Source organism: Myiozetetes cayanensis, unplaced genomic scaffold, assembly GCF_022539395.1.
Source record: "Myiozetetes cayanensis isolate MyiCay16 unplaced genomic scaffold, myiCay2020 scf7, whole genome shotgun sequence".
NCBI lineage: Eukaryota > Metazoa > Chordata > Aves > Passeriformes > Tyrannidae > Myiozetetes > Myiozetetes cayanensis.
In genome coordinates, this window is record NW_026087964.1 from 46,718,056 (window position 1) to 46,996,265 (window position 278,210).

General features: G+C 39.7%; 6 protein-coding genes and 1 long non-coding RNA gene across 20 annotated transcripts; 5 read left to right on the forward strand and 2 right to left on the reverse strand.

Annotated features, from left to right (window-relative positions):
• The first annotated feature begins 576 nt into the window (after nt 1-576).
• On the forward strand, nt 577-21,842 carry SLC9B2 (solute carrier family 9 member B2). 3 transcript variants are annotated; one of them, XM_050338063.1, is made up of 12 exons: nt 581-891; nt 3,558-3,657; nt 5,197-5,377; nt 6,652-6,822; nt 9,531-9,673; nt 11,543-11,670; nt 12,561-12,736; nt 13,276-13,382; nt 14,531-14,680; nt 17,062-17,170; nt 17,376-17,512; nt 18,470-21,842. In XM_050338063.1, the coding sequence occupies exons 2-12, from the start codon at nt 3,568-3,570 to the stop codon at nt 18,707-18,709; spliced, it is 1,632 nt and encodes a 543-aa protein (XP_050194020.1). In that variant the 5' UTR covers nt 581-891; nt 3,558-3,567; the 3' UTR covers nt 18,710-21,842. The 3 variants fall into 3 exon arrangements, with proteins under 3 accessions (XP_050194021.1, XP_050194020.1, XP_050194019.1); XM_050338062.1 differs by having other exon boundaries at nt 582-891; nt 5,194-5,377; XM_050338064.1 differs by lacking the exon at nt 14,531-14,680 and having other exon boundaries at nt 577-891; nt 5,194-5,377.
• A 2,291-nt stretch (nt 21,843-24,133) lies between these two features.
• Nucleotides 24,134-31,614, reverse strand: CISD2 (CDGSH iron sulfur domain 2). Its single transcript, XM_050338073.1, has 3 exons — nt 31,471-31,614; nt 25,254-25,465; nt 24,134-24,487 (listed from the first exon to the last, which is right to left on the reverse strand). Exons 1-3 carry the CDS (start codon nt 31,571-31,573, stop codon nt 24,398-24,400), a joined length of 405 nt encoding a protein of 134 aa, XP_050194030.1. The 5' UTR covers nt 31,574-31,614; the 3' UTR covers nt 24,134-24,397.
• A 13,734-nt stretch (nt 31,615-45,348) lies between these two features.
• UBE2D3 (ubiquitin conjugating enzyme E2 D3) lies at nt 45,349-68,590 on the forward strand. Its single transcript, XM_050338072.1, has 7 exons — nt 45,349-45,933; nt 60,213-60,276; nt 60,362-60,393; nt 62,798-62,875; nt 63,715-63,820; nt 65,094-65,187; nt 66,766-68,590. Exons 1-7 carry the CDS (start codon nt 45,910-45,912, stop codon nt 66,809-66,811), a joined length of 444 nt encoding a protein of 147 aa, XP_050194029.1. The 5' UTR covers nt 45,349-45,909; the 3' UTR covers nt 66,812-68,590.
• Nucleotides 68,591-81,789: 13,199 nt separating this feature from the next.
• Nucleotides 81,790-138,085, forward strand: MANBA (mannosidase beta). 2 transcript variants are annotated; one of them, XM_050338058.1, is made up of 21 exons: nt 81,790-81,990; nt 90,574-90,668; nt 91,151-91,256; nt 93,183-93,353; nt 95,882-96,005; nt 98,470-98,645; nt 101,695-101,805; nt 107,176-107,327; nt 108,235-108,352; nt 110,498-110,584; nt 111,078-111,245; nt 112,228-112,446; nt 113,742-113,906; nt 115,204-115,348; nt 122,448-122,590; nt 124,339-124,596; nt 126,826-130,051; nt 132,508-132,622; nt 135,178-135,264; nt 137,054-137,198; nt 137,904-138,085. In XM_050338058.1, the coding sequence occupies exons 1-17, from the start codon at nt 81,805-81,807 to the stop codon at nt 127,048-127,050; spliced, it is 2,649 nt and encodes an 882-aa protein (XP_050194015.1). In that variant the 5' UTR covers nt 81,790-81,804; the 3' UTR covers nt 127,051-130,051; nt 132,508-132,622; nt 135,178-135,264; nt 137,054-137,198; nt 137,904-138,085. The 2 variants fall into 2 exon arrangements, with proteins under 2 accessions (XP_050194015.1, XP_050194016.1); XM_050338059.1 differs by lacking the exon at nt 135,178-135,264.
• Nucleotides 135,756-192,423, reverse strand: NFKB1 (nuclear factor kappa B subunit 1). 7 transcript variants are annotated; one of them, XM_050338055.1, is made up of 24 exons: nt 192,271-192,423; nt 180,925-180,977; nt 179,742-179,826; nt 171,984-172,024; nt 169,388-169,486; nt 163,056-163,204; nt 161,373-161,536; nt 160,452-160,610; nt 158,747-158,851; nt 156,738-156,829; nt 156,028-156,166; nt 153,491-153,613; nt 152,458-152,547; nt 151,370-151,558; nt 148,534-148,675; nt 145,241-145,355; nt 143,125-143,326; nt 141,238-141,407; nt 140,323-140,425; nt 139,287-139,411; nt 138,886-138,952; nt 138,388-138,560; nt 138,081-138,258; nt 135,756-136,652 (listed from the first exon to the last, which is right to left on the reverse strand). In XM_050338055.1, exons 2-24 carry the CDS (start codon nt 180,967-180,969, stop codon nt 136,465-136,467), a joined length of 2,943 nt encoding a protein of 980 aa, XP_050194012.1. In that variant the 5' UTR covers nt 180,970-180,977; nt 192,271-192,423; the 3' UTR covers nt 135,756-136,464. The 7 variants fall into 7 exon arrangements, with proteins under 7 accessions (XP_050194012.1, XP_050194011.1, XP_050194014.1 ...); XM_050338054.1 differs by lacking the exon at nt 192,271-192,423 and adding an exon at nt 190,507-191,945; XM_050338057.1 differs by lacking the exon at nt 192,271-192,423 and adding an exon at nt 188,363-188,839.
• On the forward strand, nt 178,500-186,062 carry LOC126651785 (uncharacterized). The gene is made up of 3 exons (XR_007631783.1): nt 178,500-178,566; nt 180,339-180,407; nt 185,513-186,062. It is a non-coding gene; the product is annotated as an uncharacterized LOC126651785 (long non-coding RNA).
• Nucleotides 192,424-226,390: 33,967 nt separating the features above from the next.
• Nucleotides 226,391-249,074, forward strand: SLC39A8 (solute carrier family 39 member 8). Of its 5 annotated transcripts, none has more exons than XR_007631826.1 (10): nt 226,391-226,613; nt 233,322-233,490; nt 237,419-237,588; nt 238,059-238,181; nt 239,328-239,495; nt 244,547-244,754; nt 245,247-245,431; nt 246,824-246,863; nt 247,633-247,756; nt 247,988-248,129. XR_007631826.1 is itself a non-coding variant. In XM_050338378.1 (9 exons), the coding sequence occupies exons 1-8, from the start codon at nt 226,437-226,439 to the stop codon at nt 246,860-246,862; spliced, it is 1,239 nt and encodes a 412-aa protein (XP_050194335.1). In that variant the 5' UTR covers nt 226,391-226,436; the 3' UTR covers nt 246,863; nt 247,988-248,125. The 5 variants fall into 5 exon arrangements, 2 of the variants coding, with proteins under 2 accessions (XP_050194335.1, XP_050194333.1); XR_007631828.1 differs by lacking the exon at nt 246,824-246,863 and adding an exon at nt 246,615-246,761 and having other exon boundaries at nt 226,392-226,613; XM_050338378.1 differs by lacking the exon at nt 247,633-247,756 and having other exon boundaries at nt 247,988-248,125.
• Nucleotides 249,075-278,210: the final 29,136 nt, after the last annotated feature.

The window sequence follows — 278,210 nt, forward strand, 5'->3', positions numbered from 1 at the left end:
TCTAGGTCAAACTTTTCTCTTGTGGGGGAGGGAGGCAAAAGATTTCCACAATTCAGAGTCCTTCTGGAAAAATTAATCTGATCAAAAACCTGGTTTTTTTTTCTCTTGAATTTGTAGTCAGCTTAGTTCTGTGTAATGATACTAAGAGCAGAGTTGAAAGTAAGTCTGTTTCATTTCCTCATCTGCATTTACAGATGAGGTGACTGCGCTTGTTTTATCTTTAGGAACTAGAAATATTGCTAGGAACACCATAATATGCAAGCTGGTTTTGTTTGGGGTGGGGTTTAGGTTTTTTTTTTAATTCTCCTGCCTGCCACAGTGCATTTCTTCTACATGAACCCAGGGCAGAATCAACAAGAGCTCCTTATCCTTTCCTTTCACCAAGCCTCCAACTGCAGTGTCTGAGTTAGCGGACTGTGTGTAGCTTCCCCATGCATCTTCCCACAGCCACGGGGAACGCAGCACAGAAAGCCTTCTCCATGTGTACAGGATGCAATGAATGTCAAAGAGAAGCAAAGGGCTGGAAAGACACAAAAATCTACATCCTCCTGGGCTCCCCGATAAGGTATCCTGAGCCTTGGATGGGCTCAGGTCTAGTCCATCGCTCAAACCAACCTGACAGCTGAGCGCCCCCATCTCCTGCGACCCGTTCACTCAGCCATCCGGGACGCCCTTTTGGGCATCCCGGGCTCCAGCAGGAGGCTTTCGCTGGGGGCCTGGTGCAGCTGTGGTTTTGGAGGAGGGACTGTGGCGCCAGCAGCAGCAGCGGGGGAGGAGGAGCCGGAGCGGGAGCCGTCCCGGCGGAGCTGCTGCCGCGGGCCGGGAGAGGGTTGTCGCCTCCCCGTCCCCGCAGGGAGCGGTTCCCTCGCTCTGGTCCCTGCTGTTCCCCAGGTGAGTTTTCTGCCGTTCTGTCCCATTCCATCCCCGTTCCCTGCAGCGGGAGGCGGCAGGAGGGGTGACCGGCGGGCAGCGTTGGCTGGCTTGGCAGGCAGGTGGCTGCAGCGGGGTTTACTTAGCGCCTTTTCTGTGGATGTAATGCGTGGTTTAGGTTGTTCGGGGGTTTTAATCGTTTATTCTGAATGCCAGCTGCTCTGGCGATGCTTGTGGTATTTTATTTATATTCCTCTCTGTGCCGTCCGTGTGCGAAGCAGAACGTAGAGAGTCACCAAGGCAACAGAGCTAATGGCATAGGCATGAACGTGCTGTCCCTGTCTGTCAGCTGTCCCTCTCTTTCCTCCTCCTTACCCATTAAAACCAAGTAAAATGATAGGATCTAATAAAAACCTCTCTGGTTTCAGAATAAGGAAAGTGTATTTTCCAGGGAGGTACTAAAATAAGTCTGTTATTGGCTGGTTTCCATGGTACAGGCCTATGGTATGAATTCCACTCTATGATTTCTCAATCACTGATTTTGATTGAATAGGGGGTGAAGTTTAAAAAACAAAAAAATGCCTTCCCCCTTGGGAAAAAAGAATTACAGTGAACCCCCAGAAGACTGATAACTCCCTAATGTAAGTACACTAACCACTCACTGATTATTTATAATATTTATAATCCATGTATTGGATCACTGGTCCCATTGATCCAACTGGATCGCTTTAAAAGTGCGTTCTTGATCCTACTAACAGGGTGAAGACCTGTCACAAAACAGATAAGGACAGCACATACACTATTAGATTTCTCGTTCACACCTGGAAACCATTCCTATTAAGCAGAATTCATTCATCTCCCTGCTTAGTCAATCCTTTCTTTCATATGCTATTGTGAACAGCGCATTCAGAAGCTGAAGCTGTGGCAAGGTGAACCTGCCTTTCTCAGAAGTGTTAATGTATTTTCATATTAATTTAATGTTAATGTATTTTCATATGTGCATTTTCACAACAGTGTGATCCCATGAACTGGGATGTTGTCCGTGCAGAGATGGATGGGGAACAATATCTTTCTGTCTTTTACCCACACACGCCCCTTTCACAAGTACAAAATTAAGTACAGAAACACTGGGAAAGAGGTCAGTGAAGGGAAGGAGGGAGGCATTGGTAGGTTGCTGATAACTTTCTATTGTTAGTTACAGTTAGTACAGTTAGTACAACTGGCATTTGTGCATACCCAGGCCTAATGAAGGGATGAAAAAAAAAACAAACCCAAAAGTACTGCTGATGTCATTAAAGAACTCTTAAGAACTCAACTATTTGGTTCCACAAGTAGTAATTAAAAATCTAGAAAAGTACTGGGTTTGGAGTAAACTTAAACAGTTTACTTTTAAAAAGGAAATAAAGCAAAACTCTTACCTTAGAACACATTTGAAAGTGTTTGCCTTAGCTTGCCTCAAGCCAGTTTCTTATCAGAATAGCTCAAACAAAACTACACTGGCCTGTCTTTGTTTATGGTATCTATCATTCCTAAATATCAAATATTTCATTATAAACTGAAGGCTTGATAATTGTGAGAATCAGCTCTGACTTCCAACAATTTAGAAAGGAAGGAATTTCTTGGCTCAGAAGTTCTGGCTTAACTTCACTGGTGTTTTAGATGGTCAGAGCAATGTAAGAGATTTTTAAGAAATTTAGCTCATGGAGAATATATGCACAGCTTTCTGTAACAGAGAAGAATACTAGCAAGCCTTGTCTTCAGATATTTGCATGCAACTCTTGCTGGCCCAGACTTGTGAAACTACAGTAAATGTTTGCCCCCAAAAAATCTGACACACAAAACAGTGCACTGCCATATGTCCTGTTAGAATCTACAAGAAGTGGACCAGTTAGACTGAGCAAATACAATCACAATTTAACCAACAAACAACATGGACCTTACTTCCCACTCTGAGAAGTCTCTCCATGGAATATAAGCAGTAAAAGAGGCTAACCTGAATACAGACTGCAAATTGTGAATAGTCCTGACCTTCATTCATAGATTCAAAGGCATCTTCTCTTACTTATATATTCAGTCAATGTGTTTGTGACTAGTGGCATCTAACAGAGCCATGCTCTTGAAATTTGCCCTGCAAATCAAGCTGGATCTGGTCAGGCTTAAGTTAGGTGAAAAGTGTCCACTCATGAATCTTTAGTAATCCCCTGGAGCTTTAGAAACTGTAGTTGTTGTTTTAACTTTAATAAATGGTCACTTGCAGTGCCATGCACATAGGGCCTCTGACACTTTCAGAACTAGTGGTCCTCCTAAGTGGTGTTGACAGCAAATAACCTTTATCTGTGTGCTGATAAGAGGCACAAATAGATATATAGATTATATATATATATATTACAGCTATACTTTTAAGGAGGAATGAACAGGTTAGCACAGATCATTGTGATCCTAAAACTTAGATTTTTTTATTTTATTATTTCTTGTCTTTGTAAGCTTAATACTGTTCTTCTGTTAGTTTCTGTCTCTTGTTCTTACATACAGCATACAGATGCATGCAAAAACCATTAAATCTGGAAGTGGGCTGTGAGAGTTTTTCACTTGAGCTATGGGGAAAAGACACCACTGAGAAGTGTTCCATTTGGAAAACAGTGTTATTTGCATCTCTCTAACTTTTCCATCTTTAATGCTTTCCTTAGGTTTGCAGCAATGGTAAAGGAAGATGTAGACAACAGTGAAGATTCTGAGCCATCAGTAAATGAGAGGAATGGCATGATTCCTATGCACGAGCAAAGCGAGGTAATTAACTCAGATCTCTAAGTACAATTCTAGTCAGAGGGAACCCTCCTTTTCCTCTCCTTTTTCTTCCTATATTGTTAAAATCCCTGAATCTGAAGAAAATGCACATAGAAATCTCCTTAGTGGGAATTTCTTATAATTAACGCATGTTCAGTTTGTATAGTCTGTGGTATGTTGGATTGCTGGAAATCAGTGGTTGCTTGAGGTGGAAAATGTATCAGCATACATTTTATGGAAGAAAATTATGTGGCCTTAAGATTACTTCTTGGCTTTCAAATTGCACTTATCAGTCCACTTGCTGAAAGTTGTTAATGCATATTTCTTATCTAATAAAAATATTAAAAGTCCACACTTTTAAGCTTCTATGCCTATTTCCAGTATTCTTGGAAACACCTATGGCTTTAAAAAAGACTTGGAAGTAAATGCAAGTACGAGTAAAATGTTTAACATAAAAGGCACTGAAAGGTAAGCATAGAATATTAAGTATAAAGGTAAGTACTGCGTGCTGTATCTTTATGCACATGGCGATCATATGCACATGGTGATCACAGAATCACAGGGTAGATAAACAAGTAATTCCATGCTGAAGGCTCACAAGATTTGTGTTCCAATCGTGACTCTGAGTAAGGAATTTATATATAGAGAGAGTGAGAGAGGGTCGAGACAGATAAATAATCAGGAATGTGGAAGTATTTTAGTGGGGGAGGGCCACATTAGAGGCAGAACTCCATGTCTTCACTATGACAATGAGCTGACATGAAGGTGAATAATCATAAGGGAAGGTGGATGATTAACTTGTCAAAAATAAAGACACTAAAATGAAGTGAGACACATATCCAAAAATGGTCAAAAAGTGCTTTGGCTATGAATATGGATAAGTAGTTGTATCAGTATAAGAGAACAGTTTCAAGGAACCATTCTTCAAGGGAATAACTCCCAGGGTAGTATTTCTCCATCTCTACTTTGATTTACCAGCTTGAGCCTTCCAGCAATGGATCATGTGAGTAATGCTTGCACTGGCCAGCTGTTCTGTTTCTTTCATATTTGTTTTGTTATTTTGGTTCAAGGCTTTGCAACAGGAGTTATTTAGGAGTTACATTAAAGACAGTGTCTCACTGGAATTATGCTAATTGTTAACTTTATTGTGAAATCCAGTCTGGAAGCAGAGCCCTATCAAATTGTAGAAAATTTTAATAACTATTTAGTTTGTATACAAGACAAGCTGAGCCTGGTCTGTTATTATTGTTTCTTCATCAAATATGCAGATATTGTTGCTGCACAGGTGCTGTTTGTGTTGGGACAGTTGCATATAAAAGGCAAATGGCCTGCAGTCTCTCCCATGCAGTTCTTTGTGCCATGATAAAAACAAACACGTAACCATAAACGTCAAACTACAAAGCTGGATGTGGTTGTTTAGTTAATGTAGTCATCTGTAGCCAGTGTGGATCTAGTGCATCCCAGGTGACTTCAGGTCTTGTGCACTACTTCAGATACGTACAGTGCCACCTCTGAGAGAGCCTCCTTGTTTTCATTCAGCAGGGACCAACAGCAGATGCCAAAGGTACCGATGGGAATACACAAACAGAAGAAACTGCTCTCTTGAACCACTGTGCTCAGCAACCTCCAGAGCCAACAGCAGGGTCTTCAATACCTGGGAGAACATGGAGGCAAATATTTGCTTGTCCTCCTCAGGGTTTACTGGCCCAAACAGTGACAAATGGTATGTAAGAAAGACAGAGTTTGATTAAAATGAGAATAGTACTTGTTTCTCTGAATGGGATGATATCTGTCCATTGTCCTTTAAAATAATGAAGGGAAACAGCTGTGTTTTACTTATCAGAATTTTGTTTTAATGTTTTAGCAGAAAAAAAAAAGAAGTAAAACAAAGATTTGAATGTTCAGTTTTTGTTTCTCCATCCTGTCTTACATGTTTATCACGGTAGATATGTTTTTGCACTGCAGACTGTTTTCATCAGAAGAAAGACCTCCTAATTTTTGCCTTGATATTTTGTTTTGGTATGAGAGCATTAAGGTGATTCTAAACACAGTGGTATATTTGGCATACGGGATGGCTCTTTGTTTAATTAAGGCAATAAATACAAGACTTTGCAGTGATATCTTCTTTTGTTCCTTAATATCCCAGGCTTGCAAAGCCAGGAATCCTACTACAAAGCAAACTGACCCATTTTGGTTTAGATTTGTCCTGAACTTAAACCTCACAGAAGAGGTGCTTAGCTAGCAAGTTACTTAAACTTTTTCCTAACAAAAGACACATCCTGTGGCTTTGGCTGTTTCCACAGCCTCCATTCACCCTCACTTGGGATTCTGAGGCTTTTATGTTTGGAAATCTGATTTTCCCTTTGACACTTGTCACCCTCAAGTAAGATTAAGAAAAATCCAATCTGAAAATGCAGTATATTTTCCCATGATCATGAGAAGAGGTCATGTCCAGAGACGTGACCTTCTTCAGAATGTTTTTCCCATGGATAACAATGTATTGTACAAGCAGATCCAGCCCAAAAATTTTTCTTCGATTCTTTTTAAAATTAGACTGGAGCTGCAGTCATGAGCTTGAAGATATGCCAGGCTGTTCAGTAGCAGATTTCACTGTGGTTCTGAAGTAGCTGAAGGAAGATAAGCAAATGCAAGATAAGTTAGTGAAAGTCTTTGCTTTAAATTTGGAACTTGTGAAATGCTTTCCACAGTGGCCCAAGGCTCACTCTGTACATTCTGATCTCTAATGATGTTCCTGTAACCGTTTTTTTAAAGTATCTTAGCATCTATAAAATCAGAACATCAGTTTAGGGACCATCAAGGATTAAATGCATTGTTATGATTAAATGAATTGTTATGATTAAACTAATTTGTAAGACAAGTAATTTTATTTCTGTAAGTCGAGGTAACTTTTTTCTTCAGGAGAAAAACAAATGTGATCCAACAGCAAAGTTATTCCTGAGAGATTATTAAAAATGAATATTTCTTGGTTTCTTCCAGTTGCAGTCGTGGTCCTGGTTTGGGCTGTGGTTTGGTCCATAACTGGGGCTGAGTGTCTCCCAGGTGGAAATCTGTTTGGAATTCTGTTTCTTTATTTTTTTGCTGTCATTGGAGGTAAAACATTTGGACTCATCAAAATACGAACGCTACCCCCTCTCCCTGCTCTTCTGGGTAAGATATCCTTCCTTCTTTTCTTCCTGCATGTTTTGTGTTGTTTAAATCACCAGGCAGTATTAGCAGGCTAGGCACGTTTAGATTGGGAACGAGCAAACTGTGTCACACTCCAAATCTGTACCTTTTCCAAATGACATTTTCTGGTCCTCTTCAAGAGGATGCAAAATTCCCCAAACTGGCTCAGGTGAAATTGTTACTAAGGCTCTTCTCTTAATTCTTTGGGGGTCAGAGAACCGTATAGCTACAGATTCAGACTTCAGATTCAGACTACAGATTCAGACTACAGATTCCTCCAGTCCCCTCTGTCACAGTTACTTAAAATTTGGGTTGAATAATACCAAACAGGAATCTTAATCCAGACCTCTTGTTGTAGTAGAATAATAAATTCATAGCAAAACTATTGCTGAGCCATTTCATTGGTTTCTTACACAATGAAAACATTTTCAGAAAAAAACATTATACGAATTCCCTACTAGTAGTAGTCCAAAGAATTTCTTTTTTCTCCTTCCTTTATCTCAAGATAACTGAAACATGAGAAAGTAAATTCACCACAAAGAATAATTCTTCTGAAGAGAGTCATTCTGAATCAGTCATAAGATTGTTTTTCACATCAACATCCTATTTTATTATACGTAGAAATGCAAAGTAGAAATGTGAGATGAGAATAACATCTTTGGAATGTTTTGAGACTTCTTTCCTAGAGGAGGTTTCAGTTTTGCTTATATCAGTGCAATATTGTAAAGTGCTGTGATGTCAGTGAAACTGGAAAGTGAAGCTCCAGGTTCTTCTCACCAGCTGCGTGCTGTCCCCTTGCTATGCTTACTGCGTAAGTGAGTAAAGCTGTTGAAAGACAATGACACTTCATGGCAGAGTGTGCTTACAGATACCTGCCTGTAGTGCACAGGTGTGACTTTGTAACCTGCACAGCTGGTGTTGAGACTCATACAGTCTTCCATGAGGCAGCATGTGCGTTCTTGCAGTGCTTAGTTTCACCAGCAAGAAAAAATTCAAATGAGAGGGAGGGAAGTTTTGCATAGAACATGCGTGCCTGCAGTAATATGAACACAGAATGTCACACGCAGGTAAACACCCCCCCCCTTAAACAAATAAAAATGTTTCTGACCATTTGGATTCTGTTTGTTTGGTGTTTGTTTTTTTTTTAATTATGTCTGTATCTAAAAGTTATGAGTTGAGCACGAAAGTGCTTGTCAGACAGGTAATACTGGACAACAGAAACTTAAGCGTGACAGCACATGTCTGTTGAGTTGTTTAGGACCGGGTTCATTGTTCCGATCCCCAGTCTTTGAGGAAAATTGGAGAAATCTATGAGTCAGAAGAAGAGATGGACAGTGTCTTTGAATATCCTGGTTTTACACTAAAAATGCAAATCTGGTACTCTTACACACATTTAACCCACTTGTGCTAGGTGCAATAGAGTGTAGTGTGGCTGGCTAAGCACTTAAGCACCTTATAGTGAGCCTGTGTTTCAGGAAAAAAGGAGTGAAATTGGTACTGAAACAACCACACAGTATACTTTAGGTACACATTGCAGAGAGGTTTCTGCAGCAGGCAACGTGGAGCAGAACAGCGAAGATACCCTTTCAGGTGGAGACTTTTGCTTTGTTAAGTAGATTTCTAGATCAGGGTAGTTCTGGTGACTTGGACCTCATATGCAAGCATTGCAAAGAGCATGTGATCATTATACTACCCTTATATAATTGTCATGGGGTACTGCAAATTAATTATGCCACGCTTTTTTTCCAGGAGGTGGTAAGGGAAGAGCAATGTTTGGAGTGTTACAGGACAAATCAAGTCCACAGTTGAGGCTCACACCAAGCTGAGAGCAATCTGAGCACAATGATTATTTACTTTTTGTCTTTTTTTGTTTCCTCTTTCTAAACATGACTAATATAACATTACGCCACAAAAATGTATCTTTGAATTATCAAGATTTACCATGAATCTCTGCAGATCTATATCTATAGTCAACTTCTCCTATACTTTTCCATATCCTTCTGGAGCTGCAGTTCCAATAGCTTTGCAGGAATTCTCTGATTCAACAGTTTCACTGATATTTGCAAGTAGCTCCAATTGAGGATAACACCAAGTTTCTGATTTCCCTGCCCCCTTTTTCCCCTTTGTGTAGGAGTCAGATTGCCAGAGCACTTTAAAATCTCTAAGTTAGTCCATGATTAGCTGTTTTAGATTATATTTCCCCGAACTCAGCATTATGGTTCTTGTGACACCTGCATTTCTTACACCTAAGAGGACTTTTAACGATTTCCAGCTTCTGAGATTGATACACAGTATTAGAAGATCTTCCTCTTTTCATGGTAAAACAAGCTAAGAAGAAAAAAAAATCTGTAAGGATGCAAAGGTGTCTTTGCTTATGGTAAGTAATCAACCTGCACCTGGTGTACAAAGCCAAATTCTGTTGAATCAGACTAAAACTGGGTGTCAGCATCTTGCAGGATTTGTTGGTGACCTCTGTTTTCTTAGACCACTTCCACTGCTTTAAACACGTTTCTCTCTTTTCATGACTCAGTCCCATTGTTACAACATGTCTAATAATTCAGAACAGGAATTGTTACTTTCTCCTCTCGTAAATAAATAATATGGTGTCTATTTTTAAGAATGCCCTGCAAGCTTTTCTCGTGCAGTAAAACCAAATCATTTACAGGAGCTTTCATCTGCTTTCATTTAAGGGATGCTGCTTGCTGGTTTCCTAATCCGAAATACTCCGTTCATTAGCGACTTTGTCCAGATAAACGTACGCTGGTCTGCAGCACTGAGGAATATTGCTCTTTCAATTATCTTGACACGAGCAGGACTCGGCCTGGATCCAAAGGTATGGCACCAGCCATTTGTGTGAGGCAAAGTATACAGCAGCTCTCTCAAAAAAATTGAATAACTGGTTCTGTTAAAAATACTGAATTGTTCATTCTTGGAGAATCTGCAAATTAGATCATTACAGAAAGCGTAGCTTATATTGTATAATTATATGTATGTCAATATTGACAGTTGGATTTGTAGAATAGGCAAGCAATCCGAAAAATACCTGCAGAAAACTGATTTTATCACTGTTTTCCCCCTTGCCTTAAAGAAATCTCCTAAATTTTGTAAACATCTTGAGGATGTGTGCTCAGTCATGGTCTGTCAGAAAGAGTTTACGCTGCCTGACAAACTCCCTGTTAGTTTATACTGACAAAATAAAACAAGGAATGAAAGGGATCCCCATTCCTTGAAAGAGAATATTCTTGTGTGGAAAGAAATCTAAAAAACACAACCAAAAAAAAAATGTAAACCTGTATGACTTTTTTGTTTGTTTTTTTTTTTTAATTACTGCCATTTTATTAATCGCATTAATTGCAAAGATGAGTCCTACTGCACTAAAGAAACAATAATTCACATCACAGCTCAACCCATAACAGTCTGGTGAACAAGAAATAGTCTTCCTCTGCACACACTGAAGGGTGATGGTCCATAAATTAATGCAGGCAAGGTTTTGCTCATTCAAAACCAGCTGGCTGAAGTAAAGCTGTAGCATATTAGTCCCTACCTATTTAAGGAACCACTTAAGAGTTTATATAAAACTTAGGTAAAATATAGGTAATTCAGAACATGTAAACTGATTTTTCTTAACCAAGAGAATCTAGAGAGTTGCCAATGCTTCAGATATTTAGGAAAATAAGGTTTTGTCAATATTGAAAAATATCTGGTTTCCTATGTCATCATCATATTTTTTTCCAAGATGTTGAAGCTTGTATGAGCGTGAACTGTGTGTTGTTAGACACAGCCTGGATGCCCCCTTCTGTGAGATTACACTTCTTTCTACTTCATGACAACTTTTTTTACTGAGGGAACTTCATCTTTGACTCATTTTTCTTCCATGTGGCAATCAAAACTGTAATTTTGACTCTGTATGTGGCAGTGCTTTAATGCAGCTACAATCGTTCTTCGTGTAATTGAAGCATGTAAAGACAAAGACGTCAGTAGGTCTGCTCAGCCCTGGTTATGCTGGGATAAACTGGACTGGTAAAAAGGGGAACTCTCATGGATTTATTTTATTTTATTTATCAAATCAGGGGCCTGTCCTAGCAGAGTCATGTTTGTAACTAACTATTAAAGACAGCTGTTAGAAGCAGGTATGCCAATTTAGAGAAAATGTTTTTTAAAAAGTTACTGAGCCAAAAGGAACTTAATTTGCTCAGGATATCCAGTGAGAGACAGTTGAAAGAGATGCTTGGCTCCTTATGCCAAAGTTATGTAGTTCTACAACTTTTCATGATTTTTTTCTTAAATTTTTGTGGGTGCTTATGCAACTTCTGGGATTATAGCAAAATCTTCTGTGGGTGGAGCAAATGACCTCAAGTCAGTGTGGGTAAGTCAGCAGTGTTGAGGGTACACTTTTCAAATGGTTCCCAGCTTGTCCAGCCTCTCACATTTACTTTGCTTTGCACAAGAAGCCAAGCCAAAGAGAATCTTTTGCCTCTCCTTCCTGTGACGTGCAGGAACCTTGTCAAACCTAGATTCACTGCCACACTTGAAATTTTACATCTAAATCCCGTCGTGCTTGAGTCCATCTCCAGCTTAGGCCACGTCACATCCTATAGTGCAACTCAGACAGGATTCTTTTAATACACCAGATCAGATTGTAACTGTATTTCCTCTCTATAAAGCCAAGGGTACAGCCACTGATGTGCTTGTATCATTGCAGGCTCTTAAGAAGCTCAAAGCAGTCTGTTTACGGCTTGCTTTTGGACCGTGCCTCTCAGAAACATGCATAGCTGCTGTTCTTGCCTACTTCCTCCTGCATTTGCCGTGGCAGTGGGGATTTATATTAGGGTAACGTATCTTCTCTTCTCCTGTACGAGGTGCCTGTTTTCATGCTGCAGTTAAATGATCCAAGTATGGTTAGTTCTCTACGCCAAGCGGAGACCTCAGGTCAATGCCAGTTAGGAAGCTGTGCTTAGCCCCTGTGGTCATTTGCTTCCATTCATTTCTGGCTCTGTGGCTGATTTAAAGGTCATATTTCCAGGCTGTGGAGGAGTATTTGCATCATTACTCTTCTTTGTTTGTGATCTGAGCACTTGAAGAAGGATGGTGCAATCCCTGAGTCTTTAACCACAACACAGGGGGCTTTTAGGGACAGAAAATTTTACCACAACTTAGAGAATCTTCGTACTGGAATTCAGAATTTCCCCCAGGAGAGATGCACATAGGACAGTCCTCCTATCACAAGTCGCAGGATAAGGATATGGTGTGGATAATTCTGGAGTAATATCCTTGAAGAGAAAATATTTTCCCTCTAGTTCTATCTAAATTGGTGGATGTAGTCAAGACCCCTATACTGGAACAAGATGGGTGAACTCCTCTTCCACACACTGAATTTTATGAGAAGGAATGGGCTACTGAGTCATAAGCATGTCTAGACCGGGTTCCTAAATGGAACAATCAAGGTATCTATCGGGGGAGCATAACTGGCCTGCAGTGTAGCCTCAGGTTTTAGTCTGGAGCCCTTTTAATACTATTGAGTTGGGCAGAAAGTAAGAGCTGATTACAATTTGCATAGAAATATCCCTGCTTGTAATTAGAGGGGAAAGGTAAGGAAAATACCTTATGTAAAGGTCTGGTTTTTTACACTTCAAAAGAATTTGACCATGGGGCCAGAACATTTTGAATTTTTTTAGTTCAGTCCTTTCTTTTTAACAGAGCCTGAACCTATGTGTTTTCAGTTTTGTTATAGGTGCAGTCTCCCCTGCTGTGGTGGTTCCCTCAATGCTGATTTTACAAGCTGGGGGATATGGGGTGGAGAAAGGTGTCCCAACTTTGCTAATGGCAGCTGGCAGCATTGATGACATTCTGGCTATCACAGGCTTCAACACTTGCCTTGGGATGGCTTTCTCCTCCGGTATGCTGGTTAATCTGTACGTGGTGAAATTCAGAACAAAGAGGGATATTTTGAAGAACATGTGCTCTGTTATTACTGACTGGTTTGTAACTTAATGACATCTCCCTATAAAGTTCATGTATGGACTTGAATACTGAGTTGGAAATTGCTCTTGTTCAAAAGTCTTGGTGTAACACTGCCTGCTGAGTTGTGGGTCATAATAACTTCCAGAGAACATTTTTCTCTGTCTGCGCTCTTAGCTGCCAAGTCTGGTCCCTGCATGCCCAACATAAACCTTTCAAATTTCCCTGGGTTTGGCAATGCTCTTGCAGTGGCTCTTTCTCTGGCTTGTCTTGCACATTTTCTTGCCATGAGCTTTCAGAGAGAGAAAGTTGCACTATCCAGTTCCTTCAGGCCCATAGGTTCCCTCCTCAACTCCCTTGCCCCAAGTAATTTAAAGCAGACACTGTCCTGGAACCACCCTCATAGGTCTACAGTGTGGTTTGCGTGTGAAGGGTCTGTGTGTGGCTTACTGAACACATTTTTTGTTTGCCAAGTAGGTTCTACTCTGTACAACGTGCTCCGCGGAGTGCTGGAGGTTGCTGTTGGCGTAGCAACTGGGGGGATTCTGGGAATGTTTATTCGGTATTTCCCAAGCCGTGATCAGGTAAAAACCCAGTAAAAAAAACTTTTTATGAGATTCTTTACCATGGGATGATTTTCTTCAGTTATTCATTTCCAGGCTTCACATGAAGCTGATTTTGGGAAAGCTGTGCACAGTGCTAACAGCTTCCAACTTGCAAAGGCTGTCAAGTGACAATGTGTTTTATAGGTGATTACTTGTTCACTGCATCAATAAGGATATATGATCTCATAGTCCTTCCTGATGTACAGTTTGGAAACCAGCTCACCATCCTGCTCTCATTAAAGGTAGTGGAAATGTCCACATGTAAAGGAGGAAGGGTCTGATACTTATTTCAGACAGTAACATAATAATTTATTAGATTAATGTGACACATTTACTCCTATAAGGTGTATCCAGTAGACCTAAGATTAAAAATTAATAAAGGAGACATACTGGAGGCTTTAAGTGATTGAGTATATCATTAGCACTAATTAGAATGTGTTGCTTTCAATAACAATTAAGCTTATAGAAAGTGGTAGATGAACGTAGTATTAAGGAACAATTAAATAAACAGAAAATTATGGAAGAAAGTAGATCTGTTCTGGACTACTGAAGTTGCTTTGCAAAGCATCCATTGCCCTCAGTGGGACCAGATTTTCTTACTATTAAATAACATAAGAAGTGTGATACAGGAGCAAAATAGATAAGATAGGAATGGGGAACAATGGTAGAGATAGAACTGTCTGCTGTGAGACTGAATCACATAAAAATGGCCCTGGCAAACGTTTGTTTGACTTGTCCTTAAAAGCATGTGGTGGCAAGGATTTCGCTTCTTGTTGGATAAACTGTTTTAGTACTTGACTGCACAGGTAGAAAATCCTGTGCATTATCACAGAATTGATAGGAAGGCTGTCAGAACACAGCATTGTGTTATTATTGCCTATTGGCAGTAAGATTTTGGATGGGCAGAGGAAAGAAAATGCTAAATTTTAAAAATTTATATTTCTTAGAAATTAATGTCAAAACAAAAAAAAACCCAACTCAACCCAACTGAGTAGTTCAAGTCTAACTTGAAAGCTTTGAGTCCTTCAAAATTGTTAATTTTTTTTTTTTTTCAAAATTTAAAGAATTACCTTTTTTCATCCATTTCTTAAAGAAATTTGCTTTTTTGTCTGTTTCCTTGGCTGCAGGCATCTCTGGCATGGAAGAGATCATATTTTGCACTTGGATTGTCCATGTTTTCTGTTTTTGGCAGCATCTACTTTGGCTTCCCTGGATCAGGAGGACTCTGCACATTAGTCTTAGCCTTTATCGCAGGTGTGGGATGGGCTGATGAAAAGGTGAATGTTTACATAAGAAGCACACCATACCCAAACTCCAATGAACGTACAGCCTGACGGGAGTTTGAATTTCTGTCAGGAGTGGTAGTGGTGTATTTGTGAAGCTTCAGAGGGTATATAGATTTTAAAAAAAAAAAAAAAAATTATACATTTATTTTGTAAGTCTTTGTCTGTCTTTACCATGACAGTTACCAGGTATGTGAGTAGATGTTGATACAGAGCCTGGCCTGCTGACAGAGAAATGCTCTCAAGCTTTTCTTAGACATCTTAACCTATGTAAAGGAGACCTAGTAGTGAAGGCACTTGACTAGGAATCAAAAGCTTTATGTCCCAGCTCTGTGAGTGTCTCTAACCAGACACAGTCACTTTAAGGTAAAATTTACAAACAGACATCCAAAATCTAGTTGTGCATATGGCCTGAATACCCTGAGGTTTTGTTCTCCGTGGGCTTGGGAGTTGAAATGAAAAACAGTAATTAACCATTCTGTCTCATCTTTCCCAAATCCCAGCCAGTGTAATGTGGATAACTTAGAGAGCAGGGTGTACACAGTAACTGGTGATTTAAGGCCACACAAAAACAATATAAAAGACTGCTTTCTAGTCACTTTCTTTTAGCTGCTAAGCCTACTTCCTCGTACTGTTGCTGCCCCACTGCACTTTTGCACCTTGGTATGTCTCACTGCCTCTTTTGCTTGATACCATCTTACATTTAATGTTTTGAGGGCATCTTTCCACAGCTGTAGCTTTGCAACATGCAGTGGGAAAAGAGAAAGGAAAGGGGATCAAATAGAGAAGAGTCCATGTTATTATTCCCATCTAGATCTCAAGGTTTGTTAAAACAACGGAAGAGAAACTATGGTTGTCCAGTTTTAAAGGATGAAGGACTCTTCTTGGAACTGAACTAGTTAAGGACATTGCAGCTGATACAGTTCTCTTTTGAAGAGCTTTTAGATCCTTTCAGGCGAAGGACCTTAAAAGAGTATATGCAGTCTATAAAGGTTTAAATTCTTTTGATCTGTGAATGAAGCTTCTTGGCCTTAAGTACATTGATGTCAAATGCCTTAGGTCTTTTTCAGCAGATACAGCCAGAGATGTCTGTGTACTGTGTATTCAGTATATTATCCAGAAGCTCCCTGCTAAGCTTCTCAAAGGCCACTACCTCCCACTGTCCATGGTGGAAGTCACTTGGCAGACACTGTCCACAGCGAACAATGAACATTGTACCTACTGCTGGAACAGTAAAATAGGCAGTAAACAGGCTGAAATCTATAGAGGATTTTTTTTTTTTTTTTTTTTTTTGCTAAAAATTAGAAGGGTGAGATAACAAGGAGAAATGAGGCAAATAACGTTTAGAAGTCTGTATATTTCCACCTTAAGCTCTCTAAGGTTACAGAAGTTTTTGTATTACAGTAGCTACCATTCCATTGACTGAAGAGCAAGAGGCATTGCAGGGTCAGTCTCAGAGAGAACACAGAGGATGGAACATCTCTAGGCCTTGGACTAATTATTAAGTGACAAAGCACAGCACTTACATTTTCCACACACTCCAGCCTGAAGGTTCATTTGCTATTGTAGAAAACACTTAATTAAAAAGAGAAGTGCTATTCAATATGCTATGTGTACCTTTTCGTGTAAGTGGAAGATTTCTGTTTATCCTGGCAGCAGTTATTTTAGGAAAATTGTTAGGTGTAAAGTTCAAACATAAGAAAAAAAGATGGTTTTGCCTTTATACAGTATATTGCACTGGTAAGTTCAGCACTTGTTACTGGTATGTGATTTCAGACTTGCTCAGACTAATACTCTGAGGCACACGGTGTCACTCTTGGGGACGGTCCTGTGCAGGGCCAGGCATTGGACTCAGTGATCCCCGTGGGTCCCTTCCAACCTGGCATATTCTGTGATTCTATAACTTTGCTCCTGCTGACATGGAGAGAGGCCTCTGACTGAGTGCAGCATGAGCAGAGCTAGATCATGGCTGAAACTTTTGAGGGTGTGACTGCACTCAGATACAAATGGAAGAACATGTTTAAATATGACAGTTTCCTAGGGCTCAGAAACTTCATGCCAAAGCTGCTGAAATTACATCTTCCTAAATACTGAAAATCAACAATGCTTTATTTTCCTCCTGTCTGAAAACTGCACTCTTACTGTTCAAACACCAGTGATTTTTATCAAACATTTATTTACTAGCAGAGCTAGACACAGTCTGACCTTTGAAAGGGGTGCAACTGATTTTGAATCTTTTCGTATTAGCTCAAAAAAGGAGGAGCAATTCTGGACATCTTTATGATGAATTTTTACTTTGTTCTATGAATAATTAAATGTTTTGTCTACTTGGCCATCATTTATGAATTTACAGATCAGTTTTGTTTTCATTGCAGAGGGACGTAGAAAAAATTGTGGCAGTTGCATGGAATATCTTCCAACCTTTTCTCTTTGGTTTAATTGGAGCAGAAGTATCTGTTACATCCCTTAGGCCTGAAACAGTTGGTAAGATCATTCAGATTATCCAGCTTTCATTACTATCTTCCAAAGATTCTCTATAAAGAAATCTAAAGCAAAGAAGACTGTGGCTGACCCAAAAAAAAAAAAAAAACCAAAACCCAACCGCACTGTAAAGCTACAGTTTTAGGAGCCTTACTCCCCTCAGGCACCTGTGCACTACAGTACTGAGAATTGTTTGTCTTTGTTGCAGGGCTCTGTGTTGCTATATTAGGCATTGCCCTAGTTGTGCGAATCATAACAACGTTCCTCATGGTGTCTTTTGCTGGGTTTAATTTCAAGGAGAAAGTATTTGTCTCACTGGCATGGATGCCCAAAGCTACTGTCCAGGTAAACAGTTCAACATCACTTTCATTCCAGTTTAAATCTATTGTCCTTAGCAAAGCTCCTTGTAACTAGCACAGCAGTAATCAGGGAAAGGTTCAGGCTCAGTGACACCAGAGTGTAGTGTATTGACAGTTCATATTCTAAACCACCCTAACTCTGCTTGAAAAGTGCATGGAGAACCTTCTGTGTGATGGTGTTTTGCTGGTATCCTGCGTTGTACTCTTAATAATGACAGTGAAGTGTAGCTAAGCCGTAGGAAGTTAAACTATTTCCCAGCCACTGCAGATTATTATGTCTCTACATACAGATTGTGAGAACTCTCAATAAAAAGGCAAAAGCATTTCCCTCTCACCCATGAAATGTCTGCAGGGACAGTCACATCAGAGACTCAGAATGGGTTTCAGTTTGTGGTCATTTTGGTAAGGTGCAGTCTATGAGAGCCATATTACTAGAGGTGCCTCAGGCTGGCTGCATTCCTGTTCCTTTATTTCAGTGACCATTAAGTCATTTATACTTTGCCTCAATAGCATGATTACTTGAAAACAAAAGTTAATAATGAAAGCAAGCAAGGATTATTGCAAGATTAGTGAACAAATTTTCAGAAACCACTACTAGTTGATTAGTGTCAGGATGAATTCTCAAAGGGTGGCATTTGAACAGCTGCAATATGCAATACACTTCTCCAGATGTGGATGAGGTAGCAGCTAAGCAATGTTCTTCACAGGGGTAAACCACCCAGATAAACTCATCAGCTTAGGGAATTCAAAATGTAGCCAAGTGGAATTGTACTCATAGGTGTAATATGTTTACTTTTCTATGTACTGCCTAGAAACTAATGGGTTGAATGTACCAAATATGTCAAATTTATGTGAAATGTTGACTGATGATTGGTTCCTTTCTTTTCCTCTTCCAGTGCTAAAGGTTGTTTGTTCCATCTCAGCAATGTTTTCTTCCCTGCAGGCTGCAATAGGTTCTCTTGCCCTGGATACAGCAAGAAGACATCAAGATGAGCAACTGGAAAAGTATGGAATGGATGTACTGACAGTAGCTTTCTTGGCTATCTTGATTACTGCTCCAATTGGAGCCCTGGTTATTGGCTTGGCAGGGCCCAGACTTTTGCAGAAGGCTCAGACAAATAGCAAGGAGGATGAGGAAGGTGCTGAGGCTGGAGAAGAAGCAGAGGCCTGTGAACCTTCGTGAGACAGACATCTACAGGAATACGGTCCTTCAACCCTTACACTTTTGTTGAGTAAACATGGCATGTCTGTAATCTCGCTGGAGGAAACTAAAACAAGTATCAGTTACATCTGCTATTTTTAAAGCAGCCCTGGTAGAGTTCTGTAAAATATTTTTATGTGTGGATGGTGCCTTGAGATGAAATAGCTGAACATAGAGTGAACAGGCTGACCAGGCAGTGAGTCACTCGGCAGTCAACAGTTACTCAAAATGTGTGGGTGGTGAGGCCAGGGAGAGGGTTAGAATTGTTCAGGCATGGAGTGGAGTCATGAGTTGGAATACAAACAGAAGAAAACAGAGACTAATGTGAATAACTTCTTGATGCTTGAAACTGGGCTGTGAGATGACAAGTTCAATAGCTCAAAGAAAGCAACTTCCAAATAAGGGACTGCTGACACATACTGAACAAGTCCTGCCAAGAGTTGGTGATTCCCTCTCCTTCCTCATTTGTGTTTCTAAAGCTTGCCTTTTCCTACTGCTGTTCTTTCTCACAGCTGATGCACTCCTCTGTGCCTTCAGGGGACTGTCAGATCTGGTCAGTGCAAGAAACAGCAAGTGGTACTTCTGTGCTAAAAGAGACAGTTGGGGCCCTCACAGACTGTGGTAATACAGGTGTTGGCGCTGGGAGAAAAAAGGACAGAGTTTGAATATGGGATTGTGGGGAGGTTATAAGAAATGTGAAAGGGTTGTATGGGACTGGGAAAGCTGCTTCTTCACCTGTGTACCTCAGCCTTCACAGATGATGTCAAGGGAGGGAAAGCCAGCTCTTTGGCCACTGAGAGTGGCTGTGTTCTGGTGCTGGCCCCTGTAGGACAGATGGGAGAGCTCTTCACAGGTAGGGTTTGCTGACAGGGCAAGGCCTCAGCTCCTTCTAGGGAACTCAGCAATAGCAGTATACTTCTCCTCACCAAGATTCATGGGCCAGCTGGGATCTCCTGTTGCCTTGTCCTAATACCCATCTGGCTGAGAAAATGCTATGACTGGGTCCCTCTCACATCTGCATTTGGATAACTGCAGCAAAGAAAACCAGGTATTTGCTAAAAATATAGCCAGTTAGTGCTCATTTTTCCAAGAGGCGGCTGGCTGGATTGACTTTGGAGACTGGAGGAGTCTCAGATTTGCCAGGGCATTTTTTACTCCTGACTGATGCAGAAGGCTAATATAATGTAAATGAACAGTCTTGAAAACGGCAGTGCAGAGCGGGATGATACAAAGCAAAACGAGCCTCATTCTCACCTGCTTTCAGAAAGGCTGCTGGGGGAAGGCAGGTGTCATGAGTAAGCAGTGTTTAGGACACAGCACTAGCACCGTCTGCATGTACACACAGATCCTGTGGGTCTTTCCAGAAACACAGGATGTGTGTGGCTGTGGATCATGATAATGACTGGCAATGCTCATGTCGAATTTGATCTTTTTGAGAAAGCTTCCTGAGAAATATTTAAGGTTCATAGCCTGCAATTCCAGCACAGTGATAAAAATACCAGGAAATTCTTTGGCAATTTTTCCTCTAACAGTTGTCAAGTACACTGTTGTTTTTTTTATTATACACACTGCTGTTCTCTCTGCTTCCTTGGGAATGTACCATCTTTAGTTCAGTTCATGTTTGGCTCCTGACCTGAAAAGATGCTTTCAAACTGTGCATGAATGGTTAAGGGTGCTGCGCTTGGTGGTTATTGTGTCAGCCCTTGACTTCTGTGCCTGTTCTGCCCACTTTCCATGGCTAAGGGAAGTTCCTTAAATAAGGGTGGTTTTAATAGGAGGTTGTTGTATTTGGAAATTGTGACGTCTATAAACCTAACTCACAAGGTGAGGGAATGCAGTGCTCATAAGTGAGCATAAGTCTGTAAAATAATTCCACTTGAGTAAAACTTAAAGGAGTTCACTTTCTCATAAAGTTTTATAAAAAGCTGAATCCTCCCACAGGGATCACTATGCCAAATTTGGAATCCGGTCAATAACAGAAGTGTGATGTTGTAAGGATTACAGCCATTTAAATTTGAGACACAACCTTAAGTATGCAACCTCTGACAAAGAGCCTTTGATCATGATAACCTCTAATACATCCTCACTGCCATAACAGCATCTCATAAATCAGATTTACCATGTCCCCTTAACCTCAATGTACTCTCAAGTTATGCATTAGATCACTTCCACCATTCTGAGTGCCTGAATAGCTATACCAAAGAAAAGTGTGATCTTCTTTGCTAATCTAAATGAAATGGAATGCATTTTTCTTTCTTTGCTACCTGATGTGGATATTTCTTACAAGACTCCTGTCCCCCAGCTTTATTAAATGTTCAAAAAGATTCGGGTTGAAGCTATTACATAGACCTGCAGATCTAAAAATAAAAGCATTAAAGCTTTATCATGCTCTTCTCCTTGCCTTCTGGAAAGGAAGAAAACACCTGCATCTTGTCATGAAAAGGAATCTTATATGAGGACTAAGAACCTAAGATATTTTGCTTTTTAATAAGTATCATGACAATTTCAGCAGATTTTAAATAGCAGTTAACTTGGAGAGATAGGATTTCAATTTTTAGCTTTTTATGTGGGTCTAGACCCACATTCAAGACCACCTCCCTTTTAACAAAACACCATGGAAATCATTAATGAATAATGCATAAATTCAAGCCAACAGCACCTTTACGCCATGCCAGTCTCTTATTCACAGGAAGTAAAATTAGAGCCCAAGGTGCAGTAGCTGATAACCAGAGGAATCCTGCTCTCATGCAGACACAATCATAGGCATAGTGTGGGAGAGCGCTGAACGTGCCGTTCCAGAAGGTTCAGAAGAACCTCTGCAGCAGAAGGTCTGACAGCACTCCTGGCAGCCAGCACTGGGCAGAGTTACAGCAGGCAGCATATGGGAGAAGACAGAAATTGGCCATCTGGAAGCAGGGAATTGCACAGGCCAAGGGATGCAGCGATAATGTAATTATAATCACTGCTTACTCTCTCTTTTTCAGCCCAACAGCTTTTTAAGGAATTTAGGCTGAAGCCTGAAATTAACTGTGAAACAGTCATGGTGTAATACAGCCACAAAACAAGGAATGACAGTTTCTGCATTTTGCTTTTGTAATAAACAGAGTGAAAGAGATCAGATTTTGGGTCAGCTGCATTTCAGTTACATTTACTTTGTCTAGTAGTTGCCACAAGTCAAACATCTTTCTCTAAACTTGCAAGTTTATTTGTAGCCTAATCTAACTATTAGATTCAAATTATAAAAAGGTTCAAATTATAATCAAAAGAAAGGTAAACATTACTGTTCTCATGCCAGTTTCAGTTTCCCCTGGTTTTTCATTGAGACTGTGAAGACCTGATCCGCTACCTCAGTTCTGGATCTAAATTTAGCCTTCAAGGCAAATTTATCCCTTTGTGTGGAGCTTCCAAATTAGGTTACAAGTCAGGTAATTGGTTCAACTCACTCTATTGCTGGTGAAATACAGGGCTCTGCAAGCACTTCAGCTCTTAGCTATCTATCTCTGTAGACTTCACATAGAATTCACGGACTGAACCGACTAGTCAAATTCTTTGAGATTTTCTATAGAAATTTATGTGTCCATGAGACAGTAGTACCTTGACAGATTTTGAAATGCAAGGAAATGCTAATTTATCTTGCTTGTGATTCTTATTCTATTATTATCTTGTGGGAATTACTAAAACATCCTTTCTACAAAGGAACTGTGACTGAGTGCTACTTTTGCAACACTACAGATGTGTTCCATTCCCATACAGACATAAGCACAAAAAACCAAAACAACTCCTGTTTATTCCACAGCCACACTTGTAGATAGTTTAACAGCAATCTCTTCTAAGAGCAGGTAGGGAAAAAAACTAATTACACAATCAAGTTGTATTAAAGATGAAGTGAAGAGGCTAAACCTTACACTGTTGTTCTGCTTTTAAAGGAGCTTTTTGGGAGAATCAAAACCAATTTTGCTGTACTACTTCAGCAAGGTTTGTCTTAGTTTTACTGGTTTGGTTTTGATTTCAGAGGAAACCAAACTATTTGAATACAAAAGTATCCTGATAAAGGATGGAAGTACATACAGGGCTTTATATAATAACAGCCTGCTACAAGGGGCTGTGGATTTTAGAGCCTGGGAAAAAAAATCAAAAAAAGACAGGCTTTTGCATTTCACAGTAACTTCTTCACCAAACCCAAGAATTGGGGCTTGGTGTTTAACATACACCCCTAAGCAAGGACTGACTATAAGACACTTAACATTATACATTTTTATCTATTTTAAATGTTATATACTATTATGTTAATGCTTTGCTTATCCGTTAAAGTAAGACCACCATGAAGAATTAATACATTAGAGGTTATACCATGGTTCTCTTACACACTCTGTAAAAGTAGGCATTGAACACATAATCACATTCTAATCTGCCAGCTTTTGCTGCAAGGCAAGAGGTTTTGGTACCTGGAACTACAACGGTTACAAAAAGAGGAGGAATGATCTACCTTAGTTCTGCTGCTGTTTCAAGAGCCCTTATGTGGGAACAGCTTTCTGACTTGCTTTCTGTTTCAGCGCTGTGGTGATCAGCTTTGGCAACAGCTCTGGGGCTTCCCACTTGCCTAACAATGGGTCAAATGAAATGCTGTTAAGGAATGCCTGAAATCTGTCTCAGTACAATTGTCTAAAACTGTAGCATGGATCAAATTTTTGTTTTTAAACTGATGGATACAGTCTTTCATGGGAGAATCAAGCACTTCAGAATAATTGGAAGTCTAGCAGTTAGGTAAGTAGCAATTATTTACCTGCATCTGAAATTAAGCCACATCACAGCAAAGTCCTGACTCGCCTAAATTATAATTCTGAATGGGTACCAGCTCAGCTCTGCATCCATGGTTCTGTCATTTAACCCATTCATCCCATGAGAGGTCCTGTTGCAACAAGTATTGACTACAGTGCAAGTGAACTTGCACGAAGCAAATTGGTGTTTCCTCCCAAGAGCTCATGAACAATCAACACAGGGGCCTGAAATAAAGGGGTAATGTTTGCGGCTGACCTGCTCAGTAGTTTTTATACAGTCTGAAACTGCAGCACTCCATTTAGGATGCTGCAGGAAACCCTCCAGCTGGGTGAGGTTTGTCTGAGCTGGGCTACTTTGCATAAGACTAACAGACTGCCCACGTAGGCACTGCACAGGCCAGACCTTCAGCTGCCATACCTTAACACTGCTATGCTGCCTGCCTGAATATACATTCACAAAGGATGAATTTAGTATCTTTTTTTCTCCCCCACTGCAGTGCACTTGAATTTGTTGCTGAAAAGCCAAATACAACATGGCTTCTCAGCAGAACAAAATCAAACAGAAAAGTGCACTTCTGTCACTTGAAACAGTGACAGTTTTATAATTGCATGTTCATACAAAAAAGGCTTAGTTGTAGAAAGTCAATTTATTGTTGAAATAAATGATTTATTTACAGAGATAAGTAATTTACAAAGTAGCCAAAATTCTTCTCAGAATAAGGTATCAAAACAGTGACAAATTCAGCACTGTCTAAATGTAGTTTATTCCAGAAAGAAATCTACAGCAATCATGAAACTAAATCATACCAATCACATAATAAAATGCTGCCCCTTGCAACTACAATGGTATAAAAAGACATTATCCGTCAGGATCTAAGGGATTAAACATCTGCTATACTTCTTTCTTCTTGAGTATTAGTGGACCTACATTATCTCCTGTTAATTCATTGTGCTTGTTGTGGGAGCCATCACAGACAGGGAACTGAAAGAAAAGAGACATGAGGAATCAGAATAACTCTGTACAGCAATTGCAAGGTGATTTTTATACTTCTTCCTATACCAAGAGCACTTTGATAATGTTGCTAGTACCTCCTACTATGTCCTGTTTCAACATCAAACTCTCTGTCTCCCATCAGACAGAGGACACATGATACTATGGAAAACAAACACTGTTAATGGGTAACTAGATTTGTGAGGTCCTAAAATAGCTGTTCTTAGACACAAAGTTAGGGATGAACCCTTTTCCATGAAAGAACAGCAAGCACAGCAGCCAACACAGCTACAAAGGTTTAAAATTTATTGTGGAAATGCTCTGAATTGATTTTATCATCTGCAACCAGCTTTTTTTAAAGAAAAGCTGAAATACTTGGCTGAAGTGATTAGTCCAAAGTGAAAATAGCTGAGTGAGTTTCTTCAGTTCAGGGCAAATTTTTTCTGTTAAAACAGGAAAGCATTCAGTCCAGAGAGGACAAAACTAGAGTGCAGTCAGGACATTCAAAATTGAATCAGGAAATTCAAACTGAGGCTAGATGAAAAATGCTCATTAACATCTGGTTGATTTCAGGGACAGACTGTCCAAACCAGTTATCTGACTGCTCTGAACCTGATGGGGATATGCTTCCTCTCACCAACACAGGCCCACTCTTACTTTCTTTCTAATATGAACAACAGGTCAACATTCACCACTGAAGCACTGATAAAAACATGCAAATTTCAATCTCCAATCCTACAGCAGCACAATGTCTTACCGTCTTCGAACGCCAACACCTGCAGTAAGCTTTAGTGAGGCACAGATCTTCGATGTTTATTTCATTCACTACTTTGGGATTTTCCTTCTGGATCTTAAGGTTAATCAAGCTATCCTTCTGCTGCTTCTTCTTGGGGAGGAAGGGACGAACAGCGAGGTAACCGAGCAAGGCCAGCACACCCAGGAAAGGCAACAACCGCAGCCATTCTGAAACTAAAGACAGGTAGGATTTAGACTGGCACTTAAGTTTGGTGCAGTGTCAGCTGCTTTTAAAATGGCTTAGGCTGAGGGTAGGGAATGGAGTTGCTCAGTCAGCAAAGCTCTGAGGGCAAGCAAGACTCCATAGGTAAATCTTATGAAGAAAGAAAACACAGATTAAATCCTGGGGTTTACTAGACCCAAAGTAAAAATCTGACTCCTAGAATTTCATCTACATTTTAAGACTCTAGAAGATGATTCAGTGGAAGAGAATAAATCCAAAACAAGATTTACTGGAGTGGGGAACCTTAAAATTACAGGTGTTCTGCTCACTTGCATTAAACCAGCACTTGTGCTAGCAAATTGGGCATGATTACATGGGGTAAGTATACTCATTGCAGGTATCTTAACACTCGGTACATGAAAAATTATTCAATACATTTTATAACTGAATTTTTATTTGCTTATTTCAGGTTTTTCTCTTCTTGGAAGTTTTTATCATTTTATTTGTTCCAAGTTTATTTAGAAACCTTTGGTTGAAATTATGCAGAGTATTAGGCAAACACTAGCAAAACCTTTCCCAATCTTTTTGAGTTTATTTTTCAGACCTCTGCTCAGGGATCTGCAAAAAAGTTTCTACAGGTCAGAGAAAGAGACCTGAGGTCAGTAACTCAAGTGGCAAGGAATTACTTTTTACCAAAATAAGGAACCTCTTTTAAGTACAGGTAAAAGATACAAGTATCCTCTGCAGGCTTGTGTGCCTTCCTGTATCATTATAAATCTTCTAGGTATACTGGTGAGAGAAGACTTACTGAACTTTTTAAGAAATTCATCAATACTTTGCATAAGATCTATATATATATTGAAGGTGGATGCACTCTTCCAGCAGAACATGCTGTGACAATACTCCAGTGTACATTTAAATACCATGGTGAAATAAAGGTTGATAGCATTTTTTTGAATTTCTGAAGAATATATTAACTCTAAATACTCATAGAGAAGAGATTTTAAAAATACTTTAAAAAGGCAAAACAAAGTAGTATAATGAGCTGGAGCACAAACAGCTGCACAAGCACTTTGTAAGACGACACTTCAATCAAGTTACTCTTCTAAATTATTTAGGATCAGAACACAGCAAAATTCTGTTTTGCAATTTGTTTTTTGAAATTAAGATTATGAAAAAACGCAATAGAGCAGACTAAGGATGCTACGTGGGTTGTAGCTCTCAGAAAATACATTATTGTGTATAGCTTGATTTTATTTGTACTAATAGAGCACATAGTTATGCTAATACTTTTCCAATTAGAATACAGTAGATTTTTCTTAAAAATTTGATTTTTCTGGAAGTACACCATGTGATGAAAATACTTTGTGGGACTAATTTTATGTTCTTTGTGTTTTCTATAGCCTTTGACATTACAGCCTCACTTAGTGCATTTACCTGGAAATCCATCATAGCTGCAAAAATCCTAAAGGCACTGCAAGAACTGTCAGTAATTACTTCACTGAAGTTTTGGGTCCCTCACTACAACAAAAACATTGAGGTGCTGGAGCGAGTCCAGAGAAGGGCAGTGGAGCACAGGTGTGATGAGGAGCATCTAAGGGAGCCAGGGCTGTTTAGCCTGGGGAAAATGAGGCTGAGGGGTGACCTTATCACTCTCTACAGCTACCTGAAAAGAGGTTGTACCCATGTGGAAGATCTGGCCTTTTCTCCCAGGTAACAAGTGACAGGATGTGTGGAAATGGCCTCAAGTTGTGCTGGGGGAGGTTTAGATTGAATATTACGAAAAATTTCTTCACTGAAAGTGTGGTCAGACTTTGAAACAGGCTGCTCAGGGAAGTGGTGGAGTTGTCATCCCTCAAAATGTTCTCAAGGCACTCTGGTTTAGGGGGTATGGTTTAGCAGTGAACATGGAAGTGCTGAGTTAAAGGCTGGACTCAATGATCTCAGACTCAACAATCTCAGAGGTCTTTTCCACCTTCAATGATTCTATGATCTCAAAATAGTTCGAAACTCTCTGATACAACATCAAAATCAGAACAGTAGTCATGGGAGACTCATAACTAGTTAGGTTCATCCAAATGAAAACAGGAACATGATAGCTGTAACCTCTGAGAAGGGAAATTAAAAACAAACATGAATAGGAAGTACAAGGATATTATTTATAATAGTTATTATTTAATATTTTTACCATGCTAACTGCTGATAAATAGTTGTTCCCACTAGCCAGTGATTTCTTTGCTTATTTCTAATCTGGGAGCCTTTGGAAAGCCCCTAATTACACCAGTGTTTACACTAATCATAAAGTGACTTGTTATTGCCAAAAGACTACTAGAAGTTCATGTGTTTAAACTGAAAAATCCACATCATCGTGCTTCTAGAGCAAGAGATGCAAGATACTGTGACAAAGTAAAAAAAGTCAGAGATCTTTGGGCTGGGTGGGCAGCAGTGAGAGAAAAGCTTCACCCAAACTAATGCAGTGATGTCTTTTCCTACAACTGTAAGCTGCTCTGTGTTTTTGAAGCCATTCATACCTTTCTGAAGAATTCTGGAGATCCTTTATCAGTTCTGCTGCATGGGAAGAGGCAGCCTTTGGAGACAGAAATGAAGAGTAGTATATCGAAGAGGTCAGTCTTCTAACTTGTGTTAGACAGAGACTGACCCCTAAGAAAAGTTCTGGAAAGTATCAGAGACCAGAGAATTCCAAGAAGCTGAGGCCACGGACCATGGGCCACGGACCATAGGCCACAGTTACATTTTCAAGGAGAGGCTGTTGTAATTTTTAGTCCAACAGCAACAAGTCCAACAACATAAGAGACACATACACTGGGAACTGAAAGGGACAGGTCAGACACCAAGAGTCAAATCAAAGCAGGTGTTCCCTGCTTGTCTTCCATCAACTACTACTTTGATACCTTTCACTCTGGTTTACCTTTCAGCTAATTTCTGTGGAAATGATCCTATGCAGACCCAAAAGCAGCCTCTTACAGTAACAGCTCAACTGCAACCCAAAATTTTAACAAGTATTAGCTACCAGACAAAATGAAGATTTGAACTGTGATTGTATATCCTCTAAAGTGATGAAATTCTTCATGCAAATTCAAATTACTTACTAATTACATTCTCCTTAGAACTGATAAGCAGATGTATGCTAACTGTGTTCAGTTGTTTGCTCTTCTGAGATGAATGTCTGCGCCATTTTAATGACACCTTCAAAGATGCAAAGCAATGCTGGCATGAGACAACACTGTTCATTTCACTGAACCTGAGAAGGGAAGGCTAAAGCAGCTATGACAGAACACTGAAAGAGGCCTCTGAACAGCAGCAGTGTGATAACTTAGATATCCACTTTCAAACCCAAGGTCAAACATTCTTTCCTTCCTCCTTTATTGCATTTACCTTCAGGAGTTGTGCATTAGATGTTAACAGTCTTTCTCTTCAAGCAAGCAGTTTTTCATTCTGGTTTGGTAAGGTCACAACAGACCATAAGTGTCAAGATTTTTAATCAGCACACTATAACACACATCCCATAAAAACAAAGGTGCTCCTTATAGTTTTGGTTTGTTGTTTCAACAACTGATGTGCTACAGGAACTGTGGTTGCATCTGCCTGGAAGATAATGGAAGCTTATAGAAGCAATAAAAGAGCTAACAAGCGAAGGACTGCACTGTTCCAAATCTAGGATGTGACCTGCCTTTGCAAACAAGGTCTATGCTAGCAAGTGTTTTATAGTGCTGGTCCCTAGAGATGCCACCAAAGGACAGATACTAATGCACCTTAAGTGTTTTTACATCAATATTATTTCTCACTTTCCAAAAAGAAACAAAGAAAAATGCTTGACATGTTTGATGTGCCTTTTGCCAAAGAGTATACTCTGTAATTTGTAGTAGTAAACACAAAAGAGAACATTAATCTGATCTTCTCTATTGTCTAACAGTCTTTCACTATTGGTAATTCACTGCAAAATAACCCTGCTCTTAGAGGCTTATGACTTAAGGGCAGGACGGACTATGACCACAGCAGCAATAGAGAAGAGGCAGCATTTGCTGAAGCAATCATTTTCTCACGTGAAACTTAAGACTGACAGCAGCTCTGAGTGCATGTAAGCACAAGACTCAATGAGCAACAATGTTTGAATGACTTTCAATAACCTTTAAGCACTAAGAGATGATATTTTTTTAATTTAGGTGCCTAGGATGAGATGTCCTATGATTTCCTTTTCGAAAGTCTCACCACACTGCATTTACCCTATGCTGTTACTTTAAGTGCCTTGTACAGTTTTGCTTTTTTTTCTTCCATTTTCATTCACATCCACCCTAAGAGGGAGATGTATAAGCATGACAGCAGACACTATTCTAGCTTACCGTTTAAAAAAAAAAAAATTGTAAAAATGTTGTTTCTATAGCTATGTATTTTTAATTATACCTTCATTTCCCAGTTTTAGAATCCAGTCAAAAAAAAATCACTGAGGCAAAGAATTTTTTCAGGTATGCTCATTAAATTCTATCAGTTCTCAAAAGCAATTTCTGACTTGGTCCTTCTTTTACCCCTGTTTAATATTTTTTGAACTGACATTTCCCATGTTTTGTCTTCACTTAGGATACCAGTTGTTTGCTTCTTGCTTTCCCTTCAAATTCAAGAAAGTATCTGTCAATGGGGTAAATAACATGACAGCAGAACAGTTCTCCCCCACTGATCACTCAATGAAAAAAACCAAACAAAAACCAAACGAGTCCTGACTGGTTTTCAGAATGTTTTCTCAGAGGTTTTCAGAATAAACTGTATTACTACTATGTATTGTGAATAAATACGGACTGCACAAATAATGCTGTTACAGAAATACACGTTTGGAAAAGTGAAGCAATAAGAAACTAAAGTATTACTAAGCTTAATAAATTTTGTCAACTTGTGATTAAAAGGGCAATGACTTAAGTAGGAAACTGACAAATGCTAGGAATAGGAGAATCTGCGTTGTTATGTAGCTTATTTTATCCCCTTCCTCCCAACTTTGTAGGAGCTGAATTTCTCTATTTGGTAAATATAATTAACAGTTTTTTCAAATGAAAGAGTAGTTGTGGAAAAAGAAGATCTGTTCATTCAAAAGAGGTTTGCTTGTCCTGAGAAAGATTATGGGGACTTACAGTTTACAAGCAGCATAAACACGGAAAACAAAGTACTCAAACCTGGCTTTAAATAAATTGTGCCTGTTCTAAATTTAACAATTTTCCATCACTATTACGGTCACAGGACACCTTAGCGCTGCGAGATACAAGGCTGACTCTGCCCTTTGAAGAATTTTTCTACTCTCGGTGAGTTTCTGCTGAGAGCATTCCTGTTATTTATTATCGCCGAACTAATCTTGTCACTCGACACTGCCTGAGGTCCCGCCTGTACTAGCGCAGCCGACCCTGGGCTCTGGGAGCCACACTTTGCAGAGCACTGGAAAGCACTGAACAGCCAGAGAACTCGCCACTATTCTGTTTTCTTTCTTGTTCGCTATGTGACAGCGCTACGATGAATGAACTGGTATTTTTCACTCCCTTACCCGGAAAATACTTAGGAAGAAATATTAAACTGAAAGGGGAAAAAAAAAAAAAAAAAACACCAAGCTAATTTTTTGTATGTAGCAGGCTGCCAGAATGAGATTTTTTTTATTATTTTTTTAAACTCGGTACAAATGCCGCCCTCAGCCTGTGAAGCAGAGGACGAGGCCATGTTTCAGGCCTCCAGCTAAAATCCCATTCCCTGTACGCTCTCACGGCCTCTGGCTCGCCGGCGTCGGCACCGAGAGCAATTTCTAAGCACAACGCCAACACTTCACTCCGTCGCCGCACTTTGTCCCGACAGCTCCCGCCTCCCTCCCAGGGCGCCCAGACCTCCCGTCCGTCGGGTCGTTCCCGCCGCTGGGACACTTTAGGGTTTGGGGTTCCCCGTTCCGTGACGGAGACAGCGCGCGACGCCCCGGCGCGAGGGGCGGGAGCCGGAGGGGCGGGAAGGGGCTCCCTCTGCCCCCGCTCACCTGTGAGGCGGATGAAGCCGCCGACGCTCTCGGGCAGCGGCAGGCGCTTGAGGTAGGCGGGCAGCTGGACCTTGACGATGCGGGCCAAGGTCTCCAGCACCATGGCTGGGGTGTGCGTCCCCGCGCGCCGCCACGGGATGCTCCCGCCGCGCACGCGCCCGGGGGCGGGGGCGGAGCCGCGCACGCGCCCGGGCGGCCGGCCCCGTTCTGCGCGCGCGCGGGCGCCGCCAGGGGGCGCTGTCGCCAGCGGTGGGAGGGGGGGGCGGGAGCGCTCCTGCCGCCAGGGGCGCGCGGGAAGGAAGGGAAGGAAGGAAGGGAAGGGAAGGAAGGGAAGGGAAGGAAGGGAAGGAAGGGAAGGGAAGGAAGGAAGGGAAGGAAGGGAAGGGAAGGAAGGGAAGGGAAGGAAGGAAGGGAAGGGAAGGGAGGGAGAGGGAGAGGAGAGGGAGAGGGAGAGGAGAGGGAGAGGGAGAGGAAGGAGAGGGAAGGAAGGAGAGGAGAGGGAAGGAAGGAAGGAGAGGGAGAGGAGAGGAAGGAGAGGAGAGGGAGAGGGAGAGGGAGAATGGCTGTAATAATACGTGGCTTATGCTTTACAGGCTGCATTTTAATTACCCGTCGTCACCCCTGCTGCATTCAGGTTGCATTCCGCATTGAAGGTCAGTTCAAATATCTTGAAGTAAAAAGACTGGAAGATTTTTTGTTCTTGCGGGTGAGGTAGGGCAGCGTGAGCACTGAGAGGTTTAATGCTAGAGGCAGAGGCGCACCTGCCTTGTGTTTGGCAATAGTTTGCACAGAACAAGCCCTCTCTCCACCTTTGATTTCATTTCATTTCATTTCACTTCACTTTTATGCCAAGGAGACTGGTCATTTTTTTGCATAGAAAATCCCCCCGATATAGCCAGGTGAAATAATGTGAAGTATGCAGCCATTCTGAGTCAATGTAGGCGATCCAGCCAGACCTGGAGGCTCTAGCGTTAATCCCTTGGTCATGACAACACCATTTGGTTCAAGATGCTTTGCTGCCACCATGAGTGAATCTATCAAGTGCTAATAGCAAATAGCACAGAGCACAAGCAGGAAAGCTGAAGCAGCACAACCCTCAAAGACCTGTCTCCTTCCTTACGTGATCCTGACTGAAGCACAGATTTCTCTCCTCCCTCAGTGTACCAAAACCACACCATATCTGCCCATATCAACTGTGTACTTCTGCTTGCCCAGAATTGGTGTTCAAGAAGTTCTGGGGTAGGGTAATAGGGTTCCACAAGGCAATGGAAGAGTAATTATAGGTATTTCTTGAATCAGATGAACCCACTGGTCTGTCTTTAGCTGAAACTACTCAGCAGTTATGTTTCTCTAGTGTTGACTAGGATGTACAAACCTAGTGCTAGATCTCTTTCACCAGCTTGCTTTAATGATCAATTCCAAACAATCTTAACCAAAAGTTAAAATCACCATAGAGAACTAAAGAAAAAAAAAACCAAAGAAAACAACACCAAAAAATCCACCAAAAAACAAACAAAACACACACACACACACGCAAAACCCCAAAAACAACAATAACAAAAAAAGCCCTACCAGAAACAAATACTGGAAACTAGGTTTAAGACAAGCAAATCCAACATATTTGTGCTTCTAACCTGAACATTACTTTTCTACCTGTGACTCTACATTAGCATTTCCTGATGAATCATCATCTTTTGCTAGTGGGAATATTCCTGTGATCTCACAGTATCTCAGTTCCCAAGCTCACCTAGATTTATCCATGTAATGAATATGTCTGCTGTCCTAAGATGATTCCTTCTTGTTTAGGCAAATGCCTGCTGATAGACAAGGTAATGAAGGAGTAAAACATTTGGTTATTCCTGTAAAAATTACACATCAGATGTTGTGATGTAACCTTGTTTGTGAGACTTTCTGGGGAAAGAATACATAAAGCTGAAGATACATAAGGTAAATCCTCTAGTTCTGAATCAAACAACTTCACACTGAAGTTGAGAGCCTCTGTTCTTCCCTCCTCCTCACCCCTTTCTTCTGCTCTTCCAGCCTTCTCTGGATGCTAGCTGTGACACTGGGAGCACAGCTGAGGATCCTGAATCCCACTGAGCTGCCTTTGATCAGTGCTGCACTCAGCACACTGCGAATCAATCCACACATGTGGCAGAGAGGAACTGCTCATGCTGCTCCTTGTCTGTCCATGGAGGTATCAGCTGACGTGAGTCATGGACACGTTTGGCATATGAAAGTCTGAGAGTCACAGATTATGAGAAACCTATAAAGAAAATGAAACCTGAATGAGATTCTTAACTGAAGGGGAGGCAAAATATCTTCTTTAGAAGTCCAGTTTGAACTGGAGCTCAGGAGATGCACGTTCACCCTGCAATTTGGCTGCAGACTTCCTGTTTGGTTTAAGGTGGAAAATGTAAGCTCCAGGCTTGCTCAGTCCTGCAGGAGAAAGAGCAGGGTTTTACACAGTAGTCCATCTTCAGGGACCATATTATGGGGTCAGAAGTTAAGATCAGTCAACATCAGGAGGTTTATTAGGTAGGTGTGATATCTTCCTTCTGTTACATGTTTAACACCCTATGTAGACATTCTTATTCCAGAGGCAGATTGCTACTTCAGGATTTTATCAGCATGCTTTTCAACTCAAATACCAGTACTGTTTGGTATCTGGAAAATTTTCTAGCTTTTTGGGTGGACAGTAACATGCAACAATTCATTCTTGCATATTTAGCTTCTGTTTGTGAACTGTTAAAAATTAGAGATTGCCACTGCTTATGTGTTTCACGCTAAATTTGGCCACTGAAATTCTTGTATTGGGAGGATATACAGGAGTTGCAGTAATAAAAATAACAGCAAAAAGAGACAGTTATAGTTACTTGAACAGAACCTAGGTCACCCATACTGATTTCAGCACTAAGTGTCCTCTATCACCGGGATTTTTTATCTAGCAAGAACATTACAGGTAAAATGGAGCTTACACGAAGAGAGCTGCATAGTTAGGGCTAGCTTAGGTCTTTGACATTTGGTATTCCCAAAACATAGCCCAGATGAGAAGAAGCCCAATTAACTTACTACTGTGCGTGCTTTGATAACAAATGGTAGAAAAGTTCGTGGTGCATCATTTATTCTTGCCACTACAACATAGCTGCTGCACTGGTCCAGCACACAGTAGAGATAAGAGTTAATGTTATCCTTCAGCATCCTCAAGCTCGTGGTCCAACAGACGAACATAATTGAAGAAAATCTGGCTGTGTTCCTCCTTTTGCTACCCTTCAAAAATTGCTTAATTTCCCTCTGCCTTTAATTCTGCTGTAAAATGAGATGATACTTACTGGTCTGTCTAGAACACTAAGATTTGCAAAGGAAAAGAACATTTGTAAATTATATAAATTTCTTTTATTTTACCAAGCGCACGTCAGTAAGGATAAAAGATGAAAGGTTCTGAGGCAGCAGACACACAATTCTTCCATCTGTAAAACAAGCCTAAATAGTACAGTAATTTGCTCAACACTCTTTCATGATAATGAGATTTTCTATCAACAGGATATCTTGTGTTGTTAAAACCATTTTCTTGGAATTGGTATTGCCATTTTCCAAACTGAGCACCTGGAATAATATCTGCAGCAGGCAAAAGTACTTTTGTTAGCTAAAAACTATCCTTCCACCACAGTGCTGGCTCCTGTGATCAGCAAACACAAGCCTCCACCTAGGAGGAAGGCAGATCTCCCCCTTTGTATTTGAATCATTTCACAGTGGGGTACGATTAGCTGCTGTTCCTGCTGTCTGCAAGGATCTCTCTTCTCCACTTCCTCAAAAGCAAACAAAATCTTTTCACCCCAGAAGAGCTGTAGGAACTGCGATTCATTTCATGCACTGTCTCTGTCAGCTAGTTATGCAGCACTGTCAACACCCAACTATTAAATAATTGAATCTCAAAAATGGAGGACACTGGCTTAAAATTGGACATAAGACCATGTATTTATATACAGTTACTTTCCTCTTTTTTATGCTTAAGAACATTGCAAGCAAGTTGCAATTGCATTGCCTGCAGGTTAGGTTTTCACTTTGTATTTTTTACATCCAGAGGCTTAGATGCCTACAGAAGAAAGCTGAGATTGACATGCTTTCACTTGGCTCTGAGACCTGGCACCTTAAGAGGCTTCTGCTGGTGTTTATTGAAAATAGGTACTTGTTTATGGTTGGCAAAGCGTTCCAGAGAAAAATACATTAAGGAAACAAATCGCATTTATAACAGAATCAATGGGGTAATTTTGTGATAGCATAATGTTCGTATTATAAAATTACTCCTAAATGAGCATGGCATTACTTTCTAATCTAACTAATGTCCAAGAATTTTACCATGTAACAATTATATTTTGAAAACAGATGCTATCGTGATTGCCTAAGTAACTGCAGTGTCCTACTAACAGAATGTTATTGTTGAATTTTTAAATTCCCTGAGACTTAGAACAGCATTTATTATTGCAGGTTGTAGAGAATTAGTTTCTGAAAAGAAATGAGACAACAGAGCAGTAGATTCTGGTTTTATTTATTCAAGAAAAATGCCATGCTTTGATCTCTCAGCCACAGGTTTAACATTTTAGTTCCTTTTTCTGACTGCTACTGCTGGGGAGTGGGAAATGTTACCCATGAGTTGGGTATAAAACAAAGTTGAAGAAAACCCCAACTCAAGAAAGAATAGGTATATTGAGTGCTAACTTTCCAGAGATCCCCGGCTAATGTTCACTTACTTTCTACACATTGTACGGATTTTTCCAAGCTGGAGCTGTCTTTTTATGCAGTGGTTAGCATTGGTCCACAGCAGTGGTTTCTACAGCTACTGTAAGAGTTACAGAAATAGCACAAGATGAAACTAGGAATATCCACTAGGTTATGCAAAGTTGAACTTGCATTTATTTAAAGCACAGAAAGCAACAAGTTGTATGACATGAAAGTATCGCAAGCAACATCAGTCAAGTAACCCTAATGATGCACAAGAAAGTACACAGTAAATATAATATCGAGATAAGGTTTAAATTTTGACCCATTACATGAATCACTCAGTTTTTCCATCCACGTTAGGTAGCTGATCTGCTGTATACTGCTCATGAGAATCCAGACCAATCTGACTGCTGGTCGCATACAGACTTGCATAGATTTGGAACTTTATTGGCTTCCAGGGAGTTGCTATTTCAAAGTTTTACTCAAATCAGAACAAGTATCCTTAGGATTCATTAATATGCTCATAAGAGACCAGATATGTTATTGATTTGTGGCAGGTTCTGCCTGGTTTGTTGCAATAAACCAGACTTCAAAATCCCCAGATTGTCCCCTGGGAGGAAGCCGCAGTGATGGAAAACAGATACATCCTCCCCTTCACTAGAGGACCTACTGAGGACAAAGCTGACATAATCTAGGAAGTACACGCTGCTAAATGAACAGATGTGAAGTAAACCCACTATCAAAACACTACAAGCTGCTCTCATGATGGGAATTCTGGGGAAAAGAAGCTATATATGTGTCAGTATATTATCAGCAGCAGACCACTCACCATTCCTTTTTAAACTGCATTGATCAGTGAGAACTGTATGTCCTTGACCAGGTAGCTAAAAGTGTATGTATTCCCTTAATACTTTACTCCCTGTCATTGAAAGATATTTCCTTCATTTTGGAAGGCAGAGGTGAGAATGCCACAAGACTAATTCCTGTGACGCAATGTGCGTTCATTGGCAGTGGCTAATTACAGCACAGAGAAACTACCAGCTTCCCCTGCTGAGGACAGAGCACATGGTCTCTGCTGTAGGACTGCACTCTGCTCTTAAGTTCTTCCTGTGTCATGATGCCCACTGACACTGCAGTAAAACAGCAATTTGTCATTCCTTAGGCTGCTGTGCAACAGCAGCACTGAGGAGGTTTCTGAGCCTGGTTCCCCTTTCCAAGGTTAGCCAGCTTTGGCAGTGACAGTAAGCCATACTTATTCTCTGTCATCTCACAAGAAGGAGCTGAAAAAACCCAAACCCCAAACAGTGTGTCTCTTCAATTTCAGACGAGAATATGTCCAACACATGGAGATGAAAGCAAGAAAAAAGTGGCTATCTTGGTTCCAAGGCAATGACATGGAATAGTTACTACAGTCGCTAAATAAGATTAATATAGCCTCATTTATGCCCATCTTAGTAATGCTTTTCCTTTTCTGTATTTTTTCCAAATACTCCCCATCCTCTGGATGGTAAGTCAGATAAAGCACAGGGCACTTCTAGATCTGTGTAGCTGGCTATTCCCTAGATTTGTAATTTACTTCCTCACTTTCTTTCCAAGATATTTCCAAAAGTTTATATCAATTCTGTGCTCTACCCCAGTGCATGGAGCTGTAAGGTCTGTAACTAAATTTTTTTTCAAAGTTGCCTTTTCTGCTGATTCAAAGGGGAGAAGAGTAACTAAAACAAAGAGTAGAATATAAACATATCACCTCAAAGTTTATGAAACTTACTTTACAAGAAATGCAAGCTTAGTGACTGTGAAAGGTATATGATAATTAAGAGGCATTTATCTTGAACAACATGCTAGGAAAGTGCTTTTGGAAACTAGGAAAAGATCCCAGTGCCTCTTTTTTTAAAGCAGGATGTCTTTTATTGAAACTTCATCTTGTTATCGTGTCTGTAGTTAATTTATTAAGACACTTGATAACATTTTAAAACTACATCCCCAAGAGGAATTAAATTATTTTTGTTCAGGTTTTTTAATACCCTTTTATGCAAGTTATTTTGACAGTTTCAGGGACAGAAATGTTATCATTATTCAGAAAACAAGTACAGTAGAAGGAGATGCTGCACATAGTCCCTCAAGTTGCCCATCCAATATGATTTCATGCTGTCAAATATCCTGAATGATGTATGGGTAAGTGTATCATTTAGTCTCCAAGTACCTGAGTCCTCCATCTCTGTTTGCAGCAGTGTTTTTCCAATATGGGGGCTAAATGGAGATCATAAAATCATTCTACATAAGCCACCAAATAGTCAGGAAGGACTAAGAAGTTATCTTTTTTGCTCTTATCTTGAATTTAAATCATTATGACTGACAAAATTAGTATTTTGGATCCCACTACCAACTCCTTAAGTGAGTATTTTTCACTAAAAAAAAAAACAAACCCTTCTCATTGTCTTTATAAAAAAACCCAAATATCTGTTGCTTGTAAAAGTGACAGATCTGAGTAATATTTCTTGGAAGACCGAAAAGCATTGCTTGACCTTGAAGAATAAAAATCACCAAGAGTACATAAGTCAGGTTGCCTTTGCTTTATAATTTGCAAACCTGTCAACAACTTGCCAACACCTGACCATGTTTCATGTCTACTGTGTGTGTCACAACCCACTGTCTCTGAAATACTGCCCTGATCCATCCCCCTAACCATAATGATGAAATAACTGGCTAATTTCAGTATCGCTGACTTAGAGTCATCAACAATATTTCCCAAGTTACAATATGACTGCAAACAAGAATAATATTCTTTCCTTCTAAGAGATATATTTGGCTGTAATTACCTGGATGTATGAGGTATAAGCAAGCTCTTGGACACCTCTTGGTTAACTGGGACATACCAAAAACTAAAAAGACTGGCCAAATCTTTAAAGATGAGGTTGCTGGAAAGGCTAGAAAGAAAAGTGAAAAGTCTCCTAGTACCGCATAATAGTTGGCTAGTTAAATCCATTGTCTAAATAAACAGCATGTACTCCTGACAGTTCAAAGACAAAGAGAACAGATAAACAAAAACTCCTGAAGTATTTCTGTGGGCTTTCTTATTTTCTTAAATCATTATTTTAAATTAGGTCAATACAGCATCAAACAATTACAACACTGCAATCTACAAGACTGTACTAATTTCCCCAAGGAAACATAGCATTATTTTGTATAAAACACAATTCAAGAAGGAAAAAAAATGCCTCTAATGAAGAGTGACAGAAAGTCAACCTGCTACCTCTGCTGAAGTGTAATGTTTATTTAGCTACAAATATGTGAACATTTTTACCATCCAGAGTGCCTCAGAAGAAGGAGGAATGGTCAGGAAAGGTAGTTTGCTGCAGGCCATTTGTGACATCAATGCTACTATGGCTCCTAACTCCATGAGTATCCCTGTCCCAGGTCTTCTGGAAACACTGGCTGATCTCTGTAGGGAAATCTACTGAGGTAAAAGGCAGTTTGTACTTCAGTGTATGAAGTACACCATCAGTGTCCTGATTAGCTCAGGCTAATTCCCTGTAACTGTGGTCAAACAATGAAAATTGTACTTTGCATGAAGCAAAGCAGGTGAATGGAAGCCTGCACTTCAAATCAATGATTACAGCACATTGTAAAGTCTGATCAGCCTTGCCCCTGGCTAGGGAGCCTGTGAAAAGGGTTAACTGGCCTGTCTGAATAACTACCTTTAAGCCTTAACATTTTATCTGAACTAGTGACTTTTTTATAGGGTATACAGTACACTGGTCAAATCATTTGCTAAACAAAAACACTCCTCAAAGGTTGTGGTTTGCATCCTGGAACAAGCATTGGAGAAGCAACCGTATTAGGACGGTCCAAATCTGACTAGCAATCAATTACATCAAAGTAATAAAAATAGACATATCTTGAAAGCGCTCCAGAGAGTCCTTTGATGTCTCCTTTAGTGAACACAATAGGCCAAATTAGGTACTGCTGAAAACTGCTGTAAGAGCTTGGTCATCTTCAGTAACACTGGAACTCCTACAGACTTAGCATGCAGTCTGAAGCAGCCTGAGGGGACAGAAAGCAGGTATAACAAGGAAGAACAACCACCTCCAAAGCAATGGGCTAAAGTAGGTCACCATTAAACACCTTTTTGACAAGGTCTCCAACTGACGTACCCTGGCCTCCTGAAATTGATAAAACTCTGAGTCGCTCCAGAGAGGGGTTTTGCCTGCTGAATTCAGCGTGTCTTACGTTATTTTAGCAACTGTGACTAATTGCTCAGCCCTTCAAAGCCATGTTTTAAGCTATTTTGCCATGTATGTTTATACTATCTATGTTTATTCAGGCATGTAAAGAATTCATACAAAAGAAGAAAAAAGAGGTAGGTAGTAACTGCATGACAACAAAACTTTTCAATTTTCAAATTTGGCGTTGTAATTACACCATGCACATGCTCATCTGACTTTCATGCTTCAATATCCATAGAGCTGAATTAGCACAGAAAATAAATGTTCTCGTTGACAAAAACTGCTGATGACTTGACAGGGATATATTTTTCATCTAGATCAAATGGCAGTTTTTCTGAGAAAAATCCAAATACTTTGTACGAATACTAATAAATAACCTGTAGCAATTTTTAAAGATTTTGTCACTTACATGTGTGAAAATATCATAATGAATTTTATGTTGTCATAAGTTTATTCTTGTAAAATAGCTCTTTCTACAAGGATTTCAAGAGAAAAGAAAAATCTTCTTTAACTGAAAGAAAACTATATTGTCACTATGAAGCTAAAAAGGTGCTAAACAATGAAACGCTAAACAAAATCCTGAAGACAGGAAAATTTTGTTGGGGGCTTTGGTCTGTTTATCTTAGTATAAATTACTGAAGTGTTCCATACTCTTGTGAATCCCATATGACCTTGTGCAGTCCATGAAACCTAAGCATATCATTATTCAACAAAGCACTCCAACTTTTCACTGAGAGTCATATGTGGATTTAAACATTAGATCTTCCAACTCCCTACACAGAGCAGCAACAACTTAAAATGGCTTAATGTAGGGACTCAGCATTTTGCCCCACGACCTAGCAGTGAGAGAAAACGCACTACTATACAAAGGAAATGTGGATTAGCTTGGGAATTGTTTCAGTGAGAATGTCAGAGAAGCTGTCAAAGAAACAATGGGAGATGAAGAATTGTCAAGTTGGAATATTAAGACAAAAAGTTACCTTTTAGCTAGTATTTCTTAGGAAGATAATTCCTGCCTAATGCATTGACCTTGGGTTTCACTCCAGATGTGAAAGGGTTTTGCTACCTCCTCTTCCTAACATAATGGTCCCAGATGCAACTGAGAATGCACTACAAAGGCTGTAACTGTGACCTTCTCGTCCTTCTTGAAGGGGAGAAGTCCCCAGCTACAAGGAAGGGCTGCTGGCCTTTGGAATTTAAAACACAGATCAGGTGGAATCCAATGACATCCCCAAACTTGTTTTTCTTCCACTGTCTTGTAATGGCGCTTGGGTTGACAAATTCAGCCTTTTTATTTATTGTGTTAAAAAAGCGCCAATGGAATAATCTTATTTATCATCTTATTCTTGTGGTATCCACTGAATCTAAAGGGTCCCCAATGAGGTGAGTTTTGCTCAGATTAAAGAGGGATTTGACTGCAAACTTGATTTACGATAATTAAAGGAAAAACAAGTTGGACAGGATGTTGAAGAGAAAATTGAGGCCCGGTAATACATGTAAACAGGGAGAAGCTGCTGCTGCTGCTGCTGTTGTTGTTGTTCAACTTACTGCTTTGTTTTCCAGCAGCAGAAGTGTTGTGTTTCATCTTATCCAAACAGGAACTAATGATAGTCCGCTGGATGGACTAGCAGGATATCTTGCTTCTGCTGAAGTAATTTTTTTTCTTTCCTAAAATGGAAAATCTTTTCAGAAAAAATCTGAATCTTGTTTCTCTCTTTCCTCTCAGATACATGAACCATCCTGTATGGAATGCTGCTTTGTGTGCAGGATGCTTGGTTGCTCCACCTGTTTTAAAGACAGGGAGAATAGCATGCTCAAAATGCAAAACTGGCTGGTCTCAGGCAAGCGGAAGTGAAAAACCCACACTGATGTGCAAGTAAACTACGTTAACCTTTCAACTAAAGGGCTGGGCTGCTCTCCTGTCAAGTCCCCTTGGTGCTGAGGGGCAGTGCTGTAACAGTGTCCCAAGGAATTCATGCTTGCTCTGCTGGACCCTCAGGAAGCAGCTGAAATGGACTTGGCAAATTCAGCCTTTGAAAGCTATTGACCACTCAGCTGCACAAGGCTCTCTAACACCGTACTTGAAAAAGCAAACAAAATTCAAAGACTAAGTTCAGGTGAGCTGGTCTGCTCTCAGTATTTTTGTGCAAACTGTTTATTACCATGCCACACCTACTGAGCTATTTTGCATAATAAACCTCTGAAAATCTAACCCAACGTCACTACCATATGAGGATTAGACATGCTAATACCTCTCTTCAGCCACTTCTGAGGACTGGCTTCCAAAATCAAATTCAAATGAAGCAAACCCAAATAGTTCCACAAGTTGCAACACCCATATTCAGTAACCATCATCTGTGCCTCTTGCATTTTATATTGCTATATGAGGTAGCCGTGCAAGTAGTGTTAGAGTACACCTGCTGCATATGGTAAAGGTGAGAAACTCTTTGTGTATGGCACATCAATATATTCAGGTTTTGAGGCCTTACTTGCCCAAGTATTCATAACGAAGCAAAGAATCTATTTGGGTATATTTATTTCCGAGATGCTGAGGAGAAAATATATGATTTTTACCTCACAATTTGAGGAAAAAGAGATGAAGGCGAGAAATATAATGTTCTCCAAGCTGGACTGTGTGCTGTGACATGCAGAAATGGCCACAGAACCATGAGTGCTTCTCTTGCTTTTCATTCCTGCCCAAGTCATCATTTTTTCCTATTCTTTTTCTCAAGTATATTTAAGGTAAGTATTTAAACTGACAGATTTGTTTTTTTAAAAAATGACCAGCAATAAAGTAATAAAGTGTTTGTAATAAAGTGTTTGTCTAAACAAGTATATTAAACCAAAAATACGCAAACCTGTTTCTGAGAAATGGCTATAAACAAGAGCTATCCAATAAATGTTAAAGTCTCCTTGGGGTCAAATGCTAATAGAGATACTGAATTTAACACACAACAAAACTTGATTTACCAGATTAACAATTCCTGTTTTCTCAAATTAGCAGGGAAAAATTACACACTGTCAACAGTATGTTTGTGCTGTTCTTCCTTTCATTATACATCAAAATGCAAATTGCAAGTCAGATCAAAAATCTTAATATAAAGTCCTTTTAAAAGTCATTAATCTCAAATAATCATTAAAATGAAATAACAATTAAATAATAATAGAAAATGTAGAATTGGAATACTGTTGAGTACCTAAAATCTCCTGAGATGACAAACAATAATGAAGTTCAGAAAGTTTGTAAGCAATTTACAAGGCAGAGGAAGATGTCTGTGACAGAAAGATAGACACGTTGGTGATTTGGAGCAGTTTAAATAGCACCTGTAATCCAAATCAGGCAAGGAACAGCAAGTTGTTCTTCAGCAATATTCTTGATTAAGATGATAAGAATGAAAATGAAATAGTCTGAAATTGCACTTCCTGAACATGCTGTTCAGTACAACCAAAATAATAAGCAGAAAATGAAGACTACACAAGGAAGTTGCTAGGAATGGTTTAGTTGATCACAGAAAGATAACTGGACTTTACAGTATTGTTTTCTCTCTAGTCTGTACGTGATGTGTTAACAAAACTTTGTCCTACGACAGGACTATTTTTAAAAATAATAAAAACCCCATTGCTCCCCTAATTCACTGCTGGCTATTGTCAGCCCGCATATTGAAAATATTATTACACAGTCAGATTTCCTGAATATGCTGCCTTCTCCAGACCAATAATAACTAGCATCTTAGATAGCAAGAAATATAACAGTAGTGCACTATAACAAATGCAAACTAAGTTCAGTGCACAGAATTCAGCTAATTATGTGTACATCCTCCCTGAACAGCAAATGCCATGTTTGTCACTGCAATATATCCCATCATGACAGCAGAAGGGCAGTCTGGCAATCTTTCTCTGCTTGTTTCCTCACAGAAGTGGAGTAGGAGTCACTCCCTATGTACAAAACTATGTGTAAATCTACGCAATTTATTACTGTGAGAAAAAAGTGCCTGGCTGAGACTTATTTGTTGACCCATGCTGCACAAAGTGAAGTCTCCAAGGAGCTGCAACCATCGCAGACGGTATCGCTGCAAATTAATTATTCCTCACCGCACTCTACAACTACCTGAAGGGAAGTCGTGGTGAGTTGGGGCCGATTGTTTTTTTACCTCGCTGTCAGTGAGAGGGCCAGAGGAAGCAGCTTTAAGCTGAGACAAGGGAAATCCAGATTGGATATCAGAAAACAATTTTTCACTGTTAGGGGTGGCATTGGGATAGGTTGCCCAGGGAGGTGGTTGTGTTTAGGAGGCGCCTGGGCCTGATGCTGGGGGATAGCCCAGGGGTTATGGGGTTACACTGGCAGTGGACAGTTGGGCTGTGTGAACTTAAAGGTCTCCTCCAACCTGGATGACTCTGACTCTTGTGCTGACAATCAACGTCACTGTATCGTCCCTCCGGTGGTGTATTTTTTTCCCGTATACAGAGAAACTCGGTCTGGTTTCCTTGTGTGTGCCAATACGCTACTAAAAGGAAGCTTCCACGCCCGCTACCCTCACGCCAAGTCCGCGCTCCTGCTGGGCAGGAGAAGAGCTCTGGCTCGTCACTCGCACCGCGGTGCACGGCGCAAAACCCCACGGCTTTGGCGCTCCCGCCTCGCTCAGCCGGGCCGTGGGAGAGCCGGTGCTTTCCAGGCGGGCGGACGCTCCCTCCCGCTGACATGCGGGCGGCGCTGACAGACAGCTGACGCGCGGAGGAACACGGCTCCGCCGCGTCAGCGCCACCATCTAGATCCGGTCGCCGCCGCCATTTCACAGAGGGCGGGCGGGGCGGGACCCGCCGTCAGCGAGCGGTGCGCGCCCACCGCGGAGCCCCAGGGAGGGGGGAGCCTCCGCTGCCCCGCTCCGGCCGCGGCCCCGCCGTGCTCCCCGCGGCAGGAGCCGCTCGGGACCTCGAGGCGGCGGCGCCCGCGGGCGGCCCCAGAACGTTCCTTCACCCGCCCCGCCCCTCCGCCTCTGGCCCCGCCCTTCGCCGCCTTCGCCCCGCCCACAGAGCCGTTGGCGGCGGCGTGCCCGGCCCGGCCCCGCCCCTCGGTCCCGCCTCCCGCCCCCCGCGGCGTCCGGGCCTGGCCAGCGGCGGCGGCAGCGCGGGGCTCTCTCGCCCTCTGTCTCTCTGTCTCTCTCCCTCCCGGGCGGGCGGCGCCTCTCGGCTCTCCCGCACCTCACACCCCCTCACGGCAGTGACGGGCGGCGGCGGCGGGCGGAGCGCTCCCGCGGCAGCCTGACGGCCCCGCTGCCCGCAGGCAGGCAGGACTCCGGGCGGCCGGTCGGGCGGGCGCCCCCCGGCTGTTTCCGGAGGAAGGAGAAGCGCGGCTGCCCCCTCCCCCCTCTCCGCCTTCCTCCCCCTCCTCCTCCTCCTCCTCCTCCTCTTCCTCCTCCCTCCCTCCCGGCCCCCCGAGCGGAGCGCGGAGTCACCGCGGCGCGCAGACGGGCCCGGCACTCGCACACACACAATGGCGCTGAAACGCATCAACAAGGTGAGTGGACGCCGCGGCTCCTCCTCCTCCGCCGGCTCCGCGTCCCCACCCTCTCCCCTTGCCCCGCTTCGCCCCCTTTTTTTTTTTATTCTTATTTTTTGGGTAGTTTTTATTTTCCCTTCCCCCATCGCCACCCCCACCCCCCGCCCCGGGAGGAGACGGGCACGGCCGCGGGGCTGAGGGAGGAAAGGTGGGGGCGGGAGGCCGGGAAGCGGCGGCTCCTTCCGGCGGGGCCGCGGCCCGGCCGGGACGACGAGGCCGCTCTCCGTGGGGCTGGCCCCGGGAGCTCGGAGCTCGGCCCCGGCCCTCTCTTGAGGGCGTGGGTTAGGGAGCGGGGGCCGCGGCGGGGAGCGGCAGGTCCCGGGGCCGCTCGGATGTCAGCGCAGCCCGGAGCCGGCCCGGTGCCGCCGCCGCTGCCCCTCGGCCGGCGGGCGGCCCGGATGGTTCCGGCCCGTGTGTGCCGGGGGGGTCTCGGCGCGGTGGCGCTGCCCGGGGCGGGCAGCGGCCCCTCGGCCGGGCTCTCCCCTCCGCCGTGCAACTTCTCTCCCGCATTGTAAGATGGCGGCGGGTCCGCCTGGCCCGGGCCCTTTCCGGGATCCCTCGCGTTCCGCAGTAGCGCGGCGCGGACACTCGGAGCGGCCGCCGCGGTGCCGTCCTCGCTCCGTCGTCGCCCCTTTCCGCCGCCCCGGGGCCCTCCGGCCGCCCGGGGAATCCATCGGCCGCCCGGGGATCGGCTCCCCCCGCGCCCGGCGGGAGCGCGCTGCGCGCCGCCGCCTCCCCCAGTTGCACAATCGAAGCCGGGTGGAGCAACTTCGCGGCGGCTAACTCGGAAAAAATGCCGAGGTGATGAAAGTTTGTCGCCTTTTTTTTGTTGTTGTTGTTTGGGTTTTTTTTTTATTAAACCTGTCCCAGGGTAAGAAGGCTGCCGTCGTGTGGTTGCACTGGGGCAGCTTTAGGTTTTCTCGGCAGGTTTGAGAATTGCTGGGATGTGATGGCAAAACGCGATGGGAGTGCAGTGGCGTTACCGGGAAGTCGCTGTTGGTCTGTGCTCCTTCCTACGCGAGCTACGTGGAGCATTTACGTGTTTCAAGAGCTCAGAGGAGTTTCTTGGTCATCTCGTAGCCTGCCAAGATGGCAGAAAGTCAGTGTGTCCTGAAACCGGTGAACTCGGTGCACAAAACACCTTTTATAGACAGTGTATAAACTTCATGCCGCCTTTTAGTCTCGCTGTAATTAAACACAGTGCTTGTAGGCATATTTCAGTTAAAATGAGGGGGTTTATAATTTTTTTAGTGACTTGAAAGGTCTGTTGTCCTCGAAAATTTTAAATCCAGTCTTGATAGCAAGCTGAATGGGTTGTATTTGAATTACGACTATGCTCTGACAAGAATTCCGGAACAATTCCTTTTGAATTTGCCATCAGAACTTGTTCCCCTGTATTAGCGGATGATATCACTTGAGTTGAAACATAGCTAGGATACTCCCTGCTATGCTTTGTCATCAACTCATGCTTATGAAACACGTTCAGGCGCTGCAGGTAAGAATTTATTGTCAAATGTAAACCAAGGCAAACCCCCACTTAAGTAGTAATCTGGTGGTCAGAACCTGAAAACAATTGAGCATGACTCTTGAACCAGTAAGTCATCTCTGACTGCAGGGTTTTGGCCTGTTGTGTGCAGTCTCTTGTCTTGTATTGGTCCTTACATTCTGTGGCACTGTGTAGTGGCAAGGTTCTTCCTTTACCCAGTACAAGACTTTAGGAGTGGGGAGATGGTTGGATTATGGTTTTTTTTTCTTGTAGCCTTTTTGTTTTGTTTTGTTTTTTGAAGAGGCTGTTTTTAATCAGTTGCATCATGCCATGCTTCAAGATGCTTTTCCACATTCACATAGAGTTTGCTGTTCTGATTTTGTATTTGCCAGCCTGGAAACTTCTGTTTTGCTAGACTGAAACCATTGTTTGCAAGTTGCTTTCTTTCCAGTACGAACATTTACTGGAATTGAGGCTGAAATCAACAAATAGCAGGGCTAGTTTTGTAGCAAAATGGTTGTGGTTGTCGTTTTAATCTTGTCAACCAGCAAAGCCAGAGAGAATAGCACGCTGTCCCTGGTAAGCTGGGATCTGCTGTCATCCTGTTGTAAGGTCACAGATCAGACCTTGGAACTCTCTGCTTCCGTGTAGTATGTTGTTGGCAGTAAATGAGAACAGGCTAAAGAGAGACCAAGACCTCAAAACCTTGTAATCACACATAGCTGAATTAGTTTTTCTTGTGGTATTACTTGTAAGGACTAGAATTCGTTGATCTCCTGCAGCAGATGACATCTCGAATGCACCAGAGAAGATATTTTCAGTCTGTTTGATTGATTCCCCCTTGGTGGGCTTGACATGTGAAGGAAAATAACATTTTTTATTACATTGGGTAAACCAGACTTCCAAATTCTGTTAGTGTGTGTATATTTAATCTCAGGTCTGTTACACATTCAGGGTACAACAATTGCTACTTAAGACATAACTGCAAATTCTGCTTTTGGCTTGAAAATGAAAGCACATGAGTGTTTACGTGCTGTGTGCTGGGTTATCCACTTCTGGAACCCCCTTTATAAAGCACTCTCCAAACTGAAGCAGTTGATAGGTACACAGCCATTCCCAGAAAGGTTATTGTTATGCTGAAGCTCATCATGGCATCTGTGCCATCTGCTCTGAGGGTAGCCTACGTTCAGTTGGTAAAACTCTACTTTCATTGATATGGCTTGCTTTGCACAAGAGTGGCAGTTGTTTTATTATGGCAGGCAAGTTCTTTTACCATGGAATAACGTGAGCCTATATCTTTAGGTGTTTGCTCTCCTGAGGATGAAATTCTTCCCCAGATTTTTTCCCCAAACTGTCAAGAAATTCATGTTGATTTGTGAGTCTGTATGTAAATGCTTTGTACGTGCTGTGGCACATTGTCTTGGTCTGAAGTGTCAATGCTACCTACTGAACATACATCCTGTAATTGCTGCAGCATGTTGACACTTCCGCCTTGAATGATGATGATCCGGCAGTAAGGAAGCATATATGTAGGAGTAGGGAGTCAGGAACGCATAAAATTGAGGAAACTTGAGTATGTTACATCATTGATACACATCCATTTTATCACTGCTATACACATCCATTAATGTGAGGTAAATGTAAGTGGCCTAAGTGGTGATCTTGATAGGCTAAAAATAGAATTAATACAAGAGATGTATGCATGAAATGTCTCGTTTGTGAAATCGTAAAGAAAGCTTGTGCCTGCTGTGTTTTATGGCTATTTGATTAAGCATAGCACAAGCCAGCATCATTAAGCTGGAATAATTTATTAGAAAATCTTAAGTGGAGTTGGCATCCTGGAAGCTAAAGGCTGAAAGGGCGAAACCATTTATTGCTACTTAAGTACAGATAGGCTTCCATTGACAGTGGTGGAGGCTGAATAACTATTTTCCTCAAGGCTATAGCCTCCGGCACTATTCCTAGATGTATAATTAATTGCAACTTTAACTGCTTTTCTCCAGGTGCTTACAGTAAGAAATACTGCTAACCCTGGAGATATCCACAATATTTTTCAGAGGTGGATGTAATATGTATCAATAATGGAAATCTGCATTAGTTTAACCAAAGGTGATTCGGTTGAAGTGTTATGAAGCCTGCTTATTACTTTCTTTTTAAACTACTTTTTTTCTTTGAACTTAGTATGAAAAAAAAAAATAGCTTAGCTAGGTGAAGCTATTTGGAATAAAGTTTTCTTCTCTAGAGGAAACCCACAACACTTTACTTTTGCAGGCAGTCTTGGATTTATTTTGCTGTGCTTTTTCAAAATATTTAAGTAACTTGAAATTAATGTCATTTTAGAAATAAGTCTGGGTTTGTGTGTTTACAGCCTCAGAAAGTTAAGATTAACTAGCTAATGAAATTCAGTTAATGTAAGCTTAGTTCAAACACTTTAAACCTTTGTGAATGCTCTCTCTATGTATTGAATTACCTCTTTTACTGTAGTTATTTCAACTTAACTATTGTAAGTATCCAGGGCTAGACTAAGCCTTGCCTCAGGTGGTTAATTCAGTGCAACTATTGCACTCAGTGGTTGGGTCAGGTTGAGACAGAAGGCAGAAGGTTGATTTTTAAATCATATTGCAGTAATGGAGTTTGGGAAGCTCTAGGATTGAAGTGTTTTTTAAAAGTCAGAATAAAATTATTTGCCATCAGATGAAAGCTGTTGTCACTTAAGTTGCGTTAAAGATTTAGCTTATCCAAATAGTCAAAGTGACATTTAAACTATGAAATCAAATAATAAAAACGGAAATAACATTTCTTAATTGGGATGGTACTCTGTATTGAAGTCCAGCATTTATTATTAAGGTATTTTACATGTTTTAAGAACTGGACATTTTTTTATGAGAGAGAAAAAGTAATGTTTCCTTAGTTAGAAAGCTTGGGCTGCGATAACTTAAAAGATTTCTCCTGTTAATTGAACGTGGTACTGGTGAAACAAGTTCCCAGTCAGCACAGATCTTTAAATGTGTGCATTGGAGTGGGAGGAGAATGGGAATTGTTGTCTCACTTAAGTAATTCACAGAACTTCAGAGATCAATATTCCATTAGATGGGTACTTCTTGCATACCTTAAAAAGAGTTCTCCAGTATATTAAGGATTTAGGTGGGATAATGTATACAGAGTAAAAAGGTTGTCCAGCCTTTACAATCTTTGTGATCATTCCAGCTTTCAGAGATGTGGTTTTGAAAGTAAGCCAATGCTTTTGCGATTATTCCTTGTGTGAGTTTGTTCTACAGAAGAGCTGATGTAGAACTCCACAGAATGAGCCCCCTTCAACCGCCTGCCCAGTCTGTAACCGCCTCTGAGGCCTTTTCTGTGCTCACACATTAATGGGTGAAGGAGCAGGGAAGGATATAAACAGCTGTAAGCAGCAGCTTCTGGATCCTGAGCAGTATGGATGCCTCTTGCCAAAGGCATCTCTGTTCTTGCCGAGGCCACCTCCAGCCTGGTGTTATCCCCTACCCATGGATGTGTTCTCTGCATCCACGGGGTTGAACTGTCCTGAGAGAGTATGGAGGTTCTTAACCTTCTCTGAGATGGCAAGTGACAGCTGGTAAGGAGGGAGTGGGAAAGGGTTGAGCTTTTGTGTAATTCAGATTAGGGCATTGATACGTCATCTCTGATAAATCTTTCTGTTGAAAAAATATGAAGGTTTTGCCACTTTAAGTGTCTGCTCTGTGTTCTCATATAGGTCCCTCCCCTGTGCATCAAAGCTGGCAGATGGGAACTTGCACTTCAGCATTAGGTCTGATCTCTCAGTATAAGCTGACTTTTGTTGATGGTTTTAGGCTAAGATGCTATAGCTTACATTCGAAAGGCTGAGTTAAGAGACATGCATTTTCTCCTGTGATTGATTTGATGTAGTAACCTGATGGTATAATATGCAGGGAAAAAATAGGGTAAAAATGAAAGCGGCAGTGTGAATGTATATATTACTGCAGTCAGTAGTGCATTTTTAAACGTTTTAAAAGTTGGTTTTATCAGAAGAGAGTCTTAAACTGTATTGAGTTGCACACACTGAACAGTTTTATAAACTTTTGGAATCTAAATGCCTTTTTTTTTAAAAAAACACAGGTTCTCTTAATTGGACTTTTTATGGGACACTGATATGATACATTAAATGCAGTAGTTGTGTTGGGGAAGCCTTGCAAAAAATTAGTTAAAATTATATTCACAAGTTTAAGTTGATAGTTATGCCTTTGGCAGCTCTTTGTAAAATACTTGGATATAGATAAGGTTTAATACTGAAAAGTGAGCCAAATAGAGCATTTCAGGATTCAGGGCTGAAAGTTAAATAGGTAGGGGGGATTTTTTTATTTTGTTTAAACATTGTTCAGAGCCTTCTTACCAACAGTAAATTTCAGTATTAAATTTTTATTTAAAGGAAGCCTTTGTTCTGAACCTCATCCCTTTGAGAGGTGTGATATGCTAGACATCTTCAAGATCTCCTGCAGTTTTTTCCCCTGTAATTGTGATGGTTTTTTATTCTGGTCTTAAGAAGGCAAGTTGGGAGGATTGCAGACTGCTTTGCAAATGTTACAGCCCAGTAAAAAAAGGAGGCATCCAATGTTTAATCCTTTCCACAAGCATCTGGACACCAGAGTTGCAAGCTGAAGTCAGTGCAGATGCTAAAGTGCTTTAGGTCTTCCTGTTGGGAAGGCACGAGGATTGTATTAAGTGCTCAGTTAACTTTATAGTGAGCTTCTCTGTGACCTGGAGTTAGATTGGCCAGGTGCTCATCATTTCTGTGAGCTCTTCTAAGTTTCTGTTACATACGAGTGCCCTGCTCTAAGACAGTATTTCCCAACCTGTGTTGGCCTATTTGAGTAATAATGCCAGAAAATTCTTTTAAGTGAGATAAATGCAAACTTTGTTTTTCCTTTTAGGCTTAATTTTAGTTTCTTCTTGCCTTGAATAATATAGAGGGGTCTTCTGAATGAAAATTTGCCAGCTGAGCAATGGCCTCCTAATTCAGGGTGCAGTCTGTTGATAAAGGTGCTTTTAAACTTTTTTTTTAAAACTCCCCCCCCCCCCCTTTTTTTTTTTTAAACTTTAAGACCCTTCTGGGCATCACTGTTCTCTGCATAACTGAGGTGGAATTCAACTGTAAGAGCGGCTGTGTTTTGGTGGTTTTTTTGTTGGTTTTTTTTTCTACCCTGTTGTCTTGGTGTGAGCTGATTTTGTGTGTAACTGTACCTAATCCTACAGACAGGCCCTTAGTTTTTCATCTCTATGACTTAGCTGTTCAAAACACCAAACAGTTTTGAACAGTAGTTACACAAATAGCTTAATATGATAGGGTAGTTGTACACTGCAGCTAAGCTGGTGTAATCATTCTCTCACAGTTGTGTTCATAGAATATACCCCCTGTGGTATACTGCCATAGCTTTCACATGCATCTTTGGATTCATACAAAACATGGACTGTCAAGACAGCTTTTTAAAAGGAGAGCTGATTTTCAGAGTTCATTAGGTTAAATAATTAAATTTCAGAAAAATAAACTACTTTTAAACAGTGAATTCATTATGCTGATTACAGACGTGGTGTTACTTTTTAGAATATTAATTTGATTACTTTCTATTACACCATTTTCCTTTCCAAACATTTTCTTGAGAACATAGAGAATTCTTGTACCTTTATTCAGAAAGTGCAGGCCTACTGAGGTTATGTGCTCCATTGAGGCTGCTTGTCATTTCTACCAAGACCTGTCCTGTATCTGTCACTCTCCGAAGTTGTTGTTTGTGTAGTCTTGGCAAACTCTGGGAGGCTCCTGTCACACTGAGTCCAGGGCAGGGCATGTGCCAGGTGCAGCTTCTGGTTGATGTGGCAAATGCTGATGGCTGAGGTTCTGCTGCATGTCACTGTGCCCTCGACAAGCTGCAGGGCAGCCTGTTGGGAGGCTCTCGGGAAGGACTGCCAAACACCTGCATCTAACAAGTACTTAAGCTAGCATTTATGGGAAATTGTCTAGCACAATGCCAAAATCACATTCCTGTAGTGTCTTATGTTGAATATAAACTTCTTCCCAACTTCCATCAGTTTACATTTGTCTAGATTGGCTGTTCTGTTTCATTTAGCTTGGTGCATCTTGCTGCTTCTCTTGCGGCCTGTTTCTAACGAGTTACCCTCATCTCTGAGGGCTGCATTGTAGTCCTGGGTTACGGAACCAAAGATCAGTTTGGTTCTTGCAGGAAAAATCTCCCAAGTAAAAAGAATGCTAAGTTTCAGCGTCCAATATTCAAAAACTTGAAAATGCCAAAATTAAAAGAACCAGCTGCCATTGAGTGGCTAGGTAGTTAACCAGTGCTTCACTTCACACTTTTTCCTTCAGTGTACTTTAGTCAGTGTACACAGCCCTCATTCTACACTGAGCATAGGAATGTTTTAATAACCTCTGTTTTCAGGGTATGGTGATTGTTATAATACCTCAGAATTTGTGCATGTAAAGCAGTCAGATTTTCTTCATCTTGAGTAAGACTACTGCTGTGGTTTTGATTATTTTGGGGGAAACAAACCATACTTTTGAATTCAAAGCACAACAATAGGTGTAGTTGCCACCTTTTTTCTAAGATTGTTTTGAATGCCTTTAGTGAGTGACTAGGAAAGCAAGGTCTGTAACTTAGCTCCTTTTTGAGTTGGATCTGTCCAGCTCCTCTGCAAAACACTGGAATAAATAGAGTCGTTTTAGTTGCAGTAACTCTGAAATTTGCCGAAAAACATTACCTGCATTGTACGCCTTCCAAATCTCAGAACAGATGAGATGGGCAGTAGACAATACTCTCATTCACGAAGGGCTTGTGTACTGAAAAGTAGGTTCTTTGAAAAGACAGTAGGTGGTCACCTGAGTAGTTTGTATCACAGTCCAGGTACACAAAGTGACTTAATTACAGTTACACAGCAGCCTGGCATTTCCTTCCTTGAGTGCAGGGCTAAAAACATGAGTATTTCTATGTTTGTCTTCCATTATACCATTACAATATTGCTGCTAGACATTGTACAAACAATACACAGAATGTAGCCTGAAAAATTCAGTACTAAGGAGAACCATGAAGAATAGAAACAGAATAACCAAAATAGGGAGAATCACAACTGTTACATTACTGGTTGTGTTTTGGGTTTTTAAGAAACCCAAGGTTTTTTTCTGTGCTCTTTGATTCTCCACTATTTTCTGTGACTGCCCTTCATGTGTTTCCTCTGCATAGTTGCTCTAATATCTTTTTTATTAAATGACAGAAACCTACATCTTTCTGTATCTATGCACTGTCATTACACATTGGGTTTTATCTATTTATTGTTGGCCAAAAAGCTAGCTTGTTTGAAACTGATAACTTTCTGCTGGTATTATTTGTTTTGTGATGTGTATTATGGCATTGCTTTCTTACTCAGCTTAGAAATCCACGTTTGGTGTCCTTTCAAACTGTTACTTTCTGCTTCCAGGGGTAATTAATTTCCATGCTGAAACAAACGTTTCAAATGCAGGTGTGTGGGATGAGGCAGTAGTTCTTTGCTGCTTGACACTCCTTAATCTTCAAACAGGCTTAAATGTTCTTCCCCTCCCTTTATAGCCGCTTCCAATCCTTCCTTCTTTTTTAAAGCTGTTTTCAGCTGTGAGCTAATGAGTAAGACTATTGCAGTGATGCATTTTTGGATGCTTAGGGTTTGAAATACCCTGTTTGATACAACATAAGACAAGCAGTCAAGTTAATAAATGTTGATTTTTTGATTGCCCTGAGTGTCCTTTTTATTCTTTGTTGGTTTCTTTTTTGTTTTCTTTTGGTTTTTTTTGTTTGTTTATTTGGTTTGTTTTTTCTTTGTTTTCTCATTTTGTTTTGTTTTTTTTTCATTTCTGATTTAACTGCATATCACCTTTCATGGCCCTCCAAGGTAGAACAAGTTATTGTCTGGACACTTAAAGCAAGTTAACTCCAATTTTTTCCAATATGCTCTCTTGACTACAAACCAGAAAGCTGCAATAAATGATTTTACAAGTAGTTCTGTTACAAACCAATATTAAACTTCTACAAACCGATGTTAAATGTGATTGAGTTTAAGCCTGTGGAGGACAATCTTCAGTCACTGGTGGGAGTGATCTTCTGCCACCCTGTATTTAAGTCAGTTGATACTACCTTTAAAATTAAGGCCTGGCTATTCTACCTTAAGCTAGAAAAATGTAGTAGTAGTGCCACAGAGAGTATGAATTCTGACAAATGGGAAGGAAAGAAGCCAGCACAGATGCTGGTCTGTTTTATACATGGCAAGAAGGCAGCTTGGTAGGCACCCGGCTGCTGTTTCTTACAGAATTTGCGGAGACCTGAAAACTTTTGTTGTCTTGCTCCTGGATATTTGGATGAGATAGCCCTTGTTATTCTTTACATTTTCTTCGTTCTTTAAATGGCTTTTGTAATCTTTTAAATAGATGGCAGAGGGGAGTTGTTAGAGGGTTTTTTTAGCAGCTTTTCTGTCAAAAAAGACACTTGTGGTTTATAATAGAATCATAGTCCTGCAGTCGTACCCCCATGTCAATGTTTTGGATCATCACTTGAAGCATAAACCATGTTTTCTATATGATTATATTTTTTGCAAAACAAGCAGATTAGTTAGCCTTTATAAGCATTTTTTTGGAAGTATTGATTTGGGGTTTTGTTAGCTTTCTGATGAATGTACAGTGAAAGAGAAGAAAGGAGATTAAGAATGGGGCTGTTTCACCAAGGAACCTGCATCTTGCTAGAAACTTGATGTGAAACAGGCAGAAGACAATGGTGCTGAGTGTTGCAGTGGCAGGTACTGTTGCCATATTTCTAGTTATCTGTGTTTTCTAAAATTCTGTTATAAAATTGTACATGTATTGCTTCTTGTGTATGCTACACTGCTGTTGTCCTCTAATAGTAGCATTGGCGCTTACTCCTTAAACAGTGTTTAAACCTGTAAAATGCTGAGTGACTAATCATCCTTGTGGAGAGGTAGGAGCTATCACAACTTTATATTTGGAAACTGGGACACAGAAATGGTGACATGCTGGAGCTATACCGGAAACCTCTGGCAGTGACAGAGACTACTTGTCACGGTTGTAATTCAAGACTAATCTTTTCCGATAGGCGAGAGCATGTCACTCCGTAAAGTCTTTCACATTTGCTTCTTGGGAGTTTTTTTGTGGTGGGGTTGTGGTTTTTTTTTTTTTTTTTTTAAGTCAACTAAAAAGTGAAAAACTGTAACAACTCACTCCAGGCAAATGTGGGTCCTACTTTTGGGATTTTTAAGAAGGTTTGGGATGTAGCTAAATACCTCTTGGTAAAGCACTACCAAAACCATGTGAACGAAAAGAAGCACAGTTGGAGAAGTAGGTATGGCAGTAGAAGAAATATGAAAAGTAGAAAGCTCTTATGTGTAGAAATTCTTCAAAACAATGCTTGGGAACATTTTTTAATTCTAAATACTAGTTAATAAACTCTGCTTTGTAAAATTAAACCTAATGTGGTCTTTAACTTCTTGGTTAGAAATGGGTAAAAGCAGGGCAACAGTTATGAGCTGATTTCCTAAAAATTAGTTCTTTAAATCAGCTCATGGAAATGATGATGCTTAGTTTTGGTGTCAGATCTGTTTTTCAGATTAAATATTTTTTCTTGTAGAATTTTTGCTCTTGATTGCTGAGAAGGAAAGTAGGTTTGTGTTTATACTAAGTGGGAAGCTTAAAAAAAAAAAAAAGCTACTCCTTTTCCTTCAACAAAATGCTTCAGCTGCACTCCAGATATCACAGCCCACGTGCCTCTGCTTGTATAGTTTCCAGTTATTCCAGTTTGCCTGTTGGATTCAGCAGTTGTAGCTTTGAGAAGGAGGTGCTTTTTGAAGTTACTCACAGAGAACTTTCCGCTCCCTTGTTGCAAAAAGCCTCCCCTCTTTGTGTAGATGTGAAGTGTCGCTCACTTAACAGGGAGGCGAAGTAGGTCTGGTGCTACTGTGAGCCAGGGTTTGCTTCATGTTTGCCCAAGTTCTTCCACAGCCTTTCACACTACTGAAACAAACAGCTCTACTACAAACTTTACTCCTCTGACCATAGTACCCAAGAGAAGCAAATACAAGAGTATGCTACCTCAGCCTTTTTTCCTTTCCAAATTTAATGGGTGAATTACTTGCCCTGTGGGTGAAATGCTAGGTGTGATGTATCACGTGCTCCTAAAATTATCTGTATATTGAACTGCTTTGATTAGCACAATTAGTGGTGGTTTTTTTGTTGTTGGTTTTTTTTTTCCCTCTGAAGTGTTTTGCGACAGACAGACTAGTCCTTTCATTAATGAAGGTCACTGCTTGTTTGTTATGTAGAACAGTTCAAGTAGTTAGAAGGAGTAATTCGGTATAGACATATATTTTGAAATTACTGGAGTCTGAAATATTCTAACTAGTTTGTTTCAGCTTTTAAATTATTTTTAGTATTACCAAAGGGATTTTTGCACAAACTTTTCACCAGAACTTAATAAATTTAATATATGTCTTATATTTGCAATGCTACTTCTCTTTTCCTAGTTGAATTACTGACATACTCTTAATTTTCCAGCTCTATGAAAATATCTATTTTTATCTTGAGTACTGAATTCTTGTTTCTCTGAAGATGATGGCACCTTCTGAAGAGCTCTTTAGTCTAATGCACACACCTCTAACAGTCCACTTTATGCTGATCTTTTCTCATCCTTGTCTTCATGGTACTCAATTTGATAATTTTCATAAACTGCATGAAGAGCCTTTTCATAGTTCTTAATCCCTGAGATAGTGAAAAAATAGGATCTAAATGTTCTTCCAGGATTAAATCAAATAATCCAATAGTAACTATACAACTACATTAAAATAATATTTGTGTCTATCTCCTTATTTCATTGCTACACCTTACTTTAAGGAACATGATTATTTTTTTTTCCTCTCAGATTTTAGAAGTGATTGATCATTCATAGACCTGGAAAATGTATTTAGATGAGAAATAAGCCTGACTAACAAAACCTGCTCTATTTGTTAAATGGAAAAAAAAGACCACCCTGAAAATTAAAAAAAAAAAAAAACCATAAAACTTTCTATCTGAAATTCTTTTTCATATGGATCTAATGAGTGATATTTCACAGAAATAAGTCTATTGCAGGGACCCCCAGTAGTAAGTGTAGAGAAATGTATTCTAAATGTGTTTACTGTGATGATCTGGAAAGAGCTGTTGCCTACGCTTTAAGTAACAGCAGCAGTGAAATGAGCTGTAATATTAATTTCTTTGTGCCGTTGCTTATCAAAACTGATAACACTCTCATTTTGTAGAACAAGTCTGATTCCAGTGCAAAACTGAAGTCTTGTTACTTGGAAAGTTCATCAGAATTCGCACATGTAGGGAGGGGAAATCTGGGACTAAATTTTCTTGGTGTTTTGGGGAAAGGGGATTGGTGTGGGGTTTGCGTGAGGTGTTTTTGTTGTTTGGGGGGTTTTTGGTTGGTTTTGGGGGCTTTTTATTTTGTTTGTGGTTGGTTTGGTTGTTGTTTGTTTTTTTGTTTGTTGTTTTGTGTGTGTGTTGTTTTGTTTTTGTTTTTGGGGTTTTTTTGAATGTAAAGTACAGAATTTGTGAAATGTGAAGGATATACTTTAAGATCTTCCCAGACAAAAGTTAGCTGTCTGGTCCAAATCTGCATGTGTTTCCAACATAATAGGTATGCCTGGGCTTCTTAAGTGTCTGACAAAGTTTTTGTTTTAATGACTTGTAGAGACTTGCAGGAAAAAAACCTGGTGTGGTACTGTTAAGGTATGGAAGAAGGGATGAAGGTTTTGCCTTTTCCCTTGACTTCTAGATACCTTGACATGTGCAGATTTATAGAGGCTCTTGAAGCCATTTTTAGATTCAAAGCAGAGCAGGGAAGAAAGAAGGTGGCTGTTACATGCTTTAACTGAAAGTGTAAATTTAATTTTAAAAGACACTGTCCAAACGAATGACTTGTGGAGCATTAAAACATTTTAATTATTGCAGAGCTGCTTTGATTCGTCGCAGCAGTATTGTTACTACACAAGGAATCCTCCATCTGAAGTTTCTGTTTTCAATCCTTCTGGAATGGGGGAGGGAACTGTTTCTACAGCTCAGTTATTTTGAATTTTAAAGGCGTAATTGTGAAGTGTAAAATAAAAAATACAGATATTTCTCCTGATTCCAGCACTTCAATGTTCCTGTCTGTTCTAATCTGTACAAGATAGATCCATGCTGGAGTTAATGGTTAAAGTGAAACTGAGTTCAGGGGAGTTTTTCTTTCTGTTCTGAGTTTTAACGTCAGGTGTTACACACATAGTGCTTTCTGTTTCATGAAGACTCATCAATAACTTTTTCTCCTCCCACTTCAGGCTTCTCTAGCTAAGACTGAGTCCTTGGAAATCTTAAAGTGATTAAACTTTGCCTACTTCAGGATTTGTGTCCTGTTGTCCTTTCTTCAATAGGAATGTCTTTATAGTAGTACTTGGAAAAGCACAGTCACTGTAGCTGTTCACCTTCATAGCTGGTTTTTGTGCTTGTTGTCATAATTTTATAAAGACATTTTTTATACTATCTAGTGGTTCTAAAAGATATTAATTGCACATTCTCCTGTGTTTGTGTATGGAAAAACTACTAAAGGTTTTTGCTAGACATGAAGTGAAAATTACTCTGTTCATTAGTGTTTCTGCTCTGAACAGTGTATTTTTTTTTGGTTTTTTTTTCCTAAAGGAACTTAGTGACTTAGCCCGTGATCCTCCAGCACAGTGTTCAGCGGGTCCCGTTGGAGATGACAGTAAGTAACTTTAAGGTTTCTGTTTTGCTCTGCTAACTCAAAGCATATCATGCATAGATAATAATGCGGAGTTTTTCTTTTGTAGTGTTTCATTGGCAAGCCACAATTATGGGACCTGTAAGTATTCTAATTCTTGTGATGTAATATTAAGTGAGTAGTTCTTACTGAGAAGAAAACTGTGGGGGTTTTGATTTACTTCTTTTTTTTTTTTTAACTCCCCTTATTTGACTTTAGTTCTAGAGGTCCTTCTTAGAGTAGCAGAAAATGAAGGAGGGGAAAGAAGTCAATTATTTTGTTGTTGCAGTGTTTTATGAGGACACATTTCAGCTGAGGTTATTTCTAGAGCAGTGTTAGATATACTGTCACTTAATATCTAGAAACTTTGTTTGCATTTAACTTCTCCAAAGTTTGAATCTAGTATGGACTTTACTAGGATCTGGTCCTAATGTCAGGAATTAGTTGGGGTGTTTTTTTGTGAATCTTAGAGCAGGGAATCCTTATTTGGCTTAGTGTTCTACTCTGAGATCTTCAGTTCTTGAAGGATAGAAGGGGAAAAAAAATCACTGAAGTGTGAGGTTTTAGTTTTGACTGGAGGAAAAAACTGTTCAGTAAGCATCTGAAACTTGAATGTGTTTTTTTCCTCATTAAGGAAGCAAAATGTCTGCCTTTAATGAAAACATAACGTGGAAACACTTGACATCTGGAGTTCTCAGGGCTGGTTATCTGTACTGAAAAAACTAAACCTTGTATAACTTGCAAAGACAAATAGTGGATTGCAGTAGACCTGCAGCCACACTGTGATGCTTCTGGTAAAGCTACAAAGTAGGAATTAAGTATCAGTGATGCTGAATGGCCCTGACTTTATAGCTACAAGTGTGTTACTCACAGTGGAAAATGTGCTAATTAGAGGTTCACCTGATTGGAAAAATATCTCTTCATCTCAAAGTGCCTGGTCCTCATTGATTGTAACTAGGTACCTCAAAGAGATAGAATTGTTCAGTAGCTGTATTTGTGCTTAACTGACAGGGATTGTCTTGCACTATACTGGGTATGATGAATCTGTGTGACTGGTGTCTGCATGGTCATGAGGTGTAAAGCATCAGTTGAATTTAAATTGAGATTATTATTTTTAGTTTCCCCTTCTGGTTTAATAATGTACAGCTCCTTTTTTCCCTGTGTGGCTTTTGTGGTGTCAGAAGGTCTATGTTCCTATTTCCAGATTGGGCAATATCCTGACAGAAATGTGGTGTTTAGTAGTTCTTGTGTTCCCGTGGTGTCGCCTTTAATAACCAACAGGGATTGTAGAACCAGTCATCTGGTCTTCCACCTCTGCAGGCTCTGATTTTCTTGGATAGGTGTAGGAGAGCTTGCATTGGTTTAACACATTCTAAGACAAGTTTCTGTATTTGCTAAAATGTATCCCCAGAATATGTGCAGTAAAAGGGTTGGTTTTTTGGTTCCTCAAGGCCTTACATGGTATCTGTTGACCAAATACAAGAGGTTATATCTTGATTGCTAGATTTTCATCAGAGATTAGATGTGGGTATAACCTACATGTTGGCAGGTTTGAATCCCTTGTTTTTGTGGTGCAGATTGTCATTTTCTGGTATTTAACTAAGTAAGATATAGTTATTTCTTTACATTGGTGAAACATTTTTGTAATTAATATGAGAATTCAATTTACAAATAATGCAGAAGTGTACTGTGTACATCTCAAATTCATTTTCCTAAGCCCTGAATCCAGAATTAAAAGTGTAGTAGTCTTCAGGTTAAACAATAGCTGTTGCTTTACTGCAACTTTAATAGTTGACACCTGAATGAATTATCCTCATAATTGTTTCCTCGGACAAAGGAAATGTAAAATACTATTCCACACTGTATTGGAGTGAATTTCTAATACAGAAAGGGAGGAAAAATTCACTTGAATATTGTTTGGGGTTTTTTTTTGGCCTGTTTGTTTGTGCTGGTAGGGTGATAGGGGGTTCTGTTGGGTTTTTTGTTGGGATCTTTGTTAGTTTTTTGATTTTTTTCAAGGAACAAGGAGTTAGCTGTGCATTCAGGGTTTTCTGAAGGGCTGAGCAATGCCTAAGCTAAGGACAGAACTTAAGAGGGAAGGGGAGTCTATGGCCACTCTAAACCTGAGTTTTCATAACAGAAAAGCTCTAAACACAGAACTGGATGATTTTGAGTCTGATGAAATCCCCACTCTGTTAACATTACTTTTTGGAGTTATCTCAGAAGCATTTGAATGCTTTGCCAAGTAATTTTGAGTGGATTGTCAGAGAAGCTGTTTTTTATGAAGCATTAGCATGGAGAGGTCCACATGGAAAGTGGCATGTATGTGTTCTGTATCACCTTAGGAAGTAGTAATTGAATTTTAATTGTATCTCTTCTGTTGGTGGATTAAGCATTTCAGTTGTTTAAACAACTTTCCTCTCCTTTTCTTTATTTAAAAACAAGATCTTTAGTGGTATTTCGTCCTAAAGATGATAATAGGAGAATTATTTGTTTGCTTTGACAGAACGACAGTCCATATCAGGGTGGTGTATTCTTCTTGACAATTCACTTTCCTACAGACTACCCATTCAAACCACCGAAGGTAGGTATTGCTTTCTCATTTGTGAAATTAGTGCTTTTTAAAGAACTGAGGGCAGAAATTGTTGGTCTCAGTATTGTAATATTGTCCAGTTCTCACTTCATCTCACACATTTTTATTGTATATTAGACTGGCTGGGTCGCATTCTTAACTACCACAAGAATGGGTGTGTTAGCATACACTTTCTGAGCAAATCCATGTGTGTGAATTTGGAATATCTTGGAATGATGATATGGGGTTATTTCTGGTTTTCTTAACTGATAGGCAAACTCATTAGCTTTGTGTTACTATAATAGAATTCTTGCTGAGGTGACTGTCAAGTATTAGTGTAGTTGTTTGGACTGGTCTGTAGGAATGTGACACTATGGGTAGGGATTAACTTCCTGAGTGCCTCAAATCAGTGAAGAGGTTATCTGTTAGAATTTGACAGTAATTGCAAAATATGCTTTTTTTCTCACTAGCTTTATCAGCCATTAGCTTTGTCTTCCAATTTTCAGTCAATATGAAAGTGTACCCTTGGAGTGACTGCAGTATTTGAAGTTCCTTAGCTGTGTGACAGCAGTGTTACTGTGGTTCAGGCACTTCTCTTGAGTGTCTTCATCATGCAGGCAGCTGTGATTAAAACACAGCCTCGTACTTGCCCTCTCTCTGTTTGAAATAGTGCCTGGTAATGGGGGACTCAGAGATTGCCGCTTGGGTGCATTTCCCTGAATTTGGTGCAGTTTAACTGCTTAATCCTTTTCTTTTAGAGTAAATTGAATTGACTAAAAGCTTGACTGAGAAGAAAGGATGCCATCATTGTCATCATTGACCAAAACACTTTTTTTTGGTTTGTGTTGCAGGTTGCATTTACAACAAGAATCTATCATCCAAATATTAACAGTAATGGCAGCATTTGTCTTGATATTCTCAGATCACAGTGGTCTCCTGCTTTAACTATTTCTAAAGGTAACTGTAATTAAATGTTTCCAACTTGTATTGAATACTGTGCTTTTAGTTTGGTAACGGTGCCTTACTGCATTTTTAGTGGATATTTGTTTTTTCTAACACTTTGTACTACACGGCTGTTTAAGGCCTTGTCTGGCCACTTGCTTCAATATTAGCAGAGTTTACTTCATTGGTCCCAGGGGAATCTGCCAGCATTTAGATTGAAATAGGCCTGTGGTGGTGTATGTGAGCTAAGGCTGAGAAACTGCTTGTTTGCAACTGTCCATGTAGATACACATGTGCATATTAAATTAAAGATTAATTAAAAGTCAGTTTTTAATAATGAAATTTGCATATTTTTTGAGTGTCTAGAATAGCATGCAGAGTTATCTTGCATATCTGTGGTGGATGAATAAAACTGTTATTGATATATGTTGGTTTCTGCCACTGTGCATTGGCAGTGTATTACATCATGAACAAAGCTTTCTGATCCTACTTCAGGATAAACTGATGTTGTGTTGCAATAGAAGATTTTTAGCTTTCCTCATTTTACTGTATAAATAACAGATAATTCTCAAATACTTTCATGATGATCAAGTTGTTTTGCCTCACAGCCACTAGTCTCTATGGCTTCAAAAGATTCGTCAGTGCCCTTTTGTCTATAGAACTTGTAATTCTTGCCTGTCCAAGGCAAGGAGTCAGTTTGTGATTTGAATGTGGATTCCCTATATATTAATGCTTCACTGTTTTCCTTTAAAGCTGCTGTGAGAGTAGGAGATAAAGTTGCCTACACAGTTGCCTGCAACAGCGTTACTTTTTTTTTTTTTTTTTTTACAACATAGGTGTAGTTTTATCAGAGCAGACCGGGGTGTTGTTACCTTACGTACAACAGATAAAGAAGTCGGTCTGATTTAGAAAAAAAGAAATGTGAATTTGAAGATTTTTCTAGTGTTAGTGATGAAAAAAACCATGGATGTGTTGGTCATCAGAGTACATAATGTGCTTTTGTTGGCTGCTATGTTTACGTCATAGTGCAGGGGACAACAGTGCTGTTCTCGTGTGCTCACTGACAGCTGTAAGTATTGGGAAATAGAAAACAAATAGTTCTTACAAACTTTTAATTTATTCTGGGATTTTTACTTAGAGCGAGTTACAAATTTATTTGGCTGTTTATCAGGAAAATACTTCTTAGGTTCTCTCCTGTACTGGCATTGTGCTCATGTAAAGATCTCTGTTCCATTGAGATTGTCGCTCCTGTTTTGCTATTGAGAATGCTTTTTTTTTTTTTTTACAGTTCTCTTATCCATTTGTTCACTGTTATGTGATCCAAATCCAGATGACCCACTAGTGCCAGAGATTGCACGTATCTATAAAACAGACAGAGACAAGTAAGTACAGAGTTGCACAAGCCTAGTACTTTAACAGACTTTTGTAAGAGTGCATTGTCAGACAGCAGTTGTGTTCAGTGAGCCTTTTGTGAAAATCCAAGATGGAGAGGACTTGTGTTCTTGGTAGTGCATAATTTAAAAACAGAGGAGCCTGAACAGCTTTGAAGTTGTGAGTGAAAGAGACTATGTTTTACTCATGTGTGGAAGTATTTTACAGTATGTGTTGTCCATTTTTTTACTTACTGCACATAAATATAGTTAGATCTTTATAATGAAGAAAAGATAGCTGTGTTGTTTTGGTGCTTTCATTTGGCAGCAGCTTGGCCTGTAATTTTGGTGCTCCCCTTGAAAAGAGACTGCAGAACTTTCTTTTCTATCTGTGTTGCAACAACTTCATTTTCTTTAGGTACTTTTAATATTTTGCACAGATAGAATTATTAGTTTGTTTTTTTCATATATATATGTTAATGCTAAATACATTTGTCCAATTAGGTACAATAGGTTAGCAAGAGAGTGGACAGAGAAATACGCTATGCTGTAGGGTAAGAATATCTGCACATTATGGTGCATTTGACAGAATGGAAATTTGTCAGCACTTGGGTGCTGCATGCTCTAAGCACTGGATTAACTAACAGATAATGGATGCACCAGTTACTGAACCTGGAAATTTAACAGCTTGATCTGTGATTAGTGTGTAATATATTGGCTAGTCACTATTTCTCACAACTACTGCTCTTGCATGGCCCCAAAAGAAAAGTTAGTATGAAATAATTATTGAGTTCTGAGCCAGCTTGTCAACTTGTTCTGGTAAGTATTTACCCAGATTTTGTCAGAATTTGGTGCAAAGTGATGCCCTGCAGAGAGACCTCATGCAGAGAGCTGGGTGAATTTAAACAATCCAAATTTCAACTTTATTCAGCAGTGTCTGTCTTCTATATATAAAGTAGGAAAACATATGGGTATTATGTTCTGCCTTTATAGTTGAAAATTAACTTCTTACTGACAAGCATGGAGTTAAGTGTAAACTAATTGTCAGGTCAGTTCCTGTGGAAGTAGTGTACTTCAAATAGTCTTTTAATGTCCTTTAAAAAATAGTTTGAACAGTGTATTTGTGTGGAAAGGGAGTATTAAGTGTGAAGAAATGTTTAGTGTTGTTTTTCTTTAAAATGGGAAATTTGATGTTCTGTATCCAATGGTATTATTAACCAAATAATCTTTACTTATGGCATGTGATACAGTGTAATCTTTACCTAAGAGCAGTATTTAAACAAAATACTCCCCTTGCATCTCCCATCCCAGATAGTCTTTATTCCTTCCCTTTCAATAATTTTCTCACAGCAGACTTCTGGCAAATTTGCTTGTCATGAATTTCAAGCTTTTCCTATAAATCAGAGAATATCCTAATTTGTCTACAGAGAGAATTGTTCGATTTTTTTCAGTTCAGGTATATCTTGGTACAGAAAGAAACGTCTTGTAGTGTAAAGAGAATAGGGAGATAGGGAGAAGGTTATGCTTAATCATAAACTGTTGAGGAAATTTCCATGCTGACATTAATTCACTTCCTCCTTTTGTTTGCAGGTACAACAGAATATCTCGGGAATGGACTCAGAAGTATGCCATGTGATGCTACCTTAAAGTCAGAATAACCTGCATTATAGCTGGAATAAACTTTAAATTACTGTTCCTTTTTTGATTTTCTTATCCGGCTGCTCCCCTATCAGACCTCATCTTTTTTATTTTTTTGTTTACCTCCTTCCATTCATGCACATGCTCATCTGAGAAGACTTTAGTTCTTCCAGCTTTGGACAATAACTGCTTTTAGAATCTGTAAAGTAGTTACACAAGAACAATTGCCCAAGATTCAGAATTTTTTTTTTAATGGAGCATGTGTATTATGTGGCCAATGTCTTCATTCTAACTTGGTTATGAGATTAAAAAACAAACAAACATTCCTCACTGCTCTAACAGATACTGAAGATATCACCTGAAGGGGGGAGGGGAGATGGATGTTCAGTTTTCTCCCATCAAAGAAGTAACATTGCTGTAGCAACATCCATCTTGTTCCAAACCTTCCAGTGTTAGAGAACTGAGGTTTTATTATTTACTTTTGCTCATAACTGATGTGTCTGGAGAATTGGTACTGAATCTATAGCATCAGCAGAACAGAAAATGTGATGTATCTTATGCATGTCAATAAAGGAATGACCAGTTCTTGTTTTACAGAGAATGGAAATTGGAAGTCAAACATCCCTTGTATTCCAAAATAGGGTTTAAGAACATTTTTGTAATTCATTTAAATTTTGTTAGGAGGCTTGGAGCTATTAGTTAATCTGTCTTCCAAAACACTGTTTAATATAGCACTGAATAAATGATGCAAGTTGTCAATGGATGAGTGATCAACTAATAGCTCTACTAGTAATTGATTTATTTTCTTCAATAAAGTTGCATAAACCAATGAGTTAGCTGCCTGGATTAATCAATATGGGAAACAAAATCTTTTGTAAAAGCAAAGCTGGTTTTTGTATATACTGTTGGCATTTGCCTCATTGTTTAACATCAAATAATGATGTAAAGTTCAATAGAGTGAATCTTTTGCCATTTTCAGTTATAATGCTCAGTCTGTTGCAGGTTGGCACATTGCTCGGCCTGATGTATGCAGAATTAATAAGCTAACATAGCAGTGTAGCCGTAGTAGTGTGCTACACTTGGTGCTGGGAGCCCAGCGTTCACGGATGGACTTGGGACCCAGCCGATCTGAAGTGGTGTATCGTGGAGATACTTCCTGATGCACCCGCGTTTGCTGACTGAGAACCTTTTTCTTCACCTTGTACACTTGACAACTGAAAGATCTTAATGTGGGAGTAATGATGAGGCAAAAAAAATTATAAAATAAAGTACTGTTTTGATGTGGGAATTGTCATGAGGCTGTGTTGAAGTGACTTTACTATGTGGGATGTTCGTTACCATTGAAAAGGACTTGTTCAGCCATGCTGCCATTTACATTGATGACTATTTTAATGCAACAGACACTTTCTTCATGTCAGGTGACTAAACGTGAATAAAGACTCATTGCTATTGGATTTTTGTTCTACAAGAAACATTGTCTTGTGCCATTAGTTTATCTTCGCAGCAACAAGGGCATTATTAAACATCCGACTCTCTTCTTTCCTGCCCTCTCCCTTCATATTTTTCCTTGTTTAATTTTTTTGGTCTCCATTCTTAACATCCATAGCTTAATTTTCTCTAGTCTTGTACTATCACTTTATTGTGCATCTGTGACTTCTCACTGGCACCACTTTTGCACTGCTTATAGTTATGTACATTCTGATTCCTTGTCCCCACATGGATGTGGAAAGCTAGATGTAAAATAAATGTTAAACCTTAATTTTTATAAAAATTTGAACATGTAGTTTGGACATGGTTTGTTCTGGTTCTAAACTATGAAAATGAACTTATTTTCAAGTCTAGTTGGCTTGAAATGTAGAAACCTGGGCTCTCTTTAGCAGCACATGCCTCACTGAAGACATTCTGAAATTTGTTTGTGAAGCTGCCGTTCATGCAGTATTTCTGCTAACCAGAGATTTTTGCTTACACCATATTGCTGGAAAGTTGGAGTGCAACTGCCAGTAGAATTACAACTGAGGTAAAAGTTTTTATTTCTAAGCTTATAAATGTGCTGCTCTTTTTTTTTTTTTTTGTAATTGTAATTTGATGCTTATTTGTCGTGTCATAGCCACTGATACCACTTGCATGATCGACTAGAAAGGTGTTTTTTGAGATATACCAGGCTTTATGAAACACAAGGAGGTGTGGATGATGGAGGGTCAGGGAAGGAGAAGGTGATAAAATTTTACATGAAAGATGGAAATCTTGTTTGGACCACTGCATGTTTCTTTTTTGCATCTGTCATTGACCCTCACTGGTAATTTTCTGTAATTAGAGTGTACGTTGATGAAAGGAGGGTGAATTATAGATGTTATATATACATGCTGAAGGTCATGCTGAGATTTAAAGTCTCTCTGTGATGTGGGAAATGACAGGTGTTTTGTCCTTGGAGCAGTCTCAGTAGTATCTCATGCAGACTTCCTGCACAAGTTACACTTGGGCTTGCTCTTCAGCAGGGGGCAAGGGGAGGAGCTGATAATCAGGAGCCAGTAAGGTAGTGATGAAGAATTCTAAGACCTATACAAAACAAAAACTTTATTAGCAATGACCTCAATGAGTAATCTACCTACTCAAAACCACATTCAGTCTCCAAAGTACATCGTGGATCTTGACTACTATGGAACTAAAAGGTTTATTCCAGGATGATAAATGCCATAATAGCTTCAGAACACAGGGGTCAGCTCCATCCTAAAAGACTTGGATTAAACAAAATAGCTTTTTTTTTTTTTTTTTTTAATGGCTTTCATTTGAGAGTATTTAGAACAAAGTTTCAGGCCACAGCACTTACACATATAACAGGGAAAGGAAATAAGAGTGTTCTTTCTGGAGTAATTTATTTAAAGGTTTACTGCTATGTTTAATTGGGGTTTCAGTTTAACAACATGACTGCAGTCCGTTTATTCAAATTTCACTTGAAAAACTGATTTTAAGCAAAAAAGTCTTTTCATAATAGAGGAAGAACTGATCTGTAGTATTGGTTAGTTGTTTTCTCTGTCTCCCAAAGCACACATTATATTCTGTGTTGGTTGAAAAAAACGAGTATATGCACATTTTTGGATATGTGAGTGGAAACACGCTACTCAGTTGCGCTGTGCCATAGTTTTTCTATAAAGATAAATGCTAACTTTCTCTGAGAAGTCTGGCTTTAAGCAGACCACAACAGCAAGCTTTGATTGCTGTGGGAGGCACGGAACTACAGTCTTGCAGATGATTAAGAGACAGTTAGATAGTTGTGCAAACATACAATACTGGTCCTGTCAGATCAGATAGTTGCTTAAGCAAAAAGGAATCTGTGCTAATTAACAGATAACTTGTGGGTTTAAACATTCCCAGCCAGAAATGTTCTAAAGAACACTTTTAAATTCTGTTCTTCTCTGCAGCCTCCCCTCAACTGTTCTCCCTAGCCATTTTATTTCAAATCCTTCACTGCTATAAAAAATAAGTATTTTAACAGGCATTATCATCTGCAGCAGATGCCATAGGTCCATTGCATGGCTAGTGATGCACAAGAAATCTTCTGTCCACAGGTCCCTCATAAAACTTAAAAGCATAGTTGGAAATCAGCTGAAGATTTCTTGCTGTGTTTATAGCTGTCCAAAACATTTCAAAGTCAGTCTGTTTTCCCTGATTTGTGTGTAGTTTTATATATGAAAATGAGGCTAAAACAACCATCTCTGTTATTTAAAAAATTAGCAATAGAACAATGAAATGAGATCATACTGATCCATGATCAATAAAGGATCCTAATGTAGAAAGGTTATTTTAATAGAACACAGACTGTTAATTCCTTCAAACCTAAAACCAAAATGCTAGTCATGGGATTAATTTGCTTTATGCTGTCTGGTTCTTAGTGTCATTGAATGGATATTATTTATCCCAGTGCCTTCAATATAAATATAAAATGGGCAGAAATTGAAGAACTGTTAATTCAGATCCTGATAGGCAATTGTTGCATATTGGAATTATGGCTGAAATATTTTCAGTATAAGGTTGAGGGCTTAAGATATGTTGGCAACAATACAGAGAAAGCATACTAACACGGGAAACAAAACTGGGTAAACTTGTGATGTAAAGAGAAGCTGTGGAAGGTAAAGATAGGCTGTCTGCATTATTGTAAAGCGAAAATGTGCTGCTGTCAATTCATGCAGTCTAGTGTAAAACTAGCTGGTTTCAAAATAATCTAGAATAAGATAGCTGATAAATGGTAATTTTAGTGTCTAGGTTAGCCTGAATAGCAGTTCAGAGAGTAGACAGATGAGCTCTTGCAGGTGTGTACAGAAAAGTTCCTAAGTTGGTGTTTGTGATTGTTTGGCTGGAACCCCTAAACTGACTTACTGTTCTCACTTAATGCAGCAGTAAATTCTTCAGTAACTTTGGTCTCCAGTGCATTTAGAGGGAAACAGTCAAGTCTTCTGCAGAGGTAGTTCAAAGTAGTCAGCTTTTCTTCTTCTTCTTTTTTTTTTTTTTTTTTTTGGGGGGGGGGGTATTGTATATTTTTTGTTTGTTTGGGGGTTTTTTTGTACTGCAGGGTTTTGTTTAATGTCAGTCAGTTGTGGGAGAGAGAGTTCGGTAGCTTGCAGGTAAGCAGCAGTAGCAGCTGTAGCTGTTTCTAGAGCAGCTGTCTTGCCTCGTTAGGTTAGAAGAGGTGATAAGCATAATCTTTGCAGTGATAGGTGCCAGAAGTGAAACAGTGACTTTGATAGGACAGCTCTGCGTAAAGTAATACTTGAAAATTTCTCTGGTAAACAGCCTTGTTTGCCCAAAACTGTGCTTTTTTGCTTATTTTTTTCCTTTTTTTTTTTTTTTTTAAATGCATTGGAAATGGTGAGATTTCAGTATCTCATTCAGACAGTGAAAGTTTTTCATTTGTGACACGAGAAAGCATCAGACATACAGTGTTGGTCAGAAAATGTTGGTTTTCAATAGCTTTTAATACCAATTTTTGATCTGGGGTTGTACTCTGGGAGAGTAGGCTGCTCTCTTTAAATGGCTGCTGTTGAGATTGGTTCCCCTTCAGGAGCTACAAATACTTGAGCTGTTACGTTTTGCAAATCTAGATCATTCTGGCTTTTGCCTTAACTTCATTGATCTTCATATTAACTGTACGTTGTCCCATCGCCAACTTAACATGTGCAGAGTATGATCAGTTGCTCAGAAGATGGTGATGCAACTTTGTCCCCGTGGCAGGAATGCTAGCTGGGCAGCTGGCATTGCTCCAGCTGCTTTGGTATATTGTGGTTGTGGAGACAGAATTTGGAAATGCCTTTACCTTCATCTGGGATGGAAATGCTGACTCAAGTTTAGCCTCTCAGATGCGGTGTCTTGTTTCATTAGAGGGAATGCACAAATTGTTTCCTTTGTTTTGAAGAGCTGCCTAACTGGTGATGTTCTTGTCTTAGAAAACACTGGTAGATACTGAATATGGTAGTTTCATCTCTTCTGAGGAATAGAAAAGTCTGTGCTTGTTTATAAATCAATCCTCTCATTATTTTTCCCCTCTGGCCAGGTAAGCCTCAGCACTTCTTATCTCACAGTATTTGATGCAAGTCGAAAAATAAACTACATTTAGCCATGACTCCTGGGGTTTTTGTTTGGTTGAGTTGGTTTCAGTTTTGTTTTGTGGGGTGTTGGGTTTTTTGGGGAATGCTCTGCAACTTTCTGCTGAACATGCAACTCTGATCCTCTTGACCTCTAAGTGAGGAACTGCAGTTTGCAACCTTATGTACTGAACTTAATGTGAGTCTATAACCCCTTCCTCCTAGCAAATTTTTAAAATAAATAGTGAAGATGTGTCATCTCTGGCAAAGACCACTGCTCACTGTGAAGCTGTTAATTATTTAGGGAAGGATACTCTTGCTTAAACAAGGTTTACAGATTACTTGTCATGGTATTAATCCTGCTCTGACAGTGAATGCTGAAAACTTAATTAATTCACAACTTTCTTAGTAACTGAAGGTACTATTCAATATAACCATTATTCTTTTTCCTCTTGCAAGGTTTGGAATGTTCTTATTGGAGTATGAGGTCCAGATGTCTTTACAAAATGCTAGATTTTGTGTCTGTACTCAAAGTGCATTGAGGAAAGTATCACTGATAGTGATTGTAGGAATTCTCAGGTAACAAACTTAGTTGAGAACAAAACTTTTGGAACATGGCACTGATGTTTTTATAGAATGGATTAGCGCTGGCTGGAGAATTGAATTTAGTATTGGGACTGGATGGTGTTCAGTCTCCGTGTCTGTGAAAAGTCCCTTAAAGTATTGCACCTCTTAAGCATATCTGTCTGGTTTAAGCTCAGTAATGAGGCGTCAGAGGACAAGTGCAGTTCGTGAGTCTAAGCAGTGTAAGAGGTAAAACTTTCTTGTGTGAATGAATGGTGACCCCCTGATTTTACTGATTGTACTAACTGCTCTTAATGTTTTTACAGTTTGAGTTGTATTTCATGTTGCATCGCTTAAGTCTTGTTTACGTAGTGATTTATGTTTCCTGAGAATCCATCCCAGATTAATTTAAAGCAGCACTTCAGCGTATCATCACACCATCGCAGGCAATGGAATTAGAGAGGAGGTAGGTAGATGGCTGCTACTTACCTGGCTTTTTTCCTCTGCTACTTCGTATGGGCTGTGCTTCACACTCGGAATTACTGTTTTGGGGCAAAGGATGTGAATTTTCATAGTCTTGACTATTTATTTATAAACTGGGAAAGAAGTAAATAAAGTATTCTGTTTGGATTAACCATAAATGATACAAGAAAACTCAAGGTCTAAGAAAATGTAGGCAATCCTGAAACATATTTTTGCACATAATATTCTTTCCAATACTGATAAGCCTGATGGAGAGAAACATTCCAGCTTTTCAGAATGGAAACTTGAAAAACAGGTTTGTGTAAAAACATTGACCAGTTACCTTAAAACTTTTGGATGTAAAACTTCACTTGAAAACAGCCACCTTTTTTTTTAGAGTGACTGATGTGGCATCTTTCTATCTACACATGCATTATGCTGTGCTTTACGGGAGGTGGGAGGGGAGAAAAAAAGGAAGATGAAAAGAGAAGTTGCCATTTGCTGTTTATCTGAAGCTAGATCATCTCTGGTTCCCAGGGCTGGAGACACAATACAGAAATAGGTTATAGTTGAACAATCAGCCCTCCTAACCTTGTTTTCCTTCCCACAGCCACCCTACAATATTTGTCTCCACCCTTTTGAGACCTGAACACTTTTTTTTTGCCACATGCACCTGCCCTGCTAGATAGGGCTTCTCTTTGCTGCCTTCCCTGAGCTGATGGGGAATGTCTTTCATGTAATTTAGCTAGGCAGTGCCTGGGGGCTCTTTGAGTGCTTCCAGTTTATAAGCCAGCATTTAATACAATTGCTAGGGCAAGTGATGCCTCTTGAGGTGCAAAGTAGGAAGAAAAGGGGAAGGGGTAACATAAAATAATTTTTTTACTCTGTCAGTTGCTGCAGTCATTCTAATTGGGAAGAAATCTTGTAAAAATAGTGAAAAAACACGGGTTAAGAAACTTAAGTTTTTAGGTTAGGTTAGTATAGGCAAAACAACTGCCATATATTAGTATTAGAAATCTAGAGTGCAGATATGCAGAGACAAAGAGTGAAAGGGAAGGACACAATGTTTTAAGTCTCACTGAGTTTTAAAAGAGAAGTTACCGTGAAGCATATGCTGACACATACATCATGAATAATTTAGGGTGTGGACAGAGGAGAGGGCAACCAGCTGTACCTTCTGAGCCAGCTGCAGCAGACTGATAAGCTCTTCTAGAAGAGTTCTGCTAGGAGGAAGTAGCAGTAATCATAGTTGGTGGTTACAAGATTATGGGTCATTTACGGGAAGCTGAAAGGATAAACAGCGGATCAGCATCCTTGGTAATAAGAACACAACAAAAGAGGTCTTGAAAAACCTCCAAGTTCAAATCACCACCAAGATGTTCCCTAAACAATGAGTGACTCTTCCCAGTCGTGCAGGGCCTTTAAGCTGTCCACTGCTAGCTGTCAGAGCAGGAGGTGGCAGAAGAAGCTTTGTTGTACCCTTCTGTTCTCCAAGTAAACCTTCATGTCTGGGACCAAGTATGGAGGACTCCAAAGTGAATACTGTGGAATAGCAAGTTACTTGTCAACTTGCTAGGCATGTTGAAGCACTTCATTAGACTGAATTGCCTAAAATATTTTCTTAGTTTGAAGTATCTTTTTGTTGTGATTGAAATTCCTCAGGGCATAGTTCCAGGCCTTTAAAACTGTATTTGTCAATAAGACCACTCTTGATAAACTGTATTCAAAAAATGCTGAGAGAATCAACATAATAGAACCTTTATTGACAGATAAGTACTCAAGATGATTCTGCATCTTGAACTCTGTAAGTGCTTAATAACATTCTGGAGTCATGACAGCTTCCTGTGATGAAGAAACCCTTTTAAGAGAAAGCCATCTTTGGAAATGGTGGTTTGCTGAATGCTGTTTGTTCTGCTAGTACAAAAAAATTGCCAAAAAATTAGGTGGCTGTTCACTCTTCAACTCACTAATTAAAACTTTAAATATTGTGGCACTTTTTTTAAATGTTCTATAGACATCAAAATGTATGCTGAGTGTTTTATATGAAAGTTTAAATAAAGTGTTTTCCCTTTCACTAGATCTATAGCAGTTTAGACTAGCTGAAGATTTTGCTGTAACAATTTTGGAGGATTCCAGGCAGTGATCTCTTGTGGTTTTTAGAACCTTTAGAACCTTTCTTACAGGCAGCTGTTGCCTTTGTGCTTATCTACAGTCCTAGTGGTGAGAAAAAAAGAGACTTCTTCCATGGAATTGTGACACTTGTAGCAGTAATCAAAGATGTAGGCACTAATTTGAGCACCAGATTATTTGGACCCAGTGGGCTGAGAATTTAGCCATAAACAAAACGAGTGTAAGTAGTATCTTAACGTAGCCACTCTCTGTCCTTCACCAACAACCGAAGAGATGAAGGTTCAAATCCCTAAGAAGTCAGTATGAGAGGACATGAGGAAATGGAATGAAGGTGCATCAGGGAAGCTGGACATTAGGAAAAGGTTCTTCACTGAGAGCATGGTCAGCCACTGGAATAGGCTCCCCAGGGAAGTGATTTAGAACAACAAGCCTGTCAGAGTTCAAAGAGCATCTGGATGACACTCTTAGTCATAGGGTTTAGTTTTATTTAGTCCTGCAAGGAGCAGGGAGTTGGACTTTTGATGATCCTTATAGGTCCTTTCCAATTTGAGATATTCTATGATCCTTCTAGTACTCTTTGTATACTGCAGTCATCTTTTCCTTTTTGTTGCAGTGAGAATCAAGCACGTAATGCTTTTTCTTATTATTTTTACAGATGGGTGTATGTATAAGGTAGTATTTTTAGTGCTGTTTATGTACTAAGTAAATTGGGGGAAAAAAATAGAGCCTGTATTAAAAAATGTCTCTTTTGTGAATGTGAATGAGTCAATTCCTGTAACACTTACTCCTGAGACATTTGTACCAGTGCAGTGAGTGATGTGGCATATGGTCTCCAGGACTGCATGAGGATGTGGTTCTGTTACATAAGGGATTTGCACTGGAATCATTCACACTGGACAAGGCAATATTTTTTTGTACATAGACAGGCTCTTGGCTTATGCTGTTGCATGAGTGGGGCTTGAGTCAATTCAGTGGGGACTTCATTGATTAAGAAGTCTGGAAATTCTTACAGGTCATGAAATAATCATTAATCTTTCGACAGGTCTCTCTCAAGTGCCTACAGTTTTAATTTTGAATATTCCCTGGTGCTTGCATTTGAGTCACTTCTGCAGAAATGAATGGACAGAGTTTGTCCTGGTGCTGAAGCCAGGTGCATTACCCCCACTGAAGGTCTAAGAAACAGAGGTCCTAACCTGCCCCAGTGGTTTGCCTGGAGTCACCTGAGTTAGAAAAAGAAATGTAGCTCCCAGCTGTTTCAACTCCAAATCCACTTAAATTTAATAATCCAATTTATCAGCTATAAACCTATGTTGAGATTCTCCTAATAGTCACCTGCACAGAAAACATTCATTAAAACAGTATGTTTCATATTTAGTTTGCTCTGTTTGGTGTGTCCTGCACTCAGCTGGTAAAGTGCCAAGGATGCAGGCCCAGTGAGCCTCTCAAACTTCCATCATGGGAGAAAGTGTTTGTTACCTGCAATACCCACGTTTTGAGGGATTTAATTTTAGGCTTTTTGGGACGAGACTTTTTTGGTACATTGTATTGTGGTTGTACATTGCAGACAGACGACTGTCTAGCTTTAGATCTTTAAGAAAGGCTAAGCAAGCTGTTTCAGAGTGTCCTCATATGTGCTACTGATTTCCTGTAAGTCCCAGAGAATTGGCTTTGATTCTCAATATGTTTTAGGCAAGTTTTAATGAGAGCTGACGGGGAGCTTGGACATTACCATACCTGGTCTTCAGACAGTGACTTTGCTGCTATGAAACAAAGGCTAAATGACAATGGCCAGTGTTATGTAATCTTATAAATGGATTAGGTTTGTTCCAAAATTGTTTATAACATGAAGAGAATAAAAGCTGTGGGAATTCCACCTTCTAAAGGACCTGTCTTTAGAAATCTGGCCATGCTGGTTTTAAAGATCCTTACGCTTTTTCTGTCTGTGCTATAGAAAGTGGTGACCTGAAACCTAAATCCTGTGTTTTGAGCTCATCTCAAAGCAAGGTGTTATGTAGAGATATGGAATACAAGCTTTTGGCCCAGCATACCTGATGAAATGTAAGGTTATATTCAAGGTATCACCTGTCTTCCTGCTTATGCAGTTTTAAAATTATTATTATGTATATTTTGGGTTTTCCCTTCCATTATAGCATTTGCCTGCAGCAGTAGCTTCCCTTCCAGATACTTGTTTTTAATTACTTGTGATTGCTAGCATTGAGTAATTTTGTTTGCTAAGGAAATCCCCTTGCAATGACCTACTGACTTTACCAGAATTATGAAAGAAACTTCAGGCCTACTACTTAGATTGTCACTTTGTATTTTGCTCATGATAACCTAGTAAAACATTCTCTTTTAGTGCTGTAGGAATACCATCCTCCTCTAAATGCAATCTTATTTCCTTATTTTATTTTTAACATCATTTTGGGTGGGATTCAAGATAAATACACAATAATGTCCTTTACAAATCCATAGCTGGAGAGCCCCCTGCACCGTATGGCCTTTACCCCAGCCCAGGGAGTAACTATTTTGCACAGCAGTTCTGTTCTGCAGAGGCAGGCAGGAAACAGAGGTCAGGTGTTATTTTGAGGAGCTGTGGGGCTTTCATATGGGTACGCTGTGCTGCCTGAAGGTATTTACAGTCATACAAACACCAGTCCAGTTTTACACCAGTACTTATCCAACACATCTGCACTGATACTTCTGCACCTAGACGAAGTTCCACAAAGTAGATAGACGGTCCTTTAGTTGGTTTGCATCTTTGACAAATGGTCAGTGGTGTTGGTATCCTCAGCAGTGCTCAACTCCCAAAAGATATAACCTGCCCTGATGCAGACTGGTGTGAATACAAGTCCTTTTTTTGCTTCAGAGGTGTTTACCTTCAGGAGAAGAATAGTACAGGGTGGACAGGTGGGGGCAGTAATATCTTGAAGTACCGCACCGAAATCTGTGAGAACCTGTTGGTTTAAAACCTTTGCGTGAACTCATTGAACATGAATGTGAAAGAGAAAACAGCGGTAGCCTGTTGTGATGATAGAGATTGCATAGGCAATTGGAAACAAAGGACTTTTGGATTAACATGGCAGAATTCGGGCAGCTTCAACGGAACTGCTCTGAATTTATTCTGATAGAACCAAAGGCATGGGTTTGCCTTCAGCTTTTCGTCTTAGTTGATAAGAATGTCTGCTTGCAGTATTGCAAAGTAAGAATAGTAGTAACCTAAATTTGTGGCATTTTAGAAAAGAATGTTAATATGGTACACAGTAAAAAAGCATGCAAAAGATCTTGCTTTGTGTCTTAAGATTTTAAAAAATAAAACCACAGCCTTTAAAGCTCTCATATCTTTAAACAGCAAAAATGTCATTTGTTTAAAAATACTCTCAAACAAAAAACAAACCCTAAAACTGGGACATGAAAATGAAACATGATTTAACTTAATTATAAGCCTTGAACAAGGAAACAGCATGTTCTCGGAATACTTAATTACAGCATTGTTTTTAGGTTGAGGTTTTTGTGTGTGTGTGTGTGTTGCTCCACTCAGTCTTCAGCAGAAAGAATAAATGGCAAAGAAAACACGGAAGTACAGTAATCATCTTGAAATGCAGTTTCCTTCTTACTGGGAAGCTATCACATGACTTGCTGAAAAAAATATTAAAAAAAGAAAAAAGCCAACTTGCAGTTGTTCTTTGGTAGCATTGAAACTTAATTCTCTCTAAATCTCACTAAAAGATGTCTGGGAGTTGAACTGAAACGGAACCTGCCTTTCAGTTAGTCAATATATTGAATGTGGGTTACTCAGCCTTAAAAATACACACATGGTAACTAACAGCTGCATTTCTGCACAGACTTCTGCTGCTGAACAGTATGGGTCCCATCTATCCCTTTTTGAAATCGGTAGCAGAAATTTTTAAGAGAAGAAAAGGTCAGCTACTTTTTTCTCTTAGGACCAAAGAGAATATTTCTCAGAACTGTGCCCCTCCCTGTGCTCTCACAGGTGAAAAAAACCACCTGGGGTTATATTGTGTACTTTTTCTTCATATGGTAGATAAATGGAAGGACTAGCATTTTTATGTTGTATTGAAATGAAGGGTTGTCAGCTCAAAAGGATTTGTATCAAAAAAGGTACGTTGACCATGTTCAGTCATGCCCTAAAGACAAATCTAGGGTAGATTCTTATGGTATGCTGAATTAGGTGTGTGAAAGCCAGGAGCAAAAACAAAACTCTGGTATCCCTGAGTTCTGCAGTTCACTCTTGCACTCTGTGCTGCATACCAGGAGCAGCAGCATGCTTTTGTGTCAGTCACGCTTTATTCTTGTGTAATTTGGTGTACAAGCTGTATGTATGTTGTTAAAGTAACTAACTCTTTAATATCCCAAGGTGCTCTATGTATTATTTCCTCCTCTAAGTTTACAGTCTATAAATACAGACAAGAAGAAACATGAGGAGAGAAATGGCAAAACTGAATAAAGTCCTGCAGTTAACTGGGGTTTCTTTGAATGCTGTTGCATTTCTACACAGAATCACATGTAGGCACCTATATATAGTCAGTAATTTGCTTTCCTTGTATGCACAGTGACCTGAGTCATTCATTAAAGGAAAAAAGTCATGTAATAACAGGATGATAAGTGACACCAATGGTATCATTACTTCTTTAAAGGAACTTGCATGGTTTTCTGGTTTTTTAAGCATATTTCACCTTCTCACTTAAGTGTATTCCAACACAGTATATTATTTTCTTGACCAGGATTCTGACCTGGTTCATAAATGAACTAAAAACTTCATGAATCCAGATGGAACATTAATTTAATCAACTATGCTTTAAGAATAAACAAGAAACCACACTGCCAAAAAAAAAAACAACAACAAACAAACAAACAAAACAAAACACCAAAAAACCCAACCAACCCAAACTAAACCCCCTCTCAAAAAGAAATAGTCTAAACTATAAAACCCTCACCATTTCAATCTCATCTCAAAATTGTAACCATGGCTGCTGAAATGAGCATTTTAAGTTTCATACTGAGCTGTGTGAGGGGAATAAAACCGTTCATACCTAAATAAAAGCAAACCCACTGCTTTGTAATGTGCTCACAGCTCAGCACGCAGACGTGAAATCAAGTCTAGAAATCAAGTTCTTGGATGCTCCCCTGTTTTGTGCTGTCACAACCTCCTGAAGGTGTGGGCTCTTTTGTGTGTCACTCTTTTGCTTTTCTGTATTGTAAAATGAAACTCAGTATATTGCACATCTGTTCTGTACGTGCTGTACAGCTTTGGCTGGGGAGGAGGGCTGTGCCATGGTGGGTAACATCCCCAGTTCAGGGAGGTGAGCTGGGCCCCTCTGATGGCTCAGACGGGGCAGAGCATCAAGTAGGGCTGGTGTTACACCTCAAGAGGAGCTCAGGCCACCGATTGTCATCCACTCCTTCCATCGAGCCATTTAAAAACTTGTTCAATTCCTGATTTTGAGCTGTGAATGAAGGTATTAAACTAGTGAGGGCATACAGGAAAGCTGCAGTGTGATTTGGAAACCGTACTTAGGTTGTTCGAAGCTCACTGTTCTGTCCCTTTGCAGATGAACGCACAATTTTTTTTTTTTTTTCTGAACAAAATACGCAGCAACAGCGCCAGCACTGCTTTACGGGAAACCACGCTGCTTCGAGATGTTCGTGACGTTTTTTTTACGGGTTTAGACGCCGCTGTAATTTTATGGGAAACAGGAGGTGGGAAGTCTGAGGCCGTATAAAAAAAACCTCGTGGCTCGAGGGAGCCAATATCGAGAGAGCCCGCTGCGGGGCTGTCACTTCACAGCCTTTCTTCCTCGTTCCGTCCCACCTCGCTGCCGTTTTCCCTTCCCTTCTGAGGGATTCGTAACGGCGCATCACGGCTCCTATTATCATAGAGATAAGAGCTTCCTCCATGGGAGGGAACAAAAAAAAAGGAAACAAACAAAAAAAAACCCAACCCCCCAAAATAACAAACAAAAAAACAATAACAAAAACAAACAAATAAAACCCCGCACTTTCTGCGACGTGCGTGGGCAGGAGGGCTCCGTGCCAGCGCCCGCCGCCGCTCCAGCCCCGTCCCCTCAGCCGCCGGCGGTCGGGCCGCTGATGCTGCCCGGAGACCCGCGCGCAGCCGCGCCCGCCCGCTCGGCCTCAGCAGCGCCGTCCTTCACTCCTTCCTTCCTCCCTCGCCGGCGCCGCCCCAGCTCTCCGCTCCCGGCGGCCGCGCCGGCCGTGCGAGGGGCGGGCGGGCGCGGCCATGGGCTCCGCGGCGCTGCTGGTGCTGGCGGCGCTGGCCGTGCCGCTGGCGGCGGCCGCGGGCGTCCCGGAGGGGCGCAGCCTGCGGGGGAGCTGGTGGCTGCGCAGCGGGAACGGCTCGGTGTCGCTCCGAGCCGAGGTGCCGGGCTGCGTCCACACCGCGCTGCTCCGCCGCGGCCTCATCCAGGTACGGTTCTGCCGGCGCCCCAGGAGCGCTGCCGGGCCCGCCGTTGGGCAGCCGGCCTCGCAGGGCAAAGCCCATTGCCCCGTGTGAGGAGGTCTCCAGAAGCACGATTAGAGGCGACGGCCTCGCCACCCCCACCCGCCTCACCCCCCATTGCCCAGCCACGGCTCTGTCCCGGGAGCTGCCGCAGCCACTGCAGGGTCTGTCGGCGTTGCTGGTGCAGCTTCGTCTCTTGGCTCCGCCCGTGGCAAAGGGGTTCTGTGGCTGCAGCGTCCTCAGTCCCAGACGGGACCAGGGATAGAAATGGAAGCGTGTACTTTGCAGTTTGTGAGGTTCTGTGGTTTTGGCACGGAACCAAAGGTGCTGACTCCAGATACCTGCAGTATCCTCACAGCATGTAAGTCGTGTTTACCTACAATGTTACCTCAACAGAATGAAAAGCTAAACCCACCCTGCTAAAGTTTGACTTGTAGATGTGAGAAGTTTAGGGATTTCAGGCGGTTTAGCCCATTAAAAACCCCTTTTAATACTTGCAGAGCATATCAGAACAGCTGAGATTGTGTATTCCCTTACTCCCTAAGGGAAACTTTTCTGCTTCAGTTTACGCCTGTCTCTTTAGTTTTTAGATTTATGAAAACATAGCGACCACTTTCCTGGACAAATTATCAAAACTGCAGTTCTAAATAGGTAGCAAAGTACCCTGATAGCAGCATAAGGTGCTTGTGACTCAGACCTGACAAGAAACATGGCACTAACTGGGTCATTTTTGAAATGAGATGCCTTTTTGAAAGGAAATGTGGAAAGTGAGACATGTACCTGGAACAAGGAAAAGAAATAAAATATAGTGAAGTTAAAAAATTCATCTGTAAAACTGATAAATACAGTTCTATACTAGAAAATGTAAAGTACTGTCATATGTTATCTGAGTACATCATATTATCCTTCCCTTTACTGTGGGCCCAGTGTTGCAGTTCTTGTGCAGCATATGTTTACATTCTGGATGCATGCTTTTTGTATTTTCCTTGACTTATCCTTCAGGTTATTACACTACTTTGCTCTGACTAAAGTTAGAGAGGTAAAAGGAGAAAGTGACGCAACTTTGGGCAGGATAATTTTAGCACTATTCTGTGTTGGCGTAGGTTGGGAATCCCAGTACTAATAATAGATTTCGAAGAGTGTCATTGCCAGATAAAAGAAATAGTCAACATTGGAAAAATAAATACACTAAGAAGCCATGACGGTCTGTTGCTTCAATATCTGTGTGCTAAGTGACATGATGCCTTGGACATACACAATTAAGGGTTTTTCTAAAGTTTTCAAATGTGCAGTGGTCAGGTAGGCTGTGCGTGGAGGGACAGTGAAGGGAACTGTGCCAGTCTGTCCAACACAAAAGTGGGCAAGGTGCACTGAACTTTACCTGGGATATTTGGGTGTGCTGGGAGGTGTTGCTATAAGAAGTGTGAGTAATCATCCGGGAGAAACTGTGACCAATGCACTGACACTGACTCACGCTGGCAAGATAATGACGTAATTAAAGACTCACATTTAACTACTCACATTAAACACACTTACAAAGCAAGAAGAAGTGATTGCTAATTTAGCTGCATTGCTGTAAACTGACTTGTAGTTTGAGTCATTTTGAGTGGCAGTATATTTGGAAATGAGGCTGTGATCATGAACTCTCATGTCCCTGTGCAGAATCCCAAGCCTGCACAGAGGCATGAAAGCTTAGTCAGTACCGGCTGACCAGCAGCACGGATCTTGTTAATAGATAGGTGGATGCTTGGCCAATTAAATAGATGATGGTTGTGGTCACTTAGGACATGTTTACATGAATACAAGTAAGAACTTGCTCCAAACATGTGCTGGTATGGCCAGGTATGAACCTGCTGTGGACTGGAATCTGTTGCTAAATTGGTGATGTTAGTAGGCTCAGACGAGGCACTGAGTTAACCAAAATACTTCTCTGGTGTGGTTGCTTGACCTCTGGGCTGGAGGCAGCTGGTGTCTGGCTAGTTTTGTGCTCAGAATGAGCTAACTTGTTTCTATGTATAGGTGTGTACAGGTAACCCAAGGTCAGTTTAAACCCATTCTTGTGCAGTTTACAGAAAAAAGCGTTCACACAAATATTTGCACCAGGATAACTAAATTGTTTTAAAATCACTTGTGTTTGTTTAAAAGACAGAATGTAGACCATCCCAAAACACAGGAGCAACCTTAGCAGATTTGAAATCTATCGCAGATCTTAAATGTACTCAATCCCTGCCACCATAGTTGTAGCATTCTGTAAAGCAACAAACCTGGGCGTGTCTGGAGGGAGCCTGTGACATCGTTTCTTGCTGCAGGTTGTGGCTTCATGCTGCAAAGGGAGACCCAGCTGTTTGTCCTGAGGTTTCTTTATTACAGTGATGAATATGACCAAAGGTTTTCAAATGCAGCTGATTAAAATCGTATTCCTAATCATACCAAAGCATGCACACTGCCTTAATTTTAGAGGCATAGAGCACTGATCCATTTCTTCAGAGTTTATTATCTCTGGAAATCAGCCCATTTTGTGGTTTTATCAAGGGTAGAATTAGGAGTTTAATTACAGGTGTCTAAATACAAAAGTTTTGGTCTTGAGTATTTTTTTCATTTACTCCTTTTGCTCTTCACCACAGAATGCAGGATTTTTATTCCTTGTATGGAAGATGTCACTAGACCAGCAACCCAAAAGCTTTCTGCTTGTAATCAAAACTGAAGATTGGTGTGAAAAGCTGTACCAGGAAATAGGAGAATAAAGCTAGTGGGAACAACATGATTCTGGATAGCAGGACCCATATGTTCAGTGACCTAGTGAAATCTGTGTGCTGTTTTTCTGTGTGACTTGCAAATGGCAAATAGCACTGCGTCCTTTACTTCTGTGTCCGTGGGATTTTTAATGAGGTAGCATCCAAAAGAGAAATTTAAAGCAAAATTTGTGAGGGCCTACTCCAGCAATGTAGCTTAGTGGGCATCTCAAAAATGAGGGGAAGGAGGGCAGCAAGGGTAAAGCTGCTGGATATTAAGCCTGCAAAACGTGGCTTAAGTTGCAAGACTAGGCTGCAAGCAATTTATTTATCATTATGTGGTTCATTTCAAATTTAGGTCGATGCACAAACTGTTTTTGCACAGGGATGCTGTAGCTGATTGCGTGTCTGTAGCCTTACTTTAATCTGCTGTGCAGGCCATACACTTGAATTGAAAAACATCTCTCTGACACGGAGGGTTTATTACTCATCTCTCTGGATCCTCTTAGCATTTGTTCTAGAGATATCTTTACTCTGGCTCATAAAATATACATTGGATGAAGACGTCTTTCTGAATGCACCAAATGCTCCTATCTTAGAAAATGCGCTTGGGGAAGATACTTTTGAGTTTCCCACCAAAGTATTGTTTTCTTCTGTGTTCAACCAACGTACTTCAAATGCTGGATTAACTATGATTAAAGCAGGAGATAGCATCAGACTGTGTGTTTGGCTTGGTACTTTCAATAGAATTTCACCAGGATTCTGTAGCTGTTGGTACTATTTACATGTAAAATTAAAAACCAAACAAACATGAGAATTGCACATAAAGGATGTAGTAGTCACTTGAATAAAGTTAGTGCAAAGCTTGACTATGAGTGCACACATTTTACAAACTTGCAGCAAACCTACAGGTAATCCTGCAGCTCTGGAAACAGATCTGCCCAAAAAGCATTTTGTCTGAAGATTTTGCTTTAAACCACTGTCAGTGTAGTATTTTCTTTCAGGCACAGTTCTGGTAAGCGTTGTGTATCCACAGGTAACTTGCACATTAAATCTGTGTGCTAGAAGGAGGCATTCTCTGCCATGTACTGTCCAAGTTCTGCATGATACCATTTCTTGCTGACAGGTAGCTCCTGTAAAGTTTCAGTTCTGATGAATGTGAGTATTATTTCCTTATCTGCCAGCCACTGCATTCATATATAAGGCTGTTTTGTGTTATTAGCTGTCACTTTGATTTGTAAGGAACTATTATGAGGGGTCTGCAACTGTGATGCTGATATAGGGGCTGGATAACACTGCATTTTCTGCCCCTATAGGCAACAAGGGCATGCACTTGACACAGAAGGTTACAGAGGTCTTGGTCATACTCGGATATTAAAATATTAGAAGACACAGAAATTTATGTATCTCAGCTGATAGTTCTGCATTTCTGGAAAGGAGTGTATAATTTCTGTAGCTTGTTCTACATTTTTATAAAATATGCTGTTGTGTATTTACTGATACTTCATTATAACTTAGATTTTTCAAGGCAAGTCAGGTAACAATTCTATGGGGTATTATATGGTTCTGTCAGGTTAAATGGCACTCATTGATGAAACAGTTGATTAATATTTTATTTTTCATTGAAATATAGGTACTCTGCTGAACTGTGGGAACTTATGAGGAGTGTTCAAAAGCTTTAGTGAAACTTAGGATAAATATTAAATGGTACTTAAGTTTTTCTTTCAAGTCAGTTTAAGCTTGCGATGTTAAAGCAGATAAAAATTGTAGTGGTCTGTTAAATACAGTGAAGTATTCAAATAATATTAGTGGTGTTTGGCCTTGTGTTCAGCTATAACACGTTTTGAACATTGACAGTGACATTCAGTTTACTGCTTTCTGAGAGTAACTACTGAAAATTAATTACTTCAGGATGAACTTCCAAAACTCATGTTCCAAGAATACGATCCATTCATCACTAATGTTAGTTCACCTTGACTTCAAGCTGTAAATATGTGAAACTGGGCTTGCTGAAAATTGTATAAATGTCCTGACTGCTATCGCTTGCAAGGAGTGCATGGATATAGGTATCTGAGCTATTTAGCTTCCAGTCTGAAGTCGGCAACAGCAGAATCATGAAACTATAAATCAGGAAACATCACTCGCAAGTTTTATTTTGGTAAATTGTTACACCATGAGGATTTTCTTATGGTGTATCTACAGAGTTTATTTATGAGAGAAAAGTTAATTTATCAGCAGAGTTAATTTACGAGAGAAGAGCATGAAAGGTGACTTCAAATTAGACCATGTCAAAAGCAGGATAAGGCAAAGGAATCTCTTTTTTGTTCTCTTTATTATATTTCATTTTATTACACACAGTTTTTCTGCCTAGATACAGCTGACTCTGTCTGGTGTCATTCAGGTGTTTGTGTAATGCTCCCTGAAACTCCTGGTTCGTGGGGGCTTGGAAATGGCCCTTCCCCAGGCCAGGATGTGCCTGGCACTGCTCACTCACTGGGGCTTGGAACCTTAATTCTGCGTGTTCGTGTCTCATCCATTTCCTGCTTAACAGGAGAAGCTCTCAGCTTATGCCACTGTAGCTTTCAAATATCCCCTTAAAATCATTGTAAGGAGAAGCTTCCATCTAGGCACTTGGCAGTGCCTTCATTCTAGCGCTGCCAGTGCTTTTGAAGTCCTGCTGATGTCCTGTTATTCGACCTGGAAATTGCTTCCTTTTGATGATCTGTAGCAGGGCTTTTTACCTCATCTTAGCAGGTGATTTGCTGCTTGCTTACAGCACGGAAGCTGGGGGCAAAGAACAAACAGGCAGGCAGCTTGAACGGTTCAGATTTCTTTCCCAAATTGCAGGGAGCAGGAAAATGCAAGGCTGACATGTTTGGTGGGATCTAAAAATAGCTGTAGTTGACTCCACCCCTCTGTGACTTGCTTCCAGGAACACACTGAGCTGTTGAGCTATTGAATGTGAAGTATATTTAATAGATCGCAGTCTATTTCCTACCATCTTTCAAATTCTGTCAGTGCCTTTAAGTGTTTTAAATTTGTCTCTTTTTTTCATGCACTTCTCTGCAATAAACCTTTAATTTTGACGTGAGCTATTTTAAAGTGAAATTAAATTCTGTTTCAGAAAAATCCAAACAATTTGACTTCCACAGGACTTGGAACAGTTGTATTTAATAATGAAAAAGTCAATAATCTCACAAGTCTATTGGAAAAGTAGTTTTGCTTTCTTAGAAGACTTTGTTGTGGTCATGTGTTTCTCCTGAACCTTGAGGATTGTCTTAAAAGCATTGCTTGAACATTGCCACATGACTGACTTTACAGCAAGAAGCATTTGTCATGCCAAAAATGACTAACCAGTATCAGCTTGTAAGAGCTTTGCTGTGTGATATATAAGCTGTTTTACTGGTTATGCAGCAATGGTATCATAAAGCTGTTAAGTTTTATGTAGAGGTACACAGAACCATGAGTTTTCAGTCCAAAAGGGTGGATGCCTGTGAGTAAGAAACAGTACTCAGAAGGGCTAATTAGCACCTTCTATAACATATTTTAGCAGTCAGTGCATTTCTTGATGGTTGAAGGCTTTAGATAGTAAAGAAGAAAGCTTCTTCATGAAAAAGAATCTGCAGTACACTCTGATATTTAAACAAGCCGCTCTGTTTGTAAACTCCTGTAAGAGCCCATTCGAGGATGATTTCTGCCTCTGATGAAATGTTCTGACATTTCTCTTTGCTGCTCGAGGACCAGATTTTGTGTTTTCCAGAAGGCAGGACTTTCTTCATTAACATCTCAGATATCTGTGTGTGTGGGAGAGATGGTGCAGGTTTCTTTGATGCATCTTTGTGGAGGGACTGATGTAGATTGTTTGACCATTAACCAAATGGCTTTACAGTCTGCTGTTGGTAGTGCATTTACAACTTGCATCTTAGGCCTTTTGTTAAAGATTTCACACATACAAAGGCAGTGATTGAAATTTAACATGCACAATTTTCAAAGCATTTTTACAAACCTGAAATAAAATAGTGTATAATGTTAAATACAATGTATGTATATAAGGTAATATATAATGTTAAAGCAAGCCAGTTGTTAAAAATATGCTTTTAAAGTACATATGTTGGCTTTTCATGGTCTGTGACATTTGTTGCTTGCCTTTTGTTGTCTGAATATGATGATCTCAATGGGGTTTCTTTTATGAGCATAAATTTTGCATTTTACTGTGCACTTGTTAGCCTTAAATTTTGCATCTTAATAAAAGTCTGAGATTATTCCCCAATACGTTTTGCATATAAAAGTAATGGTATGAATATCTTTAAATTCAGTAATTGTTCCAGTAAGAACATGATGTCAACTTCTAGAGAATACCCCATGTTATCAGTACAGAGTTCACAGTTTTACTGAAGTGATAAGACCTTTCCATTTTGACTCTTTCCTTGTAGTAAGAAATTTGATTGATAGAGCATTGCATGTAGAGGCAAGATGAAAATTTTCCCTCTGGATGGGCCCAAGGAATGATGTATTGCTGTAGGACTTCAGAGGGGACTGTGCTGCTGAGGACAGTGACTTAGATGTTACAATTGTGCTCTGCTATGCTTTGTGCTTATATTACAGAACCTTGCCCTGTTAATTGTAGAACAAATAAGAGGTATGAAACAATTGTTCTCAGAAGATTTCAAATCCAAAGTGTCATGGCTATCTATACTGATTCCTGAAATGCGGAGAAAAATTTAGCTTCAGCAAGGCAGATTTTCTTCAGTGTGAATTTGAATATTCAGGGCAGGTAGTTAAACTGTGTTGGTACTGTGGAACACTCATATCAAAGCAAACCTTAATGCAGCTGCCCTCTCAGCTGGGTTTGAGTCATGTAGTCCAGAAGAGACTGGTCTTTGTTTTGGGAAAGCAGTTCAGCTGTGCAGCTGCTGCAGAGGGTTGAACTGAGCTGTCAGTCGCTGACCCGGATACCTGCGCTCTGACACGGGATGTGTCTGTACCTTTCTGCTGCCTTTGTACGAGGTGCAAGGCCGTGGGTTGTCAGGTCCTCGTAACTGATTCCTTCGACCACGGTGAGGGATGTCGTGACCCACCATGAGGTAATAAATACAGCATGAAGCCTAAAAGGTCGAGGACCAACTATTAGACCAACTATTCCTTTTATTCCTCCTGGGAAGTGTCATTCAAGGGAACAGAGCACATTTGGTGTAAATGTAGTACTGTTCTCAAAAGTAGTCATTTAGTTTTATACCAAAACCAAAATTGTATTGCTTCTCCTTCTTCCCTTTCTCCGTCCCTTCAAATATAACAATTTCATTTAGCCTCACCACAGCAAGACTAGTTGACAAGAAACAACTGGAGTATTTGTAGTTATTTTAAACTAGACATTTTTCACTGCTGTCCCTAGAGGCCTAAAATGCTGTTTCTTTGCCTATTAAAATCCTATTAGTCTTACTTTCTCCACCATTATGACTGTGATCATGTTTCTGTTCCTCTCATTAAGTCACAAGCTATCTTGATTTATTGGTTAATTTCCAAACCAGTAATTTCTTATGTAAAAACAAATCCTGCTACCTCTAATTTGAGTATAAGTGATTATAGCAAACAGGGTTTTGACCTGTATAAGTAAAGTCAAATATTACTAAAGCATTACTTTCATACATTATTTCAAAGGTGAAAAGGACTATCTGGACTAATTAACTAAGGTGGATTTTGCATTTGCAGATTGTCTGAAATGAGAATTATTCATGTAATGGATATTATGATGCTTTTCATGTAGTAACACTATTACTAAGTAAGTCTTGTAATTTTCTTTTTGTTGGTCTGTTTCTAGGATCCGTACTATAGATTCAATGATGTGATGTACAGATGGATCTCACTAGATAACTGGACTTACAGCAGGACATTTAAAACTCCTTTTGACGTCAGGTATGCAGTAAAGATATGTCTAAAATAGTTCTGTGCCATCCTTCATGCAGAATTGCAAATTAATCCATCGGCTCAAAATCTACTTAAAACTATTGTATCTAATAAAACAAATCATCCAATCATGTGCAGCTGCAAAACTGTTGCTACAGAACACTTAAGTTGTTTTTTCCTTTTTTTTAATTAACTGCTAAAAATTACTTACGAATTGTCAACTGAGAAAATATAATACTTAGGCTAATTGGAAGCCATCCCATCTGATATCTGCTGTGTATGTGAACATGCTGTGTTGTAGACTTCAGCTACTTCAGCTGTCATCTTAATTTGACTATTTAAAGATCTAACTGAGTCAAATGTTTTTGGAGGTAGCTGAGGCAAATGCTGCTAAAGATAATGGTGATATACATTTTTATATTGTCTGTCTCCTCTATGTTGTTAACTCTAGGTATTCTAACAGGTTTTCACTCATATATTATCTTCTGTAGAAAGTGGCAGAAAGTGAATTTGGTTTTCGAGGGAGTAGATACAGTAGCACAGATCCTGCTCAACAATGTCACTGTGGGGAGAACAGACAACATGTTTAACAGATATGTAAGTAATATGTTTATTTCTGAAGGTGCTTCTGTTTTTTCTTCAAAGCTCTTTTGTTCTGAGCATTTTCAGTGCATTCAGATAAAAATAGGTGCTTGGACGCAGGCAGTGCTGAGCTGAAGACTGCCTGTATAATCAGATAAATGTTATAAAGAGAAGTGCACTTACCTTTTCAGTAGCAACAGCGTCATATCTAGAGGTGAATGTGTCCTGTCCCAAATGAGAGGACCCATGCAAGAGGATCAGTTCAGCTAATAATATATCTTGCTTCTTGGGATCTGTCCCAGCTCCAAGAAAACGTAAGCTTAAATCTGTTATATTAGCTGTAAATCTACTTACTAATTGGTATTAGAATGGTTTACATGTGAATACTGCAATGAAAATGCACGTGTTTTTAAAGCCTTTTAAAGTGTTTCCATGCTTTTGTTTTTTAAACAGCATGGTTTATTTTTAATATTGCACTTTTGATGACATTGCCTTGCATTTTGACCTTAGCCTATGTCAGTGTAAGAGTATTCATCATGGAATGATCTTGAGAGTGGCAAAAACATTCAGAGTAAATTGTATAGCTTTAAAATATAAAATTATTTTGGTGCTAGCATAAGAAACAATCCTTGCTTTTCTCTTAAAAGAATCAAAAATTTAAGAGTTAAAGGAAGAATAATAGTGGAATAACTGAATGACAAGTGAAATCTGTTGTCTCCCTGTCTCAGCATTTACCATCCTGGCAGGTTTTATTGCAGAAGCACTGGACTGAGACATGAGAGAGAGATTCTGCCACCTGGGTCTGCGTGACCTAGAACAAACCACTTAGTTTCTCTTTGACTTAGTTGTACCATCAGTGAAATAAGAAATTTCATAGAGCTGTTAAAAAATTGTAATTATATACTATTTGGAGAGTATCTAAATGTTTGCCATTAGCAGGCTCTGTAAAGTTGGGAAGTAGCATTATTTTGTCCATATTTCTGCAACTTCATTTTGTCTCAGATTGTAACAGTTCATGAAATGGCCTTCACTGTAAAGCCAGAGTGTGCCGCATTAAATTGAGTCTGATTACTGTGACCCAGACTTCTGCTTTGTTCACCTGTTCCACGTGGCAGCAGTGTCTGCAGGAAGAACTCTCTGAAGGCTCTTAATGGGGCAGTGCTATTTGATTTGTAGTTTTCTGCTCTGTGCTGCAGACAGAAGTGATGCGAGCTGGGCTGCCCCCGAAGTTAGAAGAGATTGCCAAGACTTGGCTCGTCACAAATGAACACTGGGAGGAATAAATGCGTATTAGTCATTGGAACCGTATTGTCTTGATAGCATGGGATGATTCTGAAATGGAACATTTCTCCTTCTATCCAGCCACACTGAAGGGGATTTTGTGACTCAGTGAGGAAGCCCCCAGATGCTTCATTTGGTGCTGGCATAGAATGTGTGTCTGTAAGTTTTGGGGATGAGAGTGCAGGTAGCATGGAATACAGCTTTGCAGCATTCACAGACAAGGCAGCTCAGTCTTGCAGTAGATGAGTTGGCAGCACAGTGTGAGTTGGAAGGACTCTTGTATAGACCAGATTTTTGAGTTGTCTTTCTGAAGATGCATATGAGTTCTGGATGAGGAAGGAAGGTGAAGATTCTCTTGCTGTCTTTGTCCTTCAAGCACTTCTGTGTGCAAGCAGAGTGCTACAGCCCGCAATGAGGGCTTGGTATGAGGAAAGTGGTTTGCCCAGAAACAACTCTTTGTATCTAAAACACTACCGTGTATTTTGGGTTTTTTTTAGCTTATGAAGTAGCTTTTCCTTCAAAACTGAAGCATGTTAAGACTGTACTTCAAATGCCTTTGAATAATATATGAATGGTATTAAAATCCCAATGTAACAGTGATTTCTAATCACATAAATAAATGTCAGCACTGTAATGATTTTGTTCTGTTATTTGTCCTAGAGCTTTGATATCACCAGCGTGATCAAGGAGGTCAATTTTGTTGAAGTCCGTTTCTTGTCGGCTGTTTCCTATGCAGCAGAGCAGAGCAGGTGTCACAAAGCTTACAGCATCCCCCCGGCCTGCCCTCCACCCGAGCAGAAAGGAGAATGCCATGTCAATTTTATCAGAAAGGTGGGGGCACATTTGTCTGGCTTCAGGCTTGGAAAGAGGAATGCACCATGTGCTGTCCTTTTGGTTGTATTCTGAAACCTGCACTGTCACTTTATAAGTAGGGCATATTTTGTATTGCAGCTTCCTTCTCCTGTCCCCCCTAGAAACCTGTAATCTAGCATGTTGATGATACAATAGGCACAAGAAGGCCAGGCTTCAAATCTAAGTAATAAAAAGGCTATTTTCATCAAGGAGTCAGTAAGGAGACTTGCTGCTAAGAGAGCAGGATAGTATTGGGAAATGTGCAATCATTACATTTTGATCCACTGGGTGGGTTTAGCAGTGTATGCGAACAATAGAGTTCACTGTTGCAAATACCAGTGTGTATTGCCAAGGCTGTAAAAATCTTAGCCAAGCGGCTTTGTGAGTGTTTGCTGTTGCTCATGTGCTGTGCTATTTATACTGGGCAGCTCTGGCATGTCCCAAGAAGTGTTATCTAACAGGAAACCTGTTTTCATTAGTGTTGAGAAGTGTGACGTATAAGTACATATTCAGTGAAAATGAATGAAGTTCAGAAACTTTGATTTAAGACATGACTTCATTGCTGTTAAAACTTAACCAAGGCAAACTATTGTTTGAGGAGCATCTTGTGTTTCTGTTAGCTTGGCAGCAGATAGAGGTAATGGCTAGATGATTTTATTTTGGAATTTTTATTTTTGGGTGTCTTTTCAGGTTTGTCTCCACTTAAATGCCTTTCTTGTTAGTTATTTTCAATCTTTTTAATCAAGTCCTTTTAGAGCCTCCTAAAAAAATGTTTTTGGACTCTATGTTGTCCTGGAAAGATCCTTTAGGATTAAGATGTTGTCTTTATTTCTACTTGCTGCTACTTTTATTTTCACTACATTTTGGAAAGTTTATCAATTCTTCTGAGTCCACTGTGTTTCTTAGAAATCAGTGCAAGGAGAAGCTTGGGAGGAAGAAGGCATTAAACAGCTGTAGTCTTATTTATGGAGTAGAAATGGCCTGGAATGATTTTATGCTTCACTGAACTGTACCTTTAAATTTGTAAGAAGATACCCTATTGCTTTTCCTCAAATGTGTTGTTTGACTGTACTTGAAAGTTTCTCCAGAAATTTCCAGAAACGTTTTGAGTTCCAAGTATATGGTAACAACAGCAGTTATGTCACGTTAAAAAGTAAACAAACATACTAGGACATTTGTAAAATAAGCTGGATTCCTGTCTGAAAGTAATGGAGAGCTGTTTACACATTTCAGGTGTAGTATTAAGTGCAGTAAATGTACCTAAAACTGAACAGGATTTGTGGCAGAACACAAGCCTGTCACTGGTGATGTGCTTCAGTGATACAAATGTGTTGTTCTTATGACACAGCAGTCTCTGCAGTGTTATTAGTGAAACCTGACAATCTGCCAGTGATTTGTTAGTTAATTTTTTTATAAGGGGAAAATTGCTTTCCCTGGCCCTGTTTTATAAGAATATGCTCTCCCTGCTTTTGCTTTTGAAATAGGTGTTTCCTTCCTGGAAGGCTCTTTTGCAATTTGATAGGGAGGCAGGCAGACTGTAGAGATGCAAGGGATAGGCCAGACTTGTGCAATGTGGTTTGCCGAAATTAGTATGCCTCGGCTGTAAGTTATTAGTCTCTAAATTTAGAACTGTGTGTCACTGTACAAGACTTCAGGAGATCTATTGTATTTGCTTTGGGGCTGGGACTGTGTGAAACTTGGAGGGCAGCTGAATAGATGTCGTCAAGGGATTTGTTAACTAGAGGTCTGACCAGGTTTGAAAACAGCTAAATGGAAATTAGTGTAGGTACCTCTCTGCCTGACCAGCATTTTATAATTCTGACAGTTATTCTGATGGTAGAACCAGAACTAAGCTACTTCTCAACCACGGTTTTGTTCCCTTTGTTTTTGTGTAAGAGAACCATAAAAAGGGGAGAAACAGCGAACATGACTGAACTACACAAACACACCAGACATATGCTTCTCTTTTCTTGTACTAAACTGTGGTGTTACTACTAAAAATAGGAGATAAAGTATTTGCAATACAGTTTTTAATTTGATACTGTTCTTTTAGAATACTGTAACATTTCTAACCATCAATTTTCTGCCTAGTTTGTCTTTTAGGTGTACAGTTAAACACTGACATTACAAACTAAGATAATTCATAGTTAAATTGAGAATAATCTTCTGGATTTTTTATTTTATCTTTACTGTTTGTTTTGTTGTTTTTTTCTAAGTAGTGTCCTAGGTAATACAAAATTCCAGAAATACAAAATTTCTCTGTACATGAGTGTTTAATACAAAATTTAATTTTTTGTATACTGAAAAATAGGTAGTAGCAGCAGAGTTCTGGTCAAGAAATGGGAAAAAAAATAGTGTAGGCTCTTCTGGGTTTATGGAAATTGGAAGACTTCTTTTAGTGCATGCCAATATTTTATTCCTAGATAGCAAATGTCTTTTATTTCTGGCACAGTATCAATGTCTGTGTGAAAAATAGGCAATTGTAACGTAATCATTCTGTATTCCAGGAGCAGTGTTCATTTAGTTGGGACTGGGGCCCTTCTTTTCCCACTCAAGGAATCTGGAAAGATGTTAGGATTGAGGCCTATAACCATTACCACCTGATTTACTTTTCTGTAACTCCTTTCTTTGGTAAGTCTTGTTTTTATTATTGTTTCACCTTTGGAATACAAACTATTTTATTGTTAAGCTTAATTAACTGTCATTTTAGGAAAAGTTCTGTTGGGTTTTTTATGACTTTGTATGTAGTTCTTATCACAGCACACCTTTCTAGGTTTTGAAACAGTACTTCAGTACGAACAATAGCAATTAAAAATGATAGAATTCAGGGGTTTTCTTCTTGTTGTTAGTTTTGTTTTGTTTTTTTTTTTTTTGCTTGAGGGTCCCCAAATAACTGCAGAAGTTTAAGTGTAGTATAGCTGAGGTTAGCACCTGTTCTCCACAGTTTTGAAAAATTTCTTTTTTACTGGTATGTGTTTTCACCAAGACTCCCAGTAAATATGTCTCACTTTTGTCTCACTTTTATTTAAAACAAAGGCAAAGCTGCTATGGGAATTTAGTTTTGTGTTGGAAAGACAAATGCACAGTGAGCTGAGTTTCAAGAGCACCGAGTTTTCAGGACACAACATGAAGTCTGAGAGAGAAAAGCAGTCGTGCTATGCAAGGATAATTTGTTAAGGCTGCAATTTGAGAGGATGGCCTCCTGCATTCTTGCTACCTAACTTACCAAACCGGTTTCCTCTCTTGCCGTGGTCTCTGATGTTCCTCTCCTTTGTCCTGAAGATCATTTCAGCTGAGCAAAAGCATTTAATTTTCTGTTGAAACTTTCTGCATTTGGTAATATGCCCCACTGTAGACCACCCGTGTGCTTTCTTTCACCGCCTGTGGAGCCCAGTCTTCAGTGGAGTAAGGGCTAGCACGAGTCCTCTGCATTGGGTTGAATTTCAGCCCTTGGGAATAGATTTGTTGTTTATGAATAAAAGAGGAAGACATCGCTCCATGGCTGCTTTTAAAACTTCCTGAAATAGCTGCAGGTCTTAGCTAGAATTAACGTGACTGGAATTTCCATGGAAAGCCCCAGCACAGACTGTGCTGCTCACTAAAATTTAGTTACAGGAAAAATCTGTTCTGGTCCCTCCCACATTCCCACAACTCCACCTTCTGGTAGGTAAAATTTTGCTCTGTGGGTAAGTGGAGAGAGCAAACCTCTTTCATTCAGCAGAGAGTGGTTTGGAACCAGAGTGAGAGCTTATTAGTATTCAGAATAATAACATTTGAAAAAGAAAGAGTAAATGAATGACCTGAATTTAACCTGCATGTGTACTTTTATTACTTGTCAGATTTGGTGTCATTTGACTCAGTCTTTTGACCTCTGAGTCTGCAAAAGATTCATTGTACTTGATTTCTCCACCTAGACTCCACAGTTCATGCAGTAAAGGATGGGATTCAGTTTCTATATGCTTTTGGAGGGGAGGCAAGATGCACTGTAATGGGTGACCCTTGTGGGGTGGGGTTTTTTTTTAATCCTTTCAGTATTTCTGAAAATTGGTCTTTCCTGGCTAATGGTGGGTGTAATATAAACTTAGGAACTCAATCGTTGCTCTTCATTCCACAAAAGACAGTGAAAATCACACAGGGCTGAATGTAATTCTTTGCTTTTGGAGGGAGCTCTCTTTCTCTCCTGGAGGAAGGAGAACTAAAGTATATAAATGAAAAGAGGAAGTACATGATTAGAAGTTTGGGTATACAAAATACATCTTAGTTCTAGTTTTCCTTGTTTTCTGTTTTATTTGCTTTTGCTTATATGTTAATCAGTAATATTTGAAGTATAGGATTAGCCAGATTGTGTTTGTAGCTACACAATTAAATTGCTGAAGTTAATGGGAAATTTACAGATAAATGTTGAGTACCCTTGACCTTGGCTTGCCTTATTCAGTAAGTTCTGTAAAGGAGAGGACCCTCTGAGGTAACTGTAGAGAGATCTCAGGGAACTCATTAACTTGTTTCCTCCACCACACATTGGTGGCAGAAGGGGCATAAAGATATAGCCCATCAAGTCTAGACACAGTGGGCCCAATTCATCCCCAGCATAACTCCATTCATTTTGTTTAGTGTCTCTGGGATGAATTCAGCTCGTTTTCAGTTAATACTGTTTTTGTTTCATTGACAAAAGTGATTGTACTGGCTTGTGATTAGGATCTTTCCCAAAGAGTACCATGTTCATATGAGTGCTGACTAAAAGCAAATATGATGTCTATGGGAGTTGGTGGGAAAAAAATCCTTCCTAATGAAGTGACTGGTGTCAAGGTCTCTGACTTTTGTACAGAACCCTGAAAAAAAATCTGGGTGGCTTTTGAATAAAAATAAAAGAGTTATGAAACATGAATCATATGGCATCGTTCTCTTCCAAGTTGGCAAATGTAAACACAGATGTCAAATGCACTAAACAAGCATTAACCTTGTAGGTCTGGTTCAAACACAGCCTGAAAATTGTTAGATTTAGTCTTAGGTGTTTGAATTTTCTGTTTGATGAGAGATCATGCTAATTAATAAGTATATAAACATAACTATTAAATTCCATTTTTTCTCCCCTTAGTAAAGAGTGCGCAGCAGTGGTGTCTTGAAATTGAGTCTATTTTTGATGTAGTCAGCTCTAAGCCAATTGCAGGTCGTGTGACAGTGAACATTCCAAAATTGCAAACACAGCAAACATTCAGTGTGAAGCTTCAACCTGGAGAAGGCAGCATTGTGCTGCTTGTAAACATCAACAAGGTAAGGAGGTGTGTGTGAAAAACTATCCAGCTGCAAAATGTTTCCCTTGGTTTCCTGTGTGTCTTTCTACCTCCATGCCAGTTTTAGGCCTCCCTCCCCTTCCTTACTGTGTTCCTGACTTTTAACAACACCTCTGTACCCCTTACAGGATAGGAAAACTGTTCTTTTCCTTTCTAAAAACTGATGTCTGTGGAGCTGTGTAGCTCAATGTAAAAAAGATGATGAAGCCTTGAAAAAAAAATCACGTAATCACTGGCCATGGTTAAAGGAGCTATTTTGAGGTATTTAGGTAGATAACCTTTGGATAGACTGTGTCACTTGACTTCACTGGCAGCAGGTATCTCACATGCTGTTGTTTACTGGACCAACTGAGACTAGAATATACTATAATATGCCCGGTTCTCCCAGGAGAGAGAGGAAACTTTCTTCAAACCGCTCAGCAGACACTCTTTCAGGTAAATGAAAGAGTCCTGTAAAAAACTTGTCTGGAAGTGAGGTTGGCTAGAAATTTTGTAGAGTGTAGTACTTCCTTACGCTGGTTTGTAGTCCTTTGGATAGACAAAACTCAGGAGGAGTTTTGGAACAGTGAAGATGCTCTAAGGAAGAGACAAGTCAATTGAAAAACGATGGATTTGGTATATACCCCAGTGCTGAAAGAGGAAAGAATTGATTTGCTTGCTTTCAGAGGGTGCTGGGAAGCTATCTGGTGGCAGACCTAATTCACCATCATCATTTAATTTTTATAAAATTTGTTACTTTTTTTTTTCAGGTACGAGTTTTATCATACAGGTGTAATTAAGGAAAGATATAAAAACCTGAGATATTAAGGAAATCAGTGTGTCTGTTCTAGCTGAGGAGTGTCTTGAATTAGGCAGTGAGCCTAGAGTGGCACAAAGACGTATGAACTTGCAGAGAGAGCAGTTTTCTCCTGCAGAACAGGGTCTGACAGCAGAGGCTCAGCCCTGTGGGCAGAGTGGAAGTCCTGGCTGTTCTCCATGGGAGCTGCTGTCTGCTTCACTGCCACGGGACAGTCAGATCTGTGGGAGAGTGATGTGCTGTGAGAAGGAATTTGGGGCTTTTGACCATTCGGTCAGTTAATAACATTTGAGAGTCAGCCTTCAATTCTTTCTGTATTTTACTGCCTGTGTATTCTGTATATTCTATTCTGTATTTTATTGGCTGTATTTTACTTTGCTGTGTAACTCTGCATTTGTTTTCCCAGTTTGATGGCGTTATGTGTGTACTCTTGAGTTCACGTGTCAGTTTTTTGAATGGAGGGAAAACATGTTAAAAGGCAAGCAGGGTGTTTCTGTTCTAGTGTGCAGACTCAGTGACTTGCATATTCACGTGCTTTATTTTATTTTGACACAAAAGCATACAAACATACAATTTTTCTTACTGTTGTCACCTGATATGCAAGTTACATGAGCAATTGCCAATACCTAGTTTCATTTAAAATAACTATTAGTTTCTGCTTAGCCTTTTAATGGATTACATTAAGCAGGCATTGCAAAGCAAAACTACAGAAGTTATTTTTGTGTATTTAATTGCCCCACCACCAACCTCAGAAGAGATCTGTTAATGTAGTGCAACTGCAAGTTCGTGAGGAAGCACTTCCTTCAGAGCAGAGGCAGCAGCGTTTCATTATTCTTTGTGCACAAAAGGCTTTGCTGCATGAATTCACATCAGCTGATTTTTGAGAAGCCCTGAAATGTGTTCTCATGTATCGATGAGACTAACAGAGCCCTTAGTCTGTACACAGACTTGCGTGGTGCATGTTGAATACGGAGACCTCGCCAGAAATTTATTTCTAGTTGAGAGTTTATTGCAAATTATGTTGCGAGTCTGTAGGTGTTTGAGTGGTGTGTATCACCTGAGATGTGTATCAGTCTTCCTGCAGTTGCCACACAAAGTGCTGTGTTGCCAACGTGACAGCATTTTGCTTATCAGCTAATGGTGAGCATAGGGATGACATCATTAGCGGCCAATGAGACACCGCAGTCCTTCCAGGCAGCTGCGAACACTCCCTTGTTGTTGAGGCACACGCTGATTCTGTGCTTCCATTTGTATCCGTGCAACACAGAGATTAGTACTTCTGCACAAGCAGTTATGATAATTCCGTATCAGGGAAGCTGAAATGTCGGTAGATACATTATGATTGCGTCCAAGTGTGGCTACAGCAAAACATATTGTTGGGCTGCTCCCTGGCCTCAGTTTATTTGACAAGATGAGGCACTCCTTGCATGACTCTATTCAGTGCTGATCCCTCCATTGTTTGGTTGCATGCATTTTGCTTTCTTTCCACAATTTTTGCATTGTGCACTCAACTGGCAAATGCTGGCAACAGGATGAGCAGCAGAAGCAGGCTGCTGGAATGAAGATACAAATATTACTCCATGATTAGAAAAATGAGAAAGTTGAGTCATTCTGTCATCCTAGAGGTAGTATTTTATGTTTGTAAAAATAATGGAGTACTAATGATGTGATTAGGAAGCTTAGAGAAAAAGCAGAAAACACCAAAAAGAAAGAATGAAACTTAGAATTTGTCTTAAAAGCTTGCCCATAAGTGAAGCAGTCCGTGGAGTTGCATATTACCCAAGTCGCAGTTCAGAAGTGTCCCCACTTTATATGGACTGTTGCATGTGATAGTTAAAAGCGTCCGTGAGAGGAGGTGCACGATACAGAGGCTAGTGAACAATGTCTGCTCCTGACACAGATATTTGGGGTTTGGAGGAGTAGCCTCTCAGTGTACCTCGGCTGAGAGGTAGCAGCTAGGCGTGTGCATGCATGTGTATGTGTGTTCATGGCCTCCCGTGGTCACAGGATGAAGTGGCAGCCTGGACTGTAGTGGAAGAAATCATGCTTCTCTCTTTAAATGGTTTTCACCTCAGAGCTGCAGCCGGTGAAATCCCAGTTAGCCTACCACAGCTGAAGCACAAAAGCTCATTACACTGGTGGTAATTCACTCAAAGACGTCTTGAGCCCACAGGTGCATTTTGTGCCTCTTTTTATACATGTTGCTCTGACCTTCTCTCTCGTCTTGTTCAAGACTTCTGCAGTAGAGGCTTGGTGGCCAAATGGACATGGAAAGCAAACTGGATACAACATGAAAACAACTTTTATCATGGAGGCAGGATACCAGATTGAGAAATTTTCAAAGGTGAGCCCTTCTGCTTAATTACATCTGACGTTGCACATTTATGGCCAGGACATCTGCTCTGCATAGCAGGTATCTATAGCTCTTAAATATTTTGTTGGATTGTAATATGCATGTGAAAAAGCTAATGAGAAATAAGAAGTTTTTTTTCATGTCACAATGTATGGTACCTGTTAACCTGCTTTCTTGTAATCTGAGCTTGTATGGATGTCTTTACTTGTATTGAGACTGGAAGATGGTTTACAGTTAGCTGGAAATCTCAGAAAAGAGATATACTTAATATGCTGTGCTGTTGGCTTTGTATCATGCACTGAAAAATCCTTTTAGATTTCTATAGATTGTGTGAAGGTTTATTACTGAGATTTTTCTTATTAATTAAGTTTTTTAAAAAGTTATGGGATAGACACACTCCTAAAAGCTTAATGTACATTCATTTATTAGAATGTTGGTAGATGTGCTTCAGGTTTAAGAAGAGGTAACATCTTAAATATGACCATGAAGGTAATTTTGGGGGATATTTGCATAGGGATTCCTGTAACACACTGGCTGTTTAATTATTTGTTTGATTTTGCTAAGAACACTAGAAAGGTAATTTCTGCTTGTCCATTAAGAAGAATCATAGAGATTAGGCTGGGCTCCTTATGCTATCAACATGTGGAAATAACCAAGTAAATTTATGCATTTATTAGATGGTTCTGATGTATATTGCTTCACTGAAAATTAATCTGAAAATTAATCTGAAAATTAATCTGAAAATTAATCACCAGGCATCTAAAACTGCTATTTGCTGTAACATTTGTTCATGTGAAAAAACCCTGTGAAAAAGCAATAGCTTCTGGACTAGGACTTCTGGAGTCCTAGTCATTATAGGACTAAGCCCTTAGTTTAATTATGAAGTCATAATAATAATTCTTTGCCATTATTAGGGATATAATTTTGAAACAATTAAACACATTATATTATTCTTGGAAAAACTAGTTATAGGAAATACAGCTATAAAGCCTGTAAAAAGGGAAATTCTGTTGTTACTGTGTGAAAAATGCACAATGATAGGAAAGCTAATCAGTTCCATTTACGTGGTTGTGTCAGAGTATTTTGTAGAGCTCTGTGGCCTGTGATCATAGGGACTTCATAGTCTTCAAAAGATACTCAGAAGCCTCTTCTTTTTTTCCACTTAAGGGAAAAGAGAGGGGAAGCAAGCAAATGTACCACATAGTGGACATTATAAATCAACCAGCCTTTAAAGCTTTAAATTATTAAGTCTAGTCCTCTTTCATGTGTTCTGTGAATCTCTCTCTTGGATTCTGACAGATGCACCAGCACACCATCACCCCCACCCAGAGCTGTATGAGTGGAAAAGGGCTCTGTATGCAGTTCTTTCATGTTCTAGCACAATTTTCTCGTTTTGTCAGCAGGACTAAATAGCAACACTCATATGGCTTAATAAGAACTTTTGAGTAGTTCAGGAGATACAATCAGGGATTAATGTTCCTTAAAGTTGTTCTGTTATCAGTTCTGTTTTCTATCTAGTACTGACTGTATTCAGGTGAAACACATTGCCCACTCCCCCTTTTTTAAGAAAAAAATTATTGGCGAGACATTTCACAAGTGGTTTGTCTCCATATGAGCATCTACTTTCACTTTGGGCAGGTGAAAACTTAAGGATGAGAATTGTACATGTGAGAAAACACAGCTTGATCTTATGTCAGATTTGGCTACTCTTAACTTGAACTACTCGTTGGATTCTGACATGTTAGATTAGTCTTCAAAACATTAACTAATCCTTTGGGAGTATTTCTGGGTGGCCTTCCGGTATGTACTTTCAGGAGCTCTGCAGAGCTCTAGCCAGCTGCGCTGGGAACCTCTTTGGCTGAGGGACGTACTTACTCATTCCTGTTCAGAGTAGCAGAAAACCAAAACAGAAGGAAGTTAACATCCTCGATGGGATTGGTTTTGGTTTTCCATTTCAATATTTTGATCTAGAGTTTGTTTCTCAGGATAATGTGAAATAAAGTCATAGCCAGGTGTTATCTCAGAGTGAGATTGATTTTCTTGGGTGAGGGTCTATCCAGTCCTGTTTGCTATTGATAAGTTGCCTTTCTTCTTGCCATGCCTACATCAAGGAATTTATTACCTCTTTCATTGTCTCACGAGGCATTTGTTTGCTTTTTGGTTCTGTTTCCCCATCTTTCTGTATGCTTATTTCTTCAGCACTGTACTATGAGTTTTTTGTTTCATAAGGCTATTTCAGTACTTAACAGACCTCAGCCTCTAGCTATCTTTCCCTCCATCCCTCTACACCCTCTTTTCCCCCCAGGCCTTTTAGCATGACTTGCAGAAGTCTTTCCTTTTGGCTTTGTAGTTTTCACACCACTTTCATGCTGTGTGTTAATTTGTTAGGTCACTGGGGTGTTCTGTGATCTTATTTCACCTCTAGGCATCTTCATCCTTATTACTTTTCCTACTGCTGAATCTGGAAATGCCAAATGTGAGCCACAGGTCACTTAACTGTGTACAAAGCCTTTGTATGTGACTTAAAAAGGCAGGTATCTGGTTCTTAATTATGCACAGAACCAGCTGACTGTGGTGGCTAGAGAGCCTCCTCTGTGTGCTCCAAGACTGGGAGAAATGTTCAGCCCTCAGGCAGCAAGCTCTGTCAGACAGATTTCAAGGTGACCAAGGTTTTGGTAGCCAGAAAGGCATGTAACTAAGTATACCAGATGCTAGTTGTCTCCCCTTGCCCTTCTTTTACCCCATAAGGCAGAAGGAAGCTGCTGTAGGAACAGGAAGATGTGCTGTGTTACCAGATGGGCCCCTGGGGAGCAATGGAGTTGGGAACACAAAGGCACTGAACCTTGGAGGCCTGGGAATGTGAGCTGAGACGAAGGAGCTTTTCCTCTTGCTGTGTGGGTGGTCCTGGCTGAGTGTTTCGGCCTCTTAGATTGCCTTGGATTGGGCCAGTTCCACTTGAGCCTGAAATAAAGCAATATCATGTTACTTCTGTTAGTAATATAAATACTCCATTACAAATGCACTCTGAGACAGTCACGACCTGCCTGATGACATCCATGAAGAGGACATCCCAAATACTTTGGGAACCCCAACTGTAAATCCCATTCCACTTTGTGCCATAAAAAAGACCCACAATGTTTTTCTCCAAGTAACTGAATTCACCGAGGAAGGTTATTTTTGTAATGGTTGTTTGTTTTTTTTAATTCAACTTCTCATGTTAAAATAAGTCTGCAAAATTCTAGGACTGAATGTAAGACTCTTGTCCTAATGCTGAGTTCATCATATTGGCCTATATTCAACCAACCCAGTGAGCAATGGGATTGCAGCAGAAAAAAGGGAGGGCATGCTGTCCTCAGTGCACGTATGTGCACAGAGATATTGCACTGGGAGTCTGAAATGTTCTCTCAGTGGCCTGACTTTGTAGTTTTTTCTCTATCTGGGAGTTTCTTTAGTGATATGGATGCTGAGTCCCACTTGCCACTAATGCACTGTTGTCCCTGGGCAACACTATAAAACACTACAGGTCTTGGGCAAATCCTATTTTTTTTTTAATTCATTCAGTTTCTATCTTTTGGTTATTGCCATAATGCAGAAGGGTTCAGTTTGAGGTCAGTGTTCTGCAGCCTCCACTTACGCATCTGGATTGTCACGTGCGTTGTCTCTGGCCAGGTGTTTGGTTAATAATTGTTCAGTTGACTTAGAAGCACCAAAGAGGAAACAAATATGTGGTAATTTTCTTTTACTTCCCTACCTCTGGAAATAGTTTTCTGTCTATACGTGTGATTTTTTTGATAAAGTGAAAGTTTAGAAAATGCAGTCCCGTAGTGGGATTAGTCATTTCCCCAGCCTTGTTTCATGTGTGAAATAAAGAAATACATTTTGTCTTAAAGACAGGTATATCCCTTGCATTGAACTAGGTTAATTTTAGCCTGATTTACTGACAGATACTTGCCTCAACTTCAGCTTGTGGCAGAGAGAGAACAGGCTGTACTTTAGAAGCTGACCTTTTGAAAAGGTAAAGCAAATAGTCATCTGAGGGAGGAGTGGTTGCTATCTTAGGTGTAGTCTAGAAAAAATGAGGTTCCTACCTTCCTGACCCAAACCTGTTGCTTGGTGTGAGTTGGCTGAAGTTTCCTCCAGTTTATTTACTTTATTTAATTTCCCAGTTATCTCCTTATGATAATGAGCAACAAGTACAACAAAGAAAGAGAGTTTTCTTTCTGGCTTGGGTAAGTTGAAAAAGGATGCAGGAGAAAATGAAGTTTCAAGCGTCCCTGAACAAGATATTTTCTGTAACACTTTGCAGGTGAACAGGAGCAAATGTGGCAGCTGCTCTGCATCTGCCCTGTGGCAGGTGGGGAAGACACCTGTACAAATAAGGGGACAGAGCAAAGTATTATTGCAGTGAACCAAGTGCTCTCTCATGACTGTAGAATTGACTGTTTATGTCAGTGCAGTCAGGACACCCCTTAGAGCAGCACTGTAGCTGTGACTGAAGTAAAGTCCCAGAAAAAATGTAGAATAATTTCCTAAGAACTTTCATTCCACCTGCAACAGGAAGAAGGAATGTTTTCTTGTTTCAGCATCTACAGCATACAGTGTCATGTATTAGGCTGAAAGAGCATCTGTAAAAATGTGGCTTCTGCTTGAGATGTGCTTTTATCTGGAATGGTCTTTAATACCTTACACGAAGTTAGTGGTTATTTAGCTGAACTGGTCTCTTTGAAACTGAATTGCTGATCATGCTGTTCAAACACAGCTGTGAAGGCCAAAGGGCCTTTCACTTGCAAACTGCCATTTTTGTTTGTGTGCATATCTTTTTAATTACTACAGCTATTAAAAAGGTGTCATTACAGGGCAGTAAAAGAGTAAGATTTTACTTTTACTAGATGAACCTGAAGCTAGGCATTTAGGGGCAGGACTTACAACTGAACTGCTGGATTATCCTTCTATGAGGAGAATATTACAGATTAAATGGTGTCTTTGATCTAGTGCAACCACTGGTATTGCTCTCACTGGTCATCAGCTGGAATTTTGACTGAATTCTGCAGCAAGCAAACCTGCATCTGTCTCTTACTTACATATGTGCATATGCACAGTCGTTTGCTCATGCTTTCTCTCTTAATGTGATAGTAACTTTAAAAAGTGAACAGGTTTATTGGGAGAATTATTTTTAGTCTTGTTATGGTGTGTTTTAAGGAAGCAGGAATTTAGAGATGAGACCATGTCTTTTGACTGACTCCTTGACAAATTCTAAGCTGTTAGTGTTCAGTTCAATTCTTTTTGTAATGGTTTTCTTTATTTATTTTGTTGTAATTCATTGTTATTTCAGCTTTAAATCTAAGTTTCATGTCTTCACAGGCTTATTTTCGGACAGTAGAACTTGTTCAGGAGCCTATTCCTGGCTCACCAGGTCTGAGTTTCTACTTCAGAATCAATGGCCGACCCATTTTTCTGAAGGGCTCGAACTGGATTCCTGCAGATTCTTTCCAGGACAGGGTGACCTATGACACGTAAGCCACATTTGATGTTCTCTAAGGATAAAGGATCATGTTTTCTTCCTCCTAATTCTCTATACAGGCTTTATGAAAGGTTGGCTTTAGTGGGTGGAACTGCTTTCAAGGTAGGACACTGATTATTGTGGGTTGGAGCTTCAGAATTAGGGCTTAATTTACATGAATAGATTGGAGTGTCAAGGCATGTAAGTGAGGTTACTGATGGGAAGGTGAATTTTTGTAGTTCATAGGTTACTGGCCTTTTGGGTATTTTTATGGGGATTATACTGTACTTCAACTAAGCTTTGCTCCAGGTAGTTGGGGAGCCAGGACAACAGAGCATGCTGCAGTGCGCATTCATATGCAGTTTAGAGGCTGCCAGTATGACTTAAAGAAAAATGTCCGGAGCCTGAAACCTTTAAAATGAGATTCAGCGTCTCAGTCTTTCTCCTCACCCTCTCATTCCTCCATTCTCACTATGCATTGTGGAACTCAGAAAAAAAATATACGTGTTTAAAGGAGAATTTGAATTCAAATGATTGACATACAAAGCAAGAAATATCTAAGAAGAAAATGAACAATATGATTAATAAAATAGAGTATTTCTAAATCTAGTTGTGCCAATACTTCTGTAAAAGCACTTACATGTCACTCATCTATGTAGTAAGCACTAACAGGAACAAGCAACTTTTTCTGCACAAAAAATTACTTTTTGAGAGCTCTGTCGAGACATGCAGGCTTAGAAACCAGAGTATTTTGATACTTTCTGTCAAAGTTATAAGTCTTAGTTTGCCTACATACGATTTAGGTTTTGAGTTTTTGTTTGGCTTTTTGTTTGTTTTTTTGTTAGGGGTGTTTGTTTCTTTGTTTGTATAACCTTAGAAACTCCTAAGTGATACAGTTTCACAAAACTTTTATTTTACAGATTAAGGCTACTCTTGAAGTCTGCAGCAGATGCTAACATGAATGCACTTCGGGTTTGGGGAGGAGGAGTATATGAACAAGATGAATTTTACGATATTTGTGATGAAATAGGAATAATGGTAAAAGCACAGAACACTTATTTAAAAACTGACAAGAACTTGTAAATGAAAATCTGTTTTAAATTAACAAAAATAAGAGAATTGATACATGCATTCTAACCATCTTTCCAGAAGATATTGTAGAGTATCAACCTGAGAAGTTAGATCAACCTGGTTTTTGTTTGGTTGACTGGTTGGGTTTTTTAATTTCTTTTTAATTTGAATGGTTTCTGATTTACAAAGGCTGTCTGTTGAGTCTGGAAGTGATATTTTGGAGACTTTACAGAAGTCTGTAGAAGTTAGCCATGGTTTTCTCAGTTGTGGAAATGTATTTTATTTCTTTTAAAACTGTTTTTTTCCTTTATAGCAATTGCAGAAAAGGTTTGTGGTTTTTTTGGTTCAAATTTTTCACTTGTCCCAAAGTCAAACATGAAAGGCTTCATCCAAACAATCATTTTGAACAAGCTGCATTTGAGTATGAATGTGGCAGTAAGGGAACACCTACTGCAATCACTAATCCTAGATGAATACCTTCAATTCTGTGAACTTGGAGACACTTAGTGTTGATGAAATAGTGACTAGATAAATGAAGACCAAATTGCATCTGTTACTAAAAATCCTGGCAAGTGTGTTTGGTCTTGCTCTGCAGCATAAAAAGCAGGGAAACAGAACTCATACCTTGCTGCCTTCTGTATGTGCTTGGAAAAAAAAAGTTACATCTATTTTAGTCATCTGAATGAGTGTCCTGATTTTCAAGGCTTCTGAGGACTTACAGTTCTTTCATTTTTGACACTATGCACCTTAAGTAGGCCACTTAGATCTGCGCCTGTACAGTGCTCAATGCAAGATTTAGATCCTATTTAACAGCCAAAATAGCAAGTAGATGCAGAAAATCAGATCCTTTTTCTGGAGGGGGTGGTGATGGAGGTTTTTGGTTTTGTTTCTTCTGATGGTCTTGCAAAGGCTTGAAAGTGCCTTGGAGTCAAACTGTGCTTAAAGAAAACCAGTGATACCTCACTGAAGGAAATAGTGAGAGTGATTTCTGATAGGTGTCACTGATACCTATCACTGATTTCTCACAGTGATACCTCACTGAGAGAAAGTTTCTTTCAAAAGAGAGTTTTGATTCCACGCAGTCAGTCACTAAAGGATTATGAGTGACTCTTTGGCAATAGCTTTGCTTTTATGTACAGTGAGTGTTAGGATTGTAACAATTACTAATGGATCCGTTACCCCCCACTGTCTTGTGCCCTATCTTCAGTTTTTTTAGGGAAGGTATGCTGAAAAGAGCCATGGAAAAGCATGTTCTAACTGCAATCAAAATGCAATTACATGAGGAACTGGTTTGTCTCTCTCTGTGTAGTATGCTATTCAGAAAATTGTAGTCTACAGACTCCTTTGGGTTAATGTGCTCCTTGTAGAGGTCTTTCCATTAACATTTGAGATAGACTAGCAGGAGTCTCAAAGTTACAGCAATTTAATAAACAGAACAGGTAAACAAGAAATCTTAACCATCTCACTGGGCTTCCTTCCTTCCCCTTTTTTTTGTAATTCTTCTCCTCAATATCATATCTAATGATATTGACTTGATCATTCTTTGAAGAGAAAGATCACTGTGGTTTTAGAGGATCTAGTTTGTTTCTGCCCCTCTTACTGTGTAAGATTTGCTATTTTTTGGGATCATTTTGTGTGGAAGTGTTTTCTTAATGAGTACACTTTAACATCGGTTGAGTGTGCTCGATACCATGCTGGAAGAATTACTGTCTCTTCTCATTAAGTAATGGGGATTTGGTGTTACACCTGCAAAGTAGTAACTCAAAACTGTTCTGTTCAGCTGCAGATTGCCCCATGTTCATGTTTCTTATTATTTAGTTGAAACTTACTGAACTCCCCCTACTGAGCAGTATTGCACTCCTCAGTGTAGGCTGTCAGGATCTGATTCCTCTGATATTGAGGATAACCACAGTGGAGTGTGCATGTACTGAACCCCAAGGAGGACATGATTGTTTTGGTGGTACTTTCCAAGAATAGCAAAACATTGCAGATTAATTTTTAAAAAATAACTTCTGTCTGAACAAAGGATTGTGCATCCCAATAATCATATCTTCTTCAGTTATGTAAAATAATTTGCTATTTTTTTTTTTTAATCTTTCCTTTTCCCTGTAGATTTGGCAGGATTTTATGTTTGCTTGTGCACTTTATCCAACTGACCAGGATTACTTAGCATCTGTGAGAGCAGAAGTTCTTCATCAGGTATTTGGTCTGGGTGTCAAAGTTCTGTTTCCCATTACCTATTTTTGACTGACTGACTGTATAAATTAGCTTTCCAGAAGTGTTGTTTTGGAAGTATTTGTTAGTGTACTTTTATGTAGCAGTGTATACATAAAACATAACCTTGCTAAGTCTTCTACTACTTGCAGGAATAGTCAGTCAAGCAGACTGCACAGAATTTACCCTTCACATGTGGCTAAGTAGATGAGGATGAAGGTACACCTGTGCATATGCTAGATATATGTCAACGTATTAGAAGTTTGCCCTTCTGAAGATGTATATTACAAAAGATTGAGCCTGGTGGCAAACTGAGGGAATAGTGACCGGTGCAGCTAAAAATGGGAATTGTAGGCTAAGCATGTGTAATATGCATGTGGACTTGTAATTCAAGTAGTGACAAAGGGATTTTAAAAAAAAAATATTTTTTAAGATAAGTAATTTTCCTTCACTCCTGAAACTGTAAGTTGTATTTCAGGTACGACGTTTAAAATCTCATCCATCAATTATTCTGTGGAGTGGTAACAATGAAAATGAAGCAGCAATTTCAAGCAACTGGTTCTCCATACCTCGTGCCCAAAGAGAAATCTATATCAGAGACTACCTCATGCTTTATGTGAAGAACATACGAGAGATAGTTCTTAGTGTAAGTGATCTGAAGAAACTGTAGGGGAATATGCCTTGGCAAATGGTTTTAAATTGGGATTTTATTTTTTAATCCTTCTGAGAAATTAAACCCAGCACATTATCGAGAAATTGCCCTTTCAAAGCTCTTCTAAACAACTCTCTAAACGTAAGGGTTATAGTACAACAATCCAAAAAGTTACTTATGCCTTTAGCATTTTGTGATATGTAAAGGGAGACCTGAAAATGCAGTGGATCTTGCTTCTTTTTTCCTTCTGATTTTTAATACGTCCACAAATGCCTTCACTACCAGTGGACAAAAATTCACTTACCCATTAATTTATTAATCTAGATGATCAGGTTTCCTTTATGCTGATTTTGTTGAAGGATACTGTAAGAAGCATCTAACAATCCTCTGGTCTTCTAATGGCAGTTGAAGAAATCCATAAATACGTCATTTTTTTGGTAACCCTTCTTGTAGTCCCATCTATCTTAATATGCAGAGCCAGCTAAAATGACAATAACCTGTAATGATACCATCCAAGCATTAGAAGCAGAACACCTTGGATTTGTTAGGACATAATTTAGGTGACTGTTTAATAAGAAGAGAGAAAATCATGGCCTTGTTCCTGCAAAAACACTGCAAAAGTAATAATTTTCCGTGAAGAAGTCACAAAGCACACTTTAAATAGCCTTCATTAAGAATTTAGAAGCATATAAAGATAGAAATCTCTTGATTTTCTGAGAGAATCCCTCAGAACAGTGGAGCAAGCAATATCATGCCCAGCTGTCCTCCAGTAACATAAGTAAGAAGCTAATTAAGCAAGTAAAGATGATGAATGTTAGGATATAAGAGGGAATGTTTCCTAGGTGGTGATTCAGAAATTTGGAAAAGGCTTGTTCTCCCTGCCTTGCCTTTTCAAAATGTGGTCTATGTGTATAGATGATGAAAGACAATCACTTTAAAGTGAGAGTGTTGTGGTTTTGGTTTTTTTAAATCCCAGGAAGATAGGAGTCGTCCTTTTATTGCATCCAGTCCCACCAATGGCTTGGAGTCAGTTAAAGAAGGTTGGATCTCCCAGAATCCTTATGATACCCATTATGGTGACACTCACTTTTATGACTACAACAATGACTGCTGGAACTGGACAATGTATCCTAAAACTCGTTTTGCTTCAGAATATGGATTCCAGTCCTGGCCTTCCTTCAGTACAATCGAGAAGGTGAGGCTGGGCTTCCACGCCTTACTGTCTCCTCTACTCTCATTCAGTGAGGGCAGTGAGTCTCTTACCAACAAACTACCGCATCGGAACTGTAGTTTGGATTAGTATAAGGTGTGGTATGGCACAGGTGGGATAGAGGTGCGTGGTGGTGTGGAGGGAGGGGATGAAACTGCGCTGTTTCCCTCCTCAGTGTTCTTGATGTTGCAAGGGGAACCTAGTTTAGGTGAGAGACTATTATGAGACTCTTAGTTTTAACAGTAATTATACTTAATGTATAGCTTAGTAATGATTGCCTAACATCTGTTTCCTCTTATAGTGTCTAAGGACGTGTTTGTTAAGAAAGAAACATGACAAAAGCTGAACTGTGATGGATTTTAACATGTTTTGATTTTTGTAAATTTTAGCAATTTCTTTCACGTAAATAATTCACTTCTTGACATACTGCACATAAGAAGATTTGTTTATGTCTCCTGTTGAATTTAGATATTTTATGTTCTATCTTATTTATCCAGTTGGAGCAGAGGCATATCATGCTGTATGTCCATTTATCTAGGGAGAGATGAGTATCATATGAATACTCATGCATCAACCAGAAGAAGTTCAGAATGTTCTTTTAAATTTACTGGGAAAAATATATTATCTGAAGCATAATCAGAACATTCATCCATATTAATAACAATGAAAATTATTCAATCCAGTCTAAAAAGGAACAAATTTAAATAGGAAGATTCTATAGAAATTGTAATTACAACAAAAGCTTGGCAGTAATAACTGTATGAATTATGTTGCATTGTTGTCCTTAGTTGAAAAAAGCTGGTAAATGATCATATGTTTTCAGAGGCAGGTTTTGAAAATATATATACACGTTATTAGAATTTATAACCCTCCTGACTTCTGTAACTTTTTATCTGTAAATGTGCCTGACTAGGGTACATTCTTCCATGTTAATTGAGGGTGTTTCTGATTTACTGTGAGTGCAAGCAAAACTCTGAAATCTTTGGCCAAACTGAACCTTAGGACAAATAACTTAATGCCATTGAGCCAAAAGTTGCTCTTCTGGCTTCAACAGTATTGCCTATTTTCATCTGTTTGTACAAGGAGTGTAAGCAAAGGGTGTTATTGGTTCAAAATCCTTGGGTGGCTGCATGAGGCACTGTAGAAAACTACTACCAATTTTAAGGTTTTGCATGATGTCAGCAGGCTGTAACGGGTGTCCTTTCCTTGATATCCTGACGGTCATTAAATGTACATTTTACCTTTTTATTCTGATGCCTTACTTTTGTGGTTTTTAAAAGGTTTCTTCTGCTGAAGACTGGTCCTACATAAGCAATTTTTCTCTCCATCGGCAACACCACGGCAGTGGCAACGTTCAGATGCTTCAAGAAGTTGGGTATCATTTCAAGCTTCCCCAGAGCACAGATCCTGTAAAGAGGTTCAAAGATACAATTTACCTCACTCAGGTAATGGTGATGTCTTCTATGTAGGTAGCTGCCAGTTCCATTAGATTCTGTCAGCAGTTAGAGCTGAGCCTGTTCTGTTAGGTAATGCTCAGTCATACAGAAAGTTTGTATACTGAAGCATTTGAGAGTCCATTTTAATTTGGAAATAGCTTCTCTACTGGAGGGTGTGTTTTGCTCTTCATGTGGCCCCTGTAAGTTTGTTGCTTTGATTTTTGCCACGTGGAACACACGTGCTTTTGAAACAAGATTTTTTTTCTAGAGTATGTAGTTCTCTATGAATTAGATTATTAGTAGCTTTAATTTTGTCATGGGCACAGATACTGATATTTTAGAGAATATATTTTGGGCTTTTTTTCTAAAAAAGGCTATATTTTGCTCTCCCTCCATAGTATTTTTACCTCATGCTTGTCTTTTTTATTTGTGATTTCTATGCAAGTGTTAAAAAATGCTAAGTAACTTTTTGATTCTATTAGGCAAGTTTAAAGTGCTGTTAATTTTTGTTGTGTTTCAGGAAATTCAGAAACACTCTTGATAGAATTAACTGCACACTAAGTTTTTAATATTTGAGAGTCCTGTCAGCAAGTTTTATATAAAAACAAAACAACTTGAGAATTTTAGGCACTCTTGACAAGAGAATAAGGATAGATGATGCTGTGAAACTGAAAACAGGGGTAAAACTTGCACAGTGGGGTTCTAACTCAAAAAGTGATGAGAGTTTCTGCAGGGTTAAGTCTGTCAGGGCCTTACTAACAGGTTAAACCATTGAAGAATACCAAAATAAAGCTAGCAGAAAGAATAAAGACAGTAAACTTGGCTCATGTAGTTGACTAGAACTGATATCTTTACCTTTTGACCTGTCCTAAAGATTTTTAACTTTATTTTAAGAATTTCTTTTAATACTCCCCCAGTCTAGTAATGTGCTTTGTGAAGAACATAACAGGCTGTTTAACATCTGTTGACAACTTGGCCAATGAAAAATTCTGTAAAGTGTTTTTTAGATGAGGTGAGGAAGGAAAAAAGAAGTGGGAGTGCAGATGAAGAAAGGCTGCCCTTTTGGTGCAGAGTTTTGGCTTTATAGTGGGAATGTGTGTTGTAAGTTCAGATCATAAGGGTTTAGACATCAAGGGAATATGTACTGGAGGTAATGCAGCATAATGTCATTTGGCAGCTCTTGGGGGTTTAAAGTTAAATGTACTGCTGCTGTGAAGTGTGTGTTGTATGTTAATATATTCATACATTTTGAAAGAAAGTGGAATACAACATACCAAAAATATTTTTTATGTGTTTGTTGATCAAGGTGATGCAGGCTCAGTGTACAAAGACAGAAACTGAATTCTATCGTGCTAGTCAAAGTGAAATAACCAAGGGAGAAGGACACACAATGGGAGCTCTGTACTGGCAACTCAATGACATTTGGCAGGCACCTTCATGGGCCTCCTTGGGTAAGTTTTTGTGGCAGTCTGGTGAAAAGCACCAACTACCAGCCTTGTTTTGTTTTCCTCATCTGGAAATATCAGAATAAGAAGTATGGCTCTGCTCTGTCTCTTGGATGACTTTACAAACCCTGAACATATTTCTGTCCATCCTTTAGAAATGCTTTTGAGAAAGCTGTTTTTTCAGGATCGTCCTAATAGTTTGTGAAAGTGGAAGAGGCTATAGAACAAAGCAGTTATTTTCCTATGGAAGTTTTGCAGCTTAAGTTCAAATTTAGGAGTCACCAATTCTTACCCTTATTTTAGCAGGGTTTAGTTTGGAGAAGTAAAATTCTGTGTAACTCTTAATTTCTTAAAAATACATATTTTTTTTGTTTAAGCAGTATTCTCATTTCTTCCAAGAAAATAATATCATTGAAGCCAGACAAAGCTGCCTATTAGGAAGGAGTGATGGTTAAGATTGAGGGCACAATCCCCTTGTGAAGTGAACTTCCAACTACCCTTCCTTTTCTTATGTAGATGTGGATGCTCCCAACTGTATGTAATACATCTTCCAGATTTTTCCAGAAAAAAAATCCCTTTGCAAGCTTAATTATTTTAAAATTACAAAAATCAATTATTTAAACTTTGGAGACTTCTAATAAATTCTATTTTCAAAGGGGAAATCCCTGATGATATTTATTGTCTCAGTTGTACAGAGGCATCTGTGCACCCAACCGCCCACGGTGAGCATGGGCAGAGAAGGAGATAGTTGGGTAGGAGAGTAAGAAGAAACAACCATATATAATTTTACTTTCTGTAATCTCAACAAATTTGGTCGATTTTGTTCTCTCTGTTCCCCCCCCCCCCATGGTAAAAGGATCAAACCCTCTCCCTTGAGCTGCCAATAGTGCACTGTCAAAAAACCACCAGAACTGTGATCCTGTTCTCAACAGGATGGCATTTACAGGGTAAAGGCTGGGCCTCTAGTTTTCTTCTCTAGTCAGTTGAGGGAGAGATGGTTATGTCCAAACGTGATTTATTGTGTTCTTAGCTGTCTGATAACTGTGAGGAATTATCTTCTCTGTGCTAAATGTGATTTTCATAGAACTTTATATGAAACCTCTCACCCAGCAGAGCTTCTGAGAAGCTCTTTATAGGAGATGACTGAGCTGGGATTTGGTGTCTAACATGATGTCAGATGAGGTGAATCACTCTTTGTGACTAAATTATTCTGCTAATATGCTATTTACACACATGGTATCTCCTTATATATTATATATATTTTTTTTCATTTTAGAACACAAAAATAGGGTAATCAGACATATAAAGAGATAAGTCACTCAGGCAGTAAGAAATAGGGGAGGAATGAGGAGTGTGTGATATGAGAGAAGTGGCTGTGTTTCATGTTCAGTTTTGACTAGAAGTCATTTTGTGAGGGAGAACTGTTTTATGGCAGCTGTATAGGACTAGGGTATATTCTCTTTCAATTTTAGTTATTTCTTAAATATTCTAATTTTGAAAATCTTGATTTAAGCATTTCATGAGCATGAAGAAATAAAGAATGAACTAGAAAAAACTAAGAGTGTGAAGCTCTTGATCTGTCCTTAGAACAAAGTGCCACTTGCCCTTCCTTTGAAAAAAAAAGAATTAACCCATCTCATCCTTCCTGTCTTTCTCTGCTCTCCCTTTTTGTTTTTTTTTCTTTTTTTTTCCATTTATTCATCCAAACAAAATAAGTGCAACAACAAAGGAAAACAAATTAGTAGAAGGAACAGGCTAATTTATTTATATTTCAAGGCAATGGCCTAGCTGTAGTGCTTATCTTTTGGGACTTTCTAGACTTGTGTTAGGAAATACAATATCCCAATGTTCACTGTTATGATTCTAGCATTGGGTGATGCTCTTAGGCTTTAAGTACCTCAAGAGGAAAAGATGCTTGGAAAAATGTCTCTTTGTAAAGACAGGTGTATTGATAGACGAAGAGATCGTGGGGACCATGAATGTCTTTTTAAGTGCAGAGCTGACATCACTGTAGAAAATACATCAAATACTTGAATTATTCATGTGTTGCTGAAGTTGGTTTAGAGAAAAGAAGCTCAGCAGAGATACAGCTGTCCCTTTGTTTTGTTCTATTCCCTCAGTGGAATGAGGAAAGGTTTAATATTCATTTAATTAGGCAGTGTGGTAGAGGGATTTTGAAATGCTAATGGCTGGAATTATGCAAAACTTCGGAGAAATTAGTTTTATTTGCACTTCAAAACCACGTTTCTGCATCTTGTTAGATGGCAAAGTAGTGCCACCAGTGAGTGCTTTTATTTAAATCTGGTATTTCACAGGGAGCCGTGGAGGGGCTTACATAATTTCCCCTACAAAGCAAAAATCTTTCCTCATGAAGTGGGGAGGGAAGAAGGTAGCGAATGTTTATCCTTTTAATTTTTACCTTTAAGATGTTTGCTTGGGATTGAATGAAAACACAGCGCTGCACTGCTGTCATAGTACTCCTGCCTTCAACTCAGAACTAAACAGCTTTTATCACAGCTGGGTTTTGACTGTTAGCTGTTAGTTGTGGAGCTGGTTGTGCCATGCTGAATGCTTTAGCATCTGTGCTGGATGTTTCGGTGAAGAGTGCTGCGATACACATGGCAATTTATCTCTCTCCCACACGAGTGTAACCTTGAGGGACCCAACTCAGTTGTCACGAGGTTCCCTTGAACAGATAACTGGCTTTTATTGCAGGTTCAATATTTAGAGCCCCCGGTGAGCCCTGGTACAGGCTATTATGGAGAATAATTGATCTGAATTCATGAGACTGGGGTAAGCAAAGAACGAGCAGCATGTTTCTCGGGTTGTATTTAATGGTGTGAAGTGATTAATTTAAAATCATTTCAGGCAGAACTGTTTGTTTTCGCTCTTGCTATCACTGTAGAAGCTTCAGGGAGGAGTCAGAAAAAAGGGTAAGGAGGTCTCATTACAAATCTAATTTTAGTTTCCTGTTCTGAAGTTTGATACTTCAGAGAGTACCAACCCCATGTTATCAGAAAAAAATTGGGGAACTTGGATCTCTTTAAGAATTTATTTAAATGCAATGGGAGGAGGAGAAAACAGCCCCAGGGCTGTTTTAAATAACTTTTGACTCTTGCCTTTGGGCACACATGTCTGTAACAGGAAAGTTTAAGCCCAGAGGTTTCTCACGATAGCTACCTGATCTTCAGATTCCTTACCTCCATTTTTTGGGGGCGGAGGGGGGATGGTATTTATATGCAACTTGCCTGTTTTTAAATAAGAAATGTGACAACAGATGAGCTGAAGAATGTGGGGTTTTTTAATCAGCAAGCTTCAATTTTCTATGCTGCCTGAAGTTACTTTGACAACTGTGGTACCGAGATCCTGTTGCTGGAAAAGTTTTCTTTGAAAGACACTTCCTGTGTGAAACTGCTACAGCAGCTGAACTTTGGTTATTTAGAATGGTTCTAGGTTTTTTGGAAAGAGAAATATCAACCTTACAAAGCTGATCTGAGGTAAGCAGACTAGTGATGCTTTCAAATGTTGCAAAACAATAGGTGTAGTGGTAGTAGAATGTTTTTTTGAAATGGTACAAACTTTTAAGTGTGTGGTTTGTTTGGTTTTGTGTGTTGGTTGGAGTTTCTGTTGTTTTTGTTTCCCTGTGGAAGTGTAATGTCAGATTTACTCTGAGTTTTTTCCTCCTCTGTACAGGTTTCTTGAGGATCTCTGTATCTGCTGCCCAGATAGCAAACTTTCTCTCTTTCCCGAAAGTAACCACTGCAGTGTGGTTCCAACTGTGTAACCCATTTGGAAATCAAGGCACAGCAGAGATTGAGAGAAGGGCCCATTCAAAGAGAAACACAATTTAATATTACACAAAGTAACAAAAACTGCCCTACATCAATTGCATTACTGATTTATGTATTTAAGACAGTTGAAGCCTAGATTTTCATCATGTAAATTAAATTTGAGTCAATGGGCACTGAAACTCCAGCCCATGCTATGTAATTTCTCTGAACTCTGATGGGCTGTCGGGGGTCTGCAGTGAGCAGAATCTGTTGCGCTGACAATTGAAATTCCTGAGAGTCCTGTAGCAGTCCTGAGAGTTTTAGAGATTTCAGCCCCTCACAGACCCTCCCAGCCCATTTCTCATACGAGGCCCATTGCTTTTATTTGTTAGATCAGATTCTGCTCTACAGTTTACTCTCTTTCAGATAATCCATCCTCAGTCCAAATCTCTGATCTTCTCAAGTGTAATGACCCTGAAGAGTAATTTGTTAGCAATCCCTGTTCTTTAAACCACCAATGTGGTGGCAAATTTGTTCTTTACACCACCAATGTTTTCAGTCAGGAATTGTCCTTGGAATGCTAGAACATGGCTTCATTCTTATCACTAGGAGATCAGGTCCAACCAGCATGGGTTTATGAAAGGCAGGTCCTGCTTGACCAACCTGATCTTCTATGACAAGGTGACCCGATTTGGTGGATGAGGGAAAGGCTGTGTACGTTGTCGGCTAGACTTTAACACCCACTTCCCACAGCATTCTCCCGGAGAAGAAGGCTGCTTGTGGTATGGATGGGTGCACTGTTCGCTGCAAAAGCAAACTGGCTGGAATGGCCGGGCTCAGAGAGTGGTGCTGAATGGACTTAAATCCAACTGGTGACCAGTCACTAGCAGGCTTCCCGAGGGATCAGTATTGGGGCCAGCCCTGTTTAATACCTTTATTATTGATCTGAAGAAGGGGATTTAGTGCACCCTCAGTCAGTTTTCAAACACCAAGTTGGGTGGGAGTGGTAGGAAGGCTCTACAGAGGGATCTAGATTGGTGTGCCAAGGCCAGTTGTATGAGGTTCAACAAGCAAAGTGCCAGGTCCTGCACTTGGGCCTCAACCACCCCATGCAGAGCTACAGGCTGGGGGTAGAGTGGCTGGAAAGCTGCCTGGAGGAAAAGGACCTGGGTATGCTGGTTGACTTAAGACTAAACATGAGCCAGCAGTGTGCACAGGTGGCCAAGAAGGCCAATGGCATGCTGGCCTGGATCAGAAGTATTGTGACCAGCAGGAGCAGGGCAGTGATTGCCCCTTTCTACTCAGCACTCATGAGGCTGCACTTTGAATTCTGTGTTCAGTTCTGGACTCCTCACTACAAGAAAGACACTGAGGAGCTGGAGTGAGTCCAGAGAAGGGCAACAGAGCTGGTGAAGGCTCTGGAGTACAAGCCTGAAGAGCAGATGAGGGAGCTGGGATTGTTTAGCCTGGAGAAAAGGAGGCTCAGGGGTGACCTTACCAATCTCTGCAACTACCTGAAAAGAGGTTGTAGCCACGTGGGCGTCAGCCTTTTCTCAGAAGTAACAAGTGACAGGACAAGAAGAAATGGCCTCAAGTTGTGCCAGGGCAAGTTTAGATTGGATCTTAGGAAAAATTTCTTCACCAAAAGGGTGGCCAAGGTCGCCTAGGGAAGTGGTGGAGGCACCATCCCTAGAGGTATTTACAAGTTGTATAGATGTGGCACTTAGTGATGTGATTTAGAGGTGTATTTGGCAGGTGAACAGTTAAAGTGATGATCTTAGAGGTCTTTTGCAACATAAATGGTTCTACAGTTCCATATACTGAGCAGAACCAATATACTGAGTATGTTCATCTGTTTGTCAGCTGTCTGTTTTGAAGAAGCTCAGCGGCCTCTCCTGAAGTTTTCATTCAGACTTACCTCTTTGGTTTGCTTCAGTACTATTAATTTGAATGGTGTTTTTTCTGGCAACAGACTGATCTCACAGCGCAGTTGAATCTTGTATGGGGTTTCCAGGCAGATTTGAGCTTTTCTTGTCTGTACTCCAAGCTAGCTGGTTGTGAACTCGCTGAGAACAAGGTGATGTGTAAGGTGATAAGCTGGAGCTAATGCAATTTGCTCTCCTCAAAGTTCATTTGTGTCTATGTGGAATGCAGGCAGAGCATATTCAAGTCATTCTGGGAAAGTCACAAACACACCCTTTAAAGGATACATCACTCCGAATGAAGTCTTTAATTATGAGATGTTTGAAAATGCTAAGAGCTTTGTACAGGCACCAAAACACAGAGAGGTAATTAGTAACAAGAAAAACATATTACTGCAAATATTTTTCGGCATCCATGGACTTAAAACCTGTTGTATAAAACAAAGAGCCAAAACTAAGAATGAAATCAGTATCTAACTTTTCTTTCCTTATGAGATGGTGCAGCTGACTTGCCACTTCTTTTTAGTGCTCTTTCAGTGACTGGATAATGATTGAGCAATGACAGACTTAAAATGCTGACAGTGGGTGCTAGATGGAAGGTTAATAGAGGAAGAAATGGAAGCAGCTTTTCTTCCAAAAGGATTATGTGGCACTATTGCATCTGGAAAAATTGCTTTTATTTGGCAAGGACACAGTGTTTGATGACTTTTCCAGTTTAATGGCAGACTTTCAAAGCATTAAAAGTAATGAGGTACATCTCATTAAAGAGGCAGTGTGAACTGATTGGCATATGTCTGTCATGGATACTAGCTCTCATGAGGTAAGTGTTGTCTCTAGATCCTGGCAAACTCATTTTGCCAAGCTCAGAGTTGTCTTTGGTTTGAGAACTTGTTTTTTCTCTTTGTTGCTATTGATGTTCCTCTAAGAAAGAGGGGGAGGGAAAAAGGGGAGGAAAGCGCTTTGTATAAGCACCAAAAGTCAGATTCTGGTGTCTCTTTTTATAGTAGTGCTGGTTTGTGGCAATGCCAGTGTGTTTGTCTGGATTCTCAACAACACAGATGCTCTTGCTGCTTGCCTTATGTGTGGTATGCTGTGTCAGCTTTGTCACTTGTGTTTAAGGCTTTGTTTAGCTGAATGGCAGTGTAACAATGATAGGACCAAGAGGTAGAAAATGTAACCTTTAGGTGAAATTCAAAGTAAAGCTTCAAAGAGCATCAAATCTTTTTTAGAGTAGAGCCTTGCCTGGAAGGAAGCTAGACTACCTTCAGTCATTTTTTGCACTTGGTAGAGGTAAAAAAGGGTGGAGGAGGATGTTGTATTGCCATAAGCAGGACCAGAAAGCACAGGAGGAGATTGAGTGCCAAGGCAATCTTGGATTCAGTTTGAATCTTTCTTCCTTTTAACCCTTTACAGAGTATGGTGGTAAGTGGAAACTGCTCCATTATTTTGCTCAGAACTTCTTTGCACCACTGCTGCCTGTGGCCTATGAAGACCAAGGTGTGTTGTACATTTATGGTGTCTCAGATCTTCATGTGGACCAGAAGCTGACTTTGAGGGTAAGTGACACCTCTGTCACCACTCTTGTATTGCCTCCTGCAAAAATGGGGGAAGCTGAAAGAGCACATCTGTGCATAACAAGCTTCAAGCTCTGTTCAGACACAATGAGGTGCAACTCTAGTCTTTATTCTTCCTGGGGACTACACTATCTTTTGTTATAGTAGTGTGTACTGCTTCACAGAAGAAGGAATTAAGTGCTTTGCTTTCAGCCTGTAGGTACAAAGCTGAAATTAACTGTTCTGTTGAAATCTTAAAGGGATTGATGGTTAAATAGAACAAACTGTGAAAAATGGTACCTCACTACTTAGCAAAACTGTTCCTGGGTGTTAGAACTAGATTAACTGACTAAGCAGGAACAAGAAAAAGGGATTGTACCATAGCTTACCAGCACTCAAATTATACCATTTTGGGAAAAAGGACTGGATTATTTTCTGGAATATTGATAGAAGATCAAGGTGTACTTTAATTGCAAGGTCACTTATGCAGTGTTACAATTTTTCAATTGATGCTTTTACTGTTTTCTGATAATGCTATAGAAGCTGATAGGATTTTTAGGAAGCATTTGGGCTGCTGAGTTGCCTTGTAGAACACAGTCTTCCTTTTCAACTTGTTACATTTTGTTGCTGTTAATCATGTGGCTACCAGATCCCAAATGAATTTAGGGACCATTTTGCATGATGAGATATAACTCCTGGCATAAAGTGTGTCCCATGTGAAAACTCTGGTAAGGATGGAAAAACAGATCTGGAATGACTCACTAGTCATTTTGGAACTAGTAGTGTGAGTGTGTTAAGTCCTAGTTCACTGCTCTGTCTGGTGGACTTCCATGAATTTTCAGATTTATAAGGTTGCTTATATATAGTAATATATGGTACAAAAAATGGTTGCAATTTCTGGATAGTTCTTGGGCTAGAACTGCACTTAATGAAAGTGTTTATTTCTGATTTGAGTTATTCTAACAGACAAATTCAGATTTTCTGATAACATCAGAAAATAACTGGCAGTAGGGTAGTTCTGATGAATACTGTATTTTGCACTTCAAGAAAGTTTGGAACTTGACTTTCAAAAGGAGTTAAGATCTTTTTCTGACTGCAGACTCCTGTTGAGGTAAAAAATAACCTAAGATTTATGAAATAAATAACATTTTGTAATTCTCATTACGTGCTTATCTTCCAAATTATGCCATTTTTAAAGGTGTGTTCCTAATGCATGCATGATGTTTGGGAGCGTGTTTTACTGTATTAATATAACTTTCGTAGTCCCTTTTAAGATGATGCAGCTTGCTTCTGTTTAATGGTGATTATGCAGAAACTCTAGCTTACCCAGTTGAGTTACATCAGATAACACTGAGCAATCTTAAGAAAATCCTTTGCTTGACTTCTTTTTTAATCAAGGAGAGGAGGAAAAAGAGTCAACAAATTAGTCACTCACTAATTCCATTTCCCAGCACTGCCTTGGCAGAAATTACCAATCCCCTCCTCTCAAGGAGCCTAGAGAAAACAAAGTCTTGCAGATCCAGAGTAACAACAACTCCAGACTGTTTGAAATGGACTGTTTTTAGAATGATATAATTATTATACCATATCTATTGTATAATCTTTGTGGAGTTTCTTGCTAGGTGGAAATCAGCTGGTGCTGTCAGGAAAACATCTGTTGCAATGAGCAATCTGAAACCTAGGATGCTGCATTGTTTTTGCAGATGTAGCTTTTCTTCTAAGCTTTGTGCTCTCTCAACTTGCTTTGATAGGTCGTTGTGCACACCTGGAGTTCTTTGGAGCCAGTATGTACCCTTGCCAAAGAAGGTGTGATTGTTAAAGCACAAAGTGCTGTCACCATCTACAAGGAGTCCATAAGTGATGTTCTGGAAAGATGCAGGAATTGTACCAGGAAAAGCTGTGTTATTACTTTCTGTCTTGTGGGAGAAGATGGCCTCCAGAGTCCTACGAACCATTTCTTCCTTTCATCACTAAAGGATGCTGTAGGATTAGAAAAGACCCAGCTTAGTGTAAGCATCAATCATGCTAAATTACTGTGTTTGATTCTGCTAATCTTACTGGTTTGAGTGGTTTGCCTGCTATGCAGTGTCTGATTCCATTGAATGTTCCTTGTCCTTAGTTGTTGCTGTTCTAGCTTCCATGTGGAGTTCAAAATCAGATTTTTTTTTCTCTGTCACTATATGAATGTCTAAATAAGACTGATGGTTTGTTTGTTTGTTTTCATGTGTGTTTTTTGCCTGGGCTTTGTTTTGTTTCAAATAATGAAGTCTCCCTTTCGTTTTTTAGACTGTCTTTCACCTGACTGCTGCAGCATTGCTCCTTTCTTACTTTCTTGTCCCTAGATAACAAAAGGCATCATGACAAGTGTTTTTGCTTGCAGACAGTAATGTCACTATTAGGTGTTTCTAGTTCAGTTGAGTGTGGAGTGCATTATTGTCATGATATTTCCTCTATTTCCCTTTGAAGTGCTTGTATTTCCTCTTGAAGTGCTCACGCTCTCAGATCAGTGTACCATTGCTAACATGTAATATTCTGTGCTCCTTTCCTCCTTCAAATCCCTGCCCTCCAGAAAGGGTTCTGATTTGCATAATAGTGATTATTTCTTAATAGCTGACAAGTGTGTCAGTCTTCTGAACAGGCACAAAAAGCATCAGTGTTGTGTAAAATTTAGTGAATTTGGTGCTTTTCCCTAGATTTCTTCTGCTCCCAGCAAGCTTGCTGTGTATAGAGGGACATGCATGCCCTGTGTGTGTACACACACACATTTTGTTAAGCCTCACTTCTTAGCACGTGCGTCTTACTGCAAAACTCTTAATCATCGGATTGGCCGGATGGGGACCTGTGCCTTCTCACATTTGGCTTTCAAACTGCAGCTTTGCTCTTTGGGAGTAAACTAAACAAGGGGGGAATAGAGGTCTTTAATCTCTTTGAATCTGGACCAGCATAATTGCTTTACAAAAAGAAAATGGGCCAGATTTTCCCCTCTTATCTCTTTCATGGCAATGCAGTCTGCCTCCTGTGTATACAAAGGAAAGAAATCAGCCTGGTTTTATTTTTTTTCATCTGGTGGCACAATCTGGAGTCTGAGTCATGCTGGGGTTTTTTTTTGTGGGTGACATCATCAATCATAAAAGCCCTGCAACTGGAGCATCGTTGGGAAATTTCACTCCTTTATCCCGTAGCTGTGTTGTCCTTGCAATACAGATGGCTAACAAGGATAAATTCAAAGTGGTCATTTTAGGAAAGTATGCAGCTATGATTAAAAACGTTATTCTGTTTAGCAAGAGGCTGGTGCTTCTGTGCATAGTTACTAATAAATTAACTAGATTTTCAAATACATTGCTAATCGAAGAGCTACTGTTAATAGCATTGCTTTTAAAAAGCATGAAGACATCAGTGTTTCTTCAGGAAACATGAAGTGCAAAGGATGTGTGCTTTGAAAAGTGTTGCTTTTTGTTTAACTGGAATGTGACATCTGCACTGAATATAATTTGTTTTCTTTTTTTATAAAATTAGTTGGCATTTGAAAACTATGTAGCATAATATTTCATTATGGTGAATGGGGAGTGCTGCATGAAAATGCATGCTGGTTGGCATTTTAAGTCTCTCTAACTACTCTCAAACTACTCTTTAACTACTGGTATAATTTGATATAAAACATTAAACCTTGTCCTGATATTTTACAACTATTATTTTTTTTTTTCTATTTTACTAAACATAGTATAAGGGCTTCACTGCCATGTTCCATTAAGATGAGATGACCTTCTGTGTTACTGTGATTTTTTTTTTTTTTTTTTTTTTTACCATCTTCTCTTTATTTCTATCACGGATGTAATTGGAATGGCAATTTAGTAGTTGTGAATTGATAGGTTGAGTGAAGTGTTATGAAAGGACAAATCTCTTTCACTGCAGTAAGTACAGGATACAAGTACTATGTACAAGTCAGATTGCCATTTATTCAGTTATTTTCATAAGAAGATGGTACAGTGATAACACTTTGGTATTTTTCCACCATCTGTAGTATTCTGTAGCAGGGCTGTAATAACATTTGCAGTTTTTGCATGATTCTTGCATATGAATCCTGTTGATTTCCAGAAGAGAATATTAATTTGGATCAAATGTGGTTGTTCAGTCTGTGTTATGGGCATGCAGCTCTTTTACCAGTTTGGGTGTAACTGGGGTCTTCTTTACACATGCATATTTTCTTTTATTTATTTAATTTTTTATTTCTCTTTCAGGCCTCTGTATCCAAACAAGATGATAATTATATATTTGTTCTTCAGACCACTGCAATTGCTCCTTTTGTTTCTCTGGATGTGGGGAGTATAAAAGGCAGATTTAGTGATAATGGTTTCCTCATGACTGAAAAGAAGAAAGTGGTTGTGTTTTATCCTTGGGAACCTACCAGTGTGGAAGAACTAGAAAATTCACTAACCTTGACCTCTCTGTTGGATGTTGTCTGAAAATACCTCGTTTCCTTCTAGATAAACAGTGAAATAGGAGGAGAAGAAAAATTAAAACAGTCTGACTGAAGTTGAAGTGAAATATAATTTGAGCCAACTGGAGAACATGCTGTCTGTTCCTGTCATGTGTGAATTTTAACTGTTGGTTCAATGTAAAGATACCAACAGCAAAGTTTACATATAATATGTTTACATAATATATGTGGTGTCTTGAAAGTACATCCATAGTTTTTCTAGTTTCACTGTGCTGTAAGTGGATTAGGGTAACAGCAAGGTATGCTGGGGAGTAGGGGAAGGGCAGGGATGAAGCTGGGACCACTGCCACAAGTATTCCTTCACTTCAGGTTGTTTGATCTATCTACACCCAGATCAGGAGGGCACTAGTCCTACCCTTTCAGATCTGTGACTGTCATCCCTTAGGTGTCCTGTCCACCTCCTGCAAAGCATGAAACCTGGGCTGTCGAGTCAGGTGTCAGGCAGATCTGTTTCCCCTTCTGGAAGAGGAATTCAGTACAAGACATGTTGTCTGCTCTCTTTTTATGCAAAATAAGCAACAGCCTTTGAGAGCTCTGCATTTAGGTTTGACTATGCCCAGAGAGCTGCAGGTGCAGTCACAAACCTTTTGCTGCTGTGTGTATCCCACATAATGTGACATGTGAGAAAAGGAGCAGGGAGAAGAGTTAACCAAAGCTGCCAAGAGAAAGGAGGCAGTACAGAGAAGAAATGGTCACATAAGAGAACCACAGAGGTACAAGTGACTGTTTTTTCTCTAGTAAATGCAGAGTGCAGGGGCTACTGATCTCACTGGGATACTGCTGCACAGCCATTCCTCATGAGTAACCCTATGCTCCACACTGATCCTCCTCTCTTTTCAACAAAGAAAAACCTCAACATTTTCCTTTCAATGGTTCCCCATAGAAGACACACTTGACTCGTTATTACATCTAGTGGCACATTGAACTCCTTAGTGTATACAAAGTAATGGTGGTTCACCTTACGTTCTGTTTCCACCTGCGTTGTTTTTAAAATGTTTAGGTTTCTCATAGAAATGTCATCTCACTTTGGCGTTTGATACAAAGAAAATAAGCTTGCTTCAGCATGGTGGAGTGCTGTGGCCTGTGGAGCTGAAAGCCTGAGGGTTTGGCTGTCAGGAAATCAAGGCTACTGAGCCACTCTGTGGGCAGGTTGCTAAACAGTGGGCTTGTCCATCAGGTGTGGTTTGAAATGCATCTGGGATCTTGCTGGGTTTCTGCAAGTATCCCCTCACAGTCCAATCAAATATTAATTTTCTTTCAAAACAGAATCAGCACCACAATAGGTGATGTTTGAACAAGCTCTGCCAGTGATGTCCATCTGTGTTGTAAAAGCACCACGTAGGTGATATTTGCCGGTGATGTGGGGGGTCTCGAGCTCACGTGGGGCTGTTCCACTCGACACTTAGAGACCTTGAACTGAGGGTTTGTTTTCTTGCAGTGATCACAGTTTTAATGGGCAGAGAGATGAGCACGTTGACCGATCCTTGGTGATCTCTAGTGCTCTTGAATTGGGTGTTAACAAAAAACTGACATACTCCTGAGCAAGATAAAGAACTTAAGGATGAAAGGGAAATGATAAATGGAAGTTGCTTACGAATTCTTTATTAGGTCAGCAAAACAACTAACTGCATTTGCATTGGAGGCTTTTTCCGATTCAGAACTTGTTCTAGCGAAAAGAAGACATGAAAACAATCAAAATATGGAGATGTATGTGCCAATGTTTATAGGTTATGCAAAATAAATAGAGAAAATGACAGTCATGGGTAAAACTTAACAGGTAGAAAATGCAGATATTGATGAAGGAATTAAAAGTTATCTGAAAGGCATCCTGTGCCAATACAAAAAAAATTCTTCAGTTTTTTTGGTATCCTGGCATCAAAGTGAAATCAAAGCAGCAATGGTGTCTTTCATCAAAGCAGCAATGGCGTCATAAGGTAAGGATGAAAAAATGTGGAGAAAATATGATTAATAAATACTGCAGTGTATTAGAAAAAGGACTGGTTTTGTTGATGTCTTTCTCTTATGTTGATGGAGAAATGTATTTTCCAGCAATATCTAGATGGCACTTAATAGTGTTAAATAAATCAAGCTTTGATAGAGTCACTTGTTTAAAGACAGTCAAGAGGATTGTCTGGAGGTCAGTGATATTTGTTCTTGGTGCATTTCAGCATATGAGTGAAGTTTGAGATATATAGAGAAGAGCTTTTGGATCACTAGAAGCTACAAACCATGAATTTGGATAACTGTGACCTTGTTTAGCCTGTCACAAATTTTGGGCAAAATCGTGAAAGAAATGATGTGATACGTGATTAATAAATGGTGAAGTGGCTGTGCAACGAATGTCTACCAGCACAGTTATGCAGAATAGCATTCTTTTATGTTTTTTCCCCTGTTGCTTTCTGCAGTTACCAGATTGACATGAAAAGGTTCAGGCAATTTTTTTGATTGCTGTTTTTGAAGGTCAGGAGCTCCCTAGGGAGCAGGTCCATTCTTTCTCACTGGAGAGCTTTGATTCAGCACTAGAAGCTGTTATGAAAGATTAGCAGTTGCTAAAGCCAAATGCTTGAGCTCAAAACAGAATTTAATGGGGGAGGTTCACTTCCATTATTATCTTAATATTCTTAATACATCCTTTTGATTTCCTGGTGTTGTAGTAGGTGTGTATTTATAGAAGCTGTTTTCTCCCCCATGAGCAGTGGCTGTAACATGTGCTTTGGTTAACCATTTCCCCTTGGTATTTTTGCAGTTGCATATTGTGCTATACTTGGTTACATTGTTCTGCTCTTGTCTCAGATCAGGGCAAAGACAGCAGTGGAAGTGAAGAGATCTTCAGGGTACCCAGCACTCGTATCAACAGATCCATCTGTAGCCACCTGAGTGTGTTGCAGCTCCTGGGCAGCACCTGTATTGCCAGTTCTGTCTGATGGGCAGGGGTTCAGGAGAAAGAGCACTGGGAGGAGCATATGGTGAGTGTCATGGTGCTTGTCCTCAGTGCCATTGAATTATTGGTGGCAGCAGTAGAGGGGACTGGGCTCATCAGTGTTCTTTCAGGGTGCACCCTTGCACTGTTTTGTTCAAGGACCTGTGAATTTACTTGCGCTGATGGCCTTTGTTTGCTCTTGGGCCCCCTCCTGGCCATTCTCTACTGATGGCAAAAGTAGCAGCCAGACTGCCCCTCAGCCATGATCAATGCTCTTCCAGAACAGAACTTGAGAGCAGGTTTGGGAAGAATGCAGTATGGAATTGGCTGATTTGTTGCCCTAAAACTGGTCTCTGGCAGAGATTTGGCTCTGAAGCCATTCAGGACTAGCAGACACTATTTTGAGCTTTAGGGGGTACCTCTTTGTTGGTATTTTCTGCCACATGTGGAAGCCTTATTTTGCTTCCAGTTTACTGGAGCACATCCTTGGAAGCCTTTTCAAGTTCTGCATCTTCTCCAGGAAAGAAGCATGCAAATGTATCTGAAAGTTCCTCTCTAAGAAAGTGTTCATAGTTTGTCAATCTTTGTTGTTACCTGTTGCTTGCATACCTTTTGACCTGGACAGTTTTTCTGGCTTAGAGGCACGTCTTTCTTCGGTACTTTTACTGCTATTAGTCCCCTTTTGGTTTTGGAGATGTGTAGCAGAGACCATTTCAGGCACTTTTAGCAGTGTCAGGAGCAGAGAAACAGACCAATGAGTTTCTTATTCTCGGGTCAGGACAGTTGGGTTTTGTAGCTTACAAGCCAGTCTTTATATTGTCAGAATCATAGTTTTCTTTCTTACCCTCCGAGTAGTAAGTTGAGTCATCCAGGGACTTGTGGTTAGAATGTTTAAGGATATGTTCCAGTCAAAGAATTTGGTTTACATAACTCTGCTTTCCAGTCAGATGTTACACGATAGTGAAACTGAAGTCCTAGTTTAGTTTAATTAGGGTGGAAAAACAAAGCTTAAATGAAAAAAGGGCATCTTTCTGTGGGAAGTAGAGTCAGTTAGTAGAGACCCATAAATACCTGGTTTGGTTATTAGTGTGCATCATAGCCAAAATAGAAGGTGTCTCTGGTCTGGGCCACTACAACAAAGGAAACACACTGCAGCATGAAGGGAAACAGCACCCTGAGATGTTAGGAGGAAGGCGGGTGAGCATGGCTGCTTGCCAGGACTTGTTCATGGGGTTCTGCTTTGGGAGTTGATCTTGAAATTTCTTGATGGGTTCTGTGAGTTCAGAGTGGTTCAGGATTGCTCTTTCTTTGCATAGTTTTTTTACTTACCAGGCTGGGCACCTGGTTGACTCTGTGGAGGGGAATGGCTGTGGTAGAACCACTGGCCCATGGATTGAGCCAGGCTTTATGGCCTGGTGGGGAGCTGGGTAATACAGAACAGAGCTCTAAGTAAGAAAGAGTCTGTTGAGCTTGTGACCTACTGGGGAGGCAGTTCTTGTCAGATGGAGGAGCTGAAAGTTTCAATCCTATTTCATGATGGTGAAAAACCTAAACCTTAAATGCCTCTGATACCTCTTTGCAAACATTGCGATTGCCAGGCATTGCAACTTCTCTGTCTTCTCCGTTGTAGCAGTCCTCCTTTACCTATTGTAAGTAAACTAAATAATAATACTTGGCCATGCTGGCCCTGCGATTCTGTCTAACCAACTAACATGGACTATACCAGGGTTTAAGCTTCAGCCCATTTCCCCAACAACTGTAAAAGGAGTGATGGTGTAAACCAGCCCTCAGGTGGTTTCCTATGAAAGAACGAGGGGAAATCTTCATTTCTTGTTGTTCCATGGTAGTTTTAGGGTGGTAGGAAGCTGTGGTTGGGTTGCCCAGCGTGATCACTGGTGAGGATCCAAGGGCAGCACATAAAGAAGCAGGCTCAGTGGTGAGAACAGTGACGTGTTTTGTGTATCTAACCATCTGTTATCCATCTAGAAGTGCTCTGGCTACAGATTTTGGTTTGTACTGTAGCCAAATATAGACTTTCTTCCCTGGGATGCTGAAGACAAGAAGATACCGAGGTGACTGCACATCTGAAAGAGAAGTGAGGCAGTTGTCATGCCCCTGTCTTTCTGGCAGATGTTGTATTAGCTGTCCCAGAGGCGTGATGCTGCTCCATGCCTTTGTGGGCTGACTCAGCTGGAATGTTGGCAAGTGCTCTGGCAGGCCACAGGTTAACAGGTGTTAAGTCTGTCACGAGTGTTTTCCCTGGCAGTATGTAATGAAGGCCACTGATCTGCTAGAGCTCCTCTGTATTGTAAATAAAGCAAGGGTAAATGGATGGCTGAAAAATTGCTACAGTGGTTGTGTTTAAATGAGGCCATGGGGAAACCTCTGCAGGCTTTGAATAGTAACAGACAAACTGCAGCCTGGCTCTAAGGGGAGTATTAGGCTGCTGAATGCAGAAAATCAACTCCTTGGTAATTAACTTGCGTTGTCTTTTTCCTGTAGCTGTAGGAATCTTTTGAAGCCAGCAAACATCTGGAGTGCGTCTTTGGTGGTTACTTTAGGACTGCTCTGTTGCAAGGGGTGATCATCCAGAAGAGCCAAAAGCTGTGGACCGTGGGTGAGTATTGACCGCTGCACCCTGGGGTAGCAAGTGGGCAATACCATTCTTGTCACTTGGAGGGAGCAAGGGCAGTGGCTCTTTTTGGTTAAATGTTGGAAAAAAAGCATTTTACTTGCCCAGACAAGGGAAAAAAGATGTTTTATACACCAGCACATGAAGGTAAGATTCTTGTCCTTCCTGCAGTCCACAAAATTTCAGAATGCTTCCTAGAACTTCCCACTACCACGCTGATTTCCAAGTTTGTAAATACACCCAAAGATGATGCCAAGAAACTTACAGCTCTGGCAGCCAATCTAAAATCAAGGGCAGTTTAACTTTCTGAATATTCCATTTTACATCAAAAGTAGAGAAGATCTGTAGTGATCTGTTGTCACAACTTTTACTGCATTCCACAAGTTTCTAATGTTTATTACTGCAGTAAAGTAGCAAAACAATGGAGCAAGCTTCATTCCACTGCAAATGAAGATTAAGTTTAGAATTATTTCTATATATCAGATTTTGATCCTCAGTGTAAGTAAGTTAAAATTTAATACTAAACTGGACTGAGAATGCCCAAAGGTTACATTTTGCAGGTGGAAAAATCTTAATTACATAATCTTTCTTATTTTAGTACCGAACCATTTGAATATTTCAAGTGTTGCAGGTAAATCTGTGCAGTTACTGTCAAAGCGAGAGGAAGCTTGATTAGCACTCAAAACAACAAACCCATGAAATCAGCTTTTAAGGATCAATTTGAGGTTGCTGGTTAATGATTTTCAACCTCAGTGCTTTAATTGCTGATGGAAATAGGCACCAGGCTTCTTGCAGTGTGATGCAGTGCACAGGAAGAGCCCCCTATGGCACACGCCTAGTCAGAACTGCTCACCCAGCCACAGTGCAGAGGCACCTGCTCTTGAGATTGACACGTTGTTGGGTGTTTTTTGTTGTTTCTGCAAATATCATAAACCACCCCAAACTTATTCCTGATTTTTGAGAACTTAGCAAATATTACCCTTCTCAGTTTTGTTTCCTCAGGGTAACATGGAACAGAATGGGGACAACATCCTGTGCTACAGTGTGTAGTGAGGTCCTCATGCTAACTTGCTGTGCTGAATGAAACCGTTAAGCCTAAATTCCACCCTTACTACTCTGTCAGAAAGGTTTCCCTCTATGAGCCAGGTGTAGATGGGAGCTCTCAGGCAGCTGCTTTCTGGATTCTTGCAGGACTGTAGCTGTAGTTTATTCTATCACACTTGTGAAATAGGAATGGCACTACCTGTCTTGGCCAGGAGGTGTAAGGATAAACCTGTGTTTGAAGTGAGTAGATATGATGATGTGGTCCACAAAATACCTCTTGACAGTTACCTGATGTGAACACATTTGCTTTAAATGTTCAAGACTCATCTGTGTCACACTGTCTCTTGCTAAGCCTCATTCCTCTGTTATGTATGCTACCTTCATCCTCACATCTGCAAGGAGCCTGACCTTCTTCCAGGTGCCATCACTGCAAGAATCAGTGTGCCCTGTACAGGGTGACCCCTACTACTAAGAAAAGAGGTCAAGCAGAAGAGCACAGTTGTGTGTTTTACTGTTTTAACTGAGCTGCTTGCAATAAACACTGGGCTCTCCAGCATGTTTGCTCTGCCAAATTTGGAACTACACCAGACACAAATGTCTCCCAGTAGATGTCCTGCTGCTTTCTGTAGTGTGTCCTACACTAGGTGGTGTGTTCTACCTCCTCCTCTTGCCTAGTTCTAACACACCGTGTGGAAGATGCAGAGGGTTAATACAGATGGGAAAAGTTGTCCTATTATGTGACTCAGCTGTAGAAATTTAGTGTTCCAGTTTGAATTACTGAGAACACTTTTTAAATTAATATTTTTTTTCTCTCTCTAAACAAAGAGGAAAAAAAAATAAAAGGACCAAGGTGTCTTTTTTAAAATATACTGAAACTGAGATGCTGCAAGGAAAGAAACTGCCAGACTGCCATTTAAAGCACTTCAATACACAGGGCCTAGGGGACCTGCTGTTCATTGCATGATCACTAACCTGATGAATAGCTATTATACAGCACGTGGTCACGAAGTGCTTAAGGAAATATAAGCCCAATTGTCTTCTGGTGTTTTAAAAGCAGAGCTGGTCAGAACTGTGGCTAAAAAGCGTGAATCAACAATCAGAGTGCGCTGGTGATCTGTAGGATTGTAGAAACCTCAATAAAAATCTCTGCCAGCCCCCTGAGTGAGTTGGACAGCAGCTCATCTGGGGTTCAGAAAGCCCCTCCACCCTCATAAAATGAGAACCTTTGCCTGTTTCTATTAGACAAGTACATTAATTGAACAAAAATCCATATGCCTTAGACACTGCATATGCAGGTTATAAATACAACAACTGAAAGAATGTCATTTTTACTATTATTCATCATGTTTCCCTGGAAGTAATTAAGATACTCAGTAATTCAGCTGGATATAAAACTAGTTCACAAGGTTGTTTCATTACTCATGGTTTAATTCATTACAGCAACTACTGCTCTACATGTAGCTATTCTCAAGGTTTATCTTGATTCATTTTCTCAGGAGTGACACCCAGGTTGCTGAAGACTGAACTGAGCCAAGAGCAACCCTGTCAAATCTCCATGTTTGTGCCATGAAAACTGGCTACAAGTGAGTGGCAATGCTGCCTTGTTTTTTCATCATGAAATCTATGATACCTGCTCTGTACTTTTAGTTGGGCCAACATCAGTAACAATTACAGTCACTATCTCAGAATTAATGAGAAACAAGAAGCACTGCTCCTGAGCACAGTTACTACAGGAGTTTCTAGATAGCCCAAAGGAGAAATGTCTCATCAGAGTTTTGCTGAGACACTAAATAGTTGGTTTCAGTGTAAATGAACACTCTGCTGCCATAATTACGAAGACTGAAACAAGGCAGAGGCTTTAATTCCAAAGCACAAAGCACAGCTGCTCAGCAGTTGCTGATGCTCCTGCTCTTCCACCAAAAAAGATGCTTAAAGCTTTAAGACGGGTGGCTTGCAACCCTTTATTTTTTTTAGTATTTGGAAATCAGCATGATCTTGTATCAATGACTAAAACTGAAATGCTAAATCTTCAATAATTCTGCTTGAAAGATATGTAAAAATCACAGCAAGCATAGACAAGAGAATTAATTTTGGAGTTTTATTATAAAAGTAAAATAAAAATAAGCATTTAAAAAGCCCACTTTTTCAAACAGGAACAGATATAAAAAACCTATTTACAAGTAGGAAAATGCCAAACTTGAAAAAAATTTTGAATAAGAGGCATCCAAGTGAAATTTAAATACATTATTTGAAATATACAAGATTTTTTTTTTTTTTAGGATTTTCTTTTTTCTCTGAATTGTCACTGTTATGATTAATGATTTTTCTTTGCCAGCTATATTAGGAGCTTTTTTTGTGCAATTCTCCTGCAAAAATTATGAAGAGAGCAGCTAGAAACTGTATCCTTTGATTGCTCTGTGTGCCTTACCTCTTTTTTGAGTTCATATTATGCTTTAACAAGGAGTGACTTTCATCTGTAAAAGAAAATCCTCACAAACCAGAAAAGCTCAGTCAGTCTTTCACAGCGTCCAGTCCTGTGTATTAATGTGGCAGTAGAGCCCTGGTTATTGTATATGGCTTGTAAATTAATAAAATCAAATGTACTTGAGGAAGGAAGCAGTGTCTAGGAGTTGCACGCTGAAGTTGCCCTTGGTCCTGGTTCGGGTGGGATTCTTCCAGTGCACTTTGGGTTGTGAATTCACTTCCCTCTGACCAGGACGACACTGATATAATTTTAAATGTTGCATTTGTTCCTGTAACTGCATATTGCTAACTGAACATTACTATTCGGCTATATAATTGCTTTGCACTGAACCTTCATGTCGGTAGCCCAGGGCCATTTTGCTCAGTGTTAGTGATGACTTGCTGTTCAGAGAGTCTGAATAAGTAAAACTCAGTTTGCGGAACGAGGTCTCCACGCCGCTGTCACACGTGCTTTCGTTGTCTTGAAATTTGCTGTTATAAAGCTCACCTGAGGGAGGGAGGAAAGGGAAATACCTTATTGTTTGTGTACACGGCTTGAGTGATGCTGCTTTCAGAAAAGCCTAAGGAACGCAAACCAACAGGGTCAAAGCTCTTCTATAGGAAAATGACTCTAATACTTAGTATTATTTTAGGAAAAGCTGTGCTGAATGTTTTCAGGCCACCAAAGCATGTGATCTGACATACTGCTGGCAGAGATCAGCTTGCAGTTGGAGCTTGGATGGGATGAGAAGCCTGGTGCTCTGCTGACACTAATGCTGTCACTGCACATTGGTCAGGACTCTGCCTGGGTGTCAAAAGGTTCTTTGGTTCTACAGATTCAGGCTCTGAGCAAGTGCACAGCTCCAGGATGAGGCTTCTAAAACTTTCTCATGCTACTTCAACTTACAGATTTCTTTCTGAGACAAATACTTGAACAATTTTCATCTAGTAAGTGAACCTGAAATACAAACAAGTCAGCAGCAGCCATCACCTGCGCATGATCCACAAAAGGAGTGCCTGAAGGGCACTGGAGGGATCAGTATCCAAGCTGAAGGTATGATACAGGATCAGTGTGACTATAATAACAGCGGTTGGCGTATTAGAGTTCAGTCTTATTTTTCTAAACAAACACCTTAAAATAAAGCCATGTGATGCAGTCCACTCATGTTGCAAAGGAGTAGAACCCCTCTTACCCTTCAAGATTATATAAAGCGATAATATGTGTATAAGCACATTTTTGGGTAGGTGTGAAGGTTCTTTCCATGACTGAACAAACTGTTTTCCATAGATAGTAAACTGGCAACATTAAACTAGAATGGGGTGACTGTGGTTTTCCTTTTTTCTTTCCAGAAATATATACAGACTTCCATTATTGGGAAGATGCTCAGAACTCAATTGGACATGACATGGACAAACCCATATAATATTTATACTGGCCCTGCTCTGAGCTGGTAGTTGACAGCAGGACTGCTTGTGGTGCTCTGTAATCTAAGCCATTTCTCTGCCTACAGAACACTGGGCCATTTTGGAGTGCTTACACACTGTAGAAAGAGAAATTTAATACCAAAGTCTTATTGAGAAACTAATGGCACTTGTACATGCCTGGGAGATCATTGCCTAGTTTATTTTTTGAAACTTATTCCCAGGCATTACTATCAGCAAATAGCAAGTGTCTGGTATTAGAAAAGGGAGGTAGTATATTCAATACTGTGATGCAGGCGTGCCGATTCAAATGGTCCATTTTTCCTCTCTCTTCTAGGCCTAGCAAATATCTATGACGAGAAAATCATGCTGCAGTAAAATATTTCTGAAACAGCTAAGCAGCTGAGGCATTGTGTGTGAGGAAATATAAAATCTATCAGGAGCCCAAGGTGGGGAGGGAGGGAGAATTGAAAACAACATCTTAAAGCTCTTCCTAGTTCATTGTCAATTTTACCTGTCTCTCCGTTTGCAAAGGTTAGTGGTGATGACGATGGAAGAGCCTTTGCTGTACTCTTCTCCAGGTGAGATGGGCTGTGTGAGGTGGATAGTGCTTCCTGAATTACTTCAATGGCTTCTGTGTGATTCATCTGTCTCAAAGCAGCGATCAACTCCTGAACTGTACCACCAGAAACCTAAGAGAGAAGACACCAGATGCTCACCATCAACCAGGCTGGCTAAAACTGAAGGGCTCCTCACCGTCCAGGAGGACAATGTTCTCTACAAGTCTGAATGTTCTTTATAACTTGTTACAGCCACATTACCTCATAGTTATCTAGCAGAGTTTTCGATGGAGAAGGGCTCAACCTGAAGGCATTATTAAGTATGCCAAGACCCAGTTTTTCTGCTAGAGTGGACCAGTTTTTGGTTGGATCAGGTGATTCCAATAGTTTGTAAAGCTGCATCTTGGAACTTTCATTCAGCTCTCTCAAGTTTCCTGGGGAACAGAGAAATACGTTAGTTTATTATTTATACAAATCAGCACCAGTTAATTTCTAAGCAGAAACAAAGCCAAACTGAAGAGCATATTAGAGTCCAGTCCCAGTGTTTATAAAGGTATTGCTGTAGTATTGAAAATGTACTCCTTTGTGTCCTTGTGATCTCTTAAGGGAATCGTGCTCATTCTGTGAGCGAGTGGTTGGGAGGTACCTCTTCTCCCTCACCAGTTCAGTTACAAGCTATTGCAGGGCAATGTCTTCTGCCACTATGGTTAGAGAACTCAATTACTAGAGGGATATTGTCAGAGTCTTTATAGATGTTACCTCGTGTCAGCAGGTCCTCCGAAACCTCTGTTGACTCGTAGGGTTTGCCATTTAGTATGTCATACACCTAAGACAATACATTAAATTCAGTATTTAGCAGAAACCTGGTTAGTATCCATTATCTTGACAAGTCTCAGCAGTATCGTATAAGGCCCTAATTCCATCTGTAAATCAGCATTTTTATCTCTCTGAGGTTCAGTAGTCTGTTAAGTGGAGCTTTCTTCCAGCGTTATTTCCTTGGGGGAGTTCTGTGGCTGAATTAGTTTAATTTTTGATGGCAAATTAGTTGCTTGTCACCACTGAAATGACTGTGGATGCAGCTAAGAGAGCTGAACTATCCGTGATGATTAGAAAAGGAAAACCAGAAAAAACACATCAAACAGAATAAACAGACCACATACCTCACAGTTGGCTGCCATATCCAGCGGTGTTGTTCCAGGCACAATCCCTTCATCATCATCTTCAGCATCTTTCACATCATCTAGATCAAACAATGGCTCAAAGTTCTCAATGTGAGGATTTGCACCTGGAAAAAGTGTGCAAAAAACAAAAAAAAATTGTAAGAAAAAAGGCTTCAAGTTGCTTTTCAACAATATTTAAAATACGCATTCTAGTTTCTGAATGGCAAACCAGCTAATTTATTTACTCTAGCTAAATGATATTTTATATTAAGCCAGCAAATAACTCTTTTTAAAATTACGTTTAAATGCTGTCACATCTCTGTGCAGTGCTACTCTCCCATATAAAGAGGGGAAAAAATGACAAGCAGAGTGTTAGGGCCCAAAAAATCCCCTCTGGTTGTAGCAACTAACTTCCAGTCCCATCTCAGCTCACACAGAGCATAGCATGTATGTGATGAAGCAATGGTGTGGTGCTGCTTTTTATAGTGTCAGGGAAAGTGTGGGTATTTTTCAAAGACCAAGTAGACAGCCACATCCATGGGAGGCCTGGGTGTCTGCTTTAAAGGAGAAAAATCAAGTTTAAATACAACTGACAAAATGTTCCAATAAATATTCAAATCTAATTCTTCCAACGTGACCTAAAATAGGAGGCACTAACAAGCTCACGTTTCAGTGATGGGGTTATTTTTGTTTCTAAAGCAGTCCAAAACTTATCCCAGCTATAACAAGGTCTCCACTTCTTCAGCTATAAAAGCTACACAAGAAATATTCAAAAACTTCCAAGAGTGCTTGCAAGAGAGGTTTTTCTTGACCAGCATAATTTGCCTTTTTAGCCATTAGATGGTGCTGAAGAGTGGGTTAGTAAAGCACCTCAAAGTCAGACTTTTTAAGGAAATTCAGACCTTCAGGCTTTTAACATCTGACTTCCTCTGTTCATTAAACATGTTCACTGGCACATTTTTTTCTGCTTGCAGCCTTCTAACTTGAATTTTGTCACTCTGAAAGAAAACTCTCCAGCAATGATCTGTTTTCATACCTGCCGCTTTGAGAACTGCTGTCAATTTTGCAGAGCCCCTTCCAGCTGCTATGTGAAGTGGAGTTGTCCCGTCATATGTAGTGCTGTCCACATCTGCATCACCCTAGATTTTTATTGAATGATAAAAAGAAAAGAGATCTATACAATACAGCTGCAGAGGCTCATGTCTGCATAAGCATGGCGAGCACCATTCCACGCCTGTTTGTTTGCATAAAAACTGATGTCTGCAAAGAAGTAATTAGAAAGTAACTACAACTGTCTGCATGGAGGAACAGATGGTCCTTGTGTGCTCCAGTGCTACAGCAGGAGGTGCAGTGTATATATCCAAATAGGTCAGGTACATAAAAGCCCCTGTGCATCCCATGGAATGGTTCTGCCATGTGATTACCCTCAGCCTTTGGAGTCCGAATGGCATGCACAGAAATCTGCCTTCCTGCTGCTCTTCAGAAGAGCAGCCAGGCTGGTGGCCCATCCATATGCCAACAGCAAGGAGAGCTACTGCAGCAGGAGTTGTGTAGAATTAAGGACACCAGGATCAAGGTGTTAAAGAGATAAATACTTAATAGACATGCACAACTCTATCTCTATGCACATCTCTGTACACATTCAGCTTCATGCAGAAGCAGTGATGAACTTGTTCATGAGTAACTTCATTGGCTGGCAAGATTACTCAGTGCAAATTAAACATGGCATATGCAGTCAGGTCAGGGCCACTGTAAATTCCTCAGCTTGGGCAAAAGGTTCACCAGCAATACTGAACAAAGCAATGAATAACATCACCAATAATTTTGCCTTAAGTAATCTAGTCAAAAGACAGGAACCCCCCCTTTCTGTTCCTCTGAAGCACTGAAGGAGTGTCCAGAGTATTTAAATATATAATTCGAAAGACCTGGAAGAAAGAAATTCTGCCCTTACCTCAAGCAAAAGGCAGCCTGCCAAAGGGATGTTCTCTTGTTCAACAGCCAAATGCAATGCAGTCCGTCCAGACTTTTGTTCCTGAGAATTGACATTAACTCCAGCAGCAATCAGTTGTTTGAGGCAGGACATACTGTTTGCCATCACCACCATGTGAATTGCACTGAGACCTACACAAAATAAATCCCAACCATTAATATTGTGCATATAGCCATGTGCATTAATATTTGAAAAATTCAGAAATGTCAGAGTAATGAGTTTTGAAGTGTCCGCAAGTATAAGAATTGTAAAATAGCTTAGAGTTTCTGTAGTTGTCTGAGCAGAAGTAACATATTTTTGCCTGCTGATACACTAAAAGATGAGAGAATCATAGAATTGTTTGGGCTGAAAAGGACTTCAAAGATCACCCAGTTCCACCCACCTCCCTGCCATGGGCAGGGACACCTCCAGGTTGTCCAAAGCTGCATCGAGCCTGGCCTTGAACACTTTCAGGGATGACATGTCCATGGCTTCTCTGGACAACATGTACCAGTGCCTCACCACCCTCATAATAAAGAGTTTCTGCCTAATATCTAATCTAAACCTACACTCCATCAGTTTGAGGCCATTCCCTCTCGTCCTGTCACTACACACCCTGTGTGTACACACTCCCTCTCCAGCTTTCCTATTAGGTTCCCTTTAAAAAGCACTGGGAGGCTGCAATGAGGTCTCCCTGGAGCCTGCTCCTCTCCAAGCTGAACAGCCCCAGCTCTCTCAGCCTGCCTGCAGTGGAGAGGTGCTCCAGCCCCCTGAGCATCTTCATGGCCTCCCCTGGACCCGCTGTAACAAGCCCATGTCCTTTGTATGCTGGGGGTCCCAGAGCCTAAAGTAGCACTCTGGGTGGAGGCTCAGGATCATGTTAATGATGTTGATGAAAATGTTCTTTGTGCACAGATTGGAACTAGTTGTGTTATTGGTGGTAAGTCAAAACCATGCAAGAAAAAGAACCCCAGCAGACTACAAGGTAGAACAGAAGGCAGGAACTACAGAGCTCACCTAGAGCATCTCTTTGCCTCAAAAGGGAGTAGCCTTGAAAACAAAACCTGCATCATCATACTAAACAAGTATGTACCCCACACTGGCCCCATCTGCTACTGAACATGTCTTCTAGAAACAGCCTGGGGAATAACTGGTATATTTTAGTATCATCCTCCTGTGGGGTCACACTGCCTTACCATCTCAAGATTACCTGCACTAGATCATAAAGCCTTGTATTTAAAAATCAACCAGCCAAACAAAATACAAACCCAAAAATTCTTTCTCTCTGAGGAACTTACACAGTTTTTTGAATGCCATAATGACATTTTTAAGTCAGAAATTTTACAATCTACTAGAGGAGGAGTACTAAATTCAAATCCCCCATGCCAATGAATAATGGGAGAATTGTCTCTTTGTGGTTAATCTCTAGGCTCTAATTCTTTATGGTCACAAAGTACCAGATACAAAACTCAACACTGGTCCAGAACCTGTTTTTGAGGTGATTCATTCACTAGAAAAGGGAAACATTTTCTTCAAGGGGGATTTTTTTTTTTTTTAAATGGTGGTGGCAAAAGGTATCTCGGGAGGAACACAGTGCTTGAAGTTTTGTGAGATTGAAGAGAATATAGAGTAACAAAAATTCAAATCCACACTTATGTCATGTGGCCATTACATCTTTCTGTTTTGTATAACTAGAAAACCAGCACATCTGTATTCTCTTATCTGTGCCTGCAGGCATATGCAAAATGGGGAAAGATGCCATTTTCAAGGTCTGTATCTACCTGTGTAGAGTCGCGGTGTTGGCAGGGGCAGGAATTGGGGCGTTTGTCTAGCAGCTAAGTGTAATATAGAGCCCTTGTCTTTCCATACCTTCAGCATTGGAAAGGTTGACCATCGGAGATACCTTCTCATGCTTGAGGAGCAGACTCAAGATCTTGTCGTCTCCTTGGGTAGCAGCTAAATGTAAGACAGAGTTACCGTGGCGATCCAGGAGGCTGACATCTGCTCCAGCCCTCAGCAAGTCTTCTACCACCTCTGCCTGCTTTGTGATTACTGCCAGGTGCAAGGGGGTCTAGAAGAGACAGAAGCAAGCCACGAGAAGATAAGCAACAGCTACGTCACTTCTACAGAAATCTCTGAAACCCATAAAGGCTCCTAGTGTGAGAAGATGTTACACCACTCCAAAGCTAATAGAAACTAAAAGCTTGCATATGTGTACATTCTTTTCTACTGAATACTACAAATAGGGTTTCTACTTACTGGAAATAAAAGCTGCCTTGCCAGTGTCAGCAGTTGGACTATGGGAGGAACAAAGATGTTGCCTACTCTATAAGCCAGGGCACTGACCTGGCTATTTGAGCATTGCAGTGTAAGGGACTTGGGAAATGACATAATCCCTACACCCCCCAGACACTGTAACCCTGCTTTCAGCTGCCCCATCGCCATGTTCATGTTATGGCTGGAGCACCAGGCCCCTTTCCAGGCCCTGCTCTGATCTGCTTTTACCACTGAACCATGCTCTCATTTTGCTCCTGAATCAGAGGTTTGCAGCCATGGGCTTAGGAGCTCCTTATCCCTCAAAATGGCTGCACAGAGAAGAAGAAAATCCTGCAGTTCTGTGCATTTGTCAAAGAGCAGAACAACGGTGCAGTTACGCACCGCGCGTTGGGCTGGCTGGTCTTATTTGCACATTCCCCGTTTTTTGACACAAGACACCTGCAGCACCGAGTGGCTCTCAGGCTGAGAGGCCGCTAGAACTTCCAAAGGCTGCCTGCATGCTGCATTCTTGTCAGTCTTGTTAGTGAGCAGCAGCATGTTGAACATACTCAGAGTTGCATGTATTTAAACAGTAAGCATTCTAGTAAGGCTTGGAAAAATCATATTTCCAATATTAAGATAATCTAAAAATTACATAAGATTCCATCTCCAGCTAATTATATTTATAATAACAGAGGACTAAAAAAAAAAAAAAAAAAAAAAAAGAATTCCAGCTCTGCACAATAAATTTGTTGAAGGTAGGAAGAGCTGTAGAGGTCCTGGTAGTCAGGGATTTATTTCTTGTGTGGAGCACAGCTTTGCTTCCAGTTTCTGTTAGACAGAGGGCACAGAATTCAATTCAGAATCTTCTGCTTGCTTTGATCAGCCTCCACATTTCAAACTTTCCTTATATGAACACAAAAGTGAAATGTGAAAGAAAACAAAAGGAGTCAAAATAAACCTTCTGGGACTATCTGTGTAGAATAAAAACCTGCCTTTACTGTTGACAGCAAAACAAATGACACAAGTGTGTGTCCAGCAGGTCACCTGTGGGACAGCCAAGTGGTGCACACAATCTCTTTAGAAGAGACTGCTTTTCAGGTGGGTTCCCACAGCTCTTTTTAAAACCCGAGTTACAATACAACAGCTCAGACTCTGTCACAGATGAAGCTGAGGAGACAGAATTGTGCCTGGCAGTTAAAAAAAATATGGAAATTGGCTTTTTTTTTTTGGTTTTACTAAAATACGGATCTAAAAATAAAAGGAAATCTTGGTGCTCATGTGATGGGCACAAATACAATCTGGGCTGTAGAAAGGGCATAGGTTACTATGGCTTCACGTGCCTATAGATAACTGATGATGCAGCAACTGGCTCAAGATCCTGAATTAACCTTACGTTAGAAAGGTCAAAAGAGCCCAGAGTTGGCACAGTGTAATCCATACCGCTGTTTTAGGAACAGAGAAGCCAAATACTGAAGACATGAACTGAAGAATTTACCATTTTTGGCCTGTTCTGCAGTTAACCCAAGGAGACACTTCTGTTAACATCAAGGGGAGTTATGGACTAAACCTGTGAAAACAGGTTCTTGTTCCTCCACCACCTTTCAATAAGTCATTGTGTTTCAAAACTTTCTTGAACTGCAGTCAGATCTCGGCTCTTTCCCACAGAAGCAATTTCTTTTTTACTGTCTAGACAATCAGCAACACTTGTACTATCACAACTGCCCACCTGATAAAGGTCATTTCTCATGTTAATGATGTCATTGTAATTCAAGTCCGGCATCACTTCCAAGAGGTTTCTCACCAGCTCAGTATGAAAGTGGATAATTGCTAAATGAAGGACACTGAAACAAACAAAAAGCAGATTAGCAAATTCACACTGTTTTCAAATTTATTATAAACATTTCAAGGCTTTGCTGTAGATCTGACTGAATTCTGACATAAACACTTGACTATTAAGAGGTAATGATTCCAGCATTAAATATTAGCATTTAAAATAAGCCCCAACATGAAAAAAAGGCAAGTCAGAAGGTAACTGCTTAACCTTCCAATCACAAAAGCTAACTCAGAATAGCTTTTGCTGGCCCTGAGCATAACTTTACTACTAGTCTAATATACAAAATTAGTAGCACAAAACAATTGCTTCAGAAAATCCCCAGATTCTTTGCTCTTTTTTTTTTTTTTAATATTTTGAATTATGCAGCAGATGAACACCTCTCACTTGTCAAAACCTTCCTGCAGAATTTCCACAGCCCTCTCTGCCTCCAAAGCAGATTTTCCCTTGGGGTTTCCCCAGCTAGATCTGTGGGTTTTCCTTTCCTTCACTTTCAAACAGAAGAGTGAGTAAGGACTCAGGCCTGGTGACTAACAACCACAAGATTTGCAGCAGTGGCCACAGACGTCATGCCTAAAAAACCCTGTTTTGGGACATCAGTGACTGCACAGCGAGACACATCTAATGAGTTAATGCAATGGCCTTTCCAGTGCTCTTCTCCAGAGCAGGTCCCTCACCATCAGCCAGAGCAGCAAAATGACACCAAGAAAAAAGCAGTCTGTGAATCCCATCACCCCTGTCCGACAGAGCTCTATTTGTCTTGTTCCCTCGAGACTTCATTTGGAAGTCATGCCCTTTGTTTTTAAACATATCCTGCCAAGCTCTTCTTTAGCAGGTGCTGGGCAGCTTCTAGACTCAGCTGTTTAGCATATTGCTGCTGACACACAGTAGCAACATGGCACATGTGGTGTGTCTGTTATGCTGTTCCAGAAATACCCAAATAGTCTCAGATTTACACTTTCATCAGAAAAAAATAAAAGGAAGTTCCATGCATGGAGTCATCTTGAAATTGAGAGTGAGAGGACTCAAAACCAGCAGATAATTTAACAAAGGGAAAAGTGTAATTTACAAACCAAACTCAACCCTGCAGGGCCCTTTTTATTGGTTCCAGACACTGCCATAGGCACTACCATGGCACCTTACCTCCTTCAAGTCTCCTGTGCTGTTCAAACAGACCCACCATTACTGGAAAAGAGCTGTTCCTCTGCTTCTTACTATGCTGACATTTTATTTCCAAATCTCACTTCAGAAACACATTTGCTCCTCTATTGCTTCTAGTTCTCTTTTCTGCAGCAAGTATTTTAATTTTACCCTGCCTCTACGTGTGGTGCTGTAAAGACGTGCTGAACAGACCACAAAAGGGCAGTCAGTTCCACTTCCTAAACAGTCCTGCATGAAAACATGCATTTCTGCACCCCTGTGGAGCCATCAGGTATCTGCAGAGGAGTGGTATTGGTAAAAATGCACTCACAGCTGGTGTTACTGAGTGTCTTGTAAACAGAGCACTGTATCCTGTCTCAAGGCCATGAAACACAACACAAAGCCTACTAAAGGTATTTTATTCCCCACACACTGCTTTGATGAAAGATGAGCAAAACTGTCGACAGCAACATTATTTTTAAGGCTTAAGCAAAATTTTTCTATTTTTTGCCATATAATTTTAATGCTCAAAGTGAAAATCAGGGAAATTTATTTTTGAATTTTAACCTTCCCCTCTTCCCCAACAAGACGGAGATGGAAGACAGTCACCAAAGCTTCTCTTTTTAAAAAAGTTATAGAGTAATACAGATGTATGATGTGCTCAGAGACTAAAATCCATCCCAGGAGAAAGGCAACATGAACTTGAGCTTGCAGATACTTCTTGATTCAGGAAGAAAACAACTATTTATCATCACTCTGAAAAGTACTTTGATTTAGTTGAAATGCTCTGCAAGTCCAAATCTGAGGGGCAGCTTACTGATATTTAAATGCAGGTCCTACTTGCCCAATGCTCCTCTATCCCCCTTTTTTCATTTTAAACACAGAAGCTGCGTTGTCCAAAGTGCTGGCAGATTTTGTTGCTAGCTCCTGCCTCTTTCATACTCCTGTTTTTCTCAAAGCAGACATTAGGTTGCCAGTTGGAAAGCAAAGCAAGTGAAGTAGCTCTCTGTGATTGTGCAGTCCTCTATGTGTAATCTGAACCTATTTTCACCGAAAGCGGAGTGAAAGCAGTAACCTCTCACAGAGTAATTGAACAGAGGGATACAGGTCTCAGTCACTTGTAATTTTCCTTCTAGCTGGACACCTCGAGGTTTGTATGGCTTCCACTGTATAAAATACTACAATTTAAGGAAATATTGGTGATTGCACAGGGCCTGCTCAAGGCCTGCCAGCTGAGAAGTGAGGATGTGATAGAGTCACTTGTTTATTCCAGAGATTCTCTCTGCAAATGCTCAGAGCTGGTTCTGCTGAATTTCATTTTAAGTAACATTAAGCAACACCATTAGTTCCTCACAGTATTTCACTCTGAGTTTCCCAGAATCTGCATAGCTGTAGAGGAACAAAATGGATTTCTGCTCCAGCTCACATTATTGAAGGACTGATAAGCAAATATTAGCAACCAAGTCTGCCACAAACATCTGTGCAATCCTTTGGAAGACAACAGTACAGTACAGACATAAGCAAAAGCAAAATAATGTCCTCAAGGAAGAAGTTGGTTTCAGTGGGAGAAAAGCACCATGGACCCTCCAGCTATTGTTTCTATATCTCCCCGTAAATCCCTTACTTGAAGCTTCCTATAAAGACTTAAGGACTTGCATGGAATAAAAGGCAGGGCACTCTCCCTTCAGCACCAACCAACCTGAGGATCCTCATCCGTTGTGTATCATGATACAAGCACAGCATTTCATGCTCAGTCAAGTAAGTAAAAAATGGCAAAGAAAGGCACAACATGTACCCTCAGTGACCAGAGTACTTTCTGACAGATCAATGAACTTTGTGGCGTGCACGACCTCTTTGCAAATGCAACAAGAACGTCTAAATCACAGCTGTACCTCTCCCAAACAGCCCAAAGGAGGAAGACAGCCATTTGATGAGAGCAGTGCTGCCATCCGTGATTGGCACACACAAGGGGCAGAACACATTGACTACACCATTCTGCCACTAAAACCATCAGTTTCAGCCCAGTAAGCATAGTGGGGTCGACTCACTTGTCTCCATTATCATCCTGGACAGCAGTGAGATGGCGCTGAGCAGACAACAGCATCTTCACATCTCCGGTCACGGCATAATCAAAGAGAGCGTTGCAGTGACGCTTGGCGAGCTGCATGGCCTTCTCCAGGAACACAGAATCTGCAACACAAAGTTTTGTCTTCGTCAGTCCGGTTCTCTTCCTTGGAACACCACCTTCTTTCAATAGGCATTTGTGCTGTAATTGAAATACAAACTGCAGACCACCAAGCTTTATTCACTGGTTCACTCATTACTCCTGAGGGATAAGAACAGAGTGAACCGAGTCCCTTGGAATCAAAACTAGGTGCATGCTGAGCATTGAGGCAGCAGGAACCCTGAGAACAGTCAAACCCTGTGAGCTACCTCTGGTTTGAGTGGCACCGAATTAACTGCACTGAGGTACATTTGTGTCTAATGAGACAAAAGGAGCAGAAACTTGAATCTGCTTAGATACAAGATATATCTAAGGACTCTTGTCTACAGAGCAATTAAAAAAAAACCTCTTGTGCAGTTCTAAGTAGTTTTGCCTTGAGGAAACTGAGGTGCAAGAAGCCTAAGTGACCCATCAAATATTGCACAGAAGCTCACTGAAAAGCTATGAATAAACAAAGGGTTTTGTGCTCCTCAGACTCATATCATTCAGTGTCTCCTGCTATAAAGCAGCAGCACAGAGAGTCTGTTCTCCTGTTTTAAACATTTCAGTTTTTATACTGCTTAGTATTTGTAGTGTCCTGATTTTAGATTTATAAAATGTACAACCACTGAGATTTCAAAAAGTAGAGTTTGTCGTGATGAGGAGACAGAGGGGAGAAAGGGGAGAAAAGAAACTCATTTGTGGAAAAAAAAGTAACTCAGGCTGCTCTCTCAATACTTTTGTGGTTCTGTATCAGCAAGAAACTAGTGAAAATGAAACAGATGAACTCTTAAACTACAGTCATCATTTTGAGAAGTATCATCTGAAACCAGCCTGCATTTTGAACAGTTTCATGTTTCCATAAAACCTCGTAAGGTTGGAAATTACTAAAAGCAAACAAGTACAACAGACTTTGTCATTTAAAGCACACATGGGGAGACAATACCCAGGATTTCCAGTTACACAAAACCAGGCATTTAGACTGGGTCAGAAGTGTATCCCTGATGAACACGAATTCACCATCTCTGTAAGGCAAAGACTTACTCAGCTATCCATGAAGCTTTTTGCTCCAGCCCAATACATCACTGTGGTTGCTCCACTGCACGCCTGGGGTGCTGCATTCATATTTGCTATTTACCTCTTAACACTAAATAATATCATTAAATGGATTTTATGTTCAGGATAAATAGTCAGGGTAAAGGGTGTTAAGCAATTTGGTCTTTTCTCATTTAGACATTTCCAAAGACCAATGAACTAGATGCTGAAAATCCCTGATCTTTCATATCAAACACATAAAAAATATCCTTCAAGATACTACAAGTATCTTTCAGTGTAATACCCAAGTGATCTAGCCTGCAGTAGCTGTTTGATAAAGCCTGTTCTTCTGCACCCATTTTTCATATAATCTGGAGCTAGAAATTGCCTCCTTTCATACCATTACAATAGATACAGAAGAGAAACGGTTAACTTCCTGCCTACAACGTTCATTACCCAAAAAACAGGTACACAATTCAGGTCTCTCCTTCATGACTGCTAAATGGACATTATTAGTTCTTCGTATCAGCAAAAGATTTTGCTCTCTGAACCAACCATGTGATTTATCACAACCAGAACTGGAAACAGCAAGTTCCTTCAGCTTTTCTCAAGAGCACATCTGTTCTCAGATCACAAGAAGCTACAACTTGGAGGTTTTTAAAACTACAACCCAGCTATGATGCCACCTTGGCTTCCCAAGCCATGGTTTCTCGTGCTGTTAATAGCAATACTGTATCAGCATGGCTGATACACGCACAATAAGGTGTCCTCTCCCTGATCCAAGGAACAACTGAAGTGGTCTAGATCATGCTGCACTTGGTAAAAGCCAAGAACAAAACATTCCTTCCTGCTCAATTCCTACTGCTAGCATGTCTCTGTACTCCAACTGCTGTTTTTTTGATTTTATGATAAGCACAATTACTCAATTCCTTTAAAAAGTGTCCATCAATTATTTTAAAAAACAATCCAGGAAAAGGATGTCTTGCTCTGGGAGAGGGTGATTTGTAGCCTTGGTATATTTTACAACTCTGCTGCCAAACCATTTCTATTTCACAAGTATTTCATACTCTTGTCTTCCTCCCGTTTTGTTTGATACGTAACTCTTTGCTACCCAACAGAGTTATTTTACTGGGTATTTGACATATGGGAACAGGTACCTTTTAATTTTAAATTCAAACCTGTAACACTACTTTGCATGCAGTTTAGCAGTGTTGTTGCAGTCGTTTTTCTCTGCAATCACTGCCAACATCCATTTACTCATCCATTACGGTCTATCAAATATCAAAAGCCAAATCAACTGCTGAACTGTATCCCTTGTGCCTTTGCTGCTTGTGGCTGTTCCTCATACAGGTGTATTAAAAAGGCAGTGTTAAACATGCCCAGCAGGATAAGCTGTCTCATCTCCTTTGCATGACAAGCAGAAGCTCAAGTGCCCAGTGGCAGTACAGAGGTTTACCTACAGAACTGTGTATGGGGAGGGACCTTAGATTTGGCGGAATGGAATCCCTCCCGTTTCTTCCAGGAGGCATTATCATGCTCTGAAAACAGCAAGTAGACATTTACGGAGTTTCCAGGCCTTTTACACCAGCTTTACCCTTACAGCAGTTTGATCTGCCCTAAATTAATACGTTTACTTGTTCACTTACCCTGCCACCTGAACTCTGCTTCGTTTACTTCAGTTTTACAGGAAGAAGCAGCACCCTCTTTTTCCTCATTATCAGCAGACATTCTGCACGCAGTCCTCTCCACCTTCACATCATGTTTCGGGTCCAGTTTATCACTTTGTTTATCAGAGCTCTTCCTGCTTTGTTCAGCTGGGCTATTTGATAGTCCTTCTAACAAAAATTAGAATCATTAGTGTCCAGTACCATTGCTTTTTTAATGCAAAGGATAAAGCTCAACTAGACAAAACCAAACCCTGAAGAATCAATATAAAAAATTACTTTAACATGGTGTTGTCATTAAACTCATAAACCATACTATTTCAGATGCCAATGCACAGGGACAGACATGTAACTTGTTCTGAAGTTATGTCATGTTTTTGACAGCCTCTGCTTTAAAAATAAACTTTTATACATTACAACAGATGTACCTCTCTTTTTATGGTACAAGAATGTAAGTCTGAAGTAATCTCAGGAAATCTAGCAGAATTAATTCATATTCATTTCTGTTTTCCTAACGGCAAATCCATCCCTGAGACTGTGGAAATAACTACAGAGTATTCAACATGTAGATCTGAAATTACCTTCCTATTATAGGAAGCCAAGAGTGTCCTTATTAACACCTTAATCTTTTCCATTGATTTCTCTGGACTACTGTGTAGTACCAGACTGTGGCAATAAAGGAAGATCCATTTTCTCTGGTCTAGTCCTTGGGTCACCTGTAATCAGCACTTTCAAGCAAGTAAAAGGGCTGTTGCTCGAAACATCTGCTGAATACAGAAGCACATGGAGGGGTTTTGGTGATTGCTTCTCAGGAGTCAGCAGTAAAAAGGAACATGCACGCAGCTGTTAAGGTAGATTTGGAGAGGAAAAAAGAGAAGCAGGGCAGTATAATCTACATAAACCCCTCTGCTGACAGAGGCTTGGGAAAAGAGACTGATTCTGGAAGTAAAAAACAGCCCTCCCCAGCCCACTTAGCTAGACCTGCATGACACTTGGGCTGACACTGTAGAAGAAAATACAGAAGGTCAAACTCAATTCAACTCTTCAAAGAATGACATTTTTACTGTTACCATGTTTCATTCCAGCATTGGACTTTGTTGTGCCGGGGTGGAAATGCATCCCTCCAAAAGCAGAGTATCCATATGAAGGATAACTGAACCCTAAAGAAAGGAAGAAGATGATTAAGAATTAATAGAATTACATCCTAAAGCAATGAAAACACCACCCAGGACAACTTGAAGCTAAAGAAGTGGATTTTTGTTTTCTGCACACCTTCTGCTTTATTCCATCCATTTATAATAAATTCTCCAAAAATCCAAAGAAATTCTAGATGATTGGCTAGTGACACTCTCTACCCCAGTATGTTTAAGACCACACAAATGTAATATCACTATACTCTTCATCTAAAACTCATCTGAGACATCACAAGCTGCCTCTATGCCTCTGATTCTTTGTGACCACAATGGATTTGTATTCTGGTGTTATGCTATAGATGTGCTGCAGGCAACACACGTAAGAGTTTGAAAACTGCTGCTCTGTTCCCTGCTCTAAAAAAAGTGTTGTTGTTCAGATGACATTTGCTGATCTATAGGTTTTTTAATGCTCTGCTGCAAGAACCAAAGCAATGCTCTTATGATCGTCTGTATCAGATACACTCCGGTTTCAACAGATAGAGCAAAAAATTTACTAAATAGTGTCTCCACTTCTTTAATAGTTCTTTGCACTAACAGGGTTGATTTGCCACTAGTGGTAAATACAGGATAAATACCACTAGTGGTCCAAGAACTGGAATTCAGAACCTGTTTAATTTTAAGCACCCAATACAGTACTTAACTGAGCTGTCTCATGAATTTCAGTGCCTCCAAGGCTCCAGGAAGCAACAAAGCTTCCAAAGTAGGAAAGCAAAGGAGATGAGGAAGTGTTTAAAAAACAAGGAGATGCTTGATTCAATTGAGTGACACTATTATAAAGGCAACACAGTCAAGTCTTATCTACCTAGGAGGAGACAGAATCCTCATCACGTTTTAGAAATCAGAATAAACATCTATCCAGCTCTCTAAGTAGAACCCCTTTCCCTCTTCACCTGAAAAACCAGTGCCTTACCAGAGCCAGCACCGCCACCTCCCCCTCCATACATGCCACCACCTCCGGTGCCACTGCCTCCACCATAGCCATCAGAGAAGTTAGGCATGAGCTTCTGTCGTTTCCTTTGCACTTCTTCTTTATCTGGGATGGAAGGAACAGACAGGAGAGGGAGTGAGTCCTACTGACCACGCGTAGCACAGATGTTCATACAGAAAGCATTACTACAGTTTACTAGTTTAGAAAGGAAAATGCGGAGTGCGGTAAGAAGAGTCAACTTCCTTTAAACTCCAAATAACAGAACCTAACTTTTTTGTTTCTACTGGAGAAGTGAGAATTCCTCCGAGAAACAAGCTAGTGCCAAGACCCCAGTCAGGGTATCATCAGCATTGCTGGGGCCTGTGTTGTCTCTTCAGCTGTGTCAGTGCCTTGTGCTCAGACTGCAGGGGACACATGCAGAGATGCCTTAGGGGGCTCAGAGATTCCTTCAAAAGTATCTTGTGTACTTAGAGCCTGAGAAATCAGTGGTCCCAAAATTCTTCAACGTCTAAGCCAAGTCACAAATCGGCACAAGTGCCCCAAACCACAGACTTACTCAAGAAAAATTTGTCTCTGGGGAATATAAGCACAGCCTCTTCTACTAAGCAAATCTACTTAAGAAATGGACCCTTATCAGAGGTACCTGCAGTGCCCTCTGAACTTTTGTTTAAGGGATGGCATGAAACGGTGAAAACCAGAATTGTTTGAAATTATTTACTTAAAATATCATAAAAGGTCCTAGAACAACGACAGCTTATTTTCACTCAGGACATAATCCTGTCAAACCATGCTGAGCAGCAGTAGAAAAAAAAGCCTGAATGTATTTTATAGTCCAAGTTCAAAATAAGACTTAGCTCCCCTGGAAAGCAAAACACAAAGATTTAAAAGGACTACGGCAGTGACTTGGAAAAGTGAAAATGTCATGGTAAGAGCTACAAAAATAGGGATATGAACATTATATGGGTTAAAATCCAGTAGAAGTGCTGAGGAAAGAAGAAAATAGAATTTGTTTATTAAACCATCTAGTAGTTTTCAATAGCCATATGACAAAAAGAAATGTCATGCACAGGCACAATGAGACAGCTGAATACATGAAACACTGAAAAACACATGTGCATTATTTCCAGGCATACATGATCTGTAAGTACGTATGCATGCACACATCAGGCATACTCACACTGACAAGGACAGAAAACTCTAGAGAGTAATCTGGTCAGAGAAACAAACAGAAAATTCCACATACGTATGTCTAAGTTTGTGTGAACACTTGCAATGAGGGAAAAAATAGTTCCTAAATGGTGATTTTATGATTAGGTTGTATAGGGGATCTGAAAATGGACATAATGTTCAATTAATTTTATTCCATTGAGAGACACATAAAAAAGAGGTTTGCTTTAAATCTGGCAACTTGGCTCTGCAGTTGTATACGTCACTTCCCATAATGCTTATGGCAAGAGGTTCCTGAAATCAGCACCAAGAAGAAATCCTCTGGCAATTCCGGAAGCTTTTGTGAATGTATGTTTTCTTCTATTTTATTAAAGCAGGTGTAAAGTAGACTCACTTGGACATCAACCACCACACCTCCCTCTCCAGATGTCCTGAGTCCCTTACCACTGATGCTTTTAGACATACATATTTTAGAGATTTTGACAGGGAACTGATTTCAACACAGCTCTGAGTTAGGCACAGAAAACATAGAAAACATTCTGGATTAGAACTTAATAGTGTAACCTGCAGGCAGGTAAACTGTTAAGCAGAAAGACTGTCTTAACACAATGAAACACCAGTTATGACTTAGGCCTCAAGGCATTTCCATATCACTAACATTATTGGTATTTAAAACCATGATTGCTCCTGCCATTTACATCAACCATGTCAAATGCAAACTTCAAAGGGCACAGATCTGCTAGTTAAACTTCTTTTCAGTAATAATTAGGAAGCAGGTCCAATACCAACTATTCCACTTCTGCTAAGTAACTAAATTTTAAACATAGGAGATTGCAACAGCACTTTCCCTGGTCTCACAAGAAATGTCTGTCTTACTTTAACTAGTACTGGTAACTGGAAAATTCAAAAACATCAGTGACATTGGCTTGATGGTAAAAGGTGAGAACTGCAAAATACGTACCTTTTCCACCAGATACCAACCAGTCTTGGTTTAAGGTTTCAGTTGAAAGCACTGACACCAAAATGCCCTCAGATACTATTTTGCAGAAACTCAAAGGAAGAGAGTGCCATCTACTGTATGGACAGGTTGGTGTGCATAAGCAAGCCTCACTCAGAAAATATTTGTCAATTTACTGCCTACCAGTCCAATAAAAACACCTACAAAGCCATTACAAAGCTACCACGCTTCATATTGGCTCTGCCCAAAATTAAGAGGCAAATATAATTATTTTCTAAAACAACAACTGAAAAAATAAAAAGTCCTCATCCAGCAAATCTTAACTTATTAAAAACATTTCTAGGGACCCTACTGGTTTCTGCTTCCAATATATAAAACAGGTTTAACGAATTACCTTTAATTTCCGGGTAGTAGAGGAAAGGCTTTGGTTCGCTTGTTTCCAGATCCGATTTCCTACGCAGCTGCACAAACACAGACGCCGGCTTTGTGATATTGACATCGCGATACTTGGGGGTTTTGAACACAATAGCAAACTGTGAAGGAAACAACAGGAAGGTAACTACCACGGAGCATGGGGTTTGACAACTTTGTTTTTAAGTCTGCACTGTTTTGTACGAGTTGGTTTACAGTTTGGGAGTCAAAAAGTTGTAGCAAAGGGCTGTTACAACAATAAACTTCCATTGTAGTTTTCAGTTTCACTCCTGAGGTTGAGTCCTAAGGCCTTCAGGGAAAGACAGAACTGTCATGCAAAGTACCACTCCATCACATATGTTAGTACTGCACTGTTTGTCCCCTCATCATTTGGCATCTATTCTGTGACTTTATCAGTGTGTTCACAGGAGCTCTCAGAGCTGTTTATACATCGTATCCCAATTTACACTAGTGCATATGCTATCTCCCAATTTCCTCGCATCGTATTCCCAACCTGCATAGTTACCTAATGTAAGTCTTTGAAGAACTGTTAAGTTGGTATTGTTACTAGGAAGGAACCAGCCAAAGCAGAGGTCAGTACATGATACAGATGCTTTTACCTCATTTACCAACTATAATATAATCCTAGTTTACAGAGAAGAGAAAATCATTGACAAATGATGTGTTACTTACCTGTCTATGTACATCTGTAGGAGAAAAATCTCCAAAGCCTTCCCACATACCACCATTCTCATCCTCTTCATAGAAACGTATTTGAATATCGTCTGCAAAGAATGAAAGAAGCACACTTTGGGATGTTTGTGCATTTGTTTAACCTTTGGCTAAGTTTATTTCAGATAAAAATCAACATGTTTACTTCTTGGCTGGATGACAATATTACACAATACATCAATTAGCTTTATCCATTTTATGAAAACAGCAGAAATAACCCATTTTTGACACCAGTGTTAGGTCAGCCTAATTGTAATGACTTCACTGAAGTTGCTACTTACTGAGCTGTGAAAACAGAACTAGGTTCACTACCTCTTCCTATTCTAGGGTTATAAAACATTCCAGAGGAGCTTTATTTGGAACCAACATGTAAGGAGGGGAGAACTTGAAGCGTGAAATGTAGAAACCACCCTCTCTCCTCCAAGAGTTTCAGTTCAAAAAAACTGTAGCAAAACCTGAAGTGCCACGGTTCAAGTTCCGCTTGCTGCTGGCAGAGTGCCACTTTGGAGCTGCAGCCCAGAGAGGCGGCGAGGGTGTGAGCGAGCAGCGTGTCAGCAGCGATCCTTCACCCTCCAAACACAGCACAGGCCAGAAACACGTCATTTGGCTTTTGCTCCTCTAAACAAATTTTCTTTCATTCTCTTTGCATTTATTTATTTATTTACACTTTTTTGAGAAACGTCACGCTACAGCAAATTCCTTTCCCGGCACTCCTGGCGAGTAAAAAACTAGAAAAAGCCTGTTCTCTCTTAGGGTGACAGGCTCCTGGAGCAGACAGACTGCTTGCTCTGATCCAACACCAGCTGGTCTCAAGACTGTGAACCACCAGTTCCAGCCCTGCTGTCCTGCATGCTCAAGTTCCTTCAGGCATGAGGTTTCTGAAAGCAGTGAGGTCAGGGGAAACCCCGATCTGGCTGAGGGGAAACCCCACCGCAGGGCTTCCACTGAGTCAGACATTTATTTATTTATTTTGTGCACAAGAGCTATATTTTATCTCAGTCCTGATGGTAAAGGGTAGATACAATACTGAAGGAAAATAGTTTTTTCAAAGTCCCTTCTTTTAGGAAGCCCCCCAAACCCTATCTCTTTTCTAAGCCCCTGGAAGTCCCCAGAGCACTCTCTCTTCTCTAATTCATAGAAGGGCATTTGCAAGAAAGAGAGATGGAAAAGGACAGCCTGCCTTAACAGAAAATGTCAGTGTGACTTTTACAACATGTGCAGCGACTGATTCCAAGCAGATGAGAACAGAGCACCCACTCTATCATGCAATCTACACCAGGGAGTCCCAAGTACTACCTACACCTGAGAAATGCAAAGGATTTCCCCTCGTTCCCACATTTTTTATTTTTAGTTTAGCCCAAATACAATCAACCTTGTTAACCATTATCTTCCTATACAAAAACAAAGCCTCCAAATCCACACTGCCAAATTCTGACACAATCAAAGCCATGAGAAGAGAGTGAAAATGAACCTATGAGAAGTATATTTACATAGAGTAATCTCTACTGTTAGCATATACATAAAAGTGAAGTTACTAACAGTAGTGCTGAACACATTAAGTTCCCATCCATGGTCAACAGAAAATGTTCATACTTACTCCTTATAATCAGGAACTTAATGATAAATTGAAACTTTAGAATAATTCAGAGCAGGTGTTAGTTAACAGAGTCGAATGTCACCCAGGACCCAGGACCCACCACCCACAAAAAAATCCAGAATACGGCCAAGGGCAAACTCTTGAGAAGAACAAAGGTGATCACATGGTCTCCGTGGAGGCAACACAAGCTGAATTTGTTTGCAATAGACTATTTTGATTTATCAATTTTTTGGACTGTTAGCCTGACTTCCAGAAAGGCTGAGTGCTTACAAATCCTGTTGCGCTATCAGAGTGGGAGAACACTAAGGCAGCACAGCGGGCTTCACGTGAACTTGAACACCCCAATGTGCCTTAAAATACTCAGGACTCTTACCTTTCTGAACCTTGTCACAGAGAAGGTAAATCTCCTCCCCTCCTGTCACACACCCTGCTGTTCTGTCCATTCTTACGATTTTTAAGTTGGAGGCATTGGGAGCTTCTGTTGAAAGGGAAGATTAATAAAACGCTTAACTTCATAACAGTTTAAGATTTAAAAAAAAAAAAAAAAAAGCAAAACACACAGAAATGCAATAGAAAGACAAGCCTCCAAAACAACCTACTTAAATTTGTCTGTGTTTTTTTTTAACATGAATAAATCAACAGCTTTTCATATGAAAGGCATAATCTTGTATGCTCTAAGCTTCGTCTGAACTGTGAACTATAAAATAAGGTCCGTAATTACTCCTCTAGCGAAGTAGCCCAGCAGTGAACTGCATCCAGCACCCTGCACTCGTACTAATTCTATGACAAAAGGGCAGTACAAGAGAACATAGCTTTTTCTTCCCTGCTTTCTGACAGCCTGACACTCTTGAGAGCTGTTTTCTGTATCCCTCTGTATACAGTGCTTTGCTTTATAGTGTGGTTTATTTGAAAGCATGTCAGTTTTTGGCCAGTATACTGGACTGTGATAAAAAAGCCCATCTCCACGGATCCTAGCAGAGTATCAATAAACAACTATTGGTCCTCCAGACAGAACTATCATCTGATAAGTAAAAGCAGCTGTGAGAGGCAGTTATGCTATCACAAGTTATGTCTGTTGTGTGGAAGAGGTTTGAATGGTACCAAAGAAGAGTATTAGAAAAAACACAAACAACAGACAAACCCCAAGAAAAATCTTCTGAAATTAACAACTAAGAATTCCCCTTGGGAGATCAGAAACTAGTAACTCACATTTGTGTGGCAACTTACGACAGCAGAAACACGCTTACAAAATTTCCCCTTTATTTGCCTCCTTAGCTGAAGTAAAAATTTTTGACATCACTACATTTCCCAATTAATAGCGAGAAACAGACATAGCAGAACAGCTGCATTTCATACCTTTTCATCTAGACTTTGCCCTTAAAAAGCAATCATATAGACATGACTGTTGCATAAGAAAAAAATGGTACTTTTTCTGAGTCATTACAGAATGACTACCAGGAACATGGTAATCCACAGCCTCAGGGAGGAAAACTCAGGCAGCAGAAAGGATTCAGGTAAAATGAGTCAGTATAATTGAAAAGCACAAGGGAGAACATGAAGTGAAAAGATTCACTTAGAAAAAAGACAAACAGAGGGATGTAACAGAAGTATAAAAACCACTGGCAGATCTAAAGGAAATGGACTGAGAACTCTGGTTGGGTTAGTCTCTCAAAACAAGGACAAGCAGATGGTCAGCAAAACTGAAAGGTGTCAAATTGTCAACAGAGACTGAAGCAAAGAGATTTTTTCCTCATATCCCACGTGACGAGGCTTTGTCGCAAAAAGCAACCGAAAACTGCAAAATTCAAGCCCTTCTTACGAACGTAACAAGAATTTACAAAATCCTCATAATAAAAGCGGCAGGATTAAACATGCTAAGAGCAAAATAAAATCTTGCTCTGTGGCTTACCTCACCACCCTTTAAAAACCAGAGTGATGCTGTATGTACTTGGATAGACATGGGGCTAACAACAGGCAAGCAGCAGGGCTAGATGAGTCTACGTACGGCAACATCTACCTATCATTTTTGTACGTCCAAAAGCCTGCCCCTTATTAAAAGAGTAACTAAATATACTCACTGCTGTCATATATCGCATCTGATATAACAGGATCAAGTTTCCGTGTGAAACTGCCATTACTGTCGGGAAGAAAGGCTGTAAACATGAGACGCACGACACTGAGATCCATTTCTTTAGTCTGCTGTATCGCTGCCTGGCGGATAATTTCTCTCTCTCGCTCTGGAACCGACAAGTAGACAGATGAAGTAACACACAAGGGGTAGGGGACCCATAACAAAACAGATGGAACAAACACTGCTGTCAAAAGGCACCAAACAGTGAGGAAATGTGTTCTTTTACACTTAGTATCCGTCGGGTTCTCTCTTTCTAAGCAGAGAGGAGCAGCTATTCAAATTATACTGCACTCATAATGCAGTTTGTGCATCAGATCTTACTCAAGCTAAGGCATATAATTAATAAAGACAGAAAATTACTATTTGCTGCTCTCAATTTATAATGGTTGCGAGAAGGACAAATGCCACCACTAAGGACACTGGAATTCATGGTGTTAAAAGTGATAAAAAGAAGGATGTTGCCTTTCTACAGTACCTGAAAGCAACACAGACCACAGGTTTTACAAGGACACAGGTGAAATGCAGCTGAAGGAAAGAGTGTTCTCGAAAGGAGGTCCCTAAGTTAATTAAAGATATCATCTCTTGCTGCAATAATGCAAAATTACTCTATTTAACAGCTTATTAAAGAGCTTAAGAGCAATGGAATACAGGTGCAGAGGTGGGTACAGGAAGCTATGGAAGGAAGTTGCTCCCTTCTCATATGTGTGTTGACAGCAAAGACTCTTTGTTTCAGGCTCCCTACAACAGCACAACAGATCTTCAAGCACATAGCCATAGGCTGTTTTCCTACCCAAGAACCTGTGTTTGGAGAAGCTCAATCCGTTTTTAGTAGAAGACCAATTAAAACCAGGCCATCATTTCTACATACCAGTTAGCTGTCTGTCTCCACATCCTTCTGCCTGCAGGTAGCCGAGTTCAGGATGCACCAGGAGTCCCGGGTTGTATCCCTTCTTGCAAGCATCTATCATGCGTGTTTCCAGGGTTTCAAACACTTTCTTCTTCGTGACATGAAGTATTCCAAGATTTGCAAACCTGCCAAATTTTGATTGAGGAAGGTATTTTCTTAATAATTTAGGCCAAACCTGCAGCAGGCAGTCTTTCTGTTACCAGAGACAGCTACACAACTGAAGTCAAAAGAAGGGCTCTGCAGGCTTGCTCAGGCACTATTCGTTCTTGAGGGTAAATTCTCCATCAGGAAAAACAGAGCCAAGCTTACAACACATGTAAAATGTGCACCATCTATATGGCAGCGATCTTATGGGTGCACAGGATTTTTCTATGGCGTAAGTAGTAATTTGTCAGGTTTCAGACTTACACTGTGAAGGCAAAATACAAAACACTGGAAAATCTGGTTGTTACACTTTGTTTGCTCTGTCTTGGCAATGACATTAATATGTCATTCTGTATATCTGTTAAGCAGAGAAACTGCTCAGAATAAGCTCCATATGTTTCAAATGGTTTGGTGAGCAAGCTAAGAAGCTAAAAACAGTGCAATATTTTCCAAAGAAAATGTCTTAAACAAGGTTCTGGTCATTCAGCAAGATACTTCAGGTATCTATTTGAATGAAAACTTCCATAATGCAAGACCTGCTTTTGTAAAAATCTCCTGGCACATTTAAAAATCAATTAGATCTGGAAGTATGAAAACAAGACAATAACTCAATTTTCATGCAGGTCAAGTGAGGACAGGAAAGCTGTTTCTAAACATCTGACATCTGATGAAAAACAAGACAGGTTAGAAAATGAGCCAAACTTTTCAAGATGAAAAGGAGCATTTAAAATAAAGCTATTTAAATTGTTGTTCTCGGTAAAGTCAGTGCACTGGGCTTGGACATCAAAAGTTACAGTTTAAAAGAATATCTCTCTCCCAACCTTCTCAGCTTTTTAAACTTCATCTTCTTCACCAACAAAGACATTCTTGAGATCACAGAACTAAAACTCACAGCCAGCATGAAACCTGATCTAAGCCTGAAAGCATAGTTGGGAGCCTCAGCTTCATTTACCGATATAAACAATTATTCTTTTAAATTAAACAAGAACAGACCAACTACAATTTCACAACAATCTTACTGCTTTAAACTTTGAAAGTTCGACTCATTTTAGTATTTTCATGTTTATACATGTCTTGCATTAATTTCAAATTTAGTAATCCTATTTTCTTAATGAGTTTCTCTTAATTATATTCCTATTCAACAAAAATAAAATATTGATCAAAAAAGTAATAAAAGCTTCTCTTCAGTAACTTTAGTCCCTTCTTTGATCAAAACTACTTACATTTTAAAGAATGGACTTACAATACAAATTTGGACTGCACACCAAGAGATTAAAATTCTATAAATTCTAAGTGAAAATTATTTACTTGAACCTATTTAGCTTGCTTAGGACAAATTCTACAAAGGCGAACAGAATTTTGATTTTTCTGTTTAAGATACAAACAAAGCACAGACCAGAGCACGAAGACTAGTGCTCCACATGGCTGCTCTTAGTAGTATTTCTGTATTGCTTCTTACAGCGTTGGTGCTCAGGTTTACAAAGGAGTTGACAGACTTACCCTACAACCATATCTTTAGGTCCTGCATTAACTGTGCACACGCCATCTTCACAAAATTTACCCACCAAGCTGTGAGCATGTAAGTGGACGTATTTCCCATTAGTTACTAACTGGACAATTACTTTTGCAGGTCCAACATAATTGCAGATCTGTAAACAAATATAAAAAATGTGGCATAGTTTACTTACTTTTTTGTTTTTTTCCTAAATGGAACAAGTAATTCCAGTTGAATATTTTCTGTCAGATAAGTACAACCAAACTTACATAGGAGAAATGTGTAGGCATTTCCTCTTGAAATACAAATGGCAGACTAACTGTACCAGATGATCAAAAAGAAGAGCTAACACTTTTATTGGCAATAAACTTGATATACAAATGGCAGAAGTAGTGACTGAAAAAGTTAAAGGAAAACATCCTTTGTTTCCTAAATCATGAATCTCAGTTTTACATTCTGACCATTTACTCCACATTGCTCTCCTTAAATTTCCATCAGAATATTGAATTCACAGTAAACACTGCCACCTGGTAAAAAGCATACATAAAATGTATGTATTTAACTAAAAACCCCTGCATTGTTTTGCCCGATTTGAAAAGACTTTAAAAATTTATTTTTAAACATTATGATCGGTTTAAAACATTTTGGCCTCATTGCAATGACTCTTCAGGTAGAGGTTTCAAAGTGAACGAATTCTACATTAACAGGTGTTTTGTCAGTTCAATAGGCTACACCAACACATGCTACCCAGTCCAGTAAATACCTCCCTTAAATGTACATGAGGATATATGCCAAATTCCTACCTACGATTTTGTCAGACTAAAACTATGACAAACTGTGTGCTTTCATACAGCAAACTCTAGAAGACTACAAAAATGTTTTTCCCCCCTGCCATAGTTTCTAATCACCACATGTTTTTTAATAGCTTTTGAAGCTGTGATGTCAAACAATGCCTCAAAAGCACACCTAAAGTTGCTACTAACATACCATATTGGTAAGTTATTTGCTTTACATATATTATTTAGAACTTTATTTTCTTTCCTCACAAGTAATAATCCAAGTCAGTTACAGGTTATGCACCACTTTCAAATTATGCTGAACACAAAATTACCCCACTTTTTAAAAAGCAAACATTACCTTCCCTTCTAATTCATTTAATTAACCCTTTTATCAATGTTGGGCTTTTCCCCCTCCTCCTCTAATTTTTCTTCTAATTTGCCTTGGGCAAAGTTCTTTGTATTACAGCAGCTTACAGATCTAATCAACCAAGGTATTAAAGGATCACGATAAACATTAAAGTGATGAATCAGTGATGAACTGAATATTTAAGGTTATATTGTTGATAAAATACTGATAACGAGGGATTGCCTCGATTTCACCACATTACTGAGTCCTGCTAGCTTCCTTCACTCCAGCTAACCCCACTCTTGAACCCATTCCATCACAGCTGAAACACTTTGCATATGTAGAATGCATGCCCTCCCTGCCTCTCTATTCACTGCTAAGAGCAAAAAAAATCCCAACTATGAAAAAGCTGTTCCAGAAGGAGCAGGTGTGCAAAAGCCCTCTTGTTACTCACTGCCTGCTAGCTAACTGTATAATACTGTACTGATGTGCATTTTACAAGTGCTGCTTTATAAAATACAAGACATGGGGTACTCATGATGCTTCCTTCCTGTTGGAGGAATCTTATGGAATTCTGTTGGACTGAAAACAATACAGAGATGCAGAATAATCACTGCTGCACTACTTCTGTAATTTACCAGCAGTGAGAAAATTCCTACGTACCTTTCACAAAGTCATCTGAAAATAAAAGGATTGTGTTCGGTGATAGGTGCCACCACCACTACTACAATTAACTTTTCAAAAAAGTGGCTTTAAAAAAAATATTTTCGCTTTATCCCTCACTAAACAAGCCTTTCCCTGCTGTAAAGCTCCTTTGTAAAAGCACATCTTTAGCACTACATTCATTATGAGTAACATGAGTGTTCTAGCATCACATCAGGGAAAGTTCAAGACAATCCTTCATCAGCTGTAGAAACCACAGTGAAACTGGAGGTACGACTGCTGCACGTCAAGGACTTTCCAGCCTCTGAAAGCAGAACACAGAAGTGCGGTGGTAACCAGATTGCAATCTCCCCCCCTGTTACTCAGCTCAGCATGATCTTTTGTAGTTTCTCTCTCAGGGGGAAAACAAAAGGGTTCTTAGAACGTAATACCTTATGTAGGTCATTAGGCAAGAAAGGACGATTCTTGTCATCCAGTCCGATGTCCTATGCTGCAAAGGCATCAGATGTCCCTGAATTGTCCCCTGCCTACATTTCTTGTAGACAGACTTCCTTACTTGATTTTGAGACATCCAGGGTATCTTGGTGCCCAGCAAAACAGTCTGAGTGGTTAAATATCCTTATGTAGCACAAATTAAGTCTGAAATAATTTTCCCAAGTCTTTGAATCATGCCACCATTTCAGAATAATTTGAAATTTATTCTGGCATTAAGGTATACAAGTAACTATCACCTTTTACCTACGAACTTAAAAAACATTGTCAAAGGCATTAAAAGGTAGAAGGTCTGTTACAATGCTGAATACCTATAGAAACATAGGGATTATGGTGTTGACAAAAAAACATATACTCAGCATGGGAGGGAGATAGCAGGTGAGTGCTGTACAGCTCCAAATCAGAGTTGTGATCCAAAAAAATCACCTCCTCATCTTCAAATTAAAGGTGAAGCAAAAAAAATGAAAATAAGGAGTTCCTGGGAAGAGTATAGCTGTAATACTTGATTACATCCTGTAATGAAGCAGCATTCAACTGATCTGATAAAGTTAAAATGCTGCAGGCTCACACTTATCTGCTGTTTCTGTTTGAGAGATTTGTCTGAAAGATTAAAAGGACCCTGTGAACTCTGGAGTTGAGTCACTTTCAAACCAAGAGTTTAAGGTTTTTTCAGTTATTTCACATCCTCCTGCAATCCAGACCCCAGACAATTTTCATAGTTTCTGAAATTTTGCAAAAACTTTATAAGAACTTTTTCCTACTTCAAAGATGTTTTTTCCAGTTACTCTTACAAGCAAGAAATGAAACCAACTGGTCAACAACAGAAAGCAAATGATGGAAAAGACCATGTGAAACCTACAAAGCCAGCAACTACAAAAACACCTATTTCTCTCTCTAATCACTTTGTTACAGCAACTCCACTATTTTCAGCCTATTTTCACACCTAAAACTGGATCAAGCACTTCAGTATGAAACAGGAGTATATCCACACTAATAACAGCATGAAAGATCAAAACACACATGGTAAACTTGTAAGGCCAGTGGAAATTTTACAAGTTTTCTCACATTTTTTCAATTACATAAAACTCAAGCAAATTATAAACAAAATTGTAGATAGTTAAGTAAGCTGGGGATAATATTTGACTTTCCAGTTTTATTCTTTCTTATACTACTGATTGATTTTTCCCCTGCACAAAAAGCTAATGACAAACAAGCAATTCAGAAGCTTTGATTTCAACTGTTCTAGACAGTAAAATTTTCCAGCATTGTGTTACTTGCACTAAGTGGATGAAAGTGAAATTTAAATGAAGAATTTTAGGTAGCCTTCTACTGCAATCACGAAACGTAACTTCATTATAACACATTCATTATCTACAACTTCTCTGCTCTCCATAATAACATGCAAAGTTGTATAGAATCCTCTGAATATGCAAGATGTTTTCTACATTTTAGGATTACTGTTAGCAAAGAAAGGCCTAAACAAAGGAATATAATTCCATAAACCATAAACAAATCCCCTTTTCATATTATAGAAAAATCCTGCTGTTACCTATACTCCATTTGTCAGGACTGTTCCATTACAGCAAGAGATCTTACATCAATTCCACCTCGCTGTCCAGTGCACATTTGATTTAAGTGTAAAGGCTGGCACTGCAGAACTGCTACACCAACTCCTGACCTACACCATTTACGAATATACTACACAGGAAGTTGTAACATACATAATTAACTACCAAAACATCTTGTGTAGAGACATAGCAAAGTCTTCAAAACCCTAGCCTCTATATGAAAGATGCATGTTGATGTGTTCCAGCTCAACTACAAGTTAGTGACGGTGCAGGGAGAAAAAACAATGGTGAAGTTGAACAGCCCACATTAATGCAAGAGGTCACATCCCATTAAATGTATTTTCTTTCAGCCTTCAATCCATAATCCTACAAAAACAGAGTAGGGAAGCTGCAGTGCTTTTTAGTGCAATAAATTTTCAGGACATTCCATGGTAGCTGCTGGTAAATTATATCACTTTTCTGCACAGAGTTGGCCAATCAGAAAGCCTATCCAAACGTGAGTAACACTGACCACATCAAGGCCAGGGTTTAAAGATCTGCCACAAAACCTCATTTTTTTTACAGTGCAGCCAAAGTTCATACTACTGTCCTTTCACTGCACTGTGATCAACTCATAATGGAGGTTTTATTGTGAAAACACTGGCACAGGAGTAAAAAAAAAACCACCAAAAACCTAAAACAAAAAAAAAATCAAATCAAAACAAAAAATCCCAACACAACAAAAAATAGCAATCTTCAATTGTGCTCCCCTCAGTTATGACAAGGTGAGCACACTGACAAAACAGAGAAGAGACTTACAGGAAAAGGTGTGAAACACTTCTGTCTTTACTGGCACTGCTTGAATCAAGAACAGGCACGAACAAGCAATGGCCTTGAGGAATTTACTTGTTGTGTTCCCTTGCCAGCCTCTCCCAGCAGGTGTTGCCATGTGGGGATTCGTACTAGCAAAAAAACCCAGATGCACACAGTAGGATGGGAGGGAGGGGAAGGGACATGTATGTGTGTGTGTGAGGAAGCTTTAGATAAAATTAAAATCTGATGATCAATGAAATTGGAAGGTTTGATGGAAAGCCAAAGAACGCTGTGCTTTCTAGTTTCCTGTATAACTCCTGATTGGATATCTCCTTGTCATGCTATTGTGCACCTATCACACCTTTATAAAGTATCACTTGCATCATTATCAGTACAGATTGGATTGGAATCCGAGGATCGGGCTCAACTGAAGTAAGTTATTGTCTGAACATACCAGTGAAATTTCATTCATTGGTTCATCATTACTATCAAAATAGGAAAGAAGAAAGCAAGTGGATCATTTGCCTGGGCTAGTAATTTTTCACAGGAGTTTTGGAAGGATATATGAAATCAGCTTTCCCAGCTTCTTCTCAATTTGCAAGACTAACTGCCTGGGCTACCTCAGCCAATGCTGATTATTTTCCATTGAGTCATGCTTATACTGATTCATTATGGAGATGCAACTGTTCCAAATTCCAGCCTTTCCCAAGAACTGCAGATGAACTGCACACACACTGAGGAGTGGCACGCACCAAGGCAGAGGCTGATTGTGTGCCACTCTTCCCTCTTCTTCTCTCCCCATAAAGGAGTAAGAGATAACACCAGAATTAAAATACATTAAGAATAACACCAGAATTAGAATACATTAACCCTGCTCCTCATGAGACAATCTGTAGTGCAATAGTTCAAAGACATAATGTAATAAGACTAAGACTTCCATTTAAGTTAAAAAATATGGAAAAGATGCAGTGCACATTTTCCCAACTTCCACAGAAACAGAATTTGCTGCAAGAACCATAGGCAAAGTTGCCCAATCCCAGAATGACTAATCACTAATATTCATACTGTGCCTCCACAGAACATTTCTTTGATTAAGACATTTGAATTTTTCTCTTTGATTAACATATTTGAATTTTTTCCAGGGGGAAAAAAAAAAATCCACCAAAAGAGTTCAGCCAACACCTGAACATAACTCTGTTCCTATTAAAATGAGAAGTTTTAAGTTGACTGTAAAGGAGTTAAGTTCTTAAGAACAGAGTGTACTCAAAGTATTGAATAAGCAGTAACATAAACAACAAAAAAAATAGGATAACTTGGTAAATAGCATCCCAGAGTGAAGCAGAATAACTAAGCAGCCTCATGCTTTGCAATAGAAGTGGAGCAACTGAAGAGCTCAGGCTTTGCTTCATGCTAAAACTGCACCTTAGGGAAGAGCTCCATTGGTCTGCATGAGGGTAGCGAGGTGGCTGGTGAGGGAAAGCTTACTGCTCAACTGTTGCCAGGTAAAAATGGTGCCAAAATAACCCCACACATCTGAAGAAAACTTCATTTTCAAAATCAATTTCGTTTTGAAAGTCGGGACTGAAATGTTGCCTGTCTTGAGTACTGTCACACAAATTTAGGTTGCTATGCAGTAACTCTACACATACATACGACACTTGCATTCAGTTTGGAAAATTGATGATTTATGTACTTACTTTGACCTGAGGGTAAGATTTTTTGTTCTTTTCACTAGAAGCACCAGGTAATCCGCCGTGTGAAGGTCCTTCACACACGTATCGGAAACGAAACCCCCTCTGTGGAAAGAAAGGAAAAGAAACTTGAAAGCCGTTCAGAAACAAAACCAAAAGAAAAATAGCACACGCACACGTGAACATGCACACAAAGAAACAAGACTTGCCCAAATGGAAAAGTTACAACTCTTCCATCCCTGAAATGCTGAGTGCTGGTTAACAAAGCAGAACTGAACTGCAGCTCTGGAGAAACTGTTCTCACTCTCACACACAGCAGCAACCCGAATTTTTTCTTTCAGTTAAGTGAAGATATTTTAAAGCAGAGATCTATTTATACTCTCAAAACAGGATAAAAACTAACATGTACAGAATGCAAGAGCAGATACTCTCTCCCATGATTACTTCTAGGCAGACAAAATTGAAGCCAATAATAAGGAAGTCCAAAGCTTCATAAAGGGAAGAATAGGGATGAAACAGAAGAAATGGTTCTTCCTTCTGGGAAAAGTGTACGAAAGCTACATCTCCAAGAGAAGTCCAGAAACAGAACAAAAGCTTCAGGGGACTTTGGCTGGGTTTTCATCTCAGTTACATAAATAGACATCTGAATATACTTCAGAGAACTGTAGGATGTTGGCAACCAGTCCAGAGTACAGCTCTCCACTGATTCTGTTTTTATTTATAGGAAATAACATCCCCTTTACTTTAAGGCACAAGAGATGCAAATCTTAAGCAAGTGTACTTGGTAACTATAACTCTACATAATCACATATTTCAAGTGGTCCCCAATTTTGCTTTCAGATCTATTCTCCAGTCTTGACATTTCTGGCAAAATCCCCATCTTATATAGGGTTCCCAGTGTCTGTTCAAACAGCACCAGTTAGTGTGGTACCCTTTGTCAAGAGTCATTCAGCTTCTCTCTCATAGAAGACAACTCTGAATTCGAAGTCTGCATTAGCTGAAAGCAAACAACACGATTTAAAATTACTCTGTAAACATTAGCTTCCAATACCTATCTCACTAAAGCCTTTTCAGGTTAAGAACTTGTTTCCCAGGCTAATCTAAAGATCTGACTTTCCTTCAGATGCTGACCAATTGCCTTCCTAAGGTGAACTGAGCCACCAAGAGTACCCTAAGTGAAGTGCCCAGCTATGATGACCTCGACCTCAAGTTGTGCAAAAGGCAAAGCAACCTCTGCAGTCAGGACCCAGGAGATGATGGCTCAGTCTCTCTTCACCTTGATGCCTTCAATCCAGTAGATCCAGCAGTCACCCGTGTGGCTTTCCGCAGTCTATCTTTGCTATCCTAGCTATATTTTCATACACAGGGTCTTACTCCCCTCATCTGTCTGTCTAACAGTGATCATAAGCTCAACAGTCTTCTGATGAATCACCCTCATCACCCTGTTAAAAACCACTGCCCAGCTTGCCACATGGGTATTCTACAAGAGGAGTCACTTGCTGAGAAGCCACACATGGAAACAAGTTTCTCCTTACATACTGTGTCCTGTCAGCCCCACCATGCAAAGTCATGGCCTGATTTGGAATGAACTAAAACAACAAGGAAGAGGCAGCATATTCTTCGAAGAGTTCACAGGACACCGCTGTTTCACTTCGGACTGTGATGAAGAGTCCCTAACACTGGATGTATGCTCAAGCACAACTCTTTGTTGTGTGGTTGAAACCAATGTTCGCCACTGCATCCTGCCAGGAAGACTGGATTGTGTTATGCTCCTGCAGAAGACCGAGAAGAGGGTGGGACAGCTTTTAGCCACCCTCGTCTCCTGTTTCCTGAACAGCTCTGTAAGGTAGGATTTTATGTAACTCATTGGGGCAGACAGGAAAGATGCCTCCATATTGTTACAGCTTCAGGAAGAACCCTTGTAATTGCTGGTGCCACCAGCAAAAGGGGAACAATACCCAGGCAATACTTCAGGGCAATCTCTACTTTGTACATCAGTTGCACGAAAACTAACCAGTGAATTGGAATAACTTCTCTGCTGTCAGAGGAACATAAGCCAATGTTTGCCACATAGTCAGACAAAAAGTTACATTCAAGCTCTTACCTTCATTTTTCTTGGATTATTCAAAACAGACAACCACAACGAAAGGAATCTCAAACAACAACTGAATTTCTTTAACGTGACAAAGCACAGGTCAAAAGTTCCTGTAACCTGGGAACGGAGTGAAGTGTTCTGCTTTTTTCCTTCTTGCATTTCAAGAAACATGAAACAAATCCTAAAAATCTTCCATGTTTGGTCTACTAGTTTATATTTCCAAATACTGCGGTACTGTAAGAGTTGCTTCTGAGATAAGTCTATACTTAGGAAGACATACTTTTAAAATCCTCAAGGTTTTTTTGTATTATGACACTTCCAAAGAGACACAAAGATGAAAACAGAACAAAACAGGAAACTATTTAACTACAAGAGTTAAAAGTGCTCATGTTCAAGTGCCACATCTGTTCTGAGAGTTCAGCCGTGTCTGTACTCTTTCTTTCTTGTCTTAAATTTATTCAAAGCTGAATGTAGTAATTCGTTTTCAAAACGTAGCCTTGTTCTTACCTGTTTTGGCTGTTCTATGATTTGAAGATATGGTCCATCTGCTAATATAAAAGAAAGAAAAGTATTAATAGAAATTATATTTTTATTACTATGACATATAAGTTGCAGGGGCACAATTACATCCTTGAATGTCTTGAGATAAAATTTTTGAAAGCACCTAAGTCTCTTCAGAACCTAAATTTCAATAAACAATTTAGTCACTTGGCAGTCTGTCATTTCCAACTAGAGACCAGTGGAGTAAGAAGAGAAGGATTAACTCAAAAAAGTTGATTTTAGCTCAGAGGGTCTAAATGGGCAACTGATCACTCAGTTAAAAGTTGCAAGGGTGAATAAGAACAGGATCCTCCCCTTGCCACTGACAAGCAGCCTGGCCTTCTTGAGATGAGGTTAACTTTTGTATTTAAAACCCTTGGGCTCTAAAGACTATACTCACAAGCTTTTGGCCTTAGGGCTTCCTACTGAATAGGTGCTTTCGAAAGTCTGGAGACAGCCAATGGGAAGCTCTGAGGTATGGGAATACAGGAGGAATTCAAACTGCCTCAACATGCCCTAACAGTCAAGAGAGCTGCTTTAAAAAAATCCTGGAATTGAGAAGACTAAACAATTTACATTCTTTTAATGATTTCAGATACACTTTTAAATATACTGTTCTGCTGTGCCTCTAAAAATTTTCAATACACTCAATCTGATTACAGATGGAGACTCTACATTGAGATCAGTCTTGAGCATGGTGCCAACACACAGGATTATGTTCTACTAAAATTCTACTTATGTGTTTTAAAGATGACTTCCTTAAACAGCTTTCAGCCTCATACAGTCGCTAACTTTGTACTATAAACATCACTTAAAATTCACCAGTTTAAATAGCCTTTGAGCAGACCTTGAGTCCAATGAGAACTCAGTCTCACCAGAGTTAGGAATTCATCACCTGATCAAAGCTTAGTTCCAGCTCTGATCACTTAGATTATTTACATCAAGAAGTAAAGCCCTCTAGGCGGATGGTTGTGAAATACCCCTTCAAATGCAAGCCACTTGGAGTCTGAAAACAACAATTCCAAAAGGTATGATTTCTTCCCTGCCTCGTGCTAAGCAGACAAGAAGATCTGCACTTCAATGCTAAAAAAACTAGCTGTTTTCAAAGGAGATCCCAAACAACAGCTTCGCTGGGAATACCTACATAATATTTTGCCAGCCATATTCCTGTCGGAATTATGTATCACCACTTCCACTCTGTTAAAGGTATTAATGCTCAGGAATCAAGCAAGTTCACTGGGACACGGGAATCCTCCAAAGCAGACAAGCCACAGCTATGTGGCAGAGCGGGCAAGCACACAAAGCATTCCATGCCCTGCCACATCCAGGTGTGATCTGCCTCTGAACAACTGCACCGTCCTCAAGTACCACCCCAGCTACATAATAAGTTGGCTTCAGCACAGGACTACATACTTGCATCAACTTTTATTTGCCAATAAGCCTAATGTTCAGTGATAATTAAAACCAGCAAGGGATTCATTAACTTATGGTTTGTGGTATGACTACATGCATTCTTCTCAGCTCCTCAGCACAACTTCATTTTAATAAAATAGACCTTTGTGTCTTTGGTCAGCACAGGTCTTAACTGAACAAGCTTCTCCCAACATGGAAGTCGTGATAAATACACCAGTAGAGGAAATTAGTGTTCTGCTGCTGCAGTTAGCTGACTCAGCCACTGAATTATCTTCCATGCCCAAGTTATATTGCAAATGTCAGTCACAACAATTTCACATATAAAGATAATTTATTTCCTAAGTCCAACATTTGTACTTTCATGTGTAGAAGTAAACAGTGCTATTTGAAGTCATGCAAAAAATTGCCTCAAGGCCATATACACATGACCTTACATTAGAAAGCATGAAAAACAGTTTAGAGGTCAACTTTAAAAGACGTAGAGTATTATTTAGCTTTGGCCCTATGTTTCAATTTTTGTCTGTAGCAGAGTCAAGATGAATTGAGTTGGATTTAAGCAATATATCAGCACTTAAAATTAAGACCTCTGTTCACAGACCTCTAACCCTCCTCATGCTTTAGGCATCTGCAATTTTGTACTTTAACAACCCAGAAGCCTTGTATTTTCTGGGCACTGGCAGAAATAATGCACCTAAAATACAACTGTGTAGTTCAACATGCAACCGAGCCTCGAGGGCATGACCTGCAAAGTAATTGCTCTTTGGCTGTTCTCCTCTTAGGAATTCATTTTCAAGGCATATGCATTGGGTTAGTATCTGCACAAAGTACTATGCCTTTCTCTCAAACATTAGCCAGAAAAGGAGTGTTCTTATCCCATGGCTAAGTGGCTGCAGAAGTCCCCCAGGATGCAGCAGATCCAAGTTTCAACTTTTCCTCAGCATGAGGAAATACAAATTCTTAAGAGAGGGATATACACTATCTTGGCATATTGGAAAGCTCAAGGGAAACTGTTTTATACCACTGAAATGGTTTGACCTTGCACAACACTTGTGAAAACTCAGGGAAATTGAAAACTTGGCACTGTGGTTCTTCTTCTCCCTTGGAAAAAAGTTTATGAAAAGCAACGAAGATAACAACTAAAATAAAAATAAAAATCTTACATACTAACATTAGGAAAGTGCAAAAAGATGCAAAAAGTGTGAATGTGCAAAGGCAAACTAGATGGTTGCTATCATTAATTCACATTATATAAATCATATACCAATGTATTTAAAACACAGTTTTGTGAGGTCTTATTTTAACTGTGGGTTTTGTGACTAAACATTTTCTTTTGCAATGACTAAGTAATTTTCTGGTATAGCATCTGAACCATATATAATATGGTTCATAATAACAGTACAGACAAGGCACTCTAATGCAATGCCCTTAATTACACCTAAAATGCTATTCAAAACTAAAGCAACAATGTTCAAGAAAACGTCCAGGCATAAATGGCATATAATTTTGATTACAGAAAGGATTTTACCCCACGCAGTCTCATACAACTGTCTTCACTAAATTCTGTATACTTCCCAGAAGTACATTAGGCAGCCTAACACTGGCTATGTGTGGTTCCTCCTTTCACTCATCCTTTCCCACGGAAAAAAAAAAAAAAAGACATTTAGTGTTTTGCACACGGAAGTTTTTAATATTTCGTTTCTATTACTAGGCATGTCTGGTCTAAGCAGAAAGAGAGCAGGAACCTGAAGATAAACACCTTGTAAGAGAAACTAATAATGACGAGATTTGTGATGATTTTTTGCATCTCTGTTGTAGCCTGGAAGGTTGATTGCTTCACATTCTTGTTTAACAAGCAACCCCCTTTTAAATGTTAAACAACCACAAGAAGGAACACTACTTAATGCATAGCTTAAGTTCTACTTTTGCCCTACAGAGAGGCTGAAGGCACGCAGTCACCGAGCTGGCCTCCACACAGGGATGACTCTCATGGTTGCCAAGAGCCAAGTTCTGACACGAGAGCTCCTCATGATTTGCCCGGTGTTGCTGCAGCCAGGAGGGCCAAAGAACTGTAACTAAAACATGCAGTCCTCCAGCATGGAGGGGCTTTGGTGCAGACTGCCACATCCTGGGCATGCTTTAGGGCTTCTTTTTCCATCTCCTCACCTCGGTTGCCACAGACCGACTTGCATCCCGCTGCCTCACCTCCAGCCTGAGTCACAGTCCCACTTCCCCACGTCTTCTTCAACTGCTAAGTTTCTTCATTTTCCTTCCTGCCTGAGTCAGAGGTCCTCCTGCCTCCTGACACTCCCACCACTTACATTCTTTCCTCTTCTTGACAGGCCTCACCCTACACACACACTTCCAAAGAAGCACCCATCTTAGGCTCCCTCTGGGTTCCTTCTTCCCACCATAACAAAATCAAGGAAACAGGGATCTGTAAGCTTGGAGGGATATCTCTGCAAGCCTGGCAGCACTGTGGGACTAAGGGGGGTCGTTTATCTAACAGCTTAGCTATTACCTGAAGCCATTCAATTTTACCTGCAACCAGGTGCAGATAAGTCTCCCACTCACCTCCTCTCTGTCTGTGGATCTCCAAGGACAGTCATTTCAGCCTCGTAATTGCTGTTACAGCATGGACATGGATGAAAACACTCAGCCTCTAGGTTTTGATTATTAAATCCTAAACCAACCCTCTTATGAAAATCCTGGTGCTGTTACCTTGCTGCCAAAAGCTCGAGACCTAGTGCCTTATCCTTCCTGAAGGCCTGCTGTAGCATTTGCACGTCCTCCCTCTCAGGGATTCACCTGCACAAGAACACACTCTCCAATCTCAGCTTTTCCGTGTTCAAAGCATGATGTTTAAAGCAAGCAGCATATGGGCTTTGCTTAACCTCTTCCCTTAGTTCACTCTTCAAAACACAAGCACAGAAGGTCTAGAAAGAACACCAGAAACAGCATGCAAGTCTGTTCAAGTTTCTGAGGATTAGGGCCACTGCCTGGGACAGGGAAAATGAACACGCATCTTGGTTTTGGTAACAGTCGGGCTTCCCTGAATCTCTAACAATAGCTCTCTCTGAAAAAATATTTTAAGTGCCTTCTTTTTCCCTCTATGCCCTTCTCATTTCTGAACAGCAAGCATCACACAGGGTTGGACAGAGGAGGCTAAAGAAATACCAGAAAACTAATTTTAGCAGACTCCAGGCAATAATGTCCAGCTCCTGATGGCCCTGATTCAGCTTCAGAGGTTTAAGAACACACCAATTAATGCCAAGAGATAGTTAGACCAGAGCCCTTAGAACACAAAACAGTTAACCAGTTCCCAGAACCACCTCTAACTGGCACACAGATTGCTATGTTCCATGGTTGTAGATGACTTTGTATGATCAGAAGGGAGTAAGAAACATCCAAAATTATAAAACACTTTGCCCACACCTATGCCCATTTCCTCTCCAATGTAAGGCACCACTTTGTCTCTCCACTACACAGTGGACGTCCCATCGAAAGTATCTACTTTCATACTATCTGAATACAAGCCATGGGTAATGCTCTCTCCATCCCTGACACCACTGAGGATCAGTACCTAACTCTCAAATGCAGGATACTTCCCAATGAGCCAGAGAAGAGGCTGACTTGGTGACGTACTGGCTGCGCTGCTGGTGCTGTTTTAAACACCTGTAACCTGCACTGTTATGGCACTCGTCATAGATACATCTCTTTTCCACCAAAGGCACACAGAGACAACTCTTTCTAGGCTTAGATGCAAATGTAGAACTTGAACCACGTAACTATCTTCTACAGTTTTAGAGACAAAATAAAAGAATCCTAATTTTTATTTAAAGATGGCATACGTGAGAGAGAAAAAGAGGTGAGCAAAGACACTTGAGCACTAACAATGTAATTGAGAAAATCGTTGTCCCGACATCTCAAAGGTTTTCTACTATTACTGTAAATATTAACATAACAGCAGAATGTTTATCATCAGAAAGTCCCCAAATTCCCCAGTTATTTGTTGATTCAGGTACACTGGCATGATATGGCAATCCATGGTTATATATTAAACCTGTCTGCCAATGTAATACATCTGACACGGTGCATTTATGAATGCACAGACTGAAAGATCATCCAACCGTCCTAGAGAAAAATCCTTTTTAGAACATTTATTTCCCTCTTTCCATATCTCAGCTGGAAGTATTTTTGGAAAATCCCACAAGAATTTTTAACTAACCTCGCTGTGTAGAAAGACATCATTAATTAGTCCCTGCTTGGAAACCACTAAAGTAGATTACATAAATTATTATATTACCTTACAACTGAAGAGCTAGTCCACAGTAACAACACAGCACAGTTTCAAGCAGGGGAGGAAGCAAGCATTACAGTGATACTACTCAAAAAACAAATCAACTATGGCATCATCAGATGTTGTTGAAATGATCAAGCTTTTCTAAATCTTTTTGTTTGCGATAACCTGAAATGCAGGATTCTTTACTGAATCCTACTTTGTATACAGGGGACTAGGCAGCTGTAGTGCAGCAGTAGAGAAGAGCAGTGGCACATATCAAAAAAAGGCCTTTTTCTAAGCAATTTTGCAAATTAAGGACAAAACTAGACTTAGCTCAGTAACAGTTTTCTGCGACTGCAGAACTCAGTGCATCCTTGACTCCCTTACACGGTTTTGAAAACACCTTTTTTCTACTTCAGACAGGACAGATATCTGAAAGTAAGTTTTATATAAATGAATAGTTTGTATGGAATGATCTGGCAGGAGGAGTACAGAGTAAGCTTAAAAGGTACATGTAAGAGAGCTCCTTATGGGAAATTTCCATAACCTTATTTGTTCCACAGAAACTTCGTGAGGACAGGGAAAAAAAACCCCTTGGTATACAATGCACAAGCCATTTAATCCTACACAGATGAGTCTTACAGAATAATTTTATCTGTCTTAATAAAAACACACTGCAAATAAACGATTGCAACAATTATTTGTTGGATGCTTGTCCATATTTGTCAAGAGCTTTGCTCATCAGAACATTTTATCTCGAAACAAAACTATCTGTACCATATGTGTTTCATGATCTTTTCTTGCTACTACTCAGTCAAGAAAACTGAAGCCTGGCTTAAACAAGGAAATACTGAAACAGTAAGCATGCCTTCATTTTTATTTTAAAATCAGCATTTATTGTTACTTCAGAGTGGAATTTTCCCTATGAAGGAAAATACTAAATGTTTATTTCATTTTACCCTTTACACCTTCACTGCTGTCAAATGTATCAAAGATTTTAATCAGAAGTGGTTTGCACTTTCAACAAAAGAAAGTAATTTGTGATACAGAAGATACTGGCTACATCCTGATACAACAGTCAAATAGATAACAACAGAAAGTTGTCCTGTTATAAGACACTAATTAATAGCTATATTGGAGATACATGTATATATAGAGAAAAAAACATATAAGCTTAAATAAAATTTTATTTCCTTCTTCCTTTCATATTAGCTATTCTAATAAACTAAGCAGGAAAAAAGAATTTTCCGAATTCATGCAAGAAGTAATATTAATATAGAAATTTAATAAGCAAAACCAGACTAAAGTTGATCAAGCAGCTAATACTGACTGAGCTATAATGGACTTGTATTTCTTATTACTGTTCTTGAACCATACTGCAAGAGCTGCACATCAGACCTTTGCAGAATACTATTTGCTTATTTTCAGCAGTTTGTTACAAAATTTGACTTCTGAACTTTTAAACAAGTGTTATTATTCAGGAAATTGTCAAGTACTTCTAATACCACACTGCCACTTTACAGGAAACCGAGAAGTCACAGAGAAGGAAAAACACAGGAAGTTAATATTCTCTGCATTTTATTACTGAAAAACAAGCACCTTAAGAACCACTACAACAAATGAAAGCATTCAAAAGGAAAAGAAGTACGTATTGCAGTCTGCAAACTGGCAGTAGAAACATGTAGGTCACTGAAGGCACAAATTTAGAAAACAAAACAAAATAATTCATAAAATCAGGTCACTCAAAGGTCTTTGGTCACTGTTCTGGTTTGAGTTGGGAAACTTTGCTGAAACTTTCAGTTTCTGTACAAGCCAAAAGACAATCAGATTTGCCTCACTGCTGAAAGTTTCATGTGGGTAAGAAAGAGATGCAAAAAGATGTAAAAAAAAAAAAAAAAATCTACTTGACAACTTTGCAATCTAGTATTACGAAAGACTGGAAACAAAAAAGCCTCTGAAAAGAACTTTACAAAAGGAAACAAACAAGAAGAATCAGCAGGACAACAGCACCATTAAACAGTAATGCTTCTTACCTGTTCGTATCGGCAAGTCTGAAGTGATGTAATTTGTGCTATTAAATAATGCATTCATTCCCATGAACTGATCCATTGCAAACATCTACATTGAAAGAGAATACACTCTTCATTACTACATGTATACATAATTGCATAAAGCATCTATCAGCAAAGAATTTCAAAGTTCTCTGCAAATATTGAGACTGCAAACACTTTGTTGAATTACATGAACATCTTATGGCTAATTTATTTTTGCTGGCAACAACAGTGCAAGCAGAGCTGATAGCACTGCCCCAAGTTCCACCACTATCATGAGACCACACCAACCTCAGCACAGTTTCTATACGTGCGTTTTGCTTACATGCACTAACAACTATATATTCAAAAGAGCTTATACAGTAAATTTTGAAAATCTGACACTAGATGTCTTGCCCAAGGCCCTGCTGAGAACCTGTGAGTTTTCATTTTCACCTCTCTGATTAAACCTCACCAGACTACATTCCTCATGTAAATATATTGACAAGCTCTAATGCAAGAAACAGTATACCCAGGTTAAAGTTTAATTTTTTTTTTTTTTAACACTGACATGTCTTAACTCACTGTAATTGTTGTCAGGTATAAATCTATCTTCTTCCAAAGTGGAGCAAGCATAACGGAGAAAATACTTGCTCTTTGAAAATTAGGGTGAGTAGAACTGATCTGTTCTTTATTTAAATTTTTCACCCAAGCACCATTTTCACAGTTCAGATCTAATGAGATCAGGAAGAGCTGATAAGAGCTAGGCCTACAGATCTCTATGAGTGAAGGAACATTTTACTCATCGATGTCAATGCAAATATCATTAAAAAAATTACACAAAAGGGCATTTCAGGACATAAGGGGTTTTATTTTCAGAAAAAGTCCATTGACCACCACAGTAGAAACTTCACAGTAAGTGTCACAGGCAGGCAGGGAGGGCATAACAATGAGTAATTTTTCCAAATGCTTATTTCAGCAGGCCTAGCTTTCCTTTACATTTCAGCCATTTAACCACTGGCAAGGCACTTTACAGCTAACATAAAAATCACCTTGGGGAAAAAAAACCCTAGATTTCCCCAAATCTGATTTCTTCCAGTGCAAAATGTTCTATAGGTCCATGTTGTTAAGCCTAGGAAACGACAGGACAGTATGAGGGATACTGAGAACATACAAATCCACTTACTTGGGGATCAGATACTCCCATAATATAGGAATCTTCTCCTGCCATTTTAAGACCTGAAACACAAAACCATGATTAGAACTCTATTTTTTTTTTGAATGTACAGCAGTAGAGAAACCTGAAAATGTTAGAGTTAAAAGCCCCATCTCTGAAACCTCTTATTTTACTCATAACTTTCATGATTTTTAAAATACTTCTAAAATTCCTCAGGATTTGGAAGGGACAATGTAAGGACAGGATAGGCTACAGCTAGGATTTTCCCTTGCCTATTTTCAAGTAACTAAAAATTATAGTTGAAGTCCTGAAGTCAAAATTTCTTCAGGAATTAATTTGTTTCTGTCTTTCCTCTGACTATTCTGTAATTAGACTTTAGGCAAAATCATTACCATACTCTAGCAAAAGCAGGACTCTGCATTCTTACACAATAAAAAGAGCATTCTGAGCATTCATGAATGAACCAGAACAGTTTTCTTATGAAGTATTGCTAAATGCAAGGCAAAGATACCCCAGGAAGAACATCTAACATTTTTTTTCATTTTATAAATACAAACAGGAATCAAATATTGACTGATTTTGGACACCTTCATTTCCAGCAGTCCACACGTGCTCAGCACCCACAACGACTCGGTGCTGACAATGACAATTATGGACATACAGCATTCTTAACCCTCTCTCTCCAGTCTACATGTAAATGCTGGACACTGGGAAAGTTTAGCTTGGCTTAGTTTTCCAGGGGCCAGCAGTGAGGGGCCAGGAGCAGAGCCTGTGAATTTGCTTAGGAATCTATAAGGTCTATTAGAAAATATTAGCGTTATTTCCTCTAATGTAGATGTTCCTGAATGAATTTTGATTTCACCTATGTTGATCTCACTAAAGAAGGCTCTCCAAGGGAACATCTGAAAATAACTGTATGGCTATGTCAAGAGACTCATGTCTGCATGCAAACAGACACTAAATAAGGTTAATAACTGATAGAAGACAAATACATGTCACTGGCCCTCATATTCCACCACACTGAACGTGAGCCACGTTTTCCAGCAAAGCAAAGTGAACTGTGAAAACTATTGCACTCTAAAACAGAGTTGCAACCAGTAAAGAAAAACTGAGTCACCATGTACGTTCTACAGGAATTAGAAAGGCAAATATCAATAGGAAAATTGGAATACTAAGGTACTTCACTTTGATGGAGACTCAACTCAGCTTGTAAACAAGCTCCAAAGCTAATATATAGGCACCCATCCCACACAAGGTAGAAAATGGAAAAAAAAAAATAAAATGGAGAAATAGGAGACACTTAATACATAGATGACTTTCAGGAAAAGGAGGTTCATGTGGATAAAATTATTTTTGACTCTACAAAGTAAAAAGTACACACCTTACCGTAATTCAGTTTTAGAGAGAAATATTTACTGGGTAATATTTATTTGTAGCATTTGAGCAAATATCAAAGAACTAGTCATAAGATTTCAGCCAAAAAGTAGTAAGAGATATAACAAGCAGCCAATGTCACCCATGCTGTACTTCATCATCCAAAGCATGAGGATTTCAGCAATATGAAAAGTACCAGTCAATCACATTATCTCATAGAGACATTCATAAAGCATTATTTTCATGAACAACTTGTTATTGTTATTATTAATCTTTATGGAAAAAGTTGAAATAGAATGCATAAAAACCCTTCAGCATACAACAAACTTTGCTAAGATGTTATTTTACTTCCTTTCCATAGAAATAAAATAACCATCATTACTAATTGACAAGTTACTGAAATCACTGAAATAAACTGTAATTTAGTTTTTGTCAAACAGTTCCCAGTGAAAGGTGTCAGTATTACAGAAAACAATCTGAATACCTCCATAGCCAACATTTTTTTACAAAGCGTCAGAAAATACCTACCCTGTTGATGCACCCTGCTTAAGTAACTGAGTGCAAATGCCATGTTTCTCCTGCATAAGCAGAATAAAAACTGGTCCTAAAAGTCTTGTTTTGTGATCTCTCATATTTAAACACTTACTATTTCACGAGTCACATATGCAAAACTGTGTTCCAAAATACCTAAACTACCCATATAACACAGTAAATGTCCCTGTTCCAAGAAAAATATTCTGAGGAGCTAATATGAATAGCATCTACCTACTTGCCTGTTTGCTAAATGTATAATTTGCAAAACTTCCAAAGCAAGCATCTCACAGCTTTTTCTTTAAGCCCAATAGGATAAATTTAATAGTATGTTCTACTGCCTTTGCCCTGTTCCAGTTTCTCAGACTGCACCACTCTCCCTCCAGTAGAACTCTGGGAGAACAGCAGTTCTCATACCTGTTACGCTTCCTGGTCACGTCTATAGTTCTACATTACCTGACTTTCCAACAAAATGGAAAAATATCACAGAGGTAGTATTTCTGAAAACTTTTCATTTTAAGTACTTTGATGTAAAAATTAAATTCCATACAGAAATAAAACCTATGTCCATCTGAATCAGCCCTTCAATTTCACCTTATCGGTGCAGTCATTACTGGTTTTTTAGCTGACGCAGTGAACAACGTCATGACAGCAGCCATTAAATACGTCCCCATTGCAGTACTACATTCAGCTCCGGGGTTCTCAGCACAAGAAGGACATGGGCATGTTGGAGCAAGTCCAGAGGAGGGTCACAAAGATGCTCACAGGGCTGGGACACCTCTGCTCTGCAGGCTGAGTGGGTTGCAGCTGCTCAACCTGGAGAAGGCTCCAAGGTGACCTTACAGCACCTTCCAGGCAGTACCTAGAGAGGGTGTACAGGAAGGCCAGAGAGGACTTTTTACAGGGGTATGTAGTGATGGGACAAGGGCAAATGGCTTTAAACCAACAGAGGGTAGGTTTACATCAGACAGAAGGAATAAATTCTTCACTTAGGAGGGTGGTGAGACACTGGCACAGTGGCACAGTTTGTCCGGAGAAGCTGTGGATGCCCCAGCCCTGGAAGTGTTCAAGGCCAGGTTGGATAGGGCTTTGAGCAACCTGGTCTAGTGGGAGGTGTCTCTGCCCATGATGCGGGGAAGGGGGAGGGGAAGTGGAACAAGATGATCTTTCAGGTCCCTTCCAATCCAAACTACTCTATGATTCTATGAACATTACACTTGGAAGCAGCAAGGCAACTACCCACGTACTACCCACTTGCTGCAGGTTTGTACCTAATGAATGTCTAACCAGCTATTAAACACAATCTCTCTTGGTCCAACAGCACAGGCTGCTGTTACTTCAGATCTTTGGTATTCAACAATCATCTGCAGTGTTTGGGGAGGGGAAGGTTAAAGACTTTCTCTCAGGCCTGAATGCTAAGACAGTTTATTATAAACAAATTATGATTTATATGCGCAAACATACATCTTTGTGTATGTGAACTGACACTTGATTGCCTTTTCAGGGCCTAGACAAAGATTAACCCAGCAGTTTCAAATGACCCTTCCAAATGACTGAAAACACTCTCAGTTTCACTGTATGTTTTGTCCTCCTCAAAGCCAAACAAATGACACAAGTGTTCTGGGACCCCTATCTCCAAACTAGAATTTGTTTCCTTAGGATTTATTTAGTTAACAAATCTCTACACTTCCTCTTCTTACATGAAAATTGGTGCAAATCCAGAGAGTTAATAATGATCAAAAAACCAAAAAGACACTTGCAGAAAAACAGTCCCTAGCATTAGCTGTGTTACTTTTAATTGGCCTCTTCCCTTACTGCTCCAATTTCTACACACCTTTCCTACATGCATCAAGTGGTAAGATTAGCATCTATCTCATGTAGCTTTGTTCATTCTCTCCCTACATGAGCTGTATTATGAGGCAGAGACTGCCACCTCTCTCTCACTGGAAGATGACTGGATTAAAATTGTTTTGTGGAAGTTCACATTATCATATATACCTGCTTCCTGCATAATCTCCAGTTCTCACAGGTTGTACTACAAACTTGAATCTACAATAAAAAAAATACCCCAACACCTGCAGACCACGAGCAACCACAGCAGTCTCCACCCTGGAGATTGTCAGAAGTCTTTCAGATAACAAGGCTCAGGAAATGAGACATTTCAATTCACAGTATTTTTAAGTGTGAAAACTTAAAGGTGGGTGAAGCATCTGCATTTAGCTCCAATGGGAAAATGTAAAATCCAGCTAAGCTTGCCCAAAACCACACAGCTGTACCTACTGAGGGGGTGTGTGTGTGTGTGTGTGTGCATGTGCATACATGTGCAGTATTCCTTTCTCCTCACAGCAAGTCAATTGCCACTGTGAAAAAGGTTTAAAAAAGGAGAAGAAAACCCAGCTTCTAGGAAGTTGTACATACACAAATTTGGAAGATGATGGAGTTGCACCAAACAACCAAGCAAACAGAATGGCAGTTACTTTGCCATCACTCCTCCTCCTCAGCAACCAAATGGCACAAGGTACAAGTAGGCAGAGCTGGAAGAACATGACTTCATTTATTGCAGTCTGAATAATTGTTTTAAAGCTTCAAAAGGATCAGGCATTTAAAATGGAAACAATATAATTAACGTAGGAATGCTCTCATCCAGGAACAAGAATTCTCATTGTTGTTTATCTCAATCATTTGATTTCAGAGCTCTTCCCTGTTCTCCAACACGCACTGTGTTTACGTTTTAAAAACCAAGACAACTTTCCCTACCCAACTTTTTTCAGCCCTCCTGATTTTTCAGAGTCCAGATCCTTCCCTCTACTTCTCCTCTTCAACCTTCCAGTCCAAATTTAAAGCAGGAGGTAAACTGTTTTCCTCTTTGATACCACTATCCAATCCCTACAAACTTGGAATGGGACTTCCTAATACCTTTCTACAGAGAACCATGATCTTTAATAATCAGTCCATTGCACTTGTGAACTGGAATTAGTCTGATGGTTTAAATAAATTTCTTCACTGAAGAATGTTCATCGCTTACTAAATTTATGAGATGTTTTACATCAACCTGTTCAACTTTTCAAGGCTGGGATTCAGAAAGCAAGACTCAAGATGAGAAACTCAGCTACTATACTTCAACTGACCTGATATACAGAAAGAACAATACTTCCTGAAAGTTTTCCAGCAGAGTGCTTTTTCTCTTTAACTTGGCTTTCAGTGTAATTTACCTGTTAAAAATAAACTTAACTGAACACTGAATGAAAGCAATGAAATTCACTGTGGTTATGTTCTTAGTCTGTTTATTTTGCTTACTAAAAACAGAGAGGAATGAGGATGAAAAAGAAGCAAAGACATTTGTGTTTTATATATTATATTGAAAATGTATTTTTGCTACATCAGGGCTATAAAACGTGGCAGACTATCTGACTGCAGAGGACTCATGTTTTTAGGAACAGCAGCTACGAAATACTGAGGTAGGAACAGTAACTGCTGTGCTGTACAGTCTCTACCGTGTGTTTTACCTGGCGTTGTTTACTTAAGTGGCAACTATCCTTGAGCCTCACTCTTCTGCCCTTTGCAAAACATAATCTCTACGTCTATAGAGACAATTGTTCTAGAGATCAAAATTTCCCAGAGATGCTGGGAAAAAGTATTGTGCAATAGAGACTTGGAATTGCTGGGTCAGGGAGGGAAGGAGGACAAGAGCTGCTGAGAAGATTTTGGCTAGAGGCCAGAGCATGCTGCCCTGACAGATCTGAGATACTGATCCAAGCTGTTTAGTCTCAAGTCTTCACCACCACAGTCCCTTCACAGTCAGGACGCTGCCCACCCCTTTTCAATGCATGGTCTTTTCACCCTGCTTCTGGCTACCTCTTGAATTCATCCAGCACTTCATTTCCCTTGAACTCAGTTATTTTTCCCAGAATACCAGAAGTACAGCTCCAGAGTAAAAAACCATTTTATTCAAAATAAGAGGTGATAAACAACTAAAGTATTTTGTATTATATGAAGTAAATAGAACCAAAATATAAGGGAACATCACGCATACTGTCACCCACAATATTGGCATAGCTATCTTTACCACAAATAGGAAAGAAAAACATGCTAAACACAAGAAGTGATTGCTAACTTGCTCAGGTTGACAAGAAGCCCCATCAACTATGTTGTTTTAGAGAGGTTTTAACTCAATAATGAAACAGATTTGAAATTTGCCTTTAAATGTTTACTACTGTTTCTTCTCTCATCTGTGACTTCAATACCTGGGGCTGAAGGGAGCTGTTTTAAGGAAACTGTATTCTCAGTATACAACTCAACAATGCTCAATTTCCGCTAAAGCAGCAAAAGGAAGTTGCATCTTTTACATTCCTTCAGGTACTACGAAGATGTGTAATCGCTCAATAAAGATTTGAGTGTAATTTCTCAGCATACAATTAAGGAAAAGTTTGTGCAGAGAGAAATTTTTATCTAAGATTCTACTGTCCTCTGCAGACTTTTTCTTATCCACAGACTGTTGCATTTGCAATAACACTACATAACCCTAAATGACACTGTTTGTTTTTCTAATATAACAACACAAATTGCCTCCTCTTCTTACTAATTAAGCCTGCTTATTATTTCCTGTTGGGTGGGACCTGGCAGTTGTGTCTGTGTATTTTTAAAATTTAACAACAGTATAAAAACAACAAAATATTTAGGAACTTAATTACAAATATTTAAGAGATTTCAAAAGTGTGATGCTCTAAATCAGAATTGTTGGGTGCAAAATTATTTTATGATTCAAAGTCTAGAATCAAATTTATTACAGCAGGTAACGACTAAATTCGAAGAAAAAAAATTATAGCATAAAAAAATTCACTTGGCAAAGAGTAACTGGACTACCTGAATGGTTGCTCTATTAATTATCTGTGCAAACAGAACTTTTGTTTTATTCCTTTCCCAAGTATCAAAGTAGTGAACTAGTATGTCAAGAGGAAAAACTAAAATGCCATAAACATATAAACTGTTTTTCCACGATATTGTTGGAATAAAGTTAGAATGTTTTTGTTAAAACACATTCAAAGCGACTTAAACCAAAGGAATAAACAGTATTCAAATATATGGCAAACATATTCTGGTACATGTGTAATGCTAAGTATATGTAAAAATACTGAGGTTCAACACAGCAAAACAGCTCTAGTAACTACACTGTATTTTAGCCACGTGGGGTGCTAATGCTGCTTGAACTAACCTGAATATCATGTTAAAATGCTGTTACTTTTCCTACAGATGAAAAAAAAAGACTGACATGTTCTTTACAAATAGTTCTATTCCATACAGAAGTTGTTCATCCAAGTAAAATTTTAAATTAACAAGCCACACATACCCATTTCATAAGCCTTAAGTGTCATGAATCATCAATATTAAACGGCAAACTTTTCCCTTTTCTTGGGGGGGGAGGAAAGTGGTGGGAGGGGAGTATGAGAAGAACAGTGTTTCTGAGAAGCCAAATAACAAGTAAACCCAAGATTTCAGAAGTCTAGTTGACATAAGGCTTCCTGTTATCATCAGGTTCACTTACACAAGTCCTGGGGTCTTACTAAAGACAGTCCCTTACTTCATGAACAACAGGGGCAGAAGAGGGCTCAGACAATAAATCTCAAGGGCGCTCAGCACTGCAATCACACAAGTGCCCTGTAGGTTCCAAACAGCCACTGAAAATATAACGTGACAGAAACAGTCAGTTTACTAACACCAGTAAGTGGAACCAAACAGGTCGAACTGAGTCCAGCACTGTCACAGCTATACCCTAGTTTTCAAATCTATAAATGCAAAGTGGTTACTAAGGGTTATTTTTTTTTGCTTTTTACAAAGAAATGGTAAAACTCTTGCAGTCTCAATTTTCTGTACTAACCTATGACACAACAAAACCCACTTAGACTAAACTAATGAGACCAAAAAAATCACCTGCTTGCTTCATTTTTACTTCATTTGTATGTTAAAATCTGCCCATGTTTAAACAGAAGTATGATCTTCAGCAGAAACAAAAAATAAAGCCAAACCCAAGCCAAAAAAAAAAACCAAACAAAAAAAAACCAAATACAAACAAACAAAAAACCCCCAAAAACCAAACCAAACCCCAAAACAACACACAAAGCCCCAACATCACAGAACTCAGATCTACTTTGCACTTGACCTGTTGATACCAGTACAACAGGTACTTTGCTTGAAGGACGCAATGAAACAGAGATATTTCAGTTTAGCATTTTAAATGAAGAAAAAAAAACCTATCTGGGTCACTGATTTTCAAGGGAACATAAAAGTTGAAAGGGGGAAATAATGCCAGTAGTAGCAATAGTAGCTTCCTCCCCACACATAGTCTGTCAGCTTTACCTAAATGCTAAACAAAGGATTTTACCTTGAGACTATAATAATTTGAAACATCTTTTAAGGCCTTACTTTTGAAGCTGTCAACAGTGCTTCAGCAAAATACGTATGTTTAAGTGAAAGCACTGAAGAACAACCAGTGAATTATTTCTGTGCTCGAAGTTAGATGCAAACTTAGTGCCTCACTGACCTAAGGGCACAGTTAATGGCAACTGTAATTATGATCTTATCAATATAGAACTTCATAAAAGGTTCACAGCTTGTTTAGAGGACATCAAATTACAACTTCCACTTCTAAAATACCTGTGTCAGAGCTAAAAGTGACCAAAACCAGCAACTGGTTTTTCATTATCTGCCTGAAACATTCTTTCCTCCTTGTTTCATAACAGCTGTGTTATTTTGTCTGAGAACCAAAAAAAAAGTTATCAACATGTTAGAAAAAAAGATTTTTTAAGCTAACTTTAGAGTTTTCATTAGTTGCTTACATAAATGAGCAACAATCTTCTTTAAGATTGATACTTTTGAATTCAGAGTTGGCAAACAGCACTGACAGGTGAAAATATCTTAGCAAGCTATTTTGAAGCGATCTATGAAAACACAGAATTAACCAGAATCTCTGAAGACCACAGAATTTCGTCATCACTGCATCAGAAAACCAACTGTAAGTTAGTAAAAAATATATTGCCTTTCACTGTATCTTTGCAACTTCAAATCCAAAATCTACTTTGTATACAAGAAGCACCCTTGATAGTAAAGGCTCACAGGCCTTCAAACTTAGTTCCTATCCTTCCAGGCTCAGCAATAAACACAACAACATGAATTCCTAACTGAACATATTTCTGGAGTTTGCATGTATTCATGTGACAGTGGCATGGGAAGTTTTTGGGAAAAGGAAACTCAAAAATCTATTAAATCAGCAAATTTGCATAAGTGGTATTTATTTGTAGGTATCCTAATGAATTCATGTAGTGCCACTTCAATGAAAAAAATGCAAATTTAAATTTATTATTAAAATTGATTTTTAAAGTCAAATACATAGTAACTGAGAAACAATTAGAACTGCTGCTTTTCAACAAACGAAGCAGGAAATTTTCAAATGTGCACATCAGTGAAATATCTCTGTCTGCTTTCCACCCTCTCAGCCTCTTCCAAGATTAACTTTTTCTCTCTCCCAGCAAACTTTTCTGATTTCAAAATAAATACTACAGAAACATCACCAAGGTGTTGCCGGAATGAAGCAAATACAGGTATGAAGTTTATCTGTTACAACACTGTTGTTTAAAAACACACAGCACGATGCAAAGTGATACAAAGCTGTTCTCAATTTTACAATCTTACCTCTAGCCAGCATATTCATTTCTTGCATGAGAAAATGACTCCATTTTTCGATGACTACCACTGACTGATATTTCTCTCCTTACAAAGGGTGGAAAGAAGTATTTCAGATTAAGTTATTTGCACAGATTTCAGCACTGAGATTCCTTGAAATCTCCGCAAACTGCGGCAGATCCTGACAATAATATTTCAGCATAACTGTTAGCTAAATTCTTGAGCCAGATAGAGTTTGCAGAACAGAGCATCTGCTTCTGGATGGTTACAGGCTGCTTTATCATCTTTCATTTTCTCAGTTAAACTGTAGTCATTTCTGTAGATTACAAAACACTGCAGACAGGATATCGTAGAATGACGTCTCTGTTAATGCTTTCCTAGAAGGGGCAGCTACATTCTTTTCAGAAAGAATAGAACTGCTTTGACTGAAACACTATTGCAAAAGTTGATATTACACAGTACATAGCACAGAGACTCCAGATGTCAATAAAATCAAAGTGCTATATTTTCAGCTCTGTTCTGTGAGCTTGACAGTGGTGGTGTAGCACCTCAGAATGTAAGACACGAGGTGTCAAGGCAAAGAATTCATCCACTTTTCTCTCTGAACAGAGTAAGTGAAAAGAGAACTTCTGAAGCACAAAACGTCAAATATGATCAGCACTTTAAAACTACTTTTAAAAATAATTACAATCTGTATTTCCTTTAAAGTGTTACTCTTAAGCAAAGATTTTGAGTGTTTTTAAAACAGGAAGTTGAAACAACAGATGATCCCCTGTCTCTTAAGTCTTATTCCCCAAATGCTTACAGGCACTCACATTCACTTATTTGAATGAAATTACACAGTAACATGCTGCATTATGATAATGGCCCAACAACACATAGCACGTGTCACAGAAATAATACTCCACTTTATGTTCACACAAAACGTCAACAGCACTTTTTTACCAAAGTTACCGTCAAAGCACAAAGCATCAATAGGCAAAAAAATAATTGTGATGATGAGAAGCTGGATATTCTTGGGATTTAGGTCAAATGTCATAGACCAATCAGTCTAGTAACATTCCTCCTCGTGATGAGAACTTTTCAGTTTCATCGCTTAATGCTAAATTACCTTTTAAAACCTCACTACGTCCTACCTTTTAGAGCAGTTTTTTTAAATACTGTCTGCGACACTCTTGGGCTCCACCCAAGACGAGGACACCCGAGGCTGCCGGTACCGAACCCACGTTCTGATGCTGTGCCCCGGCGGGCGCTGCCGGCCGCGTCTCAGGTGGAAGCGCGTACGAGTGTCACCTTCGAAACCAAAACTGACAAAAGCAGCACCTCCTTCGCCCTACGAGCACCCGCCACGCCGTCAGCACAGCTCGGGCTTTCAATCAGAATTTTTCACCTTACCGGACAGCCCGTCACAGACACCTCTTTTCCTCGCCAGGAAGACCCCCTGTACCACCCCAGCAGAAAAGCCCTGCCCGGCATCCCGCCCGCTCCCCCGGCTCGCCGCCGCCGCCGCGCCGAGCGCGGGCGAATCCCGCGGCTGCTCCTCCCGGCGCTCCAGCGGGAGCTCCGCGCCCGGGCCGAGGTGGCAGGCGCGGGGCTGTTCCCGGGGACACGCTTCCCGCCGGCAAACCTCCGCTCCGGGGGCTGCTGCCGCCGCCCAGCCCAGCCCAGCCCAGCCCGAGCTGGGAGCGCAGCCAGCGGCCGGCGGGCGCCGAGGCACGGGCAAGCGGAGAAAGAGAGCGGCGAGCGGCGGGTCAGGGGCCGCCTGGGGCTCACCGGGGCAGGGCAGGGCTGGCGGCGCCTCCTCCTCCTCCTCCTGCTGCAGGTCGCGGTGTCGGTGTGCCGCCGGCGGGTCCCTCAGCGCCGCGCCATGTAAGCGGCGTGCCGCCGCCCGCGCCCTGGCTCGGCTCCGCTCCGCTCGGCGCGGACTTTCCCCCTCCTCCCCGCCCGCCCCGCCGGCCAGGGCAGCCGAGCGGCACCGGCCTGCGCAGCCTCCGCCCCTGCCCCCGGCCCGCCGCACTTCCTGGCTGGAAATTCCCGCTGACGCTCCGGCAGCGCGAAGGGCCGCGCGGGCGGGGCGGGGCAGGAGCGGGAGCAGGAGAAGGGAGCGGGAGTAGGAGAAGGGAGCGGGAGCGGGAGCAGGATCGAGCGGCCGTCGGGGCAGGAGGAGGGGCGGCTGGGAGCGATCCCGGGGAGGCAGCGGGCAAGGGGCCGGTGCAGCGCCTGCCGCCCGCCGGACACGCGATCCCTGTCCCGGGGACAGGCCCTCCCGCCCGGATGAAGCCGCGTAAAGATGCGAGCCTTTCCATCGCCGGGGAGTTACCGTCGCCGCAAGAGCAGTCCTGTCGTCGTCCACGTTTCTTGGCCCACGGGGACAGTTCGCGACTCCTCCGTGGAGAAAGGCCCTGCCCGGTGGCTGTCAATGGTTTCTTAGTGGCTGACCCCTAAAAGGTTTTTTGGAAGGGAAGAGAGACTACGCATAGGGTGAATTTAACCCCACTCACCCACCGCCTGGCTGGCTTTCCCAGGCACTTCCTAAAAGGAAGTATACAAATTGATTTCCACCCCTATACCTGAAAATATCAGCAAGGAGTACAGGGTACACAGCACCATTTTTCTGTGGATTTACACAGGTGCTGGCAAAACAGGCTCCTAGTCACTTCTGTTAAACAGTGCTAGCCATCAATAACACTCTGCTTAATAACAAAATCCAAGTTTGTAGTACAGTAACCAGGTCTCCCGGAGACATCTAACCAAGGCTTAAGAAAGTCAGCTAGTGCCACGTTTAAATGGTACAAAAATTTTGGAAAACATTTAAGTTCAAACATTTCTGTGCCGAATCTTGAATGTCTGGTTTGCTAAGAGTAAATAAAGAGTCTTGCACCTACCATGGTTCACCTAATGTGTGTTAGCCCAGAAAGTCAGCGGCATACCTGTGGGGAATTTGTTATGTTAAGGCCACATGATATGGAAGTTCATTAGTTATTTGAGACTAACAAAAATCATAGTTTATAAGAAGGATTAAAAAAAAAGAGATATAAGGGAATCAAGGTATATGATTATTGCTGAAACAAGGATCTGTAATCTATGGCAAAAATGTATATTCAAAAGAAATAGGGTCAAATCATAAGCCACCTGTTGATTGGAACAAGATGGAAGGGGTATTCTTACCAGAGAGCCCTTACAGCCCTATGTTTAACACTATACAGATAATCCAGTCATGTTGTGGAGGGAGACTGTGCTACTGAACACTTTCTATCCAGATGGTAGCAGATTTCAGTCCTGGAAAGGGAGTAGATTCAGATGTTACATTTTTAGTGCCACATGTCTGGGTTGGAGAAGAGATAGACTCGTTTAAAATTATGCTAAGACTGCCAAAGAGAGCTTGGAAGCGCAAAGGATTTTCTCTGCTCTCTTGACAGGAGAACTGAAATCTCATACAGGTTATGTATACATATGTATGAATAAGGAGTCATTTCCTTTATTTGGATTGCCACTCATGCTCTGTGATGCAGTTCTAAAAATGCATTCCTCCATTCTCTTCCCAGTCCAAACTGGGAATCAAGAATGACTCAGCATTTCTGAGTAAAACATGGTTTTCCTTATTAAATGGGGGTAATTCTGGACACTCAAGACCCAACAGTAATCTTTTCTGTGGAAGCAAATACACTGAGTTAAGCGGAACAAGCGAGGAAAGAATTGGATCCCAAAGCCTTTCAAGAAGGAAGTCTAGATGGATTTTAAATACAAGAAGTTTCAAAATAGATTCATTTGAAAGGAAAGGTGCCATGTCACAGCTAATCAAAGGTGTGCTCACAGGGCAAAACCTGTGTGAACAAGTACCAGGAAATCAGACAAGGTGGAAAAGTTCCAAAACTTAAGGAGACTTACCTGGTGGATTTATTTTAAAAGGATGAGTTATCAAGTACTCAGGCTCAGCTTTCCCTATGAAGTCTTAATCAACTTCCACAAATATCGAGGTTTTAAAATAAATTTCTCTTCTCAATTACATTTAAAGCATAAATTTGTCCTTTTTTTGGAGCTTAATGTTATTTCTACTGAAACCTACTATCGTGCCAGGCTGTAAGCCCCCAGTTTTGTAAAATTATGTTCACGGGACACTCTAGATAAATGAACCACTCTAAAGCACAGGATTCCCACCTGAAGAGCCAAATAAGCAATTATTTCTTTAATCCAATTTCCAGCTATTAGGGAAATCAGACAGATAATATAGACTCGGGTGTGAGGGGTTTGTAGTGATAAAGTGGTGCCTCTTTCCTGTTAAACACTGGTTTCCACTATTACCATCAAGATGCTTCAGTACCTGGACAATATCAGGTCACAAATGAAGAGCAAGCGTTTAGACCTGAACCCAAAGGAGCAAATGCTTCTGTTGTTGAGCTGAGGGGAGTGATGTGAAACGTTTCTAGCCATGTTTCTGGTACCTGGACAAATGCATTGGAGGAATTGCTTTCTAGCTGTACGTTGAACCAGGCTGTTTCACCTTAGCCAGGTTGTGCACATTTCTATCTCCTCATATGTAAATGCAAAGTAGAAGCTGCTTCTAGCTTCTCCGCTAAGTTTGCTCTGGGAATACAGATCCTTCTCCAAGGTCAGAAATCTTTGGCCTCAGCACTTTTTAATCTTGTGACTAATTATAGATAAAAATATAAGACTAGCAGAGGTTTTTATAGTAATCATTCTTTCCTTTAATTGATAGGCCTGAATTGTAAAAATTCATTGATGTTTCCTACATTCTTTTTTTTCTGTTTCTGTCGTATATATTGGAATCAGGATAGGCTCTTTTCCTTCCCTTTGACATAGTGGGTTTGATACTAAAACAGGAAAAGATAAGAAAAAGTCTAAAATAGTTACTGAGAGATACTTCCTTTTAATGCTTTCAGCTGCCTATCTTCATTGACCTGCTCTGCCATACTATTCAAATCTCCTTCTGATCAATCCATTATTTGTCTTTCACCCAGAGAATCCGGAAGTTCTAACCTAAAAACTGATTTGCCTTAGACAGTGGCCAGTGATCATCTTACCACACCCCAGTACTCATAGAAGTTTGTCAGTGTTTAACCAACATCTGCTGTTGGCATTGCCACTATCTTCTGTAACTTGAATCCACCAGAAACATAATAAGATAATATGCTTTAAAAAAAAAAAAAAAAGTTGTATTTTTGAGACGGTGCCATCATCCTGAGACAAAATATATATTGAGCTCTAATGACACTGAGAGTAGAAACTACATTAAAGAAACATGCTAAATAGTCAAAGTACACATGCAAAGTGTACCAGTTTAAACTGCAAATAGAGCAGGGTCTGTAGTTCAGTGATGCTGCTGAATCCCCATGTTGCAGCATCCATGAGAAGTACTTTCTGTCATCTCTGACATTTTTGGTGGATGATGACCTGGCATCAGTTCATCATGTATTTCATCAGACTTAGATGGACACAGCGACACTCTGCAAAGCTCAGAACAATGTGGTGTCTTCTGTAGTTACACAGGTCACATCCCAAATGTACCTTTTGTTTACTTCCTCCAGAGCCACTAATCAGACATGGGCTCTCGTATTACCTCCAAAGTGGCTCAGATGTGTAACTATGCTGAAAGACTAAATTTCTAGGAGTTTGGATAAAAGTGCCAGAGCTGAAGCAGGAGATATCAGTAGCGAATAATTGTTGGGGGCATGAGGGGGAGTTAATTTAGTAGACTCAAATAAGAGAATCATGAGGCTGTAGACATGACTGATGTGTATAATTAATAGAGACAGGGGAGCTAGAAGTAAACAAGAAAAGGAAGATAAAAGAATTCTGAAAAAAAAATACAGCAGTGATCATGAAACTTTGACTAGGATATTACCAGGGATAAGAACTAATCTTAGCAATCTCAGTAGGAGTGTGAGTGAACGTGTGTTTCTATGTGATAGCTGACTTTTGTGCATGAAATACAGACAGAGGTAAATAACAGGTTAGCTTGAGCTTGATCCCCTGTTCCAAGTGGGGAGAAGATCAGAAGGGATGGAAGAGAATTTATCATATTTTCTCTTCCAGAGTCCTATAGTTTTCTTGCATTAATAGCTGATAAAGTTATGAGTTTAGTTTTGTCTCTGCTTCCTTGAAGCAGGCATTCCAGTTAATATAAAAAATGCAGAAGACACAGACTGCTCCAAAAGTGTTGCATGGGCCGGTCCTACTTACTAGTTCAGGTTTAAAGGCTGAGCTTTGTAATACTGTGCAACAGTATGAACATGTATTGTCAGAATATAAGTATGGCTATGTTTATAAAAACTATTTATAGGACCATTAGTGGTATGTAGCAGTGTAACAGTGTGAAGGGCGTGCGGCTCAGAGTCAAAAGCAAATTGCTACAACAAGTAGAATTGCAGTTAAGGGTTGTGCTTTCTGAAATAAATCTAATAAACTACCAGTCAGTTCTTCAGAATCTGGGCCTAATACAAATTATGAGAAATTCACTCATCTGTCACTCAGCTGTATAACACCTTGGCCAGCCACTGAAGGCAGAGGGATGGGTTTTTACCATTTGAGTTCAGTGGCAGCAGATTCTTTCCGGTCCACTGCATTCACACCCCTCTCTTCCCACTTTGGGGTGTTACGATAATACTGCACTATGGTCAGTATTTCTTATATGAGGGGGTTGGGTTCTCTTCATAGTATTTTGCATATCTGAATGATACTTACTTCTATCTGATTACCTCCATCAAAACCCAATTCAGGGGCCCAGTTGTTTTCCCAAGAGTTGTAACTTCTTCCCATTACATGACTGTGGCTTTAAAGCCTCAACGATACTTCACCCAGTTACTTAATGCAAACAAAAGCAGCTGTTTGATTCTTGTTGTCTTTGTCACTTTGTTTTGTCAATAGTCACTTTCAATCAATAAGTGCTCAGTTGAATTTATGGGGTCATTTTGGTCAGGGGTACTGAGCAGGATCAATGTTAACACAGAAAAGAAAGTAGAATTTAGCTAACTTGATTTATATTGCTGCTATTTTACAGCTACAGCTCAAGGAAAGTTCCAGATAGCGAAGCAGGGTGCAAACATGTAGGGAAGAGATTTCTTCTGCCACAGATCTTTCAACATCTAAATATATAATGAAAAACAGATTATGAAAGCGCAAAATGACAGTCACTGCTGTTTGAACTCATGCAGTGATTAATTTAAGTCTTCTACCCAATTGCTGGTAGGAGTAAGTTCTGATTTCCTGAACTGTTTCTGTTTCAAGTTTTAAGCCTTTACCACAACTAGTGATATTCTTCTTAAAAATCCAGTCCTTGAATGTCTGGATATATGGCTAGTTTTTTTTCTCAGGTTTTGATGAAAATTTAAACCTTATGTTTGAAAAACCCAAAGTATCCATGTTCAAAAGGTATTTTTTAAATTGATATGATTCTCTTTAGGCAAATCTGTGGGTTTAGAGGACTTTATAATTTTGTAATGATGGGGGATCAACAACAATGAGTGGTGAACTGAGACAAATCACTAGTGTAATGGATCAAGCCTTCCAAAAAATACCAGATTATAGAAGGATATTTGGAGGGCACTACAAAAAGCAAGCTGTTTTATGAATTTGGTTTCTCAAAAGCTCATGATTTTCAACATTTGTTACAGAACTGTTTGGGCTAGAAATGTATATTCTATACTTAGGGCTGCAAAATCAGAAACAATGCAGGTGCTACCTAAGATTGTGATAAGATGCAACAGGCTGATGAAAAGCAAGACAGTATGCTGTGTAACAACAAAAAGAGCTCTGTGATAGAACAGAGTCTCAGGAGTTGAGAGGGACCTCGATCTGTTTTCTACTCCACACAAGAAGTAGGTGGAGGAAGCAGAGGGTTCTCCTTATTCTAGTTTCTTTCTCAGTTCCCCTCTTGACTTGCTGATTGGAAGTTAAAGCCTGGCTTATAACGGGACAGTCTTTTATTCTTTCTCCACCCGGTGTAAGAGCATGGGACAGTGGTTTTTAAGCTATAAATAAACATCCCGGCACCAAAGCTATAACTGGTATGACTGTGCAATTCTGTTGCTGTTTCCAAGCACGTTGTCCTGGATGTTGTCATGCTTACATGGCCTGCCTTGCTTTCAGGGCTAAGGAACCTCACACAGTGCTTTAAACGTAAGGTATGTGTACTTCTACAGGCTCAGGGTCTCTGTGCTGCTGAGACCTGACCTGAAAGTGCATGTGACTTTTCTCACCCGAGGGCAGGGAAATGGAATTGCAAAGTCTTCAAATGTTGCTGTTTACCTAGACATCCAAATAAGAATATGAGACTACGGTTTAAGCCCTTGGGTGTATTTACAACAGCTCTTCCCAGCTTTATGCATTGTGCTGCCAACAATTGGCTGCACCCAAAGACACTCCCTTAGATAGCATAGTGAGAACTGTGCTGCTTGTGTTCAGATCAACAGCAAACTCTTGTTGACCTACCTGGGTGTAGGGCTGGCGGCTGAGGGAGGATCCCTGCCTTCTCTACAGACTTGGAAAGTGTTCTGACAGTGGGCTCATCTGGTTGCAAATGGTAAGGCTGGGCAGCATCTGCGAAACTGTTCAAGTATTTTCTTGAAGCAGGATTTAGCTCTGCAAGCTGTGTGTTGGTCTGCAAGAAGGTAATGTGGGCGTCATGGTGACTTTATGAATGCTTCTGGGGAGGTCCATCTGAATTTGCTGGAGTTCTGACAGTGGTTTAGGCAGATTAGAATGATGATCTTGTGATGAAAGTACTAGGGAACAAAAGTCCAAAGAAATGAAGATTGAAAATAAGAATGTTAGGATGATTCTGAAACATCAAGAGACTCATTTTCCCCACAGCTTTTGTCACTACGTAGATGAATATGCCCACCCTGTCATGAACTGTATGTACCACACTCAGGTAACTCAGACGGCTCTGGAGCTCACTTTGTCTTGTTCCATCTCATGAGCATACTTGGAAGACATCGTTGTGCCATTAGAAAAAAGTCATTTGTCATTGGACCATACTACAAGACCTGCCTGACTAGAAAAGTTGGACACACTGGTAAAGTACTTGCTATGTTCAAAGCAATTGCCCCAGTTGACTTCAGTTGCAGATGTGAGTGTTTTTAGTACTTCTGCAATCAGATTCAGGGTCTAAGTCAAGCACCTAGAAGACAAGGAACACCGACTACCTGTGAAAAGTTTGGGTTTCAGTGATGTGACTAGCATCACATAGGAACTCTGTCACAGAAGAGGAGACAATACAACCCTCTTGGTCAGGATTAAGGATCTAATGCTGTCTCTTCCAGCAGTTACCTGCTTGTTTGTCGTAATCCTCCCAGCTTTTGCCAAGAAATTAATGGAGGCCCTATAGAAAGCAGTCTCTTTAATATACAGTTCTTTTCTAGAGCAGCCCTACCCGGGTACTCTGGAGTGACAACTTTAATACAAACCAAAGAAATTTTTCTGAAGTTATAAACTGAAAATAATCACTTAATAAGAAGTTCTCATCAATAGTTTAGTGGTGCTATAGCAGAATAATCAGCCCCATTCATAACAGTCTCAATAGAAAGAGAGGGAAGATCTAAAATAAAAGTAACAGCCTGTGGACCAATTCTTGTTTAGCATTGCATGTAACCCTTTAATCATTTTCCACTTTGCAAACAAATCTCCAAATCCTGATTCTGCTGACCTGAATAGCAAAAACTTGCTTTGATCCTCTATTGACATGCAGTAGTGTGATTTTTCTAGTTCCATGAAATACCCATAGTGTGAAGCATTAAAACTGACCAGCTACCATGGAGCAGTCTATTGATTTGCCAATACTTCCATTAAGCTGTAACCTTTTAGAAGAGCAGCTTTAAAACCTTGAAACAAGTCTTAAGTAAACTTGAAAGTGGAAGAGACAAGGATAGATTTAATCAAAGTATCTATGACTCATCTTTCACTATTTATCAATATTTTGTGTGACAAACTCACGTAAGTAACATCTCTAGCTGAAAAATACTGTCTCCCTGAAAATGGAACTGGTGATTCCCTCTCTAGAAGATGCTCTGCTTATGAACAGCACAAATTGAAACAGAAATGCTGAGCAGGAAGGTATATCTGAAAACTGGACTACTGAGCTGTAAACTCATGATGCCTTTCATCACGATAACCTACATAAAAAGTCTACCCCCACTAACTTTCATCCAATATGACCTGAAATTGTCAGGCACCATTGCATCTCAGGCATTTATTAGGTCTTTGACATTACTGAAATTGAAGAATTTTCCTCGTCCTCACCATTTTCAGAAAAAAAATGTTTCTGGAGGCACTGATGATCTCTCCCCACAATATGAGGTGTACACATGACTCCTTACTTGTCATAAAATACTGAAAAGTCATGAAATAACCAAGTAGCACCACCAATGAGGACTGTGTCATCTCAAACTGCCAGTAGCCTCCTGGTTTTCTGAGGATTCCAGCAGTGTTCCTCAGGCTGTGACTCATGTCTTTGATAGAACAGGTCAGAGATTTCAGTAGAAAAGCCTGATTACATGCAGTACATGCCCAAACCTGTTACAGTTCTTTAACCAGGGGCCAAAACCAACCACAAGTGTTTCTGTTTCATCACCTGACCTCTTAACAGAAAAAAACAGCTATTGAATTTTATTATGTTTGTTGTTAAGTTCTCCTAATAGCTATGCAAAGTGCCTCTTTTTCCATGTGTATATCAAAGGCCATATCATCATGAAAAAAAATTAAAAATTCATTTCTGACTCCTTTTAACTCCTGCATGTGCTTCTGTGCCAAGACTGCTATAGACCTAGACTCTGCTTAGAAAATGTGCAATCAACAGAATACTTTGCCAAATTCTCACTGGCCATTTCTAAAAAGGAAAGCTCACATTGATTTTGAGTTTTAAGCTTTTTTACTTTTGTTTGCATGGAAACACATGAAAGATGCATTAGAGAACTGACACAATGGAAATTAAATATGAATGGCACATACATAAAAGTCAGATCTAATTAATGGAGACCACCCAAAACTTAGTCCTGCCCTGAAATCTGTTGAAGAAATAGGCACATTGTTTTTTTAATATCTACCTTAAAAGGCATTTGACAATTTGAACAATCTCCAAAATTTCCAAATTTGGTAATATTCACATCAGGCATTTGTTAGGTAAATACTTCTGAGCTGTGAACAGCAGCTCTGGAATCTCCAGGCTTGCTGAAGTAGACCTGAAAAAACCTAGGCAGCATGTCAGACTTCCTACAGCAACCTGAACTTGTTTAACGAAGACCAGAGGGAAAAAGTAGAGAGGGAAATTCTGAGTAAATGGAGTCAGTATTTATCAGTGTCTGTCTCGACCACACGAGAAAGGAGACAAACTTGACACCGAGCAAACAAAAAAATCCCCTTTGATTTCCACCCGATCCATTGGGTTAAACACTAACCTGCACAGACACCTGGGTACAGTCCTCTGCTTGCCACTGCATGAAGGTTTCCCACGGAAGAACTAAATGTGAAAGAATTGTAGTACAAACAGAAGGTCAGAGAGCTAAGGAAATTGCTGTTAAAATAACAGCTTTCTAAACGTGAAGTAGATCACCACAGAGAAGAAACAGTATGTTTGAAGATACCAGTAAAGGCATGTTGGCACTCAAGTCACCTGGTGAAGGGCTCATCACCTGGTAGGAAGCTACTTCAGTCGTATGACAGAAAGCCTGAAGAGCCCTAACAAGAGTGGAAAATTTAGTCTTCTCTAGCAGCTACAGTGTATGGTTTGTCAGGAAGACAGTAATAACAGAAAATATCTGCGTTTTTTTTCTTCATTACATACAGAGTGTCTGAGACAGCTAACAACAGGGTGAGTCTGAGTAAAGGTGTTTGGTTTTATGGACTGTACTCCTTTTTTTTTTTTTCTTTCTTGCTCTTTTTCATGGAGAACTGTAAATGCCTCTTTCTTTTCAGAAAAAAAACTATGCTGTGATGAGAAATCTTTTGCAAAGCCATTCTGTTTCTGAGGAACTCATGTACTTTGTGATTCTGTGGGAAGGAATGTATTTAAGCTCCTGAGGGATTTAGGGCTATGCTCTGTGGAGAGAATGTTAAACTGTGAGCCTGGCTCCTGGAAGACAACATCTGTACCCTGTGAGTGGTTTTAGGCAGTATCTCAACAGGATTCATCAGAAGTGAAGAACTGAGGACACACATAGCAAGCTTGTGTCCAGGGAAAGCCTCAGCGTAGAAAATGAGGAGATCACTTGAACTAAGTGAGCCTAGATGATATTTTGTGATAGCAGGAGCAATGTGATGCAGACTGATGTCGTATTCTGCTTGTCAGGAGTTGTGACTACGTTATGAGTATGCAAAGGCAAGAGTCTTGTTTCCAGCTATCTGGACAGGATTTTGAGAAATACAAGAGAGGAACTGACTCTTGTGGTAAAAGGGTCACAGTGACATGGGGAGGTTCTGCAGTCAAATTCAGACTGTGATGTAGAAACCCAGAAAGCAGAACCTCCATACATCATTTTCTGAAATGTGCGTAGTACTATATGTAGTGCCAGCCAGATTTGCAGAGCAAGCTTCAGTATCCAGCTGAGGAAGTGACATCAGAAGGAAAGTTTGAAAGTCTTTGGGAAGTGGCCATGTAAAAATGTGAGAAGTTATAGCAAGTGCACGCCCCACCATGCATAAGGATCCTTGTCCTCCAGGTGCTTCAGCTGAGGGCCTGCCCAAGGTCTCCCTCACCACAGAAACCAGTAAGCCAGAAGCAGAGAGATTTTAACCTTTCAACTGCTGTGGGATCAGAACATTATACAATGTAATCCACCATCCACAAATTGGGCAGTGAATCACAATTGTACCTTGTGTTTCTGTCTAAAGCTTATACAGAGAGAAACCCTTACTTTAAGAAGACAAAGGCAGCAGAGTTGTTCCTTTACAGCCCTTACAACTACGTTCACCTCTTCTCATTGAACTGAAATGTGTGTTTGTTGTCAAATGGACATGATACTGTTTAAGAGTATTCACTGGTTTGACTCATTGTGTATTTTGTTGTGTAGATTCGGTGCTGAATGCAGCAGCAGGTTTATTACAATTTAATGCAAACCATCTTGTTTCTGCAAGTACAGACACCCTGTACAGTTCCAGCACTGGCAACTGTTGTTTTGTTTATGACAGTATTTAGGACAGACCAGATTATTTTTCTTTGCTGCATTGTTTTTCTTTGTGTTTTAATATAAAACTAGTTTTAACAGCAAAATGTTCCTCAAAACCCTACCCTCAAGAGTAGTTCTAATTCTTAGTAAATCAATGGTGTCTTCATAAAAAGCACTGATCCTAAGCCTAACTAATACTTAAAAAGCAACTTCAAGTATTTAGTCAAGATTAGAGTGTATGTGTGTGGGAGAAGGGAAGCAGTTGTTGGTGTAATGTTAGAGCTGCATATACCTGAACTGCAGCTTTCAACCTTGCTGTGTCTTGACCTCGTGCTCTGTTTGGCAGGGGAGGACCAACTCAAAAGGTGATTGTGAGGTTATATCTAATATTATCTAGTATTAGTATTTGGGTTTTTTCAGATTATTATAGGCTTGAGTAACATAAACCGAGGGGTGGGGGAGAAGAGAGCTATGGACAAATCAACACTGTCTCCAGCCCAAATTCTAATACATTTCGCTGAACAAAGAATGCAAATGCATTCTTTGAGCAAGGAAAATGGAACAAGACATCATTGCTCATTTGGTGAACAGTAACTTGGAGGGGGAGCAATAAGAAAGGTGGCATCAGGTAGATAAAGGTAGTTACTGTGTATATGGGTAAGGTACAGGTGTTGGTACATGAAATAAGGATATACAGCCTACCCAAATGCTGACATTCTTATGGCTGTTGCTGATACCACAACCATAATGTATTACACTTGTAAATGTATTAAGTTAATTATGAAGGATTTCTTAAAAGTTTAGTTTCGTCTAACTAGCTCCAAGCCCGTGGCAACCAGGCTAAACCTGGGTAATTCAGCAGAGAATCAACCCTTTCTGTGTCTAGTTGTCCTCATCAGCACATATTATGCAGGTTTTGCCACTAATCTGGGTTTCTCACTGTCTTCATCCTGAATATGGAATCACAACCCATAAAACTAACCTTTATGCCTATTTTAGCCCTTGATACTTAGCAAATATTAAAAAAAAAAAAAAAAAGAAAAGAAAAAAAGTTGAATTATATCGTTTTAAAGGGAAACTGTATTGTATTGCCTTAGGACATCAAAGTAAGTCTGTGTAACTATTACAAATCCATAAGTTATGGAAAAATAAGTTATGTTCTGAAAAGATTACAACACATCTCCCTTGCTTCCCTCCAACATGCCCTGAAGAGCATTAACTTTACTCTCTTAAATCAGGAACCTGATCTAATTCTTGGGGAAGGGGGAATTTTTGGAAATGAACCCTTTTTGCATCCTATAATTTTTCTAAGCAGAGAGGGAATGCTTCTTTTTTTTCTCTAGATGCTGACTGTCGTCCCACCACCTATTTCACAAAAAAGGAAGAAAGATTTTTTTTTTTTTTTATTAGCAGTCAAATGCTTGCAAGAGGGAACCAGGAAAATAAATAACCGTAGAGCTACTGCCACCTACAGTCTTACTGGAAAAATGTCGGCTTCGGGAAAAATACTAGCGTAGTGATAACGGGGTTTTAAATGTCCATTCAGAGGACACTACAGTATAATGCAAGGGATTTAAAGTAGATATAGGATTAAGCTATTATCCCAAAATGTCTTTCTGAAGAAGATCCTAATCAGATCCTATTTGCCTGACCTTCATTAGTTGTTGATTTTTCTTGCAAATGCTAATCGTAGAATCATAGAGCTGTTTGGGTTGGAAGGAACCCTTAAAGGTCATCTAGTCCAAACCTCCTGCAATAAATAGGATCATCTTCAACTAGATCAGATTGCTCAAAGCCCCATCCAACCTGGCCTTGAATACTCCCAGGGATGGAGTATCCATTATGTGGTGAATGAAACCACTTTAACAGACACCAGATATGAAGAGGAACGAGTTATTGTTAATACCACCAAGATGAATGCTGTTGCACCAACTGAGCAGATGTGAAGTGTGTCCTAAGGAGCGAGAGGGTTCCAAAATGCTTGCAAAAGGATCACAATCAGCTCTGCAATAGCTGTCTCTGATCTTCCTGACACTGGGGGAGCAAAAAGTTGAAGCAAGAGATGAACCAGAAGTAGAGCCTTAATAGATCATGCAAAAAACTCTGCCAAGAGTGGGAATTTAAAGCTGTACTCTTTATTCAAGTACCCTGTTACTGCCAGCAAGACACAGGGTCCCTCCGCTCCATTATCTTCCAGAGGATGACAGCTAGTTCTCAAGGGATTTACTCCAAGAAAGTCAGGAAACAGCATGTCTTTTGGGAAACTCACTGACCTTTAGGCAGAAGATACTGTAAACCACTCAAACCAGCTGCATGGTCTATTTCCCCCCCCTCACCCTCCTCTTTAACGAGCCAGTGTGGTGCAGATGTGTTCAGTGGTGGTGTTTGTATCATCCTATTCTGGAAGTAGCACATGCACTTGGACTCATGTTTCATTAATAATCTGACACCAAACATAGATTTTTGCAAAGCCTTTTTATTAAACATGCATGTAACAGTCCGGGGGATTTTTTTTTCCAAGCTTTAGGCTACAGTAGTAGGATGCTTAATTCCACTTGATAGTGATATATAGAAAGTATGGACTTGTTTTCTATTAATTATAGGAGCTCCGTCTTCAGCTGTTTTAAAAGTTGATTGTCACACTTTTCAGTGGCGTAAAAACAGTAATCAATGAAATCCAATTCACATGGTCCTAATTAGTCATTTAGGCTTGAATTTGTCACTGGGTTTGGACAGTGATTATTTGTATGCCTGTGTTCTTTGCAAAATGAAGAAGGTCTTACACAAGGCCACAAGAGGATACAAGTTGGATATTAAAGGTAAGTCAACAGGACAATGCTGGCAGCAACTGTTGTTGCCATCATCTAGAAACACATGCTGCAGGTTTGTGAGTGACTGTATGTGGAAGAAATTAAAGCTGTGAGCAATTCTGGTAGCGACAGGTGGGGCATCTGAGCCATCTGACTGAAATGTCTTATGGCTCTGGATTTGGTAGGAAGTTATAAACTTAGAAAACTTAGTATTACTTTTGCAGTGCTTCAGGGATGGACTCAACCCTTTGTCCTATATCTTCCTTTTATGGCAATGGAATAATTGTTGAGGTTAAATATGCAAACACAAAGATGATGCTGGGTGGTTAATGTGCTACAGAAGGATTCAGCTCCTAACTCTGTGACAGTCTGTGTGACCTGAACTATGCAGGCCAAGGCCAATAAAAGAGTTTAGACACAGCTCCTATTAGAGTTTAATGAATATTAGACACTTGAGGTTCATTGCAGATTTGTTCCTTAATCTGTTTGCTTCCAGTTATTTAATCTGAAATAAGGGTTGTATTTTTCTCCTATGCTACAGATTTGCCTCTTTTAATTGTGTAAGCTCTTCATTAAGGACTATTTTTCACTAGAACATGAAGAGATCAGTAGTGGCCAAGTCTGAATGGACAGTAAGATAATTCAAAACAATCTGTAGGAGTAGTGATAGTAACCACACCCTGCCACGGCAGAGAGTTAAGAGCTTTCTGTTTTCTGCTTGAAACATATTTATTTCGCTGACAAGGAGTGGAGGGAGAATTAGACTTGCATGTTTTTCTTGGAAGGGAAGGCCTTACTTTAAAAAACCTATTGTAGCTTTTGATGGTGTCTAAGTTCTCTTGTGTCTCTATCAAAAGATAAATGATTTGTGGAAGACAATGAAGCCAGGAATGTTTTTTTGAATTCTTATGACTCCAAATGAAAGAAAAAAAATTTCAGGAGGCTAGATTTTGCTGCCAGAAGTCACTCGGGACATTTTATTGCATCAGTTATATCTAAAAAAAAATCTGTCTTTCTGTTAAAGTAACACTGTTTTTTCTGCTGAGTGAAAAGTTGAAAAGAATAGGTCCTGCAGACAGCTTAAATCTCAGTTAAGTATACTTAAAAAAAAAAAAAAACACCAAAAAATAACTCAACAAAAACCCATCCATTTAAACACTGCTTATTTTTAACAATATCTTCAGTGATGGAAAGCTTCTTCAATTGATGGCAAGGCAGAGTGTGACTCCTTCCCTTAAGAAGGAAGAAAGGGATATGTGTTTCAGGTAGTACTGGTAAACATCTGAAAGGGCACCTACCACAGCTTCCCTGTTACTGACACAGCAAACATTTCACGCTCAGACTACATCATGTGATTTTAGTGTAATATAATTTTAATGGAGAAAAGGAGGCTCAGGGAGACAAACAACTGGACATAGCACTTAGTGCTGCGGTCTAGTTGACAAGGTGGTGATTGGTCAAAAGTTGGACTTGATGATCTTGGAGGTCTTTTCCAATTTAAATGATTCTATGACTCTATAATTCTATAGGTTGCAGCCTGGTAACCTTTTACAGAAGAGTATACATTAATCCCCTCCTAAGATCTCTATCATAAAGAGGATTTGACTTCACTCCTTCAGCCCAGGTGAACTACTTAGGGAAGAAAGTATGAGGTACTTCCTTCTTTTAGTGTGCTTCAAGAACTGAATTCTACACCAGTCTGTTATAGCTTCACCATGATTAGTTATATTGACTTAGAGCAACTGTGGAAGTAGTCAAATGGCAAAGTTTTATGCTGACAACCAGGCTATTGATCTTTCATTACTATTTCATGCAAAATTTGCTAGAATACTTAAACCAATGCATGTCTGCAGACTTACACTGAGGGATTCCTGGATTTCCTTCATGTTCAGTTTTAGAAGATGAATGACACAATCAATACTATAGGTTTGATAGAACAAGAGCTTTGTACTTTTTAAAGAAACTCCAGAAATGTTGGGCTAAACTTTACCATATATAGAAATCTTCCAGAAGGGACCTTGCTTTCATTTTGGAGACTTCAGGGTAGTCCACAGGCTTCAGGGTCGTCCACTTTCTGAGAAAGTTTCTTGTATGTTCAGAAAACATGTACCAGATAAACTAAATCTTTCAGGAGGGTGATTAAAAAAACAAACAAACCAAAACCAAAACAACTACAAATATATGACAAAAGTAGAAGTTCACATCAGGACTTAAGCTCGTATCTCATTTATTTTATTTCCTGGACGTTCATCACGATCTGCAAGTTTTCCTAGTCATTAGTATGTGTTATCTGACAACACTTCTGTAACAATTGTTAAAATTCCAAGCTGAGTACTGGAAAGTGAAGAGAACGGCACTTGGTACCACTACTTTTTCACTTTCCAGTACTCAGCTTGGAATTGTAACACTTAGTAGAGTGCTTGAGAGTAGGGATACTCTCTGAATTTAAGTCATCTGAATGTATCCTAACTTAATGGCTGCAAGTGCAAATGTATTGTGTCTCTGACATACAAAAAAGACGTATGATAAGAGTTCTTGTGGTATTGCAGAGTGATACAGAACTTGGAAGCTTGACACAAGTACATTAAACCAAAACTGGTGATGATCTATTTTCACAGGCTGTCTGTAAACTGCAGGAGCCCACGTTGCTACTCAGTGAGCTGCTCAGCACCCTGCATAACGGTGTGTTGTTTGGGGGTGAGATAAAGAGCGGGGCAGGGTACTGCTGCAGTTATCTCATCCTGCCTCCATATCAGCCAGAGCCCTCCGTGCCTGCTCACAACTGCTGATGGTCATTCTAAACACTGAGAAGACGAGAATCTGAAGTCTGTGTGAGGTGACTCAGGCAAGAGTGTGCTCATGTTAGTGCATGTTTTTACACTGGAAGTGCAGCTACCATCCATGACTCAAATGTGATTTTTGGGGTAGGAACTGGCCTTGCTCTGTCCAGCCTTTAGAACAATGGGATTGTAGTCTGGGGTTTACATGTTGCTGTCGGAGGACAGTCTGGTACAGCAATATTCTGAAGTAAGACAAAGCCAGTCACAAAGTAAAAAAATAGATTATGTATCATTAGTGATGTTGAATACTGGGCATTTTTAGGGGCAAAGTGACTAGCTGAAGTGTTGTGATGCAGCCACATACTGGTCAGTGCTCCGATCTTGATTATATACTGTACAACTAATATCACTGCAATGTGATTTCAGTTACTCTTGCATTTCAAGCCTGGTGCAGCAAGACCTGCGTTGAACATCTATCTGTGGAAAAAAACCCAACATGTACCCTGGGTTGGGGCAACCCCCAGTATCAGTACAGGCTGGGGGATGAACAGATCGAGAGCAGCCCTGCTGAGAAGGACTTGGGGTTGCTGGTGGGTGAGAGGCTGGACGTGAGCTGTGAATGTGCTCTCACAGCCCAGAAAGTCAAATGTGTCCTGGCCTGCATCAAAAGCAGTGTGGGCAATAGGTTGAGGGACATGATTCTGCCCTTCTACTCTACTTTTGTTAGACCGTACCTGGAGTGCTGCATTCAGCTCTGGGGTCACCAGCACAGGAAGGAAAGGCTGAGAGATGTGAGATTGTTCAGCCTGGAGAAGGGAAGGCTCCAGGGTGATCTTATTGTATCCTTCCATTACCAAAAGGAGGTCTACAAGAAAGCTGAAGAGGGACTTTTTATAAGGGCATGTAATGATAGCACAAAATCTTTCCCCATGACCTCATGTGTTCTTATCTCTGCTAATTGACTGGGTTGTGGAGGTTCACTGTTCTTGAGGGTCTTGTCCTAAAAACATTATTTATGTTTGTATGTCAACTGACAAACTCTAAATACTTAATGGATTCTCAATCTGAGCTTCCCTTTCTAATTGCTATTTGACTGTGTTTTCCACCTGGGAAGATACAATGAGTTAGTCTAGTTCTTTGAGAGAAGACTTTGCTGTTTACTGTTACAGCTGTTAAAGAAGGAACAGCTGTGTGCCTCACAGGACATTAGGTGGCTTCATTACTGAATTTTCTGTTCATTTCCAAAACTAGGTTGGGTTAGATGCCCCTGAAATGTGAAGAAGTAAAAGGCTTGAGGGAGAGTGCTGGTGGTAGTAGAAAGAAGATCAACAGGTCAAGACCTCTCTTCCTTCTACTGCTATTTCAGTCATGCTGCTTTCTAGGTTTAAGTACATGCATCTTTTTCCTTCCCCAGGGTAAACACAACATAAAACTGGAAAGCTTTTTGGTCCTTTATAGCAGGACTAGAGGAAAAACAGAAACTGGGATTCAGTATTCTGAATCTAGGGCAATGTCTTTAGCAGGATGATTTAAGGCTCGATCCTTGAACTTGGGGAGACAGGTAATAAAGAGAAGCCAGGCCTCTAAGCTGTCTAGGAATGGTGACCCTCTTAAGAAAAGCACCAAAATTGTTTGGAAATCCTCTTACCAGTAATTGCAGCTGGTCTGTTGACTGCGCAAATGAACTGGCTCATGCTGTCTGTCCTCTTGAGTCTTTACTGGTATCTAGCAGTTGATCTGATAACTTTTAGTTTTAAGTAGCCATTCTGTAGTTAAGGACAACATTGTTTGCAATATCTATATATTGGGAAGAGGGAAAACAATCAAGTCTTATTGTGTTTGCAAACAAGTCCGTTGTGACCCTGTGGCATAAAATCAGAAGCACACCCTGACCCTTTAACGTAGGAGGACGGTGCTGAGATATGAAGTGTAATGCATTTCTCTCTCTTGTTGTTAAATGTAGAGAAGAAGAAAGATTGGAAACCCAATTTGCTCATTTGGTCCCTGCTGCCTACTTTCCCATGTGTTTCATAGTTAGTTGCCTGCTTTGTCAACAGCTGACATAGAGAAAAGTACTATTTACTGTGGTAGTGTACATAACATGTAACTCCAGCATCATCACAATCACTTACAAATAACCCTGAAAACACCACCCCCTCAGAATGGTACTGCTCCGGAGCTAAACTTTCACCAAGATCTAATTTGAGTGCAGTTCTGTAGTGACAGAATGGCTGATGACAGCATAAGGACGAACTGCTGAATTCTTACATAAGCCCGCAATGCTAGATACCACAGTAGGTATCTCTACTTGAAAATCCAGAAGAAAAATGTCAGGTTCATTTACCTTAATCTGGAAGGAATGCTTTCCAAAGTTACGCATTCCTAAAATGTGTCTGAAAATTGTTATGTTTATGCAAACTTTAAAATATCTCCCAGTGACTGGAACATAATTGTGCCACAGGTGAGGCAGTCATGGCTTGGAGCCTGCATGCACAAGTCCTGGCATGTCTTTACTGGCTTCTGGAATGAGGAGCAGATCTTAAGCACACCTGAGAAACTGTAGACTGAGTCACCTTGGGTTGTCAGTTTGGTCTCAGGGCCTGCAGTAGGACCTGGAGGACTGAAACAGCAGCAGAAGAGAGGAGCTGGTGATGGTATGAACTAGAAGCACTGTTTGAGTTGGAAAAGGATGCAGAAGAGAAGCCAGGAAAAGGAGACAGGCTGACGAAAAAGGTGCTGGGGAACTAGACCTGAGCAAGCACAGCACACTACCTAATTTCTCAAGCAGATCCCCACAACAAAACTGAAAAGCCTGCTCTATAATGTGGAAATAATTTTCTTCTCCCTCAGAGTTGCTGTTTGTGCAGAGAAGGCCACAACAGGGACAGCCAAGTTTTCAGTTGTGCAAACAAATCAAAAAGTTTCGAATTGTCCTTTTAACAGCATGTTTCTTATAAAACATCCAGCACAGTCAGACAATATCACTAAAAACAAATATACAGTCAGGCATAAAGCCAGAGGATTAGTTACAGTTCTGGTTTATCAAGAACAACAGTACTTGTATCAGAGCAGAGGGGACTGAAGTACTCTAGCACTTGGATACATAGTAATTAATGGCTCCTTAATAAGTACTTGCTGAAAGGCTGATGTACTGGGTGTTCCCCGTAAGTGACTGAAAGACACATTGTTGGTGTGGTAGAAACTCAGATCTGGGTTTGTAGCTGCACAAATGAACTGGTTCATTCTTCAATTAGGTCCTTTATTTCTTAGCAAATTGCCTCTGTGCCTCTACTTTAATGCTTTTACTCATGTGCATTCTTAACTGTGTCTAATATGGGGATAAAATGCTAATGCAAAGGTCTTGTCTACCCTACCAGTCCCTCCCCAAGGAGTTTTAGAAGTACATATTTTTTCTCTTACACACTGGCATGAGTAGTTCTTTGAGGGCTGTACATATGCTTTTAGAGTCTGGGTTGGGATTAACTTCTTAAAGTCAGTCCTGTAGACTGCACTAAAAATAAACTAATGCTCCACTCATATTTGGAGTCTTTCAGATCCTGGACTGTAATCTAACTTTACAGCATGGTTACTCTCTAATTAAGGATAGCTTTATGTGGATTAGAAACTGTGTTATGTCTAACCCCGAAATAAATGACATATATTAGTTCTTTGTCCAGCAGTTTTGAATAACTGTTTTCAGTGTATTAAAACAAACAAACAAACAAGCAAAAAAAAACAAACCCAAAAAACAACAACCAAAACCACCTAGCATTTGGTGTTTATACTGTAAAAAAAGAACAGCTTTGCCAGAATATACTTTATCTTTCCACTGTAAGGACAGACTATCTTCATTTACTTTCATAAGAAATTTTAAATTTTGTGAATGAGTCCATCAGTATTTCACAAACTCTGACTTGAAGATACATCAAATATTATCTCCACTGACAAAAGGCCTCCATGATTGTGTTAAGTTGTGACTTTAATTTGCATAGCTAAGGCCAAATATTTCCAAACCTACCGATACTTCTGTGTTTACCCTGAATTCTTTTGCAGTTCTGTCCCATATGCAGTTCTGTGGCTCTAAAGTAACTGAAGACTACCACATGATGTTTCAGGTTGTACGAGTCAGTGAGTCCCATGTTTATACTGTCCTAAACCTCACGTAGTTTAACATTTGTGCAAAGTACATGTACAGTTTTGGAAGAAAAGTATCCATTATGTCTTATAAGGACAAAATTGTTCTACTTTGGTGAATCTTCACAGAATTTTCAAGTAGTTGCAAGTAATCTAGTGTGGTTCCAACCTAAGAATTATACAGTACTTTTCCAGACAACAATGGGCTGCTTCTTTATGATACCCATTTTCTATGGTAAAACCTTGCCCGAAAAGACAAAACTGCAACCTGAGGTAAGATGACAGCATCATGATACTTTAAAGGGAGATTTTTAAACAGACTTTTATGGAGAATCAATCTGTCAGTGGCTACATGCATAGGTCTCCTGTAATGTAAATCTTTAGTATAAAGTAAATAAGCAGGAATAGCATCAGTCCAGGGGAAGGAGAAGTGGTAAAAGTAGATACAGTTGACTGAGAATACATGAAGTAACTTCTCATGACCTCTTTCTCTGATTATTATCATAACCACACTTTGAGCATCGCTGCCTATGTGTAATTAAGAACATTAGTGTAATAAGCTGACGTACAAAGAAATTTTAATTGATAACTATCTTTTCTTTCTTAAGTTTAGTGGAGGCTCACTAATTATGGACTGCTCTTGTGCTGATGTTTTGGAAATGCCTGAGCATGGAGAGGGAGGGAGATGGAAAAATAACTTGCCCTTCTGCTCTTTGTGCTGCTTACAATGGAATTCCCAGCATTTAAGCACGATGAATTGAAAGAAGGCTCTGTTTTGCAAGTGGAATGTCTTTAGCAGATTCAAGGGAGTCCTACCTGTTGGTCTAGCCTGAAGCTATAGGGTCACAGTTGTTTAACAATGGCCTTTGCAATTCCAGAGAAGCTGAAGGGTTGGTATGGTATCTGATGTTGGAGGATGGAGAGGCTAGAGTGCCTTTGGAGGAAAAATTGTAGGCATGTTGCTTCAAGCCAGACCTTAAGCTGCAGCTAATCCAGACAGCATGAATGAGCATCTGAAATAATTTAGTGTGTCATGAGCTGGGAAGATGATGAAGAGCTAAGGGATATCCTCCAATTTTTCTGGTAAATATTTGGCTGTGCTTAATTTCAAATTATTCTTTCCTGTTGGTGTCCTAGTTTCTGTAAAATTGCCTCCAACTGCTGGCAGCTAGCATAGTTCAGAGCAGCCTTTGGCTGTTCAAGGACAGAAGGGGTTTAACACCTTTGCATCCTCTGTGTCTTTCCATGCTTTCTGTGAGCTTGGCTTCCTGACTTGCAGCCAAGTCTTCGTATTTCTGCAATGCCTGCTGGCTGGGAATGCTGCCAAACGCCAGCACCTGTCAGGGCAGAACAAACTGCACGGGCGCGACCCTCGCTGTGGATCAGCAGCCTGCTGGGATTCAAGGGTGGGAGCAGGCCAAGAGGACAGCTGTGAATCTCCTTCTCTTGGCAGGAGCCGAGCCGTGTGTCCTCTGATACTGTGGGTTTGCTGTAACAGGACTGAAAGGTAATGCCCTAAAGAAACAAGTAAGTGCTTTAATCAGATAGATTAAAATACAAATGCAGTATAGTCATGAGCCGTTACTGCGTGAAACGTGTTCAGTTTTGTACACATGATTATTTAAGGTGACATCACATTGACTTTCTCAGGATGACTTCAGTTCCCTTCTTGGCAGCACTCTTGGTTGTCCCATCTTTTGTTGATGTGCGTCTCTGACTTTCCTCAGCATCCCTTTGTCTTCTCCCGGCCATCTGGGACTGCTCTGTTGTCCACACCCACACCTGCTTTCTGTCTCTGTGCATCTAGTAGAAATTATGAAACTGATTTAGGCCTTACACAGCAGCTCTGTTGCTTTGTTATCTAAACAATTTTATTTCTCTTTACAAATTTTAGAGGAGAGAGTAAGTACCCTATCCTTGTTCAGTCCTTTCCCTGTAAGATAAGCTACAAATTCCTGGCTCTTTGTAAGGTAGGAGGAGTTTTGCTTTGGTTTTGGTGAGGCAAAACCTTAATCTGTTCAGCGTTAAGCGAAGTAGTAGTTAGTGATATTAAATGAAAATAATGTAAATTCTGAAGTTTCAATATGAGATTGTGAAATGGCCGACAGAAGTTTATTTTGGATAAATCATTTGGAAGAGTTTCAGCTGTTTAACACAATCTTTCTTGAGCGTTAACTTATTTTCACATGCTGGCATATGGGAATGATTTCACAGGTAATACGAATGCTTGAATCTTGTAGCAGGAGATGAAGATATTTCTCCTTCAATTTAGCATTACCTGCTTCCAGTTTGTGTAATAGGACCTTATCCTTGTCAGGTATTTCATAAATCAAATCCTATTGCTTCATTAAATAGACCAAAAAGGAACTTGTGTATATGTACAACCTTTGCCTGGCAACATTAAGTCACCACTGAGTGTGAGTAGTGTTAGGGCAAGTGTCAGTCATTGCATTTTTCCATTACTTAAAAAAAAAATAAAAACAATGAAGCAACTTTCAATTTGGAGTCCACTTGCCAGAAAACTCCATAACAAAGTGTGAAGAAGGAGCGGGACACAAGTGACTCAGGAATAGCTGCCCTGGAATGGCCTCTTTAGTGTCCTGCTCTTTGGCTTTTGTCAAAGAGGGTGGCATAAGGCACTAAGAACAACCTATTGCTCTACCTGGGTCTTCCTCCGCCCCTTGTACTCTCAGGACAAGGAGGTTTTGTTCCAATTTCAAACACTCTCATATTACTTATTACCAAGTCAAGTGAAAGACAGAGAGGGGAAAGTTTTGCTTTCAAAACAGTGAGAAAATAGTGTGTCTGAGAAGATAGAAGTATTGAGATGTGTTTGGGTACATAGTCATAATGTGTATTATCTGACACTGTGACAGAGTCTCTTCTCCATAAACAAAGGTATGTATACTTATCTTAATTTTATCTTAATTTTATTTTTGCTGTTTTCAATCACCTAGGTAGGAATAAGCAAATCCATTTTGAATTTGTGTTGTATGTTTAATAACTGAACAATAATTCAGGCATTATTTTTTATCACAACAAAAATTTAAACATCTCAGTTAAAAAACCCATAGAATGCTAAAAGGACAATAAAGTACTCTTACAGGGTGTAGCACATATGATGTTGCATGGAACTTCAAAGGTTTAGGCCTTGGAAATTCCTAAAATGGCACAGAATCACTAATTTTACTATGCAAAACTTGTGTGTGTTGTTGGGTATTTAGTGCTGTAATATGGGATACTTTAGGAATACTGTTCATAGCGTGAGAAGATTTACCAGTAAAAAGAAATTAATCTGTTCTTAATAATGTTCTCTAGACACCTGAGCAGATTAAGGTAGTACATGATGCTGAGCTTACTAGGGCTGAGCTGTAATCACCTGTAATGGGCACTGTCTCTTACACACCTCTGTTTCTGTTTCTGTGATGCTAGAAGGCTTTGTGAGATTGCTTCAGATTTCCCAAACACTATTTAGGTGGTTAAGTCAGGAGTTGGTGTCATCATGTTTTTTACTGTCATAAGTATGCTGGGAAGGACAAAAGCATGAAAAAACTAAAGTGCAGGACCACGTTTGATATCCTTTATTTAATGTTGGATTATTCTGGCAATGTAGTTACAGATTCAAAATCCCTTTCCTTCCCCCCCAATACTTATTTGATGCTTTCCAAATACTCCCCTTCGTCTTACTTCTGTCCTGTGAAATAAAGAAGATTATGTTTAAATGCTCTACTTCAGCTGGTCTTTGGAAGGAAACTTGTCTGACCTCTTGGCAGTTGCCACTTGACTTGATGACGGATATTTCAGTGGCTGACATGGCAGCTTTTCCCCACATTAAATCCTTTGCCTGTCCTTTACCACACAGGTGTCAGTGATGAACACTTTCCTTGCAAAAGAGAGCGGCTAAAAGTTTGGATCGTTCAGGCAGGGTCATGTCTTTCCATATTTAATTAATGTGTTGCTAGAAAAAGAAGATATTAGAGCTTCTTCCATGTTATTGTGAATCAATTTTTAACTTCACTTCTTTGCTGCCAAACAACAAAATTACAACATGTCCTTAAATGCTGTAATTTTCTGTGTCCTGGGGTGTATTTACTCAAAAAAATAAGAAAATTTCTTGGTAAAATGCTTAACGTGCCTCTCAAATTTAGAGCTCACCCTTTCTGCTTCTCATGTTTAGGCATTTAGTCCTATACACAGCCTTGCCCTTGTTGAACAGTGTTTGTAGAAGATCTGCTCTATAGAGCAGCAAGGGGTGGTGTGCAGGAGGAGTTATGAAAGTGCATTTCATGTACTTGTTTGTGTTTAAATCATTGAATTTCACTGTTTCTAAACTTCCTGGTCTGGAAAAACTAATGCAGTATTTCCTTCAACTCATAGGTTTTGGGAAGATGAGGTAGTTAAATTCAGTGTTCCTGAGATTCTCAGATGAATGTCACATTTGAGTTGCCTATTGCTATTAAACCATTGTTTTCTTGTTCTTTAATGAGGGCTGAACTGTGTTTATTTATGGGGATTAGATGGTGAATCTTTCTTTCCTAAGGAATCATTATTAACCACCAGCAACTATGCTAGGAATCTCAGCAACTTGTGGTGTCAAACAGTAGGCTGATAATTGTTTACTTAGGAAGATTTCTCACTGGTTGTGGTGTGCTCTTCTATCTTATGGTGGTCTGTACACACCCCTAAATGGGGCTCTTTCTAGAGCAGTTTCCTAAGAACATTGTTTTTTAATCATTCTTTTACAATTATAAACATTTGCCCACTAAGTTTTTCAGTTCTGCTAAAAATAAGAATTACTTTCAAATAATTTTATTATCTGTTCATGTTGGTATACTTTGACAGCCATACAAATGGATATAGAGAGGTCATTTCCTCATCTACAGCAATTTATTGGCTCCTTTTACATCCTAGAGTTGTGTCCACAGATTAGCTTCACAAGCTCACAGAAATGGTGAATGAGCTGACCTGAATTCTTGTGTTTCTTTTCTCCTTGTTAGGCTTGCTTGAGAGGGTACCTTTTGTTGGCCAAGCAAATAGAGACTCAGGGACTCTCTTAATTTTTGATTTACAAACTGTGATTCTACTTTATCCTCTGTTCTGCTTTGCCAGAGAGATTCTACTCTGATTTATACTAGAAGTGCACAAATTGACACAAATGACTTAGTGTAACGTATTTAATCTTGAAAGACCTTTCAAAGTGTTAATTAACTATAAATCCTCTACAGCATTTTAGGATTAGGATGTTAAGAAACCAGTGTGTGAATTGAGCTGTAAAATAATTGAACATTTCTACAGACAGCTTCCTTAAGTTAATGGTATTGAACTAGTTCTCTGATTTTTTTTTTTTTTTTTTGTGTGTGATATTTTTCTATGGAACCTGCAGTTACAAATCTGTAACTTTTTCGATCTGTAATTTGTTCAGGAAGTATTCTTTGTCAAATATTTGTATTGTGTTATCCTTTAGCCATTTTAACACTTTTCCCACAACTGATAGTAAATACACTTGGAAGATTGTGGTGGGTTTTGTCTGTTTGCAGTTTTTTCCTCACTTTTTAGATTACTTTTTAATGTTTGAGTCTCTCACTTCCACGTTTGAGTGGTGGTAAACAAAGGTGATGGTTCTCTGGAGGTTTTTTTAGTATTCTATCCTGATGTTATGTTAACACACATATTCCAAAATGTTGGGTTTGTTTTTGGTTTTGGTTTTTTTTTTTTCCAAAACATGTTTTTTTAATCGTAGAACCTTTCTGGTTCTGCAAACTCACAACTCCTTTAATATCACTGCTCTTCAACCTTGACCTTCTGTACACATTGTGCACAAAGACTACTCAGCAGAGCTGGTTGTACTCCTGCCTCAGTAAGCAAGTCTTAATCATGTTAGGCCTGAATGAGAGTGCAAGGTTTTAAAGCAAAAATAGTTGAATATGAAAAAACTCTGCTGTCACTTACAAATGGTTTTCCTCAACAAACCCCCACCTCCCAAAAAACTGAAAACACACACACAGGCAGAGTAACATCCAATTCCATCACTAATAAAACTTAGAACAAGCATGCCATGCTGAAGTTACAAATGGCATTAGAAATTCCTGCATAAACAGCAAACTCCCAAATCTGAAAATTGTCCAGCTATATATACATTAAATACCTGCTCGTCAGAAATAATTGTTCCATTAACATTTTGTCAGTTTGAGTACCAGCGAGGGAAGGTTCAAACTTTTACTTCATACTGCTGTTACTGATGTAGACAAATAGGTGAAATAATACTGAAATGCCACTGTGCATATACACAGCTTTCCTCAACTGATAAGTGAGAATGCCAAGGGAAAATGTGAATTTTGTATATATTTTTGTGCTTTGCTCAGCAGTGTGACATATCTTGGAAAATAGAGCACTGTGGAAAGGGTGGATGATGAAATATTCCACTTGACTAGAAAATTTGCTGAGGACAGAAAGAAAAAAACAGGGAATGGACATTGATGAACAGCTGCTTTGCTACTATAAGTATTTCTTCCCTCTGCATGTGAGGAACCCTCACAGAGGGGTGCTTGTCTCCGTGAATTCTAGTGAGCTTTAAAAGACACTGTTATATAAGTTAAATCTGTTTAGTGATTTACACATGTAACTGAACAGATATTTGTTCAATGCTTCAGCTCTAATTGCTGAAGGTTGCCCTTTTGACAGGGCTTATTTCAGTCCACTAAGTTTTAGCACATAATTGTCATCTCGGTTAAATCCCTGAGGTCGGATGCTTCCATGTCCTTTGTGAAATTGTACAGAACATCAAAACAATAATAGCTCTCTGTTTCACTGAATTGTGTACATTTTACTTTTAGGAACAAGCATTCTGAAAATTCTTGAAGTACATAAGGTAATAATAGCTTTCAGCTTCCTAAGATAACTTCTAGAAAATGTGTAAATTCTAATTATGCAAACACTGAATATAATCTTCTTTTCTTCTTTCTTTACTAGATGCTTCAGACCTTATGTTTCCAGTGTTGTGCATAGCCTGTGGGTGTCCTGGCAGCACATGCTAAAGATTTTCCTATAGATTACTTAGTGGTAGAATATTCTAAACCCTCTCTTATTTGTGTTTATGCATAGACATATTTTATGAAATAAGCATGGAAATGGATTCCACTGTTGTGTCAGTTGACTCCATAATAATTCATACGTGCAATGCTTCAGATTTGAATAACCTTAGATGAACTAGGAGCTGCCTTTGGTTGATCCAGTGTGCTCCTTCTGTGTATGGTATTAGAAGCTTCACCTTGGCATGTATGAAATCCAAAAGTTGGTAAGGTTGTCCGTAGGTGACCTCATACCTAACCATTATACCTATATGTAGGGGGTCATACCCTTTCCTATTTCATTTTATAAAGTCCTGTCTAATGTACCTGAATGTTTTGATTGTGTTCGAGTAATATCTCCCAAACGTCTGAACTAATATTTGACTGAGAACTATGCTTCAAATTTCAATACTTTGTCATTTGGGAGCTGTCATTTTAATAGGTTAAAGCACCACAGTTTTAAGTACATCCTGAATTTAAACTTGGCATGCTGACAATACTTGAGAACTCATGCAGGCTTGAAGTACTGTCTATTAACTGGAACTTTTAAAATGTCAGTGTTAAGTGTGTGGAGGAGAAGTGGCTGAAGGGCCTGATGCTGTATGCTAACCACTGCATCCCCAAATAAGAAAGCGTTAGCTGCAACTGGTGGTTTTTTTCTTAGAAGTAAGGTATCTTCTACCTTGTAGCACCTTTTGTCCCCTCTCACGTTAAGCTGTGTTCAATGCACAGTTACCAGTTCCAGGGGCCAGTACAGCACCTATTTTGTAGATGTGCCAAGCACACTGACATGACTGAGTGTTCGTGTTTTCAGTAAGAATTTGCTTGTTCAAGCACGTTTAGCTGTTGTATTTCCAAGAAACAAAGGGAAGGAGTGATGTATTGAAGGCCACTTACCTCGAAAAGTGTCCAGAACAATTGTTTTCTTCACGGATCCTGTAATGGGAGCTGGTAAGGCTGTTCTGGTCCCTCCCCAGAAACTCTACTTACTCTTTCATCCTATTGGATTATGAGGGAAAAACCTAAAGGACTCCCGCAGCTGGTTTAGCATTGCTGTCTCACAGGGCTCGTCTTGATCCCTGCAGGATCCAGGCTGTAAAATACAACGCCAGCATGTTGTGTCTCAGACATCCTGCTGACACTACTTCACTTATCTAATCATACTAATATTGACAAATGACTGCTTCTCCTTTATTCTGTGGTAACCCTTGTTCTTTAGATACATACAATTCGGTGCAGGTATGTCAACAGAATCTGAGCTTGTAGCTTTCAGTCATGTACCAATCATCCCCTGGGATCCTCTGGTGCATTTAAAGGTTACCGCCAGGTAAGAGGTCACTATCAGGCATGTGCCTACAAAACTTGTATTGTTTCCTCAGTGTTTTCGAGACTTTAGGATGGGGTTTGAACTAATTTTAGAACAATAGAAAATCTAAATTTAAAAGTGTGTTTGCAAGACTTGGGGGGAACAGCTGAAATGTTTGACTTAGAATTTGTAAATGTAAAAATTCTTTTCTGTAATGGTAAATGGTACAATTCAGAATAAGGCTGCCTTGAAAAAGAACTCCAAATAGCTAAACTTCCATTTTCTTCTAAAATGAAGTTTAACTGATAAGAACGTATAGTGTCTTTTGCAGAAGATATGCATTTTTTCCAGAAGATGACTCTTTGTTGAAAATTGTTTGTGTAATGTGAGGCAGTGTGAGCAGTATTAATCTTCATGGTGAATACTGCTCTCTTTTTAAGGCAGTTTATTACTTCCTATCTCTCTGCACACGTATCTGGGGTACTCTGAGTCATAGGCTGCTATAGGCTGGCTCAGCTTTCCAGGCACTATCTCACTTCATACCACCCAAAGCTGTAGCCCAACAGTTTGTGGATTTCTAAGTTAGAAGCCAGTTTACCAACTGACAATTAGAGATGGCCCTAGGCTGAAACTTCAGATTCAAAACAACTTTAGGCTTTGAAAGTAGCAATAGGATCTAAATAATCTTGACCCTACACTAACAAGGTGGGTACAGATAATATTTCTAAAATGTCAGTGGAATTTTATTAAGCTTAATTTTCTAATGAGCAGCTATGAGTTGAAGCTAATTCACCTGTATATTTCCACTAAAGACAATTCTTATTCTTGTAGTTGAAGATCCTTAAATATCTCTCTAACTGAAAATGTAAACAGTGAAGATTTTAATATAGTTAGTTGTTTTATTACAGAGATTTTGTTTTTAAAGATATTTGTTTAAATAGTTGTTAGTCCTAAGGAGCAAATGGATCACATTTCTTATCAGAAGCAGTGTATTTTACAGTTTCACAGGGAGAGCTAATGATCTGGCTGGTGTAGGTTGTAGAGCGAGTAATACCTCTTGCTGGTTGAAATCTTGCATAATGCTAAACTTTTGCAGGAGCCAAGCTTCTCAGGATAGTAAAGAGTACACAAATGGTACCAACAGTGCAGCCTAAGAAGAGAAGCAAGTTGTGATTGATTTACCATAGCAATGCCATTATACCTCCTGTACTTCAAGGTCCATATCATGCCCCTAGCTTTTGTGATTCACTGTTAAATGATTAAAATTACAAAGTATTTTGTAAAACTTGAGATCCCACTTTTTCCTTTGAAAATTTTACAGTTCCAGTGGGAATTTTGTGCTTTACAGTAAAGATTCTTTGCAATTCTCTAACTTCAGAAACTTTTCTACTATGATATATAAGGACATATTTCCAGTGTTACTCTACGTACCCAAGTTTTCAAAAATTAGTCAAGATCTGCAGATTGATGAGGTTTTTACATTAAGAATTTTAAACCAAACAGTATGCTTTTTATTTGGCTGCTGTGGTTTCCAGTCTTCACAGGACACTTTGACTGTCTCTCTAGAGCTCTAATGCCAGAATTCCTTTTCAGTATTTACAAGAGCACAGAACTGAGGAGAACTGCAAGATTCCTGAGCTGGCAATGTTGAAAATGGAGTGTCTGTCTTAGCATGCTGTTAAGCTGTAATGTGAGTCTTTGGAAGTTAAGGTATAGTGGCTGCGAGTGTTTAAGTCTACCTCACCAAGCTAAAAATGAACAAATGGAAGTGCTGAGAATTCAGTCGCCAGTGAAGAGAATCACTAAGTGAAGTGGTTCACCATCACTAAGTGAAGAGAATCACTTAGGGAAAATATGTGCAAAAGGTACTTCCCCTAAAATATCCATTGCTATATGCCATTTCATTCAAGGGTATTTAGTTACAGGGTATAGTTTTTTAATCCTATTTAAATAGTTAATTCAGCTAAGGGCTGAGAGGAAAAAAAAAGGTGCAAATGTTAGTATAAGGGATGGGTGTGTCTCTTTTACCTGCCAAGTGACAGCATTTTATATGATCGCTATTTTCAAATAGATTTATTTCAGTAGTTTGAATGACAATAGACAGAGAAGATTCTTCTTTACTTTGAGGTAGGTACATAACGCATATGATTACAAATCATGCTAGCTTTAATGTAATTAGCTAGAGCTTCACTGAATTTCTTAAGAAAAACCCATCTCAGAGATGATTTGGCCCTGTATAAGATTGGAGAAGGTGATTATATGTCGTCTTGCCCACTGCCAGTCACCATCTGGTGTGCTGGCACTTTGTGGTGGTTTAAATGTAGCAGTAACATCACACGGGTGTAAGAAAAGCAGGAACGAAACAATAGTGAATCAGGACCGTGAAGTACTGTTGGGAAATACTTGGTTTACAGTGTACAAACAGATTGTTCTTTCAGTTTGAGAAAGAGCATTTGGCTCTGTTATTATTTGCCTAAGATTTATCAGACTTGACATGAACAAAGATTGGACTTTCTGATTAGGTATGAACATCACAAGAATATACACAAAATCTGGAATTGTTCTTCAGGTGCTATACATACTGTTTGAAAAGTACATGACGTCTGGTCTTATTGTTAGTATGCCCTGCTAGTTCTTGCAGGCTTTTTCAGAGTTGGTGAGTTTAGAAACTTTTTATTTCTTTTAAACTAGAGCAGTATGAATGCATCACCCCTTGAGGAAAAATTTTGGCTGTGTCTCAGAAATAAAGCAGGATTTTCATTCTGCCAAGGATTGGCAACAGAGAATAAATCTTAATGGCATTATCCAGGACTTCCTTGAACTTTTCAGCATTATGCAAATATGAGTTTAATTACATTAATTTAAATAATCCTTTATATTTCTTCTAGTGATAAAAAGGAAGTCTTAAAATAATCAATTTTGAGATTAACCCTTTGTCCTTGCACAACAGAGCACTCAAATCTTTTTAATACAACCAGCAACCTGTTTTGATTGACCTATTACAACCAGCTTGCAGTTGTTACAAGTTTATCTACTGGCCATAAGGTACTTTTCAAATCAGGACTTTTTAAAATTTCAGAATGCCTTCAGTAATCAACTGGTACTAGAGCTGTGTTTAGAAATACACACGCCAAAGAAGAAAGTATAGGAGGTGCCAGTTTTGCCACTGACATTGCTGCTGCAATTCCCTTAGCAGCAAGTTGATTTCTCTGGAAGAGAGCCAAAATGCACATGCAAATAAAGGGGTGGGTAGGGTGGAGCATCTTCAGGCACAGTTGGTGGTATAACCAGTACAGATGAGGACATCTGGAACAACGTGCAGTCAGATTGTGCCCAGGCTGTTTTAGCTGCCACCAACCAAGTAAGAGGGAAGGGTGAAAATATATTAGCTATCTAGGCTCTAATTCAGAAAAAGTGACAGATTTTTCAGTATCAGAATTTATATGATTGTAGCTCTTTCTAGATTTCCTCCCCCACCATTCTTCCCCCACCCTCCACCTCCCAGTAGTGGGTTAATGTTGCTGGTGGTTTTTTTTCCCGCAAGATACTTTGTGCATTGTGGCATGAGAGGTTTTTATGAAGAATTGAACCAAATGAGTTTTGCTGCTTTTTAAGCATGCCTTCTTCATAGTGCTGTTACCCAGACTACTTGGCACACACAGTAAAAAATTCTGGTTTCGGGAAATCTGGAATTTGGGACGGTGCCTCAGCTCATGCAATTCAGCACAGTTACACAGTGATCTAAATGAGAATCTGTTAAAAAAAAACCAAATAAACAACTCTTTAAAAGCATGCTGTCTCTGCCCACTACATGGATATATAAGAATTTTTGTAAAAGGCAGTTACAGAATAACTTAATAGTACATATCTCCACTGAGCTGGAGCTGCTGTCCTGCAGTGGGAGGATTTTTATCCAAACCACTTGAGTGATAGACCCCAGGAATTACACCTGTGACCAGTCTCAAGTTTCTGTGTTTGTTAAAAGCGTACACGAAATCCCATGCTTTTTTTGTGCATTAATCCTTCCTAAAAAGGCAGACCAGACACAAATCCATGTCTCAGCCTGTGGAAGGGAGGGGGCCTGAGAGAAGCAGGTTGCCTAACTAGCTGCCAACTGAACAACTCATTCCAAGGTCCAGAGCCTCGGCTGCGGAGATAGTGTTGGTGAGGTGTGTACGGCAAGGGCCATACTTGAGTGCCTGGACCTTGGCCTCGACTATCCCTTGCGGCGTTCCGTGGGTCAGGGCAGGTGGGTGTGGGGAAGGGTGTTGCGTGGCAGATCGGGGGGCAGGCAGGCAGGCAAGCTGGATATATGTCTGGGAACACACTGGGGGCAATGACCCTGGTGGCTGTGTGACCCTTGGCCCCTGCACCGGGGCAACCGGGAGTTCTGCAGCCTCCCCCTTTGCCCGCGCGTGGGGCCATCTCGGTCGGCCCCACGACACCTTCGGCCGGGGCTACGCTGACGCTCGGTAAGCAGCCCGACACGGCGGCGGGGACCGAGCAGCGGGGACGGCCCCCTCCGGGGGCTCCCGCCGCGGGGGAGCGGCGCCCGCCCCGTCCGGAGCCGCGGGGGCTCCGCCGCGGTGCCGCCCGCCCCGTGTCCCCCACCACGGCCCCCGGGGAGGGGCCGGGCGGGCGCCGCTCCCGCCCCGCAGAGCCCCAGAGGCGGGGGAGGCGCGGCGGGGCAGCGCCGTCCGCGACACTCGCCGCGTCCCGCCGGGATGGAGATGCTGCTCCCACGCGCGGCGGCCGCGACGAGCTTCGCCGACGACGTGCTGAGGGTGTTCGGGGCCAACCACAGCCTGTCGGCCGCGCAGCTCTCGGCGCTGCTGCAGCAGCTGGGCGCCGCGTCCGCCCTGGGCTCCGCGCTGCCGCTCCACCACCTGCACCACAACCAGGTACCGCGGGGGCTGCGCCGCCGGCGGCAGCGGAGAGGGCCCGGCTGCGAACAGGGGCACCGAGCCGGCTGGGCAGCGCCGTGGTGTCTTAAATCTCGCTCGCCGTGGTGTTTCCTCGTGTGGAAGCCGGGAAAGAAGGAGGGAGGGAGGGAGCAAATGTCTTACGAGGCGCTGGGTCTGGGATTCGCGCAAAGGTGCCGGTCCGATGGTGAGAGCAGCTTACGGCAGGGGAGAGGCTGCCGTCCATCAGTGAACTGCTGCTCCCTGGCATTCGTTCTCCCTCCTCGTTGTTCAGCTCTTAGAGTGGCACTTTTCCTGGTTAAATGGCATCTGGACAACAGCAAAAGGCGTATGAGAATCAGCTAGTTTTCCCCTCCGGCAGCTGAATAAGCAGATCTTCAGGACTTGTTCAAAATACAGTTGTCATGAGACAGCACAAACTCAATTGTACAGACAGGTCTGGTTGTGTAAAGGAAGTGTTTCAGAAATTTTCACATCTTTCGTCTAAGCTGAGTAAAAAGTGTACATTCATCGATTAACCTACCAAAAGCTTTTTTAAACTGATGTTTAATTTACTATCACTGGAATATTACTTTTCATGAAAATATTTTTACTCTGTTTAGTGTCTTCATACAAAACTCTGATCTCATGGCTATTTTTAAAGTGTGTGTAATTTCACATATCTTAGTGCCCTAGACTAAGTTTGTTTCCTTGAAATGGAATTTTGAGGCTGGTGGAGATTTCCATGTGCTCAGACATCAGGGACACAAAGTCAGTCACAAAAATGAAAGGAAAGTAGAAATGACTGTTTGGTCTGGTTTGATTCCACTCCCTAATAAACAGAAGAGGGATGGATCTAGGACCTCGAAAATTGTTTTTTAACATTTGGAGTAGTAGCTCCTTTTCTTGTTCTGTGAAGGAGACAAATCTTGGACAACCTCCATTAGTGTTAGAAAGGTTTAATTGGGAATTAATGCCACTGAAATTAATGTAGTATTCAGTATAAGCATAGCAATATTTGCAGGAGTCCCTGCTTTCAAATCTCACAAATTGAACACTGTTCCGACACAGTGTGTTAAAAACATAAACATTCCCAGCCACACATGCTAAATACAAGTTTTCACTGTTCAGTGTGGCTATGAAAAGGAGCTTTCTTTAAGAGGGCCATAGAAATGGGCAGATTCCTCAGTCCTTCAGTTTTTCCCTCTGCAAAAGCACGTAGTTCTCGTACACAGGCTTTGGCACAAGGCACAGAGGAAAAAAAAAGTGATGGTCTTTCTTTTTCCTACACATGCATGTTCCTAATAAGTAATTTGAAGTTTAACAGAAACAATTTGTTTTTACAGACCTGTTCTCTTTGTGCCCATATTGAATAATATGTAGGTACCATACTGAAATGTGTATACTTTTTTTGCTGAGTTACTTGTATTCTTTCTTAAAAATGACTTTACAGCTGCTCCATCAGCTTGTACCACTAAAGCAAGTGCTTTTTTCTTCCTGATCTTTGATCCCTCATGGATATTAGGTATGTCCATGACTTTGGGCAGGTGGTGCTTGCAAATGCATGCTCATACCAAGTAAATCCCATGTGAGTATTTTTAAACTCTGTGACTCTTTGTGCTTACAAGTTGATAATTTTGAGTGTCTACTGGTTATGACAGAAGCCATGAAGTGACCTAACCTAAATTTGGGTGTTGGAAGGTATCAGAGACCTCAGCTTTACTGATTCTCTACAGATGAAAGTGAATTCCTCTGGAGAGTGACTCAGGTCTTTCCAAGTAGGCTGAATCCATTCAGGCTGCATATACATCTGACTGTAGAAAGACACAAGGTTTATCTTAGACTTTAAGTTTATAAATTCTGTGTCCAGAGCTAATGGGATGAATTCCAGGCCTTTCTTTGAATCAAGATAACATGCCCCTACTCTTCAGAGAGTCCCTCAGCCAAACCTGAAGGAATTTTTAGTGAAGAGCTGATCTGTAAGGGACAGGTGATAAAAGCACCTGGAGGAAGGAACAGTCTCTGTAAGTTTTCTCCCAGTGAAGCTGATCCATTTTCTTTTTCAGATTTTTCATTTTTCAGGTTGAAAGTCTGGATGTGTAAGCCAGAAGAAGATGGATGCTTATTCTCTGTTTTCCTTTGATACCAGGTTGACTTGAAAAGATAAGAGAGAATAGAAAAATGATTTAATTTGTTGATGATGGTGTTTGAGCATATACTCATGTAGGCTTTTATGGTAACTGGTGAAGATGCTGATTTTGTTTTTTATGTAGGAGGAAATAAAAGGCACACTTTTTGAGTATTCTTGGAATTTTGCATTTAACTGTCTCCAGTTTCTTATGATTTTGGTCTCTTCTTTCATCATGAACTTTCATAATTCTTTTTATTGTGTGTTTATATTTTCTTTGCTCTTCAATTTTTCTGTCATCACCTTTTCTTAATATATAAGTTCAGGCTTCTTGTCAGAGAAATAAGTAGTAACTGAGAAAACTCAAATACTGGTCACTGCTGCTATTTAACGTTTTCCTGTGGAATTCTCCCACATTTTAGACCTACTAACAGGGGTAAAATTGGTAATTGCAGTCTAACAGATGATGGCTTGGTTATGCACTCTGTATTTTACATTATTAGGAAGATGTAAAAGCATGAAACCACACTTAATCTTCTATCCTTGGGTTCATTGTAGTATGGTAATCATACATGTGTACCAAGGGATTAAATGACACATTCAAGATTTTTGGTCAAAAATGCATGGAAGGTAAATGGTCATTGGAAAGAAAGCTTGTTAACATCACCTTTATTTTGTGTTTTGATGTAGTCAGTAGGTGCTTAAATCATGCTCCTGTTTCCTTCTTTGACTTTTCCAAATCTATATTTGTACCAGTCTAGACGTTAGAGCTGAATACTGTGGTTTAAATGTAAAAATGTAAAAATGTAATTAAAATTTTTAATAATAGTAATAATCAGTTATAATTAATTTACATTTCAGGACGAGTCAAAATCGAGTAACTTTAGTATTTCAGATAGACTAGAACCAGGCTAGTATCTGCTTTGATTTTTTTTTTTTTTTTTTGGTAGTGTTTCACTAGTTAAAACTCATGTTTTTTTTAAAGAATGGAGAGAGAGTGGGACTTGGGCTCTTGATCCAACACCATGATCTGATGTTGCCTGACCAGTGAGGCTAAATAGGCTTGTTCTACCCTCTAAGTGTCTTATTCCTACAATATGCTCAGCAAATTTCAGCACTTAAGGACAGTTTTCAGCTCCCAGCATGAACAGCTGCCTTGATCATGGGGTGTGTGTGAAATCCCTAAAGCACACAAGTGCATTCAAGCAGCCTCATCTGGTTTGACTCCTCCTAGAATGTTGCTTATTGAAGGAATGATCGTCTTGTAGCACCATCCTGTTCTTAGCTGTATGACAAAAAGTTGTCACCACGTTAGCATTAGATGATTTAATTTGTTACAAGTAAGTTGAGGAAGACATGGTTGTATGTCTCTATTTTGCTTTATCCAGCCTCAGACTAAATTAAAAAAAAAAAAAACCAACTGGTTAGATAAGCATTCACTGCATTCTTTCTTTGCTGTTGCTACTGTGGAACCCTTTGCTCAGCCCAGGGCTGGGCTGGTATTTAATCTAGCAACATCTAGAAACTGCAGTCCAGGATGCTGTTGGGTGTTTTCGTACTTCATATGTGGAATGCTGCAGATAAAACAGGCAGAGCAACGATAAGAACACAGCAGAACGCAGGGACTGATGCATTTAAAAGATGGTTGTTGCTGTCATATCTTTTAATTTTTCCAGTTAGAGGAATCCCATATTGGTCACTCATTTTTGGGAAAGCCTTAGCAGGATAAAAGTAAGCGTATGTTTGAATAACCTAGTTGATGGTTTAATTTTTCTACGTCTGAATATTTTGTAATTGTGGAAATTGTACTGACTTAAGTCCTCCCCAGTTTTGATGAAAGCATTTTTAAAAACATTTTCTTAAAAGTTCAAGGACAATCAGTTTTGTTATACCTTTTTTTGCAGTTGTTTACTAAACACTGGGTGACAGTAACATTACAGCCAGTCCCCTCACCTGATTGCTGTGATGAGTCTTACTGAATAGCAGGGGACAGACATAACAGTAGAACTTGGTGAGTCAGGACATCATTTTCAGTCCCCTGTTCCATGAGGCTAAATTTTCTTTCTGCTGAGATCATCTGTCAGTCTTACAAAATAAATACTGCATGTTTTTACAGCAGTGCGGATGTGTTAATATATTTATTTATCCTCCAAAGATAAATGCAGAGTTCTGCAGTGTGCAAACATGCATTGCTCCAGTTCAAGAATTCTAATAGATTTAGTCTTTTAATTAATCCTTTAATTGTGCCAGGGAACTCATGCAAGCTTGCTTTTAAGCTCTTGGATGTATGTAGGAGTTTACTGAGAGTATGAGGTGACTTATAACAATGAATCATTTATAAGAATCATTATCCTCTAGGTTTGTCCCTTATCAAAATAATAATAATAGTAATTAAATAAAATGCTGTTTCTCAATTTCATATGAAAGAGCTGTTGTCCAATAGTTTTTATCACTTATGTGTTTGCATGTGGGCAAAGTTATAAATCTCAAGTTAACTAATTCATGCTGTGTCTGATTTATTTTCTCTCCATAATCTGTCTTCCTACCTACAACACTTGGATTTTTGTGAACTAATGTTAATACTGATGTATTGGTGTTTTAAAAAACTAATAATTAATTCTGTATTTCTAGAAATGAGATAGTTAAAGGTGATTTCTCTTTGAGATAGTTATGTTATAAATTCTAAGCTCTTACTGGCTTGTTTTTTTAAGGGCTTTTCACCACAGGTTCCAGGAATGGCTCTATGAGCCAGTAATAAGCACCATGCAGGAACTGTTCCTGTAGACCACAAGTATTCTCTCTTTGTTTCACTATGGGCATATTAGCCATGTATTTTGAATTATTCTGTAACGCAGAGTCAACAGGAAAATGGTTAGGTGCATAACCAGTTTAGAAAACTCCAGGGCTTTTGGTATCAGTCTGTAAAAGACTGTATCTTTAGTGATGATTTCTTCATGCATTACTTCCACCAAGATTAAATGGAGCAACATGTTTTAATGCCAAAAAAGTCTTCTGTTATCAAGTCATATATATTTCATATGTGATACTTCTTTGACATTAGCATTGATGTTGAAAGATGAAATTATACATACTTTGCTTCTGTATATTTGAGTCTTCAGGGTCTCATGGCCTTAACAAAATTTATACTTATGTTTAAGTTCAAGCATATATTTGAGTGCTTTGCTAGGCTGGGTAATTAAAGAGGAGGGATAGAAACATCCTGGTTATAATATAGCTGAAGTTGCTTGAATTGACCTGCATGTTCTTCTTCTCCAAGCTAAATCAAATAGAGTAATTTTTAAGTGATGTGCACATGCTTTTCACCTTTTGGACGGCATTACCAAATTATTTATTAATGGAAACAGAAGTTGAAGTAAATGACTTGCAGTTGCTTAAGCTTGTCTCTAGAAGGAAATGGCTTCATAAATAATAATGTTGAATTATTGGAGAAGTGCTATAGAATCTGAAGGGTAGCACAACTGAAAAGAGCAGGGAGTGAACATTTGTTTTTATTTTGCTAAGACTTACAGTGCTCTGCTTTGGCAACTGAGATTTGCTACAGGGAGAGTTATGCTGTAATTGATGTCTTCTATAGAAGGAAAACATTTGACTTTTTTGCTCCCGAGACTTAACCTTGGTGTGTGTTTGTTGTGCAGCAATAAGCCAAATCATTTTTGTTGACATCCAAAAAAAGAACAGTTTTTCCTTATCATTGTAGGAAATAAAGAATGTGAATGAACAGAAAGTGTTAGGTGAAAGACGTCAACACTTTGGAACGTTTAATATAAAACCACTCAATTTTTCGGTAGATGTATGTATTACAATATTTCTTGGTCTGTATTTTATCTTTTTGGTTGAAAGTGACAAGCACAGGAACCAGCCCTGCCCTGGCCAGGTTTAGCCCTGCCGAGTATGTTTATTGTTAACCCATCAGACACTGTTATATCCTGAGCTAAAGGCAAAGTGAAGACCCAAAGTAGGAGTGTATCCCATCGGAGTACAGGAAAGGTCTACAAAACAGTGTTTGCTGTTAAGAGTTATTGCTGTAAGATGAATGAAAAATGCTGAGTGCTGCTAAACTTTAGACCATTTTTAAGTAGTTAATGGGGGATATAAATAAGAAGTGTTGTTGTAACCCAGAAGTGGTCACTCGCATGAATAAGCTGTCACTGAATTACCAGTCATTTTCTGACATATTCTGTCACTGAGATTTTGAATGTATTTATTCTGCTCTTAAATGAAATTATTTTGTAATTACATGCTTTCTTATTTACTTGGAAGCTATTTTTCAAAATATATTGTAGAGTTTAACTGTCCTGGTTCATAGGGCGTAAGATTTGCAAATGTCTCTTTAAAATATGTTATATTGATTTCTGGTTTATCTTACTTAAAGTATTTTGAATCATTTCTGCCTCACATTAAGCAATCACAGTGCTTTCCTGCACAGCATACAAACACTGCGTAGGTTTCCTTGAAAACGCACTACAGTATTTTGATGTTGTAATTCTTGGATTTCTCAATGTATGAATTTTTGTGCCTTCACTAATATATTAAGTTGGCAAAATCCCTTTTTCTTACAGTGCTTGACTAGTGAAGAAATTTTTTCTTTGCATGGGATACCAAACAACAGTCACATATCAAATTCCAGCTTCTCTACAATATGTCCTGCTGTTTTGCAACAGCTAATTTTTCACCCGTGTGATCATCAGGAAAACTTTGAGGATACATCTAAACCAGATTCTTTACAAGGTTAGTTAATATAATTAATATTAATACTGTTACTGGAGTGGGGTTTCCTTAGGGGAATAGTAAGCATTTATCTATGCATAACAGGAGTGTCTTGTTTAAGAGGATATGGTTGTAAAGTGGAACCATAAAATGCTGTTTCAGGTCAGCAGACTATCTAAACAAACATATGGAGTCTCACTGGTTAATAGGAGAGAAGATGGGAGTTCGGAAGGGAAGTTTGTGCGGGTGATTTTCAGTGGGAAATCACCTTAGTGGAATTTGCATGTATCAAGGCAATACAAGGTAAAATTACTTAGCGGGCTGCATTTGAGTGGAGATATTTGCAGGTGGGAGTCATGACATCAGGGGAGCCAGTGATTGTTTTAGTGAGTAAAAATATTCCTTCCAAATTCTGACTCCTGCTTCTTCTGTGATGACCCCTCCATGTCGAATATCATCGCATGACTAGGTAGCCTTGGACTTTCTTCTTCCTACTATTATTTCCATATTTGTTGTGCACAGAACTGTATGGTGCAGTAAAAAACATAGGACAGGGAAGTTCAGCTGGTTAATGAAGTAACTTGTTGCACTGATAAGAATCAAACATACAATGACCTATTGATTTGCTTCAGCATCACGGATAAATTTACTACTCCAAGAGGGTCAGCTAAATTAAATTTAAAAGTTAGAAGTGCGGATGAGCTGTTGCCTAATGAGCATTTATGAGAAGAGATAGAAAAGTGTTTTTCATAACTTTTGAAATACTAGCATTAATAACAGTCCGATTAATATACGTGATCATATTTATTAAGAATGAGAGGTCATTACTAAAGCTTAGCTGTGTCAGTGAAAGATTAGAATTCTACTTGAGTAATCACTGAAATCATGGCACCAATTTACCATGGCCATTCTAAATTACTTATATGAAGACACATATTGCCAAGAAGTCTGTGATATCTGCAACAGAGAGTAGCATCTATCCTTCCCTTTTTTTTCATTTTGTTTTGGGGGAACTGTTTAAGTAGGTTATACATGGTATCCCTGACCTACAGTTAGCCTCCTAAGCTATTTAGACCATCCCTCTTGTTTTTCTTTTATCCCTCCAGCTCAGAAGCAATGTCCAGTAGCCAGATAAGCAAGGCAGCCTTCTCCCTGCCCCTCCCTTGGCTGCAGAGCAAGAAATCTGCAAGGCCCATGTAGAGTATTTTAAACCACAAGGGTATGAGGCTGTGGCACATAGTGGTACCTATTTTGAACAGAAATTCACAGGAAGGCCCTATGCCAAATGCAGCTGTTGATTTATGCACACCCCCACTCCGTCACAAAATGAATCTGTATTGCAACAGCATTGGCATCAGGTGATTTCAGTTACCTGCCCATGAAGCAAAATCTTCTGTGCATGTTTATATCTGTGCTCATGTGAATTTTCTCCCCAGGGACTCCCATTCACTTAACGATATACTGTCTTCTGAAAGACTAATGGACAAGATGCATGGAAGTAACCAATACAATGGGCTTTACAGAACAGCTACTTGAAATAAAAAATAAGTGCTGATGAAGCAGAGTAGAATTTGGAAGGCAACATGTATTACGTTTTTTTTTTTTTTCTTGGGATTTGTATCACTCATATCTAACCTAGCTGACCTTAGGGGCACACTCATGTCCTTCCCTTCCTTGCTTCTCTGAAAGATAATAGGGAGGTGTATAGAGCTGTGTGAAATAGCTCAAAGTTCCCAGCGGCATTCCTTCTGTCCCAGGTGAACACTTTCTGTGCTCTTTACTTGACTTCTTCAGAAAGGTATTCATGCACTTTTTTCCTCTCCATCCTAGGCCAAGGTTAAAGAAGAGCCTGAGCCTGCTTGTTCTTATAAGCAGCAATGCTGAGCAATGATGTTCTGAGGAGGCCACCTTACTTGCACTCCTGAATTATATTTTTTGGATTTCTTCAGGCTTTGGGTATCTTGGCTGTCTCCTTATTGGGTCTGCAGTTCTAGAGACAGAAAGAATAATAGTAGTTGGCAAAAGCTGACTGCACCACCAGTCTCAGGGGAAGAGAGTGTGTGTCCTGAGTGCCCTGCCCTGGCATATCAAGTCAGACTAGTCGGATTTCTGAGATGCATGAACTCACGAAAACCCTAGTGTAGATGGAGTCCTAGTGAATAAAATAATTTTTAAGGCAGCAGTGCATACTGCATTGTGAAATACAGTCTGTAATGCAGGAACTTTGGCAACATTGGTTATCTTGGAATTCTGTTACTTTTTTATTTTGTTAACTCGGTTTAAAATGTACATTTTTGCGTAGAATATGTGTAGATGTCCATTTCACTGAACTGAGACTGCTGCTTCTGCAGTAATCCCAAACTGTGAACAGTGGTTTCTGACTCCTGATGACAATTGCAGACCCATTTGTTTCTTATAAATTTGATTTCAAAAAGATATTTACAAGCTTAATTGTCATTTATTTTAATGGAAAATAAACTCCTCTGTAGCTTAATGAATCTACCCATATCTAGTTGTGTTTTTTTCCTGCTCTCTGTATATCTCTCTCAAAACTGGTAAATTAATGTTCTAATTAGTAGTGATATACCTTCGTCGAATACTTTAAATGTTTCTAACGCTTTCTGTTCTTGACATTATATAAATATCATTATATATAAAAATTGTGATACTGTACAAACAAAACAGAGCCATTCCAGCAGGTGAGTAATCCACTTTGTTGTGTTTTCCAGTTGTGTTCCAGAAAAGTTAGGCTGCAGATCTGATCTGTTAGTTTCTGCCATGCGACTTCTTTATGTGCACACAAGCTTATAATGATACAGCGTTCTGGATTAAACCAAATTGTTCTCATCTAGGCAACGTGGTGTTGGCTCTGATTATTATTTGTGCTTAATTTTTACAGACAAACCCTCTGTCTGTGTGGATAACTTTGTGGTTCTGTGGCATCACTTGAGGCACCATTGTGGACCTCTTCAGTGCAGCTTTTAAAGCTTTTCTCTGTATTCACAGTGACTTGAAATGTCACTGGGAAAAACAGCAATCATGCATAGCGGCACGACTTTGTGATGCTTATGAGCAACAACAGCAACCACACCACATCTCCCCAGCCTATAATTCAGACTCCAGAATTATTATGATACAGATTTGTGCAAGTCCTGGTGTCTGAACATGAAAAACCTGAGACTATGCTTATGGTGAAGGAAACGATGTTGTGGTGAACCCTGGTGCACATACTGCTTCATAGTAAAGGTTTTCCCCCTTGTGTACCTAAATGGCATGTCCTTCCTTTTGAACCTAGAACCTCTTTTTAATGCACTTTCATGTCTCTATTATAATTGTCTCAACTATGAGCTATCTGTCACCCCACTTTGATAAGCAGTTATGGGCAGCATTTTCAGCCAGCAGAACTTTGAATAAGAGGGGGAGGGAGGAGTGTTAGGAACTAAGATACCCCTTCAGGGTGATTTGAAGGAGTCATCCATTGTCAGGAAGGATTTTTGTATCTAGTACAGCCAAGACAGTAGACTTCTTGTCTTGGAGTTCCTTAGAAGTAAATGGCAATTGAATCTGACTCTGGGACTAGTCACAAGTTTTGTCTTATCTGTACGCTATAGCTACTTCAACTACTGGCCTAAGCCTTAATTATTACTCTTCACTGGCTGTAGAGAGACCTGGTTTATATTAGCAGCAAATAGGCTAGCCCCGATATATGTACTTATTCTAGCACAGTTTCCATTTTTAACATGGTAGTCGCAGACAGTGTTTTCAGATATTTCCTTTCTGCAGGTGTGCATCTTAACTTAAGAATGATATACTTGTGACTTCTAATTCAATCAAGGAACCACTATCTTTACCAATTCCATTTTTACAATTTAGCAATTAGAGAAATCACAAGCAGACTGAAGTGGGTGTTACACTGAAATATTTTGTATTTCTCCTTGTTTATCCACAGTTTGGGGATTTGGGTTCCTGGCTGTGACCATCATTAACTTCGCATCACTTCTGGGATTGATTTTAACTCCTCTCTTAAAGAAGTCGTATTTCCCCAAGGTTTTAACTTACTTTGTGGGCTTGGCCATCGGTACTCTCTTTTCTAATGCAATTTTCCAGCTCATTCCAGAGGTAAGCAAGGAGAATCATTATTTGGTTTGCATACTAGTTTCTAAAGTGTATTAATTTTAGAAGCATGCTGCTGTGGGGTTCTGTGTGTGGGTTGTAGTCTCCAAAGAGTTTTGTGTGGGTTTTAGTGTCATTAGCTATTATCCCTTTCTGGGATGAGTCAGAGCCATCAAGATCTCTGTCTTGTTGTGCACTGGGGAAGACCAAGGGCTATTCTGCCTTTAGACAGAAAGAGAAATGCATTGGATAAAACTGTAGTGAACTTTATTGGGCTACACTGTTAACATTTAATCCAAGTTAAAAAAATGTAAAAGATCAGGATCTTTCTCAGTTTCAGCTCATGGAAACTGGTGGTGGGTACAGAGACAGATTTTATAATAAACAGATATCTGTGTGGTGTGGCATTTGTTTGTTTTTCTGGAAATGTGTTAAGATTACAGGCTAATTTTCATTGCTTTTTTCTTCACTGTTAGGCATTTGGGTTTGACCCGAAAGTAGATAACTATGTTGAGAAGGCAGTTGCTGTGTTTGGTGGATTCTATATTCTCTTTTTTGTGGAAAGGATTCTTAAAGTGATATTAAAGATCTATAACCAGGTAATGAAACCTATCACTAACTGAACAAGCCTTGCCTGAAAGTACCTGTCATATTTTATGAGATACTTGCTAGTTGAATAAAATGTGTGGGTTTTTTTCTATTTTATCTGAGGAATTCAGCCCTACTGCATGTTCTGATATATCTGTTTAAAATCCATATGAATAGGGGAAGCAACCTCACTTTTTGAAGGAGTTACAAGCAGCACTGGGAATAGAACCCAGATGTGAGTGTGGTCTGCTCTCACTGGAATATGCTCCAGTTGCTCTCAACAACCAAGTTGTTGGTGTAATAGCTAAACACATCAGAAAAGTATGGAAATACATAAGAACTGGAGAGAATGGAGTCTGCCCATGGAGTCTTCCCTTTGTCGGGAGAAATCCATGTGACATTTATACCTTCTCAGTCATCTGCAAAGTGTAACCATGCTGATAGCACCTGAATCTCTCCTTCAGTAACTTCAGCTCTGTGTTTCCCCATGCTCTAGTACACAGACCTGCTTTAGTGAACACTGCAGTTACCTCTTACTGCCCAGTACTCTGCAGGCATTCTACCCATATATCAGAGTACTTGTTTGCTGTGTACTCTCATCAGTGGGGCAGAGTTTGTCTCAGAGAAGGGCACCTGAGAATTTTGGTCCTCTGTTCATTACTTGCAAAAGGAAATTGTCCTACTTTTATAAGGTCCCCCCTCCCAAAGTATTGCTGGTACTGAAAACTATGATGATCAACTACCCCTTGTTAGTAATAGCTAAAATAGAAAAACCAAATTTGCTACTCTTTATTTTTGTACACAATTGACAAAGGCTAATATGCTCTATTTGATAAGCAACCATGAATAACTAGCAAATGTCAGTCACTTCCAGTTAGGTGTTTGACTTGGGAGGTTCTACATAAAGGTGTAAAATTGAAAAATCCCACATGTATTCTGGTTAGCTAAAAGTAAGAGATAAGTGAGGAACTTAGATACATTTGGAGTTCCTTTAAAATTTGAAATGTTTACTGCTGCTCATTTCAACAATCACTTGGTGCTGAAAGCAAGGCAGCAAGAGTATGATGCACCCACCTTTTCCTTTTTGTCTCTATTCTATTATGTTTGCTCTTATGCTTTTGTTTTAATTAGCTCCTACTTATTTATTTGTCACCTAGACTGGCCATAATTACTTCGAAAATGGTGAAGAGAATCATTCTCAGGATAAGACTAACCCCCCCAAACCACTGTCATCCAGCAATGGGGGGGCGTGTTACGCAAATTCAGCCGTCATAGAGAGCAATGGAAATCTTGGTTTTGACAGCATCAGTGTGGTCTCAGCACAGGTATGAAAATTGTGTCTATTTTTTTTTATGGTATTCCTGCCAATTATATAAGCATTTCTGAGGGGAGAGTTAGTATGAACTTTTATTACCTTTGTAAATTTTTGTAAACTTGGGACATGGACTTGGTAGTGTTAGGTTAGTGGTTGGACTCAATCTTACAGGTCCAACCCAACGATTCTATGATATTGCAGGTAGCAACAAAAAAGCCATCATTACTCTTGTCCTCCTCCAGTGAGGTTCAAAGGGGCCAGGTAGTCTTCAGAGTCATTAAGGGGCAGGGGAGGGCAGTGTGGCTGAGGTGTTTTGGGGCAGTTTGGTAATGACATGAGGGTAAGTCTGCATTCAACTTTACAGGCCTGTAGTATTTAAGAAAGAAAAAAAGAAGAAATCCTTTGGCATAAGCCAACACATACCTAAGAGAATTTTAATGTGTTCTCGTAATCTCCTGCTTGTTAAATAGGCCAAACACAGCATCGTCAGAAATCATCATGAAGTCTTTAAGGAGGGAATTTGATGCCTGACTGTGCTGAGGTGTGGTAACTGTTTTAGCCGTGGGGATCCAGCTATATTCTCTCCTTTAATGCCAGAACAGATTGACTGCCAGAGTAAATGTTTAATTAGTCACTTACTTTCTGTTTTCACTTGAAGCAGTAATTGCAACCTTGGAAACCTCCTTTGTGCTCTACCCAAAGTTTGTATCTACTATGCATTGAAATATTGACAACAGTAACTTTGAAGAAAAGTTGTTTCAAAAACAAATTGCTGAAATGTCTGTATTCTTGAGTGCAGAGTGCTAGAGTTGTATAACAAAACTTTACAGTGGCCTTTATTTATTCCCCAGAGTCAGTGTCAGTATTCCTTCTTGGTCCTGTGGGCATTTCTAGAGAACACGAAAGGACACGTCTGGTTCCTGTCTGAGGGAATCAGAGATGCATTAGAAATAGCAATAGTAATCTGAGATATCATGGGATAAAATAAGAGAGGCTCTGCATAATTTTTTTATTTTGGGAACGAAGGAGAGATCATTACCTTTAAAAAAACTCCCTGTGTCTAGAAGAGGAAAAATACCAAGGACGTCTTTGGTTTTCCATAAACTGTAGAGATACAAATAATACAGAACTGAATTAATAATTAATAAAAATCAAACCTGATAGTCCAGCTGGGTATTACAGAGTTCCTTAGCTGGCATATCTTCTGTGATGTCTGCTAAACTACCATGAAAAAGTGAGAATGGTCCAGCAGAGACAGACACTGTTCATTTTTTTGCCTTGAAATCCTATATATTTGTAGGGTAATTTTGTCAGTAGTCTGCCTTATCTTAAACATGAAGAATATGTATTACTCGTTCATCTTCTTCTATGGGACACACAATGTAGTGAAGTTCAGAATATAAATCCAGACAAGCAACTTCATTGTACTTTACATGATTTAGAGAAGTTGTCAAGACATTACCTACAATAGATCACATGCAAGAATTATGATACTTCAGAACTACACAGTAAATGGCAGCTAGCCATATACCTATTGCAGAAACCTCTCAGAAACTGCCTCCTAGTTTTTAAACTACAGTTATTTCTGCATTTTGAAAGATTTGGTGATCTTTAATTCAGTGATCTTTAAGAATAAGCTAATTCTTAATAGTATCTTCTTACTCAATGTTCTTTTTTTTTATTAGACGCATAGAAAGTCCAGCATGTATATTTGTAAATTATTTATTTCATTAAAAAGGCCTTCAGATCAGAATTTTATATGTATTGTACATATACTCTGCTTTGGGCTGTTGTTGGAATTCTCAGCTGTGCCAGAAAATGGGTCCTTTACCTAGTCCTGTGGCTAAGCCAGTTGTGCCATCACAGCCCTCAGAAAGCCATATGCACAGGCATGGTTCCCATGTACAACCAACTGTGCTTTGGTGGGAACAAACTTAAACAAGTACGTACAAGCGATGTTTTTGCTCATCTGTATTATTTGCTCACTGTTTCCATTGCTCTTTCAGGAAGTTTCATCCTAATAAACTTTTTTTTTTTTTTCCATAAAACTCTTTATTTTATGGAATTGCTTGGCATTTGATATGAGATTTTTTGGTAATAGAAAGTTTTTACAGAACAAAACCATCACCTCTTTCTCATGTATAATAGAAGTTGCTAACATGTCTTTTCAAAATACAATTTCCTGAGATTAATATTGCTGCTTTATCAGAAAATAATTACTGTTTGTGTGTATGTGAACAATGTTCCTTTCTAGTAGAAAAAATGAGTTAATTGTTCAAATTAAAATCTGTGCATTGTCTCAAACTCCCTTTCCTCAGTGAAACTAGAAACATGTGCAAGAAAGATGATGTCTTTTTGGCAGAAATTAAGATGATCTACAAAACAGTGCCTCCACCAGTTCATAGGCAGCTTGAAGGATGGTCACCAGGGAACAGAAAATAACATAAGAGAGCAGATCTTCAGCTCAGGGAGCTGGATGAATTGGTGGAATTGGTCTATTACTCATAAGTGGTCCTATCTCAAGCAGAAACAGTACAGGTACAAATTAATCATCCCAGAAACGTGATTGGCATTGCTTGTGTTGGATGAAACGCTGAGAGGAAAGCTTTCAAAAGCTAAAGGCAAGCATGTAGTACAAGTCTAAAACTATGTGTTTGAGTCATCAGGGAAACTCCCAATTTTTTAATACCATTGTTCATTTTTGCATCATGAAAGTATAATTTCAGAACTTCCTATGGACTGAATAGGAGCTGTAAGTGTGTTTTGTGGTAGCTTTGGCACTACTCAAGCAAAGCTTTATTATCTATGAGTTCCAGACAGTGCAGTAAGCATCTGACTCGGAAATTCCTGACCTGAACTTTTGTCCTGTCCCAAGACAGCTCCTAATACAAGAATGTAGTCAGATAAGAGTCTGGTGAGCAAATCATGAGACAGTCCTTATTGCTCTGTCATTAGAGATTTTGTAAGAATTTACTGATCATTGTATTTCCTTGTAGTTCAAAATTCAGTTTCCTGGTAGTATTTGCATATGGCAAAACTCAAACAGTTTGCAATGTTGTTTTTAATAACATACAGTGAGGTGGATTGAGAACAGGCTGAATGGCAGATCCCAGTGGGTCGTAATCAGTGGCACGGGGTCTAGTTGGAGGCTTGTCACTACTGACGTTCCCCAGCGTTCGATAGCAGGCCCAGTATTGTTTAACCTATTCATCAGTGACTTGGATGAAGGAGAAGATGCCTCCTCAGCAAGTTTGCTGATGATACAAAGCTGGGAGGAGTGGCTGATACCTCAGAGTACTGTGCAGTCCTTCAGAACAACCTCAACACGTTGGAGAAATGGACAGAGAAGAACCTTCTGAAGTTCAACAAAGACAATTGCAGGGTCCTGCACCTGGGGAAGCTCTACAGAGAAGGACCTGTATGGGTCCCAGTGGACAACAAGCTGTCCATGAGCCAGAAATGTGACCTGGTAGCCAAGAAGGCCACTGATATCCCAGGGTGTGTTAGGAAGAGCACTGCCAGCAGGCTGAGGAAAGTGATCCTGCCCTGCTACTCAGCCCCAGTGAGGCTGCATCTGGAGTGCTGTGTCCAGCTCTGGGCTCCTCAGCACAAGAGAGACATGGAGCTCCTGGAGTCGGGTCCAGTGGAGGGCAACAAAGATGATGAGGGGAGTGGAGCATCTCTCTTGTGAGGAAAGGCTGAGGGAGCTGGGCCTGTTCAGCCTCGAGAAGAGACAACTGAGGGGACCTTGTCAGTGTATGCAAGTATCTGAAAGGAGGATGTCTAGAGGAAGGATCCAGGCTCTTCTCAGTGGTGCCCAGCAATAGAAGAAGAGGCAATGGGCAGAAACCGATGCACAGAAGTTTCATCTGAATATGCGGCAGAACTTCTTTGCTATGTGGGTGACCAAGCACTGGAACAGATTGCTCAGAGAGATTGTGGAGTCTCCCTCACTGGGGATATTCAAGAACTATCTGGACACAATCCTGTTCAATGTGCTCTGGGATGACCCTGCTTGAGCAGGGAGATTGGACCAGATGACCCACTGTGGTCCCTTCCAAACTGCTCCATTCTGTGATTCTGTGATAAGTATGTCTATAGGCACACAGATGTATGTATTACTGCTTAGTTATTCCAGTGAGTACTCATTAATGCCTTATAAGCAAATATTTTTTTTTAATGGGGGAAATACTATAATGCCTGCAAATATTCTGTAAATACACTATGTGTGTATAGAAATTTAACAGAATGGATCACCAGAAGTTTTTAGGGGAGGTTAGTTTGTGCTCACAGCTAAAATGGCAGTTCCTTTTATCTGCTTCAGGTTTTTCATTATTTCGTGGCACCACATGCATAAATTACTTCCACTTTGGGAGGAATTAGTGAGATCCCTGGAGTGTATGTGCATTGCAGTTTTATGTTAGCCTGTTGATTTCATACTCTGAGCCTTTAAGTTGCACAGTCAGAATTATCCACTACTGTTTTTATTAAACATTCACTTTGTAGAAACTAATTTGAATAGCTGGATTTGACTATCATTGCCCAAAATGAGAAATAAAGTTTATGGAATATCTGAATGTGTCTATACTCATGTGTGCCTGGCTGTTATGCAGCAGGTGTGTCTCTGAGAGCATGATGTACTGGAAGTTGTGTTTTAAATACAGATGCTGTCAGTCAATGTGATCAGGTCCTTCTGGCTGTACATGCTTAATTGCAGTGGCTGAGGAGGCTGTGAGGAGCCCTGGGACACTCTTTACCTGACAGAGACTCCAGAGAGACATTCAGACCACTATGGCTGGAACTGCTGTCTCAGCTGAAGGGCATTCAGATGAAGCTTTGTAGTCAGAAGGGTGATTGGGCCCTCCATGTTAACTTGCTGAAAAGGAAAACATTTGGTGTTGCTACCTGTGCCTTTTGCTTCTTGGACCAAGCAATTTGATCTCTGTATGCAGTAGCCCTTTAGTTTATACTTGGCATTCATTTAAGGACAGAAGCATTGATTTGTTGGCTTCTTTATTCAGTGTTTCATGTAATTGCTTTATTGTGTTATTTTTTTCCCAGGAAGAAGCCACCCAAAGCAGCTTATGCAAGTGTCTTAATGGGCGTCCACTGTCAAAGATTGGGACCATTGCTTGGATGGTAACACTGAGTGATGCCGTACATAATTTCATAGATGGTTTGGCTATTGGAGCTTCTTTCACTCTGTCTCTGCTTCAAGGGCTTAGTACCTCCATAGCCATCTTGTGTGAAGAGTTTCCTCATGAATTAGGTAAGGAACTTCATTGCACATGTTGTTTGCTGTGGAAGTCACTGTTGTAGGAGGTTATGCATAGATTGAAAGAAAGTTTAGACAAATTAATGGAAAAAATATTCATCAAGAAGTTCCCAAGCATCAAAATACACATCTGGCACAGGAAGTTCCCTAGTGCAGGTGGGTGGAAGCTGGGACTGTATATTGGAAAGGTGTTAATTATCCTGTTCATATATATTGCATACACTGTCATATGAATTAATTTTAAAAACAAAAATCATTGTAAGTTGGTATGTGTTCCCATGCTCTTAGCTCAATCTTGCATCGCCTATTTATTTAGAATATATCAGTTTCCTTAGTATTGAAGGGAAATCCTCATCATGTACTTGAATGAAGAAAAACAACAGGGAGTTATACAAATCATGTCTTTTCTTCAGAAGTCCTTTGAAATCAGAAAATAAACACAATATAACTTTCTGAAGATGGTTTTCTTTTTTTTTATTCTTCTAGGGGATTTTGTCATCTTGCTTAATGCAGGAATGAGTACTCGCCAGGCTCTGTTTTTCAATTTTCTGTCTGCGTGTTCCTGTTACATTGGGTTGGCTTTTGGTATATTAGTAGGCAACAACTTTGCTCCTAACATCATCTTTGCTGTAGCTGGTGGAATGTTCCTGTACATCTCTCTGGCAGATATGGTGAGTTATAACTTCATTTTCAGTTATTTTTTAATCTGCAAGAAAACAAAGACTGCACCAAGTCTTTCCAGTAGAATTTAGTACTTTCTTGCTCTTATGCCGGTGTCATCTATTTATTATTATTATTATTATTATTAGATGTTAAATCAGCAATTATCCCCTTAGTGGGGGTGCACAAATAGTTATGTTTGTTCATGAAACATGGAAGTCTTTCACTTCACAAATATGGCTCATCATGTTATTGCTGAAAAGGAGTTTTAGAGAGGGACAAGCTTTTCATGAATGGTTTCATTAAAGAGTAATAAATACTTTGTATCAGCATTTTAAAGTGTCAGAGTATTTTGCCTTATCTTTAAAATGTTCATTTGTCTATTTAAACCATATTGTGAAAGAAAAGCAGAAAAAGAAAGGTAAACAAAATGAAGTTAAGTATTAAGTTTTGAGTTGAATGAAAGGTGTTTTGTAACCACCATGATAATTTTTGGGGTTGTTTAGCTGAAAAACCTGATTTAAATTCTGTTCTGGTTTAAATTAAACAGTGACAGCCCCAGTTTCAAGGTTCAGACTAAAAAATTTGCTGAGTTCTATGCAAAATAGTCTGCCTATCATGTATTTTTCAAAGTATGCTAGAAGATATAAGCGAAAGAGACGTCTTTCAAGAGTTTTAAGTTTTATTGTTTTTATTTCAGTGTTGTAAGAACAGATGCAGCAGGTGCAAAGGTGTTTACACCTGCCACATGAGAATCCATTTGAATATAGAAGTGGAAGAGTGAGGCCTGAATTTGAAAAGATTTAAGTCTCCAGTTTATTTCTATGTGTGTTCAAGAAATGTCATGTAGTTACAGTGACTATTCCATTAAATGCTATTATAGTTTTTGTAATAGCATAGAATTTAAGTAATACTCCTAGAATAAAGAAACAATATAAGTAGTTTATTTTATAAGTTCGTAGTACCTTGATTGCTAGAGCTTTTCATTTAGTTTCACTCTTATATAATGAATAGTAATGTACTGAATTATGATGAGTAAAATTCATGGCATAGATTTAGAGTGGCTCAAATTTGTTATTAATCCATCAAAGTAGGTAACCTTCTTTTTATTTTTATCTGTTGTTCTGGTCTCTCTGATCCTTTCTGTCTCTCTCCTTCTCCTCTCCTCCCCAAAATCTCTTTCTCTTTTTATAGGTTTTTGGATTGTATCAGTTACCTATCTGAATTTTTCTTCCCCCTGAAAAGTCTGACATAGGGTATTCAAGTGCTCTGTACAGAGATCTGGCTTTCTGCTTTCTGTTATGATTTTCACACACTTCTGGTTTCCTTGTCCAGAAGCAGGTAGGATTAACCGGAATGTCATTCCTTCCTCCTTCTCCTTTTGCTGTGCTTTTCCCTTCCAGTATTGGCATCTGCCACCTCTGCCAACAGGATCACTGTGAGGTGAGGCTGTGGGCAGGTGAGAATGTGTACACTGAGGTGTGTGCACAAATGAGCCTTGTTGTATGGCATGAAGTTAATCTGGTTTGCTGCCATTGCCTCTTGTGCAAGAGTATTACGGAGCTCTGGAACGATTTCTGGGAAGGTTTGGCCACTTCCCGCTAACCTTAGCCTGTTCTTCAAGAATTGCGTTACCTTCAACGGCTGTTTTTGTGTTGTGAGATCAATGATACCATTTCTGAGTCACCCAGCCTGAAGGTTTCCAAACTAAGACTGAAATAAACTGTCTTCATTGCATTCTGGTTGTACTACTCCCAGCAGAACTGGAGAAGAGAAAGTTTATTTGAGTATGTTTGTCAAAATCTACTGTAGTTGATTTTATCTGCAGCAAACGCATACCCTGAATCATCCCATGCAGGGAACTTTTTGCCTGTGCTCTTCTGCCATCACCTGAGAGGAAGTACCTTTGTTTCTGCAGTCAGCAGCACAGCAGTCATCCCTTGCTATTGTGCTACCATTAAAATGCATGTTACGGAATGAAGACTCCCTTCATTGCTCTGTAATGTAAAATTGCATGTGTTACCACCACTTTCACACCAGTCTTCTTTTTACCTTGCTTGACCTCACTAGCCCACCAGACTTTCTACATGTAAAACGTTTCTTGCTTCTGAGGCGTTGTCTGTGTTTTCATCCTCACTTCTTTTGCCTTTACATAAAGCAAAACAATCCTAATCTTGCACTTCCTGAACAAGGATTTCTCTGTTTATACTAGTGAAGGAAGAAACACAACATTTAGTAATACAAGGGCAGCTGCTTCTAGCAACACAATAACCAACAGTTGGAAACTAGGAGACTGCTGGAATCAAAAATGGAAAATCTGCATGAGAGACAACCAGGTGAAATCTCAGTAGAGAGGAAGAAGACACCATTTCATTTCACCATCCTTGGTGGAGTAGCTTTTCAGGGTAATTAGGGTAGCCTGTTCCCATGACTGCCTTCATGCTCTGTTAGTTCTAATATTCAGTCCGAAGTAGCAATATTGTTCAGTTCTTAATGCCTTAAATTAAGCACGCTACCACGAGATGGCAATACTTACCTAAAAATATCCTTTTTTTTTTTTTTTTCAGTTCCCAGAGATGAATGATATGCTGCGGGAGAAAGTGACAGGAAGAAAGATGGATCTTACATTCTTCCTTATTCAGAATGCTGGTTTGCTAACGGGGTTTACTGCTATACTGATGATCACCTTGTATGCAGGAAATATCGAGCTGTGATAATGCAAGTGAAAACGGAATCATTATTGAAGACATGAAGTAAATTGCAAATGGAAGATACTTGAAATCTGTAAAGGGACATTCATTACTGACCAGTCCCATCCTGCCCCTCTTGCCCCAAATATAGGAAATTCTTCTTTAGGACTTGCAGTCAATCCAAATAACAGGAGCTGTCAGCTTCTGTACGATGCCAAAAAAATGATGCTAGTATTTTTGTTTCTACTTAAAATTATCAGACATATCTGAACTGTCATAGCGAAAGGATGTTACTTGGCCAGTAGAATTATGCAATACATGCAACTCAGGACCAACTGAAAGCTGAGGAGTACAAGGAAGATGTGTATTTAAAAGAAAATAATAGAGTTTCATATACTTTTTTAAACTGTGATGAAGGCAAGCAGTTTCAATTTTCATGACTTTTGTTGCAGAATTTGTCTGTGTAACAGTGTAACATCCCCTTTCCCCACCCACTCCAAAAAAAAAAAAAAAAAATCAAACTATTTCAGAGTAAGTACTAATGAAGCTAAGATTTTTAATTACTAATTAACACTGGAAGGAAAGATACCAGTTCCTGCTTTTGATCTTCTCTCTTTATAAGTGCACTAGGGAATTGTTGATTTATTTTGAGAACCACTTTTTTTAATTAGAGGGAACCTGTGTTAAATTTATGACTGTTTTATCAACTCCATAATATTTTAGAAACATTGAGCATTTTAAAATGTACAAGCATTTTGTATTCTATGAAAATATAGACTTCTGCATTTAAGTTTCACAAATATTCCCTTTAAAAAAATCAGTATTTTAGTTTCACAAAATGAAATTTAGAAAAAAAATCCTGCTGAAATCAATGTTCCAGTAAGCTTTTTTGTAATTTGAATAATTTCCTCATGTGCAGTTGAGTGGAAGTGAGTGATAATAAAATATACAAATTCTTATCTCAGTCTGTTGCATGTGACCTTTCTAAAATCATGCTTATATGTATGAGTTCTTCTGAAATAAACAATTCACCTCCAGTGTTATAAGATGTGCGCAAGGAAATTCATAAAAATATATAGTCCATTTCAATCACCACTTTGCTTTGAAGGAAAAGTTCTTCTCTAGTAAGTTACATTTTTGATTGATTTTTAAGCAAGTTTTACAGCTTCAAAGAAAATACTATTTTTTGATGTATTTCCTGGCTGTAGGAAAGGACAAATATTTTATTTTTAATTCTCTATTAAAATGTATTTTCTACCAGGTAAAGGATTAATTTTAATATTTTATATGAATCTCATCTGTAATTACATTAGAGAAAATAACTAGGTGTCTGTTCTTCTGCACAGAAGTTGTAAATGATACTTACTTTAAAATACATTATAAATGTTAAAATGCAATCATAGTAGCCAGTGACATTTGCTTTATGGAAAAGGCATTTATTAGTCACTTTGTGCCCTCTAAGTTTCTGTGAAGAAGAATCCTCCCACTCCATGTCTTTCTTTTAATTCCTTCTTTATTGATTCCTTGGATATAATCTCTTTGTAAATGCTACTCTTGTGTATGACAATAATTTATTACAGTAACTGTGAATGTTCATTGACTTTTTAAAATAATTTGACCATTTCTAGTTCATCAGATTATTTTGAGAAGATACCTGTATGGTACTTTCCACCTTTAAATCCAAACATTTGCAAAGGAGACTCCCTAAGGAGGAAAAGCTGAGGCGAACGAGTCATTGAAATAACCTACTTTTGGATCACAGAGCAGAGATGGAACAGTCTGATTTTCCACGTAGTGCTTTAGTCAGAAACCAAATTGTCTTTTCTGCTAATTGGGTATTTAGTACATAAGAAAACTTTTTGATTTCTGTATGGGCAGGTTTGTCTTTACATCTTTGCTATTATTACTTGTTTGCCCAGTACATATTAAATACATCTGTTCCAATTCTAGGACTCTCATGATTTCCTAGACTTTGCAGATACATCCAGTGAGGAAGAAGCATGTGCAAACACTCAAAAAACTGTTTTTTTGTGACAAATAAGACTGCAATAAGTTACTCCCTAAAAAGCTTGAAAAATTAGTTGAGCGAAAGACTTTCATATTCTTTTTCATGTTAATGTCACCTGCAATACTATTCAACTTAAATTGCCACCTCTTCAGCCTTCTTTTCAACAGTTGGGCAAATTCAGCCTGTAATGTAATTTCATAGGGCTCTTACATACTTTTGTATATGTTGTTTCCTTAGGGAAAATTACTGAACATCTGATGTTAGGCATTATCTAACAAATACTTGGTATTCTGTGTTGGCAATACTGTCATAGATAGTATACAGCTGTGAATAGATCACTGTCGTAACGTTTCCTTTTTTTTTCATGATTTCGTGATTCATGACCTAAGACATGCTCCTGAAAATTCCACTAGAGGTGGGGAAAAATCCAACACCACAATGCCTCCCTCATGCCCACCCACCCTGCTGATAATACACTAAAGAAGGAGACAGGAGCATATAAAGGGCAACAAAGTGGACAAAGAGTAAATCCTAGAGTTCTTCTGATCCCTTGAAGACAGGATATGCAGAAAAGTAAAATGGTCCATGGGGGAAGCCTGTCAAATATGTGATACATAATTACCATTTATGATTTCAGGAAAAATAAACACAAAAATTAAGTTGGTACTTTAGGGTTATTGTTTTTGAAATTTTGATGAGTTCTTGACAGAATAAGGATTTAAGGCATTAAATTAAAAATTTGGTCTAAATAACCAACCAGCTAAATTAAATATCATCCCCATTCTAACAGTAGTATGGAACTCCTTATGGTCTTCTCTATGTTGAAGTATTAGCTGAGCTGCTCCATTAACTCTTGTAGCCTGCCTGAAGCTTTGTGTTGCCTGAATAAAAAGAACTATAAAATTTGAACTACATGGTTTAAAGATGACTTGGACGTGCATAAATGGACATACATTCAGTTATGCTAATGATAGCAGTGGAAACATCTCCTGTGTGATACACATAGAGAATCTACTGTGTGTGCTAATTTCTGCATCACAATCTGTTAATTTTTAAGAAACCGCTGATTTTACCTGTACACAGCCAAACAGATTCATGTTGTTTTGTCTTCTACTGTAGCATGTCATATGAGTAAATCTGAAGGTGACTAAGATCCGGGGAGAAAACAGTTTTAGATGACTGTTTTTCTGATTCATGCAATTCTAATGAAGCCATGTTGAGCCGAGTTTTAATGTCTCTGAACATGTAACTTGTTGCTAAATTTGGAACATTGATTGAACATGCATTTCCTTTCCACAGGTAGAATTCAAGAAATCTTTCAGATTCCTTGAAACGTAAAAAAAAAAAAAAATCCTGCCAACAGTTTAAGCCAAGTGAAAACTGCTCAGATCTGATTGTAAGAACAGCAGCACATAACAAGAGACACACTCTCCTACCTACAGTTACGTGATCTAGTCAGCTGTAGTTGATTCCTTGAGTATGTTGGAACAGGTTCAGGTGTTTGAGCTTCCAGCCTAAGTGATAGGCATAACAAAGCACAGATGCTGTGAGGCCATTTCCAAAAGGTTCAAAATTGTTCAGAATTCTTCAATGGAAGTTCAGCTAAAGAACAAGATGACAGAAAAGAAATTGTCTCTAGAAATGCACGTTATATTTCACAAATCAAAAATACCTGTGGAGCAGGGCACTAACTTGGATTTCCCTTTGCATGTGGTTTCTCTGCATAGATTGGTCGGTGCCACCAAACCATTTCATGTGTGCCTATGCACTGAGTGTGTATTGTAGCTCTTGACTTTTGATGCACAAGTTATCTCTCTGAGATTTGAGAAGAAACTTATCTTTCTGTCTTGCAGTTCAATTCAAAATGTACAGGTCTGTCAAGCTGACAAAGGTTGCTAGAGAGAAAGCCAAAGACCTGCTAGCAGTAGATGTAATGCACCTGTCATTTATTTTGCTACAATATATTGCCTTTTTTTTTTTTTTTGTAGTTATTACAGTGCTTTTGAAGAAGATAATGTGTTTACATGTCTTGTGGTTGCTATTGTGATCATAATGCTTTATTTTAATTTAAGTGCCTTCCACAGTTTCTACATTTTCTTCCATTTTAAAGTTTAGTGCTACGGTATTTAGTGCTTGGGGTAAAAACAGGAGATACAGAATGCCACAGGAATTGAACTGCAGGGAAGATGTAGCTTGAATTTACAGATAGCATGTAAACTTAGGCAATAATGTAATTCTCCATAATACAGCTATTAACTGCTGCTCTGGGTGAAAGCACTATGAAAGATTCATAGGACCTAAATTTGATTTTCTTTAGAGAAATAACAGTTCCTGACTCTGAGGACAAAAAACTTTGACAGTCTTCCTTATCTTGACTACTTCCATGGATAGTTGTTCATTTCCTACTGCTTACTAGCTATCTTGTTTGGTCTTTTAACTTGCAATCTTAGCCTGTGTTAGAGTTTAAAAATGTCATAATTTAGTGACATTAGTGTTGAAAAAACATTCCACCTTCACTATGATGTACTGCCCTTGTTCTTAATTGGATTTTTCTATGAGTTTTGAATATAAAATATTTCAATTGTGATTGTCACTATAAAGTCCAATGCATATTAAATTACCGTTTTGACTTCAGACTGAAGTCTTTCATTCTCATGTACTCATTTCACATCTAGGTCCTGAATTGTTCCATAAAAGGGGGGCTGTGTAAACAGCAAATCTTACAGATAAGGAAAGTAAGCAAAACCATGAAATACCTATCTGGAAGAAGAACAAGAAATGGAGTTAGGATTAGAATATGAGCCTTCTGTCTATAATTGTTAGCTATCCTTTAGACCATTTGAGAAGATGGATGACATCCCCAAAGCTAATATCAGAAATTTTGATCAAAACATACTGCTTCTTGGAAACTCCCAAAATCTGATCACCTCAATTCTGCTCTCTCTGTTTTGTCATGGCTTTACCTCATAATTCACAGCCAATATCTCCTGATGACAGCTGCATTTATCCCATTCCACATTACTGTTTTACCATCCTGGCAAGTGCTGAGCAGGAGGTCATCATGATTTTGTTTGCTAAGTAAATATAGTTGGGCCCATGAAGTTGCTGAAATTAGCCTCGTGGTGTTTTGTGGGGTTGGTCTTGGCAATGCCTGAGTTATTAAAATGAAAATATTAATAATTAGTAATCCTCTTCAATAAAAGCATTTAGTTATTACGCCAAATATTATATTATGTAGAACAGTAGTGGTACAGACAATGCAAGACAAGAATAAATTTTTTTTCTATCCAGCTAGCCTTAGTCAATTGGAGAAACAGCAGCAGTCACCCCTGCTTAGGCTGGTTCTTGAGAAAAAGACATGCACAGTGGCATTCCCTTAGTGCTAAAGAGTGAAAACCCCAATCTAATTAGAAGAAACATGAAATGAGATTATATGAGTCAAGCAAATTTAGTTAGCTAGAGAATACAAAAAGGGTTTGATGGCACTGGCCTAAAGGATACAGAAAATGCACTAAAATGCATTTTTCTGATTCATGGGTGAAAGCTAATGAAGTGTTTGTCTCACAGGAAATATAAAACCAAAAAACTGACTGTTTTTGTAAGACAAAAGAGTTATTGCTCTGTATTGGTCTGTATATTTTTTGTCCTTGCAATGTCTTGTGAATAAAACTTTTTTTATAAAATTTCTTTTATCTTTGAGAGAATCCTACTTGTGTGTGATGCGGAGAAGATTTTGAAATTATTTATCAGGTTTTCATATACTGAAATTAGTTAGATCTTGTAAAGTTTATCACAGAACTTTGGGTGCCTCTCTTCCTCACTTATTTTCTGTATACTTCTTATATTCTAGAGAAAACTTTTGACCATTTTAAGTAAGATGATTAGTAAGATAATACAGATCCCCTTTTGGTTGTAGAAATGTTGGTAATGATTTGCAGTAGTAAAAAGCATAGTTCTCTGTGGCAATAGAGGAGCTGTCCTCCTTTAAGTAGAGATTTTGTAACTTTTTACTTCACTAGTACATTAGTGAAATCAAAGATACAGCTTCTGATGAATTGGCAAGGAATTAGATGAGATATATAATGTTCCCTGACCCTTTTTCGTTTTTAAAGAAATCAATCCACAAAAATTACTTCCTTTTTTTTTTCCTAATTTTTATTGCTCATCCAATCATAGCTAAATCTATGGTTGCTTGTCTTACCATAAAGAAAAAATCACTTAGCAGCTTAAGTGAATGACTTTCATTGATAACAACAGAGGGCCTTGTTCACTGAAGTACTTGTAACAAACTTCTTCTATACTTCAGGGAGAGCTTTGGGTATGAAAGAGGCATAAATATGACGACACACATGATATTTCATATTTGAAATGTCTTCTGCGAAGATTGTTTCGTGAATTTAGAAACCCCTGTGGTACAGTTGGGCTTGCACTGTTTGCAACTTCTTGCTTGACATGTTGAATGGGTAAGTCTGTGCTGCACAACGAGGGCTTGTGTTGAGAGAGATTGGATAAACACAGCAGTGTGTGTTCATAAATAGTCTATGCAGGAAGAAAGACAGCCAATATTGATAAGGCAGTCAACCCTCAGGAGAAAGACGTACTATGTCATGAAATGACAGTATCTCTTTGTGACATAGTAATAGTGTATCATCTCCATGAAGTGATAGCAGTATATATTTGCATAGTAAGTATCAGGCACACGATTTTCTGTCTTTAATATATATAGTACTGGGTGTTACTGCACTACAAACTGTTCTTTAATAACTGTATTCTAACAGATTTGGGATAAGAACTGCCTATAGACCAACATCCTCACTTTTTAGTTTAGTTTATCATACGTATCTTTTGGGGTTTTTTCTTTTCACAGCAGAATGCATAGAATGCAGCCACAAGGTAATATGAGACAACTCTACAAAACAGTAAGAAATGGATGACATGAGGAACTTTTGCTTGTTCACTGAGAGTAAAGCTCCTGACTTTTGAAAGGCTTACAATGGTCACAGCAAGCAGAACATGCATTTTGCACCTTATCTGGAAAAATTATAACATTTGGTATTTTGAGTACCTCAGTGTAATACTGGTTCAATGTGCTCTCTACAGCACTTTATGTGTCATCTGTTCTTGAAGACTTTTTAATCACTTGCTGGTTGCAGCCTCACTTCTTAGCTAAAGTCCTAATTTCTAGTCTACTTAGCCATACTGAGGAGAAAGCTCATACAGTAAAACACAACAAAGAGCTGTCAATATATTTATAAGGCAGATCTCACCCGTGCAACTTAAGAATATTTCTTAGCTGACAACTGGATCACAACCAGATATGTCTTGATGCTCTATTGAGAAGTGACCCAGGTAAGTAACATCCTTCCTCCAACTCCTTATCTTCTGCATCCACTCTTATTTCCACTGGAAGGAAAATGGCTTCCTGTCAAGGGTATATATGTAACTGTTTTCAGCAACTAGTGTACCTGGGACTGATTTATGCTATAGACCATATTTGCCTTTTGATTTAGACACAAACATAGGTACAAACGTAGCTATAGAGCTGTAACCACATTAGACTGGTAATTACTTGTCCTGTGTGGGTGTGAAATACCTGCAGAGTTCCCAACCTAGAGGGTTCAGAGAATATGTTCTGTTTCAGAAACATTATTCTTTTGTGTTTTCAAAGTGAAAGTGCATTGCAGTTTACAAGAAATTTGAAAATACTGGTATTGGTAGAAAAATCTGATCCATAACTACATAACAGAAGGCACTCCATGAGCCACAGGTTCTGCTTTCCCCCAAGATATATCTACTCTATTTGTCTCCTGAAGAACTAAGCCTAACAAGATTAGTATATCTGTACCAGCAGGTCAGAACAGGATAGTTTGGTTAGGTTGCTGGTAGGTGATGAAATGCTGTGTGTAAGAGAGGAAATTTCTTGGTCTTTTCCCCTTTGAGGGGGCAGGAAGTCTATAAAGACATGGCTGGTATTAGAAATGCAAGTCAGGGCAATCGTAATTTGAGAGGGCAAAATTAGTAATATAATCACACCACTGCAGCAATAATTATTGTAATTACTTTTATTTACATTAATTTGATTCTGCACTAAATGCTGTAATTAATATAATGGACATATTGTGATTTGTGGCTTGTGAAGTGAAAGGTGGTTTCAAGAGAGTTTTCACCTTGCATGGTGAACAGTCACTTCCTTCTGAGCTTACAAAATGTTGTAGTTTTGTACTTTAACAAGAACAAACTCAACAAAACAAAGTCAAGGATGGGAGCACATGGAAGGCACTGGCCCCTTTGGGGGCTGCCCAGCATTCACTAAGGGCAAAGGAGAGAGAGATCTGCTCAACTAATCACCTGAGGTCTAAGTGATCACTGTGTAAACAGTGTAAACATAATGTATCACCTGGCAATAACAAGCTCAAGCCAGAACCTGAAAGGTGAAGTCCCCAGTGCTGAGTACAAGGTTGGGAAGAAGATGAACTATCAATATGGAAAGGGAATGGCACAGCACCTACTGTTTCTGTTCTGAGGGGAATTGAGAAGGAGGTGTTTAGGGACATGGTTAAGTGGTGGGCCTCGAATTGTTAGCTTAATGGTTGAACTTGAAGATCTTAAAGGTGTTTTTCAACCTAAATAATTCTATGATTCTATGACTGAAAACTGGAGGCTGCCAGCTGGTGAGAAACTAAATAATGAAGAGAAGCAAAAGCTTGGGGCTTCCAGTGTGCTGCTGAGAGGATGGAAGTGTTCTTAAGGAAAAGTCAGCTGGAGCATTGGGGGGCAGGAGAAAGCAGGGCCAGGTAATGTGGGGGATAGATGATGTCCTGGGAGAAGAAAAATAGCAAAACTGCAGATGTTTTATCTAGACTGGAAAAAGGCAAGTAGAATAGGTGGGTGACTATAGCCTTTCATGCCTACCCTCTGATTTCTCGCAACCCTGCGGAGATTTTCTGCACAGATTTGGGGCACGAGCCATAAAGAGTTGAAAGACAGTAGCATACAAGATCCCTTATACTGTGGGGAAGAGATGGACTTGGGCACATGAGAGACTTACCAAGTTGGAATGCATCAGCGAGATGAGGTAATTACATATGTTTATGCTGTAGTACATGTTGTAAATATGAACAATACGTTGACAGAAGAGGCTCCTGTTGGTGTGGAAGGCAAGCACATGCCAGGCCATGCCCCAGCCCAGGTGGTGTGCATGAAGCCATTGGCTGTAATAATTAACTTCACAACTTCGCTGGCAGGGCTGAGTGAGGCTCTTTGCAGGGCCAGGAAACAACCTGCTATAAAACTTTCAGTACAAAGATTTGATGAAGATGCAGTGTAAGTGGATTAAAGAAGCACTCTTAAGGATGTTTATTACAGAACAGATGGTTCCTCCTGGGCCTTAGGGGTACTCATACTTCCACTCATATTTCTGTTGGGATTAAAATGTGAGCCAAAGAGAGGCTTTGTTATCTGAGGGCTTTGGGGGGAACAAAATGCTTGGCTTTGAAAAGGAAGTGACTGGAATCTGCATCACCCTAGGAAACCTTGGAGAGGAGGTTGAACTGCTTTGAACTTCTGTGTAGATTTGAGTTGAAGGAAAGGTAAGAAGGTGATGTTGCTGGGAAGGGTGAGCTAGGGAAGCTAAAGAGCCTCTACCACTGTGGTTGGTATGGAGCAGTGTTGGGTTTATTTGCTGTTCTGAACCTGCACTGAGTGCTGCTGCTTTTCTGAAGTGCTGAGGATGCTGGCCAGAGAACTGTGCTCCAATCCAGCACATGGAAAACCCAAGGGAAGCATGAGGGACTGTAGTGGCAGGTTGCTCCAGGAGCAAGTATGCTACAGCAGTAGCTGCAACGTGCAGTGCTTCTAAGAGAATCCTGAAACAAAGCCTGTATTTAATGGGGTATAATCTGTGAGTACCATAGAAATTATGGAGGGAGAAGTAGCTGAAGGTCTCTTGTATTTTTCCAGGTCCACATGTTCAGCTGAATTTATTGATGTACAGCTGAATACAAGACGAGGTTGGGTACCTGAACCCAAGTGTGTTGCCCTGCTTGCTACAGCTCTGCTAGTGCCATAGAGAGTTGCTCAGCAGAATAAGCAGTGTGTAACACAACATCTTGCCACTTGAGCTGCCTCAGGAATGGAGTAAGTGAAATAGTAGGGCTTGCCACATTGTTCTTGCTCACTGTCTGGGCTAATTAAAAGCAATTTTTTTATAGCTTATAATTTCCTATCTTTGTTTTACTTTGGGGCTTGTTATTATTACGAGTGTGTGAACTGTGATTTCTGAGAACTGTTAATGAGTTCTTTTGGTTGCTTTAATCTGAACACAAGAAAGTTTTCTGAAGATGTTATTCTTTCTCCTTTAAATGGTTCTGTCCTGTAGGGTATCCAGACTGTTATTTTTTTTATTATTTTGTTTTATTGCTGCAGAAGGATCTGGTCTGGCAAAGGATCTATGGGCCAAGGCCAACAGTATGAGGTTCAACAAGGCCAAATGGTGGGTCCTGCATTTAGAACATAAAATATCACAATAACCTCAAATTTCCTACCTTCCAGAAGGTAGAGTGGTATGAGCAAAATTCATAAATATGTACATGTTATAGCGGCTACAATACAGCAAATCACACATAAAATTTAAATTTAATGGTTTCAAATGCTTAACGTAAGACGTTAAGGAGGAGTAAGACTCTGTGACTTGCTGACACTGCAGATAAAGAAACATTCACCTTGGTTTGTAGTAATTCCTTAATGGAAGCATGGGGAACATAGTGCAGGAATGCCCAAATTTGCTGGGTCTGCAGTAGCATGTGCCTGTAACGAGGCTGACTGTATTATGTGGTAATGCAGCCAGTATCTGGTTAAATTGGCTATAAGTTAATAAAAACTTGGCAATGCTACTCCCCAAATAATACTGGTAGCATGTGATCCCACTTGCACATTTATTGACTTTTAGACCAAGGCAATATGAGGTTTGTAAGTTGGGTCTGAGTTCAGCTGCTGCTTAGTCACTTAAGTCTATCTTCTCCCTTAATTTTCACTGCCTCCCTGAAATGGCAATAACGGAATAATGGTCCATCTTGTGTATCAGTTTAGAGCATTGCTAACTGCAAGCTGCTAATGTTCGTAAAACACTTACAAAATGAATAGCCATCTTGGGTGAGATCAAGTTCCCACTCTGTTATTACCACAGAAATAAAATCAGTGTCAATTTGCCTCAGATCCACTTTTGACCCCAGGCCTGACAACACTGAGGCCGGTTCCTGGGGAGGCAATATGTGACTCATATAATGGCTACAGAGCTCCTTGCTGTCTGTTCTTCAAAAAATACACAAATCTAGCAGAAGTGCTTCAAACTTTGGAGGTAAAACACTGTTTTGTTTCTGTATTACTTCTTGGCAGATGAGTTACAGGGAAGTTTCTCATGATATTAAAAAAAAAAAAAAATAAATTTGAGTACTTTGTGAATAGGCTTGGGAATGGCAAAACAATATGCAATATGCTGGAAGCCAGTAATAAGAAGGGGGTGGTTGGTAGTAAGAAAAATGTCTATAAAGGATACTGAGTGCTCTCATAGTTCTGCCCTTCTGTATTTCTACTAGTTGGCATCAAAACCTGTCTGTTGAAGTTCCTAAATCTGACTTCTTACAGCTCTGCCTAGCTACCCCAGATAGGAAATTCCCCTCTACAGATGCAGCACAGTTCTGAAAGACAGAACCCAATGTTAGCTGGGACTGCTCACTGCAGTAGCAAAATCCTGGGTCTTCCCCCCAGGAGTAGGATTTAGCATGGCTGACTGCTGCTATTAACATTAATTTGTCTGGCAAACTAACTAGAAGTGTCTTCTCTACTTCCAGACACTAAGATGCAAGATGACAAGGTGGCATCTATCTAGTCACGAAAGTAAACTGCATAGCTTAGGCTGAATTTTTAAACTCTTAATTCTTCCAAAGAGAAAAAGAACATAGAACCTCTCTCAACGTGAACATAAAAATGCAGGAGTCCTACCTGGCTTTGAGAAATTGGAAGGATGTCCTGTCTATCTAGATCCAAGTCCAGATTGATTTGGTTTGTTTGTGGTCAGGGGAAATGAGCTAATGTTCCTTTTCACTACGACCACATATTTCATAGCTGAATCCAGCCAAGTTAAAAAATCTCCTTTCATCAAAAATACACAGACTTAACTTGAAGGCTGGGATCAATGTAAGTCCTATAGGACTTGTAAGATTATATAGAGTGTATCCTCTATGCCGATTTCTGTCGGCTCCCTTGAACACTTTCTTTTCATAGATCAGAGCAGATCTTGGTCGTGGCCTTTCTAGTAAGAGAAAGTTGGATGTCCAGTGTGTTGATGTCTGCAGACTGGGGTAACGTGGCTAGCCAGGCCCTTGGCAACAGAACTTGGATGTGTGGGCTGCAGGTCAGAGCAGCTTTTAAGTACTGAGCTGAGGTACTAAATGCTAGAGGGATTGCAGGTGTAGGGGAAATGATTGCTGAGTCACAGAGCAGTGGATAGGGGAGGAATGGTTGAGCTATGGAATAAACAAGAAAGCTCAGATCGCAGCAAAAATGTGTGCACTGGGACATCCGTGATAAAGGACCTGAAAAGGCAGCCTGGACTGAAACAGAGCAGATGACATTAGACCACACTGCTCCTAGCTGAGAGCTCAAACTTGCTTAAAGTCTGTAGCAGGTGATTTCAGGGACAGCAAACCAGAGAAACAGTTTGGAGTCTGGAGGCTTAAAGCAGAGCTAGATTTGACTGCTAGTTTGCTGATGGTTGCTTAGGCTGTTTTCTGGGTAAGAAATGACAACTCCTCTGGTCCTGTCTTAGCAACGGGGTGTGACTGTGCTTTTCTACAGGAGGAACTGAGGATATGTTCAAGCTCAGCCATATCACATAAATCTTGTACTTAAGCCTGAAAAACAAAATATTGCAACCTCCCTTTCTTTTCCCTGTTAACAAAGCTTGCTGGAGCTATACTGAACATTTTCAAAATAAATAGGACCAGAGGAAATTGGAACAGGAAATCTCTCACTGAAGACATATGTTCTATACTTTACATTCAGATATTCTTGAGCTTCTAATGTCACTTGCCTCTTTGCTAAATTAAATCAGGGTTTTTTTGACTATTTATTAGTCTGTTCCCTTTGTGGGAACAGTTTGATCTCAAAGTTGGTGCCCTGCTTATTCTTAAAATTGAATCATGTACCTTTTGCTTGAAATTAAGATAAAAAAACGTAGTCCACCATGGGAATATTTGTGTCAGGAAACACTACTGCAAGTGCTGTGAGTTCTTTGTGCCAGCAGAAGCTCTCCAAGTTCTTATTTGTGGCATGGGGAGAGAAACTACTGAGGCATCTTAGGGATTTCTTCTACTCAGGATGTCTTTCCCAAAGTTGTTCATGGATAAGATCATCCACACATTCTTCACAAAAATCAGGGCATGTTTTTTAAGACAAGTCCTGTGTTGGTGTTCCCTTTAACCAAGTAACAAGAAGGAAAGAAAGGAAATGTAAATTTTGCTTATAATGGCAAACTAAGAAATGTAACTCTCAGTATAGTCTTGAAAAACTTGAATGGATTCTATTAAGATAAAAATTCCTTGCTCATGAGACACCCTGTAGCTCAATAATATAGGAAATAGAATATAGAGAATTTTTTTTCCTCCCACAGTTGGCCATTTAGTTGTGGTTTTCAAGGAATGTCAAGAGGAAAGGAGCTATTATCAACTGTGGATAAAGCCTTTCTGATCTTGCTGACTGATATAGCAGCTGGAGAAACTAGTTTCCTAGCCTCAAAATTTCCTTTTGAAATTTTCTCATCTTTGCTACTAACAAAGAATAATGTTTGTCTGTGTTACAGATCAGTTGCTGCTTTTTTAACAACTGTAGTGTTTTCATAGCCTTTAGTGCTGCTGGCAACTCAGCTGATGATTTCATGGGAGAATTGCCACTGAAATACCTGGTTCACGTCTGCAATGTTTGCTCATTTTGGATTTCCGTATGAAGTATTTTACAGAAAAGTAACACTGATTATTCAGCTGTGCGTAATATGTGGGCTGAGGGGAGAGAGCACCTCATCTGGTTTAAATCTGCCTTGGGTCTCAAAGCTGCTCTGAGCTTTTGTGCAGGGACCCTCTTATAAATACTGCCTATATTGGCAAGAGTAACACTTTCCTCTCAACTGCATCACCCCAATTCTTAAGTCAAAAGTGTGTTTCATAAACTCAGGCTGAGGGATTTTGTGAAATGTGACCAGTGGTCTTTATCCATCTTGTTGGACTGCTGTCTCCATATGGCTATAACACAAAGGCAGCTTATCTTTTTTCTGTTGTCAGATTCTACCTTTTGTGACTATTTCCCTCCCTTCAAAAGGAAGTCATGTATAGAAAAAGACATTAATTATCTTCACATGTATGATGAATTCCTGTTAATATCCTGTTGAAAAATACCCTTTGGAAATAACTGGAAATGGATTTGTTGTCATAATTTGCACCACATGGCAGAGTTTTGAACAGGGAATTTGCCAGCAATTAAAACAGTGGCTAGATATGTCAGAGAAAATAGTTTTGCATGTGGTAGACTGCAGATGTTTAGTGCATACATACTGGCTGTTCCTCATGTTTGGAAACAATTTTCCCTTCTGTTGTGAGACAATTAACAATAGATAGATGATACTTACAGAACTTGGAGGGTGCTGTATATTATTTTAAGGTAAAAACAAATTATTGAGTTGTCAGATATTTATCAGTTGTTAATTGCATCACTTCCTATCTCAGCATAGCTGCACAAAAACCGTGCTTATTTATAGCTTGTATAACTGAACATTTGCCTTAAGTTGTGAGGTAACAAACCAATTGCTACTGACCAGCTGCTTTCATAAATGGAAGAAATTATCCTATGGTCCAGGGCAGATATTTGAGACATAGAAATAATCTAGCTGCACTGGACTATGCTGGAAAAACTCTGAGGAAGTTTTAGGGTGTGAAGAGTCCACATAGCTATGGACATTTCCGGCTTATGGAGGCACTTGACACCTTCAAGTCCTTCCCAAAATCAATCATCATATCTATGCCCTGTTTGAATATAAAATTTATTTTTAATTCCTTAGTGCTAGATTGCACTTAGTAAACATAGATGTACATCCGTTTCCTACACGTGGGAGCACTTGCTCATTCAAGGTGTCCCAAAAAAACTGAACGGTAAGGTGTTGCCGAGCGATGTGGGCTGCTCTCCGCTGACAGCATCAGTTATGCCTGTGTTGCAGGATGGCCTCCACCCAAGACAGCTTGCCAGCCTGATTCCCCACAGCTGCATATGCCCCTTGCCCTCACAACACACGTGTACAATGCTAGACATCAGAATTCCCTTCTGGCACATACCTGCTTTGTACACGGTTTGTTATGAAGAGTTGGTTGTTGGTGTAGCCCATGTATATTCACCAGAAATGTCTCTGTGTCGTTCCCTTGGAGCAGGGCTTTAGAGCTGATACAGAAAAAATTACAGTGTTTCAAGTGCTTTGCTAAAGAACTCCCTTCAGATGAGTCATATGAGTCCCTGTCTGTCCAGTGTGGTTGTTTCCATGCTTTTCACACGACATAGAAAGTTCCTCACAAAGGTCCCTATGCTAGGGAGAAAAAGCTTGAAATCCCTTGCAAATCTGAAATGGTTTTCTTCCAGTTACATGAGAGATCACAGTTGGAGGCTGAAACGAAGTCAAATCCCTTTGAAATGCTGAATAAATAACACCAGCCTTCAAAAGGATGAAAACTGACAATGCCTGAATCTTACTGACATGTAAAAGACACATTGGTAGCTGCTGGACAAAAGGCTGGGGTTTAGAGTTTCTTTCTTACAATATATTTCTGCTCTCACCCTTTTCTCCAAACCCCATCCTGCCAGGACCTTTAAGTTTGTCCTATGGTAACAAGCATTTTTACTCTTTTGTTTAATTGGACACCAAGTTGCCAAATAATTCCAATGCAACTCTTCAAAAACTCAGCAGAAATACCTGGTTGGACTTTGATCTCGAGTCTATCAATAAGTGAAGAAAGCTCAAGTAAGTAAAGGTATCACTACCAGTAACTAGTACTGCTGTGAATAATTTTAAGCTTTTGTGCAACTGCATTTATTTCTCCTTTTCTAATCCCTGAAGCATTATGTAGAGTACAGAAATAGAGTCTTTTATATGTCAGGACTCTATAATAAAGAATGCTGAAATCCAGCAACTAGAAAAAAACTTCTGTATGTATGTGTGGGCAAACTTTAATTTTGCCTAAAGAATGTACCTTCTTGCTTTTTAATTTGTGGTGCAGATACAGCAAATGTGCAATTAAACCTTCTAGCAGGTCTGTAGGATTTTGTAATCCTTCCTAGGAACACAATAAATACAAACAGTAATCACAGGTTTAATGAGTGTAATCTATCATAAAATACGTAACAAAACACTATGTGCAATATTACCTTCTGGTTCACGCTTCAAATATTCCAAGTGTATTAAAAGAGTGCAGTGATTGCTGAGTACCTACCGAGGCAGGAAGGAGAGAACAGTCTTCTAAATAAGTAAACAGTGTGTATCTGCATGATAAACAAGAAGGTTATTCAAAATTCATTTTGCTCTCGTGAAGGTGAGTGGAAGCATCTTACCGACTGCAGTTGCTCTCCCTGGTGCTACATTAAGGCCTAGTTTATCTAAAACCTTTTTGAGAGATCACACAGAATATGCAACAGGATATTTAGAAGAGGTTGCTGAATTGTGAACTGGGAGACTCAGTATTTGACTTAACTCTGTAGGAATTCTTATCTGCGTCTTTGCTCTCCTATGTCTTCTCACTTCAGGTTTTTCACATGTGCATTTACCTTTCAAAAACCTACGGAATACTCAGCTTATGTGAAGTCAGAAACTAAAGGGAGAGTTACTGTAGAGCTAATTATATAGCCTCTAGCTCTACACTGTCCTTACACTTACTCTTCATGAAACACACTGTGGGCCAATCTGAAATGAAAACTCTAGCTGTGGGATTCCTTTGGGGAAGGTACTGACACTGAATAACACTGAAATAAATTTAAGCTGAAGTTTCTGGTCAGAGTTACTGAGAAGCTCAAAACTTGCAAACTTGAAATTGGGAAGCCTTTTCAGCCTAGGACTAAACCAAACCTGGCATTACCTGTGTTTTCAGGCAGAACTTGCTGACCCTCGGGTTAACTTAACTCTGTTGCTTACCTTCTCATGCCCCTGAAATGTTAGGAGACTGCTGCTTAAAAAGCAGATACATGCAAAGACAGTGTAAATGGGATTCTCAAGGGATTAGCACTTCCTGCAAATGCATAAACTTAATTATTTTTCTAGATTTTTCCTGACCATGCAGAATAGTGTGCTACAGGGGAAGTATCTCGCCTTGGTAGAAAGTTGAATTTTTTGTATGAGTGTGTTCTGAAGACCCAATTGCTGTGCCTTTTCTATAGATATCTTGTGCTGCCACCAGAGAAAAATGACACCAATTCAAAACCCACGTGTGCCAAACGCTGCAAGCAGTCTCTTTGGCTTTCCTTTGGTTTACATTGGTTAAATCCACTATGGAATGAACTAAAAGAATTGACAAATCAAAAAGCTTACAGGAATTTCTCTTCAGCTGATTTCCAACATAGTGTTGTTTCCAAGAGATCTGCGAGTCTGACATCAGTATTAAACAGAATATCACACTTCATGGACTAACCATCTGATTCACTGTGACAGTTTTTTTCCTCTAATGTTTGAAGTTATAATTAAGGGAGGAACATGTGGGAGAGAGAATAGAAATCAAGAGATAAAATAAGAAATTGAACTGCAAAGTCAAGGAAAGAACCTTGTAATTTATTACTCTTGGGAGAAATATGGCAGCAATAATAAGTGCCCAAATAATTGTATATTCTGATTAAGAAACCCCAAACCATTTTGTTTAATTTTACCTAAATCCGGAGCATTCTAAAAATTATTTTTCATATGCTTATAGAAACCTGGCCAGTTAAGTAATAAGTGCAAGGAGTAACGCTCTTTACAATTTTAATAGATAAAAATTCCAGAGTGAGTGCGTGCATGTGTGGGATACCAAGCTGAAACTGCAGAAAGGGCTGAACACACCAGCACTCTGAGCCAGCACGTGCTGCACATTGATCTGAATATTCTAGACTGAGTTGGCCTCAATTAGAATAGATCTGAAAGTGACATCTGCTGCAAGTTAGCTTGTGTTTTGTAGTAAGAGGGCATTAGTCAGTGCTTGTTACAGACAGATGCATTTTTGGAGTAATTTGGCTCACTGAAGAGCAGTGTCGGTGGATTCAGTTTCATTAGACTGAAGGTTAATTTCGCCTCTGAAAAATATTACTAATTTAGCTGGAAACGGTGGCATTTTCAGTCACAGATAGTTTTTAAACACCAAAGGAAGCCATTCCCTGTAAAAATATAATGGAGTTGTTGAAAACTTTAGTTTAATATAATTTACGGTTTTACTTCATTTATAGCTATTAAGATGGAGAAGTTCTGTTGCACAGACCAGAGTAAATAGGTTGTGGAAGAGGTGATGGTTGACTTCTGGCAGGCAATAGTTTTCCATCTTTTATAGCTTTACATAAAGGCTGTTGAACGAACTAATATGGCTTTTTATGGCTGCTGTGGCCTCTGTGTAGTTCATATCAGAGATATTTAGACACTTTGACCACCATGGCAATGGATTCAGTAGCCACCTTGCTATGCCTGCCTGGCACGACTCAGACCCTGTGATAGTGAGGATCTCTTCAAACCATAGCTATGAAATACCTTTCAAGCCACTTCTCCAGTTTCTAAGTGGTCTGAACACAGTAATTTCTCGAATACGGCACCTTTCTTGGCATGGGGACCCTGTTTTCAGTGAAGCCCTTGTTAAAAGCCAGCTGTAACTTGCTTCATCCCATACTTGTAGCTGGCTGTGTGAGGAGATCTGGGGTTAGTGTCACCCCAGACAGGCCCACACTCTTTCCTGGGACAGATGTGAACAGCAGTGAGCAAACCTCCTAAACCTATTCACAAGTGTCATATCGTTGGAAATCGGCTGTTTTCTCACAGTATTTAGGCTATCATTCTTCATCCATGTGAGTTTAGTTACTTTTCAAAAACGCAGTCTTCTACTGTATGGCCATCCTTTTGGAAAGGATATTAAGTGCTGTGGCTCATGTTACTCAGAGTAGATTGTGAAATAAGGCTTATTCTTTGAGAATCTTAACAGAGTCGGATGCCTTCATCTTCGAGCAGAGTGGTGTGGATAACAGAGTCCTAGTCTGCAGTCTAGGGGGACAGTTCTGTTTTCAGTGGCCTCAGTGCAATAAGCTCAAATGGAAATGAAAATCCTGGGAAAGAAGACTTGTCTGGAAATGCCTTGTCTTGTGGCATCACCTTTCCATTGTGCCTACTGTTATTGCTCCCAGTCGTTCCCTACCCTTTTCCAGTGGCTTCTATTATCACTAGTACAGACAGGCTTGGAAAACCATAAGGGGAAAGGGAAAATTTGTTTGGTTCAAGAACTCAACGCTGTTCTTAGATGCCTGGAAGCTAGTAGAAGTGTGGGATTTAGGACCATTTATTCTAGCTTTCTTTTAAACCAGGGTGCCTAGCAAGCAGTGAGAAGGCCCATTCTTTGAGACCTGTGCTTGTGCCATGATGAGACCTCCTCCAGACCCAGGCTAGACCAGATCTTTGAAACACAACTAGCAAATCTTTTGCCTCTGAGAGGATGGCTCTGCAACAACTTTTGATTTACAGCACGTTGGCTGTTGCTCAGTAATTATTCTGTGTGGGTTTTACTGCCTGGCAAATGAAAGATCACTTGTTCCTCAGCTACTGCTGGGTAAGAGCTGGCACACAGCAAGTACCAGGGCTTTGGCTGAAGGGCTGTGAATCTAAAAGAGAGATGGCTTGCACTCTGGGCTGCAGGCTGTAATCTCAAACTAGTAGGGCATATTCATACAGGGCAGGTATTTTCCTGTTTTTCCAGACAGGGATTTTTATATTGAATAAAATTTGCCATCAGTTACTCTTTTAGCACAGAGAGTTTGACATCTCTCCTAATGGAACATCAGGTGTGCTCGATGTGATATGATCTTACTTCTTACTGCAAGGAAAACAAATGGTGAAAGAAAATTGGACAACTAGTAGAAAAATTAAATACATACTGAAAATGGACTTGAGCCTCTAAGCAATGGAACATGTAATGTATTGTGGGAGTTTGCATCTACATTTGCAGAAATAGTCTGTGTTTTGATAAATGTAAATAAATGCTGTATTCTCATGTTACCTTTTTCCTGAAGGTACTCCCAGCTATATGAATATAGAGATAACACTTCCTTTCTCCCCTGTAAACAGCTTTAGGGATAGTCAGTCATCACCTGGAAGTACAGCTCTGTTTAGTGGAGTCTGACCCCAGTAGCAACACTTCCATGGTCTAAATGACTGGGTTTGTATCAAATACGCCACTTACAGAATGATGCTGAGACTTTAGTCCCTTGCTCATGTAAAAAAGCAACCTCTAAAACAGGTAAAACGATGTAGGACCACGTCGTTACAATCTTTGTCCCTATGCTGAAATCCATAATTGCCACTGAAATTAGGCAAATTTCCCCAACTTGTTATCTTTTAAAGATTTTTAAAATAAGATTTAAAAAAAGAGACAAATGCCTTACTGTTCATATGCAACAGTAAAATTAAAGAAAAACAGCCAAATTTTTATGCCAGTCTGCACAACTACAAAAGAATATCCAAAGCATAAGATGGAGAGAATTAGTCTTAAGGCTCCAATGAGACACTTTCATGTATGTACTGGCTAGTGCCTTACAGACCCTTTTATAAGGAAAGCAGGCTTGCAATAGTGTGTTGCTACATATAATAAATGAAACATCAGGGTAAAAGAAAAAGCAGAGATTGCAGGTATGCTAGGACTAATTCTAGTTGGAAAAGCTAGATGAGAGGAACAGAAAATGGAGAATTTGGGGATGGGATAGTTAAGTATCGTTACATGAGAAAAACAGTACAGGGCTGCAGTTTTATATGTATATTGCATAATTAAAAACACTTCTTCTCAAAAGATGCTAAAGTGGATATGAGTCATATCATATTTTATTGAAAGCACTTTTACACAAGCACATTATTATAGAGAGGGTACGATTTACTAATCTGTCTTATCTTCCTATTGAGGATTTTTTGGTCTCTTGGTAGAGTAGGCATGATTTGGGGATGTAGACTAAAACAGTGAATTTCTCCAATGCCTCCTAACTACAATAAATTACACAAACCTGGTGCTATCCTATGTATAATGGATATTTAGAAGGTCAGTCAACTTCCTGTGGATGTGTATATACCTTTAAGCACAATCATTAAATACCCCAAACCTTAATAAAGCTCTAATAGCAGTTGAAGGGGAGAAAAATGACAGATTTCTCATGTTTTACATGGTTTTGTTCCATACAATGTTTCCTTTTGTTTTAGTGAAGGAAGAGGGATCAAAAGAAGCACGTCAAAAAAAACCAGAACATCTGTCAACCACAACTACATCTTTTAACCTACAGTAAATATTCCTTTTCCACACTTGTGTAACCTAAGGAAGATGTGGCACGAGTACAGCTTCCTGAGGTCATATAATGCTGGAAACAGGCAGGGAGGGCCGAGCATGAGGGCACTGCTTAACAAATGCATAAAGTCAATTCAGAAGAAACAAAAGCCTTAATGTTTAACAGGTACTCCTTGCAACTTTTAATTAATTTGCTTCACTGTAATAATTCCCTGATTCTGTTTTCTTCTGGGGCATGACCCATAAAATTAAATGGCAAAGAAATTTAGTGTAGGCGTATTCTGAGCAATCAAACATCCAGTGTAATGGGCAAGTAGCCTTGCAAATCTGCACTTACTTTGAATGGGATCTGCTTGTGCTGTTCTTCTAAGCCTTTTCTTTGGCTTCCTTTGCTTTGATTACTGTTGAGGGATAGAGCAGCTGATGCATCCTGGAGCCCTCTGTGGTGCACTGCCATAGTTCTGCTAGTTTTGCTTGTTCAGCAGGGGCAGGAGGAGAGCTTGAACTCCAATTTCAAAATGCCTCTCCCAGCATTGATACCTGGTAACAAAGCCACGTGTTACTTCTGACCTTCCGATGGATTTCAAAAGAGCATCTGAATGCTTGCATTTGATACCAGGGTTTGTAATATTCATTAGTTATTTCTTTCTTTCATTTTTTAATTCCTTTCTTTCTAATTTTACTTTAATCTACAAATGCCATTTCCCTTATATTTAAGAAACTGGGCTGAAATATGATGTACATCATAAATAATACTGCAGTTTAATTTAAACAAGATTGGGAACACCTTACTTACAATTGTCTTCTAGTGTACATCTGGTTCCAGAATAAAATGAGAGCAGCCTCCTTAATAGCTGGCTTTTCCTTCTGATAGCTGTGGTTTAGCATGCTGTGAGGTGGGGTGATAACCATAGGCTAATCTCATGGTTGTTCTAAAGAACAGGCAGGAACATCAGACCTGTGATGCAAAGAGATATAAAACATCCATTATAGACAATTTTTCCCCAAGTCCAGTGGCTGAGGCACGTCCCAAGGTATGTTTATGAATGTGTAATTCCTATTACATATGCATGTCAAATATGCTTTGGTGAATTTGTGGCATCAAAACTATATTTTTAGCAACACTTACAGTGACTAACTTATCTGTATTTTCTCTCCATCAAGCTCGCCTTTTGGGCTCACTCTTTTGTATTTTGAAGTTACAGGTAATAGGAATGTCAAGTTAACTCTTTCTGTACCTTTAGACATATTCTGGTGTTATCCTTTCTTACTTGACTTTCTGATTTTAAGAGTAGCAAACCCTTCCCAGCCTTTCACAATTACCCATGGTGCAAGTCATTTGCACATGAAAGACATGGAAAAGAACAACAGATTTTGAAGACCTGTATGTGGAGGTGGTTTAAACCATGTTACCCAAAGAGGGAACCATTTTTTTTTCTAATAATAACAGTGCGTTTTCAGCTTTATCCTCCGTAATTTTCTTACTTCAGTGTATGACTTTGTTGCAGCTTTAGCAAAAATTGCAGATTGAGCAGAATTTCTCATTGATTTACTCAAAGTAATTGTCAAGTATTTCTTCCAAGTTACTCCTCCAAGCTCCTGGAGAATGTATGATTTACTCAAACTGGAAAGAAAAATACACCTGAGCTCAAGCTGGCATTTTGTTGCCTTGTCATTTCAGTCCTGACGCTTGTCAGGATCTTTCTTCTAGGCTTATTGAGTGACTTGGTGTATCAAAACATCACTCCTCACTGCTGGTCAGAAGTTATCTGAATTTATTGGTTTTCTGCAATCAGTACTCCCAGGCTGCCCCATATAGCCTAATTAGCTCTGCCCATGTTTATGGAGTGATACATTAAGTGTGTGTTCACCCCACAACCCGCAGATGGGACCTGGACAAGCTCTTTATTTTGCATTCTAGGCAGGCATTGCAAGCACTTTGGAAAAGAGCTGTAACTGAAGGAGCTCTCCATCCCAAGCCTGACGAGAAGCTAAAGCTTGTGATGTTGTGATGCCAACTAGAAAGTTGGCTATTAGCAAGAATAGCTATTGATCAAAACCGATTTGCCAAAATTAAAAAAGAATGTTGAGCAGATATATTATCTGGATGAATACTGAGATTAACAGGAAATGTATCAGCTAAAATGTTAATCATAAATTATGCTTTCACATCTAGTCTTGGGACTGACAAGTCTGCTGAGTTAAGCCTTCTCCATTTCTTTATAATTTAGGTATTTTTGGGGCTTATTTTACAGACCTTAAGACTGGGAGAACTTCTTGCATCATCCACTCTTTGTTCCCACTGCTGAAGCATTCCACTTCCTCATATATCAGTGCTTTAAAAATACCAAACATTCAAACTCCCTCCTTCCTCTCCTCCTCCCAAGCCCCTGCCTGAATCTTGCATATGTCTCAATTCTCCTGATGCATTCATTACATTAACATGGCCTTCTAAGGCACAGGCTCCTCTGATAAGGCAAGCCTGTGCTAGTTTTACTGTAATGCAGTTGAGTGAATGTAGATGAGAGAAAGCAAAGGGCGTCTCTGACAATATGATTCATTATAAAATAATTTGCTAGCACAGCTACTGATGCTTCTTTGTTAATTCACATTTTGCAGTGAGCACAATGAGAAGCCATTTCATCTAATGCAAGGTAATAATTTAAAGCCCTCTCTCCTCAGGTTGCGGATACTTGAAAAAAAAAATTAATTTGCATGGGACCTCTAGAGGCTACTGCATCCCCAAGTATCTTATGAAATTTCAGTTTAAAAATTATGAACAAACAGTGTAGGTTAATGTTTCTTTCTCTGCCCTTAGAGATTAACACCAGGCTGAGTTGTTACAACATGTTAATCACTGGCAACAGTAGTTTTGAAACAAATGGCTGTTAAGCCTCATTTATTTAAATATCTCAAACCATCTGAAGAGTGCTCTCCCCATTACTTACTTCCCCTGCTGATGCTTGGAAATACCTCATATTTGCTAGATGCCTTTCACAGTGAAAAATGAAACTCCAGGAGACTTGCAGTGGATGTGGGTAACATGAATTCACCCATCCTTGCAAAACAGCCAGCTGTTAAAGTGCTACACATTTCACCAACAAGTAAACAATTTAAGGTAGAATAATCATAAAAACAAGCTTCTAACTTTTGGTTCAGGTTTTCTGGTATTCCCTGTCCTTGGCAAGGCATCTGGCATATGTTGTAATGCTCTTAAGTCTTAGCCGTGCTTTCTATTTTAGCAGCTTTATGCTTTTTACAAGACAGGTGAAAATGGCTAATTACTGAAGAGACCTGAGAGGGCTGGATTTCCTTATGATTGTAGGCCTCATGACGGCCAGCTTCTCAGCACTGAACTTACAGGTGTTGCATACCTAATGGGTGTTTAGTCCTTCCTGCAGTAAGTACACCCAGATTTGAATGCCTTAGAGTGGGCCTGAATTGCTGCTATGAGGCCAGAGTGCTAGAGGACAGAAGTGTTCATTGGGCTTCAGGTGAACTGCTTAGATTTGGGGTTGACTCTGAGCTTGGCATTCTCAGCCCATGTGACAGCACTAATCCTAAGGACAAATCTTCCAAGATGTTATATGTTCTTGTACTAGTGTGGTGGCAGCCCACACTTGCTGTGGACCCTCTGACAAAAAATCCAGTTGGCATCTTGTAATCACAGTATAGACTTAAGCTACGTGCAATAGCTGCTGTGCTCGGATAACGTGCCCTGCTGCCCAAGTCTCAGCTGGACCTTTAACGGCAAGAGCATCATCCTTCTTTTTCCTCATTTCTTTAAAAAGGAGAGCAAATTTTGCAATATAGTCCTAGCAGGTAGTCACCACATTTGAAATCGGTGTACTTATTTAATGTTCTGTATAATTTAGAAGCTTGGTTTCATTCACTCAGGGTTCAAAGCCTTTGCCTGATCATTATTCTTCTATGCTTAGTGTATCTTGTTGCTATACAATCTTTTGTGTTCTCTGCTGGTTATCTGCCTGAATTGTAACCCAGCCCCTCTGCTAGACAGAGACATAATGATTCATAAGAAACTCATATCTGCTGAGAAAATCAAATAGATTTAAAATGGCAGTTTCAATCTGTAGCAGCAACGGGGGCTATTACACTTAGGTTGCTGGAGAATTTAATGTAGTCTGTGTCACTGCAATCAGCTGAGTACATCAACTGATAAGAGATTGTGGGTTTCATCCTGAAGAGATGGTGAACTGTCAAATAATGAAGATTAAGTAAGGGAATTATGTCATTCCTGCTATTATGCTTCTTGTCTGTGCCCCATCATGTCTTCCCTTTGCTGCTGCATATATCATGTCGTGCCGGTAATGCCCACGAGCATCAAGAGGGTTTCTGAGAGCTTGAAATACTTCTTTCAGGACTGTTCTTGTAGCTCACTCCTGGGTAGGCTGGATTCTTTGCTATGTGAGGCAGTACTGTCTTGAAGCTTGCCTTGAACCCTGAGGGAACAGGGGGAAAGCGCTGCTAGAAAAACATGAGGGAAAAAAGTGAGCCCAGATGCGTGTGCCAGAGTTCCAATAGTGCCTGTAGAAGATGATTGCTTTCTCTCCTAAATTTTTGTTGTGTTGAATTTCTTCAGTAATGGCCCTTTATTATAATGTGAAGCATCATGACTAGATCATCTCTCTTGTGAAGAAAGGCTGAGGGACCTGGGCCTGTTCAGCCTGGAGAAGAAAAGACAGGGAGGATCTTATCAATGCATACAAATATCTCAAGGGAAGTTGTCAAGAGGATGGGGCCAGACTCCTTTCAGTAGTGCCCAGTAACAACATAAAAAGCTCCATCTGAATAGGAGGAAAAACTTTACTTTGAGGGTGACAGAGCACCGGAATTGGCTGCCCAGAGAGATTGTGGGGTCTCTTCCTCTGAAGATATTAAAAACCTGTGTGGATGGGATCCTGTGCAATCAGCCATAGGTGAACCTGTTTTAGCACTGGGGTTGAACTAGATGACTTCCAGAAATCCCTTCCAAGCCCAACCATTCTGTGATTCTGTGTTTCTCCCTTTGCCTGTATTTGCTCATGAATTTGGGTTGAATAAAATCCATGGAGCTGGAGTAGAAGCACTGTTTGCGTGAGTCTGCCCTAGAAAAGCTGTTCAGTGTGGGTCTCTGGGCTGAGCAGTGAAGGCTTGTGCTGTGTGGATGCTGGTGAGGCCATGGGCAGTGTTGGCTGCAGCTGAGCACACAGAACCTGGCAGCTGCCTTTGTCTCTGGAAAGGGTGGTGTAGTTTTTCACAGTATTCCTATATGATGGATCTCCTGGATGAGCAGGGGTACCTCCAACTCAGAGACTGGAAGAGGGAGCTGCCTTTTCCATGGTTGTTAAGGCTGAGCTCTTCAAGTTCAAGCTCTTCAATTTCAGCTGCCTTCAGCTCCTCCGAAAAACCCACTTTCCATGTTTGATGATTACTGGTGCTGCCTCTGGATGTAAAATTAGCAGCAACTTGCTTTTTCAAATAGCCCCTGGGGGCTGCTTCAGTGGCTTTGCACCAGTTAGCCTGAACACTGACACATTACATGTGTGTCTGCTGTAAACCTGTGATGGCCCATCTCTTACTGCCTTTCAGAGCCTTATCTCCCCACTGCTTCTCTTATTTTCTTCGTACCGCAACACAAAAGCAGTTACTGTAATTCTGAATGCATATGTGCAGCTGGGCTGTCAGCAAGGAATATATGTGGGTGAGTGGCTGAGGGAGCATGAATGAATGATTGAACAGAGGTAAATGCAACAAAAGCTGTGGGTGGAAAGGGAAGGCTTGAAATCAGCTCACCCACTGCTTTAATATGTTCTTTACAATGAGGTATACAAGCGAGAAGAGGATGGAGGGGTCTTTACTCCCCCAGCCATTTGAATTCAATGTGATTTTGTCTTGGAAATATTTTTGCTTCTATGCTCCCTTCAGGAATGGGGAAAATGGCCTGGCTGCCAGTGTTCTTAAAAGTCTGCTTAAATTTCCTGAATAAATAATCTGCAGCCTCTGTGGTGAGTGCAGGGAGTCTTGCTTAACTTAACGCCCCATGGAAAGCTGCTAGATAAGGAGAGCTTGGCTGTGTGAGACTGAGCAAGCAACTGACTACGGGATTTTCTGATATCCTAAAACCCAAAGTGTTCAGCAAATAGATTAGGTCAGTGAAGCAAAACAGACATATGGATGTTTCATTAGTCTGTTCAATCTGATGATATCTACGGCCTATTCACAGGGGAAAAAAAAAAAAGTGTTTCCCACCATTGGACTGGTTTCTCTCTGGGCTATGTTGTGGTTTGGCTGTAGATGGCTTGCAGAAGTTAAAGGAAGAAAAAAAAGAAAACCTCTTGTGTGGCTGCAGAAGGGTTGGCTGGCCTGCTATGGGGATGGTATGTCCTTCTGGGTAGGCAACCAAGCAGAAGGGAGATGTAAGAAGTATACAGGTGGATATTGGCTTTCCTTCTTCAAGGCATATACTAATCTAAGACGGGAGGAAATCAAGGGAGGAGAGGGTGCTAGGCTCAGCTGCAGTAAGAACTAGACCAAGAGCAAGCAGGAGAGAAACAAACAGTATTGTGTGGCTTCCTTTGAACTAGGGCACTTACGTGCTTTCCCATAGTGCGTAACTTTTTCTAGCCCTATCTAATCTCATTAGCCTTGATTCTGGTTTATGCTAATTTGTATTCTGTGGAAAATGGTGTGATATTTCACATGCCTTCTGTCAACTGCCTGTTAAAACAGGTATCTTGTGCTCTTGATTGAGGTTTACTCTGTAACCTTAGAATTAATAACCTGGTAAGTGAACCAAACCAGTCTCCTCCCCATGGTAAAACACTTTCTTTTCATCCTGTTTTTGGTGGCACAGAATATTCACACATTCTTACACATGCAATTCAAGTCATGTGTCTCCTCAGGAACATCACTGCAATTTTTTCCAATACTTTGCTGAAAGATAAGGGGGGGTATTTAAATTAGCATGGAGAAATGAAGCTTGCTGTAATGATACAAAATCTGGTCAAACTCTGCTTTAACTTCAGTTGAACAATGATCAGATAGGCTATGCAGGTTAAATTTCTGCTTTTCTTCAGTAGCATCACAAACACTAAATTATGAGCTTTTACAGTTTTAACTATTAATCTGGGTTACTTGGTGCAAGGCAAGTATATCTTGCATTCAAAGGTGAATTAGAGAGTAGTCACCCCCTGAAATTAAGAATCTCAGGATGATAATGACCATCAGACCTGGAAAACCGACCAACAGTATTGTGGTTGGGAACATGATATACTGAACAGACAAATCTCTCCTTGCAAGTGTTAGCTGATTTGTGCTGCAAATGGGAAATTGTTTTTTCCCGACATTTAAACATCAGAAATTTGTCACTGGTATTTCAGCCTTTATCCAGTTAACCTTCATCCTAAGTTGGGACTAATGACAGCTCAGTCGCTGCTCTGATTGAAGTGGGAAAGGTAGACCTGGAGGAAATACCCTGGCACAAGTGATGTTTAAACACCACCCTCCATGCTGGGGTGAAGCTACTTGTCTCATTTGAGAGGAAGAAGGAAGCCTGCTTTGGATCCACAAAGTTATTTGCATAGCCTGTTTTGTGAAATAGTACTATACCTTACTTGTCCTTACAAGGCAAAACCGTGCTTTACAGCACTGGGCTGTAGGAAGTGATACTGTTTCAAAACAGCTGATGTTTAGTAAGGTAAGGATGGGCACGAGCAGAAGTGTAGCTTTCCTGAACTGTTTTGAGAAGTTGGCCCATGCTCTGGAGAGCTGATTTTGTTAGTACCCTGATCTCAGCTTAATTTTGCAAACAGCATGTGTTTTTACTCTGAAACGCCCGAAGTGTGCAGTTTTGTTTACCTTGCGTGTGTGTTTGAAAGGCATACAATTAGACACAGACCTGACATCTAGTATGTAAAACTGGCAAAAGAAATAGGAACTATATTCAGAACAACACTCAGAAATAGAATGCAAGATCTGGTTAATGACACTTGGGCAAAAGAAACAAACAAATTAAAGCCACAAAAATTGAGGACACTCATACTGTGTGATGGCAATTGAATTCAGTGTTCAAGCTCGCTTATCAGGAAATAATAACAAAAAGTATCCAGAAAATAAATAATCCTATATGAGAAGTTTTATAATGTATGTTTCCCCTGAGACTCCTTTTCTGGTGTGTTCACATCTTGTAAACTTCTATTTCAGGTGGGCAGGAGAAAATAAGAAATGATGTGACAATGCTTAAACAGCACTGAAATTATTAGACCAGAAGAATGCTGCTACCTCTTTCTTTTCCTTCTTTCTGGGGTTACCCAGATGTCTAATACTGAGAAACAAAAATACTTCAGTCATTTTTCCCACAGGAGTTAATGTGACTTTAGCCTCTTCTCAATAAACTAAAGGAGGTCAGGTATGATATAAAGGCATCTTAAAACTCATTAGATGTATTAAGGAAAGAAGGATACTCTGTAAAACTGAGCAGAATTTTCTCATCTGCTTTGGTTTCATCACTTTTTGGTCACTCTGG

What these genes read in the sequence shown, in the direction of transcription:
- SLC9B2 (XM_050338062.1), top strand. Translation starts at nt 3,568, where the DNA reads ATGGTAAAGGAAGATGTAGACAACAGTGAAGATTCTGAGCCATCAGTA. An exon ending in GACTCGGCCTGGATCCAAAG is followed by an intron (nt 9,674 to 11,542) that starts GTATGGCACCAG and finishes GTATCATTGCAG; the next exon opens with GCTCTTAAGAAGCTCAAAGC. An exon ending in TGGGATGGGCTGATGAAAAG is followed by an intron (nt 14,681 to 17,061) that starts GTGAATGTTTAC and finishes TTTTCATTGCAG; the next exon opens with AGGGACGTAGAAAAAATTGT.
- CISD2 (XM_050338073.1), bottom strand. Translation starts at nt 31,573, where the DNA reads ATGGTGCTGGAGACCTTGGCCCGCATCGTCAAGGTCCAGCTGCCCGCC. An exon ending in CGGCTTCATCCGCCTCACAG is followed by an intron (nt 25,466 to 31,470) that starts GTGAGCGGGGGC and finishes ACCTGTCTTTAG; the next exon opens with TTTCAGAATGGCTGCGGTTG. An exon ending in GGTGTTGGCGTTCGAAGACG is followed by an intron (nt 24,488 to 25,253) that starts GTAAGACATTGT and finishes CTTTTCTTTCAG; the next exon opens with TTCCCTGTCTGTGATGGCTC.
- UBE2D3 (XM_050338072.1), top strand. Translation starts at nt 45,910, where the DNA reads ATGGCGCTGAAACGCATCAACAAG. An exon ending in CGCTGAAACGCATCAACAAG is followed by an intron (nt 45,934 to 60,212) that starts GTGAGTGGACGC and finishes TTTTTCCTAAAG; the next exon opens with GAACTTAGTGACTTAGCCCG. An exon ending in AAGCCACAATTATGGGACCT is followed by an intron (nt 60,394 to 62,797) that starts GTAAGTATTCTA and finishes TTGCTTTGACAG; the next exon opens with AACGACAGTCCATATCAGGG.
- MANBA (XM_050338058.1), top strand. Translation starts at nt 81,805, where the DNA reads ATGGGCTCCGCGGCGCTGCTGGTGCTGGCGGCGCTGGCCGTGCCGCTG. An exon ending in AAAACTCCTTTTGACGTCAG is followed by an intron (nt 90,669 to 91,150) that starts GTATGCAGTAAA and finishes TATCTTCTGTAG; the next exon opens with AAAGTGGCAGAAAGTGAATT. An exon ending in ACCTTCATGGGCCTCCTTGG is followed by an intron (nt 115,349 to 122,447) that starts GTAAGTTTTTGT and finishes AACCCTTTACAG; the next exon opens with AGTATGGTGGTAAGTGGAAA.
- NFKB1 (XM_050338054.1), bottom strand. Translation starts at nt 190,534, where the DNA reads ATGCAAGAAATGAATATGCTGGCTAGAG. An exon ending in AGACTTGCCGATACGAACAG is followed by an intron (nt 172,025 to 179,741) that starts GTAAGAAGCATT and finishes CTTTTATATTAG; the next exon opens with CAGATGGACCATATCTTCAA. An exon ending in AGCAGAGTTCAGGTGGCAGG is followed by an intron (nt 148,676 to 151,369) that starts GTAAGTGAACAA and finishes TTTGTGTTGCAG; the next exon opens with ATTCTGTGTTCCTGGAGAAG.
- SLC39A8 (XM_050338376.1), top strand. Translation starts at nt 226,437, where the DNA reads ATGGAGATGCTGCTCCCACGCGCGGCGGCCGCGACGAGCTTCGCCGAC. An exon ending in TATTAAAGATCTATAACCAG is followed by an intron (nt 238,182 to 239,327) that starts GTAATGAAACCT and finishes TTTGTCACCTAG; the next exon opens with ACTGGCCATAATTACTTCGA. An exon ending in ACATCTCTCTGGCAGATATG is followed by an intron (nt 245,432 to 247,987) that starts GTGAGTTATAAC and finishes TTTTTTTTTCAG; the next exon opens with TTCCCAGAGATGAATGATAT.